Genomic DNA, 221445 nt, shown 5'->3' with positions numbered 1-221445 from the left:
ACCGCACTCTGCGCGGGGAGCTGAACGGTCCAAACCGTGGTCCAGCTTCGAGAGCCTAAGCCCTGTAACATCTCAGAACTCGTTTCAAAAGAAAATTTTAAAAGTTGCCTCACTTCCATATCCCATTGTTCCTCACCACAACGGCTATCAGCAGGTGATGGCTCCCCCAAGCTACAATGAAAGAAACCCAGGCCCATCGAGGTTCACTATCTAATTCAAGGTCGCATGGTTGGGAGGTATTAGAAGCCAGGTCTGAAGGACATCAAAACCCGTGTTTGTCCCATGCACTCTATGGCACCTCCCTCTCAAGCATTTCCCAGTCTAAGGGCGAAGAGTTAGCTAATTTCACCTTAAGAAAGTGAGGAAACTCCTCAGAGGGAGGCCCTGGTAGAATGAAGATGACTCTGTAGGGAGGAACCCACCCCAGCCGTTCATCATCAGCTGGGTACCTTTCAGCAGGTACTTAACATTTCTGAACTCTCCTTGCCTCATCCCTGAAGAAATTGGTACTGTTGGTGTGAGGCAGGTTGTTATGAGGATTAAATAAACCAATACATATATTCAGAAGTGCTTAGCAAACTATTAAGGGGGCTTCCCTGGTGGCTTGGTGGTAAAGAATTTTGCCTGCCAATGCAGGTTGGTGAGTTCCATTCTCGGGTCTGGAAGATCCCCTGGAGAAGGAAATGGCAGCCCACTCCAGTATTCTTGCCTGGATAATCCCGTGGACAGAGGAGACTGGTGGGCTACAGTCTGTGGGGTCGCAAAGCACAACTGAACAGTTGAGCATACACACAGTAAACCATTAATACAAAGCACTAGAGTTGCACGGAGAATTGTTACCCAAGGTGGACTAATTTTCTTATGCCTAAGTTTCCTATGGAGACCTCTCAGGGTTGTCCTAAACAATTTGTATTTTAACATAAGTAATATCACAAAGAAAACTAGAGTAAAATGATATCATTTATACATGCAGACTCTGTCACTTTACAAGTATTATTTCCAGTTTTTACAACCCAGCAAACTGAGTACTATTATTCCCACGTTTGTTTTTTTTTTTCAATATTTGTTTATTTGGCCGCAACGGGTCTTAGTTGTGGCATGTAAACTCTATAAATTGTGCAGCATGTGGGATCTAGTTTCTTGACCAAGGATCGAACCCCAATTCCCTGTACTGGAAGTGAAGAGTCCTAGTCACTGGGCCATCAGGGAAGTCCGTCAGTCAGTTCAGCTCAGTTGCTCAGTCATATCCGACTCTGTGACCCCATGAACCGCAGCACGGCAGGCCTCCCTGTCCATCACCACCTCCCGAGCTTACCCAAACCCATGTCCATCGAGTCGGTGATGCCATCTAACCATCTCATCCTCTGTCGTCTCCTTCTTCTCAATCTTTTCCAGCATCAGGGTCTTTTCGAACAAGTCTGCATCAGGTGGCCAAAGTATTGGAGTTTTAGCTTCAACATCAGTCCTTCCAATGAACACCTAGGACTGATCTCCTTTAAGATGGACTGGTTGGATCTCCTTGCAGTCCAAGGGACTCTCAAGAGTCTTCTCCAACACCACAGTTCAAAAGCATCAATTCTTCAGCGCATCAATTCTTCAGCGCTCAGTCTTCTTTATAGTCCAACTCTCACATCCATACATAACCACTGGAAAAACCATAGCCTTGACTAGACAGATCTTTGTTGACAAAGTAATGTCTCTGCTTTTTAATATGCTGTCTAGGTTGGTCATAACTTTTCTTCCAAGGAGTAAGCATCTTTTAATTTCATGGCTGCAGTCACCATCTACAGCAATCTTGGAGCCCAGAAAAATAAAGTCAGCCACTGCTTCCACTGTTTCCTCATCTGTTTGCCATGAAGTGATGGGACTGGATGCCATGATCTTAGTTGTCTGAATGTTGAGCTTTAAGCCAACTTTTTTACTCTCCTCTTTCACTTTCACCAAGAGGCTCTTTAGTTCCTCTTCACTTTCTGCCATAAGGGTGTTGTCATCTGCATGTTTGAGGTTATTGATATTTCTACCAGCAATCTTGATTCCAGCTTGTGCTTCCTCCAGCCCAGCTCAGTCTTAGTCAGTGTTTCTCCTGATATACTCTGTATATAAGTTAAATAAGCAGGGTGACAATATACAGCCTTGACGTACTCCTTTTCCTAGTTGGAACCAGTCTGTTGTTCCATATCCAGTTCTAACTGTTGCTTCCTAACCTGCATACAGATTTCTCAAGAGCAAGGTCAGGTGGTCTGGTATCCCCATCTCTCTCAGAATTTTCCAGTTTGTTGTGATCCACACAGTCAAAGGCTTTGGCATAGTCAATAAAGCAGAGATAGATGTTTTTCTGGAACTCTCTTGCTTTTTTGATGATCCAGCAGATGTTGGCAATTTGATCTCTGGTTCCTCCGCCTTTTCTAAAATCAGCTTGAACATCTGGAAGTTCATGGTTCACGTATTGCTGAAGCCTTGCTTGGAGAATTTTAAGCATTACTTTACTAGAGTGTGAAGTGAAGTGAAGTTGCTCAGTCGTGTCTGATTCTTTGCAACCCCATGGACTGTAGCCTACCAGGCTCCTCAGTCCACGGAATTTTGCATGTGAGATGAGTGCAATTGTGCGGTAGTTTGAGCATTCTTTGGCATTGCCTTTCTTTGGGATTGGAATGAAAACTGACCTTTTCCAGTCCTGTGGCCACTGCTGAGTTTTCCAAATTTGCTGGCATATTGAGTGCAGCACTTTCATAGCATCATCTTTCAGGATTTGAAATAGCTCAACTGGAATCCCATCACCTCCACTAGCTTTGTTCGTAATGATGCTTCCTAAGGTCTACTTGACTTCACATTCCAGGATGTCCGGCTCTAGGTGAGTGATCACACCATCATGATTATCTGAGTCCTGAAGATCTTTTTTGTACAGTTCTTCTGTGTATTCTTGCCACCTCTTTTTAATATCTTCTGCTTCTGTTAGGTCCCTATCATTTCTGTCCTTTATTGAGCCCAACTTTGCATGAAATGTTTCCTTGGTATCTCTAATTTTCTTGAAGAGATCTCTAGTCTTTCCCATTCTATTGTTTTCCCCTATTTCTTTGCATTGATCGCTGAGGAAGGCTTTCTTATCTCTCCTTGCTATTCTTTGGAACTCTGCATTCAAATGGGTATATCTTTCCTTTTCTCCTTTGCTTTTTGCTTCCCTTCTTTTCACAGCTATTTGTAAGGTCTCCTCAGACAGCCATTTTGCTTTTTTGCATTTCTTTTTCTTGGGGATGGTCTTGATTCCTGTCTCCTGTACAATGTCACGAACCTATTCCCATGTTATTAATGAAGATCTTCCTTTTAAGAAATTTACCCAAAGCCACACAGTTAGCAAAAGGCCAAACTGGAATTTGAAACCAGGTCTTTCCACCACCATGAACACATGGAAAGACTGGCCTGCTAGCGGCCTCCAGCACCTGAATTAACTGTGCCCATCTTTTTCCTGTCTGGCTATTTTGCTCACTTTCCCTGATGCACTGCCTTGTTCCCTCTGCTTCTCCCCAGGGGTTTAGCTTCCTCTAGCAAAGGCATTTATTGTCTCCTCTTTCCCCTTCTCTGCCTCTTTTTCTCTTTAGATGCCATCCTCTCTTATTTCTGAAAGGGCTTTGTGACCCATGATTAAGGCACATCTATTCCCCACCCAAACTCTCCTTCTCTTGATGTTATTATCATAGAAAGTTAATAGGTCCAGAACAAGGATGGGGTGAGACCCAGAGATGTCTTTTTGTAAGCTTAGTTTTTAAGCTTAAGTGCACAGTTTCGAAAGGGAGTGCACTTAAGCCACTGATGGGCCTGATAATTGGAGTCAGAACTCATGACATCCTATGGAAATCATTTTTTCTGGGCCCTCTGGTCTGTATTACAGATAAATCATTGAAATGCTGCTAACTAATATGCGTGTCGCTAAAGCAAGGAGAGGCTCAGAGCTGCATTTACCCACACACCTCCTTTCTCCACCTTTCATATTATCACCATCATTATTTTTCATCTTTATCGTGCCCTTCCACAGAGGTACTCCATAATGTACCCGTTGTGCAAGTAATCTGAAATCCTTTTCAGCAAGCAATAGTATTTAGTAGTAATAAAACACTAATTTGTCTACCAAGTGACATATTTATAGGAGCTGTTTACTTTGACGTATTTTTATTATTTCTACTCATTTGCTAAGTACTTTCCGATACATATTTATGAAGCACGTACCTTTCCCCAAACGGCAATGAAAAAATAAATCATATTATTTCTTGTATTAGCAGCAGAGTGGCTTGTAAGTCCTAGAGCCCTGATTTTTGTTATGTTTGGCAAGAGCTGGAAGAATTAATGGTGACTGAGCACCTACTATGTGCCAGACTCTGCAGCAAGCACTTTACATAAATTATCTGTTTCATTTCCTAAGACATTTATTTTACCAGTGAGGAAAATGTAATTCCTCTGCAACATATATTTTACCAATGAGACAGAGACATTACCTTTTCGAGGTAATTTAGCCAGGAAGAGTCCAGCAGGGTTTTGAACCTAGATTTTCTCCTGACTCCAAAATCCCAGAGGAGAAGGACATGGCAACCCACTCCAGGATTCTTGCCTGAAAAATCCCATGGACAGAGGAGCCTGGTGGGCTGTAGTCCATGGGATCACAAGAGTCAGACACAACTTAGTGACTAACCTACCAAATCCCAAATCATCATTCCATTTCATCAGCCCCCTCTCAACTTCTCTTAACCAATAAGTTGTATAAAATATAAAGTATTGCTTTCTGAGAGAGGCTATGTAGATTATCCCAGAATGGAACACTAAAGTCTATCAGTCGATAGACACAGGATGCTAACTCCAGTTTTTCTACTGGAAATTATCCTCTGGCTGAATTCAATTCAGTTCAGTTCAGTTCAGCCGCTCAGTCGTGTCTGACTCTTTGCAACCCCATGAACTGCAGCACACCAGGCCTCCCTGTCCATCACCAACTCCCGGAGTTCACTCAGACTCACGTCCATCGAGTCAGTCCCTAAGAAATCAATGGTAGGGTGTTTGCCAAAACGAAGGGCTGATACAAGAGTTCAACTCAGGACTTCCCTGGTAGTCCAGTGGTTAAAAATCCACCTGCCAACACAGGGGACATGGGCTTGATCCCTGGTCCGGGAAGATCCCACATGCCATGGGGCAACTAAGCCCGTGTGCCACAACTACTGAGCCCACCCTCTAGAGCCCACACGCCACGTGAGAGGCCACCACAACGAGAAACCTGCTCACCACAGCTAGAAACTAGCACCTGCTCGTGGCAGCTAGAGAAACCCATATACAGCAATGAAGACCCAGTACAGCCAAAAATTAAATAAATAAGAGTTTTCAGGGGACAGTGCAAATGTGGGACCCTTGTTCAGATAGTAGTAAGAATTTCTGAATGGCAACAGAAAAGCATTTTTTTAATTAATTTTTATTGGAGTATAGTTGCTTTCCCTGGAGCAGGGCATGGCAACCCACTCCAGTATTCTTGCCTGGAGAAACCCATGGACAGAGGAGCCTGGAGGGATACAGTCCATGGAGTTGCAAAGAGTCAGACACAACTGAAGCCACTTAGCACACATGCATAGCTGCTTTACAATGTTGTGTTTCTACTGATAGTTTCTACTGTATAGCAAAGTGAAGAGCTATACGTATACATATATCCTCTCCTTTTGGGATTTCCTTCCCATTGAGGTCACCACAGAGAATCGGGTCACATTCCCTCTGCTATACAGGAGGTTCTCATTAGTTATCTATTTATACACAGTATCAATAGTGTATATACATCAATTCCAATCTCCCAATTCCTCCTACCCCCGTTTTCCTCCTTCGATATCCATACATCTGTCTCTGCTTGGCAAATATCACCTATACCATTTTTCTAGATTCCAAATGTGTTGATATACAATATCTGTTTTTCTGATTTACTTCACTCCATATGACAGTCTCTAGGTCCATCCATGTCTCTGCAAACGATCCAACTTTGTTCCTTTTTGTGGCAGAGTAATATTCCATTGTATCTATGTACCACGTCTTCTTTAGCAACTCCTCTGTTGATGGACAGCAGAGCTTTAAACTCAGCTCAGGGCTCTGTGCAGCTGCACTGGTCACACTACCATGAAGCCGGCCTTGCCTAGACAGAAGGAAGCCAGTTTCTCCCAGGTATCCTAAGCCTTTCACGGAATATGCAACTGAGGGCCTATGATATGCCTGGGAAAGTATCTGGCATTTGACATAAGCTATATGACCCTAAAGCAATGCTATGCAATAGGCATTATTTTCCCCTATTTCCCAGTGGATGAAACTAAAGGCTTAAAGAGGCTGATTGATCCGATGGCATACAGTAAGTGTCACAGCTAAGACCAAGTTAGAGGAGATGTAAATCTTATTCCTTGACTTTGTATCCTTTTCACCATACACCTATTGTCTTCCTGCAAACCCCGGCTTATGTTGAGACTCACATCCAGAAACTAGGGAAGCAGGGAAGAGCTAGGATTCAAAGGCTACTCAAGGAGTCAAGTCTGTGCAGCAGGTCAAGTGCACCTGTTCAGCCCCGAGATGCACTGAGTAAGATGTGGACAGGACTTCCCTCGTGGTCCTGTGGTCACAGCTCTGCTCTCCCAATGCAGGGGGCCTGGCTTTGATCCCTGGTCAGGGAACTAGATCCCACATGCCACGACTAAGGCCCAGGGCTAGCTGCGAGGGGCAAAGTCCTGCTGAAATGTCACGGGCTAGTCTGGAGCAACAGTGAACGGTGCTCCTCCTCGTGGCCAGAAAGGCTGCCTGGGGGAGGCTCTCTGGCTGGAGTAAGTCCCTACTGAGGGCGGAACTGTACCAGTTGAAAACTAAAGGCAACGTGGACACCGAATCCTGGCCAAGGAACCGAGAGTCCTAGGTTCCAGCCCGTTCTGCCGCTGGGACTGTCATTTCTGCTCTTGGACCTCACTTTCCTTCTCGGCTAAATGACAAGATGGGGCATATGGTCTTTATTTATTTGGCTGCCTCATGTCTTAGATGCGGCATGTGGGATCCTAGTTCCTCGACCAGGGCTTGAACCTGCATCCCTTCTATTGGAAGACTGATTCTCAACCAGCACCCCACCAGGGAAATCCCAGGGCATGTGATCTTTACAGGCCTCTTAAATCTACAATTCTAGGGTACTGAGTCAGGGACAAAGCACCTGACGCCACATTCAGGAAACATGCAGATGTGCCCAGGGCAGAGATGGCAACCAGGCTCCACCCTGAACATCAATTTCAGCTGACTGGTAGTGTCTGCCTGGAGTGTCATGTGGAGAAAAACGAAAATTGCAAAGGTCTCTAAGCTTGGCGAAAGAGAACGCTTGATTTATTGCTGATGCCTGCTTGGGTTCAAGATTCCCAAATGGTACAAATGACAGCGATGTGCCATCCCCAGCTTAACATTCTGTTTGCTACTATGGTTGCAATGAGCTTCCTCGGTGGCGCGAGTCATAAAGAATCCACTTGCTAATGCAGGAGATGTGAGAGACAGGAGTTCAGTCCTACGGTCAGGAAGATCCCTTGGAAATGGCAGCCCACTCCAGTATTCTTGCCTTGAGAATCCCATGGACAGAGGAGCCTGGTGGGCTACAGTTCATGGGGTCGCAACAGACACAACTGAGGCAACTTCGCTCGCATGCACAAGGCTGCCATTCTATACTCACTGCTCCCAGCAAGGAGGCCGCAGGCTCATTTCTCCCGAGAGCCTGTGGAAGCACCAGCGCCAGGGTTCCTCCAGTCTTGGCTCACCAAGCCTGTCCTCACTCAGGCAGATACCCTCGGGCTGGGTTGCCACTTGCTCCCAGTCCTCCAGACCTCTTCCTTTTATCCCTCCTGTGCTCATCATCTGTAAATGTTATATCTTCTGCCTCTAACTCTGACCCCGCTTCCTGCAGCCAAGACACAACTAATTAACTACACAACAGGCTCTCAAACCAAGAAAGGCAACCTTCCTTTAAAAAAATGTGGTCAGTAAACAATCCTGATCATGCTCTGCCCTTGATTTCTCCCTCCCTGCTGTCCTCTCCTCCACCCAGCCGGGGCTACAGCTCGCAGAGAAATGGTCCCAGCACCCGTAACAGACCAGGGCAGGGCGGGGGTGGGGGGACTATTTCATACACTGTGGTACAGCTGGCAGGAAGAGAAGGGTAATTACATTGCATCTTGGAGCCACCGGCAATGAATTTCTGCATAAAGGACTAGATTTGCCGTGTATCATGTACGCCACCATCAATTTTCCCAGCTGGCTCTACTGACTGTGCAAATTCTCCCGTTTATGGGCAAGGCCATGGTTCAGCACCTCGGCTTACTCTGTACCATGGAGGGGCCCCACAGAGCACCATGCACGTTTAACAGGCAGCTGGATTCACTGGGGCCAGGTCACATCTTCCCTTCCTGTTAGATTATATCCCTGGGGCTGCAGGGAGCTCCCGGTTTCACCTGGTCACGGTGATGCACGCAGGTGTCTGAAACCAAACCGACAAGAGGGAAAGAGGAACAGGGGTTCTCTGGGGCCTCACTCGGTGACTGAAAAGCCACTGTCTGGGGGAAAACAGATGACTCTGCAGCTCAGTGAATTTCTTTTGTATTAATATGTTTTTAAGAGCAGGATCTAGATAAGGAAGAGTTTTGGCACTAGTGGTAAAGAATCCACCTGCCAACGCAAGAGACGCCAAGAGATATGGGTTCAATTTCTGGGTGTGGGAAGATCCCCTGGAGGAGAAAATGGCAACCTGCTCCAGTATTCTTGCCTGAAAAATTCCACGGACGGAGGAGCCTGGTGGTCATGGGGTCGCAAAGGGTCAGACACAATTGAGCACACAACATGGGTTACATTTACAAGGTTACTTCCACCCAGTAAGTCAAAGACAGAGTTAGGGGGAAAGAAGCCCCATCTTACAGATGGAAAAACAGAGGCAAAAAAAAAAAAAGAAGGGAAACATAGGCAAGCCAGAGGCCTCAAGCTCAGTCACTGTGTCAGGATGGAGGGTAGGATGGTGATGTACAGGGTTAATCCGTCCAGGCACCAGAGTGCCTCTTCAGAGATGTCCAAGTCCATGAACCCGGCTCCCACTGGAAACGCACGTGGTAGAAACAAGGGAAGAAAACTTGGTACCAGCATGAATTTCTGGATCCTTCCACAACAGCATCCTCTCTTGCCAGTAGCACTGTGTTTCCAGAGAGAGGAGCTGAGGGTGAGATGGCTTCCCAGCAAGGGAGCGGGGCTGCCAGCAGTGAGCAGCAGGCATTACTGTGCAGGTGAGTTGGGGGCCTAGCGGCCTGCCCCTTCCCCCATCAACAGCACCGTCACGTGTGATCTCCCTGGAACACTGGGCTCTGCTCCCAATGTCCTTTGTGATCTCCCTGGAACGCTGGGGTCCCCCAGCTCCCTAAGTCCACCGTCTCCTGGCAACCTGTTGGCTGGAAGAAGACAGGAGGGAAGCGTGAGTGTTTGAGTTGAGCAGCCCACGTGGGTAGCTTCTTTGGCTGCAGGGTCTCAGCCTTCAGGAATTCACAGACATCTGCAGGCACGGAAGCCACCCTCAAGGGCCTGGATTCCTGGCTTTCCCCTGGGGCTGGCTCACCAGGCGGGGGGATTTGGTCAGACATGCCACGCGGCGGCTGCCCAGAGATCCTGAGCCTTGGGTGCTGTCCAGGAGAAGCCGGGTGCTGGGCACAAAGCTCCAGGAGCGTCCCAGGGCAGGTTTGAGCTGCCCGCTGTCCCTATCTCGGGTCATGTGATTGGTCACCTGCAGCAGAAAGAATCAAAGGCTTATAGACCCATAATGCTGGTACAGAGGACATTTGCTCCTATGGCTTCATTTTACAGATGGGAAAGCTGAGGCCAGGTACAAGGAAACAATTTCCCCAAGGTTCCATGACTCATCACCAGTCTGGAGTCAGAACCCCGGGCTCCTGACCTGCACAGAGCTCTTGCCACTAAACCACGATGCCGGGACTTCCCTGGTGGTCAGTGGTTAAGACATGGGTTTGATTCCTGCTCCGGAAAGATTCCATATGATGCAGGGCAACTAATGCCTGTATCACAACTACTGAGCCTGTGCTCGAGAGCCTGTGCTCCACAATAAGAGAAGCCACACAGTGAGAAGCGTGCACAACGCATCGAATAGTCCCCATTCGCCGCAACTAGAGAAAGCCCGTGCCCAGTAACAAAGACCCAGCGCAGCCCCCCACCCCAAATATGCAGCTGCTAAAAGTAGCATTCTTAAAGAATCTATTAAAAGATTCGAGAAATGGTATCTTTTAAAAAAAAAAAAAAACCACAAGATTACCGTTTAGTTGGAAAGTTGATTAAAAGTATATGTATATAGGCAGAGAAAAAAGATTCAATGAAGGTATATTAAAAAAAAAACTAATATGGTCTCTGTGGATGTGGAGATTGATTACAAACTGGACACTCATATTTAACTATTTGTTACCTTCTTCTATGAGAAGCGTGAAGACTTTCAAAAAATTACTCCCTAAGCAGAAAAAGTTACTCTAAAAGCAAAAAAGATCCCTTTCTATGAAGCTCTGGAAAAGGCAGAGCTTCATAGAAAGGGACAGAAACCAAATCAGTGGTTGTCTGGGGCTGGGGGATCTTTCTGGAGTGATTGAAATATTCTGTATCTTGATCTCGCCAGATACGACTGTATCAAACCTCAAAGAGAAGTTACTCTGTGTGAATTACATCTCAAGAAACCTGACTTAAAGAAAGTAAAAAGAAAAACAAGACTGTCCCTGGGCTTCCCTGGTGGCTAAAACTATGTGCTCCCAGTGCAGGGGGCTCAGGCTCAGTCCCTGGCTGCAGAACTAGATCCAGCGTGCCGCAACTAAAGATTCTGCAGGCTGCCACTAAGTCCCAGCGCAGCCAAATAATCACTTTTTTAGAAGTGTTAAAAATGACATTGCCTGATCCCCTGGCTATTTATGTGTCTGAGCCCCTCACAGTCTGGCACTCTAGATGAACCACAGAAGTTGGGCTATGACCCTTTCCCAAAGGGTCACTCTGGGGGTTCAGAAGCTGCTGTTTTAAGGAAATAAAGAGCACCTGGAAAGAACACCTTCCCCACTTGGTGAAGTCCAGGGACCAGAGAGAAGGCTAGCATGGCTGGCCAAGCCCACTTCCTCACCAGCACTGCCACACTGAGGTCCCGGGCCAAGGTCTTCAGCTCTCGGGCCAGCTGCACCATCAAGGCCAAGCCTAGAGTAGAAAAAGCAAAGAGGGTGGGCAGCGGGGACCAGGCTGGCCGAAGACAGGACTCGAGCCGGCAGGCAAGATCACGACCCTCCACCCTGCGCTCTGCCACACCACTCACCTTCCCTCTGCTGACCTCCCAGAAGTGGGGCGACCACCGCAGCGACCGAGTCCACAACCACCACCTTCAGAGTCCCGGAAGAACTGCGGACCTGGGGGGCAGTGATGGGAAGCAGGTGCCACCAACCAGTTGGCCTCCAGGGGGCGCCCGTTACCAGACAAACCCGCACCTCTATCAAAAACTGGTAGGCAATAACCTCTCCCACTTCCCTGGTGGCTCAGAGGTTAAAGCGTCTGCCTCCAATGTGGGAGACCCGGGTTTGATTCCTGGGTCAGGAAGATCCCTGGAGAAGGAAATGGCAATCCATTCCAGTATTCTTGCCTGGAGAATCCCATGGACAGAGAAGCCTAGTAGGTTACAGTCCACGAGGTTGCAAAGAGTCACCCCAAATATAGCTGCCCCTCTAAGATGGAACTCTGGCAAAGCCCTTTCCTTCCACCCTCATGTGAGTGTATAACAGATTATACTGAAGACTTGGGCTTCCCTTGTGGCTCAGCTGGTAAACAATCCGCCTGCAATACAGGAGACCTGGGTTTGATCCCTGGGTTGGGAAGATCCCCTGGAGAAGGGAAAGGCTACCCTACTCCAGTATTCTGGCCTGGAGAATTTCACCGACTGTATAGTCCATGGGGTCGCAAAGGGTCGGACACTACTGAGCGACTTGCACTTTCACTGAAGACTTGGATGGACCGAGAGAGTTTAAATCACAGGATGTCAGATACTCTAATTAAATTTGAGAAATCCCTGCTCAGATCCTATGGTCCCTGATCAGAAAATCTTTCCTTTCTTTTCTGTTTTTTAAAAGACTTTTTTGGTGTCAACCCTTTTTAAACTCTTTATTGAGTTTCTTACAATATTGCTTCTGGTTTATGTTTTAGGTTTTTGGCCCCGAGGCATTGAGATCTTAGCTCCTCGATCAGGGATTGAACCTGTACGCCCTGCATTGGGAGGCGAAGTCTTAACCACTGGACCACCAGGGGAGCCCCAGATGTCACTCTTTTGATTAGGCTTCATCATATGTCAGAAGGAATGCACTGCCAGCCCATGATCACATTGTTACACAGGACAGCCTGTTGCATTTTGCTCTCACATGTGTGCTGTCTTGCAGGAGCAAGCGGCCTTGCTGTGAACTGCCCATGGAGAGCACCACATGGCAGGAATAGTGGCAGCTTTGAGGACTCGAAGATGGCCTCTGCCAACAACCAGCTGCCAGCAAGAAGCTGAAACCTCTAGGAAATGAATTCTGCCAACAACCTGAATGAACTTCTAAGTGGTTCTTCCCCAGCTGAGCCTACAGATGAGAGCACAGCCCACCTACCACTTTCATCACAACCTAATGAGACCCTAAGCAGAGGACCAGGCCAAGCTATGCCCAGACTTCTGACCTACAGAATTTGAGATAATAAATACATGTTGTTTTAAGTCATAGTTTGCAGTAACTTGTTATGCAATAATAGAATACATATCATCTAACAGTGCTACAGTTAAAGAAAAAAAAAATGTCTTTTGACCTGGGAGTTGAGAGGTTTGGGTTATAAGCTTTGCTCTTAATGTGAAAAAAATAAAATAAATTTGGCCATGACGTATGTGGAATCTTAGTTCCCCAACCTGGCATCAAACTTGTGCCCCTTGCAATGGAAGTGCAGAGTCTTAACCACTGGACCACCAGGGAAGTCCCTAAGCTTTGTTCTTATCCTAAATATGCGGTGACTGTGGGCAACTCACTGAATGTTTCTGGCCCCCACTTTGCTCGATTCCAACAAGAGGGTTGGATTAGGTCAGGACTACTTCACATCTCAACGCATGGGGAGGCATAACCTGCTATGATTCCTATGCCAAGTATTCATTCAACCATTATATGGTCTAAAGCTTGTTAAAACGATTTATGTTACATACAACCCTAGGTATGCCCATGGGAAACATGATATCCTTTGGGGTGAGAGGTAAAGTTTAAGATAAATTAAACTAGTCTCTCTAAGGTGTCTCCCAAATGTAAAGGTATATATCATGCACCATACATCCTATCCAAGCACCCATCAGGTATATCAGGGTACCAACGCAAATGTCATTTCTAACCTCTCTCCCTTGTCAACAGGACTCTGAATGTATTCAAGCACTCGGCAGAAAATCTGACATCAGGGAAGGTGCACCCAACCTCTGGACTAGGACATAAAAACATAACTCAGTTTTTGCCAGTTAGATGTAAAGGGAACTGAGAAGTGTAATGGTGGGTTCCAGAGAAAGAGGTACAGAAAAGAGGCATCTATCACTGCCCTGGATATGGATGTGTGAAGACATGATGCTCGGAGCCACGGCAGCCACTCTGCAATCATGAGGGGGAAGAGCCAGAGAATCAAGCACACCAACCTAGAGCCCTGATATTATGGGTGTGCCAACCTCCAGACTTCTGTGAGATAATTAAATGTCCTCAAAGTTCAAGTGTCTGTCAGATAGACTATTATTTGCAGCTGAATGGACCTAGTTGGAATGCAGAGATGAACAGGACCTGATCCTTGCACTCAAGGAAGAGGCTTAGTCTTTAGTGGGGAAGATGGGCTTGTGAACGAGGAGGCAAAGAATTGAGGAAAGAGAGAACTAAGCATCCAGAAATCCCATCCTGGGAATGGCAGGCACAGCTAGAGTCACTGGATTGCACACCTGCCCACACGCAGACAGCATAGGTGGGCTGCAGGGAGCAGGGAAGGCAGAAGGTCAGGCTCACCTGCTGGGACACAGCGCCTCGCAGGTCCTGCAGCGCGCCCAGCATCTGGAAGATGTCAAACGCACGCACCACCTGGATCCTCTGGAGAGCTCCTGCCTGAGGGGGCAGGAGAGAGAAGGGAGGGCCTTGGAGAAGAAGAGCCGGGGGTCGCGCACGATGAAGAGGGATTTTGAGGTTGAGAGAGAAGAGGCGCTTAGACACAAGGACTCAGGTACAGATGGCAGTGGGCTTTGTCTGCTGGGCCAGTTCACAACATGCTGGCTGCCTGGGTGCTGAGCTGCAGAGCCAAGTCAGAGCTCCATGGGAAGGAGTGGCAGTGATCTGTGTGTCTGCCCTGGGCAAGATATGGGGGAGAAACACAGAGGGGATGCCAGGGGTTGGGTTTCTAGGAAGGATCCTTGTGGGTAGCATCCAACTGGGATGACGTCATAAAGGGGAGGCTTTACAATACAGGAAGCATTAGTGGAACAGCAAGTTTCAAAGCCAGAAATGACGAGTCACCCAAATGGTCCAAATTCTTGCCGTGTTAGATAATGGGGTCTTATGGTGTCAGAACCTCCAAGAAACCCAACCTTCCTGCCCTTTACCTGCTCCTCCTCGTCCAGGGTCCTGGCCTGAAGCAGCTGGAGGATGCGGGAGGCTGTGAGCCCTCCATTGGAATCAATGTAGAGGACGTTCTGCTGCAGGCCATGGGCCACGTTTGCTGCCACACAAAGACATACCTGAGTAGAGACGGGTCATTGGGTGAACCTGAGCCCTCAAGAAGGGCCCAGAACGGGAGCCCCCCACCAAATCTCATCCAGATCCCAGAGGCACGAATGGGCCCTGAGACGCGAGTTCAAGTCCCACTCCTCACCACCCGTCTTCTCTCTTCCAAGCTCTGAAATCACAGGATCCTGGCAGAAGCTTCCCCAGAGATCCAGGACTGTGCATCCACCTCCCTCAACCCTCCTGGCTGCTGGCTGCAGCTGTACCTGGGTTTTGCCGCTACCCGGGGCGCCTACAATTTCAGTCACTTCTCCAGTGTAGAGACCAGCATCTAGCAGTTTGTCCAGGCTGATGGCAGAAGAGGAGGGAAGAGCATCAATGGAAGGGACTGGACGGGTGGGAGGAGAGGAGGGGAGGAGGAACAGCAAGACATTCCTTCCAAGCATTGTTCTGTCCAGAGACGCTCTGACATCTCTGGCCAGGAGACTCCTCCTTGTGGAGTCTCCTTTGGGGAAAGCCAGCACGGCCGAGTGTTCCCCCTCGGGCCCCTCATCCTTTCACTCTCGCCTTAAAGATCACCTCTGGGTAATCACTTCTCTCCGGAGGTCTCTTCGCTGCCCCATTCAATGGTTCTCCTCTCAATCTCCATCACAGCCCCTTCTGGGTTTCCTTGATAGCACTGCCCATAATTTGTCATGTTTTAAACTCTGAAATAATTATAGATTCACAGGAAGTTGCAAAAAAAAACAAAACAAAACCATGTCGTGAGGTCCCGTGTACCCTTCAGCTGGTTTTCACCAACGGTAGCATCTTTTACTCTGAGATGTTTTGTACCACAGCTTAGTACAACAGCAAAAAACAGCACTGGTGCAGTCCAGAGAGCTGCAGCTCAGTCCTTCCACGTGCGTCCGTGCGCGCAGTTCTCCGCCGTTTCACCCCACATGTGGGTTTATGGAACCACTGCAACCGAGGCAGAGCATTCCCATCTCGGCAGGGCTCCCTGTGCCACCCTTCTATAACCACACTCCCCCCTAAATCCCTAGCCAGCCCCTGGCAACTGCTTAATCTGTTCTCCATTATTATCATGTTATTTCAAGAATGTTGACTTCCCTGGCGGTCCAGTGGTTGAGACTCTGCGCTCCCAGTGCAGGGGGCACAGGTTCAATACCTGGTCAGGGAACTAAGATCTCACATGGCGTGGCCAAAAAACAAAGAATTTCTAAAGGGACCCAAGCATGAATATTTCTTAAGCTTCCCAAATAATTCTAATGAGCAGCCTGGGCTAAACCACAGGTCTGGACTCTACAATCAAGAATCAATTGCATTCCTGGCCATGAGGATCTCCATAAGGAATTCCCAAATCCACCTCAACATGGACAGACCCCCCTCCCCGCCCCCCTGCCACCTGCCTTGTGGAACAGAAGTACAACTGAGCCTAACCCCCTTTTGAACACAAGTGCTGTCTGGAATTTATCCTCCACCTTCCCCCCAAACTGGCTTTCGTTTATTCTTTCAGTCACTCATTCAAACATTGCCTGAGTGTCTCACATTTCCTAAAGGCCTTTTTCTAAACCAAGCCGGAGGCAGAGATGAGCAAGACACAGCTCTGGCCTTCGAGGAACCACCCTTCTTCCCCGGTCAATACAGCTACTTCCGAGGCTTGCTGCCTGCTCTCCCACTTGTAAAGATGCCCCCAGCACTACAGGCCGTGAGAAGACCTAGAGCAGAGGGACTTTCCTGATGGCCCAGTGGTTAAGACTCCTTGCTTCCAAGGCAGGAGGCTCAGGTTCAATTCTTGGTTGGGGAACTAAGATCCCACATGCTAAGTGGTATGACCAAAAAAAAAAAAAAAACAGAGAAACCTGCTTCATTTGGTTAACCAGCATTTCGTGAGCTGTTGACTACAGAACTCCCCTCCCCTCCCCTCCTGTGTCAGTTAATACCCATCAGTGTCCAAAGACCACTATGACAAAGACTAGAAGCCTAGGGGTCATCTTTGATTCGCCACTTTCGCATCCCCCCAGCAGGAAGGCTCACAGCATTTCTTCAATATGCCTCCTGCTGTCTCCCGCCCCAGATCCACTCACAACACCCTCCCCTGCTGTATCCTCCTGGGCCTCTCCTGCCAGCCTCCCCTGCCCCATCCACCCCACCCACCTCTAACTGTAACTCCACTTTCACAACACAGCCTCCTGCCCGGAGGCAGCAACAGGGCAGATGCCTTAGAGCTGAGTTCTTAGGCTTAACAGCGTGACGGGTGTGACCTCAAGGGCCTGGTCCGCCACTTACCCACTGCAGGATCTTTTTTTTTTTTTCCCTTGGGTTGTGCCACCCCGCTTGTGGGATCTTAGTTTCCGAACCAGGGGTCAAACTGTAGTGGAAGCACAGGAGTCCTAACCGCTGGACCACCTGGGAAATCCCTAGCTGGGGGATCTTGAGCAAGTCTCTTAACCTGAGTCCCAGTTTCCTTATCTACAGGATGATGGCTTTCATTTCTTTTTAAAGATTTTTTTTGATGTGAATGAAGCATTTTTTAAGTTGCTACTGCATTTGCTACAATGTTGCTTCTGCTTTATGTTTCCGCGTTTTAGCCCCAAGGCATGTGTGATCTTAGCTCCCCATCAAGGGACTGAACCTTTACCCCCTGCACTGGAAGGCGAAGTCTTAACCACTGGACTGCCAGCGAGGCCCCAGGATGGTGATTTTCATCGCAGCAGGCTCACTGTAGTTGTCAAAGTGTTAGCCGCTCAGTCGTGTCCACCTCTTTGTGACCCCATGGACTGCAGCCCACCAGGCTCCTCTGTCCATGGGATTTTCCAGGCAAGAATACTGGAGTGGGTTGCCATCTTCTTCTCCAGGAGCTCTTCCTGACCCAGGGATTGAACCTGCATCTCCTGTGTCTCTTTACCCACTGAGCCATCAGGGAAGTAGATGGATAAATGAAGAAAAGATAAAGTGAAGAAGATACATGAAGAGAAGATAAATGAAATAATGTACCTAGAGTAACAGTGCCTGCTTCCTGATGAGCACTCAGAGAAGGCCCATCCATTCCTCGCTGCACAGAATGGTCCTGAACCTCTCTGATCTCCTCTGCAGTGACCCATGGTGGCTGCCATCCTGCCAGTTTACCACCTGACCACTCTCTCTGTATATGCTGGCTTTATAAACTCCCAAAGGCCAGGCCTGCTTCCTGCTAATCACCCCCTCCTTAGCTGCTGGCACACATGCTCACACCTCTCTCGTGTCCACCTGCTCTTCTCTACCCAGTGGACCCCAGGCTCCTTAAATGCAGGGGCCTCACCCATGCCCATCTCCGGTACCCATGCTTGACACTGGCTACTGCTTGATGAACGACAGGCCTGAACCCTCAACCCAGGGAAAGCAAGCACTGTGTTGTGTGAACCCTGCCAAGACAGCGTGTTTTGGAAACAGCGAGGGCCAAACCGATCCAAAGACCTTTGTGGTGGCAGAGTTCTTTATCAAATTCCACACAAACAGGCCAGGGAAGAGGTCAGCCTCCCTTGGCCAGAAGCCGCCTGTTTTCTTCCAACTCTTTCTCTCTCCAAACACTGCAGAAGGAAACTACTCTCACCCCTTTCTGCTGCAGCGTACAAGGAGTGAACCAAGTTCAGGAACAAGTACCCCAGGGCTGGAGCCCCACCACTGCCCCTAGTTCCTCTTGTGCTAAACTCAAGTGGGGTTAATAATCACCAACTCACAGGATCACGAAGAGATTATACAACCTATTGTATAACCTTGCTGTTGTTCGGTTGTCCAGTTGTGTCCAACTCTTTGAGACCCCATGGACTGCAGCATGCCAGGCCTTCCTGTCCTTCACCGTCTCCGGAAGTTTGCCCAAGTTCATGTTCATTCCATTGGTGATGTCATCCCAGCATCTCATCCTCTGATGCCCTCTTTTCCTTCTGCCCTCAACCTTTCCCAGAATCAGGGACTTTTCCAATGAGTCAAGTGTTTGCATCAGATGACCAAAATACAGGACTTTAGCTTCAGCATCGGTCCCTCCAATGAGTATTCAGGGTTAATTTCCCTTAAGATTGACTGGTTTGATCTCCTTGCTGTCCAAGGGACTTTCAGGAGTCTTCTCCAAGCACCATAGTTTGAAGGCATCAGTTCTTCAGTGTTCCACTGTATAATCTACTACAAGTCAATGGCTGGTACTTAACCTAGTCCTGCCACACTCTCTTGCCCCATCCATCCTTAAGTGGACAGGGAGGTAGGGCCAGAGAAGAGTTGCTCTGATTTGCTGAATAATAATGAAATACTGACATCTTGTGTTTCAGTGGTTCTCAACCAGTGTAGATTTTGCCCCCAACCCACCCAGGGATCACAGCTGGAGATATTTTTGACTATCAGACAAGGGGAGAAGGGAGGTGCTACTGGCATCTAGCAGGCAGAGGCCAGGGAAGCTGCCAAATGACCTACTAAACACGCAGGACAGGTTCCCCCTACCCCAATAATTCTGCATCCCCCAAAGTTAGGAGTTATGAGAAACGTTCTTACAGGGTAAGAGAACTTAGAAGTCCTGACCATCCTCAGCACTGTCTGAAAGGGCCTGCTGGCTCCAGACTCCAGCATCGAAAGCCCAGCAAGAGGAAGTCAGGTCGCCCTGCTTCTGACTGTCCCGCACGTACACACACAAACCTTCCAATGCCCGTGGACAGGATGGCCGTGGTGGTTTTCAGTTCCTCGTAGAGATCAGCGCCATTGAAAGGGAAAGCTGAGAACTGAGCCAGCAGCACTCGCCTCAAGGCGACCAGGGCCTGCGGAAGGGGCGGGGCAGCTCAGGATCCGGGCTGCAGCAGCCCCAAAGTGTTCTTAGGCAACGACCCGTCAAAGGAGGGGGCTGCCCAGGGTCTCAAACGCCGCCGTTATCAATCCTTAGGAACCCCTCTGCTCGGGGATGGGCATTTAGAGACACCCAGGTGTGGAGCGTGGGGACGGTCAGCTCACCTTGTAAGACAGGCCACATTTCTGGGCGACCTCCTCCAGGTCTGCAGAAACCAGCTCCACCACTGAAAACGAAACACGTGAGGTTGATGGGCAGGGAGGGAGGCCCGGGGCGTCCGCACTCGACTTTCCCGCGCCCGCGCGTACTGGCGGAACCGTGGGACCCGGCGCGGGTGGCGGGCACACGGTGGGGGGGTTCTACCCTCCCAGGGGCGTGGCTCGCCCCCGCCCGCGTTTCCGGGCTCCCCGGGGGCGCAGGAGGGAGGGGAAGGGCCCCTCCGGGTGTGCCGGGGCCAGCCCTGTGGCTCGCAATGGCGCGCGCCCGCGGTCACCTGTCTTGATCCCGCCGCTCTTCAAGAGCTGGACCATGTCCTGGGTGAGGCCCGGGCACAGTCCCGCCCGGAGCACGCCCATGTTCCCTGGGGGCCTAGGGCCGCTCGTCCTAGGGGCATCCGTGGGGCCCTCTCCAGTCGTCCCCACCCCGCCCCCGGCGCCCCTTCTGGACGGGCGAGGAATGCGGGAGGCAGCGACCGCGCGGAGAAGGCGGACCCTTCGGGAGCTCGGGCACCCAGGGCCAGCCCGCCCCGGCCACGCCGCCGCTTCCGGCTTCCAGGCGCCAGGACCCGGCCTGCGGCGCCACCTGCCGGCCGCGGCGCGGACGCGCGGGCCGGGCGGTCGGGGCGGAGACAGCTCGGGCTGCGCGAAGCCGGGCTCCCAGCGCAGAGGTCGACGCGCCCGGCTCGGAGGGTCGCGGCCCGCGTGCGCCTCCGCCTTCTCCTGGGCCACGCCCCCCGGTGCAGCTTTCGGTTCTGAACGCTGGGCCAGGACGTTCTATCGGATCGACCATCCCTACGCCCAGGGACCTACCTGTTAGCGAAAGAAGGCAGTAAAGAGCAAATCAAATAAATCAGATAATTACCGAGATTATGATGGCTGCTAAAACGCAGGAGAGCACAGAGAGGGTATCTGCTTCTCTAGTTTCCAAACAAAAGAATTTTTACGTATACAACGATAAAACCCCTGAGTGTATAGAAAACACACACACATACGAATTTTAAACGTCCTTGGCTGGACCTCATCCTCTGGAAGAAACAACTTTACAAGGTTGGCTCCGCACAGTCTAGTGAGGTGGTGGTGGTGGTGGTTTAGTCGCTAAGTCGGGTCTGACTCTTGCGACCCCATGAACTGGCGAGCCGGCCAGGCTCTTCTGTCCATGGGATTCTCCAGGCAAGAATACTGGAGTGGGTTGCCGTTTCCTTCTCCATCTAGTGAGGTAGGTGCTATGTTTATCCCTGTTTTACAGATGAGCAAAATGAGGCTCGGAGGTGAAGTCATTTGTCAAAGGCTTCACAGCCTAGGAAGCTGTGGGCAGAGCTGGACTGAAGAGCTCACGAATCCCCACCCAGGTGCAAAGCCATTGCTGTTTTAACAGCTGCCGGGTTCCTCACCCCACAAAGTTATGTGTATGTTTTCCTCCCCGTGACATGGTTTCCCTGAGAACAGAAACAACCTCTGGCCGATTTCTGTATGCCTCTGCACCACCCACTGTGGTCACTCAGTACCTGAAGACACTTGAAGTGGAGGTCAGACAATTTAGAATTCCAGCAGTAAAACCTGGGTATGTGGGCGCTCTAAACCCCATGAGCCATCCCAGCTTTCCCAGTGCCCACACAGCTGGACACGGGGTTTGCTGCCTCCGATGTCTGGATATGAAGTCTCAGAATTCTATCGTCAAGGTGTCCCACTCCCAGGGACCCAGTCCGTCCAGTACTGCCTGCCTCCCTCCACGCCCAGGCGCCACTGTCTCACCATCCACCTTCTCCTTCCCAGGGCAGATCAGAAGGGCACAGGTGGTGAGCATTTTGAGATCTTCAGAGAAGAGCAGGGCTGCTGTAACCACGGAGCCTTAGCCCAAGTGGTGTCGTCGACTATTCTGGGGCTCTGCCCGCTCCTGAGCCCTGGGCTGCAGCAGCCCCCGGTCAGGGGGGAGCGTAGCCCCTAATTGTTACACTCTGTGATAATTATGAAGTCAGCTCATCGCACCCCCATCCCACCGCAACTAAGGGTGTGTCTGCTGCCTCCAGTTTCTCTCTGCTTCCTGTCAGCTTGGTTGTCCTGCATGGTGCCGGCTGCGGTCCCAAACAAACTCAATGGCATCAGAGACATTCTACAAAGTGGGAGATGGGGAGGAGGCCATGCTGAGGAAGGAAACCCTCAATGTCTTGAATGCGCTCAGTCAAATGCCGAAGACCTTTCCAAACCCCAAGTCAATGAACAGGACCGTCACGACCAAAGGCCTCCCACTTTCCTCGAGGGGCAGTTTGGTGAACTTCTTAGAGGAGGGTGCCATCAATCTACCGTAAGACACGAGTCTGGTCCTTTTCTGCTTTCTAAGGCCAGAGCTGGATGGGCGGAGGGGTTGGGGAGGGGGGGAGGGGGCGCGGGGAACAGGGTGTTGAAGAGGCGCCACTCCTTGACCTATCCCAGTCGAGACTCCCAGGGAGGAGCATGTAAGCAGGTTGCCTGTGGATTCCTGACCCCAAATCAGTTCTTGGAGACATGCCGGCCTCCAGCTCCGGGAAGCCTTCTGGGATTAACTGGAGATGGATTGGCGGTGCTCGTCATCCTGTCTGGTCCTCACCATGAAGCCCCTCTCCTCTTGCCATGGTTCCTTTGCTCATGGAAAGGAGCCTGGTTATGTCCTCCCCCCAACCCCCAGGAGCCTGCCTGCCTTCAGACTGAGGTCTGTGTTCCTCCTCAGTGATCACGGGTTTCCTTCACTTCATTTCACAAAACTCTTTGGGCACCTACAAGGTACCTGGTCCAAGGTTAAGTTCTGGGAATGCAGAGCTGGAAAGCAGTCTCTACCTTCAAGGAGTTCCCAGCATGGGGTGTGTGTGTGTGTGTGTGTGTGTGTGTGCGTGTGTGTGTGTGTGTATGGTGGTTGGGGTGGGGGGCTGTCAGACAAGAATTGAGGCTATTACAGCATGGTCTGTGCTATGACAGGGACAACTGGAGGAAACAGAGGGGATTTAGTATAGTTTGGGAGGGGGTGAAGTTAAGGGAGGCTTCGTGGAGGAGGTGACTCTCAGAGGAAGGGAAGGAGTTAGCCAGTGGTGGGACAGAGGGGTGGGTTGACGTGGGCTGAGGGAACTGTCTGTCAGGAAGTTTCACGGGTATGTGACCTGTGCAGTTAAACACAGCCTGACACTTGGAAGGACCCTGTTTAGTTTAATGCTTGGATGTTACTGTTTTGACGGTCTTAATAATTTCTGAAGAAGGGACCCCACAAATTATGTAGCTGGTCCTGATGACGTGAAAGGGGATACAGTGGTTACTCCCTTAGGTACCTGTCAGTAAATAGGTATGGCTAAAGTGGCAGATGCAAGTAGGAAACTTCCTGGTATAAGAAAGTCTTAGACTGGGAACCAAGTTTTAAGCCAAGTTCTACCACTTAGATACATGACCATAGACAAGTTCATTAAGCTCAGTGACCCTTGGTCCCCCATGTGTAAAACGAGACCAACACCATCCAGCAGGGCTGCTGTGATGACCACAAGGAGTTTTTCTCCAGCATGTAGCCCAATGCCTGGCTGCCCCTTCAGCACTGGTGTTTCCAACAAGTAAATCTTCAATAGAGATTCCTTGGGGCTTCCCGAGTGTTCCAGTAGCTAAGACTCCATGCTCCCAATGCAGAAGGGCCCGGGTGTGATCCCTAGTTGGGAAACTAGATCCCACATGCCACAGTAAGAGTCTGCAAGCTGCAATTAAAGACCCCACATGCTGCAACTAAGACCTGGTGCCGCCAAATAAATAATTTTTAAAAAAAATAATAAAAAAGTAAAATAGAGATTCCTAAGAGTTGACTCATTGGAAAACTCTCTGCTGCTGGAGGGATTGGGGGCAGGAGGAGAAGGGGACGACAGAGGATGAGATGGCTGGATGGCATCACCAACTCGATGGACGTGAGTTTGAGTGAACTCCGGGAGTTGTTAATGGACAGGGAGGCCCGGTGTGCCACAATTCACAGGGTTGCAAAGAGTCGGACACGTCTGAGCAACTGAACTGAACTGAACTGAAGGACAGTTTATGGACTTCCCAAGTGGCGCCAGTGGTAAAGAACCCACTTGCTAATGCAGAAGACATGAAAGATTCGTGTTCAATCTCTGGGTCAGAAAGATCCCCTCGAGAAGGACATGGCAACCCACTCCAGTATTCTTGACCAGAGAATCCTATGGAGAGAGGAGCCTGGGGGGCTATGGTCCTTAGAGTCACAAAGAGTTGGACACAACTGAAGCAACTTAGCACATAGCACAGGACAATCTATAGTATAACTGACATCCATACCCAGACTCTTGGGCCTATGAAGGGCCTTGGAGGGAGAGTCATCTATTTCAAGCGTCCACCAAGGGCTAGTATAGGAGGTTTGGGTTGATCAGGATTTTGCAGGAGGAGGTTGATGGGGCTGGGGCTCAGGGAGGAAAACTTTGGCCTTGATCAATCAACCTCAAAGCTGGAGGCTGGCCGGGTGTGAGGGATCTAGGGGTATGTGTGGGTCACTGGATCTGGCTAGAGCAGCCAGGGGAGGTGGGGAAGGAAGCAGGGGAGGGGAGCCAGAAAGCACCAGGGGCAGACAGGAGCTGTGTAGTATGGGGCCCAGGAGATCCAGCTTCTGGTTCCAGCTCTGCCATCGACTACCAGGGTGACCTCAGTCAAGGTGCTTGGTGTCCACAGGCCCTGTGGCCACTTTCTCTAGACAGGGCTCTTCCAGCTGAGGGCTGTGACCTATGAATGTGTCAGGAACTCATCTGAGTTGATGGAGACTAGTATTACAAAAATGAGCGAAATAGAATTTAAATTCCAGTATACATCACACACACAGTAAGTATGGGTTTGAAAAACCAGTTAGTACTGGTTTGTGAAACATTTTAGTTTCGTGTGTGTGTGTGTGTGTGTGTGTGCATACACTGGGGTTTCCCAGGTGGCGCTAGTGGTAAAGAACCCGCCTGCCAATGCAGAAGACATGAGACTCAGGTTCAATCTCCGGATCAGGAAGACCCCCTGGAGGGGTCGTGGTGATCCAATCCAGTATTCTTGCCCGGAGAATCCCATGGACAGAGCATCCTGGCAGGCTACAGTCCATGCGGTTACATGCATTCGTGTACTAGCTTGTCAAGAAATATGTATTTCTTACTTTCAGTTCAGTTCAGTTCAGTTGCTCAGTCATGTCCGACTCTTTGCAATCCCATGGACTGCAGCACGCCAGGCCTCCCTGTCCATCACCAACTTCCGGAGTTTACCCAAACTCATGTCCATTGAGTTGGTGATGCCATCCAACCATCTCATCCTCTGTCGTCCCCTTCTCCTTCGACCTTCAATCTTTCCCAGCATCAGGGTCTTTTCCAATGAGTCAGCTCTTTGCATCAGGTGGCCAAAGTACTGGAGTTTCAGCTTCAACATCGGTCCTTCCAATGAACACCCAGGACTGATCTTTAGGATGGACTGGTCGGATCTCCTTGCAGTCCAAGGGACTCTCAAGAGTCTTCTCCAACACAACAGTTCAAAAGCATCAATTCTTCAGTGCTCAGGTTTCTTTACAGTACAACTCTCACATCCATACATGACCACTGGAAAAACCATAGCTTTGACTAGACGGACCTTTGTTGGCAAAGTAATGTCTCTGCTTTTGAATATGCTATCTAGGTTGGTCATAACATTTTTTCCAAGGAGTAAGCGTCTTTTAATTTCATGGCTGCATTCACCATCTGCAGTGATTTTGGAGCCCCCCAAAATAAAGTCTGACACTGTTTCCACTGTTTCTCCATCTATTTGCCATGAAGTGATGGGACCGGATGCCGTGATCTTTGTTTTCTGAATGTTGACCTTTAAGCCAACTTTTTCACTCTCCTCTTTCACTTTCATCAAGAGGCTCTTTAGTTCTTCTTCACTTGGTGTCATCTGCATATCTGAGGTTATTGATATTTCTCCCAGCAATCTTGACTCCAGCTTGTGCTTCTTCCAGCCCAGCGTTTCACATGATGTACTCTGCATGGAAGTTAAATAAGCAGGGTGACAATATACAGCCTTGGCGTACTCCTTTTCCTATTTGGAACCAGTCTGTTGTTCCATGTCCAGTTCTAACTGTTGCTTCCTAACCTGCATACAGATTTCTCAAGAGCAAGGTCAGGTGGTCTGGTATCCCCATCTCTCTCAGAATTTTCCACAGTTTCTTGTGATCCACATAGTCAAAGGCTTTGGCATAGTCAATAAAACAGAAATAGATGTTTTTCTGGAACTCTCTTGCTTTTTCGATGATCCAGCAGATGTTGGCAATTTGATCTCTGGTTCCTCTGCCTTTTCTAAAACCTGCTTGAACATCTGGAAGTTCACGGTTCACGTATTGCTGAAGCCTGGCTTGGAGAATTTTGAGCATCACTTTACTAGCGTGTGAGATGAGTGCAATTGTGCAGTAGTTTGAGCATTCTTTGGCATTGCCTTTCTTTGGGATTGGAATGAAAACTGACCTTTTCCAGTCCTGTGGCCACTGCTGAGTTTTCCAAATTTGCTGGCAGTAAATACTGAGTGCAGCACTTTCACAGCATCATCTTTCAGGATTTGAAATAGCTCAGCTGGAATTCCATCACCTCCATTAACTTTGTTTGTAGTGATGCTTCCTAAGGCCCACTTGACTTCACATTCCAGGATGTCTGGCTCTAGGTGAGTGACCATACCATCATGATTATCTGGGTCGTGAAGATCTTTTTTGTACAGTTCTTCTGTGTATTCTTGCCACCTCTTCTTAATATCTTCTGCTTCTGTTAGATCCATACCATTTCTGTCCTTTATCGAGCCCATCTTTGCATGAAATGTTCCCTTGGTATCTCTAATTTTCTTGAAGAGATCTCTAGTCTTTCCCATTCTGTTGTTTTCCTCTATTTCTTTGCACTGATCACTGAGGAAGGCTTTCTCATCTCTCCTTGCTATTCTTTGGAACTCTGCATTCAAATGGGTATATCTTTCCTTTTCTCCTTTGCTTTTCACTTCTCTTCTTTCCACAGCTATTTGTAAGGCCTCCTGAGACAGCCATTTTGCCTTTTTGCATTTGTTTTCCATGGGGATGGTCTTGATCCCTGTCTCCTGTACAATGTCACGAACCTCCATCCATAAATCATCAGGCACTCTGTCTATCAGATCTAGTCCCTTAAATCTATTTCTCACTTCTACTGTATAATCATAAGGGATTTGATTTAGGTCATACATGAATGGTCTAGTGGTTTTCCCTACTTTCTTCAGTTTAAGTCTGAATTTGGCAATAAGGAGTTCATGATCTGAGCCACAGTCAGCTCCTGGTCTTGTTTTTGTTGACTGTATAGAGCTTCTCCATCTTTGGCTGCAAAGAATATAATCAATCTGATTTCGGTATTGACCATCTGGTGATGTCCATGTGTAGTCTTCTCTTGTGTTGTTGGAAGAGGGTGTTTGCTATGACCAGTGCGTTCTCTTGGCAAAACTCTATTAGTCTTTGCCCTGCTTCATTCCGCTTTCCAAGGCCAAATTTGCCTGTTACTCCAGGTGTTTCTTGACTTCCTACTTTTGCATTCCAGTCCCCTATAATGAAAAGGACATCTTTTGGGGGTGTTAGTTCTAGCAGGTCTTGTAGGTCTTCATAGAACCATTCAACTTCAGCTTCTTCAGCATTACTGGTCGGGGCATAGAATTGGATTACCGTGATATTGAATGGTTTGCCTTGGAGATGAATAGAGATCATTCTGTCGTTTTTGAGACTGCATCCAAGTACTGCATTTCAGACTCTTTTGTTGACCATGATGGCTACTCCATTTCTTCTAAGGGATTCTTGCCCACAGTAGTAGATGTAATGGTCATCTGAATTAAATTCACCCATTCCAGTCCATCTTAGTTTGCTGATTCCTAGAATGTCGACGTTCACTCTTGCCATCTCGTTTGACCACTTCCAATTTGCCTTGATTCATGGACCTAACATTCCAGGTTCCTACGCAATATTGCTCTTTACAGCATCAGACCTTGCTTCCATCACCAGTCATATCCACAACTGGGTGCTGTTTTTGCTTTGGCTCCATCTCTTCATTCTTTCTGGAGTTGTTTCTCCCCTGATCTCTAGTAGCACATTGGGCACCTACCGACCTGGGGAATTCATCATTCAGTGTCCTATCTTTTTGCCTTTTCATACTGTTCATGGGGTTCTCGAGGCAGGAATACTGAAGTGGTTTGCCATTCCCTTCTCCAGTGGACCACATTTTGTCAGAACTCTCCACCATGGCCCTACATGGCATGGCTCATGGTTTCATTGAGTTAGACAAGGTTGTGGTCCATGTGATTAGATTGGTTAGTTTTCTGTGATTGTGGTTTTCAGTCTGTCTGCCCTCTGATGGAGAAGGATAAGAGACTTATGACAGCTTCCATGGGATAGACTGACTGAGGGGGATACTAGGTCTTGTTCTGATATGCGGGGCCATGTTCAGTAAACTTTTAATCCAATTTTCTTACATTGAAAGTGAAAGTGAAGTAGCTCAGTCATGGCCAACTCTTTGTGACCCCATGGACTCTAGCCCACCAGGCTCCTCCTTCCATGGGATTCTCCAGGCAAGAATACTGGAGTGGGTTGCCACTTCCTTCTCCAGGGGATCTTCCCGACCCAGGGATTGAACCCTGGTCTCCCACATCGCAGGCAGATGCTTTAATCTGTGAGCCACCAAGGAAGCCTGAAAGTTAATTTTTTTGGATCCTGTACTTCATCAGCAAAAAATTTTAAAGAGTGGGGGAACATGGGCAAGGTTTTTTTTTGTAACAGCAAAGAATTGGTAACAATACAAATATCCATGTAACAGAACACCATACAACCGTTAAAATGACTGAACCAGAGCAGATTAATCTAAAAAATACAATGTTTTAAGTAAAATAACAGCCTAACTGCACATGAATATGTACTGACTGATGCCGTTTATTTATATAAAGTTTAAATTATGCAAAATAATAACATACACATCTAACCTATAAAAACACTTGGGGAATAATAAACACAAAATTTTAAATTTACTGCTCAGGCTGCCTCTGAGGGTGAGGATCAGGAGAGGGGTAGGGGAGCAGAGTACACAAGGGGCTTTAGCTACACTGATACAGCTTTAGTTCTGAGTTGGATAGAAGCTAAATGGAAGCTTAATATAATATGATCATTTTTTCCAGTTTTATTGAGACACAGTTGACATTTAACATTGCATTAAAGTATGCAACATCATTTGATAATTGTATGTATTGTGAAATCATTACCCCAATAAGCTTAGTTAACATCCATCACCACACAGTTACAAATATTTGTGTGTGAGATGAGCACTTTTAAGACCTAGTCTCTTAGGAACTTTCAAATATACAATGCAATATTGTTCATTATAGCCACCACTTTGTGCACTGGTGTGGTGGTGGTGGTTTAGTCACTAAGTCGTGTCACTTTGTACATTACTTCCCCATGAACATGTTATCCTTGATATCTTGAATGAGACTGAAATATTTTATAATTAAAAAAAAAAAATTAGAGGACTTCCCTGGTGGCTTAGTGGTAAAGAATCTGCCTGCCAATGTAGGATACATGGGTTCAGTCCCTGGTCCTGGAAGATCCCACATGGCACAGAGCAGCTAGGCCCACGCACCACAGTTAATGAGCCTGTGCTGTAGAGCCCAGGAGCTGCAACTGCTGAAGCCTGCGCGCCCTAGATCCTGTGCTCCTCAAGAAGAGAAGCCACTGCACTGAGAAGCCGAGCTCCGCGACTAGAGCAGCCCCTGCTCTCTGCAACTATAGAAAGCCCGTGCGGCATTGAAGACCCAGAACAGCCGAAAATACATACATAAAGAAATAACTTAAAAAAAAAAGAAATAACTTAAAAAAAATTAGAATGGAAGAAAAGTTTTTGAGCATTCACCCCAATAAATATATGCTTATCTGTGCAGTTAATTTTACATGCTGTATATTAATACATATTGATAAGTGTCATAAAAATCTAAGTAAATAAATGTAATTACATATTAAACAACAGTAAGTAAATATTTAATAAAACTCATTATTTTTCTTTTAGATACTTTTAGATATTTTTCCATATCCCAGTAGATCGTTATGGTCATTCCCTGGGGTGTCTGCACCCTACCTTGGAGGAAGGACTTGGAGCTTTAGTGGTGTTTCTAAAACTGTGGTTCTCAGAACACTTGCATCAGAATCATCTGAGAATCTTATGAAAGATGCTTTAGCAGCTTCCCCAGTGCCATCCCAGCTGGGGACCAGGGACCAGGAATGTGCATTTTCCACTAGTAAGTGTCCCGGTGAGTATGACCCACTGCTGCAGAGCAAGAATGTTCTGAGCGGCTCAAAAGCAGTTGAGGGCGTTGGTAAGTCCTGCTTGCCACTGGGAGCTTCCAGGCGGCAGGGGCTGGGGCAGCTGCCTCCATCTGTCTCCCCTCTCCCCTCCCCCTCCAGGAAGCACATGCCAGTGGAGGATTCCGAATGCAGCTCCGATGACACCAGCATCTCCCCCATGTCATCCACCTTGTTGAATCCCATCAAGTTGGCCGTGACCCAGCCCAACAGCAGCTTCTTTGCGGGCATGCTGGAGGGCGAGCTGAACAAACTCAGCCTCTCCTCGATAGCCAAGAGCACAGAGAAGGGGCACCTGGCCCTCTGCCCCCAGTCTAAGTCCCAGATGGCCCCTGGGGGCCTGCTGGACCTCGACAACCCTGAGGTGGACACGGACACGTCCTCAACGCCCTCGGAGTCCTCTGTGGTCTTGGATGTGCCGGAGGCGCCCTTCATCTGTGAACACACGGTCAGCGACTCCACAGCTGTGGTGCGTTTCCCCCCAGGTGCATCTGGTGAAGGCTTGATGCCCTCCTCCACCCCCCCCCACATGCCCGGCACTGAGCTGAGCTCACTGGGGAGCCTGTGGATGCCTACTGCCTGCATCCTTAGCTCTAGTGCATGGGTTAGGAGAGAGGGCGTGTCTGTAAAGAACTCCAGCACAAGCTAGAGAAGGTTCAGTGCTGTAGGGAAAGTTCAAACCGAGTGCCACTGGGGATTCAGAGGGAAAGAAACGTTACTTCCAGCTGCAGGGAGTAAGCTTTGGTGGCGTTCAGTGACATTTGAGCTGGGACTTAAACATCTAGAGATGAGGAAAGGCATTCTGTGCAGGGCTGACACTAGCAAAGGACGTGGGAGGAAACATCCACGTCCTAATTCAGGGTTGCTCACACTTTCCGGCACCTGCAGATCTGATCATCATGTTACCAAGAAGATTCCTCATTCCTCAAGGTTCTGACTCAGTAGGTCTGGGGTGGGGCCTGAGACTCTGCATTGCTAACACATTCCCAGTAGGTGCTGATGGCCCACGGACCACATGCTGAGTAGCGTTGTTCTGGATACAGGAAGGGAACAGCAGGAGGGGGTCATTTTCCAGAGGTCCTGTAATGTTAGGCTGCTGCTGCTGCTCCTAAGTCGCGTCAATCGTGTCCGACTCTGTGTGACCCCATAGACAGCAGCTCCTCTGTCCCCGGGATTCTCCAGGCAAGAACACTGGAGTGGGTTGCCATTTCCTTCTCCCGTACATAAAAGTGAAAAGCGAAAGTGAAGTCGCTCAGTCATGTCTGACTCAGTGACCCCATGGACTGCAGCCTACCAGGCTCCTCCATCCATGGGATTTCCCAGGCAAGAATACTGGAGTGGGGTGCCATTGCCTTCTCCGAATGTTAGGCTACTGTATGGATTTTAAGCAAAGAGGACTAGCTCTGTGCAAAGTTTTCTATCAGGTGAGAGATGTGATATGAGTTACATATTCGAAAATACCGTCTGGTGGCTCAGATAGTAGAGAGTCAGCTTGCAATGCAGGAGACCGGGTTTGACCCCTGAGTCGGAAAGATCCCCTGGAGAAGGAAATGGCACCCCACTCCAGTACCCTTGCCTGGAAAATCCCATGGACGGAGGAGCCTGGTGGACTACAGTCCATGCTGTCGCCAAGAGTCGGACGTGACTGAGTGACTTCACTTACTTTGGAAGATAAACCTGGAAGGACCATTGTTGGATAGGCCAGCACAGCATTTCTCAAAGTGTGGTCCCCAGACCACCAGTAGCGTCTGTATCATATGGCAACTTGTAAGAAATTTAAATCCTTGCTTTCCCCACCCTCCTGATTGGGCCTGCTGAATCAAACTGGGCACAGGGGCCAGCGGTCCTTGTTTTAGCAAGTCCTCTGGGGTATTCTGATGCATACCAAAGTTTTGAGAACAACCAGCTTAGACGGAGGAGAAACTGGAAATGGGAGACAAGGCAAGTGGCAGCAGGGCCAGGAACCTGCAGTGTTAGAAAAGCCCTCTGCAGTCCTTAGCCTGGCTTGGCAGCCACGGCGGTAGTACAAAGTGGACTCAGGAGCTCCTGATCTGAACCTTGACTCCGGCACTTAACTGCTGTGTGGCTGCAGGCCAGGCACTTGCTCTCTCTGAACTTGTAACCCCATCTGCAATGAGTGAGGTGGACGAGATGATTGCTAAGGTCCCTTTCAACGGACACACAGTCTATAGAGTATGGAGTTGAGGGTACCCTCTGAGGTTGGTGCGGCTGCGGTTGGAGAATGGCTCAGGCTTTGGGCTAGTGGGGCCTCATCTAACGTGAGGTGGGCCTACCACCCTCGGACACACATGCCTCAGCTCCAGCGGGAGCAGGGATGGGAATGGGGTCTTCTGACGCACATTGCAGAGGGGCTGGTTGCATGGTGAGGGGAGGCCAGGCCAGGCCAGGTCTGAGGAAGGCTTGGGGATTCTCTCCTTCTAGATTTCCTGGACCTACGCCCCTGGCAAGCAGCAGGTCAGCTTCTACCAGGTCCTGTTACAGGAGGTGGTCAGGAAAAACAGCGGTGAGATGCCCAAGGCAAAGAACCGCCCCTGGATCTTCAATAAGATCCTGGGCACCACCGTCAAGCTGATGGAGCTGAAGCCGAACACGAGTTACTGCCTCACCGTCCGCGCAGCTAACACCGCTGGGGTGGGGACATGGTGCAAGCCCTACAAAGTGAGCCCTGGGAGAAGAGGGGCCCGAGGGTCAGGGGCCCTAGAGGTTGGGAACACTCCTGTACCACCAGGACCTCTCCTCCTGCTGGCTTTCCCTCTCCCTGGGCAGATAAGCCTCAGTTCCAGGCTGTTCTCCTTGGAGAGGGTTAAGGAGTAAGTCACTTTGGGGCCCCCTGGAAACTGACCTGTTCATTCATCCCTAATGTGTGTCTCTCAAAGCCAGTGGCTTCTGGATTCTTCACCTTAGGTATCAATGATTGTGAGTGGGTTGGGAAGTCAAGGGCACCAAGGGAAAAACAGAGGGAAGAGGCTAACAGGGGGCAAAGCAGGGAAGAGCCTGGGGATGGCAGGGCAGGCCCGAGTAGACACTGCTGAGCTTGGAAACAGCACACAACCGGGGAGAAACAGATGTCAGTGAGTAGGTTGGAGGGCACTCAGGGACCCCATTTCACAGACGAGAGGTGGCAGTGTGGAAGAGGTGAGGTCAGGGTCAGCTCTGCCAAGGAGTTCTGAGGACTTTGGTTTCTTTCAGTTTGCAACCGTGGCCACTGACTTGAACAGCTTCCCCGAGAACAACCCCATCCAGATTACCGTGCAGCGCAAGGAGCCCCAGCGGAAGACCGTGTCCCTCGGGCTGGAGGACATGCGCAGGCTCGAAGATCTGGAACACCTCTTTCCCTACTAAGGGGGAGGGCCCCAGGAAGCCCCTCACCCACCTTCGGCTTCGGCCCAGGGCCCTCAGCAGTCAGAACCACGAGATGTACCACCAGCCCTTAGCCAGGGAACCACCAACCACCCTGCTGGTCCCAGGCCTGGGGCCGAGGTTAGAGGGGAGCTCTGCTCACCCGGAGCCTCTGCAGGCCAGGCCAGATCAGCCTCCACTGCCCGTAGTTGCTAGGCTTCCTTCCCCAGATCTGGGCTGGTCCAGGTCCCTCATTAAAACCTGCAGGTCACCCAGCACCCTGAGATTCTGCTTCGTGCCAGTGACGGCCTCAGCTGGGCCGCGGCCCCTCACCCTTCTGGCTTCTGCCAGGACCGAGAGTCCAGGTAGGTCAAGGGGACATGGGGTCATGAGATGCCATCAACCTTTCCCCGTGAGAGAAAGAGACGGTCCCCAAAGACTGCAGCGCTCGCCAGGAAAAACAGTGATGCTGGACAGAGGCAGTGACAGCCTGCACACTGTCAGCCCGACTTGAGCTCAGGGGGACATGGGGCAAAGTGCCCGAGCTCTGATGGGAGGGTTTAATCCCTTCTGTTTCACTTCGGCTCTTCCTGGATGTGACGGCTCAGACAAACCACGTACGCTTCTGGGGCTGGATTTCCTCGTCAAAAGTACGGGGATGTGGGACTTCCCTGGCTTCCAGTGGTTAAGATGCTGCACTTACAGTGCAAGGCGTGAGGGTTCAGCCCTGGTCAGGGAACTAGATCCCACATGCTGTGTGCCGTGGCCAGAAAGAAAAGGTTGGGGCAGGGGGCTGTGACAGCACAGAAACCTGCTTTACTTGGCTTTAGCCAGCATTTCCCAAGCGGTTGACGACAAAATGCCCCTCCCCTCCTATGTGAATTACATTCATCACGTGTCCAAGGAATACTAAGGAAGGCTAGAAACCTATTTGCCTCTTTGTTTCTTCACATCTGTACCCCGCCCTGGGGATGTGGCATGGTCCTTCCAGGCACTGCTGCAGGGTCACTGTGAGGCTCAAGTGAGAGCCCAGCAGCAGGGAGCCTGGCACAGAGTGGGACCTCAGAGCCCGTTGCCTCCCTTCACCCCACACGCAGTCCCACTGCAGAGACCAGGCAGGTGGAAGCCGAGAACCAGAGCCAGGCAAGGTGCAAAATCATAAAAACACAGATGTGGGTGAGGGAGGGTGAGGAGGACCAAGAAGTCAAAACAGGCTGTCGCCCCGAGTGCTCCATACAAGGATGGCTGGAATTCAACCCGGGTAGAGGCACCTGGTCCTGGAAGAGAAGTGGGGGCAAGACCTTGCTCCAAGGTCTGAGCACGTCCTGGTGGGGGTTCCCTTCTCCCTGTGAGTCTTTGGGGGGCAGAGAGCCACCCTGCCCATCACACCATCCCCACTTCTGCCCGAGCCTGCACCACTGCATGACCCACTAGGGGGAGCCCTCGGGGACCGCCTCTCTGAACCCCGAGAGCCCAGTGACCCTGAATGAGGTCAGGGAAAGCCCTCCAGAGCAGCAGGGCTGGCACAAGTCCCTGTGATGGTCATGGCGTCCTCACCCTGTGCAGTCCAGACCAGGAAGTAGCCTCGAGCTCGCGCGACAAGAGCATTTCTAACTGGGCTGAATTCTAGTTCACGCAAACAGCTACACGTGGCTCATGCCGCCAAAAGGGACAACACAGCCTTAAGAGCCTCCTCTGGCTACTACGAGACGGGCCTCAGCAGGTCACCCCAGCCTCTCCCTCGTAGACACAGTGGCGAGAAAAGAAAGGCCGCTTCCTGCTCAGCATGGTACTGGAGTAGCCCAGCTGCATGAACTGACCCAGCGTAGACCCCTGGGCATCGAGGACAGGAATCGTAACCCAAACGCACAAAATATAAATTATTTATTTGGTCACAGAATCCAGGGCCTGACCCTGAAGAGAGACAGCATTTAGAAAAAGCAGCAGCTGGTCATCGCCCGGCTTTTCACAGCTGCTCGCGCCAGCAAGGTACCAAATGATGGCCAAAGACTGGGCTCAGTGACGACATCCTGTGACCTTCGACCTCCCGTTCTGCGGAGGGACCCCCGTGGGGTCTGACCGAGGACAGCAGGCCACGCTTGTTCTCAAGGTCATCGCCCAGCCTGAGGCCTTCCGTCAGAGCAGGCAGCGGGCGGAGGCTGAGTCCAGGTGGGGATCCCAGAGACCTGGGGGGCTTCTCATCGCCTCCATCTGTGAACAAGGGCAGGGAATGGGATGGTGACCCCAGCTCAGGGAAGGGAGGCACCACAGAGTCCCAGGAGCCCACGATGGGGGAGAGCCTGGGCAGGTGGAGAGCCCGTGGAACTCTCCACCACGGGGGACGACCACGAGGGCAAGGGCGGGAGAGCCAAGCACACCGGCCGCCACTGCGCCCCACCCTACCCCCAAACTCACATCCGGAGGCACTTGTCCTTCCCACCGCTGGCCACTCTCTGGCCGTCGGGACTCCAGTCGACAGCATATACCTAAACGGGGGAGGGAGACAGCGGTGCAGTGAGCAGGGCTGGGGTTGGGCGGCAGGCTTCAGTCCCCCGCTCAGCCCACGCGGGTCGGCCGCACCTCATCCGCATGGCCCGGCAGGTCCGTGGACAGCTTCCGGGCCTTCACGTCCCACACCTTCAGCGTGCTGTCGCTGCTGCCGCTGACCAGGAGCCGGCTGTCGGCCGACCACGCGATCTGGTACACGGCAGCCACGTGGCCGCGCAGGGAGGCCAGGTACCTGGGCCGGGGGAGGGGGATGAGGACAGATGTGAGACCTGGGAACACGTCTGAAGGGTCCTCGAGGCCCCCAGCAGTCATTCTTAACCGTGGCTGCATGTCAGGATTACCTGGGAACCTGCATAAAATCTCACTGCCTGGCCCCCACCCTGGATCAGTTTAATCTCTGCTGGTCATTGCGATTTTGTAAAAGTGCTCCTAGGATGCTTCTTGCCGGGCTTCCACGCTTGCTCAACTTTGCAAGCCTTGGACTCCAATGCCCCCATCTCTTGGCCCCATCGGCACGACACCCCCTGCTCTCCCCACCCCAGCAGGTGCCTGCTGACAGGTGGCGTGGAGGAACAGTGGGCCGGGCCACTGGGACCTGGTCAGGACAGAATGACTGTGTCTGCTGGTGCAAGTTGTTGGGCCTGAGACTGTTTCCTTGTCTTAAAAAGGAGCTGGGGACTTCCCTGGGGGTCCAGTGGTTGAGAATCCACCTTCTAATGCAGGCGACTCGGGTTTGATCCCTGGTTGGGGAACTAAGATCCCACATGCCACGGGGCAACTGAGCCCATGTCTGCAAGAAGAGAAGGCTACATGCCAAAGTGAAGACCCCTCACGCTGCAACTAAGACCTAACCCAGACAAGTAAATGAATTTTAAAAAAAGGGAACCGAACAGCCTATTTCAAGGACTTTGGTGTGGAGATACACGGAGACGGACACGTAAGTCCCCCTTTGGCCTCAGGAGTGTTTCCCCACTCCTTCCCCAACCCATGCCTCGACCTCTCCTCCTATCAACTGGGAGGGCACTGTGCCTCGTCACACCACTGCTTCTCAGACCTGAAAGGTGACCTTAAATGGTGGGTTCTGATCCCCAAGCTCTGGGCTGGGGCCCAGGGTTCTGCAATTCCACCAAGCTCCCAGACAGGTAACGCACTGTCAGATCTGTGGACTCCACTGTAAGGAGGGCCAGATAACAACTAGACCACAGACCTACACTACCCGCTGCATCCCCGGCCCTTGGCCGGCTTTCAGACCATCTCTCTCCCTAGGCGTACAAGGAACTAGCCATTTTCCGCGCCCGCTTAGTGAGGGTGCTGAACATACCACCTCATTTAATCCTTGTGATAAGGCTCAGAGGTAAGGGGTCTGCACACTCAGAAGAGGAAAGAGGCTCAGAAAATCCAGGGACTCCCCTGGTGGTCCAGTGCTTAGGAATCCGCCTGCCAACGCAGGGGATGGGTTCGCTTCTTTCCTGGTCTGGGAAGATCCCACATGCCCCGGGGCAGCTAAGCCCACCCCGCGTGCCACAACTACTGAGCCCGCCCACCTAGAACCTTCACAACAAGAGAAGCCACTGCAATGAGAAGCCCGCACGCCACAATCAGAGAGTGGCCCCCGCTCACCGCAACTAGAGAAAGCCCGCGAGTGGAAACGAAGGTGCAGCAGAGCCAAAAATAAAAACGAAATAAATAAATATTAAGAAAAAACTCCAACCACTTGCCAGAGCCACACAGTGAGAAAGCAGCAGAGCCGAGCTCCGTCCGGAGGGGGAGCACCCCTCCTCCCGGGCCCACACCCCCCACTCACTTGCCCGTCCTGCCGTCCCACAGCTTGATGGACTTGTCGAAGGAGGCGCTGGCGATGATGCGGGAGTCTGGGGAGAAGACCACCTGGTTGATGAGGGCCTGGTGCCCCGTCATCCGTGCCAGGGGCTTCTTGTCCTCTGCTGGGGACCATAGGAACAGGGTGAAGTCGTCTGAGCCAGACACCAGCCTCTCTGGGCCCCGGCCCTGCGGAGGCAAGAAAGCGCACACGGTCTCAGGGAGGAGACCCGACCTCAGAGGCGAACACTCCACTGTCTGCTCAATCATGGGCTCTTAACCACCGGACCGCCAGGGACGTCCCACAGTGGGATCTTAAAAGGGGGGAGGGTTTTATATGCGTGTCTATCTGCACCGTGTGTAGTGTATACACGTGTATGTGAAGTCTCGGAAAGGAGACACGAGACACTGGGAGAGCTGGATGCTTCCAGAAGGAGCCACAGAGATGAGAGGCTCTCCACCACCTCCTTCTTTTGTGTTCTTTGAACCCTAGACTATCTGAATGTGTTACTGAAACTAAATGAAATTTTAAAAAGAGAGGGACTTCTCTGGTGTCCAGTGATTAAGACTCCATGTTCCCAATGCAGGGGAGAGGAGGTCTGTCCCCGGCTGGGGAACTAAGAGCCTGAATTCTGAGGCCAAAATAAATAAACGGGTACCTTAGAATTACAAATAAATAGATAAGCAAAAAAAAAAAAACCAAAAAACAAACACAAAAAACCAAAGTGAAATAAAATGATCCCCAGCACACTAAGATTTTAGAATTGTAAAGGAAGAACTTTGGGGGGACAGTACTTTATGTACTAGGGCTAGAACTGAGCCTGTGCAGGGTTTGGGGGATGAGGAGAAACCCCGCATGGAGTTGGGGATGCTGGGGACACTCACCCGCACGAGGTTGTAGCGGCTCAGGGCCTTCTCCTTCAACTCCTGCACTGTGACCAGGCACCAAAGGAAAGAAGGAACAAGGCTGATGAGAAAATTCAACACGGACAGCAAGCACCCCCCCATCCGGCCGAGGCTGGCCCCTCACACGTGAAGCCAGAGAGCTGGCTCCTTCTCAAGCAGCTCTTCCTCCCTGCCTCCTCCCGCTCACTCACAGGACCCTCGGAGGTCTTGGGCGTTCACTGAGGCCTCGGCAGGCTCAAAGGCCCCCGTGCGCAGGGCGTAGTCGGTGCTGAGGGCCATGGTGTTCACCCAGTGGCCGTGGCCTTGCAGAGTCCGGCACAGCACGCCCTAGGGTAGACGGAGACAGGTCAGATGCCCACAGAGCAGTCTGCACCCCTGGGAACATGAATGTCCAGGTCAGCCCCAGAAGACGGGGGTGCCCACAGGACTCAGAAGCAGGGCCCTCATTCACTGTGATCTGAATCAAATCACCCATCAGATCACTCACTGTGATCGGAATCAAAACTCAAACCCTCTGGTCAGATCAGTGTTTCTGAAAATATGTTTCACAGAAGAGAAATGTCAGGGAAAAAGGGCTCTAGTCCAGTAAGTTTGCGATACAGCAGGTCTGATAAACCTAAATAGGCTTCCGACAGCAGGAAATTCCAGGGCCTGACCATGCTCAGGGGCCCTGGACTCTCCGCTATAACGTGGCACCGACCCCAGGACCCACTGTTCAAAAGCACCTCCCTGAGCAGTTCCCGGAACAAGTTCAGGAAACACTGGTTTGACATCCCTGACCAGCGATTTCCCCAGGCTGGTTCCGGACCCTTCCCAGCTCTTACATCATGAGCCCTCCAGACTTTGATGGTGCGGTCCTGGGAGGCCGAGTAGAGAAGCCCGTCCCCTCCCCACCGGAGACAGGTGACTGACTGTGTGTGCCCGGTGAGGATGCGCTCGCAGAGGCCCGCGGTCGTGTCCCAGACCCGCACGCTGCCGTCCTTGGAGCTGCTGGCCACGTAGCGACACTCGGGGTTGCTGGAGAGGAAGAGACGGGTCCTCACTTATGAGCAGGCAATGCCTGTCTTCCCACGCTGCCTCCTGATGCCCAGCTCGAAGGCTGGGGATAACGTCTCGACGGCTTCCTGACCCCACCATCTGGTGGCGCTGCAAGGTGGCTCTCAGGGCCTGTGATGAGCATCCTCCACCCCCACTCGCAGGTGCAGACGACCTTCCCCGCTGCCTGCCACGCCGTCACTGCCAGTCAGAGCCCCCACCCTGTCCCCTAAGACTCCTCTGCACCGAGCACGGGTAGGGTCCCTAAGACTCCTCTGCACCGAGCACGGGTAGGGTACAGCTTTGAACCCCTGGCTCCCAGTTCACCCCAGTTGTCAGTGTCACTTACGCGTGGAGGGGCTCCCAGCTCAGGGCTGTGATCCACTTGCTGTGGCCAGTGAGTGCCCTGCCCACTTGCTTCCCTGTGCTTGGGTCCCACAGGAGAATCTGCAGGACAGAAGCTCATCAAATAACCCTCCCCAACCTTCCCCTGGCCCCACCCAAGGTCCCCTGCCCATAGCCCCCAGCCACCCCTCCCTAAAGACCCCAGTACCTCATTCTGAGGTACTCCCAGGAAGGGACTCCAGGGTCCCCACCTAAGTACCCCAAGCATCATCTACCTGGCCATTCTTACAGCCTGAAGCCAGCTTCTTGCCGTCTGGGGACCAGGATATGCTAAGGACCCAGTGTCTGTGTCCTGGGAAAGCAGGGAGGGGAGAGAGGGGGGCCACACCTGTCTTTATCCCAAACACTCAGCAATGCCTGGCATACTGCAGAAAGTGCTATAGCTAGCTGCCAAATAAATGAACGCTCAAACACCGATCGAAGGGATGAGACTCCCTAGGCAAATGGCAAACCCTCCCCAAGGGCCAGAGCCATGCACCTGCTGCACAGATAACACCACCACTTTCTAACAGCTCCTCACATGCCACGTGATATAAAATTCTTGCACACGTCAGCCCCCTTACAATTCTCACGATAACTCTAGAGTATGGAACAACGCGAGAAGTATCACTCCCATTTTCCAGATGAGAAAACTGAAGCTTAGAAAGGAAGCGAGGCCTACACACAGGTCACCTCACTAGTGTGAGGCTCCCAGGCCAGCAGCATCAGTACCACCCGGCAACTTGAAATGCAAATTCTCAGGCCACATCCCAGACCGGAGGAGACAAAAATTCTGGGGGTGGGACCCAGAAATCTGTATTTTAACAAGCCCTCTAGGTAATTCTGATGCATGTTCAAGTTTAAGGACTACTATGTCAGAGACCGGACTTAAGCCCAGTTCTCCTTGCTACCAGCCAGCCAGTCCCTGCCCGCATCCTCACACTGACTTTTGGGTCCAGTCTCTGCTTGTTTGTAAGTGGCTAGTGGGGCTCAAGGGTAAAGTCTCAACCTAGGAACTGGCAACCGCTAACTGGATATTAAGAGGCTGGAGTGCGCTCTGGGCCTCCCAGGAACTAAAGAGCTGAATGAATCATCCGCCTGCCACTGTATCAACCCCTGCTCTGTGGGTAACTGTGTGCGCACCGACCCTGGCATGTGAAGTGTGGCGTCTCAGTGCTGAGATCCCAGAAGCGAACTGTCGTGTCTCCGGAGCCACTGGCCAGGTACCTGGGGAAGAAGAGGGGCAGCCTGACCTCTGCACTGGGGACAAGGGGTTGGTTTGGGCCCCACCCAAAACACTGCACATGTACATTCCAGCAGCCTATTCAACTGTCTTCTGGGAACAGAATCTGGGAGTGGAAATTTCTCTCTCTTCTGAAAAGGAGAACTATAACACCCAGGCCATCTGGGAGAAGACTCAAGGAGGTAATTTCTCTCCTTGTCCTTCCTGAAAGGAATGGCCACAGCCATAACCAGTTTAAGCTTCTTATTATCCTCAGAGAATTGTGAGAAGCAAATAAACCCTGTTTCTCAGAGGAACAACTGACTCAGAGAGGTTAAGTGACTTGCCGAGGTCACACAGCAAAGAAGGGGCAGAGGTGAGCTTGCAGCTCAGCTCTCCTGAGAGCAAGTCCAGGAAGGGCTCCTCCAAAGCAGGTGTCCTTGGCCTTTGGGGACAAAATTTCAGTGGGTGAGTCACTTACTTCCACCCTGAGCCCAGAGCTTGGGTCAAGGAAAGGCAGCCAGAGGCCCCACTGAGCATAACTTGGGGGGTCCCCCCACCCCAGCCAACAGCTGCACCCACACTCCCCTCCATGACTCTGCAGCTGTCCTTACTTTCCTGTGGGGCTGAAGGCCACGGAAATGACCGCCTCACTGTGACCCTCCAAGGAGCTGGTGCAGCGGGTCACAGCGCGAACCCTGAAGATAGCTTGTGGCTGGTAAATGATGTCCAAGACCTTCTCTGTCTCCACCGCCTGGGACTCCAGGGTCCTCCCCAGTGAGGAGACGATCTCGGCATCATGGACATAGAAAGCCAGTGGCAGCGGATCCTCCTGGAGGACAACAGGAAAGGGAAACCCCCTATCAAAGGATGGGCAGGGCAGCCTCCACCGGGGGACCCTCCCCTCCCCACCCTCTGCAAGCTGTGTGCAGGCAGCCTTCTTTTCAGCCACCCTGCTTGGGATACCCCCATTATTACCCATTGAGCAAGACCTTTTCAGTCCTTCAAGATCACCTCCAGAATATTTACAAATCACTTTAGAATCCTTTATCTGCATCTCACAACCACCCTGACAGATAGGCATTCATACTGAAAAAACAGAGCAACCAAGTGATTCGCTCAATGTCCTACTGCTAACGACTAATTCAGGTTCTTCAGACAGAAGTCCAGGGTTAGAATTAGTATATAGCATTTAAGGCATTTTCTAAACCACCACACCAGGCTCTATAATGTGTAAGAAGCATTCAAAAAGCTGATTGAAAATGCAGACTCTCTGCTTCACCCTTGGGTCTGGTGTAGTAAGTGTGGGGTGGGGCCCAGGTACTGCATTTTTAAGCAACTTCCCCCACCTCCAATGTTGTTGTTCAGTTGCTAAATCCTGTCTGACTCTTTGGGTCCCCATGGACTGTAGCCCGCCAGGTTCCTCTGTTCTTAGAATTCTCCAAGCAAGAATACTGGAGTGGGTTGCCATCTCCTTCGCCAGGGGATCTTCCTGACCCAGGGACCAAACCAGTGTCTCCTGCATTGCAAGCTGATTCTTTACCACTGAGCCACCAGAGAAGCCCACCGCCAACAGAGGGCAGCACCTTGATAAACACTAGCAGGTTAGGGTGGAGAAGGCAGTGGCGCCCCACTCCAGTGCTCTTGCCTGGAAAATCCCATGGACGGAGGAGCCTGGTGGGCTGCAGTCTATGGGGTCACCAAGAGTTGGGCACGACTGAGCGACTTTACTTTCCCTTTTCACTGTCATGCATTAGAGAAGGAAATGGCAACCCACTCCAGTGTTCTTGCCTTGAGAATCCCAGGGACGAGGAAGCCTAGCGGGCTGCCGTCTATGGGGTCGTACACGACTGAAGCGACTTAGCAACAGCAGCAGCTTAGAGGAAATCAGTCCTGAATATTCATTGGAAGGACCGATGTTGAAGCTGAAACTCCAATACTTTGGCCACCTGATGTGAAGAACTGACTCATTTGAAAAGACCCTGATGCTGGCAGAGATTGAAGGCGGGAGGGGAAGGAGACGACAGAGGATGAGATGGTTGGATGGCATCAACGACTCAATGGAAATGAGTTTGAGTAAACTCTGGGAGTTGGTGATGGACAGGGAGGCCTGGCGTGCTGCAGTCCATGGGGTCACAAAGAGTCGGACACGACGGAGCTGACTGAGCAGCTTAGGAGAGCAGAAGTTTTGAGTCTGACGTTTTGAGTTCCAACTCCAAATCTACCACCTACGGCACAGCCTGTAGGCTGTGCACACAATCTTCATTCTTACACACAATCGAATGACCGTAGGCATCACTTCATGGGAAATAGATGGGGAAACAGTGGAAACAGTGTCAGACTTTATTTTTTGGGGCTCCAAAATCACTGCAGATGGTGACTGCAGCCATGAAATTAAAAGACGCTTACTCCTTGGAAGAAAAGTTATGACCAACCTAGATAGTATATTCAAAAGCAGAAACATTACTTTGCCAACTAAGGTCCATCTAGTCAAGGCTATGGTTTTTCCTGTGGTCATGTATGGATGTGAGAGTTGGACTGTGAAGAAGGCTGAGCGCCGAAGAATTGATGCTTTTGAACTGTGGTGTTGGAGAAGACTCTTGAGTCCTTTGGACTGCAAGGAGATCCAACCAGTCCATTCTGAAGGAGATCAACCCTGGGATTTCTTTGGAAGGAATGATGCTAAAGCTGAAGCTCCAGTACTTTGGCCACCTCATGCGAAGAGCTGACTCATTGGAAAAGACTCTGATGCTGGGAGGGATGGGGGCAGGAGGAGAAGGGGACGACCGAGGATGAGATGACTGGATGGCATCACGGACTCGATGAACATGAAGCTGAGTGAACTCCGGGAGTTGGTGATGGACAGGGAGGCCTGGCGTGCTGCGATTCATGGGGTCGCAAAGAGTCGGATACGACTGAGCGACTGAACTGAACTGAACTGAGCACTGTAAAATGGGGAGACAGTGGGGGGCTGCGACAAGGAATCACTGTGATGATGCGCCCAATGTGTTCAAAACCCGCGGTCTCTCCGCAGGTGGGCCCTGAAGATGGGCGTGTAAATCGCTCACTCGAATCACATCTTCCGACCCTCCCCAAGGGAAGACCGCAAGGCCGGGTTGTCAGCACTTCGGGGGAGCGGAGGGGGCCCTGGTACCAAGACCTTCGGCCTTCCGATCCCCCGCGTGCCCGAAGCTCACCTGGGCCAGCAGAGCGTTGCATACGAGCTGCAGCTTGTCCGGGGTAATGTCCACCGGCACGTCGAACGGCGAGCCCAGCAGCTGCCCACCCTCATCCTGGAACTGCACGAGCAGCCGCTGCACGTCGCGCGTCGCCGCCTCGTCCTGTACGGACAAGCGCGGTGGGCGTCACTCCCGCGGCTCAGTTACCCGAGGGCCACCACTCCCGCCTCCCTCCGGCCTCGGGAAAGCGGGCGCGAGAGCCCGGCCGCGGGCCCCGCCCGCACTCACGCACCCCCACCGCGGCCGTGGCCGCCATCCTGCGTCCCCACGTGGAGGAAGTAACTCCGGCGTGATGGAGCGCCGCTGCCGTGGTTCAGCGGCGCCGCAGCTCGCCTCATCGCCCCCTGGTGTCGCGGCGGGGAAGTGCCGCGCCCCGCCAGGCCTCTGGCATTGGGCGTGGGCTCAGCTGGTACCCGCCTCCACACCCTACGCTTGGCGGACCGGTGGCCGCCTCGGCGTTCAATCTCTCCCAGTGCTTTGCAGGATACTGACAACCTTTTGTCTTTTCAGAATAGCGATTCTTAGCCCCAGTTTTCAGTTCAGTTCAGTCGCTCAGTCGTGTCCGACTCTTTGCGACCCCATGAACCGCAGCACGCCAGGCCTCCCTGTCCATCACGAACTCCCGGAGTCCACCCAAACCCATGTCCGTCGAGTCGGTGATCCCATCCAACCATCTCATCCTCTGTTGTCCCCTTCTCCTCCTGCCCTCAATCCTTCCCAGCATCAGGGTCTTTTCAAATGAGTCAGTTCTTCGCGTCAGGTGGCCAAAGTATTGGAGTTTCAGCTTCAACATCAGGCCTTCCAATGAAAACGCAGGACTGAGCCCCAGTTTTCAGTTCAGTTCAGTTCAGTCGCTCAGTCGTGTCCGACTCTTTGCGACCCCGTGAATCACAGCACGCCAGGCCTCCCCGTCCATCACCAACTCCCGGAGTTCACTCAGCTTCATGTTCATCGAGTCCGTGATGCCATACAGCCATCTCATCCTCGGTCGTCCCCTTCTCCTCCTGCCCCCAATCCCTCCCAGCATCAGAGTCTTTTCCAATGAGTCAGCTCTTCGCATGAGGTGGCCAAAGTACTGGAGTTTCAGCTTTAGCATCATTCCTTCCAAAGAAATCCTAAGGTTGATCTCCTTCAGAATGGACTGGTTGGATCTCCTTGCAGTCCAAAGGACTCTCAAGAGTCTTCTCCAACACCACAGTTCAAAAGCATCAATTCTTCGGCGCTCAGCCTTCTTCACAGTCCAACTCTCACATCCATACATGACCACAGGAAAAACCATAGCCTTGACTAGACGGACCTTAGTCCGCAAAGTACTGTCTCTGCTTTTGAATATGCTATCTAGGTTGGTCATAACTTTTCTTCCAAGGAGTAAGCGTCTTTTAATTTCATGGCTGCAGTCACCATCTGCAGTGATTTTGGAGCCCCAAAAAATAAAGTCTGACACTGTTTCCACTGTTTCTCCATCTATTTGCCATGAAGTGATGGGACTGGATGCCATAATCTTCATTTTCTGAATGTTGAGCTTTAAGCCAACTTTTTCACTCTCCTCTTTTACTTTCATCAAGAGGCTGTTTAGCTCCTCTTCACCTTCTGCCATAAGGGTGGTGTCATCTGCATATCTGAGGTTATTGATATTTCTCCCAGCAATCTTGATTCCAGCTTGTGTCTCTTCCAGTCCAGCGTTTCTCATGATGCACTCTGCATAGAAGTTAAATAAGCAGGGTGACAATATACAGCCTTGACGTACTCCTTTTCCTATTTGGAACCAGTCTGTTGTTCCATGTCCAGTTCTAACTGTTGCTTCCTGACCTGCATACATATTTCTCAGGAGGCAGGTCAGGTGGTCTGGTATTCCCATCTCTTTAAGAATTTTCCACAGTTTATTGTGATCCACACAGTCAAAGGCTTTGGCATAGTCAATAAAACAGAAATAGATGTTTTTCTGGAACTCTCTTGCTTTTTCGATGATCCAGCAGATGTTGGCAATTCGATCTCTGGTTCCTCTGCCTTTTCTAAAACCAGCTTGAACATCAGAGAGTTCACGGTTCACGTATTGCTGAAGCATGGCTTGGAGAATTTAAGCATTACTTTACTAGTGTGTGAGATGAGTGCAATTGTGTGGTAGTTTGAGCATTCTTTGGCATTGCCTTTCTTTGGGATTGGAATGAAAACTGACCTTTTCCAGCCCTGTGGCCACTGCTGGTTTTCCAAATTTGCTGGCATATTGAGTGTAGCACTTTCACAGCATCATTTTTCAGGATTTGAAACAGCTCAACTGGAATTCCATCACCTCCACTAGCTTTGTTTGTAGTGATGCTTTCTAAGGCCCGCTTGACTTCATATTCCAGGATGTCTGGCTCTAGATTAGTGATCACACCATCATGATTATCTGGGTCATGAAGATCTTTTTTGTACAGTTCTTCCGTGTATTCTTGCCACCCTCTTCTTAATATCTTCTGCTTCTGTTAGGTCCATACCATTTTTGTCCTTTATCGAACCCATCTTTGCATGAAATGTTCCCTTGGTATCTCTAATTTTCTTGAAGAGATCTCTAGTCTTTCCCATTCTGTTGTTTTCCTCTATTTCTTTGCATTGATCGCTGAAGAAGGCTTTCTTATCTCTTCTTGCTATTTTTGGAACTCTGCATTCAGGTGCTTATATCTTTCCTTTTCTCCTTGGCTTTTCGCCTCTCTTCTTTTCACAGCTATTTGTAAGCCCTCCCCAGACAGCCATTTTGCTTTTTTGCATTTCTTTTCCATGGGGGCGGTCTTGATCCCTGTCTCCTGTACAATGTCACCAACTTCATTCCATAGTTCATCAGGCACTCTATCTATCAGATCTAGGCTCTTAAATCTATTTCTCACTTCCACTGTATAATCATAAGGGATTTGATTTAGGTCATACCTGAATGGTCTAGCAGTTTTCCCTACTTTCTTCAATTTGAGTCTGAATTTGGCAATAAGGAGTTCATGATCTGAGGCACAGTCAGCTCCTGGTCTTGTTTTTGTTGACTGTATGGAGCTTCTCCATCTTTGGCTGCAAAGAATATAATCAATCTGATTTCGGTGTTGGCCATCTGGTGATGTCCATGTGTAGAGTAGAAGCCACCAAAATGAGAAGCTCTCATGCTGCAACAAAGAGTAGCCCCCGCTCGCCACAAATAGAGAAAGCCCACTCGCAGCAATGAAGACCCATCACAGCCAGAAAAGAAAAAGAAAGATGTTATTGCCTTGATCCTTATCACATACTCCTGCATGACTATATAACCTCTCCCTACTCACCAGAATTGGCCTGCAATGCAGGAGACCTGGGTTCGATTCCTGGTTTGGGATGATCCCCTGGAGAAGGGAAAGGCTACCCATTTTGGCCTGGAGAATTCCATGAGCTGTATAATCCGTGGGGTCCCGAAGAGTCAGACACGACTGAGTGACTTTCACTTTCACTTTTCACTCACCAGGGCAGTGGGGCACAGCACTTGAAACGCTAGTGTGCCGGTACTGTGTTCCCCCTTTGCCCGACAAACTAATAGAGTCACTCTTTCCTTCTCCTCCACAGTTCTGTCTGCATATTGCTGTTCAGCATCAGTGCACAGACAGCCGAGATTTTGGCCACAATACTGGTTCCTACAGTCCCTACATTTGCCTACCTGTCTTTACCCTGCTTCCTCCTCTTCACATGGCAACCAGGGTGATGTTTCAAACCAAAACTCTGCTCAGTTACTTTCTGTCTTTGTTACCCTACAAAGCCTCCCATTACAGGCGGGAAAAATCAGACTCCTTAAATGGTCCACTCAGCCTTAGTTCCCTCCTGCAATTTTCTGGAACTGGTATGAACTGAATTGTGCACCCACAACTCCAATTCATAAACTGAAGCCCTAACCCCCAGTGTGACTCTATTTAGAGACAGACTCTAACGCTGTTGTTCAGGTGCTTAGTCTGTCCAGCTCTTTGCGACTCCATGGACTGCAGCATGCCAGGCCTCCCTGTCCTTCACTCTTTCCCAGAGCTTGTTCAAACTCATGTCCATTGAGTTGATGATGCCATCCAATCATCTCATCCTTTGTTGCCCCCTTCTCCATCTGCCTTCAATCTTTCCCAGCATCACAGTCTTTTCCAAAGACTCTTTGCATGAGGTGGCCAAAGTATTGGAGTTTCAGCTTCAGCGTCAGTCCTTCCAAAGAACACCCAGGACTGATCTCCTTAGAAAGGACTGGTTGGATCTCCTTGCAGTCCAAGGGACTCTCAAGAGTCTTCTCCAACACCACAGTTCAAAAGCATCAATTCTTCGGTGCTCAGCCTTCCTAATGGTCCAACAGGAAGTAATAAATGTTAAGTGAGGTCATAAAGATGGCATCCTAATCTGATAGGACTGATGTCCTTTTAAGAGGAGGACACACAAGAGCTCTCTCTCTTTCTCCTTGTCTCTCTCTTTGCTCTCACACAGAGAAGAGGCTGTGTGAATACAAGAAGATGGTTGTCTACAACCCAGGAAGTGAAGTTTCACCAGAAACCAACCCATATGATGGCACCTTGATCTTAGGCTTCTAGCCTCCAGAATTATGAGAAAAGAAATTTTTGTTGTTTAAGTCATCCAGTTCAGTTCAGTTCAGTCGCTCAGTTATGTCTGACTCTTTGTGACCCCATGGACTGCAGCATGCCAGGCCTCCCTGTCCATCACCAACTCCCAGAGCCTGCCCAAACTCATGTCTGTTGAGTCAGTGGTGCCATCCAACCATCTCATCCTCTGCTGCCCATTTCTCCTCCTGCCTTCAATCTTTCCCAGCATAAGGGTCTTTCTAATGAGTCAGTTCTTCCCATCAGGTGGCCAAAGTATTGGAGCTTCAGAATCAGCATCAGTCCTTCCAATGAATATTCAAGACTGATTTCCTTTAGGATGTGCTGGTCTGATCTCCTTGCAGTCCAAGGGACTCTCAAGAATCTTCTCCAACACCACGATTCGAAAGCATCAATTCTTTGGCGCTCAGCTTTCCTTATAGTCTAACTCTCACATCCATACATGACTACTGGAAAAACCATAGTTTTGACTAGATGGACCTTTGTCTGCAAAGTAATGTCTCTGCTTTTTAATATGCTGTCTAGGTTGGTCATAACTTTTCTTCCAAAGAGCAAGCGTCTTTTAATTTCATGGCTGCAGTCACCATCTGCAGTGATTTTGGAGCCCAAGAAAATAAAGTCAGCCACTGTTTCCATTGTTTCCCCATCAATTTGCCATGAAGTGATGGGACAGGGTGCCATGATCTTAGTTTTCGGAATGTTGAGTTTTAAGTCAACTTTTTCTTTCTCCTCTTTCACTTTCATCAAGAAGCTTAGTTCTTCTTCCCTTTCTGCCATAAGGGTGGTGTCATCTGCATATCTGAGGTTATTGATATTTCTCCCAGCAATCTTGATTCCAGCTTGTGCTTCATCCAGCCCAGCGTTTCTCATGGTGTACTCTGCATAGAAGTTAAATAAATAGGGTGACAATATACAGACTCAACGTACTCCTTTCCCAATTTGGAACCAGTCTGTCATTCCATGTCCAGTTCTAACTGTTGCTTCCTGACCTGCATACAGGTTTCTCAAGAGGCAGGTCAGATGGTCTTGTATTTCCATCTCTTTCAGAATTTTCCACAGTTTGTTGTGATCCACACAGTCAAAGGCTTTGGCATAGTCAATAAAACAGAAGTAGATGTTTTCCTGGAACTCTCTTGCTTTCTCAGTGATCCAGCAGATGTTGGCAGTTTGCTCTCTGGTTCCTCTGCCTTTACTAAATCCAGTTTGAACATCTGGAATTTCATGGTTCATATACTGTTGAAGCCTGGCTTGGAGAATTTTGAGCATTACTTTACTAGCGTGTGAGATGAGTGCAACTGTGCAATCAGTGGTATTTTGTTAATGGCAGCCTAAGCTGACGAACACATACAGAAATAGTTCCTTGTTCTTCAGGTCTTGCCTTAAATATTTGTTCAATCATTTAACAAAGGTCTCTGCCAGACATTGTTCTAGGAGCTCTACATATGTTAACTCATTTAATCATTTCCTCAGGGAAACTTTCTCTGAAATAATGTCATGATTCCTGATTGTAAGGTTTGAAAACTGTTTGGTATACGTCAGAAATCACAGATACACGGAATTCTTTCATGCACTCATTAAACAAATGCTATTGAGCACCTAGTACCTCCCACTCCACTATTCTTGCCTGGGAAATCCCATGGACAGAGGCACCGGTGGGCTACAGTCCCTGGGGTCGCAAAAGAGTCAGAGGTGACTTAGCGACTAAGGCAACACCCGCTACATACTACACACTGTTGCAGACACTTGGAATGTGTGAATGAACAAAACACACAAATCCTTATGCCCAGGAGTGTTTTCTGCTTCCGTAATCATTCACAGTTCCTGGTACATGATAGTGGTATAGTCGCTCAGTCATGTCTGACTCTTGCAACCCCATGGACCATAGCCCGCCAGGCTCCTCGGTCCATGGGATTCTCCAGGCAAGAACACTGGAGTGGGTTGCCATTTCCTTCTCCAGGGGATCTTCCCGACCCAGAAGTTGAGCCCATGTCTCCGGCACTTTAGGCAGATTTTTTTTACCAACTGAGCTACAAGGGATTTCCTGGCAGATAGCAAATGCTTAAGAAATGCTTGTGGAATGAATTACTGCATCAGGATTTTAATCCACAGTCCCCTGGACTTGAAGTCAATCTCCACCAACGGTAGGATCTTTTAACATTTTCTGTCACTGCTACAGAGAGCTGTCCGCAAAGGGGTTCAGGGTTGGCGACACCATGAGGGCAGGGAATTCACCCATCCATCCATTCATTCATTTATTCAGCCAACGAACATTTATCAGGGCTGGACTTTGTGTCCAGCAGGGCAGTAGGACTTGTCCAAGGTCACAGAGCTGTGTTTTCAAGGTGACAGAGCTAAGAGCAGAATCTAGTGTGAGTGATCCCGCCTACGCTTTTTTCCTTCAGTGTCTTTTCTCAGCTGCGGTCAGGTCAGTTTGAAGCAATATGGGAGAGGGGGTCAGAATGGTAGTGATGTGAAGCAAAGTGTCAACACAAAAAACTCATTTGTTCATTCATTCATTTAAGAACATGCATTGGGCACTGATTCTTCCAGGCTCTGGGCCAGGGAAAATCAAACTGCATGAGACGCTGTACTTGTCCTCTGGGAGGGCACTCACTGCCTAGTCTCAGGGACACAGAAAGCTGGGAGAATTCTAAATCCAAGTGGGGGACAACCTCATAAATTTGTCTCAGTTGAATAAGGAGAAACAATTCCTGTCCCAGGGGAGACCCTCTCTGGTGGCAAGTATGTAGTGATGTGGTTTTTTTTAATTAAGAATTTGTAATTTAATTAAAATTTCAGCATCACGGTACAGTTGAATTACAATAGTGTATAAGTGTCAGGTGTGCAACACAGTGATTCACAGTTCTTAGTGAATATACAGTTCTCGTCCCAGGAAGCCCCCACCCCCACCCCTCTGATGAGGGGGACTCAGCAAGTCCCAGTCAGTTAGTGGGCACGGTCCTTGGTTGCAGGGAATTCCCAGGCTTCCTGGGAGTCTTTGGGAGAAGATTCAGTCCGATGGGGGACATACAGAGCCCATCCTCAGGGAGCTCCTAGCCTGGGGCCGGGGGAGGGAGACCAAATACAGCCCCTCCGTGCAGACAGGGAAGAGCCGCCGAAGATGTGCAGAGTGGAACAAACACCCACTTCCACTCAAGTGAGACGGCAAGTCCATGGATCTTTCTGAAAAACAAGGACGTTTTCAACGGGTGGAAGGGGCAGGGGCGCTGTGGACAAGGGGGAGAGGGGAAGGAAACTTCCTCCCTCCCTCCTCTTCCCTCCTCCCTCCAGAAGGGCATTTCTGGAAGTCTCCAGCGGGCCTGGGACCTGGGCAGCTGCTCTGCATGTCCAAGCCTGCCAGCCCCTCAGCTGTCACTCTGCTCCCAAAATAGCAGGCGTGGGGGGAGGGGAGAGGAGGTTGTTTATCTGGGAAGGAGGTGGAGAAGGGGGCATCCGAGCTGTGCCTAGGTAGCGGGGGTCTGCTGGGGGTGCTCCTGTCCCTCTGGATCTTTCTATCATTCTTTGGGGAGTTAGGAGCCCCTGTTGCCCCCAGGACTGGCCCTGAGTGGGATGCGGGGACAGAGGTTCATTGGAACCTCCACGTGGTAATGACTGTCCAGTCTGGGGAGGGGGAGGTCCCGGAGTATCAATGACAGACGCCAGGGGCACCTGCCCCTGTGGCCAAATATGGTCTGGAGCCACTGGCTGGGGTGATAAAGTCTCCTGGGTGGGGGCTGGGAGGGGCAGACTGACGCTGGCCGGCTGGGGGTTCACACACAGAGGAGCCGCACCCCAGGAGGACGGAGCAAGAACATTGTCCTTGAGAGAAAGTGAGCTGGCCTGGAATGTTCCTGGGACCGGGGAGGTGGAAGGGGGGACCCAGGCATTTTAAGGCCTGCAATGAGAATTCAGGCCCTTGGTGTGGTGGCTTTACCCATCCTGCTGGGAGGGAGATGGAGGGAGGAAGAGGGACTCTTCTTTTAAAAAAATAAAAAAATCAGAGTATAGTTAACAATTTTGCATTAGCTTCAGGTGTACCAAGTGATTCAGTTATACATATAGCTATTCTTTTTAAAAAAAAAATTATTTATTTTTATTTATTTAGCCACACCAGGTCTTACTTGCAACAAGTGGGATCTAGCTGCCTGACCAGGGATGGAACCCAGGCCCCCTGCATTGGAAGCATGGAATCTTAGCCACTAGACTGCCCAGGGAAACCCCTTCTTTTTCAAATTCTTTTCCCTAGGAACAGAGACTCTGAGACCCCTCTCAACTTGGGCCCCACTCTTAGCAGACGCTGTGATGTCCTCCTGGACAGTGGATTGGTGGGGGTTGAGGGGATGGGCATCATCCTCCCTTCCATCGCGGTAGGTGGGGACCCTGGAGCTCCAGACTCAGACCAGGAGCCCAGCCCTGGGTCTGGAGGGAGCTCTCCTGTCCTGACAGATGGCCGAGGCGGAAGCGATGCAGCTGAAGGAGGAGGGGAATCAGCATTTCCAGCTCCAGGACTACAAGGCCGCCACCAAGAGCTACAGCCAGGCCCTGAAGCTGACCAAGGATAAGGCCCTGCTGGCCACGCTCTATCGGAACCGGGCGGCCTGTGGCCTGAAAACGGTCTGGGAAGGAGAGGGCTGGGGAGCTGAGGGCGGGACTGGGATGCGAGTGAGGGGGCAGCTCCCTCCTCCTGACCGTCACGCCTGTCCTCCCAGTGCCCTCTCCTGGAACCCTCAGGTTGGAGCAGAGAGCCTCCCCTGCTTTCCGGTACCCATCGCCTGACCCACTCCTCTGGGAGACGGGGAAGTCATCCATGGAGACAGTTCTCATCTCGTGGGAACTGGCGTCCGGACAGGGGCTTTTCAGAGCTTATTTCATGGCATCTTAGCCACAGACCATGAGGTCGCTGCTACTCTTGTGCCCATATTGCAGATAGGAAGCTCGAGACTCAAGAGGAGGGCTCAATAACTTCCCCAAGAGCTCTAGGTAGTTAGCAGCAGTGTGTACATGCTAAATCACTTGAGTTGTGTCTGACTCTTTGCAACCGCATGGATGATAGCCTGCCAGGCTCCTCTGTCCATGGGATTCTGCAGGCAAGAATACTGGAGCGGGTGGCCACGCCCTCCTCAGTCAGCAGCAGAGCCAGGTTCAAGCCTGAGTGTGCCTGATGCGTGCCCGCTTCTCCACACTCAGCGAGGAACCTCTGGCCTCTGACAGTGGCAGCGGCCAGCAAGCCCTGTCTCCTCACCTCCGGGACCCTCTCTGGCTGTCTCTGTGTTGGGCCCACATTAACCAAGTGTCTTTCTTCCCTGTTTCTCAGGAGAGCTATGTTCAGGCGGCTTCCGATGCCTCGAGAGGTGAGCCCTCGCGCGCTCTGACCTTGCCCTCCTTCCCTCCCCCTCAGCATCACTGTTTAGTCTAAGAGGCTCTTGACACTCACAGATTGTATAAATGCCACCCTGGACATTGTAGGCAGGGCTTCAGATGGACCTTGTGTGAAAGGATGCTCCAGGAAAGCCGTCCCTAAGTCACATCTTTACACATTAAATGTGCTGGAGCCGCTCCTGGAGATCCTTTTGTCACAGCAAGGACACAGGCACTTTGGTGGAGGTGAGGATAGGTTCCTGGGGGAGGGGCTGCTCCCTAGAACCACTCTGTGGGGACCGGGTTTCCTAAGGGAAGGAGGGAGGTATTAGTTTATTCCACAGACACTAGGAGAAATAAACACACATCAACACTGTTTTCGGAGTGCCTCAGGTTCTGGGAGAACTTAGATTTAAGAGCATGATCAAAATGGGAAGACTTCTGGCTGCATTTTTAGGGTTATAATATGCAGAACGAAGGGGATTCTCCTCTGCATAGGTCTGTGTTGGCTTTTGATTGGATCACTAATTTTTAAGGAGAGACAGAGATAGTCTGGAGTGAGTTCGGAAGGGAAGGTCTTAGCTGGAGAGGGGACTAGAAACCCATCCTGTAAAGAGCAGAAAAGTGGCAATATTTAGCTCAGAGAAGGAACTCCCGGGTGGGACAGGGAGCTGCTTTCAAATTCCTGAAAGGCTGTCACAAGGAAGAAGGATTGGATTTCATCTCACAGTTTCCAGGACTGGACTTAAGACAAAAGGGCAAAGTTACAGGGAGATATATTTCAGGTTGGAGGAGGGAGGGGCTTTCTGAAGAAGCTGTCTGCCTTGAGATGGAAGGTGCTCCGCACAGCTGGAGGTATGCAAGCACCGACTGGATTGGTACTTGGCAGGGATCAAGGAGCCAAGACTGGAGAGTCAGGAATTGAATGAGATGACCCTTAAGCTCCCTTCCAACCTTGAGACAGTGATTCTTACCACCTCCCTAACTGCGGGGAGCCTAGGACCAGATGGTCTACCTCAGGGGTTTCCAGTCTCTGGGATCTAATGCCTGATGACCTGAGGTGGAGCTGATGTCATAATAATAGAAATAGAGTGCACAACAAATGTAATGCACTTGAATCATCCCCAAACCACACCCCTCTTCCAGTCCGTGGAAAAATTGCCTTCCACGAAACTGGTCTACAAGGAAGCACACTCTCCAAGGGAGAGATGGAAGCCCTGGGGTTGGGGGGGTGTTGTGGGGGAGGAAGGAAGGTGGTCTGCCTCCCGGCCCCCTGAGCCTCTGCCTGCTTCCCTTGCTAGCCATTGATATCAACTCCTCGGACATCAAGGCTCTGTACCGGCGATGCCAGGCACTGGAGCACCTGGGCAAGCTGGACCAGGCCTTCAAGGATGTGCAGCGCTGTGCCACTCTGGAGCCACAGAACCAGAGCTTCCAGGAGACACTGAGGAGGCTCAACACCAGCATCCAGGAGAAGGTGAGCTGGATCCGGAAGGTGGCCCTTCCTACAAGCCTCGGCCACCTCTCCCCATTCCCAGTAGGGACCAGTTAGGGCAGTGGGACACCAGGGCTGGCCTACCTCCACTCCCTTGGATGGAGTGGTCACGTGGCACAGAACAGCTGGGCCGGTGCCCCTGTCTGTGAGGATCAGAGACGCCGTGATGCTTGTTCAAGGGTACAAGCCAGATAGGACTAGCATACCAGTCTTCTCAATTCCAGATGGAGGCTTAAAAAAAAAATTGCAACTTAGTATGTCTTCCTCTTAGTATGATCTTTCTCTCTTTCTAGGAGGACAAAGGCAGCATGAGAAACCTGGGAACTGGGGGGAGGATGTTGCTGGGGGATGCAGGAGAGCCAGGAACCAGCAGGAACAGGGGCTCTTTCCTAGGAAAATGGAGTGGCCTCAGGGAACTGGGACCAGAGATAAGGGTCCTGCACCCTCTGTCCTCACTTAGCTGCCAGTTTTCTGAGGGATGCCCTGGGGTGCCAGCTTCCCCACTCTGAGAGCAGAAGGGTAACTTGATCACGCGTCTCCTTGCTCCGGGTCGCAGTGACGTCTGGATGCCTGGGGCAGCCCCATGGAGGGACCACAGTGTTCTGTCCAGAGTGCAGACTCCAGAGCTGTCAAAATACAGACCAACGAGTGATCAGTGAAGGGGTGGTGACTGAGCGACTTCCTGAAAGGAAATGACCGCAGGGGGGAAATAGGTGGCACTGTGGCCCAGCAGAGCAACGCTCAGAGCACTGGGGTTGGGGTTGGGGTTGGGAGAATGAGGGATGGAGACATTCCAAAATAACCGTTCAGGGACTTCCCTGGTGGTCCAGTGGCTAAGACTCAGCGGTCCCAATCCAGGGGCCTGGGTTCGGTCCCAGGTCAGGGAACTGAATCCCACATGCTGCGAGTAAAGATCATGTGTGCTGCTGCTACTAGGACCTGGGCACAACCAAGAGAATGAATGAATGAATGTTTAAAAAGGAATAAAGAAGGAAAAAATGGTTTACATTTGTTTCAAGTGGTACTTGAAAGCTGCTTCATGTCTCTGACCCTAGAGATACTTTCCTGTTTTAGCCCATATTTAAATGTCTAACAGTGAGGCTGCAAAATTGGGGTGATGATCTTTTTGCCTTCCAAGACTTGTGAAGACTAAATGGGACCTCGAAAGTAATTAAACTGTAAGCTTTGTGGAGCAAAGACTTGATTTTGTTCTTGTCCCACCGGTAGTAATAACAGTTCAGTTAGATGATTGTTGGATGGATGAAAGAGTGATGGAGGCGGGCACGAAGAGCATGCCCTAATATTACCTGAGATGACCTTTGAGTGGAGTTGACTGAAATGATGGGATGCCCACCTGCCTTCTTCCCCACTCCCCCCTCTCTCCTCAGCTCCGTGTGCAGTTCTCCACTGATTCGAGGGTTCAGACGATGTTTGAGATTCTCCTGAACAGAAACAGTGAAGGGGATAAACTGGAGAAGGTAAGTGCTGGGCAAGCAGCGAACCAGAGGAGGGCGCTCTGGGGGCGCGCAGGTAACTGCTTCCTCTGCGGACTCCGCCCTTGTGTCCGGACCGTAACGTCCCCGACTCGTGCTGGCGGGCGGCTCCTTGGAGAAGGGAGACAAAGATGGGCCAAACGATAAGCACTTTAGGAAACAGTGTGAACTCTAAGAAGGGCCAGGGTTAGGGTGAGAACCACGAAGAGAGTCAAGCTCAACACGAGGAGGTGCTCATGTTGAGTCATGCTCAACAGTTAGAACGATGAGGGTTGAATTCTGTCTTTGTATTTCTGCTATTCTGTTCAGCGTGTATTGTTTTTTGCAATGCATGGATTTTGATATTTTAAAACATTGCATTCAATACCATTTATCTTGATTACAGAAGTTTTTTGTACCCCGTAAAATCTGCACCCAAGGTAAGTGTCTTACTTGCCTCACCCTAGTTTTGGGCCTGAGAAACAATGACACGTCAAAATAATGCTTTACTCCATTTCAAAATGGAGCAGCATCATTCTGAATTATGAAGATCATTCTGCAGCATCATTCTGAATTATGAAGATATTTATTCCTAATATCTTCTTAACCAAATTTGCTGCATTTTTAAATGTTTCTTTTTTCCTCCTTCAGAGGGAAAAAATGAATATCTGAATATAAGAATTTAACAGAAGATGCATGGGGAATTTTTGTTAGTTTTATGATCAGTAATCATATAATATGCAAATATCAGGGCTTCCCTAGTGGTCCAGTGGTTAAGACTGCCTTCCAATGCAGGCAGCTTGGGGTTGATTCCTGGTTGAGGAACTAAGATCCCACATGCGGCAGGTGCAATCAAAAAAATTTTTTAATATGCAAGTATATTTTATAACAAACTCTTATGAGGACTTGATGAGCTGTTATATATATATACATGAAAGGAGCACTTTGTACTCTGAAAAGTACAAAGCCCTTGACTGATAGAGTGATGATGGTTCTGCTCATGCTTGCCTGAAATTCTTTAATCAGCCTGCTCCCCAGCCTCTTGGGGGGTTCCCTGGTGGCTCAGATGGTAAAGCATCTGCCTGCAATGCAGGAGAAGGGGGTTCAGTCTTCGGGTCAGGAAGATCCTTGGAGAAAGGAATGGTTACCCACTCCAGGATTCTTGCCTGGAGAATCCTGTGAACAGAGGACCCTGGCCAGCACAATCCATGGGGTCGCAGAGTCAGATGCAACTAAGCATGCGCACCAACCTCTTACTCTCTGCCTGTTTGCCCACCTCCTCCTTTTCTTGCATCATGAATTCTTTGCCCAATCTCAGGGTCTCAGGTCCTCCTCAAGCCCTCCTCTCCAGAGCTGGAGCCTTTTAAAGGATTTCAACACACAATTGGTTGCCTGCAGTTCGGAGGGCCAACTGTACTACATTATTTTATGTAAGGGACTTGAGCATCCGTGGATTTTGTTATCCACCAGGGTCCTGGAAGCAATCCCCTGTGGATACTGAGGGATGACTGTGAATGCATCCTTAGGGTGGAAGGTTTTATATCCTTCTTTTGCATCCTCCGTTCAGTTCAGTCACTCAGTCATGTCCCACTCTTTGCCACCCCATGGACTGTAGCACACCAGGCCTCCCTGACCATCACCAACTCCTGGAGCCTACTCAAACTCATGTCCATTGAGTCGATGATGCCATCCAACCATCTCATCCTCTGTTGTCCCCTTCTTCTCCTGCCTTCAATCTTTCCCTGCATCAGGGTCTTTTCCAGTGAGTCAGTTCTTCACATCAGGTGGCCAGAGTATTGGAGCTTCAGCTTCAGCATCAGTCCTTCCAATGAATATTCAGGATATACTTTATAGACATATATACATACATACATATATATATGTATATACATACATACATATATATACATGTATATACACACACACAAATATACATATATATATAGAGACTCTGAGGACTCTCTCACACACACATATACAGAATATCTTATATATATATATATATATATATATATATCATATGTATATATATGTCCTCAGGGTGGGAAGAGACTTGAAAATGCAGCTCAACTGTCTATTTTTATGGACAGGGATCTGAGACCCAGAGAATGCTATGCCTTGCCCAAGGTCACGTGGCTAGCATGTGGCAGAATCATCACCCAGGGCTTTCAAATCCCATCTAGCATTCTCTGCACACAACCTTCAATCCTCCTGAGAACCTCCTGCGACTTTAGATTTTCTTGAACAATAAAAAATGCCAAAACCATATTCAAGGAATATGTTTGATGGAAAAGAATCCCCAATGTAAAAACTTCAATTCTGTTACAAGATAAACTAAGATATAGTAAAAACTCTTTAAGAGTTTGAGCAAAATTTGTTTGAACTGGGTAGCGTAACGCGGAAGTGGTTGGGAGTATTCCACCAACAAGAGCTAGGGAAAAGGCTTTTCTAGAAAAGAGGTGAACCCTGGTGGTTCAGTGGTTAAGAATCCTCTTGCCAGTGCAGGGGATGTGAGTATGATCCCTGGTCAGGATCTAAGATCCCACGTGTTGTGGGGCAGCTAAGCCTGAGTGCAGCAACTACTGAGCCCACGTGCTGCAAATATTTAAACAAAACAAAACAAACAAAGACAGGAAAGAGGTGGAAGCAAAGCAAGGGGGTTATTTGATTGGCTGTAGCTTAAAAATGTGCATGCTTAGTCGTGTCGAACTCTTTGCACCCCCCGAGACTGTAGTCTGCCAGGCTCCTCTGTCCATGGAATTCTCCAGGCAAGAATACTTGGAGTGGGTTACCATTTCCTTCTCCAGGGGATCTTCCTGACCCAGGGATCGAACCGACATCTCTTGTGTCTCCTGCGTTAGCAGGTGGATTCTTTACCACTAGGGTACCTGGGGAGCTCGGGCTATAGCTTAAGCAGTTAGCATTATTTGGGACAGGCTCGTTAGCTATTTGTGATTGGTTGTCCTTCAGTGTCTTAACCTTGAGACAATACAGGGTTAGGGGTTTTTCATTTAGTTGTTTTGTTTTTAAATTGAAGTACAGTTGATTTACAAGGTTGTGTTAATTTCTGCTGTATAGCAAAGTGTGGTTTGGGTTTTCTTATTTAGTTGCTTAGGCATTGAAGCCACTTCAGACTAATGGGTTCCTTGATTAATTAACTTAACATTTCCCTACCCTTTTCTTTAAAAAAAAAATTTTATTTGGTTGTGTTGGGTCTTCGTTGCAGCCCACGGGAAATTTGTTGCGGCATGTGCGGTCTTTTGTTGTAGCTCACAGGCTCAGTTGCTCCTCGGCGTGTGCAGTCTTAGTTCCCCAACCAGGGTTAGGGTTAGTGCGGGATCTTAGTTCCCCTCCCAAGGATTGGAAAGTGGGGTCGTCACCACTGGCCCACCAGGGAAGTCCCTTTGCTACCTTTTATAAGTCCTTACCCACAAGCAGATACGCACAGTTTTATTTTACCCAAAGTGCCATCAGCGTGAACCTGCAATTCTGTTCCTGCAAACCAATGCTTTTTTCCAAGTTGCCTCTGAGTCTTCTCATTTATATCTTTGATGGCTGCAATATATTTTCATCCAGCTGGTCTTTATTGTAAGTTACTTTGTTTCTTGTTCTGAATTATGTTCTTGGGCCACATTCCCAGGAGCAGGGTTATAGGGCAAAAGAATATAAAGAAGTTTTGAAGACCCGGTCCTTGCCCCAGCCCCTGCACTTGGCTCATGGTCAAGGCCTCAGTAGCCAGACTTCCCTCCTGACCTTTGTTGTTTCCTTTGCACCTTCAGGCCGCCAACAACCTCATTGTCCTCAGCCGTGAGGAAGCGGGGGCCGAAAGGATCTTCCAAAACAACGGCATGGCCCTGCTGATGCAGCTTTTGGACACGAAGAGGCCTGAGCTGATGATGGCTGCCGTGCGGACCTTGTCGGGCATGTGCAGTAGCCACCGAGCTAGGGTGAGGGCAGGGGCGGGGCTCGTGGAGCAGAGGGCTGCCAGCCTGAGGATGGGGCGTTGACCTGTGGGCAGGGCAGGGCATGGCGTGGATAGACCCTGATACAACGTCTAAAGCGGCCCCCCTCAACCTCGGTTGTATGGTCCCAGATTCAGCGGAGACTGATCCTCTGGTTTGTTTCTTTGAGATGAAAATAGGTCTGACTGAACAAAGAGTAAGGGCTTCCCTGGTGGCTCAGATGGTAAGGAATCCGCCTGCAACGCAGGCAACCGGGTTCGATCCCTGAATTGGGAAGATCCCCTGGAAAACGGAATGGCTACCCACCCCCGTATTCTTGCCTGGAGAATTCCACAGACAGAGGGGCCTGGCCGGCTACCGTCCATGGGGTCGCAGGGTCGGACACGACTGAGTGACTAACGCTTTCACACTTAAACAAAGATAAGTTTATTGAAAGTGGTTTCTGAGGAAGAGCTGAATGCAATGGCTGTGATAGTTCACTGATTTTCATACTAAATCTTCAAAACCCAGTGTGTGTTTTACACGCACAGCCCATCTCAGTGTGAACTTGCTGCGTTATGCACGTTCAGTGCCTCCCCTGGGGCCAGAGGCCACGGTACTGGAGGGCGCGGCTCTATCCCTCTGGAAAGGGGCATGGCTTGAGTCCGGGGCTTGCCGGGGCAACAGGCCCCGTGAGACACCGGTTGCCTGGGCTTCTGTCCCGACTGCATGGGGCGGCCCTCACCCGCTCCCTAACCTGCACGGCAGCTGAAAGGGAGGGGCAGTCAACTGACTGTGTGCTTCCCGCTCGGGGTGTCTAGGCCACAGCGATCCTCCACGCAGTCCGCATAGACCGAATCTGCAGCCTCATGGCGGTGGAGAGCGAGGAGATGTCTCTGGCCGTCTGCAACCTGCTGCAGGCCATCATCGACGCTCTGTCTGGCGAGGACAAACAGGAGCATCGGGGGAAGGAAGAGGCCCTGGTTCTGGGTAGGAGACGGTTTTCAGCTTTGGTTCGGGGGGCTGCGGGCAAAGAAGTGCCAGTTACTATCTCAGACTGAGCATTCGTGTATGTGGAGGTGGCCCGGTTATATTTTTCCATTTATTTTTTTTACTATAAAAGTCACAGAGGCACAGTCACATTTATGAGAGCTAAAACGTGGAAGCAACTCAAGTGCCCCTCTATGGATGGAGAAATAAAAGGTGGTGTGTGTCTCTACAATGGAATATTGTTGAGCCTTAAAAAGGCAGGAAATTCTGACACAAGCTACAACATGGATGAAACTTGAGGACCTTATGTTAAGTGAATAACCCGGTCACAAAAACACAGATACTGTATATGCCACGTATAGGAAGTTTCTTTTCTTTTCTTCGTTTTTCTTTCAGCTGCAGACCTTAGTTTCCTGACTAGGGATCAGACCTGTTCCCCCTGCAGTGGAAGCATAGAGTCCTACCCACTGGACCACCAAGCAATTCCCTGTGTTTTCTAAAACAGTCAAACTCGTAGAAACAGAAAGTTGCATGATAGTTGCCAGAGATGGGGGGAGGAGGAAATGAGTTGTTTAATGGGAATTTCAGTTTTGCAACTTGAAACAGTTTTTAAAAGTAACTGGTGGTTCAGTGGGGAAGATCCCACCTGCCAGTGCAGGAGACGTGGCTTGATCCCTGATCCAGGACGATCCCACACGCCTCGGAGCAACTATTGAGGCTGTGCTCTAGAGCTCCCACACGCCTCGGAGCAACTATTGAGGCTGTGCTCTAGAGCCTGGGAGCTGCGTCAGCTGAAGCCTCTACACCCTAGAGGCTGTGCTCTGCAACGGGAGAAGCCACAGCAAAGCAAAGCCTGCACCTGGCAACTATAGAGTGGCCCCATCCACCACAACTAGAGAAAAGCTCATGCAGCAATGAACACCTAGCCCAGCCAAAAACAAACAAAATTATTTTTAAAAGTAACAGAGGCTTATTGGAGAAACTTGGAAAATTTTAGAAATATGTAAAATGAAAAAAAAAAAAAAACCCAGTGACCTGTAAACATCCCTCCAGATAACTACTATCATCACTGCCATGTGAAACTTTCCAGCCTTTTTTCTGTTTTTAAAAACACATTTTTCACATTACTTAGCTTCCTAATTTTATTTTTGGGTGCGCTGGATCTCCACTGCTGTGCACGGGCTTTCGGTGGTGCATGGGGGCTGCTCTTCGCTGCGGGACAGTGGCTTCCCTTGTTGCACATGGGCTAGGCACATGGGCTTTAGGAGTCGTGGGCTCTAGACCGGGGCTCAATAATTGTGGTGCACGGGCTTAGTTGCTCTCAGCATGTGGGATCTTCCCAGACCGTCCCAGTAAGATGTCTGGATCGAGCCTGTGTCCGCTGCATTGGCAGGCCAATTCCTATCCACTGTACCACCTGGGAAGTCCCTTTCCAGTCTTTTTTTTCCCCTATCCATTCATTTAAATATCTATTTAATGAAGCTGGAATTCAACTTGGATATTGTTATTCAGTCGCTAAGTCATGTCCGACCCTTTGTGACCCCATGGACTGCAGTCTGCCAGCTTCCCTGTCCTTCAGCATCTCCTGGAATTCGCTCGAATTCATGTCCATTGAGTTGGTGATGCCATTGAACCATCTCATCCTCTGCCACCCCCTTTCTGATCACCCTTGGGGGTGTTGTCTAGAATCCTCCCTCCCTTCTTTGGAATGATACAGGATACTCTCCCGGGAAATTCCAGGATCTGGGAAGCAATGGATTCGATATTTCCAGAGTCCTTCCAGAAGCCCCAGCCATCCCTGGTCCTATACACCTCAGACGCCCTAGTCCTCTCCATTCACCCCTGAACTCTCCTTCCTCAGACTCCAAGAAGGACCTGAAGCAGATCACCAACCACCTGCTCGACATGCTGGTCAGTAAGAAGGTGTCTGGCCAGGGTAGGGATCAGGCCCTGAACCTGCTCAATAAGAACGTCCCCAGGAAGGACCTCGCCATTCACGACAACTCCCGCACCATCTACGTGGTTGATAATGGTGAGGAGGTGGGAGGGTCTGGGGCTCATGCCAGCCTTTCCAGTGGGCACCGGGGAACCAGGCAACAAGCAGAAGGTGGAAGGAGTGTGGCTCTTGTCTGAGAGAGGTCTTCATTCCCAACTGAAAAGCCAGGAAAAGACATTAGCATGTTAGCATCCACCAGTGGGCTGGTGAAGGCGTAGGTCCTGGCTCTGAATTCAGAGCCTGAACGCACACAGAACACAGTCAAAAACATCTGGGCGGAGTTTCCTGTGGCAAGCACCAAAAAAACAAACCAAACTCCACCAATGGGAGTAACATTTCTGAAGTCTCATGCTGGCAAAATGCAGGCCTTCCAGAAGGGAGAAATGGCATCCATGTACTTTATACAAAGATCAGTAAGAGTGCTCCAGAAAACATCCATTAAATTCGTCAGCTCCAGGGCATCACCCCGGAGATACCCTAAATCACTTTCAGTTGTTCAGGAATCATACTTATGGCTTTATGATCTGCTGTGATAAATTCTCCCAGAGGTATCATGACATTTAGACCATACCTTTTCTAAAATGTTCAAGCCAGCTTTTATCACCTTGACCTTTATTCTGTTTTGATACAGCACTTCTCTCGTTTGGTTTTCACAGATCTCAGCAAAGTTCATGTGCTTAGACTTGAACATATTACTCTAGTGCTTAAGCCTCCTCCACTCAACACTCCCCTCCCTCCCCATCCCAGCTATGGTCTTCTCTGCACATATCACAAAGGCTGGGCATTGACAATATGCTTCTCTCTGCACTAGGATCTAGGCCCAACAACACGGTTTATGGGATAGAGTGGGTGAGGAGCAGTATCTGTTATTCTAGGCACCGAAATGAGTAGCATTTAGGTTAAAAATAGTGTAGACTTTAAAATATCTAGGTATCTGGTGAAAAGCTGTAATGAGGAAGTTGTTTGTTGTGAAAATTGGGCTGGGGGACTTGGGTAGGGGAGTCACCAGGATGTCAAGACTGAAGTGAGTTTCTGGGTTCAGGGAGGGGCAGACACGGACAAACGGGAGGTCCAGGGTGTTCTAGCAGAAGAGAAATGAGATGCTCAAGATGAGGGCCGACTGAAGGGAAAGCTAGCAGGTGAGGCTGGGGACGTGGAGCAGCTGCATTTGCTGAAGGCTTTGGAGAGCCAGGCTGGGAGGTGGGGTTGGTTCATCAGGCCCAGTCTTGCCAGTGCTTCTGTGTGTGTGTGCTTAAATACAGAGCACAAAGTTTACTGCCAGGCACGTTCACTGCCCCTGCCCCGGGCCAGGGTATCATGCCGCCCAGTGTTTACCTAGATTGCCCCCCTCCCACTTGACCTGTGCCATCCTAGGTTTGATCAGCTCCTAGCCACCACTACGACCTGGCTCTGAAATCAAGCTATCGTCCCCGAGGCAGTGGAGCCTCACAGTTAACATCGTGGTCTTTTAAATCAGAGAGGGTCCCCGCTATGTCACTTGCCAGCATTGTGGTCTTGAGCAAGTTACTTGACTTCTTCATGTCTTGGTTTTCTGCTCTGAAAAATGGCAATATTAATTTCTGCTCACCAGTAGGGTCAATGTTAGGATTAAGTGAGATAGCGTGTAGAAAGCTCTTGGCACACAGTAAGATTACCTTATTGTAATGTTTATACATCTGTCTTCTCTATTGCATTGTGAGCTTTTTGACATCAAGGTTGTCCTTTATTTTGGTAGCTAACACCTCGTTTACTCATTCATTCTTTTATTCGACAAATATGTAATGGCTGGATTAGCCTGGTGGGTAATAGGAAGCCTTTGAAGGTTCTTCAACAGGAGAAGGGATAATAACCATGATGGTAAATATCCTATTTGCTAAATAATTAACAAATATTTAGTGTCATGATGTGTCTAGATTAGCACTAGGCCAATGTTTCCGCACATTACCTTGGTGAACCCTCAAACTCTATGAGGTAGGTAGTATCGTTCCCATTTTACAAAAAAAGAAACTGAAGCCTGGGGAAAAGAGAATATAAAACAGTATTTGAGGAAGATTATAACGTTAGCGCTGGTCAGTCAGTTCAGTCGCTCAGGCGTGTCCGACTGTTTACGACCCCATGGACTGCAACATGCCAGGCCTCCCTGTCCATCACCACCTCCCGGAGCCTACTCAAACTCTTGTCCATCGAGTCGGTGATGCCATGTAGAGTCCTCTGAGCTCAACTAGTCTTGACTGTGTAAATGTGAAAATGAGGCCCCTGATGGGAGGCGAATGGCTCAGGTAGGGGCAGAGGCGGGTGTGGAGCCTGGGTCTCTAGGCTGCATTCCAATGCCCTTCACGCTGGATGAGCCGCGTGCTGCCAGAAGGCGGGCTGCAGAGAGCTGGGCGAGGAGGGGTGTTTGTGAGGACAGGGCCTGGCCGGCATCTTATACCTGCTGCTGTCTGTCCTGCAGGCCTAAGGAAGATCCTGAAGGTGGTGGGGCAGGTCCCAGATCTGCCGTCCTGCCTGCCCCTGAGTGACAACACCCGCATGCTGGCCTCGATCCTCATCAACAAGCTCTATGACGACCTGCGCTGTGACCCCGAGCGCGACCACTTCCGCAAGATCTGCGAGGAGTACATCACGTGAGTCTCCCGGAGGGTCATGTAACCAAGTGGGGGTCTGGCTGTTGGCCTTTCGAAAGCCAATAAAGAGGCAAGGCTGGTGGGAAGGAAAGCTTGCTTTATTTCAGAGGTCGGCAACCTGGGGGTGGAGGGGAGGGCAGACTCCTGTCCAAAGGCTGACCTCCCCTCCAGCCCCACAACCACCCTGCTGACAGTCAGCGGGCAAGAATTTTTAGAGATGGAAGGAGGGGTGCTACACATAGAAACGGCACAGTCAGCTCTGGCAGTCACCTGGAAACTGGTCATCAGCGGTCTGACCAGCATCATCTTGCTCAGTCCAGTTAGTCTTTAGGGTCAGTTTGTTCCTGTTTCTTTGAGGCCAGTTCTCAGAACCGTGGCAGCATTTATCACGGCCACAGTCCAGTCATCACGTAATTGACCTCTTCCACCTGGCGAGGGTTTCAGTATCTTTAAGACAGCTCACAGGATATGGCTCAGAATATTATCTGTGACCCTTGAGGAGAAACTAAACTCTTGACTTAGCTTAATGACTAAACTATTATTATTTGGTTTCATTTGACTGTTTTCCTTTGTGACTGCATTTTCCCACTTCTCTGATTAAATTTGTTGTTCGGCTAGAGTTTTTCCACAGACCAAAGGCAGGACCATAGGTCCTGCTCCGTTTCAGTCAGGCTCTGTATCAGTCAGATTTAGCAGTGTAAAACAAGAAACGTAATTTATTATCTCACAATAGGACAGCAATTTGGCAGAGGTTCGGCTGGGGGGTTCTGGGTTTGGGGCTTACACATTAGCCACATGTTGTCCTGGACTACTGTCATCCGAAGGCTGGACTGGGGCTGGGAGACCTTCCAAGACGTTGCATTTAAGTGGCTGGCACATTGGTGCTCGCTCTTGGGTGGAAGCCACGGTTCCTCCCCGTGTGGATCTCTGCTTATGGTAGCTGGCTTCTCTTTTCCTTTACTCCAATAATCCTCAAACTTGGAAACTGTTCAGATTTCTGGGACTCAGTAGTCTGGGTTGTGGCTCAGGAAGCTGCACGTTTTAAAAGCACTAGGGGAGTCTTGGGAGGGTGGAAACTCTCCCTTCACTCCGCTTTCCTTTCTCTATTCCAGGGGTTGACAGACTTTTCCTGTAAAGGGCCAGAGAGTGGTTTAGGTTTTATGAAACATGTAGGTCTCTAACACAATGAAAAAGAAAATAAACAAAACTACTTTAAAATGTAAAAAATGTTCTCAGCTTCCTGGATCCGGGGCCCAGCAAAGTTGGCTCAATCCCATCGTTTCTCCTGATCCCAACTTTGAGTCACTTTTAACGCTCCTCAGGGCTTCTCAGTGGTCTTTTTCTACCTCAGCTTCAGTGTTTGCCGCTAACTTGAGTCTTTCATGAAGGCCCGAGCTGAGTTCCAGTAACTATCTCCCAGCCAGTTAAGTTTGGATAGCGGTTTGCCTGTGAATGCTGCCTCTGTGGTCACCTGACACTGAGTCGGGGGGTTACCACCTTCAACAAGTGGAGCCTGAGGCTGCCACCTCTCACCCCCTGGGGGTGCTTTGTCAGGAGCCAGGGGCTGGGTGGAAGTTCAGATGCCAGCTGGCATTGGTTTAAAGGGCAGACCTCAACTCCTTATTATTTTTTTAAATTATTTGTTCATGGCTTCGCCAGGTCTTCGGTGCTGCGTGCGGGCTTTCTCTAGTTCCTGCAGGCGGGGCTGCTCTCTAGCTGTGAAGCCTGGGCTCCTCCTTGTGGGGCTCCTCAGTAGTGCGGCTCTCAGGCTCGAGAGCACCAGCGCTAGTTGGGGCACAGAGGCCACAACCAGGAAGGGCTCTGGGTGCCCCAGCACCGAGCAGGAAGATGAAGCACAGGGCATGGACTCTGGGCTGGAGGGGCTCTCGGAGCTCCCAAAGCCTGCCCCTCTCCCCCAGAAGGACTCACCCACTCGCCCAGCCAGAGGCAGAGGTGGGACCGGAGCCCAGGTCTCTGACTCCTGCGCCATGCTCTCCTTTCACTTATACCCCTCTGCTTTTACACTGTGTACATCTGCCCTGATCCCCCACAACGAACAAACCTGGGCAGATCTCAGAAGGATCGGGTGTCCCCAGACAGAGGTCTTCCTGTAGAGTAGATGATAGTGGATTTTGAAAGCAACACAGAACCTTCCAGCTCTTCTAGTCCAACCCCTCCCCCTAACTCAACGGGAGAAAGTCTAGGACCAGACAGGGGAACGGCTGGGCCAGGCGGCGTCATGATTCAGCCGTGTCAGAGAGGCAGGTGGTGTGCCAGCGACCCTGGTAGCCCTTTCTGCTGTCCTGTCCCACCAGACATCCCAGCTTCTGGGAAGCCTCTTGGCTGACAGCTCTCACCTGTCACCTCTCTTTGGGGACTTGGTTCAGCTAAGGACAGCTATTCACCTTCCCAGGGCAGCCAGCACCCAGTGGTTCGTCCCTCTCTCCAACGTGGAACAACTTTGAATGGTTTCTCAGCTCTGGAACTCTTTGCAAGCTGAGGCTTCGTCATGACTGCATCGTAGTCCAGCGCCTCCTTCCATCCAGTCCTGATTTCTTCCCTTTCCCAACAGGTGTTGATCCCGAGCTCTCTCCCTAACAAATGTCCTAAGTGTCAGTCCTCAACTGGGTGGGATTCTTGAGGAACACAATGCCTGGCACATCCGTTTTGTCATCTATCCTCATCATAACTCTGAGAAGCAGTAGTGCTATCCTCAGTGTCCAGATCAAGAGCTGAGGCTCAGAGAGGTTCAGTGACTTGCCTTAGGCCACACAGCATATGAGTTGTGGATCTAGGATGCACAACCAAATCTGCCTGCCCCCGAATCTCCCACTCCCCTGACCACACTGGCCTTCCGTTTTAGGGGCACGTTTGACCCCCAGGACATGGACAAGAACGTGATTGCCATCCAGACGGTGTCGGGGATCCTGCAGGGCCCCTTTGACCTGGGCAATCAGCTGCTGGGACTGAAAGGTGTGATGGAGATGATGGTGGCGCTGTGCGGCTCGGAGCGTGAGACGGACCAGCTGGTGGCCGTGGAGGCCCTCATCCACGCCTCCACCAAGCTCAGCCGCGCCACCTTCATCATCACCAATGGTGTGTCACTGCTCAAAGAGATCTACAAGACCACCAAAAACGAGAAGATCAAGATCCGCGCACTGGTGGTGAGTGGGCTGGGTACCAGACCCTGCACCAGGTACCAGGGATGCCAGAATGAATGGGATGTGGCCCCTGTCTTTGAGGAAACCAAGCTGTAGGCACCCAGACCCACCCACAGGCCTCTGCAGAGCAGGGTGGTAAGCAGAAGACTGTGAGAATGTGGATTCAGGATGGGAAACCATGCTGTATAATGACTGTCTCCTTAATTTTTTTTTTTACCGTGGGGTATGCAGGATCTTAGTTCCCCCAACAATGATCAAATGCCCCCTGCATTGGGAGCAGAGTCTTAACCATTGGATCACCAACAAGTCCCTGCTCAACGCCATTGAATGACTCAAACACTGATGAGCCTTTGTCCAGCAAGTACTTTCAGTGCAGACTCCAAAAACTCAGTTTTCTTACTTGGTTTCTATATAGCACAGTTAAACCTATTGCATTTTTTCCCATTTTCATTATATAGAAATCACTTTCATTGACCTTTTTCTTGTCAACAATTACAGTGAAGATTTGAGTCATTGATCTGTTTTTCTTTTTTGGTTTATATCAGTTTTTTAAAAAAACTGATTTTAGCTTCTACCATTGTGAGTTTTCTCTTATGGAAGACAGACTTTTGTTTTCCCCAGTAAGAGTCCAGTTTTTCCTGGGTAAAAATCTGCACATCTGAATCTTCCCCCCACCAAAGTGATTTCATGACCAGGTTTTGTGCCGTAAGTTTTATCACTGAGGTTTCTGTTGTGTTAATATTTGGGCTTCCCTAGTGGTTCAGATGGTGAAGAATCTGCCCGCAAGGCAGGAGACCCAGGTTCAATCCCTAGGTCAGGAATATCTCCTGGAGTAGGGAATGGCTACACACTCCAGTATTCTTGCCTGGAGAATTCCATGGACAGAGGAGCCTGGTGGGTACAGTTCATGGGGTTGGAAAGAGTCGGATACGACTGAGTGACTAACACTAGTATCATCCTAGTGTTTTTCAAAACGACACGACACGAAGCACCTATGGGGACAAAATAGTGAGCAGAGGGCAAGGGGTAGAGTAAAAGCCTCCAGCTTTGTGGGCATTCACCCTAACCTGGAAGCCTCAGGGAAGGCATTCTGGGAGAGGTGTCACCTGACCAGAGTTCTGTAGAATGCAGAGAGGTTGATCCAGGCAAAGCAAGGGGGCAAAATATTCCAGCCCCAGGGACGTGTCTGAGCAGGGCCTGGTCCCCGAGCCTGGTGTCTTTAATCCTACAATCCTCTCCTCCTCCCCAGGGACTCTGTAAACTCGGCTCGGCGGGCGGCACAGATTACGCTCTCAGGCAGTTTGCTGAAGGCTCGACAGAAAAGCTGGCCAAACAGTGTCGCAAGTAAGGGTTTTTCCCCAAGCCCACCATCTCCTCTCAGGGATGTGCCCTAGTGGACGCCAGATCCTGAAAGACCGCCCACCTGCCTGCTCCCCTGGATCTTTTCACTCTTGCCCGAGCCTCGGGACCCTTCCCCAGTGCTTCCCTTCCCCCAGGTGGCTGTGCAATGCATCCATAGACACCCGGACCCGGAAATGGGCAGTGGAGGGCCTGGCCTACCTCACGCTGGACGCAGACGTGAAGGACGACTTTGTTCAGGACATCCCTGCCCTGCAGGCCATGTTTGAGCTGGCCAAGGCAAGTGTGGCCCTGACCTCTGGCCCCGGGATCTGCTGGATTCAGGCCCGCGGGCTGTCTGCTGAGCCTGGGAAATTGGACGTCGTCCCTTCCTCATCCCGACTCCACCCCCTTCTCGTCATGTAAACCTGGGTTGGTCATTTCCCTCTGTCTGGTCCTCATCTTTCCTGACCGTGAAATGGACTCACAGCTCCTCATGCCTTCCAGGCAGTGGGAGGGTGAGTAAGATGGCGGTAGTCTTTTTTCCCTGGACCCCTTCCGGGAGTGAGGTCTTCAGGGACCAAGAGGTCTTTTTTTGGCCCCTTCCCTCTTTCCCAGTCCCTCCCAGATGCCTTTCTTCCTCTGTTGGACCACCACTGGACCCCGTGTCCCCCACCAATGGCTCTTTCTCACCACAAAAGGCAGAAGTGTGGGAGGGCATTTCCATCAGAGGCTGTCCAGGTCCCACCCCATCCCACTGGGCTTTTGAAAGGAGCACAAAGCAATGGCAACACTCAGAGGATGTCCATGCATGCTCTGGGTGCTTTTGAGGCGGGCAGGAGAAATTCATGTGAGCAGAGCCAGTTCCTCTGCCTTGGGGCCTCACCAGCCACGCTCCTCCCAAAGCAGCCTGCCTGTGAGGGAGCCTCTGGGAAGCAGCGGTTTGTTCTCAGGTTTCCTTTCTTCCTGTCTCCACCACCCCCCCCACCACCACCATCCGCCACCTCTGTCTCCAGACCCCCGACAAGACCATCCTGTACTCAGTGGCCACCACCCTGGTGAACTGCACCAACAGCTACGATGTCAAGGAGGTCATCCCCGAGCTGGTACAGCTGGCCAAGTTCTCCAAGCAGCACGTGCCCGAGGAGCACCCCAAGGTGGGGATGAGGACAGCCGAGAGGGGGAGGAGGCTGTCCACCGGACCACCAGAGAGGTGGGACGGAAAGTTAGTGATATTTGGGTGGTGTGTGTGTGTGCGTGTGTGTATGCATGTGTGTGTGTGTGCGTGTGTGTGTGTCTGGGAGGATTTGGCAGATGATGCAGATAAAGTGCAGGCTTGGTGGCTCAGATGGTTAAGAACCTGCAATATAGGAGACCCGGGTTTGATCCCCGGGTTTTAAAGATCTCCTGGAGAATGAGATGACAACCCACTCCAGTATTCTTGCCTGGAGAATTCCATGGACAGAGGAGCCTGGCAGGTTACAGCCTAAAGGGTTGCAAAGAGTCAGACACAGACGGAAGTAACAGCACGCACGCACGCATGCAGATAAATTGAAGAGGAGCATGGTCAATTTCCCCCACTAGGTGGCACTTGTGTTTTTTCTTAGTTTAAATGTTCCACTGAGGTGGAGGGGGAATCAACTATTTATAGTCTGGGAAACCAAAGGAAGCCACGATGGATGTTTTGCAGCGTAGGTGGTTGATTTCACGGACACAGGACAGTTCGTTACAGTTCACGTTTTCAACATTCATGCAGATTTTATTTTCTGGGATATCTGGATTTTGGTGTGTTGCGTTAACTACCACTTTTATCCTGTGCTTTAAAAAAAAAAAAGTTATAATCGGAATGCATCTATCATCTTGTATCCAGTTTGGGGGAAATACTTCAGGTCTTTAGGCATGCAGGATCTCAGTTTCCTCAGCAGGGATCGAACCCAAACCCCCCTGCAGTGGAAGCTTGGAGTCTTAGCCACTAGAAGTCCCACTGAATAATTTTTTTTTATTAATTAATATTTATTTTTGGCTGCACTGGCTCTGTGTTGCTGTGCAAGGCTTTCTCTAGTTGTGTCGAGTGGGGGGCTACTCTTCATCGCGGTGCACAGATTTCTCATTGCAGTGGCTTCTCTTGTTGCAAAGCACAGGCTCTAGGCCAATGGGCTTCGGTAGTTGTAGCTCAGGGGTTTAGCTGCCTTTCAGCATATGGGATCTTCCTGGACCAGGGACTGAACTCACGCCCCCTGCACTGGCAGGCGGACTCAGCCACTGGACCACTAGGGAAGTCCCTGAATAATTTTTTAAAGCTGCATAGGATTTCATGCAGGCAAGGGCATATAGCTAGCATGTTCTGCCTCTGTGAAGTTCAAATGTGGCTACCAGAGACGGTCCACAGCTGTCAGCAGCCTCTTCTCAGACACTCTGAGGATTATCTGTGAAAACTGAAGTCGCTCAGTCCGACTCTTTGCGACCTCATGGACTGTAGCCTACCAGGATCCTCTTTCCAGGCAAGAGTACTGGAGTGGTTTGCCATTTACTATTCAACCCTGAGGCTGACTCTGGGTTTCTGGCAAAATCCAGTCCATTGTTTTGTCGGTTTTATCTGTTCTCTCTACCCTCTCACTCTGCCCCCACGCATAGCCTAATGAAAAGCCAGCCTTTTGCAAGAAAAGGAACACACAGGTCATCTACTGTTTGGGATGATCTTCCTTATTCCAGGATTGATCTCCTTGCCACCTTTTCATCTCCCCAGGACAAGAAGGACTTCGTGGACATGCGAGTGAAGCGGCTTCTGAAGGCCGGCGTCACCTCAGCGCTGGTCTGCATGGTGAAAGCTGACAATGCCATCCTCACCGACCAGACCAAAGAGCTGCTGGCCAGGTGCTGCTGCGGTGGCCCAGAGCTGGGGTCTGAGGGCCTGCAGGCAGGAGGCTGGGTGGGGACATAGCGATGGCTGGGGGAGTAAGGGAGGAAGGGAGCCACTGGGGCCTGGAGAGGAGGCTGAAGGGGATCCACATGGAAGAGTGACGTGCCAGGGTGGGCCTTCCCGGGTGCAAATTTGCACTGGGAGGAAGGAGGACACTGTCCTTTCTGGTGACCTGGTTCCCAGACCCTGACATGCCAGAGGGGAAAGGCACAGTTTCCGTACAGCCTGATGGGGAGGCAGACAGGTTCACAGCTACAACACAGCGGGTGCCATGATGGGGATAAAGAGAGACAAGCAGTGGCAGCCCACTGGCTAGAGGGGAGGGTATGTAGGTGGGCAGCCAGGAAGGCCTCCTGGAAGATGTGACAACTCAAGGGAACCCTGGAGGAAAGAAAGAAGCTGCTCACATGCAGCGGAGGGAAGGGTTCCAGGCGGAGGGAACAGCATATGCAAAGACCCTGAGGACAGAGGGAGAAGGAATGAATGAGGTCACAGTTCTCCAGGAATGTGTCTGGAGCACGGAGTGCACAGGGGAGGGTGGTGCTAGATAAGACCAGAGAGGAAGGCAAGGGCCAGATCATGGAGTTCCGGGCTCCCTCCGGGCAGAAGAATTTTTCCTGGGTGATGGACTGTAGCTTGAAGGGTTCCTTTATCCATGGGATTTTCCCGGCAATTATACTGGAGTGGGTTGCCATTTCGTTTTCCAGGGGATCTTCCCTGGGATTGAACCTGGGTCTCCTGCATTGCAGGCAGACTCTTTACCATCTGAGCCACCAGGCAAGCCTAGTGAGCCATTTGGTATCTCCCTAAGCAGGGATGGGGCCACTCTTTGCAGCTGCCTTTGGCCTCTCTTCCTCCCCAGCCACTCAGGTCCATGGCAGTATCTTCCCAAGGTTAGTTCTGGGGCAGGTGCACAGTGGGAACGCTTCCCAGGGTTTTACGGTCTCACTGGTTGGCCTGCTGATGCCTGGGAAGGGCGTGCTCACGTCCTGCACGTCCTGTATCCTTGCCCTCCAGGGTATTCCTGGCACTGTGTGACAACCCAAAGGACCGAGGCACCATTGTGGCTCAAGGTGGTGGTAAGGTAATTGAGAGAGATAAGGTTCTTGCCATCCAAGAAGGTGCTCCACTGGGGAGGAGCTCTCTCTCGTGTTTGTGTATGTATCTGTGTGTGTGTGTGTGTGTGTGCATGTGTGTAATCTGTGTGTATGTGTGTGTGCATAATCTTTGCCTGGCCCAAGAATAATGCACCCCCTGCCCCCGCCCGACCTCTTGGGATACGGTTATTCAGGAACCTGTCTTGTCTGTGCCTGAGTCTGTGGTGTGTCATGGGATTTACTGTGGAATCCCATTTATCCTCCTTGCTAGTGGAAGCAAACAGTGCAGATAGAGACCATGGGCTTTGGTGTGGGAGGCTTGTCATTGAGTCCTTGCTTGTCCCTTTTTAACTGCACAACTTTGGGCAAATTACTTATCTCTCTGAGTCATAGTTTCCTCTCTGTAAAACAAGGGAAAACATCCTACAGTCATATTGTAGAATGACACAGGATTAGAGAAAATACACTTTAAAGTGTTGGCTCATGGGAGGTACTCAGTGAATGGCTGCTCTTATGCTTAGCTTTGACTTAGGCAGAAAGGAAAACATCAGCGTCTTGATTTTTCCAAAAGCCAAATGAATGTATGTGGGTTGGGGAGAGTGCCTGCAGAGACCTCCATGTGTGCTGGGGACCAGGGGGAGTGAATCGATGATTAAGAATTTAACTGTTTTCTGTGATGCTCAGGAGTTGAGTCTGTTGCTGAGTCTTCTTGAACTTCTGATGGAACAGACAGTGGCTGGACAGGGAGGCTGGGGAGAGAGGCTTCTGTATATGTGACCGAGGAGTGCTTCTGCCCTTTCCTTGCAGGCCCTGATTCCCCTGGCTTTGGAGGGCACAGATGTGGGCAAGGTGAAGGCAGCCCACGCCCTAGCGAAGATCGCCGCGGTCTCCAACCCAGACATCGCCTTCCCCGGGGAGCGGGTGGGTGGCCGGGGGTGAGGGGCGGGGAGGTGATGGGAGGAGTCTGCTCCCAGGGACCTTTCTCCTTATCACCTCCCGCTGGCTTGGGAGGGGGCATGGTGCCATCACAAAGAGGGCGATGAGTTGGAGGGGCATGGATTCCAGCCCTGGCTCTGACAAACAAGGCTGCAAAGTAAAGGAAATAACCCCACCCCTCAGGATCATTGTGGAGGTGGAATCAGGCAATGGGCGGGCAAGTGCATAGGAAATTCTAGAGCCGGGCACCTGAAAATGACTGGTGGAGATGGGCTCCATCTGATGGCGCCTCGACCCCTTCCGCGTAGGTGTACGAGGTGGTTCGGCCCCTCGTGAGTCTCCTGAACACACAGAGGGATGGCCTCCAGAACTATGAGGCTCTCCTAGGCCTCACCAACCTGTCCGGGAGGAGTGACAAGCTCCGGTGAGTGGGGGCGTGGAGGGGACGGGTGGAGAGCGGTGTCGCCTCAAGTGTCGGAAATGTCCCAGGAACTGTGTGCGCGCGCCTACGAGGATGAGCTGGAAGGCCGTGGGTAGAAATGGTGGTGGGAAGGATGTGAGTTAGCGCTTGGAAAAACAGAAGTTGAAGGTGCAAAGCCAAAGGTGACTGGAAAGACGTCCTTCTGAAGTAGTAAAAGAGATATCAGGTGGATGAGGGGTGGGGTAAAGTGTATTCCTCCTTGGAAGCAAGGAGGAGGTGGAATTGGGCTGAAATTTTTAAGTGGCAGAAAACTCAACTCCAGGTGGTCCCAGCATAATGGGAATTTAATGATTCAGGATATTGGGAGTCATAATGTCTCCTCTAGGATAATCCAGACTCGGGCAGCTTGATGCAGGGGTTACAAAGCTGTCCCAGAATCTACTTCTCTCCCCCTCTGCTGTCTGTATTGTCTTAATTCTCAGACAGACTTTTCCCCTTTCTCATGATCACATGAGGGTTACTCCAGACCTCACATCGTGGTTTTATCTTCAGCAGGAGAGAGAAAGACATTCTCCAGCGATAATATAGGAGGATCACCAGCTAGGTGACATGTTCATCCGAGATCCCAATGCTATGGCCAGGATGCTGTGCTGTGTCACTGGGGACCCCTCCTGGGGGTGGGATTGTTGGTATTGTATCAATCGCCAAGTCATGTCCAACTCTTCTGAGACCCCATGGACTATAACCTGCCAGGCACCTCTGTTCATGAGATTTCCTAGGCTAGAATACTGGAGTGGCTTGCCATTTCCTTCTCCAGGGGCTCTTCCCAGTCCAGGGATCGAACCTGCATCTCCTGCACTGGCAGGCAGATTATTCGCCACTGAACCACCAGGGAAGCCCAGGGGTGGGATTACCACTATCTAAACGGTGCTGGCTGAGGATGTTGGAATGGCCCCTGGGAGCTAAAACCCCAAGTGGTCTTTACAGAGGACTCAGCAGGCTCTCTTCACCCCTCACACCCTAGGAAGAAGATCTTTAAGGAGAAGGCCTTGCCGGACATTGAGAACTACATGTTTGAGAACCATGACCAGCTGCGGCAGGCAGCCACTGAGTGTATGTGCAACATGGTGGTGAACAAGGAGGTGAGGGGGCTCAGGATGTGCGTGACCAAAGCGTGGAAAGCGGGGCCTAGATGACAGCTCTCCTCCCCAAGGGGCCCCAAAGGAGACGAAGGAAAATATGCAAAGTGGTGTTATCCCTGGCTGAAGCTTGGATCCCAAAGCTTGGGCAGGACTGGGGGCGGGGGGAGTCCCATTTCCCCAAGTTATTTACTAAATAGTCTCATAGCAAAAGACGAGGCCAGGGTCTCTTGGAAGTCAAGAGAGGTTAGACCATTTGCAGCTGTTGAAGTGCCACACATATAAAAAAATAAAGAAATGCAACAAGTTGCAAGCAATTTTGGATTATGTTAAATGGTAACATTTAATGACAGATCGCTGTTTCCATAGAAACTGCAATGCATTATAATGCCGTTTGTCCCAGATTAGTTATAGAATTTGTAAAAATACAATGAATTCAGAACACATCAATGGCTTCACAGTCCAGTACTAGGAGAAATCATCACCACGTGATGAACGAATGTCTCTTCTTTTCCATCCTGGCAGAGCACTGCTGTGCTGGTAGGTTGAACCTCATTAGAGGTAACAACAGGGTTGAAATCTGAGGCCCTTTGTGAAAGTGACACCCTGGCCAAGTGACCCTCCTGGGTCCAAATGTGAGACCCACTTCGTTCCCTGTTAATTTTTTTTTACTTTTTTGACTGTCCGGTGGCATGTGGGACCTTAGTTCCCCAAACAGGGCTTGAACCCATGCCCCCTGCATTGGAAGTGCAGAGTCTTAGCCACTGGACCGCCAGGGAAGTCCCGCCCCTCAATTCTTAATTCAAGTCCTAGACGTTCTCACTGTTAAAGGAGGAAAACTTGATCCATGAAAACCTTTTAAAGTCAAAAGAAAGCTATTGTGGTCCACCAGGGAGCTGGTCTGAGGCTGGGCTGGAGGCCTGGCAGCCGCACGGGAGAAGAGAGTGTGTCCAAAAACAGGAGAGGGGAGAGTGATGGGAGGGGAGCAGCTTTCCCCCGGGGAAGACCAGCTGTCACAACAAACAACCAAATGAATGCTGGTCCCAACAGGATGGACGTTCATTTCTCTGTTCAGTTCAGCCGCTCAGTCATGTCCAACTCTTTATGACCCCATGGACTGCAGCATGCCAGCCCTCCCTATCCAATGCCAACTCCCAAAGCTTACTCAGGCTCATATCCATCGAGTTGGTGATGCCATCCAACCATCTCATCCTCTGTCGTCCCCTTCTCTTCCTGCCTTCTTTCCCAGCATCAGGGTCTTTTCCAGTGAGTCAGTTCTTCACGTCAGGTGGCCAAAGTATTGGCGTTTCAGCTTTAGTATCTGTCCTTCCAATGAATATTCAGGACTGATTTCCTTTAGGATGGACTGGTTGGATCTCCTTGCAGTCCAAGGGACTCTCAAGAGTCTTCTCCAACACCACAGTTCAAATGCATCAATTCTTCAGCACTCAGCTTTCTTTATAGTCCAACTCTCACATCCATACATGACTACTGGAAAAAAACATAGCTTTGACTATAAAAATCCATAGACGGACCTTTGTGGGCAAAGTAATGTCTCTGCTTTTTAATATGCTGTCTAGGTTGGTCATAGATTTTCTTCCAAGGAGCAACCGTCTTTTAATTTCATGGCTGTGGTCACCATCTGCAGTGATTTTGGAGCCCAAGGAAATAAAAGTCTCTTTCCACTGTTTCCCCATCTATTTGCCATGAAGTGATGGCACCAGATGCTGTGATCTTCGTTTTCTGAATGTTGAGCTTTAAGCCACCTTTTCACTCTCCTCTTTCACTTTCATCAAGAGGCTCTGTAGTTCTTCTTCACTTTCTGCCATAAGGGTGGTGTCATCTGCATATCTGAGGTTATTGATATTTCTCCCGGCAGTCTTGATTCATTTCACATCATTTCTTGCTCACGCTGGGGTCAGGTGGCTTGCTTCCAAGCAGTGACTTGGGGTGCAGGTTTGTTCGATCGTCACCCTGCCCTCATCCAAGAAAGAAAGGACTGTCTCCCCCGCTGCCCCTTGGGAGTGGCCTCCACTCAGATGGGGTGGGCAGACAGCCCATGAGAGACTCCCCTAGCACTCTGCCGCAGTGGCCTAGCGGTGACACATCACTTCCCTTCACGTTCTGTGATGAGAGCAAGGTCCTGGCCATAGTTAGTGCAAGAGGTGGGCACGCAGTTCTTCTGGGGCAGCTGCTTCCCTGTCACACCTGTCCCCATGAGGGGACTGTTCTAAGCATCACTGCACTCTTACCTCTGAGGACCACTGCTCCAGCTTCGTGCAGGTAGAGGTTTATAACCTGAGCAGCTGTGACCTTTGACTCCTTTTAGCATTTCACTTCTAGGACACGCCGCCCAGCAAAAATGCCCTTAAACTTAACCAACCAGGTTTTACTGCAAAGCAGAGGGGCAGGAGGCTCTTCTCCTGGCTCTGGGCACCTTGGGAAGCCTCATCCCCCACCTGGTAAACGGTACAGCAGCTCTTGACTACCATGCAAACTACCCAACTACCCAAAGATGCTCTTGCCAAGCCTCTGTGCCTTCAGGGACCGCAAAGGCATTTTATGGCAGACAGGAAGGCCCATCTGTTGTGGGAGAAACATTCCAGTTTTCTCCAAAGGGAAGAGATGGGGCTCTACAGGCAACATCCACCCTTCAGGAGTCTGTACCTGCCCTTTCCCCAAGGGTGGAGAGCTGAATGCAAACAGAGGTGACAGCGAATGCTATGTAAGGAATTCCTTATTCTCTATAACGTTTAAACTGGAGGAGTCTGCAGTCTTTTCATCTAGCTAGTCAGAGAAGACTTCCTGGAGGAGGTGTCAATGAGTGCTTTGCTCAAAGCAAAGCTCTGAGTGATCCTGAGTCAGAGAACACGGCTCCAGATGCGTCTTCCCCTCCCCGGGCTGGGCTTTTTTCTCTGAGCCGCGTACCTGCCTCCCATAGGTACAGGAGAGGTTCCTGGCCGATGGCAACGACCGGCTGAAGCTGGTGGTGCTGCTCTGTGGCGAGGATGACGACAAGCTGCAGAACGCGGCTGCGGGGGCCCTGGCCATGCTGACAGCATCGCATAAGAAACTGTGCTTCAAGATGACTGAAGTGGTGAGAGCAGGCCCTGGGGACCCCCGGCCCCAGACCACACTGCCCTGTGCGATCCTCTGCGGGGGAGGCCAGCCCCCGGGGTGTCTGTTCCTGCCAACGCAAGAGGGGGATGTTCATGCTGCGACCTCTACACTCCTTATCTGGACACCCTAAATGTGCGAACTCACTTTGGTGGTGCTCATCACTCATTACGCAAGAATAATAACAATAATAACAGCACTAACTACTGCCATGGAGCCCATAAGCTCCTCAAGAGCAGCGGGGATGAGGATGGGGTGCCATAGGAGCTCACAGTTTGGCAAAGAGGCTCTTAGATTCTCTTAAGAGCACATGGTGGCCAGACCCTTTGTGGGACTGTGGCCATTTCTGCAGGTGTAATGAGAGTGATACGGACATAGCTGCAAACATAGGGTGCAAAATGAAACTTTCCTTATTTCACCAAACTGAAGTTTGTGAAGAACTGATGGTGAAAAGATGCAAACATCTCCATTCAGATGTATTAAGGCAAGTCTGCTTTAAAGGCAGGCTCTTCGGTGCTCTGTGACAACCTGGAGGGGTGGGATGGGGAGGAGTTGGGAGGGGCATTCAACAGGGAAGGGACATATGAATACCTATGACCAATTCATGTTGCTGTGTGTCAAAAAAATCCCAATATTATTAATTATCCTCTAATTTGAAAATATATATATTAAAAAAAGAATAAAAGGCAAGCTCTTTTAGATAGCCAGCTCAAGGTGGGGCTATGTGTGTGTGTGTGTGTGTGTGTGTGTGTGTGTGTGTGTGTGTGTTCTAAGTTCCATGGAGGCTTATACTGTCCTGGCACTGGGAGAGGGTCTCTTTCCTGGATATAGCTCATCCTGCTTGGTCCCTGGCCTTCAGCCCTTTCCATAAGGCAAGTTTCTCAAAACTGTAAGGTGTGTAAGAGTCATCGGGAGGGCTGGTTAAAAAACTTTCCCCAGGATAATTCTGACTGAGTAGGTCAGAGGTGGGGTGCTTCCAGCCTGGGGACCACAGGCTGCTGCGCTAAAGCAGCGTTTCTCAGGGCACACGGGTTGGCAGAAGCAGCCGCTGTGCATGTGCCCAGAGTTAGAATCCTCCTTTCTGCACACCCTCCATCCCCATTCCGCTTAGGCATGCAGCAGGCCTGTCCCTCTGCTTCTCATGATGCTTAAAAATTAAGTGGATGGGTGGATGTTTATTCTGTACTATTTCCAGATGTGTGACTGTAGTTAAGTTACTTCCTCTCCCTGAACCTCAATCCCTCCACTTACAAAATGAAAAGGACTGGATAATTTCACGTCTTTTCTAATTCTCCAACTCCTGCTCTGGTAAGGAGATGGGCATCATCCAGCTAGTTCCAAGAGGCTCAGCTGGGCATATGCTGAGGCCATAGAGATAATCAGATATGCACTTGCCCTTTCAGAGTTCAGAATCTGGGCTTGGCCAATGTCTTTGTTTATCTTGTCCAGAATCTCCTTTCTCTGTCCCCTCCACTGATTCCTCCAATCTGTCTTTATCCTCCTCCCCATCTCCAGACAACTCAATGGCTGGAGATTCTACAGCGGCTTTGCTTGCATGACCGGCTGTCAGTTCAACACCGGGGCCTGGTCATTGCCTACAACCTGCTGGCGGCTGATGCTGAGTTAGCCAAGAAGCTGGTGGAGAGTGAGCTGCTGGAGATCCTGACGGTGGTGGGCAAGCAAGAGCCAGACGAGAAGCGGGCAGCGGTGGTTCAGACAGCTCGGGAATGTCTCGTCAAATGCATGGATTATGGCTTCATTAAACCAGTGTCTTAGACAGGGGCCCAGAGGGAGACTGGGGCTGCTCCTGTTACCGTGCAGAGTTCTGAGCTGAGAACTCTTGGGGTATCAGTTCCATTAGGGATCATTGCAGCCACGATGAGGTGTCCATGTAAAAGAAGGACTCTGGATTGTTCCCTGAGTTGTACATCTTCCCTTTTGTTCTAGGCAAGTTTGCATATTTCATTAGCTCTCTTGCTCCTTAACATCTGTCAAGTTCCAGAAATTCCTAGAATAATTTTCATCTGTGATTAGGAAGGCAGGTTGGATAATTCTTTCTGTACCCATTCCAAAGGCCAGGATAATGGACTGGAGTTCTTTACATTTTGGAACTGGATTGTGTGGTGGAGTAGGAGCTGACAGGTCCTACTATAAATGTGTGAAGTTGTGTGACTGTAAAGGTTAGTGCTGGTGTGCCTGGATGCTGGTCTGTCTGGGTTTTATACCCTGTCTCTCCTGCTGTTTGAATAGGGCTGCCTGTAACTGCATGTTTCAGCGGCAGCGCCCATCCCAGACCCGTGTGCATTCCTTTCACCTAACTATGATGGAAATACAGCTGATGTTCAATAGTCTGACGTGACTTTTGCAATTTGCTTGGGGAAATCTTCTAAGCAAGATGGATGTGATGAATATAAATAAGATCAACTCAAAGTACTTCAGGTGAAAAAAAGATTCATTGGTTCATATATTTTGTCAATACAGGGAAAGAGTTGACATTGTTAGAACTAGTGTTCAAACATTGTCATCCATATTCTTTTTTTTCTGTGTGAGGGTGTTTTTCTGTCTCTCACCCCCCACATCTTGGTTTTTATTTCCTCTGGGTTGGGCTTAATATCTGGCAAGCTCTTTCCATGTGGTGAGATAGTCCCCAGAAGCTCCATAGTTTTGGAAAGCTCCAGATTTCCATAGTTTTTGTTTGTTTGTATTTTTTTCCCCTGTGACTTGTGGGGTCTTAGTTCCTTGACCAGGGTTTGAACCTGGGTCCTTGGCAGTGAAAGCACAGAGGTCTAACCACTGGACCGCCAGGGAATTCCCACACAGTTGTTATAGTTCATAATTATGCAAGAGAAGAGAAAGGATCATTCTCAGTGATCCAGCAAAATTCCCAGAGACGACTCTGATATGTCTAGCATGCATCACATTTCCATATAGCACATTAACAGAATGAGGAAAAAAATGATTATTTTAATAGAGGCAGGGAAAACACTGGATAAAATTAAACAACTCATGATAAAAATTTCAGTAGACTAAAATTAGGAGAGTCCTTTAGTCTGGTAAAGATTATCTACATAAAAGCTACAATTCAAATGATATTTGAAATCCACCTGAGATTAAGAATGAGACAATACTTGCTATTACCAATTTGATTAGGCTTTATATTGGAGGTTAAACTAGTACAATAAGAAAAGGAAATGAAAAGCATAAAGACCAAAAATCAAGAAACAAACCTTTCAAATTATTCATACAACAGGTCTGTACATGTATATGGGAAAAGTCTACAGATAAACTCAGAAATAATAAGTGAATTTAGATACAAGGTCAGTTTACAAAAATCAATTCTGTTTCTGTATACCTGTAGTGATTAGGAAATTTAAATGTAAAAATGATGCCATTTACAATAACATAAACCACATCAAATACCTAGGAATGAATCATGTGAAAGATGTTGAAGGGCTCTACATAGAAAACTATAAATTATTATTTAGAGAAAGAAAAGAAAGCCTACATAAGTGAGAGGCATTACCGAAATCATGGACTGGATGGCTCAACATTACATTGGATATGCAAATTCTTTACAAATTGACATAAGGATTTCATTAAATGCTAATCTAATCTGAGCCTTTGGGGGACAGAGATTGAAAAGTTGTTTCTAAAGTGTATATGAAGCACCTCCCTGGCAGGCCAATGGTTGAGACTCCTTGCTTTCACTGCAGAGGGCGTAACTACAATCTCTGGTGAGGGAACTAAGATCTTGCATGCCCCATGGATGGCCAGAAAGTTAAATAAATAAATAAATGAAGTCAAGAACAGCAATGCCTATCTATCTAGAAGAAGAAGAAAATTGGAGCAAACATCGTGAACAGGCATGTCATAAAAGAGGCCAATAAGTATATGAAAAGATGCTCAATCTCACTAGTCATCAAGGAAATGGAAAATGAAAGTAATGTGAGATGCCATTCTAGACTTATCAGAATGGCTAATATTAAAAACACTGACAAAATCAAGTGCTGGTGAGAATGTGGAGTCACTGGACCTCTTACACACTGCAGGTGGGAATTTCAATTACTACAACTGCTTAAGAAAATGTATTTGGCAGTATCCCCTAACAGAGCCAGCAACTCTTTCAAGTACAGAGTCAACAGAAATAGGTATTTATATGCACTAAAAAGCATGTAGGCAACAAAAGAGAAAATTTCAATCACGGCTCCAAAGTGGAAATAATCCTAATGTCCATAGAATATGGATAAGTTGTTCCATCCTCATATGAGAGAAGATGACCCACCAATTTAAGTGAACAAACTACTGCTACACACAAGGAGGTAGCTTACATAATATTTCGTGAAAGGTGCTAGACTTAACACCATGTATTGTATAGAGAATGATTCCATTTGAAATAGGTTCAAAACCAGGCAAACTAGCTTATGGTATTCAAAGTCAGGATACTGTTTACAGTACTTGTAGGGAAGAGGTAGTGGAGAGTGATGGAGAAGGACTCTAAGAGAGCGTCTAATTTTAAGTCTGGATGGGTTCACTTTCATCAAGCTTATGATTTGTGCACTTTTCTGTATGTTATTTCATTCTCTGGTGGCTCAGACGGTAAAGACTCCGTCTGCAGTGAGGAAGACCTGGGTTCGATCCTTGGGTTGGGAGGGTCCCCTGGAGAAAAGAATGGCTACTTACTCCAGTATTCTGGCCTGGAGAATTCCATGGACTGTACACACAAAGAGTCAGACATGACTGAGTGACTTTCACTTCAAAAAGTGAATACTGTTTTTCTCCTGATTGTGAGGATTACATAGAAGAATTGATCTCAAGCAACTGGTGCGTAGTATATGACTACTCAATATTAGTTCCCTTCCTTTCGTCTGATTAATATTCCCTGTTCCTTAGGGTACAGCGCCCCAGTTGACTGCTGTGTACTTCAACAGGTCAGTCAAGGGAATGCGAGACTGGTGAGTAAGCCAGTTCATATTTGCAAATTCACTCAAGGAATGGCAGCCACCTGGCCTCGGTGTGTTTAGGAAATGTAAGGGTTCTGGGCAGGAGAGCTAGCGGTGGTGAAATGGAGAAGCATCCATTCACTGAGTTTCCAAGGCAAAGTGGCCGCAGGGCCATAAAAGCAGGAGCTGGAGCTGGAGCTGGGATTGCACTCAATGACACCGGAACCTTACGTATTGCTTACTTTCCCAGAAGTGCAGTTTCCCATGACCTCCCCCTGCAGCCTTCTTAGGCCTGTCACCTCCTTCTTCGGTGTGGTTCTGCCAAAAGCCACTTTGGCAGTGATCTTTGAGGTTCTGAGGTCTGTGGGTTTCCCTCTTACTGCTGAAGTTCAAAATCCAAGCCACTGAAACATCAGGGTAATAGATTTCCTTGTGGTTCATAAAAGATTTCGTGTTTTATGAAAGGTTTTAGTGCAAACAGCCACACCACTAGCCAAGGCTCTGTGATCCAATGTAGGTAGGTGAGTTCTGGGTCTTGGGGAGAAATAAAGTGAAAATCGCTCAGTCATGTCTGACTCTATGCAACCCCATGGACTATACAGTCCGTGGAATTCTCTAAGCCAGGATACTGGAGTGGGTAGCCTTTCCTTTCTCCAGGGGATCTTCCTGACCCAGGGATTGAATTCAGGTCTCCCGTATTGCAGGTGGATTCTTTACTAGCTGAGCTATCAGGGAAGCCCAAGGGTAGAAACAGCCTCCTGAAATCATTTTACAGTGGGCTGTGTTCCAAATGATGGCCTGTGAGCTACTGTCTTTGAAGTCGTTGAAGACACCAGCATTGGATGGGGTGGGCAGGAGGAGATTTCTTCTCCCATTTACTCGTGGTAGGAGTGAGGGCTAGAAAATGAATCTCTAGGGCAGAGACTGTATCAGGGAGCAAGGGGGTTGCTTAAAAGTGGGTTGAGGATTGTTCCCTGGGGTCTGGGAAGGGCAAGTGTTAGGACATAGTTCAGGGATTATTGGGTTACTGCTCCTAAGAGTTGGTTGTTGTTTAGTCACTGAGTCATGTCCCGACTCTTTTTGTGACCCTGTGGACTGTAGCCCACCTGGCTCCCCTGTCCATGGGATTTCCCAGGCAAGAATACTGGAGTGGGTTACTATTTCCTTCTCCAGGGGATCTTCCCAACCCAGGGACTGAACCCGAGTCTCCTGCACTGGGGCAGGCGAAGAGCCGCCTGAGAAGCCCCTGTGATACAAATCCCGAACACCTACCCACCCACCCAAAGAGCATAGTTCCCATGACATTCCGACTCCTTCCTTTTTGTCTCTCTTGAAAATCCACCACCAAGCTTGGGGACTTCACTCCAGTGAAATTCTAAGTGTTGCCAGGTTTTCATGTAAGATTCTTGTTGTGGTGTGGGTAGCTGTGACTCTTGTTGGGGTGTGGGTAGCTGTGATTGGTGGATGACTCATATAGCCATCCATGGTTACCAGTTACACCGAGTTGTAACCCCATTTTTGCTTTCTGTACGACAAAGTTTTGTAAACATACTCTTAAAAAAAAAAGTAATAGAGACCATGGGAAAGAACGAAGGAGCTCGGCTGTCAACTGCAGGTGGCAGTGCAGGGCGCACGCTGGCCAGCACAAGGGGAACCGAGCCGCCAGTTTCTTGGGGATGGTGTGGCAGTTCCAAGTATCACACCAGCAGGGAAGGTCAGCAGCGCTTCCTGGGTAAGAAATGTTCATTTAAATGAAACATAAACTCTCAGACTCTTAGGAAACTTAGCAGAAGCACAAGTTTTATTATCTCCATGCACGTGGGAGACAGGAAAGAGCTTCTTCTCCCGGCTTGAAAAAGCAGATTTGTAAGTGCGTATCCCTTCCAGGAAAAAGGTGTCAGTTTAAATGTTATCAGCACTGTACATCATTTAGTTAAAAGAAACCAATCAGACTTTTTAGCAGTTTGTGATTACTTTCATAGGAGACACCATCAGTCTCTGAATTCCAGGGGTCTATACAATTCTCCTTTGTCAGAATAGCATTTAGAAAGGCAGCTTTCTGAGTCATATCTGCTTTTTATGCAGCTCTTAAGGTATAGGAGGTCTTCCCTAGTGGCTCAGATGGTAAAGAATCCACCTGCAGTGCAGGAGACCTGGGTTCTGAGTTGGAAAGATCCCCTGCAGAAGGGAATGGCTACCCACTCCAGTATTCTGGCCTGGAGAATTTTATGCACAGAGGAGCCTGGCAGGCTACAGTCCATGGGGTCACAAAGAGTCAGACACGACTGAGCGACTTTCACTTTTCACTTTAAGGGACAGGAAGATATTATCGGCTTATCTTGCTGAGTTTTTGTTCTCCACCCAGTTCAGTAATTATCCAAACCAAGCAGTGTAGCCTCACTAATTGCTTTGGAGAAAATGAATGCTAGACTCCAAAACTCAAAACTTAGAACGTGCAGGGAGAGGTCAGGACGGGATTTTATTATTATTTGACTGTAGATTCTGCAGTGTTTTATATTCACAGGACTGCCAAGGATCTGGGACTATAAAACACAGATGGTATCAGAGGCCCAGGATATATGGGGGAAAACAGGAGACAAGCACATTGTCTTAATACTTTCCAGATAATTGGAAATAATTTTTTTATAAAATTAAAAGATCAAAGTTGCCCAAGCACTTGGTACTGAAAGTCAAATAGTTCTCGAGGCTTATGATAGAATCAGTACACGCCTGTTCCACTCCTCTCGCTGCTCCTAGAAGTGATCACCTTGAAGTTTCTTTTGGATACACTTTTCTGTAGGTGCAGTTTGGGGCTTCACATGGGCATTTATCTATTTACTTCCTGAAGATTTAGTTCAGTTACACTCCCTCCTGTCTTCCCCTCCCCATATCCTGCCAAGGTGCTTTTATCACCGTTTTGGGTTAGAACAATCTTCAGTGCATACCTTATTTTCACTCTTTTCACAGCTGTGTTAGGTGATATCCTATCTGTACATTTCATTTCCTGTACAATGTTCTGCTTTGCTCAGAATTTATAATCATCTGACTTTTTGTCTGTTTAATTTTATAATTATCTAATTTATCCAAATTCTCTGCCTCATACAAGGAAACTTTTTGTTGGTGCTGTTAATCAAATGCAATAAGTATACTATCAATTAACATCAATTTCTATCCTTAGGACATATGCCCCCTGAGCCCTTTCCCCTGGGATCCTACCTGGGGCCTCTCTGGGCTCACTCCTGGGTTCTCCCTTCATGTACATCCTGTTTTTGTTTGTTTTGCTTTTCCCCAGGGCTATATCCTTATTTCCTCAGTCACGCTGCTGCAGAAGTAATGGGCGGTAACAGGGTCAGGGAAATGTTTTGGGCACCAGAGTTTTCCTGTACGTGCTTTGAAAGTCTCTCCAATCCATTTAGCCTTTAAATTTTCTCGGTTTATACTTTGATGAAACAAAATCTCTAATATTTTTAGGAAAAAAAATTGCCTATCACCAAATTATTATTTTTTCTTTAAGCCTGAAGGAATAAGAGATGGTGATACAGTCTGCTGGGGTTCCCCTGACAAACAAGACTTAAGACCTACTATGCATGGAAGAGAGCTTTCAGTTTGAACACAGTTACTTTACCAATAAACACAAAATCGGTTTAAACTAAAGGTTGCAATACATGGGGAAAAACTTTAATGCTTTGAAAGCTAGATGTCTCAGATGGGAAGTTTTTCCCCCTAGTAGTTCCACTACACTTTTTTTATTTGGCCACGCTGCAGTTTGTGGGATCTTAGTTCCCCAGCCAGGAAACTGAACCCAGGCTCTTGGCAGTGAAAGTGTGGAGTTCCAAACAGTGGCCCACCAGGGAATTCCCTGTTGTTGTTGTTTTTATGGGACTTTTTCTAAATAATCTTCAAGCATCCTTTAGTACACAAGTCACAAATATGACTTTTCACAAAGGATGTTTCCATTAGACAAGTGTATGTGATTGTGAGAGTTTTGGTCTTCATTTACATATAGATTCTGAGAATCCACCCACCCCACCGTGATATCCTGACACCTGCTACCTTTTTCTGAACCAGCCTTGTCAAGGTCGCTGTTAATGTACAGTTTGCTCTATACAGCTCACCAATGTTAATATACTGTTGTACTCCTTACCAGGCACTGGACACCCCACCTGGAAACACCCACATCCCTGTGCTTCCCTGATATAACTCTCACAAAAGTTTCCATCTTAAAGGGTACAGTTCAATAGTGTTAAGTATATTCAGATTGTTGTCGAATACGGCACAGCTGTTTCATTTTGCAGAACTGAAACTCTACCCATTAAGCAACTGTGACTCATTTCTCCCCTCCTCCCTGGCAATCACTCTGCTCCTTCTGTTTCTATGAATTTGAGTACTCCAGGTACGTTGTGTGAGCAGAAGCATACAGCATATGCCTTTCTATGACTGGCTTATTTCCCTTAGCATGATGTCATCAAGGTTCATCATGCTGGAGCACGTGCCGGGATTTTCTTCCTCTCTAAAGCTGAATAATATTCCATTGTATATATTTACCGCATTTTGGTTATTCATTCATCTGTTGATGGACATCTGGGTGTCCACTTCTAACTCCTGGTTTTTGTACACAGTGCTGCTATGAACATTAGTGTACAAACACCTCTTCAAGATCCTGTTTTCAACTCTTATGGGTATATACTCAGAAGTGGGATTGCTGGATCCCATGGTAGTTTTCACTTTTTGAGGAACTTGCATACTGATTTCCACAGGACTGTACCATTTTACATCATGAGAAATGCTGGGCTGAAGGAAGCACAAGCTGGAATCAAGATTGCCGGGAGAAATATCAAGAACCTCAGACATGCAGATGACACCACCCTTATGGCAGAAAGTGAAGAACTAAAGAGCCTCTTGATGGAAGTGAAAGAGGAGAGTGTAAAAGCTGGCTTAAAGCTCAACATTCAGAAAACTAAGATCATGGCACCCGGTCCCATCACTTCATGGCAAATAGATGGGGAAACAATGGAAACAGTGGCTGGTTTTATTTTGGGGGGCTCCAAAATCACTGCAGATGGTGATTGCAGCCATGAAATTAAAAGACGCTTACTCCTTGGAAGGAAAGTTATGACCAACCTAGACAGCATATTCAAAAGCAGAGACATTACTTTGCCAACAAAGATCTGACTAGTTATGGCTATGGTTTTTCCAGTAGTCATATATGGATGTGAGAGTTGGACTATAAAGAAAGTTGAATGCCAAAGAATTGATGTTTTTGAACTGTGGTGCTGGAGGAGACTCTTGAGAGTCCCTTGGACTGCAAGGAGATCCAACCAGTCCATCCTAAAGATCAGTCCTGAGTGTTCATTGGAAAGACTGATGGCTTAAGCTGAAACTCCAATACTTGTGGCCACCTGATGCGAAGAACTGACTCATTTGAAAATACCTTGATGCTGGGAAAGATTGAGGGCCAGAGGAGAAGGGGATGACAGAGGATGAGATGGTTGGATGGCATCACTGACTCAATGGACATGAGTTTGGGTAAACTCCAGGAGTTGGTGATGGACAGGGAGGCCTGGCGGGCTGTGGTTCATGGGGTCACAAAGAGTCAGACATGACTGAGCGACTGAACTGAACTGTTCCATTTTACGATCTCACAAACAGTGCAGCAGGGTTCCAATTTCTCCCCATCTTCACCAACACTTGTTACTTATTTACTTTTTTCTGATAGTGTCTTTCTAATGGGTGTGAGAAAATACTGCCTTGTGGTTTTGATTTCCATTTCTCTGTTGCTCTGATGATTAGTGACATGGAACATCTTCTCATACGTTTGTTGGCCATCTGTTACCACTTCTGAAGAAATGTCCATTCAAGTCCTTTGACCACTTTTGAATCAGGTTATCTGATTTTTTTTTCTGTTAAGTTGCAGAATTTCTCTATATATTCTGGATATTAACTCCTTATCAGATATATGGTTTGCAAACATTTTCTGCCAGTCCGTATGCTGTCCTTCCACTGCGGTGTCCTTTCATGCACAAGTTTTAAAGTTTGATGTTTGTCTAGTGTCCCTTTTGCGGCTGTCCTGTTCACTTTATTTCCTGAGTATCTCCCGGATGTGCTCGCGTCTCTTCTCCTCCCCTGCCACTGGTCTAGTCTACATCACCGCCTCCCAACAAAATGCTGCAATGACCCTTCCCCCTTTGCTTTTAGTCTTCATTCCCCACACCTTCCCTCCACCCTGAGTTACTAATATGACACTTTAAAGTGCAGACTGGAGCATGTCTTTTTCTTACCTAAAGATCTTCATAAAGGCATAACCCATTGCTTCAGAAGCCCGTGGGTCCAAAAGACAATGGATCTTAAGGGTAGAAAAATGCATCTTGAACAAATGAATTGTTTTTACTTTTATGTTCTCTCTGAATACTGTTAGAGCTTTGATGACAGAATCGGGTTTGGCATATAGCAGTTATTCAGTAGATTGCTGAATGAAGTGAATGAGAAAATGATTGTTGAGTGTTCCTAAGATTACTGTCGTTAAGCCAACAACTATTTACTAAATCACAATGTGCAGCGCTGTATGCTGTCTTCTTTCGGCGATACACAATTTCTCTTTCCTTAAAACTTACAATGCATTCATTTATTCACCAAATATTTATTGAGCACCTACTATGTGGCCATTACTGTGGCAATGATGGGGATACAGTGCTGTACAATATACCTGACCTCATGGGGCCTTTGGTTTAGTAGGGAAGACACCCATGAAAGCAAGTACATAATTATTTAATTAGACTTGTTGTAAGGGTTATTAGTGAAAAGCACAGGAATCTATGAGAACGTTTTATAGAGTGTCCTAATCTAGAGTTACGGATGGTAAATGTGGAGAAGGGTAGGGTGGGGAAATAGGACATATACACTGCTAGGTATAGCAAAAGTGTGTGACAAGTTCTGTTAGAACCTCAAGCAAAGCACTAATGAGACTTAGAGAAAGGAGAATCATACTGAACAGAGAAAGGTATTCAAGATCCAAAACAACTCTTCTTCAGTGGTGAATCTCTGGGCATGGAGCAAAACATGCAGCTCAGGCAGTAGGCCAGACAAACGAGAGAATGCGTGTTTGCCCGATGCACTCTTCACACTTCTCCAAGCATCACTTGGGAGATTCTCAGAAACGTGGACTCTCAGGCCCAGTTCCAAGACCACTGAGTCAGGACTTGCAGGTCTAACAAGATCCCCGGGTGATTCATGCAGATCTTACAGATACCAGAGTGAATGAAGTTGTCACATCAGAAGACTGTAACACATTTTGCACCTCCACCAACAGGAGGTTCTGTTGTGAAGCAGTGTACCATCGAGCGCTTTTTTTTTTTTTTATCTTTTTCAGCTATAGCACACAAAGGAAGTGCATTTGTTAGGCAAAGTGAGTTTCATTATCTTTATTTGTTTCATTATGTGCCTCACTTGTATCTCATTTATTTTTAAATGAATATACTTAAACTTTTTAGAGTTTTAAATTCATAGCAAAACCGAGCAGAAAACACAGAGTATGTTCTTTCATCGCACACGTAAACCTCTTCCCATTATAGATTTTCTGCCCCACGGTAGTACTTTTCTTACAATCCATGAACCTACACTGACACATAGGCATCACTCAGGGTCCACAGATGACGTTAGGGTCCACTCTTATAGCTGAACAGCCTCTGGGTCTCAACAAACATAGAATGACATATATCCATCATTACAGTATTATACAGAGTGGTTTTACTGCCCTAAAAATCCTCTGAGGCAGGTTCTTCCTCTGTAACAGGTACAGCACATGCAGAAGTCACTGGTTGGGTAAAGTCAGTTTTCATTTCAGAGAAAATTTCGAACATTTTTTCAGCTGGGGATGAGACGGACCATGTTTTGAATAAAAGGAAGCAGGTGAGCTCAGAGGAAAGAGGGCCAAGGAAGGGAGAATCTATTTCAAACTCAGCTACTTGTGCTACCTTATAAGCCTGGTCCTTTTTGCTCATCAACTTTCAATCACTGCTCTTTCAGATCTGGTATCACCTTGGAATTATTTTCTTCTCCTTGAAGCAGTTCAGAAATTAAAGCTTCACTCACCTTCAATCCAGTTATACAGTGAATCAAGTTCATTTGCGTTGGCTTTTGGAAACTCATTTTTAAAATGAGTACTTTTTAAAGTGAATGTCTGACTGTATTTCTTCACACTTGCAAATGCAACTGTGAAGTTTATTTGTGTGTGTGTGAGCATTCATTCAGTTCAGTTCAGTTCAGTCGCTCAGTCACACGCCAGGCCTCCCTGTCCATCACCAACTCCCGGAGTTCACTCAGACTCATGTCCATCAAGTCAGTGATGCCATCCAGCCATCTCGTCCTCTGTTCTCCCCTTCTCCTCCTGCCCCCAGTCCCTCCCAGCATCAGAGTCTTTTCCAATGAGTCAACTCTTCGCATGAGGTAGACAAAGTACTGGAGTTTCAGCTTTAGCATCATTCCTTCCAAAGAAATCCCAGGGCTGATCTTCAGAATGGACTGGTCAGATCTCCTTGTAGTCCAAGGGACTCTCAAGAGTCTTCTCCAACACCACAGTTCAAAAGCATCAATTCTTCAGCGCTCAGCCTTCTTCACAGTCCAACTCTCACATCCATACATGACCACAGGAAAAACCATAGCCTTGACTAGACGGACCTTTGTTGACAAAGTAATGTCTCTGCTTTTCAACATTCTATCTAGGTTGGTCATAACTTTTCTTCCAAGGAGTAAACGTCTTTTAATTTCATGGCTGCAGTCACCATCTGCAGTGATTTTGGAGCCCCCCAAAAATAAAGTCTGATACTGTTTCCACTGTTATGTATTATATATTTTAGCTGAGTTTTAATTTTCAGCTTATTTTTTAAAAGTTCTTCAAGTTTAAGTCTTAATTCAAGGTACAAGGAGCACTAACATGCACATGTCCCTACCACATTCCCCTGTGTTCACGGATAGTTCATTCAATCTGAGAGGTAGGTCTGTATTGTCTGTGCTGAAGAGAGTGAAGCTCAAAGAAGTCAAATAACTTTCCTATCACTTCCAGGGGCCAGAAACAGTCTGACTCCAAGGACCACAGTCTTTCCACTGCAGCAAACTGTTCAGTGCTTACAGATCCCATTTTAAGGAGTTCCTATAAACCAATAAGTTATGTATTTGCTGAAGATGCTATCTTCTATATAATGCTTGTCTTTCCCTTGCAAAGGAATTTTCCTTATAAAGGGACTGGTTGTGTGGTAGACAACAAATCAGCCCCCAATGCTACCTAGCCGTCCTAGGGAAGAACTATGAGCGTTTGTAACAAAGCAGATTTAAGAAGAATACAAATGATACCCAACTGGAGGACTCAAAAAGGAAACTGCAATATACAGAGTGTTAGTTGCTCAATCAAGTCTGACTATTTGTGACCCCATGGACTGTAGCCCACAGGCTCCAAAAGTCCATGGAATTTTCCAGGCAAGAATACTGGAGTGGGTAGCCATTTCCTTCTTCAGGCCATCTTCCTGACCCTGGGATTAAACCCAGCCTCCTGCACTGCAGGTGATTCTTTACTATCTGAACCACCAAGGAAGCCCGTAACATACAGTGCTTATGTTAATAATATTCTGAACTGATTTTTCACTAAACCTTCTACTGTAACAAAGTATTAAAGTTTGTTTACAAGGTTTCCACTGCTGCTGAATCTAATCAGTTAAACTGTTTTTAAAGTTAACATGAGGAAAATGAGCTCTCAAAATGCCCAAAGGTCATCACGTTTATACCTTAATACTAAGTCATCCAAAACTCTTGGGAATATATACTTGAAAACTCATTCATGCAACAGCAAAAGGCATTTTTTCCTCACTAAAAAAAATCCATAAATTGATGTTATAGTCCTGACTTGGAAGCATCTCTGCACTTAAACATGAAAAAATACATTGGGTATAAAATAATGTTTTTATGCAGAACTGTGTTTGTGTATGTATGTGTGAGTTTTCAGGATATTAACTGATACATCACTATCTCTCCTAAAATGTGTGTTTCCAAGGCTTTGTGAGAGGTAGGAGGAGTTTTCACCATTCAGATTTCATCTAAGAATTTGATTTCCCAATTATTTTGCTAATAGAAAATGACAGCTACTTTAAAATTAGAGAATGACCTGAAAACTCATTAAAAGAGCAAAATAAACACTTTTTAAAAAGTCAACTGAAATTGAAGAAGATAATGAAAGTAACATTCCTCCTTAGTATATGAGAAATGTGTTATAATATTCACTTGTCTAAGACATTTCTGTGATTAATAATAACAATAATATAATAACCATGGCAACTTTAATAACAATACACTGTAGCTATCATCTACTGGGTACCTACTGTGTGCAAGGTGCTTAGACCCATTATCTCCTTTCAGTTCTACCACAGCCCTATCTCTAGGAAGCATCTCTAGCTGAGCAACACAAGGGGCTTAAAGAGAGATTAGCTTGCCCACATCCTGTCCACGTGGAACTCCAGCTTAGTCTGGCTCAAGTCTACACTCATAAGCACTTCTACCTTGCCTTTTTTATAGTTAGCCTTAAAACATGCTTTTTTGAAAACTTTCAAAAGGAAAAATGTGTGGCAATCTGTTTACATCAGTGACTCCCAGTGGGCTATGTGTTCATGGTTTTGGGCAGTTCCTCCTCTTGAATCTGGGCTGGGTTCAAGGCTGGCTTTAATCAACATGAGATAGAAATGATGCTGTGTCGGGTCTGGGCCTCAGTCTTGAGAAGTCTGGCGGCTTCTGCTTTTGTACTCTTGAGAGATCGGAACTGTCTAATAAGAAGGATGCTTACCCACCTGCAGAGCCCCCATGGAGCCAGAAAAAGCCCAGCCAAACCAGCGCTCCCACTGCTTCCTGCCCCTACCCGTGGCCTCCCTGGCACCAACACCGTGAGCGCGAAGCCCTGTCTCGGATGCTCCAGCCCAGGCTGCTCTCCATCTCCTTTAAAACATGTGCCTTCCTGATTTGGGGGGTAACAATGGAGAGCAGCAGCAGAACTGCCCAGCTGAGGCCCACTCAACTCACAGAATTCCAAGGAGACAGAATGGTTCTAATTTAATCCACTAAGTTTGAGGGTGCTTTGTTACATACAAATAACTGAAATAAAAATTCACACCTGGAGCTGAGGTACTGATGGAACAAAAAATCGAGAACGTGAGTCCTTGGCTTTGAGTCCAGAGGAGGCTTAAAGCTGTCAGAATAATTTCCTGGCAGTCACAGAACCAGGAAAAGGCCGAGTTAGGACTTGAATCTAGGTCTCTCTTCTTGTAACACTTCATTATCTTAAGCCAAAAGACCACTTCTCCCCGGTGCTGAGCAAACACAATTGTATTCCTCGATGTTGGTGTCACACAGGATTCACTTCAGCATTTACTTTTTTTTCTTTACTTGCATAATCTACCCTTTCCTCAAGGAAATCATATGATTCCTGAAGACAGGAAGTGGTTCCTTTATGTCTTTTGTATTCCACATAATAGGTAGAAAACCTGGAAACTAACACAACATTGTGAATCAATTACACTTTAATAAAAATTTTTAGGAAAAAAAATAAAAGAGACCTAGGGGTCAAAAAAAAGAAGAAAATATGGGGGCACAAAACTGTCCCCAGTTTGCATCAGCTACATAAGGCCGTTCACCACTCTCCATGTAGTCTGGGATCTCTGAACCTATGAACAGTGTTCTTAGTGTCTCTGATACTGTGCTCTCTTTGTTCACCTAAGAATTCCTCACACTTCAGGGTTGCCATGCCCTCCTTCAGGGAATCTTCCCAGCCAGGGATCAAATCCAGGTTTCCTGCATTTCAGGCGAATTCTTTACCAGCTTATCTACCAGGGAAGCCCAAGAATACTGAAGGGGGTACCCTATCCCATCTCCAGGGGATCTTCTCGACCCAGGAATCAAACTGGGGTCTCCTGCATTGCAGGCGAATTCTTTACCAGCTGAGCTACCAGGGAAGCCCCGTTTTCTAGATTATTTTAAAGCAAATCCTAGGCAGTATATCATTTTACTTATGTACATGACAGGAAATATCTTCATCAGATAAGACTGTCACAAGTTTTGCTTTGTTACATTTTTTTCAAAAATTCCGAATCCAAATAAGGTCCACACGTTGCATTTAGTTGATAGGTGACTTAAGTTTCTCTTAATCTATAGCTTGAATCCTCCCTTTTTTCCCCTGTTACTTGCCTGTTGAATTTCCTACATTCATGATCCAGTTGATTGCCTCCTCATGGTGCTGTTTAATTTATTCCTTGACACCTGTGTTTCACCTAACCCAGCAATTAGACCTGTAGGACTGAATACTCTTAGGTTCACTGAGGCGTGTGTCTGTTGACGGGGAGGCTGTTTGCCAGAATACCTCCTAGGAGGTGCTGCATAGTTGCTAACGTACATGATGCCTCGTAATCACCTCTGATTGGTGAGTGGACTGAGGTGCCGTCGTTCTGATTCATCTACTATAAAGTTCCCCATCGACCTTTCACCTAGTGAAGTGGTTGGTCCTCAGCCTTGATGCATATTTGAAATCACCTGGGGACCTTTACAGTCAACTCAGAGGTTCTTATTTACTTGGTCTGGAGTGCAGCCTACACACTGAGACTTTTTTTTTTTTTTTTAGTATTTATTTGGCTGCACTGGGTCTTAGTCGTGGCACTTGGGGTCTTTGCTGTTGCTTGGGGGATCTAGTTCCCTGATCAGGGATTGAACCCAGGTCCCTTGCATTGAAAATGTGGAGTCTTAGCCCCTGAACCACCAGGGAAGTCCCCACACTGAGATTTTCTGACAATTTTCCTGGGCAGTCAAGGTATACAACCACTATCCTTGTAGTTACAGCATCCACTGGTGATTGTTACCTAGATCCATCATTTCATTAAAATATGCCCTTGAGACATCCTACTATTTGTGACAATATGGATGAAACTTCAGGGCATTATGGTAGGTGAAGTGAGTCAGACAGAGGCAGACAAATACTGCAAGGTATTACTGATATGTGGACTCTAAAAAGCTAAATTCATAAAACAGAGACAAGACTAGTGGTTACCAGGGACTGGAAGGTAGGGGAAAAGACAGTATCTTTCTAAAATACTATCAAAAATGACACGAATACCATATTTTAATGAAAACTTATATTTCCAACAAAAATTTAGTGAGAAGAGTGACATTCTTTCATAATTTTGCAAAGCCCTGATATTTAGTTTAAGAGAAGATAGCTAAATTTTTGTATCTGCTTCTGTATTCTGTCTGTTAAATATCAAATATCATAAAACCCCTGGAAAACTTCACTGTATATTTGTGAAAAAAATGAGAGTGACAAGGTAAATAATGTCTTGGTATGAAAACGAAATTAGTTTTGACCTAATGGCTCCTCTGAAAAGGTCTTGGTTCCTGAGACCACATCATGAGAACTGTTTTTAAATGTCCTATTTCTCTCATAAGATATTGTGGAATCATTGTGATCCTTTGCTGAATGGGAGAACATGTCAATTAATGACAATGGTACCATAGTCTGAATCACAAATTTAGCTTCTTATGGCTTCTGTATCAAATTACCGCAAATTTAGCGGCTTAAAGCAATGCAAATTTATTACCATACAGTTCTGGGGATGAGGAGTCCAAAATAGGTCTCACTGGCTAAAATCAAGATGTCAGTAGGACTGCATTCCTTTCTGGGGGCTTTAGGGGAGATTACCCTTCTGGCTCTTCCAACTTCCAGGTTGCCAGTATTCCCTTGTTGTAGCCACGCGTTCTGGGAAACAAACTCACTCAGAAGGACAATGCAGATAGTGGAGTGCAGTTTATTACACTGATAACCCCAAGGAAGAGTCTCCTCTTAGCCAAGGACCCTGACCAGTTTTTGTAAAACCTTATATACCCTAAGTGTATACGGTTCCCTGAAACTAGTCTGAACAGAGGATCATATGCCTTAAGCCTAGGTAGTTAACAGTGGACAATTATCAACAGGTCATACCCCAATAAGCATAATAGAATGTTTGATTCTATTCAGTTACACAGATAATTAGGGTATTCTTTTAGGCGATGGAGAGCACCGGGCCTCTTCCTTCTACGGGCCTGGTTTTCCAGTTGGTATGTCGTTTCCATAGATACTGGGCATATAGCTCGAAGTCCACAGACTTTGCCCCTCACAGACTGAAATGGAATCAGTTTCTATTTCCCCAGCCAAGGTAGGCGTAGCTTCCCCATCTTCCAGTACAGGAAGGTCAGGCAGAAGATAGAGCCTGTTTGTACAGGAAGGTCAGCCAGAAGATAGAGCCTGTTCTGTTTCCTCCTTCACCCTGGCTTGTGATCCCTTCTGTCTTCAAAACTAGCAATGGATGGTCAAGTGTTCCATCACTCTGGATGTGATACACAGCATCATGGCCTTAATCTCACCAAACCAAGCCTTGTAGTGTCCAGTTAATTACACATAGCCCGCAAAGCCCTGTACCCACCTCCCCCCGTCAAATGGCTAACAAGAGCTCTGGTGTGTTCTGTCTGCAGAGGCTAGGCTTCTGTGATTCCATTTCCTTCTGCGCGTGACTGTCAGAAGGAAATTCTTGAGGACTAGGGAGGAGATGCTTGACAGTGGGACTTTTGTGGTAGCTCCTCCCAGTTCCCAGGCCCATAGTGGGTCTCCAGAGGGAAGTTGCTAGAAGGACATGGGGCTGTGGCTAACGTTTGTCTGACCTTCCTGTATTGGAATGTGGCGAAGCTACACCTACCTTGGTTGGGGAAATAGAAACTGATTCCATTTCAGTCTGTGAGGGTCAAAGATGAGAATTCTTGTGGTCAGAGAAGCAGGAAGGATAAGCCACTAAGCCTGACAGCTTCCTGTGTCAAAAGTGTTCATTTGAATGTCACAACTCTTCAAGTCTTTTGTTTAAATAGGGAAATGAGCAAATTACAAATTTTAGGCCATTCTTACAAGTGGACAAAGAGTGAAATAAGATGATCCACTTGTGCCCTGACTATGAAATCTCAAGGTGTGTATGTCTATCAGAAAACAGAAACCAATCTCAGTATTCTCGTCTTGGCGACAGGACGTTAAGTAAACAATGATTCATAGTTACAGTATCTCTCAAGGTTAATACACAGTTCACAGGTCAGAGTAACAGCCTCTGAAGCCCAGGTGTCTTGAAGGATTCCTTTGCTAGTAAAAGAAATCTGTAAGAGCAGTTTTATGAAATGGAACTCTTTCTGTTTTAATACACCTATAAGGGAGGAAGGAGCATTTTCTGCTATTTTGTTGAGGTAATTTTCAGTAGTAGTTAAACGGGCCTGCAGTTTTCTGCACCAAGCGCTTGATTTCCGCTGAGAAAGGACTTGGCAGGTGTGAGCAGTGTAACTTTACAATATACTAAACAAAGGATAGGGTGGGGTGGTGATTATTATCAAATGAATATGGGGGCAAAGGCCTCCATCTGGAGTGTGCAGTTGGAGGGTCTCCCCAGGTAGTCTGCAGTACGCAGACTCTATACCACTAATTCTATCAGAGGTAGAGTTCCTATGGGAAAAAACTTAGCAATAGAAGGCACATAAACAGCCTACTGATTTGTGAACTGATTATATTACAGTAAGGCCCCTACTTTCTGGTTGGATCCATTGGGATGGCATCACCGATGCAATGGACATGAACTTGGGCAAACTTCAGGAGACGGTGAGGGACAGGGAGGCCTGGTGTGCTGCAGTCCATGGGGTCTCAGAGTTGGACACGACCGGGTGACTGAACAACAAAGGCCCCTATACACAAATCTTCAAGTTTCAGACTTTCAATGATGTAAATGCGCATTCGCATGTTTAAGTTGGTTCACGTGCCTGGCATATGTTTGTCATGTGTGTTGTCAACTACAAATTGGCACTTACCAAGGGCATTCAGAAAATGAAGATCATGGCATCCGGTCCCATCACTTCATGGGAAATAGATGGGGAAACAGTGGAAATAGTGTCAGACTTTATTTTGGGGGCTCCAAAATCACTGCAGATTGTGATTGCAGCCATGAAATTAAAAGACGCTTACTCCTTGGAAGAAGGAAATGGCAACCCACTCCAGTATTCTTGCCTGGAGAATCCCATGGATAGAGGAGCCTGGTGGGCTACAATCCATGGGGTCGCAAAGAGTTGGACACGACTGAGCAACTAACTTACTTAACTTACTTAGATAGCATATTCAAAAGCAGAGACATTACTTTGCCGACTAAGGTCCATCTGGTCAAGGCTATCATTTTTCCTGTGGTCAAGTATGGATGTGAGAGTTGGACTGTGAAGAAGGCTGAGTGCCGAAGAATTGATGCTTTTGAACAGTGGTGTTGGAGAAGACTCTTGAGAGTCCCTTGGACTGCAAGGAGATCCAATCAGTCCATTCTGAAGGAGATCAGCCCTGGGATTTCTTTGGAGGGAATGATGCTGAAGCTGAAACTCCAGTATTTTGGCCACCTCATGCGGCCACCTCATGCTAAGTGTTGACTCATTGGGAAAGACTCTGATGCTGGGAGGGATTGGGGGCAGGAGGAGAAGGGGACGACAGGTGATGAGATGGCTGGATGGCATCACTGACTTGATGGATTGAGTGAACTCCGGGAGTTGGTGATAGACAGGGAGGCCTGGCGTGCTGTGATTCATGGGGTCACAAAGAGTCGGACACGACTGAGCGGCTGAACTAAACTGAGCTGAACTGAAGGGCACTACCAATGACAAGGTGTTTGCCACCTGCCTCTACGGAGTGAGCCCCATGCCGCTATAGCTGTTGACTTTCAACAACCCCTGAGGGAGTCCAGGGTGGAGTGAGGCACTCTGTGCTCCAGGGAACCTGATGAGATAGGTCTTTAGATAGTTGATGTTTTTAGGAACAGATTTTATGATCTCAATCCTTGCATCTCCTCATATCTAGAGAAGCAGTAAATCCCTTAATGGTGACATCAGACCCTCAGGACTAACAAAAAACCTTTCGTAAAATGAGTGCTTCATGGTATTGAACTCCCCTTTCACCAAAACCTTGTATATCGGCTTTCCCCCACTGCCGCTTTGGAGCAGACTCAGAGCTATCTGAGGTGCTGCCTCCTGGGCTGCAGTCCTCATTTTGCCCCAAATAAAACTTAACCCACAACTCTCAAGTTGTACATCTCTTTTTTTAGTCAACAGTGAGCATCCTGCACAAGCGGCTGTGATTTTGTGTACTTTACTGCACAGCACTGTACAGAGTACAGTAGCGGAGCATCTTTATTTCAAGCCCAGGATGTCAGGAAATCAGCATCAAAGCAGTGTGATGTAGCTGGTACTATAAGATAAAAAATGTTTTATATTTTGTGTTTGGTTGCTTTTTATGTATTATTTGTGTGAAAAGTATTTACACTTATTTCAGCATACTACCATATAACTGATTGTGTTAGCTGGGTACCTAGGCTACCTTTATTGGACTTACAAATTGGACTTAAGAAACGGCAATCTTTCGTATGCAGGGGACTTCCTGTATGATAAAATACTTTTAATGATTTTCTCAAAATACTTCTACTTATTTTCTCAAAATACTTCATGTATGTATTTTTTAATAGCATTCTTTGGGTATTTTTGACAAATAACAAACTGCACATGTTTAAATATTTGTTTATTTATTTATTTGGCTGTGCTGGATCTTAGTAGCGGCATGTGGGATCTATAGCTGTGGCATGGAAACTCTTATTCACAGTGAAGTGAAGTGAAGTGAAGTCGCTCAGTCGTGTCCGACTCTTTGCGACCCCATGGACTGTAGCCTACCAGGCTCCTTTGTCCGTGGGATTTTCCAAGCAATAGTACTGGAGTGGATTGCCAGTATGTGGGATCTATTTCCCTGACCAGGGATTGAGCCTAGGTGCGTGCTTTGGGAGGTCAGAGTCTTAGTCACTGGACCACCAGGGAAGTCTCCTGCACATATCTAATGTGTAAAATTATATAAATTTTGGCATATGAAACCATCACTGCAATCAAGATATCGAACATACATACCATCCTTTTTGCAATCTCTCTCTCCCATTTTTCCATACTCTGCTACCATCTGCGAGAAACAATTGATTTGCTACCTGTCACTACGGAAGAGTTTGCATTTTCTAGACTTTTATACAATGGAATCAAATACGGACTCCTTTTTGGTCTGGGGTCTTTCACTCAGAATAATTATTCTGAGAATCATTCATGTTGTGGGTACCAATAGCTCTTTCCTTTTTCATAAGGAGTAATAATTCTTTATATGGATAACTAAAACTTGTTTCTGTTGATGGGCATTTGGGTTTTCCAGTTTGTGACTGTTACAAATAAAAGTGTTATTGAAGGAGGAAACAGACAGAACAGGCTCCATCTTGAAAGCAAGACTTCATCTTGGGCCGGACTGTGGACTTTGACCTATATGCCCAGGATTTATGGAAACGATACACCAACTGGAAAACCAGACACCTACCCCCCATGGAAGAGCCCTAGAGCTCATATCTAGACTCTCCATCACTTAAAATACCCTAATTATATGTGTAACCGAATAGAATCATAAATGTATTATGCTTATTGGGGTATGACCACAGGCCTATTCATATTTGTCCACTGTTAACTACCTAGGCTTAAGGCATATGAATCACAGGTTTAAGGCATATGAATCATGGGTTAACTTTGATTGTATCTTTCTCTTCCTTTGTTCAGACTAGTTTCAGAGAATTTGGAGAGGTGGGTTCGAACACATACACTTAGGGTATGTAAGGTTTTCGCAAAAACTGGCCGGGGTCCTTGGCTAAGAGGAGACTCTGCCTTGGGCCCGCCAGTGTAATCAACTGCACTCCACAATCTGCATCGTCCTTCTGAGTGAGTTTGTTTCCCGGAAGGTGTGGCTACAACATTATGAACATTCATGTACAAGTCTATGTTTGAATATATGCTTTCATTTCTCTTGGGTAAACATTTAGGAGTGGAACGACTGAGTCTTACCGTAAATGTATGAAAATACCAAACTGTTTCCAAAAATGGTTGTACTTTAAGTTCCCACCAGAAGAATATTGAAGGAGGAAACAGAGAGAACTGGCCCCATCTTGAAAGCAGGACTGCATCTTGGACTGGACTGTGGACTTTGAGCTATATATGCCCAGTATCTATGGAAACGACATATCAATGGAAAACCAGACCACCCCCTGCCCCCACCATGAAGGAGCCTAAGGACTTGTACCTAGAATTTCTGTCGCCTAAAAGAATATGCTAATTATCTCTGTAACAGAACAAAGTCATAAATTCCATTATGCTTATCAGGGTATGACCACTGCTGCTGCTGCTGCTGCTAAGTCGCTTCAGTTGTGTCCGACTCTGTGTGACCCCAGAGACGGCAGCCCACCAGGCTCCCCCGTCCCTGGGATTCTCCAGGCAAGAACACTGGAGCAGGTTGCCATTTCCTTCTCCAATGCATGAAAGTGAGAAGTGAAAGTGAAGTTGCTCAGTCGTGTCCAACTCTTAGTGACCCCATGGACTGCAGCCCACCAGGCTCCTCCGTCCATGGGATTTTCCAGGCAAGAGTACTGGAGTGGGGTGCCATTGCCTTCTCTGGGGTATGACCACAGGCCTATTGATAAATGTCCACTGTTTAACTATCTAGGCTTATGACACATGAATCATGGGTTAACTTTGATCATATCTCTCTTTTACCTTGTCCAGACCAGTTTCAAGGAATTTGGAGAGGTGGGTTCGAACACATACACTTAGGGTATGTAAGGTTTTCGCAAAAACTGGTCGGGGTCCTTGGCTAAGAGGAGACTCTGCCTTGGGCCCGCCAGTGTAACTGCACTCCACTATCTGCCTTGTCCTTCTGAGTGAGTTTGTTTCTCGGAACGCGTGGCTACAACAATATGAGAGTTCCCTTTCCTCCATATCCTTGCAGACACCTGGTATGGTTAAATCATTTTCACCATTCCAATGCGTGGGTAGTTTTAATTGGTATTTCCCTAATGACTAATAATGTTATCTCATTATAGTTTTTTAAAAGATATTTATTTAATTAATTAATTTTTGACTGTACCACGCAGCTTGTGGAGTCTTTAGTTCCTTGACCAGGGATCAAACCTAAGCCCCCTGCAGTGGCAGGGTGGAGCCCTAACCACCGGACTGCCAGAGAGTTCCCTCTTTTATCCATTTTTAAATTGTTTTCCTGTTATTGCCTTTCGAGAGGTCTAGGTATAGTTGAGGTACAAGTTCTTTATCATATAATCAATTACATATAGTTTCTTCTGGCCAAGGGCTCATATTTTAATTCTCTTGAGAGTGTCTTTCACTGTTAAGGAGGCATTTTTAAAGCCCAACAAATCAATTTTTTTCTTTTATGTATTGTGCATTTAGTCTCAGCTCTAATCATTGTTTGCTGAACCCAAGGTAAAAATTCTCTGTTTTCCTCCGGAAGTTCAGAGGTTGAGAGATTGAATATACAAATGGATTCTGGCCAAACCATATATCAAAACAGACCTCTGATCATAGCCTTTAGTTGTGACTCAAACCTGATTCACAACTCTGACTTCCCAGCCTAACCACAACCCCTGCGGCAGCTAGTCAGAAGCAGTCAGGATTTGATCAACAGCTGTGAACTTGCTTCCCCCACTTTCAACTCTGGCCCAAGGAAACAAAGCTAAATAAGGTCTCCAAACCAGTGACATGCAATAACCCACTTCCAGTAAGCCCACGTCCAGCTTCCTTAAGTGAAAGTCGCTCAGTCATGTCTGACTCTTTGCAGCCCCATGGACTGCCAGAATACTGGAGTGGGTAGCCTTTCCCTCCTCCAGGGGATCTTCCCAACCCAGGGATCAAACCCAGATCTCCCTCACTGCAGGCAGATTCTTTACCAGCTGAGCCACAATGCAGCTTCCTTAGAACAACCTCAAATCAGGTCATCCCTGAGCGCTCTCTCTGTCTTTTCACTATAATAGCTCCCGAGTTTCTGCCATCACAAACAAATGATGGTGGCTGATTGCCTTAATATACTGAGCTCTGAGTAAACAGAGCTCTACCTATTATCATTTGGGCAGTCTTCATTTATTTCCACATGATTTTAGGCTTTACATTTAGGTTTATGAAATATTTTAAGTACACTTTTGTAAATGGTATAAAGACTGCCAATTGAAGTTCCTTTCTTTTGTATGTAGATATCCAGCGGTTCCAGTCCTATTTGCTGGGACAACTGGATTGCATTTAGGAAATGATGAAACGCACCTCAACCTGCCAGCCTGGTTGTCCCCAACAAATAGTCAATAATTTGTTAGTTCCAAACAAACTAAATGTGTGTGTGTATATGATATATTTTTATTATGTAAAATATAATATATTAAGGTATATAATATACCTTTTTCCCTTACAAATGGGAACTGCTTGGACCAGAGAAATCTAAAGAATTTGTTCCATTGCAACAAAGATAAGTAACAAACTCAATCAGATTTGCTCCTTTCAAAACTTGGGCTATAAAATAATCTGAGATTGCCCAGGTTTAAGTGAGAGAGGAGACAAAGCACCAAGAAAAGCCATTTGCATCAGCGCACCCTAGAAACACCCTGACCCTGAAAGCTCTCCAGGTCCAAGGAGAACATTCCAGAAACTGTTACCAAAATCACAGCAGAAAAATCACCTCTTGACAGTTTCTCTGGTGGCAATGGGCTCATGTCAGACTTGGCTTCTCCACATGTCCTGCGCACTTAATTTCTGTATGAATCTGGGCTCAAGTTTTGTGGGAATAAACGAAGTGAACCAACTTCAGAAGAGTGGCCTCAAAATAGTCATTAGCTTGCCTTTCCTGTACTTGTCCGATTCTAATGGTGTGTCTTCCTGTATTTTAGGAGAACATTTCAGGGTAAGACCAGCACAAGTGTTGAGAAGATGAGTCTCAAGACTGATTTGAAAATGAGTTTTCCTGTGTATGTTTTAAACGCAGGAAAAGTCACCCCTAGGAATGAGCACAGGAGTGGAATGAACCCTCAACTGCGGAAGAAAGCAGAAAGCAAGCATCATGCATGCAGCATCTGCCTGCTGAATTCTGGAGGGGGCGTGACCAAGGCTGAGACTGAGAACAAAGTCTACGATTGTGAAAGCCATGGAGTATGACTGTATCTGCCTTCAACCTTCAAAGAGCTGTTCAGATGAGCTGCGCCCGGGAGAAGTCTTTCTGATTTCTGTGAAATCATGGACCATCAGAGGCCTCGGTTACAGGACTGTGCCCCTCTTTGAACCACAGACAGAGAATATCTACTGTTGCCATGAATTCCCAGGAAGCACTGGCATTCCTCAAAGGCAGGATTCAGACTCTTACAAATGTTCTGTGTTAAGTCCATAGAACGCTCAGGTTCACGCACAAAATAAAGGTAACATACAGGCTTCAGCTGCTGCTTTGTTTGATAGTGCTCACCACCTTCAGTACCTGGAAAAGCTCAACCTTACTTAAAGTCAACACGGGTTGCATTTAAGATGTTCTCAACAAAGGAGTCACAAAGCTTTACCGAGTATCTCCTCAGCCGTTTCTGCATTTATAAACACTGAGGGAGGGTACATATTTTTTGGTGTGCATGATAAGACCCATCAAGCCACTGTCACTGGAGTGAAAAAAGAAACTAGATCTCACCGCCATGAGTGCTTCTATTGATCACTGTCTTAGGAAGTTGCCGGTCCATCACTTCTGAACCCGGAGGTGTGAGATACTATGCTATCACATTCCTTGAAGTGCACAATCAGGGGGCCCTCCATGGATATGTCTGTGCAGTCGAGGTGGAATGATTTTGCTGTGCAGTGTTTGTGCCCAATTCCAGGCAGGTGAAGGACAACTGTGTGAGACAGCTGGCCTCAAAGAACAGGCAGCATGGATCGGGTGAGAAGGCTGAGGTCAGGGAACAAAATCAGCAGTGATTTTCATGTTTGCTGAGGTGGGAGGAGATGGGGAAGGAGGAAAGGGAGGTTATTATTTTAGTATCTGGGGAAAGAGAGGTACCTTCTGATTTGCAGATGCCTGATTTATTAATTCCTCTAGACACAGCAGGTGGGTCATTGCCCCTCTTTCCCTCTGCCTATCTTGGATATCCTGCATTCCACAAATAGATGCCCTGGCTTAGCAGACCTACTAGATGCTGGTGCAGAAGGCTGTTTGATTTAACAGTTTGTTATCTTCACACCCTTTCTTGTGTTCACATTCAAGTCTCTTGTTTCCCTTTCTGATTATGAAGTCACATTTACTTATTCAGGAAATTCCTTTTTCACATGTGCATATGGGTCCTCTCCAATTTACTGCCACTTTTCCCTGCCTCCCCATTGTTATAATGGTTCCCTGATCAAATCTTCTTTCTCACAGCCTCACTTCCATTTTTGAACCAATAAACAATCAAACCTCTCTTTCCTCACTTTTCCTTTCAAAAGTCATGACTTTTGATGTTCAAAGAGGTGACATGCATGCACCTTGGAAAAGGAAATCCTGAGATAAAATCAGACAAAAGAAAATCAATGGTAACTTCTTTAAAAGTTCATAAAGTCCATTTCAGGGTCTTCTTAGAAATGTATATTCATTTACCTTCACTTCTAGTCATACTTTTTAAATATATATTTAGAGATATGCCAACATGTACACATAGATTAACGGTCCTCAATAGTCCCAAACAGAAAACAACCAAATTATCTATGGATACAACAATGGATAAATATAGTATACTCACACGATGGAATATTATTCAGCAATGAAAATGAAATAGGTCTAGAGTAGGATAATTAAATTGTTTTGAAATACCACTAGAGGATTAAAGAAAGAGAAGGGATTTTAAGGGGGTCTGGGAGACTGTTCTAAGGTAATGACCACTCAAGAAAAGAATCCAGTAACCTAGCAGCAATCTACTCTACCTTGAAGCGAGGCCAGGTGCATCTAAGCACTAGACACACTCAAGCCACAAGACCTTACAGTTAAAACACAGGACAACAGACACGGGATCTGAATCTTGTTCCATGAAGTCAGAAATGCTGAAAAGCAGCATTTCTGCATGTAGCTAAGACAGGACTATAGATGAAAGGAGAAAGAACCCAGGTGAAAGGGGACTTTATACTGAGATGGATTACTATATTCTAGAATATGTTACCACCCTTTTGCTAATATATATGATCTGAATAGCACCCTGACAGTCCTGGTTATATCATATAGGGATCGAGGAGAAATTAACTATATAAGCCTGCAACAAGGGCGGGGTAGGCATGCAGTTGTTAGTGCTCGACTCTTAGCCAGAGGTCCCACTCCATTGCAGTCAGCCTCGCAGTGGTCCTGGCAGCAGAGAGTGGTGAGAGGTGGGTCACGGCCTTCTCCCCAGGGCCCTCCAGGCCCTCCAGCCTCAGGACTGGCAGGTGAGGTGGGGGTCCCAGGGACAGGGTGAGAGCTGTATCTTGCAGAGCTCCAGAGCCCTCACCAGGGCTGCCCAGTAGCGAGGCCCAGGCCCTGGTGAAAGGACCCAGACCAGGTACTGGATGAATACTCCCAGGCAGGGTAACTGGCCTGCACAGGCAGTCCCTCCTCTTAGCCAGGGCCTGGGCCTGGGAAAGTGAAAGCTGAGTATTGGGCCCTTGCCCTTCCTTGTCAGAACAGAGAATAACATTTGTTTTGGTGGCGGTTTACAGGGACATTGTGATCTGACCAAGACCTGGTACTGAGAAGTTTGCAATAACTAACCACACCCCTCCCCTCCCCTTTCCTATAAAAGGACTTTGCTGAAAGCTTTCTGGGAGTTCAGGGTTTTTAGGCATGAGCCACCCATCTCCTTGCATGGCCCTGCAATAAACCTCTCTCTGCTCCAAACTAATGTTTTGGTATTGTTTGGCCTCACTGTGTATCAGGCACACAGACCTGATGTTTGGTAACAAGACTTGATGTCTACTCAAGAAAGAGACAATGATAGTCTTCTCCCCTCCCCACTCTTTCTTTGATTACAAAAATGTAGCCCTCTTTGTTCTTGGGGTTGCACTACCTTGCCTGCCCACTAGTATCTCTCACAAGCATCCTATGCTAATAAACTCACTCTTTGCCAACTGCTTTGCCTCATATTGACTTCTTTCTGTGAGGAGATAAGACCTGAGCTTCAATAAGTCTGACACCAGATGAGCTGTTTTAATTGAAAGACAGTGGGCTTGAATCCTCTCCTGAACCAGGGATCCTGGGTTCAAATTCTAATCTCAGGTGCAGCTGGGTTCCTGTCCTATTTGAGAAGGAGTGTGGCTTCAGAGCCTGCTCCGGACACTCAGAACTCTTTCAGGCACAGATCCAAACCACTAAATAAAATATACAATGTTAGGAACTAAATGGATTGAAAACAGTAATGATTTTAAGGCAGTTTATAAAACACTCCTTTGATCTTTTGGAAGAAAAGACAAAAGACTCAATCCCTTAATCTATGTCAAAGAAAACAGTCAATGATGACATTTAAGGAGAGACTGCAGGATTTTTAAACTGTGATTGTAGTTTTAAATACATATTATATATTGTGTTAGACTAAGTCTTGTAAAAAGCATGTCTTAAGGGATAAGAAAAATTAGCAATTCCCTAAATTCAGATAATATAAAGATTTTTAAAATCTTAAACTTAAAAATTCACTCTCAAAAGTTTCAAAGGGCCTTTTCCAAACATATTTACGTGCTCTTGCTGCCTGTTGAACTTCTGCTCCAGAAAATATAAAGGTCGACCACAACAGGCCTCTCCTCCAACTCACGGGCCTTCCGGCTCCTCAAATGGGCAGAAGGTGTGAAGTCCAGGCAGCGGCCCCACTGAGGCCAGACCCAGGGGCGGGTCTCAAGGCCGCCTCCCGAGCCCCAGCTTTCTGAAATGGGACGCGGGTCTGGACATGGATGACCAGCGGGCACAGAAGACCCGAAAGTGTCTGCTCCGCAGTGCTGCACCGCGGCCTCCGGGTCCTAGTATTCCAACCTGGAAGTCAGCTTCGAGCTTTGCTTTAGACCGACCCTCCAGGCCAAGTGGACAGGACCACCAGGGAAGTGCCTGTGTGGACATGTCTTGAACCTCTTTGGGTAAAAACCAAGAAGTGAGCTGCAGCACTTTACAGTGCCCACTACAAAGAGGGCACTTGAAAAAGCAAGAGAGTCCCAGAGAATTATCTGCTTCTGCTTTATTGACTACGCCTAAGCCTTTGACTGTGTGGATCACAAGAAACTGGAAAATTCTTAAAGAGATAGGAATACCAGACCACCTTATCTGCCTCATGAGAAACCTGTATGCAGGTCAAGAAGCAACAGGACAGGGAACAACAGACTGGTTCTAAATTGGGAAAGGAGTATGTTAAGGCTGTATATTGTCAACCTGCTTATTTAACTTATATGCAGAATACATCATACGAAATGCCAGGCTACATGAAGCACAAGCTGGCATCAAGATTGCTGGGAGAAATATCAATAACCTCAAATATGCAGATGACACCACCCTCATGGCAGAAAGCTAAGAAGAACTGAAGAGCCTCCTGATGAAAGTGAAAGAGGAGAGTGAAAAAGTTGGCTTAAAACTCAGCATTCAAAAAACCAAGATCATGGCACCTGGTCCCATCACTTCATGGCAAACTGATTGGGAAACAATGGAAACAATGAGAGACTTTATTTTCTTGGGCTCCAAAATCACTTCAGATGGTGACTGCAGCCATGAGATTAAAAGACGTTTGCTCCTTGTGAGAAAAGCTATGACCAACCTAGACAGCTTATTAAAAAGCAGAGACATTACTTTGCCAATAAAGGTCCATCTAGTCAAAGCTATGGTTTTTCCAGTAGTCATATATGGATGTGAGTTGGACTATAAAGAAAGCTGAGTGCCAAAGAATTGATGCTTTTGAACTGTGCTTTTGAAGACTCTTGAGAGTCCCTTGGACTGCAAGGAGATCAAACTAGTCAATCCGAAAAGAAATCAGTCCTGAATATTCATCGTAAGGACTGGTGCTGAAGTTGACACTCCAGTGCTTTGGCCACCTGGTGGGAAAAACTGCCCCATTGGAAAAGACTCTGATGCTGGGAAAGCTTGAAAGCAGGAGAAGGTGATGACAGAAGATGAGATGGTTGGATGGAATCACTGACTTGATGGACATGAGTTTGAACAAACTCTGGGAGTTGGTGATGGACAGGGAGGCCTTGTGTGCTGTAGTCCATGGGATTGCAAAGAGTTGGACACGACTGAGCAACTGAACTGAACAAAGAGGAAAGCTTCGTGGTTGGTTGGTTTTTCTGAACTTTGGACATGCAGCTCTAATCTACATTCTGGTGACCAGTAAGGCTGTCCAGAGAGCAGGACTCTGTAGCAAGACCAAAGCAAGGATGCCTGGCCATTTTCACATGGTGACCCAGCAGACCCAATGGGAATGGAAGGCTCTGTAGAAGACAGAGTTCTGAAGAGAGCCTCTAACAAGCCCCAGTAACAAGCCCTGTGGTTCTGGAGGAAGACCACGCTCACTTCTGCCAGCGAGTGTCGTCCATGTGCATCCTGGCTTCCCACAGAGTCCTATTGAGACTGAATCTCAGACCATGGGGCACCAAGTAACTGTGTGGACTGACATCCCGTCACATCCTAGGGGTCATCTGATCCACCGACTTACACAGTGAAGGTACAGAGTAGAATTCCGTCATACAATGGAACTCATTTATATCAGACTAGACACAAGCGGGTCTGTAAGACCAAAACAAGTTCTAAAAGCAGGCAACTCAGACTCCCATAGCATCTCAGACTCCCATAGCATCTCAGACTCCCATAGCATCTCAGACTCCCATAGCATCTCAGACTCCCATAGCATCTCAGACTCCCATAGCAACTCAGACTCCCATAGCATCTCAGACTCCCATAGCATCTCAGACTCCCATAGCATCTCAGACTCCCATAGCATCTCAGACTCCCATAGCATCTCCATCCACTATCTCACTGGCTTTCCCTCCACTCACAGCACTACCTTCAACCACAATGGATGGTTGCTGCCCTCTGCCCCACTCGGGTAACCCTGCAAGAGAATGCCAGAGGGAACTTCTTTAGGGTGGGATCACTGGGGTGGGATGAGAGCTGTTCCAGGACTAAGATCCTACAGGAATAAAGGTTTAACCGCACGAGGTAAAGACTCCCATCCCACCGAGGTGGGCAGAACTTGGAGGAGTTGATGGGAGAAGGCAGGCTGCTCTAATTACCACCCGAGGCCCAAGGTCAGCTCCAGAAGCAGCTCAGCAGCAGCCAGGTTTTGTGTGCTAATTGATATTTCTTTCTCCCCCACCCCTTCTGATGAGAAGATTGGGGATTGATGACATATTTGGTTTCAGATGAACATTTGACTGAATAGACACCATGGTATGGTAGCTTCATTTACTATGTTGGGGACATTAAGCTTTCACCCACAGGAAGGATAAAAACAGATGCTTGGGAGGGTAAGAAGATGTGTTATGAACATCTTCCCTCTGGGATCCATTCTCCATCCTGTTCTGGACCCCAAGAGGCTGACTGGATGATATCATCACCTGAATTCTGGTTGATTTTGTCCATGGGGACAATGACTGAAAATTAGCAGGAAGGAGGAGAGTAAAGCGAGGCTTAAAGAAATTGCCAATTTTACAACCATATTTTGCTCTGCCACTTTTTACAGTCCTTTGTTCATGTATTCGAGTTTGCGTCTGCCACAGGATTCCCAGCTCCTAGAACAGCTAGTTTCACACACAGGCATGGTTTTTTCTTAGACAGGAGGCCTTCCAATCAGTTATCATCCTTCTGAATACACAGATGTGTTTCCATCCTGGAGGCCAGAGAGAACATAAGAGTCTGTGCAACAGTTGTCCCAGCCATCCTTAGAGGGATCTCAAACGTGACCTCCCTTGGAGTGATCTCAGACGTGACCTCCCTTGGAGTGATCTCAGATGTGACTTCCCTTAGAGTGATCTCAAACGTGACCTCCCTTCCCAAGTTTGGAGCAGACGTCACTGTCCAACCTGATGTGTTCATCAAGCCCCTCAGATGCGTTGTTGCTCTGGACCGTACCCTTTGCTTCCTCACTTCTTTCAGGAGCTTTGTCTGCTGTGCTTATTAAAAGGCTAACCCCTTGCAGGAGTGATTCTTTTTAAAAAAGACCTGGCATAGTTCTGCCACATGGATCTCCTCATGTTCCAAATACAGTGCACTCTAATCTCTAAAGTGCCGTCCACACCCTAAGTCCAGGAAGCTCCCAGAGAGTCACAAGGGGTGTTAGGTGGAGAATTTTCTCTGACCTCCTGCACTGCTCTTTGCTTTTGGATATCATCGCAAACCACTCTGGCACACTCTATTCCTGAATGTAAGGGTAAGGAGTGGGGAGGCCTCTGCAATCCAAGTGGCGAGTCTGAAAGTAGACCAAGAAAATCCAGAAAAAATTCCTGGGCAATTTTTGTCCTTTCAGTGATGTTTTTTTCTTCTCATAGTAGTCTCTGTTGTCAATGTGGAAATTCTTAGCTTCATTAATCATGACATGTTGCATCTTTTCAAATGTACTTTTTCATGAAGGTTTTCTGAGTTATTGCCTGGCAGATGTTTTTTGTGTGTGATTAGTCTTCAATCATGTCCAACTCTCTGCAGCCCCATGGACTGTAGACTGCTAGACCCCTCTGTCCATGGAATTTCACAAGCAAGAATACTGAGCGGGTTGCCATCTCCTTCTCCAGGGGATCTTCCCCACCCAGGGATCGAACCCCATCTCTTGCCTCTCCTGCATTGGCAGGTGGAACATGCTATTAAAAATGCAAGAAGAGCTCTTCCTGCCATCTTTCAGTGCTGCCACAATGGTGCACGAATGTCCTGGTTGATGCTCTCAAGAGGATCAACAATGGCAAAAGGAGAGAGGTAAATGACAGGTTCCAATCAGGCCGTGCTCCAGAAGTCATCATCAGGCTTCTAACTACGATGATGAAGCATGGTTACATTGACAAATTTGAAATCATTGATAATCACAGGGCTGGTAAAATTGTGAACCTCACAGGCAGGCTAAATAAGTGGCGAATGATCAGCCCCAGATTTGATGTGCAATTCAAAGAGCTAGAAAAAAGACAGAATAACCTGCTCCCATCCTGTTGATCTGGTTTCATTGTTCTGACAATCTCAGCTGACATCACGGACCATGAAGAAACACTACGAAAACACACAGGAGGGAAAATCCCTGGATTCGTTTTCTAGAGATGTACTACGTGCGTGCAAATAAAATGCCTCAATGGTTAAAAAAAAAAAGATACAAATGCAGGTCTTCCTAATGAAATAAAGAAAGGAGATGATTTTTAAAAATTCTTTAAAAATCAAAGTATAGTTTATTTACAATATTTTCTTAGTTACACCTGTTCAGCAAAGTAATTCAATTTTTTACAAGTATGTTCCATTTGGTATTACAAAATAATGCCTATATTTCTCTGTGATGTATAACATATATTTGTTGCTTATTTATTTCATACATAGGAGTTTGCACTTCTTAATTCCATGCTCCTTCCCCTCTTTATCCCCACTAGTAACCACTAGTTTGTTCTCTATATCTGTTTCGTTATACGCTTGTTTGGTTTATTTCTTAGATTCTACATATATTTGATGAGTCCCTTGGACATTAAGGAGATCAAACCAGTCAATCCTAAAGGAAATGAACCCTGAATATTCATTGGAAGGACTGATGCTGTAGCTGAAGTTCCAATACTTTGGCCACCTGATGCGAAGAGCCAACTCATTGGAGAAGACCCTGATGCTGGGAAAGACTGAAGGCAGGAGGAGAAGGGGACGACCGAAGATGAGATGGTTGGATGGCATCACCGACTCGATGGTCACGAGTCTGAGCAAACTCCAGAAGATCGTGAAGGACAGGGGAAACCTGGCGTGCCACGGTCCACTCGTGTTGGTGCAAATGGCAGGATTTCCTTCTTGAATGGCTGGGTAGTGTTCCATTGTGCATACATGGACCACATCTTCTTCACTCATTCATCTATTGATGGACACGTAGGTTGTTTCCATATCTTGGCTGTTACAAATAATGCTGCTATGAACATTGGGATGCATGTCTTTTTGAATTAGTGCTTTTGTTTTCTTTCGATATAAATCCAGGAGTGGAACTGCTGAGTCATACGGCAATACATACACATAGTTTTTGTGAAATGCTGCCATACCGTTTTCCATAAGGGCTGGACATTTCCACCAACAATGCACGAGAGTTCCCTTTTCTCCACATCCTTGTCAAAATTTGTTATTTGTACTATACTTTTGATGATAGCTATTCTGACAGGTGTGAGGTGATATCTCATTGTGGTTTTAATTTACATTTCTATAATGATTAGTGGGGCTTCCCAGGTGGTACTAGTGGTAAAGAACCTGCCTGCCAATGCAGGAGATGTAAGAGATGCAGGTTTGATCCCTGGGTTGGGAAGATACGCTGGAGGAGGGCATGGCAACCCACTCCAGTATTCTTGCCTGGAGAATTCCACGGACAGAGGAGTCTGGCGGGCTACAGTCCACGGGGTCACAAAGAGTCAAACACGACTGAAGTAACTGAGCATGCATGCAGTGATTAGTGATGTTGAGTATCTTTTCATGCACCTAATAGCCATTTCTATGTCTTCTTTGGAAAAATGTCTATTCAGGTCTTCTGCCCTGAAATTAACGCTTACATCTCTTTGGTCTCCTTAAACCTGGAAGAAAGAGAGAAAGGCATAGAGTTCATCTGGATACATTTTAGGTACCTATGACATATCAAGATGTACAACAAGCAATTGGACATAATAAAAATATTTTGAGCTCAGATAAAAATTATAGCTTTTTCCCATTAAAATGTAATCAAATGAGTGTATTGGTTATCTACTAAAATTTAAGTTTTATTCTGAGACATTGCTATTAGTGCACAAAAGTGGTATGCGGTAATGAGTAGCACATGGCAAACCAACATTTCCACTGAGAACAGTTAGAAAAGGCCATTATCATATATAAAACATCTGTCTGAAGGCAATTTAAAGCTGAGGCAACCAGCTTTGCTTTGCTTTAGACAAATTAGAGATTTGCAAATATAAATCAGAGATTAAAAATACTGTCAAAACTTTCCTTGAGTAGCTAAGTCTCTAACTGGATTAAGATAATCATCTGTTACTCTGTTGGCCTTGCAAAGGAGAGCATGAATCTTCTTGAGAGGAAGAGAGGATTATCTAAATCCTCTATACCTTTTTTCATACAGTGTCTAGGATTTAACTGAAAATTACCTGCATGCCAAAATACAGGACTGTATGGCAAAGACCAAGAAGGAAAAAACCATACAACAGAAACAGACCAAAGTTAATCCAAATAATGGAATTATCAGACAAGGATTGAAAAGAGCTATTATTTATGTGCTTAAGAAAGAGAGGAAAAAAGGGAGAAAAAAAAATCATCAAAGAATTGATAGACTCCAGTAGGAATTCTAGAATTGAATTGAAACTCAACATTAACAGATAGGTTTAATAGGAAATTAGACACAGCAAAAGAGAAAATTAGTGGACTAGAAGGCTGATAAAATCAATATTTAGATTTAAGCATATATAAAGAAAAAGAAGAGTGAAAATTCAGATTAAAAAATAGTCATATGGTACACAACAAAAACGTCAAATGTGTACACAACATGGAGAGATGTGAAAAGTATTAAGAGCAATATCTTATTTAAGAGATAACTTCTGGAAAATTCCAAAGCTGACAAGACAGAAAAAGCTTGACATGCTGTGAATCCCAAGCAGGATGAATAGAAATAAAAATATACATAGGCACAGCATATCAAACTGTTAAACATCAAAGACAAAGAAAAAAGTCTCAAGATGAATAAAAAAGGGCACATTACTTTCACAGTAGTAACAGAAAATATTCTGTTGACTTTAAAATTTTTTCATTTTATGTTGGACCATAGTTGATTAACAAGTTTGTATTAGTTTCAGGTGTACAGCAAAATGATTCAGTTATACATGTATCTTCTTTTTATTTTGTTGACTTTTTATAATTTAGATATAATTGGCATATAACATTATATTAGTGGCTGGTATACAACACAGTGATTAGATATTTCTGTATATTGCAGAGTGATCACCATTGGACAGTAAGTCTAGCTGACATCCATCACTATATATTATTACAACATTTTTTTCCTTGTGAAAATTTTTAAGATTTATTCTCTTAACAACCTACAAATATACAATAGAGTATTACCATAGTTGGGCTTCTCTGGTAGCTCAGCTGGTAAAGAATCCACCTGCAATGTGGGAGACCTGGGTTCAATTCCTGGGTTGGTAAGACCCCCTGGAGAAGGGAACAGCCACCCGCTCCAGTATTCTGACCTGGAGAATTCCATGAACTGCATAGTCCATGGGGTCACAAAGAGTTGGACACAACTGAGCGACTTTCACTTTCATTGCCATAGTCCCCGTGCTATACATAACATCCCACGACTTATTCATTTTACAGTTGGAATTTTGTGCTTTTTAACTTACTTTATCCATTTTCGCAACCCGATCCCCACCACTATTCTTTGTACTCACGAGCTTGGGAGCTTTTTTGGTTGGTTGGTTTTTGTCTTCATACTCCACATATAAGTGAGATCACATAATATTTGTTTTTCTCTGTCTTATCTCACTTAACATTATGCCCTAAAAATCCACCCATATTGTCAAAAATGGCAAAATTTCCTTCTTTTTCTATGATTGAATAATGTTTCATTGTGTGTGTTTAATGGCTATACAGAATATAGGAACATAAATTTCTTCCATATCTTGGCTATTGTAAATAATGCTGCAATAAACATAGGGGTACATATATCTTTCAGTTAGTACTTTTTTTCTTTGAATAAACACCCAGAAGTGAACCTGGGGAATCATATGGCCATTCTACTTTTAATTTTTTGAGGAACTTCCATAATACTTTCCATAGTGGTTGCACAAATTTGTATTCCCAACAGTGCACAAGGGTTCCTTTTCCTTCAATCCTCACTAAGACTTGTTATTTCTTGTCTTTTTGATGATAACCATTCTAATAAGTATGAGGTGATATCTCATTGTGGTTTTGATTTTCATTTCCCTAATGATTAGTGATGTTAAAGCAATTTTCATGTACCTTTTATTATCTATCTGTATGTCTTCTTTAGAAAAAAGTCTATTCAGATTTTGTGCCATTTTAAAATTAGATTGTTTTATTTTGTTGTTATTGAGTTGAATGAATTCCTTATATACGTTGGATGTTAACCCCTTATGAGACACATGATTTGCAAATATATTCTCCTATTTGGTATGTTGCCTTTTAATTTTTTTGATGATTTGATTTGTTTTACACAAGGTTTTAAGTTTGATGTGATCTTGCTTATTTATTTTTGCTTTTGTTATCTATGCTTTTGTTGTCAATTCAAAAATACAAAATCACCAAGACAGATGCTAAGCAGCTTACCACCTATGTTTTCTTCTAGGAGTTTTATGATTTCAGATCTATCATTAAAGCTTTTAATCCATTTTGAGTTAATTTTGTATGTAAGAGATGGACTAATGGAACAGGATAGAAATCCAAGAAATAAACCCAAGCACTTGTCAGTTAATCTATGATAAAGGAGGTAAGAATATACAATGGAGAAAAGATAATCTCTTCAATAAGTGGTGCTGGGAAAACTGGACAGCTCCATTTATTAATAAAAGAATGAAATCAGAACATTCTCTATCACCATCTACAAAAATAATGTCAAAATGGATTAAAGTCTTAAATACAAGACTGGAAACCATAAAACTCCTAGAAGAAAACACAGGCAGAATACTCTTTGACACAAGTTGTAGCAATATATGTGTTTTTGGCTCTATCTCCTAAAGCAAAGAAAATAAAAGCAAAATAAGTAAATGGAACATAGTGAAACTTAAAAGCTTTTGCATAGTAAAGAAAACCATTGACAGAATGAAAAGACAGTCTACTGAATAGGAGAAAATATTTCCAAATGATATGACTGATAAAGTGTTACTATCCAAAATATCAAGATAGCTCATACAACTTAACATCAAAAAGCAAGCAACCTGATTTTAAAATGTGCAGAAGACCTGAATAGACATTTAAAAAACAAAACAAAACAAAACAAACAGATGGCCAACAGGCACATGGAAAGAGGTTCAACACTGTTAATCATTAGAGAAACTCAATTTAAAACCACAATGAGATATCACCTTATACTGCCAGAGTGGCTACCGTTAAAAAGAACACAAATAAAAAATGTTGGCAAGCATGTGAAAACCAGTAAGGAGCTTTCTCAAAAGACTAACAAGAGAACTCCCACATCACTAAAATGAGAATCCACTCCTGGGGATACATCCAAAAAGTGAAAAACTAATTTGAAAAGACATATGAATCCCAATGTTCATAGCAGCATTATTTACAACTGCCAAAATACAGAAGCAACCTAAGTGTCCATCAGCAATGACTGGATAAAGAAGATGGGCTGGGGGGTGGGGGGGTGGCCGTGGTGTAGGGGCTGTAGCTGTGCGCGGGGACCGGGTGCGGTGCCTGCGGTTGCTGCGGAGCTGACGAGAAACTACTAAAGTTCCTGTGGACGAAAAGTAGAATTTCATAAGAGCATAATGGATGGAGAAGAGAAAACCTATGGTGGCTGTGAGGGCCCTGATGCCATGTATGTCAAATTGATATCTTCAGATGGTCATGAGTTTATTGTAAAGAGAGAACATGCGCTAACATCAGGAACAATAAAAGCCATGTTGAGTGGCCCAGGTCAGTCTGCTGAGAATGAAACTAATGAAGTCAATTTTAGAGAGATCCCTTCACATGTGCTATCGAAAGTATGCATGTATTTTACCTACAAGGTTCGCTACACTAACAGCTCCACGGAGATTCCCGAATTCCCAATTGCACCTGAAATTGCACTGGAACTGCTGATGGCTGCAAACTTCCTAGATTGTTAAATAAAATAAATTATAATAAACTGTTAACTCTTTTCAGTATTTAATACCTGTAGTTCAGTTAGTAATTTTTTCATATATAGCATGTTGCCTGTGTGCAGTTGAACTTTAAAGTTCATTGCAAAGCAGATTATCTTCTGTTCTTTTGCATAGTGATCGGAGTTGAAGTTTGTTTGCTATATCAACAAATTAAGGACATTTTCACAAATTGAGAAATAAAGAAATATACCAATTAAAAAAAAAAAAAGAAGATGGGCTATACATACACAATGGGATACTACTCAGGCATAAAAAATGAAACTTTGCCTTTTGGAACAACATGTATAAAATAAGTCAGACAGAAAGATAAATACTGTATGATATCACTTACATGTAGAATCTAAAATATAAAGCAAACTAATGAAAACTAGTAACAAACGAGTAACCAAAAAGGATCAGACCCACAGATACAGTGGGGAGAAGGAAGCGGGGGAAGGGAAAAATAGAGTAGGGGATTAAGAGGTAGAGACTACTATGCATAAAATAAATAGGCTCCAGGGATTATATTGTACAACACAAGGAATACAGCCAATATTTTATAAAAACTATAAACGAGGTATAACCTTTAAAAACTGTGAATCATATACTTACCCAGCAGGGGAGATATCATGATCACGAAGGTGGTTTTCCCAGGGCAAGGCTCATCCATTGCACTCTGGGTGTGCTGACCCCTGCAATTTCCCCAAGCATGGGGAACTTGGCTGCATAATTTGTAGTAGGGAGGGGCTGCGTTCATGCTTCCTCCTGGTAGGTTTTGAAAAACAAACGTTTGGGAATTTCCCAGTGGTTCAGCATTTAGGAATCTGTGTTTCCAGTGCAGGGGGCACAGGTTCAATCCTTGGTTCTGGAACTAAGACCCCATAGGCCATGTGGTACAGCCGAAAAACAAAACAAAAACCAAGACACTGTGGATCACTGTGTTGTATAGTAAAACTTATATAATATTGTAAATCAACTATTTACATATATACATAAACATTTTAAAAAGGAAGTAATTACTGACAGGTTTGTATTTAGTACCATTTTGCCATTGCCTGCTGTTTTGTAGCTTGTCTGTTTCTTTTTTCTTCTCTCACTCACTTGCTTTGATGACTTTCTGTAGTAGATGCTCAGATTCGTATCCCTTTATCTTTTGGAGTGGAAATGGCAACCTACTCCAGTATTCTTGCCTGGAGAATTCCATGGACAGGGGAGCCTGGCAGGCTACAGTCCATGGGGTGGCAAAGAGTGAGACACGACTGAGCAGCTATCATTTATACTTTCATACGTTTTCCTATTACAGATCTTCCTTGACTTGTGATGGTTTTATGTCCCAATAAACCCATCAGAAGTTGAAAATATTTTAAGTCAAACCTGCATGTAATACAACTAACCTACTGAACATCATAGCTCAGTCTAGCCTACCTTAAATCAGCTCAGAACACTTACATTGGCCTACAGTTAGGCAAACTCATTTAACACAAAGCTTATTTTTAAATTAAAATGTTGAATATATCATTTAATTTATTGATCACTGTACTGAAAGTAAAAACCAAAATGGTTGTATGGATACTCACCATCAGAGCCACAGCTGAAAACGCAGCAGGCCTGAAGAATGTTTGAAACATTGAACTAAAATTAACTGCTGGATGATATTGATGCTACAGTGACAGGGTCATCAGTTCTCTCCTGATGAGGCTGGAGGATAGCTGGCAGGAGGCACTGGGGCATCTGCACTAGCTGATGGTTTAGTAGGCACAATATTCTTTAGGAAGATTTCAAGCTTTGATTGTAGTTTGTTTTGCCTGCAACATTGTCTTGTGTGCAGAATAAGACAGTTCAAAAACCAGTTTTCAAACAATGCTAATATCATCCAGGCTTCCCTGTTATGGCAACAGTAAATGGGAAGTATATGCTTTTTTGAGCAGGCTCTGGGAGTTGGCGATGGACAGGGAAGCCTGGCATGCCACAGTCCATGGGGTGGCAAAGAGTCGGACACGACTGAGTGACTGAACTGAATTGAACTGAGCCTATAGGCTTTCTTATATTCCTGCGTGCTCTAGGGTTTTCCAAGTGGTAGGTTAAGAAAGGCTTTAACTTGAACCTTACAACATCTCTATCCCAAAGCAGCATTATACAGTCTTTGAAAGCCTTGAATCCTGGCATTGTCTTGGACTTTTGATGAATGTACGTATGCTCTGGCATATGTTTTTGGAACAAGTTGATTTCATCAACATTACATACGTGTTCTGGCAAATACCTCTCCACAATTATTCTACGCAGCTCTTCCTTAAACACTTTGGTATCAGCAACCTGCTGCCTCACCACCAATCTTCACATTATGAAAATAACAATGCCGCTTGAAACATTGGACATTTACTCACTATAAACATTCGCGTATGTGTAAGATCGTCAGTACACTCTTTAAGTGTATAGAAAAAGCTTGCCTCAGACTACGTAATGTGCGCTTCTCTATCTGGTCTTCCACTCTAGTGTTGAGAAATTTTCCATATCATCGATTAGCCCAGGTAATCTCTTCACGAAGACAGTGGATTTAACAAATGCTGACAATTTTACTGCATCACCGATTCACTTAGCCTTTAAGACGGTCGAGATCATCCATTGCGAAAGTCCTAACTCACACGTGATGGCCATTACTGACTTGCCACTTTCATGCAGGGAAATTGAGTTTCCTCTCAAGAATAATTGCTTTCCTCTTCTTCACATCAGAAGCAGGGAGCGACACAGCACACTATAGGGCGTTGGTTGTTTACCCTCGTGATCACACAGCTGACTGGGAGCTGTGGCTCACTGCCAGTGCCCGGCATCATATGAAAACAATATCGCATACGGCTAGCTCAAGAAAAGATCAAAATTCAAAATTCGAAGTATAGTTTCTACTGAGTGCGAATTACTTCCGTACCACCGTAAAGTCAAGAAATCCTAAATCGAACCATTTTAAGACAGATCATTTGTACTAATTAGCACCCTTTCATTTCAGCTTAAGTCCCTGTCACATTCCTTGTACCACCAGTCTAGTGGTGATGAACTTGTTTACCTTTCGTTTGTCTGGAAGATTCTCCATATCATCTTCAATTCCGCATGTTAAAGTGACTATTCTGCTGAGTTCTTAAGGATGCCAGCTGGGCAATTAGAAAAGTCATAACTTCTCCAAGTGAACAGGGTGAAAGTAGTCCAAGAAGATTCAGAGAATTTTGTGGGGAGGGGGAACAAGTTTTGGATTCTTCATTTCCTTATAAAGACTGTAAATGTAATCAATTATAATTTTTTCTAAGTTATAAAGGTTTTCTGGGTACGTCTTGGAAATTTCCACTGTTGTTAAAAAAGTATTGAAATGTTTCGTATCTTAAAAGTGGGAGAAAACTTATCCATGAACTATGCACAGAGTAAAGAAACTACCCTGTGCACAGAGTAATTAACAAATTAATTTTTCTAATAACTTTTAAAGGGGCTTCCCAGAGGGCTCAGTGGTAAAGAATCTGCCTGCCAAAGCAGGAGATGCAGGTTTCATCCCTGGATTAGGAAGATCCCCTGGAGAAGGAAATGGCGACCCACTCCAGTATTCTTGCCTGGGAAATCCCACAGACAGAGGAGCCTGGTGGGATACTGTTCATGGGGTTGCAAAAGTATCAGGCACAATTTAGAGACTAAACGACAACAAAAAGTCTTGAGTAACACCTATGAAAACCATTTAGAAAGAAGTAAATTGAAAATTAGATTAGGCTTTCCAAGATCCTATCAAGCTGTTTTCCTAGCAAAGTTTTTCAGAGGCATATTTTCACATTATTTGAGAACATTGACGACATAATGAAAAACATCTTTGTAGCCTGGTCTACTTTTCATGATTCAGATGAGCCTTGCACAAAATTTTCTTGGGCTCCAAAATCACTGCAGATGGTGACTGCAGCCATGAGATTAAAAGATGCTTGCTCCTTGGAAGAAAAGCTATAACAAACCAAGACAGCATATTAAAAAGCTTTGCCGACAAAGGTCCATCTAGTCAAAGCTATGGTTTTTCCAGTAGTCATGTATGGATGTGAAAATTGGACCATAAAGAAAGCTAAGCGCTGAAGAATTGATGCTTTTGAACTGTGGTGTTGGAGAAGACTCTTGAGTCCCTTGGACTGCAAGGAGATCCAACCAGTCCATCCTAAAGGAGATCAGTCCTGAATATTCTTTGGAAGGATTGGTGCTGAAGCTAAATACTTTGGCTGCCTGATGCAAAGAGCTGACTCATGAGAAAAGAACCTGTTGCTGGGAAAGATTGAAGGCAGGATGAGCAGGGGACGACAGAGGATGAGATGATTGAATGGCATCACCAAGTCGATAGACATGAGTTTGAGCAAACTCCGAGAGATGGTAAAGGACAGGGAAGCCAGCATGCTGCAATCTGTGGGGCTGCAAAGAGTTGGAAATGACTGAGCGACTGAACTGAACTGGACGATATTTAAACAACCTTTTGTCACTCCTCAGAAAGTAATCCATGCTGATTGCTCAAGAGGTGTTGAAAAATCTCAGAATCAAATTTATCACTCAAAGTTCCAAGTCTCTTCAAGACTATAAAAAGGGCCTTCTTTAAGTCATTCATTGTTTGGCTGGTTATGAGGGTATAGGACTTAGGGTAAATTGCAGATAAGCTTGAATCATGAAGAAGTCTGGCACTGCCTTCAGTTAATGTAGAAGATTCTTCACTCCAGTAGATCTTTGTCATGACACACAGTTTGCCAGTGTAGCCACCCATTTTTACCAGTTTCTTCTTTAAAGTTAAGGCAGTTTGTATAGAATAACCTTTTAGTTCCTCATTCAGTTCCCTGAGGAAGGTGTATAAGACTGGTGGCCGGTCCTGGGAAATTAGAAGTGCATCGCAGATGACGCTCTGGTTCTCTTGCAAGTCCAGATCCAAAGACCAGCTCTTAGAAAAGATCAATGTACCTTGATGAACAGAGCCCATCTCTTTACGTATCATCTGTGCAAGTCCTTCATGTTGTGAGAACAGTCTCTTGCAGAGGATTTCCGGAATATACGTCACCTTTTCTGATGGCACTAGGTATGAAAATAATTATAATAAATTTTTCAACACTGGAAGCTTCCAATTCCAACCATGACAAAGTAGCTTGCACCAGACCAACCCCTCCCACCAAACACAACTATAAAAGTTGCATAAAATATAAAAACAGAAATTTAAAGAACCAGAGAGCAACCAACACAAGCAGGGCTTAAAGGGTCACAATATTTGATGGAAGTACAGGAAGTAGCACCACATTCATCCCAGCTTTCTGCCTGAGGGTATTTTCCATATCATGTCATGGGTAAATACAGTCCAAGCACAAATCTCCAGTTTTACTAGGCTGAGGAAAAAGAGACTGGCATTCAGGGCTACCAGAGGAACTATAATTCGAGAGGGAAGATCTAAGATGAAACTGCAGAAAAGCAGCCAAACTCCACATACATATTTCCTTCAACTCACTTGGTAGATACAGGGTGAGATGCAGAAAACCCAGAAGAAAATGTCAACTGGGAGGATAAAAGGAGCTGAACCTGAGTTTTATCAACCTCATGGTGGTGGGGTGACTTAGACTGGAATTCAAATCCCGGAAGGCCTGTGGTAAACACCTCAGACTTTGAGTTGAGACTCAAGAAGAGCCATGACCTAATAATGGTAAGGGCAAAATTTAAAGATATTCTTTCTAGAAAAGCATAAAACAAATCTTAAAACAAAAAATCAAGGTTATCACTGGTATTCTATCTACCCACAGAAATATAATCCCCTTTGGAGGAATGTAGCATCTTCCAAAGCCTCTGTAGTTTTTTTCTTTTATTTTAATTGGAGGATAATTGCTTTACAACATTTTGTTGGTTTCTGCCATACAACAACATGAGTCAGCCATAAGTATATACATGTGCCCTCCCTCCTGAACCTCCCTGCCAGCTCCACCCCATCCCACCCCCCTGGGTTGCCACAGAGCACTGAGTTGAGCTCCCTGGGTTATACAGCAACTTCCCACTTGCTGTCTGTTGCACGTACGGTAATATACATGTTTCAGCGCTAGTCTCTCAATTTGTCCCACTCTCTCTTTCCCCTACTGTGTCTAGGAAGATGCCACGTACCACCGGGCAACTAAGCCGGTGTGCCACAACCACTGAGCCCAGCCACACGCTGGAGCCCCTGCTGCAACTGAGCCTGTGCTCCACAACCAGAGAAGCCACTGCAACGAACAGCCCCTACACTGCAGCTAGAGAGCAGCCCCTGCTCGCAGCGACTAGAGAAAGCTCATGTGTAGCAAGAGAGACCCAGCACAGCCATAAATAAACAAAGAAAAATGAAAGAAAAATAAAAGAGCAGTCGGGGGATAAAAGCCCTCTATCAGCTTCTCCCTAAGGAGAGGAGGAACTGGGACACACATCCAGGGCCTCACCTTTTCTGGCTACACCTTGAGGCACTGGCTCCTCCCTTCCCTTATCAGGGCACTGGAGGGACTTGGCTTACTCCAGTGTTCCGGGGAACACTAGGAACCAAGCGTTAGCGGCTTAAATGAGCACAGAGCTTTGAGAGGCACCCAGAATGTCTGGCTGAACGACTTAGTGCGTTCATCTCCTATTTGAGGTCAGTCTGTGAAAACGGTTGCTTTATATAATGTGCAGAAACCAATACAGTTAAGAAGAAAGAAGAAACGGGGTTGATTATGCTCAAAATTAAAGAACAAAACTCATCTCCAGAAACCTTTTCCTAATGAAGTGGAGCCAAGTGATTTACCCAACAGGGAATTCAAAATAATGACCTTAATGATATTTTCTTAGGTCAGGAAAGCAATGTTATGAACAAATTATTTAAAATAAATTTTAACAAGGTGGTGTGAAATCAATATATAAAATCAGTTGCATTTCTACACACTAGTGACAAATAAGAAAAAAATGTAACTTTTAAAGTAAAACATTGAGAATTCCCTGGTGGTACAGTGGTTAGGACTTTGTACCTCCATTCATTCCTGAGGGCACAAATCCAGTTTTGGGTCAGAGAACTAAGAACCCGCAAGCTAAGCAGTGCAGCCAAACAAAAAGATAACATCAATTACAACAAGAAAACATTTTAAAAACCTATGTTCAATTGTACAAAGACCAATTGATATTAAATAATGTCACTATGCCACTTCTGAAATCTATATATTCAGTGTAACTGCGATCAAAATCTTTAAAGGGCTTTTTGTGGCACTTAAACAGTTCTAAAATTTGTTTCATAGATTAAATGATTTAAATTGCCAAGACACTCTCAAAGAAAAAGAGTAATAGTAAGGAGGCCTGCCCTGCTAAGTACTTAGAACAATATTACAATATTAAGACAGTATAGTGTATATGAGGACAGACAAATTGACCAAATGAACATAATAGAGATTCTAGAAACATAGCTATACATATACCAAGTAATATTGCTGGAGATGGCATGGCAAATTGGCGGGTGAAAATGGGAACAGTTCAGTAACTGGAACTGGGTAATGTGGTTACTGGGTTTCCCTGGGAGCTCAGTGCTAAAGAATCTGCCTACCAAGCCAGGAGAACACAGGTTTGATCCCTAGGTTGGGAAGATCCCCCTGGAGAAGGAAATGGCAACCCACTCCAGTATTCTTGCCTAGGAAATCCCATGGACAGAGCAGCCTGGTGGGCTATAGTCCAGGGAGGTCACAAAGAGTTCGACACGACTTAGTGAATGAAAACCAACAATGCAGTTATCCACATGGAATAAAATGAAATACCACCCTTACATCACTACTGAGATAGACTGAGGCTTTAAATGTTAAACATAAGGTGCAAAACCCTAAAACTTTTAGAAGAAAATGAAAGGAAATACGGTTTTACTGGTTAGAGAGGATCTCATATACAAGGCAGAAAGAGCAGTGAAACAGAAAATTTAAATATTGGTAACTTGGTAACTTTAAATATTGGTAACTTAATTTTAAATTAAGTCATAATCAGCAAAAGTATCAAGCTGCTGATAATCATCATATGCCTCAAGGAGTCAGACACGGCTGAAGGGACTGAAGCGACTTAGCAGCAGCAGCAGCAGCCTCATGCAAAGAGAAAACAAAAGCTACAAACTTGGAGAAGATTTCTGTAACCTGTAATACCTATGATCAGAAGAGGATCTGGATTCTAGAATCTCCTACATATCAACAGGAAAAAGACAAAAGCCTAATAGCAAAATGGGCAACCGACAGAATAAGTAAGCATTTCATAGGCAATAAAATACACACAGACAGTAAGTGCACAAAGAGATGCTCAACCAAATTAACAGCCAGGGAAATGCAGATGTTAACAGATACTGTTTTTCACTTATTTGAGTGGGAAAAAGGAGGATGAAAAGAAAGATGAAGAGAAGCTGACAACTGAAGAAGACGCGCCATTTCTAACATGTTGGTGGGAGTAAAGTGACTCACCTACTTTAGAAAACAATCTGGTATTATCTCATTGCTTGGATATTCATCTACTTCCTGACCTAGCAATTCTACTCCTGGGTGTGCACCCGAGAATAACTTTCACAAATATGCGACAGAAGACTGAACAAAAATATTCGCGGTAACACTGTGTATACAGCAGAAAACAACAAACATGTTGCCCATAAACAGTAACAACAAAAACAGGTAAATCAGAGATTCTGAGTATTGTTGGTCTTTCTTCAATAATGGAATATAGCCATGTATGAAGCTGGGTCTCAATATAGACTTCCTACTGACATGATGGATTTCTTTTTTGTTTAAACTAAGTTGACTTGGGTTTCTCTTACTTCCAATCAAAGGAGTTCCTATTACACCAAGAAAAAGTCTAATCAAAATCTGAAATATTACATTTTAATATAGTCCATGCTAAAAACGCCAAAGCATTCCCTGAATGCCAAAATATACTTTGACGATAAGTTTCAAGAAAGAGCTGATTTGAAGAAAAGGAGATTTGAAAAGACATACAAGTCCAAAGAAACCCTAATTAAATTACCTCTAAAGTGATATCTCTGCTGCTGACTTTCTAAATTCTTACCTTTATCAACAGACCAATCATGGGGAACTGGTGATAACATACTTCGTTGAAGGTTCATCTCTTCAAACAACCTGGAAAAATCTTAAAAAACAAAAACTACTTTATTCATTTGTCACAACTAAATGCTTAGCATGTCAACTAAATGCTTTGTATATCTAAAGTCTGCTTAGAAATGACCCCATTTTCCCAATAGAAATATTGTTAAATATTGTGGATAGATTCCCAGGTCAGACAAAAGTTATAAATTTATTCCTTGAGGCTGCTGAAACATACTATGTTGAATATTAATAAGAAAGTGCATGAATAGTAATCAAATACATTACCATATAACGGGGCTCATTTTAAAAGCAATTAAAATTAGAAGACATGATGGCTAGTGAAGGAGAGATTCTAAGAATGAGGCTTGCAATTTCAGAGATTTTTAAGTTGCTAGTGCTGGTCCAATTTCACTGGGGGCTTTTTTCTTTTCCAAAAATCAGATAAAACACCAACATTATCCGTTTCTTATCAGTCCAATTTAGGGTTATATGTTGGTCCACAAATGGAAGAAACAGGAGAGGAAGAGGGAAGAGGTTTTAAAGGAAAGTGTAAAGAAAGATGAAGAGCAAGTACATAAAAGAGGCAAGTGTTCCTGAGAGAAAGAAATGGTCGGTTACCGAAACTGAGCTCCACAGGAACAGGGAGAAGGAATTCATAGGCTTTCCTTGAAAGTGAGTAGACGTGATAGGGAAGAAAAATTACACTAGGTAGTGCTATGGAGAGGAGATAATGTGCTTTTGTGGATGGAGTAACTACCTTCTAAACAGGTAGAGATAGCAAACTATTGCTTGTATCCACCAAAGATTAGTAAATTAGGTGTTGAAATCTGAAGGACTATTGATCTTGCCCCCAATCTCAGAGAACAAAAAATCTTGCTGCCGCAGCCAAATGCACCATTATTTCCAATCCCCCGTCCTCACCTGGTTCAGGATGCATCATGAATTGCACCCACTCCTCCACGGACAGCTGCTTCACCTGATTGTCTTTCACATGCCAGGAATCCGGCTTTTTGGCAAACACTGCACAACAGAATGGCTCTATTTTGAGCATACAGACATATCCACAGAGCCTTTCTTCATCGTATACCTCAAGGAATTTGCATAAATAATTTATCTTCTTCTTCTCCATACAGAAGTGATAGACAGGCAACTTGCTGATGCATTTTTCTATTTCTCTTTCTAACTTGTCAAGGTCACTCTTCTCTGCTTTAAAGCCAATCACTTCTTGTTTTTCTTCACTTAAACCAATAAACAAATATCCCCCACGAGTATTTGCAAATGCTGAAACATTCTGAGGGAGAATCTCTTTAATCCGTTGCAACAGCTTTTGTGTTGAGAAGTCTTTAATCTCCACATATGTGGATTCGGTAAAGGTGAGTTTTTCTCTGTACCTGAGTTGCGTCCTATTGAAAAAGTCAGAAGCCAAGGCTTTTGTGCTACTTTCTTCTCTTTCTTCTCGGCACCTCTTTGAAGGTGACTTTAACGTTAAAGAAAATCTCTCTCTAGTTTCTATCCTGTCTTTGAGGAATTCCAGTGCCACGATAGCATTCATGACATTTACAGAGGTTATATCTCTTTTATACAAATTGGAACTCAAGGTGGCAATCTTCATCCCAGGGATTTTGGAGCTCCATGATTTGACAAAAATCAGAAAATATTTACCTTGTTTCATAAAGTCGAAGTATTTGTGAACAATTGGAACCATATCTGCTAAAGAATGTTCCAAATCTAACCCTATTCCATCTTTTTCATAACTGTAATCTTCATTCTCAATTTCAATCTTGCTCATTCCCCCTCCAGAATTCAGCAAAGTAATCACACATTTTGAGAGGCTTTCATTCTGCTTTTTTCTCAGTTGAGAATCTCTCATTTTTTTTCTATTCTTCTCCCCCAAAGTGACTTTTCCCACATCTAGAACCAGCTCCGGGTAGTTAGTGTCCGAAACAATACAGATGGTCATTTTCTCAGGAGCCATTCAATTTCCAAGCAGAAATTCTTTCCTGTAAAACAGACAGCCATTTACAATAGGACCTGAACAGAAGAGATAGCAGATTCTGTATTGTGAGGCAAACCCAGCAAAATTCTTTCTTTTGCTTTATCCTATATCTCACTGAATCGCATGGTAAGGATACAAAGTATGTTTTCTTTTTTAACGTATTTTGAACTAAGGTAATAATTTCTACTCCTCTAAAATTTTTCAATATTTTACCATAGTTTTATATGACCCTCTTCTAATTGTTTGACTCTCATTTTTATCTGTTTATATTATATCCTAATTCCATATATATATATATATGTATAAAACTTATTTCTCTCTTCTTTTCTTAGATAAGGCCCTGAGGAGAGCCTATCCATATTTCTGATCTCAGTGAACCAAGTTTTAGCTTTATATATTACATATATTTTAATTTTTAAAATGATTTCAACTTTATCTTAATTATCTTATTGAGGAATCCTTTGGGGAAATTATCATTGGGAGTACAAAGACATGTAGCAATATACCATTTTTTTCTTTTTTTTTAGTCCTAAAGCGACATTGCTTTACAATGTTGCCTTGGTGCAATGTGCCATTTTAGTAATTTTTCCTTCCTGCAAGGATGAATCAGATTCACAAATTTTGGCCATTGATCTTAAGGTGGGTCAAGATTTTCTATTTTCTATCCATTTTCTATCAGATATCACATAGCCACATATTTTCAATGAGGTAAAATTCTTATATACAAAAACATTAGCTTTAGTATAACTATATACATAACACATTAGCTCTGTTTCTTTAAGGTCTGTTGGGATTACGGCTTTGCTATATGACCTAGAGACAGCTGAATGTAAAGTTTATCACAGGTAGGAATCACGACACTGGGAAAGGATATAAAGGGTCCGAATACTCCTATCCATTGCTGGACCAATATCCTGAGGAGGCTCAGCTATAGGTTGTAGACACCACCTCAGTCTCCATAAACTTTTGATCATATGTAAATAAATGTATGGATTGAACATTTGTGTCCCTCCAAAATTCGTACACTGAAACCCTGCCCTACCGTGCTGAAGGTATTAGAAAGTGGGGCCTTTGAAGGGTAATTAGGATCAGATGAGATCAGAAGGTTCGAGCACTCGTGAATAAAATTAATGCCGTTATAAGACTCTCAAGACAGCTTGCTTCTCTTCTCTGCTCTCTACCATGTCATGAAAAGTCAGTAGTCTGCAACCAGAAAAGGACCCTCTTTTCAACAAGACTAGAGCCTGACCACACTGGCACCTTGATCCTGGACTTCCCAGCCTCCAGAACTGTGAGAAATAAATTTCGGTTGTTTATAAGCCACCCAGTCTAGGATAGTTTTGTTGTAGCAGCCAGAGCTGAGACATCGAAAATAACTCTGGGTCTGCTTTGGACATCGAAAATAACCCGTGTGCTGAGTTGCTCAGTTGTGTCCAACTCTTTGCAACCCCATGGACCCCAACCTCTGTCCATGGGGATTCTCCAGGCAAGAATACTGGAGTGGGTTGCCATGCCTTCCTCCAGGAAGGATCTTCCCAACCCAGGGATGGAACCCAGGTCTCTCACATTGCAGGCAGATTCTTTACTGAGTCACCAGGGAGGCCACCAGGAAGTTTAGAGTGGTTGTTTTCTAACGACAGGAAATCAGGTGGGGGCTCCTAATCAGAACACGAAGAGGAGAGGTCTGGGGCTGGTTCCTGCCGTGGACTCTGAACCTCCGGGGTGCAGAGCACTCTTCATGCTCTGGAATGTCTTCCATGAAATTTTCTGAGCCCTTCCAGTGCCTGGGACCAGCCAGGGCCAGCAGTGTCATCCTGAAAGGTTACCCAAGCCTGGACAACACTGTGAGGTTTCAGGTCCAACTTTCCTCCCTTTGGAGTGCTCAATGGCCTCTACCCAAGGAGCCCTGGGACTCATGCCAGCTTGTTGTCCTGGGACCTCATGACTGGATCCTGGTTCCAGAGAATAGCCTGGTACTATAAATTGAATGTTTGTGTGCCCCTAAAATTCACGAGTTGAAACCTAATCCCCAGGATGATGATGTTTGGGGTGTGATGTGGTGCCTTCATAAATAAGATTAGTATCCTTACAAAAGGTTCCCCAGAGAGCTGCCTGACCCCTTATACCATGTAAAGACAGAGAAAGTGAAACTGAAGTCACTCAGTCGTGTCCAACTCTTTGCGACCCCATGGACTGTAGCCCACCAGGCTCCTCCGTCCATGGGCTTCTCCAGGCAAGAGTACTGGAGTGGGTTGCCATTTCCTTCTCCAGGGGATCTTCCCGACCCAGGGATCTAACCCAGGTCTCCCGCATTGCAGACAGACGCTTTAACCTCTGAGCCACCAGGGAAGTCCAAGGACAGAGAAAGGACAGTCATTTCAGAACCAAGAAGCCGCCCTCATTAGACACAAAATCTGCTGCACCAACTTCCATAACTGTAAGAAATAAACTTCTATCGTTTATAAGCCACCCAGTCTATGACATTTTGTGAGAGCAGCATGAACAAATTAAGATACCTGACAAGGGGATCACCTCACTGGTTGAAACAGTATTTCTTGCACAGGATTGAGACCGGACAGCCAGAATGGTGCTAATGTTCTGATTTTAGTTGAGAAATTATTTTTATTGGCAAGAATCCGCCACACACACAAAAAATTTAGCCAGGTAGAATTCACCAGTGAAGCCATCTTCATTTCATCTTTTTTTGACCCTCATTTCTTATTTTTTTTTAGGAATATATTATATCTTTATTGATTATTTTGTTGGAGCGTTGAATGAGATCCTTTAACTTACATTCCTCCAGTTATCCTTTTGCTTTTTTTTTTTTCCTACTTCTTTCTTTTTAAATTGTAGTTGATTTACAATGTGATAGTTTCAGGTGTATAGCAAAGTAATTCAGTTATACATACATATATGTATGTGTGTGTGTGTGTGTAAATCTAGTCTTCTTCAGATTCTTTTTCATTGTGGGATATTAACAGATATTGAATATAGTTTCCTGTGCTATACAGTAAGCCCTTGTTGGCTATCTATTTTATATATAATAGTGTGTATATGTTAATCCTAATTTATCCCTCCCCCTGCCTTTTCCCTTTGGTAACCATAAGTTTGCTTTCTATGTCTATTTCTGCTTTGTAAATAAGTTCATTTGAATCGTTTTTTTTAAGACTTCACATATAAATGGTATTAGTCTTTCTCTCTCTGACTTACTTCACTTAGGATGATAATTTCTAAGTCCATCCATGTTTCTTCAAATGGCATTATTTCATTCCTTTTTATGGCTGAGCAATATCCCATTTTGTGTACAAGTGTATATATTATTATGACACATCTTCTTTATCCATTCACCTGTCAATGGACATTTAGGTTGCTACCATGCCTGGGCTATTGTAAATAGAGTTGCTATGAACACTGAGGTGCATGTATCTTTTTGAATTCGTTTTCCCTAGAAAACTGCCCGGGAGTGGGATTGTGGATCATATGGATACTGCTCTCCATAGCTGCTGCCTTAATTTACATTCCCACCATCAGTGTATGAGGGCTCCTTTTTCTCCATATCCTCCCCAGCATTTATTGTTTGTAGACTTTTTGATGATGGTCAGATCTGACCAGTGTGAGGTGATACCTCATTTTAGTTTTGATTTGCATTTTTCTCTTATAACTAGCAACGTTGAGCATCTTTTTATGTACCTATTGGCTATCTATCTTGGATAAATGTCTATTTAGGTCTCCTGACTACTTTTTGATTTTTTATTTTATTTTATTTTTTTTACATTTAGGTTATATAACCTGTTTGTATACTTTGAGAATTAAACCCTTGTCAGTCACATTGCTTGCAAATATTTTCTCCCATTCTATGGGTTGTCTTTTCAGTTTGTTTATGGTTTCCTTTGCTGTGCAAAGTATTTTAAGTTTAGTTAGGTCTATTTGTTTCTTTTCCCTTTTATTTCCATAACCCTAAGAGACAGATCCAAAACCACGTTGCTGCAATTTATGTTGAAGATGTTCTGCCTATGTTTTCCTCATTTCCTATTTTAATGCTTTTCTTTGTGTTTATTTTTTTCCCCATAGTTTACCTTAGGGTTCACTCTTGGTGTTGAATTTTCTATGAGTTTGAAAAAATGTATAATAACATGTATCCATCATTATACTATCATACAGAGCGTTTTCACTGCCCCCAAAATCCTCTGTGCTCAACCTGTTCTCTCTGCAACCCTCAATCCCTGACAACTACTGATCTTTTTACTGTCTTAGGTTGCCATTCCTATAATGTCATATACAGTCTTTTCAAGTAACTTCATTCACTTGATAGTATGCATTTAAGGTTCTTTTGTGTCTTTTCATGGCTTGATAACTCACTTATTTTTTTTAAAAAAATCTTTTAATTTTGTATTGTGGTATGGCCGATTAACAATGTTGTGATAGCTTCAGGTGAACAGCAAAGGGACTCAGCCATTCACATACATGTATCTGTTCTTCCCTAAACTCCCCTCCCATCCAGGCTTACTTATTTTTAACACTGAATAATATTCCATTGCCTGAACACACCACAGTTTATTTATCCATTCACCTACTGAAGGTGCTTTCCAGATGGTGCTAGTGGTAAAGAACCTGCCGGACAAAGCAGGAGGCATGAAGAGATGTGGGTTTGATCCCTGGGTCGGGAACATCTACTGGAGAAGGAAGTGGCAACCCACTCCAGTATTTGTGCCTGGAGAATCCCATGGACGGAGGAGCATGGTGGGTTATAATCCATGGGGTCACAAAGAGTCAGACACGACTGAAGCGACTGAGCACGGAAGGGTATCTAACTGCTTCCCAGTTTGGGCAGTTATGAATAGGGCTGCTAAATCATCTATGTGCAGGTTTTTGTGGAGACATAAAAATTCCTTTGGAAAAATACCAAGGATCAAAATTGCTGGATTACACAGTAAGAGTACGTGTAGTTTTGTAAGAAATTGCCAAGCTGTCTTCCAAAGTAGCTGTGCCATTTTACACTCCCATCAGCAATGAATATGCTGCTACTGCTGCTAAGTCGCTTCAGTTGTGTCCGACTCTGTGCGACCCCATAGACGGCAGCCCACCAGGCTCCGCCGTCCCTGGGATTCTCCAGGCAAGAACACTGGAGTGGGTTGCCATTTCCTTCCCCAATGCATGAAAGTGAAAAGTGAAAGTGAAGTCGCTCTGTCGTGTCCGACTCCTGGCAGTTCCTGTTTTTTCACATCCTTGCCAACATTTGGTGTTCTCTGTGTTCTGGATTTTAGTCATTCTAATACATAAGTGGTAGAATCTTGTTTTAATTGGCATTTCCCTGATGACATATGGTGTGGATCATTTTTTCATATGCTTATCTGCCATCTGTATATCTTCTTTGGTGAATGATTGTTAAGATTTTTTGGCTCATTTAAAAAATAGAGTTATTTTCTTATTGTTGAATTTTAAGAGTTCTTTGCATATTTTGGATAGCAATACAATAACTATGTCTCTTGGAAGTATTTTTTCTTAGTCTATGCCTTGTCTTATTCTCTTGACATTTTCTTTTCAGAGCAGAAATTTTTTTTAATGTTAATGAAGTCCAATTTATCAGTTCTTCACTTCATGGACCATGCCCTTGGTGTTGTATCTAAAAAGTCATTGTCAGCCAAGGTCACTGAGGTTTCCTCCTAGATTATTTTCTAGGAGTTTTATCGTTTTGAATTCTACGTTTGTTAATACATCCCATGATCCACTTTGAGTTAATGTTTGTGAAGTGTATACAGTTACCTTGTCTACATGCTTTTTTTTAAATTTCCCATGTGGATGTTCAGTAGTTCTACCACCATTTGTTGAAAAGACTATCTTTACTCCATTGTATTGCCTTTGCTGTTTTGTCAAAGATCAGCTGGCCATATTGATGCAGGTCTATTTCTGAGTTCTCTATTCTGTTTCACTGATCTCTTTCTATTCTTTCATCAGTACCATGCTGCCTTAACCAGTGTAGCTTTATTGAAGTTAAAGTACCTTCTTGAAGTTGGGGAGTACCAGTCCTCCAACTTTGTTCTTCTCCTTTAATATTGTGTTGGCTCTTTGAGGTTCTGTTTTTCTCTCCATATAAACTATAGAATCAGTTTGTTGGTATCCACAAAGTAACTTGCTGCGATTTTGATTGGGATTGCATTGAATCTTTTAGATCAAGTTAGGAAGAACTGAGATCGTGACAATATGAAACCTATTCACAGATATGGAATCTCTATTTAGCTCTACTTTGATTTCTTTCATCACTGTTGTGTGGGTTTCCCTGGACATATCTTTTACATATTTTTAAAGATTTATACCTAAGCATTTCATTTTGGGTGGTACTAATGTAGGTGGTATTGTGTTTTTAATTTAAAATTCCACTATTCACTGCAAGTATATAGGAAAATGACTGACATTTATATATTAACCTTGTGTCTAGTCAAGGCTATGGTTTTTCCAGTGGTCATGTATGGATGTGAGAGTTGGACTGTGAAGAAAGCTGAGTGCTGAACAATTGATGCTTTTGAACTGTGGTGTTGGAGAGGACCTCCTGAGAGTCCCTTGGACTGCAAGGAGATCCAACCAGTCCATTCTGAAAGAGATCAGCCCTGGGATTTCTTTGGAGGGAATGACGCTGAAGCTGAAACTTCAATACTTTGGCCACCTCATTCGAAGAGTTGACTCATTGGAAAGGACTCTGATGCTGGGAGGGATTGGGGGTAGGAGGAGAAGGGGACAACAGAGGATGAGATGGCTGAATGGCATCACGGACTTGATGGACGTAAGTCTGAGTGAACTCCGGGAGTTGGTTGATGGACAGGGAGGCCTGACGTGCTGTGATTCATGGGGTCCAAAAGAGTCGGATACAACTGAGTGACTGAACTGAACTGAACTAACCCTGAAAACTTGCTAAAACTGTTTATAGTTTCAGTAGTTTTTGTTTTATTATTTATTCTTTCAATTTTAGGCATAAATATGTCATCTGTGAACAAATACAATTTTATTTCTTTTTCCCAATCTGTATACCTTTATTCTTTCTTTAATTATTATTATTGTTTTAGTAGCAAAGAATGTTCAAACTACCGCACAATTGCACTCATCTCACATGCTACGAAAGTAATGCTCAAAATTCTCCAAGCCAGGCTTCAGCAACACGTGAACCGTGAACTTCCTGATGTTCAAGCTGGTTTTAGAAAAGGCAGAGGAACCAGAGATCAAATTGCCAACATCCGCTGGATCATGGAAAAAGCAAGAGAGTCCCAGAAAAACATCTATTTCTGCTTTATTGACTATGCCAAAGCCTTTGACTGTGTGGATCACAATAAACTGTGGAAAATTCTGAGAGAGATAGGAATATCAGACCACCTGACCTGCCTCTTGAGAAATCTGTATGCAGGTCAGGAAGCAACAGTTAGAACTGGACATGGAACAACAGACTGGTTCCAAATAGGAAAAGGAGTACCTCAAGGCTGTATATTGGTACCCTGCTTATTTAACTTATATAGAGAGCACATCATGAGAAATGCTGGACTGGAAGAAGCACAAGTTGGAATCAAGATTGCCGGGAGAAATATCAATAACCTCAGATATGCAGATGACACCACCCTTATGGCAGAAAGTGAAGAGGAACTAAAAAGCCTCATTATGAAAGTGAAAGAGGAGAGTGAAAAAGTTGGCTTAAAGCTCAACATTCAGAAAACGAAGATCATGGCATCCGGTCCCATCACTTCATGGGAAATAGATGGGGAAACAGTGGAAACAGTGTCAGACTTTATTTTGGGGGGCTCCAAAATCACTGCAGATGGTGATTGCAGCCATGAAATTAAAAGATGCTTACTCCTTGGAAGAAAAGTTATGACCAACCTAGATAGCATATTCAAAAGCAGAGACATTACTTTGACGACTAAGGTCCATCTAGTCAAGGCTATGGTTTTTCCTGTGGTCATGTATGGATGTGAGAGTTGGACTGTGAGGAAGGCTGAGCGCCAAAGAATTGATGCTTTTGAACTGTGGTGTTGGAGAAGACTCTTGAGGGTCCCTTGGGCTGCAAGGAGATCCAATCAGTCCATTCTGAAGGAGATCAGCCCTGGGATTTCTTTGGAAGGAATGATGCTAAAGCTGACACTCCAGTACTTTGGCCATTTCATGCGAAGAGTTGACTCATTGGGAAAGACTCTGATGCTGGGAGGGATTGGGGGCAGGAGGAGAAGGGGACGATAGAGGATGAGATGGCTGGATGGTATCACTGACTCGACGGACATGAGTCTGAGTGAACTCCGGGAGTTGGTGATGCACAGGGAGGCCTGGCGTGCTGCGATTCATGGGGTCGCAAAGAGTTGGACACGACTGAGCGACTGAACTGAACAGAAGGACATCCAATATAATGTTGAAAAATGTAGTGAGAAGGGGTATCTTTACCTCAACTTCATTTTGGTGGGAAAATTTCAAATTTCTCACCATTAAGTAGGATGTTAGCTGTAGGTTTTTTTGCAGGTCTTCTTTATCAATTTGAGGCGGTTCCCCTCTATTCCTAGTTTGCAGAGAGTTTTTTAATCATAAATGGGTGTTGGGACTTTAACTATGTGTCTCAAACCCAGAGGATTTGATGACGAGTTCATTTTTAATAATGTTATTTATTTTTGGCTGTGCTGGGTCTTCATTGCTGTGTGGGCATTTCTCTAGTTGCGGCGAGCAGGGGCTACTCTTTAGTTGCAGTGTGCGTGCTTCTCGTTGCAATGGCTTCTCTTGTTGCACAGCACAGGTTCTAGGGCACTCAGGCTTCAGTAGTTGCAGCTCCCAGTTTCTAGAGCACAGGCTCAATAGTTGTGGTGCACGGGCTTAGCTGCTCTGCAGCATGTGGGATCTTCCCAGATCAGGGATCGAACCCGTGTCTCTTGCATTGGCAGGCAAATTCTTCACCACTGGGAGCCACCAGGGAAACCCTTATATATAACATTTTTAAATGATGACAATCTGTCTTAAATTCATTCCAATTTAACTTCAGTCACATAGAAAAACTCTACCTCTTTATAACTCCTCCCTCCCTCACTTTATGTTACTGATGTCACAAACTGTATTTTATATACTATGTACTGATAACTTAGATTTATATTACTTATGCATTTTTCTTTTAAATCCTGTAGAAAATAACAAGTTACAAACCAAAATTATAATAATACTTTTGTAGTATTTGTCCATATTTTTTTTTTTTACCAATAACTGTTATTAGAATTACTATATGACATCCTTTCACTTTAACTTGAAGAATTCCCTTCAGTGTTCTCTTTATGGCCAGCGTAGTGGAAATAAATTCCTCTAGCTTTTGTTTGAGACTATCTTAATTTCTCCTTTATTTCAAAAGACAGTTTTTCCAGAGATAGAATTTTCAGTTGACAGTGGTTTTTTTTTTTTTTAACATTTTAAATATATATCATCCCACTGCCTTCTAGCCGCCAAGGTTTTCTGCTGAGAAACTGGCTATTAATCTTACTGAAGATCCCTTGTGATATGACAAGTTGCTTCTCTCTTGCTACTTTCAAGATTCACTTTGCTTTGGCTTTGATAGCTTCATCATAAGATGTCTTGGTGTGAATCTCTTTGGGTTTATCCTACTTGGGAGTTTATTGAGTTTCTTCTGTAGATTCACATATTTCACCAAATTTAGGAAGTTTTCAGTCATTATTTCTTCAAATAATCTCTCTTCTCCTTCTGGACTCCCATAATGTGTATTGCTGTGTGTGATAATATCCCACAAGTCCCCAAAGCTTCGTTTGCTTCTCTTCATTCTTTTCTTTCTGCTCTTCGACCTGGATAATCTCAACTGTCCTGTCTTAAAATTCATTGATTTTTTTTTTCATGCCTTCTCAAGTTTACTGTTGAATTCCTCTACTTTTTCAATTCAGTTATTGTATTTTTCAGCTCCGGATTTGTCTTCTTTTTATAATATCTATTATTTTTGTTGATATTCCTACTTCGTAAATATACTGTTTGCCTGATTTAATTAGTTCTTTGCCCATTTTTCCATTTAGCTCTTTGAGCATACTTAACCTAGCTGTTTTAAAGCCTTCATCTAGTATGTCTAATATCTGAGTTTCCTCAGGGAAAAGTTCTGCCATTTTACCTTGTTATTTTGCATGGGCCATGTTTTCCTGTTTCTCTGTATGCCTTACAAGTTTTTGTTGAAAATCAGATATCTGAAAAAACAGCCCCCTCTCCCAGTCTTTGCAGACTGCCTCTGTGCCAGGGCAGTCTTTCAATGATTAGCTGAGCATGGTCTGAGCATAGTGAGTCTGTCTCACATGAGAGGTTAAGAAATTCTCAGGTCTTTTACTGATCACAAGTCCTACCTGAGCTTTATTCAATTTCTCCATATACATAGTTGCTTTGCAATACCTTCATTTCCCCAAAATCTCACCCCAGCTCCTTCTCCAGGCTTTAGATGGTTATTGTATGTCTTCAACTGTAATCTTTCATCCTAGACATCTGTATGTTTATAATCTCCTTGAAGATTTCACAAAGAGTGGCTGCCACTTTTTCCCACCTGGGGTCTGAATGAGGCGATATGGACACCATTCCTCAGGCAGTCTTTAAGACAGGTTATAATATCACAAGTAAGGCCTGTTCTGGCACCACCATATCAAGGAGGGAAGTGGGGACTGAGTTGCTACCTCATCCAGACCAAGATCTTGCCAAGCCAGGGAGAGTTTGAGCCAAGGGCAAGCAAAAATGTCATGCAATTTCCTACAGTTTTGAATGTTGTGTTTTCTTGATATATCCACTTGACTACCTTTGACCACTTGCTATTGTTCAGTTCAGTTCAGTTCAGTCGCTCAGTCATGTCTGACTCTTTGCGACCCCATGAACCACAGCACACCAGGCCTCCCTGTCCATCACCAACTCCCAGAGTCCACTCAAACCCATGTCCATTGAGTCAGTGATGCCATCCAACATCTCATCCTATGTCGTCCCCTTCTCCTCCTGCTCTCAATCTTTCCCAGCATCAGAGTCTTTTCCAGTGAATCAGCTCTTTGCATCAGGTGGCCAAAGTACTGGAGTTTCAGCTTCAACATCAGTCATTCCAATGAACACCCAGGACTGATCTCCTTTAGGATGGACTAGTTGGATCTCCTTGCAGTCCAAGGGACTCTCAAGGGTCTTCTCCAACACCACAGTTCAAAAGGATCAATTCTTCGGTGCTCAGCCTTCTTCACAGTCCAACTCTCACATCCATACATGACCACTGGAAAAACCATAGCCTTGACTAGACAGACCTTTGTTGGCAAAGTAATGTCTCTGCTTTTGAATATGCTGTCTAGGTTGGTCATAACTTTCCTTCCAAGGAGTAAGCATCTTTTAATTTCATGGCTGCAATCACCATCTGCAGTGATTTTGGAGCCCAGACTATTGAGTCATCTGGTTTCCTGTTTTTTTAATTTTTTCCTATGTTTTCATGGGGAGTCAAAGCTTCCTTATCCACCTTTTTGCTGACATCATTCCTGTAATCATTTCTTTAAAAAAAAAATTTACTTATTCTATTTATTTGGCCATGCCAGATCTTGGTTGCAGCATGTGGCATCTTCCTTGTGGCATGTGGGATCTTTCAATTGTGGCATGCAAACTCTTAGCTGCAGCATGTGAGATTTTAGTTCCCTGACCAAGGATCAAACCTGGGCCCCCTGCATTGGGAACACCGAGTCTCAGTTACTGGAAAATCAGGGAAGTCCTTTCTCCTGCTATCATTTTTTAATACTGAATCTGACTTGTAATATTTTATTTAAGATTTGTACTTAGGATCATGAATGAGACTGTCCAAAAATTATCCTTTCTCATACTATTGTTGACAGATGTTGGTGTCAAGGTTATAGTTCAGTTCAGTTGCTCAGTCATGTCCGACTCTTTGTCACCCCATGGACTGCAGCACGCTAGGCTTCCCTGTCCATCACCAACTCCTGGAGCTTGCTTAAACTCATGACCATTGAGTTAGTGATGCCATCCAATGATCTCATCCTTTCTTCCCTTCTCTTCCTGCCTTCTATCATTCCTAGCATCAGGGTCTTTTCCAGTGAGGCAGTTCTTTGCATCAGGTGGCCAAAGTATTGAAGTTTCAACTTCAGCATCCATCCTTCCAATGAATATTCAGGATTGATTTCCTTTAGGATTGTCTGGTTTGATCTCCTTGCAGTCCAAGGGACTCTCAAGAGGTGTCTCCAACACCACAGTTCATAAACATCAATTCTTCAGTGCTCAGCTTTGTTTATGGTCCAACTGTAGCATCCATACATGACTACTGGAAAAAATCATAGTTTTGACTATATGGGCCACTGTCAATAAAATAATGTTCTGCTTTTTAATATGCTGTCTGGGTTTGTCATAGCTTTTCTTCCAACAAGCAAGCATCTTTTAATTTCATGGCTGCAGTCACCATCTGCAGTGATTTTGGAGCCCAAGAAAATAAAGTCTGTCACTGTTTGCATTGTTTCCCCATCTATTTGCCATGAAGTGATTGGACTGGATGCCAAGATATTGGTTTTTTGAATGTTGAGTTTTAAGCCAGCTTTTTCACTCTCCACTTTCACTTTCTTCAAGAGGCTCCTTATTTCTTCTCTTTCTGCCATAAGGGTGGTGTCACTGCATATCTGAGGTTGTTGATATTTCTCCCAGCAATCTTGATTTCAGCTTGTGCTTCATCTAGCCCAGCATTTCTCATGATGTCTCTGCATATAAGTTAAATAAGCAGGGTGACAATATACAGCCTTGACGTACTCCTTTCCCAATTTGGAATCAGTTCATTGTTTCATGTCTGGTTCCAACTGTTGCTTCTTGACATGCATACAGATTTCTCAGGAGGCAGGTGTGGTGGTCTGATATTCCCAACTCTTGAAGAATTTTCCACAGTTTGTTGTGATCCACACAGTCAAAGGTTTTGGCATAGTCAATAAAGCAGAAGTAGATGTTTTTCTGGAACTCTCTTGCTTTTTCTATGATCCAAAGGATGTTGGCAATTTCTCTGGTTCCTCTGCCTTTTCTAAATCCAGCTTGAACATCTGGAAGTTCCTGGTTCACATACTGTTGAAGCCTCACTGGGAGAATTTTGAGCATTACGTTGCTAGTGTGTGAGATGAGTGCAATTGTGTGGTAGTTTAAACATTCTTTGGCATTGCCTTTCTTAGGGTTTGGAATGAAAACTATCCTTTTCCAGTCCTGTGGCCACAGCTGAGTTTTCCAAATTTGCTGGCATATTGAGTACAGTATTTTAACAGCATCATCTTTTAGTATTTGAAATAGTTCAGCTGGAATTTCATCACCTCCACTAACTTTGTTCGTAGGGATGCTTCCTAAAGGTCCACTTGACTCTGTATTCCAGGAGATCTGGCTCTAGGTAGTGATCACACCATCGTGGTTTTCTGGGTCATTAAGAACTTTTTTGTATAGTTATAGTAGCTACATAATATAAATTAGAGATGTAAGCTGTTTTTCTGTTCTTTTAACACTTTACCCAACATGATGAGCTTTTTCCAATGGAAGAGTTTGTATAGTCTGGTCCATACTAAACTTGACAAACAGTTTTGAATCTTGTTTTTCCAGTGTAATAATATGTTATATATAATCATTTTTGTAAAATAATGATTAGCTATTTTTAAAAACCTTACTAACTGCTTCATAACTTCATATATATTATTAGCAAAGTATTATTTATTTTTCTACAGCTGGAAATTGCTTTAAGATTTTTTGGGGGGGCGGATGTGGAACATTTTTAAAGTCTTTATTGAATTTATTACAATATTGCTTCTGTTTCATGTTTTGCTTTTTTTGGCCACGAGGCATTATCTTAGCTCTCCAACCAGAAATTGAACCTGCACCCCCTGCATTAAAAGGCAAAGTCTTTACCACTGGGCCACTAAGGAAGTACCTTGAAGTTGCTTTAAATTGTTCAATAAATTATCCTAGGATCACAGATCACTTATACTGAGGCTTGGATAGGCTAATTACATCTACTTTGCAATGAGTCTAAGAGTCTCCTGACAAAGTACTTCAATTCAGTATACAAATATGGTTCAAACATATGTAAAGACTTTTTAGGATGGGGAATGGAGACCAGAACAGAAAATCAGCAATTTCTCTTCTGTGGTAGAAATGGAGGATTTTTCCTTAGAGGAAAAATCATGTTAAGTGAAGAAAGTGTCTAGATCTGTGGAAAGAAAGGTTGACTCTAAAACATGAGGTTACACTTGGTCTTAGGTACATAAATAAGTGAAAATTATAAAACTCTATGTAGGTAGATGAAGTATATACAGACACAGAGATTTCTAAAAGTTGAATCAGTAGATCCAGTGATGAAACATTTAAAGATCTAAATATATATTGTCAAATGGTTTCCTGAAGAATGGTATGAGATTTTTTTTTTTTAGTGAAAAAATATAGTGTTCATTAGGAGGAAAATAAACAGGCACATGCATGGGCAGACAGACTCAGAGAGAGTCACACCCTCATGGTAGTCTGAATCACTTATATGGAGATCTTTTTGTGTGAATAAGGTGCAAAAGAAAAGCATAGTGGAGGGTTTTACATGGGACAGAGAGATTGAAAGACCCTTTGGGCTCCTACACCGTTAGAAATCATGTTTCCACCAGGCCCCAGTGGACAGTGTCAGCTGTCACTCAAGCATTATTTGAACCTGCATGACCTGGGGGATCCTTAAGTTGAGGGTGGCCCTTGTCACTCAATTTGAGGGGACCCATAAGGCAGTGAGCAGACTGAGTTTATGCTCTGCATGTCTTGAATAGAAAGCAAAGTAGAAAGCAAGAGGAAAAGGACAAGAGCAAAAGTCAGGGGCCTCAAGCCGCAGCTGGGCAAAGGCTGCGGTTTACCTTAAACTCCTGGGTTTCTGCACCAAATATGATCTCGGGTGGCCTTGGCCTACAGCAGCTTTGAGCAGGATTTCAGTTCCCAGCCAGAGACTGAAGTCACGCCATGGCAATCAGAGCACTGAAACCCAGCCACTAGACCACCAGGGACCAGTGGCTAGTGACGAGGCCCTGGCCCATCAGCTGTGAATAAATGAATTTCCAAGAGAAATGGGAAGTAGTGAAACAAGTAAAGCATTTATTAGGGGGCAAAAGAGCGCATGGGAATAGGCACATACAGACAGACTCCGAGACAGAGTTATGCAGATTTTTCTTTAGCAACTTCATCTTCGGGAGGATTACTGGGCTCTTCCCAGTACTTTTGGAGGGAGAAGGCTGTGGTTCCAAGTCTGCTGGAAGGCAGCATCATTTCCTCAGGGTTGTCCCAAAACTCAGAGCTGAAGCAGATGGAAGATGCCTTTCTAAGAGCTGAGGACCCAGTAATCCATTCAAATAGGACTCCTCGGCCCAGGTGCCAAGAAGAAAAGCTTTTGAACACGACCCTGAAGGAAGGAGTCAGTGAAAGTGAAAGTGACTCAGTTGTGTCCAACTCTGCCACCCCATGGACTATACAGTCCATGGCATTCTCCAGGCCAGAATACTGGAATGGCAGCCCTTCCCTTCTCCAGGAGATCTTCCCAACCCAGGGATTGAACCCAGGTCTCTCGCATTGCAGGTAGATTTTCACCAGCTGAGCTACTGGGGAAGCCCTGAAGCAAGGAACATTTCCCCCAAAGAGACACTAACAGAGTAAGTATCCTCTCTTGGTAGATAAACAACGATAAAGCCAGCTAAACAAAGTCATTTAATTATACCCCTTAATAGAAGTCTTAATATTGCATAAACAGATAACCAACAAAGACCTACTGTATTTGTACGTACAGGGAACTCTGCTCAACATTCTGTAATAACCTAAATGGGAAAAGAATTTGAAAAAGAATAGATATATGTATAAGGGAGTCACTTTGCTGTACACCTGAAACTAACACAATATTGTCGATTAATTATACTCAAATATAGAATAAAAATTTTTAATAAAATCATTAAAATAAATTAATAAAAGAAAAAGAAAAGAGCAGAGGGAGATATGTATGCCTGCCATCCTATGCTTTCTCCATAATATTGCAGTACAACTAGTATTCTTTAGACCCAGTTTCTTCGTATTTCTTAGACATGAGGGCTGCCTCAAACACAGGTCCACATTTCCTGCTGACCTGACAGAAAAGATTCTGCATCTCTATCTCAAAGGGAGAATCAGTTCTACTCATGCCCAAGAACAGAGTCCCAGTCCTAGTATCTTCTGTAATACAAGCCCTGCCAAGAAGTCCCTGCCTCCCAGTCTTCTTGTAGCTTCTGCATCTAGAGTCCTCTCACCTTTCCTTCCAACCTTAACACCCTCTGCATCAGGCCCTACCACTGGTGAACCCTTCTGGTTCACTCACCATAGGTACTGTCTCACCCCCAAAGTGCTTGAGGAGAATGCCTTCTCATCCTGCTGGGCAACCTGGAACCCACAGAAGCTGGAACTGAGACACCATATAGAGAAAGGACCCAGGGCTTGTGGGTGAGCATGACATCCTGGCCTTGTCAGTCCAACTCTGTAACTATGGAGAACTCTCTACAGTTCAAAACCACTGCCCTTACGTGGTGGAACACAGTCCTTAAATATGCTGGGAACTGAAACCTATCAAATCCCTAAGAGCCTAAAAAATCATTGACCTCACCTGGAACCTTGGATCTAGTTTTACAGGTGAGTTGTTTTAAAAATCTTTCACACTTCAGACTTTGGGGAAAATTCTACCTGACCTGGATTGAGGATTTAACCTGAGTTGATGGCTATTTTTAATGGGCAATGGGATGGCATTCACATCTCCTTAGTAATGCCATAATGCAGGTTGGTGGTAACTGCACAGAAAGGTGGGCCAGAAGTGACGGGAACTAACTCCTGAGAAATAAAAACCAAGGTACCAAATACACACACATACACACACACACACACACAAATCACAGACCACAAGCATATGGTGCATTCTTTGGCCTTCTTTAGCACTCTGCCTTTAGTTTAAAAGGGTGTGGTTCTTCTCCCCACTCCCTTATAGATTATAAACTCTGGCAAAGCACTAAGGGCTTGGTTTCTCTTACTGGATTTAGAAGACAGTTCACCAGTGACTGCCAGCCACATTTTTACCCACAGAACCCTAACTCCCCTTATGCCTGACCTGTCCCTTGCCCTTCCTCCCTCCCTGTGATATGCTGCTGCTAAGACCCCAACTTTCTCTCCCTAGGCCCATGCAGGGGAAGACATCCAGCCCTGACCTCAAGCTCCCAAGTGTCCGGATCCCAAGTCCTCAACAATCTGTAGGTTTTTGGTAGATGTTGCTACCGAGACGGAGAAGGCAATGGCAACCCACTCCGGTACTCTTGCCTGGAGAATCCCAGGGACGGGGGAGCCTCGTAAGCTGCAGTCTATGGGGTCGCACAGAGTCGGACACGACTGAAGCGACTTAGCAGCCTCAGCAGCTACCGAGACAGGAGTCACGGAGCCAAGACTCAAACGCGAGGGAACAGCGGGCCAGGGTCTGCCCGGAAGCGGGCTGGGTGGGGTTGTGCCGCTTTGGGCAGTAATGAGAGTAACATGGAGCCCGTGTACCAGCCCAGGTACCTGCCTGAGGTCTGTAAGGCCCGGGGCGGTGGGGGTGGGGGCTGGGGGTGGAGAGGGGTGGGGTGGGGCACAGCAGGAAGTGAGATGCTGGCCAGCGAGGGAGTTTCACGTGCTGCTCCCCATCACTCGAATTACTGCCAGACTCACACCCCCTCACCCCACCCCCACCCCCACCACGGTGGTGGTAAAATTGTCTTTCTCTAAAAGGAAGGTGCCAAAAAGGGTTGGGGGCTGCTCGATTAGACTTAGGATAAGAAGCTGAGGTTCAAATATGTGGCAGTAATGAAAGTGAAAGTCATTCAGTCATGGACTGACGTTGCCACCCATGGACTACACAGTCCATGGAATTTTCTAGGCCAGAATACCGTAGTGGGTAGCCTATCCCTTCTCCAGGGGATCTTCCCAACCCAGGGATCGAACCCAGGCCTCCACAGTGAAGTCGCTCAGTCGTATCTGACTCTTTGCGACCCCATGGACTGTAGCCTACCAGGCTTCTCAGTCCATGGTATTTTCCAGGCAAGAGTACTGGAGTGGGTTGCCATTTCCTTTTTCAGGGGATCTTCCCAATCCAAGGATAGGACCCAGGTCTCCTGCATTGTAGGCAGACGCTTTACCCTCTGAGCCACCAGGGAAGCCCGGCCTCCATAAGGGAAGCTCAAGAATACTGGAGTGGGTACCCTATCCCTTCTCCAGGGGATCTTCCCAACCCAAGGATCGAACCCAGGTCTCCACAAGGGAAGCCCAAGAATACTGGAGTGGGTAGCCTATCCCTGCTCCAGGGGATTTTCCCAACCCAAGAATCGAATCGGGGTCTCCTGGCGGATTCTTTACCAACTGAGCCACCACGGAAGCCCGTCTGGCAACTGCGGGGGCGTGGGAGGGCGTGGGAGGGGGCGACAAACTTACCCAGGTGCGCTGCTCAGAAGTTTCCAGGATCCTTGTTGTCCCCAGTTTGAAAGGCGAGCTGGTAAACGCTAGGCGAGCTGGCACATCCAGCCAATGGTGACGACGCCGCCTCCGCCCCTCGAAACTTTGCGAGCGAAGCGCCTGGGCTTTAAACACGTGATTGTCTAAGTTGGGGCGGGAGATTTCTCCTTCTGTCCCTGCTTATCTGTACTTTCTAAGATACTCTGCACGATAGGGCTAAAAGAAGGAAGCTCACTTAAAGAAAACAAAGAAAACGAAACTGGCGAGGTCCCCTTTCTGGTCCCGGTCGCGGTTCTTCCGGGCTCGGCGCCCCACCCGCCAGCGGCCCTTCCCGCCTGTTAGCGCGGCAGCCAATCAGCTTGTCAGGCAGTGTCCCCCACGCGCCGGGAGCCACCCTGAGCGTTTTGCTCGACTGTCCTTTATTTGGCTCATCACAACCGAAGGGGTATCGGGCTTTCTACTCAGGACTCTCTCCAGCTGTACTCGCTTTGTTCCAACCGCACCGCTATCCCCTGGACTTTAAGCCCAGTCTCCGCTGGGGACCGGGTAAGAGCCGTCTGTGCACCTAAATGAGCGTGGCGCGGAAGATCCGGAGGCAGATTCGGACACACTCCCCGATCATCTGGGATGATCGGTCCGGAGCCAGCGCCATTGGCTTCTCTCAAAGGTATACGATTTTCTTGATACTTTTCCTAGGCCCGCTTTTTTAATGGTAATTATGGTAATAGATGTTTCTGCAGCTCAGCCCGTCTAAGACCTGTGATCGGAACCCGGAGACCTTGAAACTCTCGGAAGCCGCGTTTTAAAACCGGGAGAGAGAAAGAAAGAGATGAAGGAGAGGGAGGGAAGAAAGGAGGGAGGTAGGAATGCCTAAGGAACCCCCGAGTTAGTGGCGTCTCCTACCATCAGCCGCAGACCGAACCTTCGGAGGATTCCAACCCCAACCTTCAAGCCAGTTGAAAATGAAGGGAACAACATATCACCTGTCCGGATTCCAGGCTCTCAGGATCTGTGACTATGGTTATTTTATGCAACTGAGTTTGGGGATAATTTGTTATGCACCTTAGTAAGGAACAATAGTATGTGTGTTCTCAGGCTTCTTTTCCCAGTTTTCTGAGGACTTTCCAACGTTTGCTATTTTCAGACTTTTTTTTCTTTTTTCATTTGTGCTGCAAATATCTGTAGATCAGTTTGGAGACAATGACATCTCTATGAGATTACAGTTTCTGTAATCTGTAATCTATAATCCCCAACTTCCTCTCCCTACGCTCTTTAAGAAGCTTCCCAGTCCAAGCAGGGGAAGACGTCCAGCCCTGACCTGATATATGATATATCCCATACTTAATTACATTTTCTTTAATGTCTCACAATAAAGTTATATACAATTTTCCTGAAGGATTTCACACCTTTTGTCAGATAGTCCTATGTCCCTAATTTTTGAGGCAGTTTTAGATAGTATCTTTAAAAAATAATTTTGGGGGACATTCCTTGTGGCACAGTGGCTAAGAATCCGCCTGCCAGTGCAATGAAAAGTAGCCCCCTACTTGCCTCAACTAGAGAACAACCTGTGTGCAACAACAAAGACCCAGCTCAGTCAAAACTAAATTGAAAATTTTTTTCTGTTTGATAATATAAGCACAAGTACTTTGCATACATAGATTTCTGCAACCAGCAAATTGACACACTTCCTTATTATTCTAATGATTTTTCTGCACTTTTTAAAAACATAGGCTTCCCTGATGGCTCAGTGGTAAAGAATCCACCTTGCAATGCAATGGACACAGGTTCAATCCCTGGTCTGGGAAGATCCCACATGCCTCAAAGCAAATAAGGCCACACGCCACAACTACTCAGCCTGTATTCCAGAGCCCACGAGCCGCAACTACTGAAGCCCGTGGATTCTGGAGCCTGTGTTCCACAACAAGAAAAGCCACTACAACGAGAAGCCCTCGGCACTGCAATGAAAGAGTAACCCCTGCTCACTGCAACTAGAGAAAGTCCATGCAGCAACAAAGACCCAGTACAGCCAAAAAGAAATAAATAAAACATAGTCGATCAGGCAATCTAGTGGTTAGGACTCAGTGGTTTCATTTATTGCTAAGGCCCAGATTCAATCCCTAGTTGGGAAACTAAGACTCTGTAAGCCAAGCAACTCAGCTAAAACACCAAAAGAACCCAGGAAACAATAGTCATATCACCTTCTTTTCGGTACCTATTTTCTATTTTTCCTGCTCAACTGGATTAGCTAGAACCTCTTGGGAAGCAATGAATAAGTGTTGATAGTAGGCACTCTTCCTGTGTTCACTATCTTAAGGGGATATCTCAATAGTTTCTCAGCATGAAAACTATTTGCTGTGTGTTTTCTCATAAACTCCTTTTATCACTTCCCAAAAGTTTGGTCATAGTTCTAATTGGCTAAGAGGTTTTATCACGAATGAATATCCAAAACTTATTATATATAAATGTATTATATATTTATCATATATATATATATCAAGTGATTTTTCTCATTTGATCTTCTAATCTGTCAAGTTACAAACTGATTGATTTTCTAGTGCTAAAATGAACATTAAATTCCTCATTTAGATACAGTGCTGTGTGTCAATTATATCTCAGCAAAACTAGAAGAAAAAAATAAATGAATTCCTGATTCAAATCACCTTGGCCATGATGTTTTATCATTTTTAGATATTGTTGGATTTGGTTTGCTAAAATTTTATTTAGATTTTTTTTCATCTAGACATTGAGTGATGATGATCTGCAATTTTCCTCTCAGGTTTTACTTGTCCAATTGATTATCAAGATTATGCTAGCCAGTGTTCATAGCAGCAATATGTACAATAGCCAAGAGGTAGAAGCAACCCAAGTATCCCATCGATAGATGGATGGATAAAGCAAATGTGGCATATATATGTATATATATGAATACTACTCACTCATTTTTTAAAAAGGATGAAATAATGCCATTTACAGCAACACAGATGGACCTAGAGATTATCATGTTAAGTGAAGTCAGACAGAGAAAGACAAATATATGATATCACTTATATGTGAAATCTAAAAAGTTAACACATGTAAACTTGTCTACAAAACAGAAACAGGCTCATAGACATAGAAAGCAATGTTACAGTTTCCAAAGAGGAAATGGGTAGGAGAGGGATAAATTAGGAGTTGGAGATTAATTACACACTTCTATATATAAAGCGGCTTCCCTGATAGCTCAGTTGGTAAAGAATCCGCCTGCAATGCAGGAGACCCCAGTTCGATTCCTGGGTTGGGAAGACCCGCTGGAGAAGGGATAGGCTACCCACTCTAGTATTCTTGGGCTTCCCTTGTAGCTCAGCTGGCAAAGAATCTACCCCCAGTGAGGGAGATCTGGGTTCAATCCCTGGGTTGGGAGGATCCCCTGGAGAAGGGAAAGGCTACCCACTCCAGTATTCTGGCCTAGAGAATTCTATGGACTGTATAGTCCATAGGGTTGCAAAGAGTGGGACATGACTGAGCGACTTTCACTTTCACTTTCTATATCTAAAATAGATAAACAACCTGAACCTACCGTATAAGCACAAGGAACTATATTCAACATACATAATAGAAAATAATATATATATATATACATATATAAATATACATCTTCAGTATTCTTGCCTGGAATATCCCCATGGACAGAGGAGCCTGGAGAGCTACAGTCCATGGGGTCGCAAAGAGTCCAAATAAATTAGGAGTTGGGGATTAATTTCACATTCCTATAATAAAATAGATAAACAACATGACCGAGCGACTAAGCACAGCACAGCATACATGTACATATATAACTGAATCAATTTGCTGAACAGAAGAAACTAGCACAACATTGTAAACCAACTGTACTTCAATTAAAAGAAGAAAAATGTAAATCCAGGAAACTGCTAGAAGAAATATGCAAAATAAAGGGATTTAAAAACAAGAGTATGCTAGCATCATAAAGTTATTTAGGCAGTGTTTCCTCTTCTGTTCTTGTGAGTAGTTTGTGTAATACTGAAACTCCCTCTTCTTTAAACTTGTATTTTAGAACTTGCTGTGATGGAGTTACTAAGCTTTTCTGGATTTTTCCAATATATGCATGTGTGTGTGCTAAGTTGCTTCAGTTGTGTCTAACTCTTTGTGAATCTATGAACTGGGGAACTAGAAAACCATTCCAGATTAAAGGAGATTAAGAAACATAAATATAATGTGTGTTCCTAGATTATATCCCAGACCAGATTTTTTTCTTTTGCCATAAAATTCAAATAAGGTCTATAGATTAGGTCATAGTAGTGTATCAGTTTTAATTTACTGGTTTTGATTATTTTACTTTGAATGTCCTTATTCTTAAGAAATACCCACCAAAGTACTAGTGAAGATGAAAGTGTTAGTCGCTCAGTGTCTGACTTTGTGACCCCATGGACTGTAGCCTGCCAGGCTCCTCTGTCCATGGAATTCTCCAGACAAGAATACTGGAGTGGGTTGCCATTCCCTTCTCCAAGGGATCTTCCAGACCCAGTGATCAAACTCAGGTCTCCTGCTTTGTAGGTGGATTCTTTACTGTTTGAGCCAAGAGGGAAGGAGTATGATGTCTGCAACTTACTCTCAAATATTTCAGGGGGGGAAAAATGGCAGTAGAAGGAGGATAAGGAGAAAAAAGCCATCAGGATAACCCGTGGTCAAAGGATTCTGGGCACAGTGCTATCTAATATGTAATTTAAAATATTTTCCTCTAACTCTAAGCGAGTCTTTACTATGTTTTGCTAAAATCGGGGGTCTGATATTTCATGTAACTTGGGAAACAGAGGAAGAGATCTTTTTCTTCTTGGGATACAGAGCAGCATGGAAGGGGCAAAGCTTGCAAGAGTTGTTGGGTCAATCAAGGAGGTAACCAGCAGAGGTCTTGACATAGCAGTTCAGAGTAAAAAGTGAGAGGAGAGGACTTGAAGAGATCTGCGGAGCATGGAAGCATTTCTGGCACTCTCAGAAAACTTAATGCAAGGAAGCTAGAGAAAAGACAACATTTTCTGTATTTACACATAATGAGAGCTCAGACAATATCAGATGGGTCTTAAAAATCTCAGTGTCACTGATAACTAGAGAACTTATGCTCATTCAGATTGCAAATGGGTGGGGGTTTTCCTGCTGAAAAGAAAAGAAATTGAACAAAACATTTTGAACCTCCCTCCGTTCCTCTTGTGTTGATGGTAGAAGAAAGAAAAAGCGTGAAGACAGGTGCTGTAGAATTTTTGGTTATATAGATTCTCCAGTGCAGAAAGGCAACTGTATCCTTGTCTTTAGAACTACGTGAAATACACTGTAAATGCGGTTGCTGCTGTGAACCACAGAATAGATCAGAAGTATATTTGGGTAAGGCCATTTGCAGCAACATGGGTGGACCTAGAGAGTGTCATACTGAGTGAAATAAACCAGACAGAGAAGGAGAAATATCATATGGCATCCCTTATATGTGGACCCTTAAAAAAATGATACAAATGAACTTAACTTACAGAACAGAGATTCACAGACTTAGAAAAGGAACTCATGGTTGCCGAGGGAAAGGGATAGTTAAGGACTTTGGGAAGGACATGTACACGCTGCTATATTTAAAATGGATAACCAACAAAGACCTGTTGTATAACACATGGAACTCTGCTCAATGTAATTGAATGGGAGTGGGGTTTGGGGGAGAATGGATACACGCATATGTGTGGCTGAGTCCCTTCATGGTTCACCCGAAACTATCACAACATTGCCAATCAACTATAGCCCAACACAAAATGTTTTGGATGTTAAGAAAATAAAAATAAAATAACTATATTTAGGGAGTGAAATCATTACAGTCTTGTGCATAAGAGAATAAAAGGAAGTTGTAGGAAGGTGGAGTGTTGTGGATGTGGGGATGCACCACCCGTGTTCCCTTCCTGCCCAGACTTGGAAGAAGGCAGATGGCAGACCAGCCTCTAAATGTCAGCTCCTTCAGGGCTCACCTCAACTGCAATGAGCTGCCTTGCTTGGAGTCACAGACCACTCCCAGACCCACAGCTCACAACTGACAACTGGAAAAATGTTATAGACAATATCAAACCTCAGCCATTCAGCTCAACGCAGGACAACTTCGCTGGGCACAATTCACTGCACAGCATCCTGCCAGAATGGCTGAGGTTCATGGAGGGCTACATCTCATTCAGCGTCCTTCTCTACCCGAGTCTACTTCCTCCTGTTCTTTTCAGGGGGTTTGCTCTGTTGTAAACATCTTGCACCTGATAGAGCAGCTCAGCATCTGCTTCCAGAGAACTTCAACCTGCAAGAGAGTGTGAGAGGATACAGCAGAGTCTGCTACAAGGTGCAGCAGATGTAAGTTGATATATGAATAAAGACACTTCACTACCTAGGATGAGTAGGAGGGACAAGGAGATGAGAGTGAGGTTGGCATGTGTTTGGGTTCTGAGGTTGGTACTGATGCTTTTACAGAAACCTCAAATTAACAATGGCTTAAATAATTTAGAAATTTATTTCTCATGAAAGTGAAAATGTTAGTTGCTCAGTCACGTCAGACCTTCTTTGTGACCTCACAGGCTTGTAGCCCACCAGGCTTTTCTGAGAATGGGATTCTCCAGGCAAGGATACTGGAGTGGGTTGACATTTCCTCCTTCAGGGGATCTTCCCAACCCAGGGATTGAACCCAGGTCTCCCACATTGCAGGCAGATTCTTTACCACTTGAGCCACCAGGGAAGCCCAACAAGAAGGAGGCAGAGCTGGGATTTGGACCCAGGCAGCTGGCCCCTGAGGCCTCGCTCTTACCAGTTTTGCTATACTGCCTCCTATTTCTCATAGAGAAGTGAAAAATGATGTTACTCCTCTGTTGTTTGTTGTTGTTCAGTTGCTAAGTCGTGTCTGACTCTTTTGCGACCCCATAGACTGTAGCCCACCAGGTTCCTCTGTCCATGGGATTCTCCAGGTGAGAATACTGGCATGGGCTGCCATTTCCTTCTTCAGGGGATCTTCCCAATCCAGGGAACAAGCCTGTGTCTCCAGCATTGGCAGGCAGATTCTTTAACACTGAGCCACCAGGGAAGCCCATTATTCCTCTGAGAAGGTCATCAAAGGTCTTGGACTTCCATTTTGTTGCTCTGCCTCACTTGACATGCTTCACATACTCATCAATATAGGCCAGGTCATGGTGTAGAAAAAAACCCATTCCCAAACCTCAGTGGCTCACAACAAACATTTTCTCACTTACACTGTAGGCCTGTTGGGGATTCACCTTGGCTCTGCTCCATATTATTCTTACATGGGGCTCAGACTGCTAGAAAACCCCCTATCTGAGACATCACCACAACGCAGAAGGGATCATGACAATTAAGCAAAACACAAGCAATAACTGTCTTCAGAGATAATACCACACCTGTCTGTGGGTTTTGTCCCAGTCTGAAATACAGTTCAGAAAATTCAAGTTTTAGAGCTAATCAGTGAATATAGTAAAGTTGCAGGATATAAAATTAACACACAGAAATCCCTTGCATTCCTATACACTAACAATGAGAGAACAGAAAGAGAAATTAAGGAAACAACTCCACTGACCATTGCAACGAAAAGAATAAAATACTTAGGAATAAATCTACCTAAAGAAACAAAAGACTCATTTATAGAAAACTATAAAACACTGATGAAAGATTCTCAAAGTGACACAAATAGATGGAGAAATATACCATGTTCATGGATTGGAAGACTCAATACAGTGAAAATGAGCATACTACCCAAAGCAATCTACAGATTCAATGCAATCCCTATCAAGCTACCAATAGCATTTTTCAGAGAACTAGAACAAATAACTTCACAATCTGTATGGAAATTTTAAAAAAAGCCTCAAATAGACAAAGCAATTTGAGAAAGAAGAATGGAACTGGAGGAATCAACTTGCCTGACTTCAAACTATACTGCAAAGCTACAGTCATCAGGACAGTATGGTACTGGCACAGAGACAGAAAAATAAATCAATGGAACAAAATAGAAAGCCCATAGATAAACCCACATACCTATGGACACCTTATCTTTGACAAAGGAGGCAAGAATATACAATGGAGAAAAGACAATCTCTTTAACAAGTGGTGCTGGGAAAACTGGTCAACCACTTGTAAAAGAATGAAACTAGAACACTTTTCAACACCATATACAAAAATAAACTCAAAATGGATTAAAGATCTAAAGCTAAGACCAGAAACTATAAAACTCCTAGAGGAAAACATGGGCAAAACACTCTCTGATATAAATCACAGCAGGATCCTCTATGACCCACCTCCCAGAGTAATGGAAATAAGAGCAAAAATAAACAAATGGGACCTAATTAAAAGATTTTGCACAATGAAGGAAACTATAAGCAAAGTGAAAAGACAGCCTTCAGAATGGGAGAAAGTAATAGCAAACAAAGCTACTGACAAAGAATTAATCTCAAAAATATACGAGCAGTTCCTGCAGCTCAATTCCAGAAAAATAAACAACCCAATCACAAAATGGGCCAAAGAACTAAACAGACAATTCTCCAAGAAGACATACAGATGGCTAACAAACACATGAAAAGATGCTCAACATCACTCATTATCAGATAAATGCAAATCAAAACCACAATAAGATATCATCTCATGCCGGTCAGAATGGCTGCTATCAAAAGTCTACAAACAATAAATGCTGGAGAGGGTGCAGAGAAAAGGGAACCCTCTTACACTGTTGGTGGGAATGCAAACAGTACAGCAACTATAGAGAATAGTGTGGAGATTCCTTAAAAAACTGGAAACAGAATTGCCATAAGACCCAGCAATCCCCCTGCTGGGCATACACACCAAGGAAACCAGAATTGAAAGAGACACATGTACCCCAATGTTCATCGCAGCACTGTTTATAATAGCCAGGACATGGAAGCAACCTAGAGGTCCATCAGCAGATGAATGGATAAGAAAGCTGTGGTACATATACACAATGGAGTATTACTCAGCCATTAAAAGAATGCATTTGAAACAGTTCTAATGAGGTGGATGAAACGAGCCTATCATACAGAGTGAAGTAAGCCAGAAAGAAAAACACCAATACAGTATATTAACACATATATATGGAATTTAGAAAGATGGTAACAATCACCCTATATGCGAGACAGCAAAAGAGACACAGATATAAAGAACAGACTTTTGCACTCTGTGGGAGAAGGTGAGGGTGGGATGATTTGAGAGAATAGCATTGAATCATGTATATTATCATATGTGAAACAGATTGCCAGTCCAGGTTCGATGCATGAGACAGGGTGCTCAGGGCCAGTGCACTGGGATGACCCTGAGGGATGGGATGGGGAGGGAGGTGGGAGGAGGGTTCAGGATGGGGAACACATGTACACCTGTGGCTGATTCATGTCAATGTATGGCAAAAACCACTACAATATTATAAAGTAATTAGACTCCAATTAAAATAAATAAATTTTTAAAAAATTCTTTTCAGTAATACAAGAGTATGTCCAAAAATTACATATACAGAGGCCAAATAGTTTTAATTTGGTTCTCTGAACCACAGCTACTCCCACCTGACTTTTGAGTTCATTCTCTTCCTCAGTGGCCAAAGCGATGTACAGTGCATGTCTGAAGGGCCATAAGTCGGGCTGCTCTGGTCAGTAAAATTTAAGTTCACCTTCTGACTTCCTCAATATGTGCAGATTCTTCCATCATTTCTCTTTTTAATTGCAAATCTTTCAATAGAAAGCACTGATGATTAAAATATCCAACCCTCGATGGGGTGTTGGCTCCTAGTCTAGATTCAGATTGTGTCCCTAGGCCTCCTTTATATTCACCTAATCATTCATGCTGAGGGAAAACTAATCAGATCTCATGAACAGGCTCAGAGGTTATGTTAATGAGGAAACACTTTATAGGCCATATATTTTATCCAATTGTTACACAAGCATTATACATATGCTTTTTAAATTTTTTTTTTTTTTGGCCACACCATGCAGTATGTTGGAGAAGGCAACGGCGACCTACTCCAGTACTCTTGCCTGGAAAATCCCATGGATGGAGGAGCCTGGTAGGCTGCAGTCCTTGGGGTCGTGAAGTCGGACACGACTTCGCGACTTCACTTTCACTTTTCACTTTCATGCATTGGAGAAGGAAATGGCAACCCACTCCAGTGTTCTTGCCTGGAGAATCCCAGGGACGGGGGAGCCTGGTGGGCTGCCGTCTATGGGGTCGCACAGAGTCGGACACGACTGAAGCGACTTAGCAGCAGCAGTAGCAGCATGCAGTATGTGGAACTTCCTGATCAGGAATCAGACTCAAGCCCCCAGTAATAGAAGCACAGAGTTTTAACCACTAGACCATCAGGGGCTTCCCAGGTGGTTTAGCGGGTTAAGAACCCACCTGCCAATGCAGGAGATGTAAGAGATACAGGTTCAATCCCTGGGTCAGGAAGATCCCCTGGAGGACAGCATGGCAATCCACTCAGGTATTCTGGCCTGGAGAATCCCAATGGATAGAGGAGTTTCGTGGGCTACAGTCCATAGGGTCGCAAAGAACTGGACACGACTGAGCAACTGACACACACACACCATCAAGGAAGCCCCTATGTGCACTTTTTCTTTTTAAAATTTATTTATGTGTGTGCTTCTTTATAGCTTTTTAAAAAAGAAAAAAATTTTTTTTGATTGCACTGGGTCTTGGTTGCTGTGTGCAGCTTTCTCTGGTTGTGGTGAGCAGGGGCTACTCTCTGTTGTGGAGCATGGGCTTCTCATTGCGGTGGCTTCTCTTGCAGAGCATGGGCTCTAGGGCACGTGGGGCTCAGTAGCTGTGGCACTCGAGCTTAGTTTTCCGCACACCATGTGGGATCGTCCAAATCAGGAATTGAACCTATGCCCCCTACAGATTCTTAGCCACTGGACCCCCAGGGAAGTCCCCCTACATGTGCTTTTAGTCGTAGATTTAAAGCAAACAGTGTCACACTTCATGAGTAGTTTTACTCTGTGACAATTTCACTAGATAATTTTTTCTTTCCATCCAGAACATCAGGGCAAAAGTATGGCTAGCACAATAACTTTCATAAATACAGAGCTCAGTTAACAGAACTGAAATATTGTTCTCTCTAAAATTACCCTGATTCTACCAAACACGGCCCATCAAAAGTAATTTGTTTGCAAAATAAGCCTGGTAAATTGACCACACTCAGAGTCTCACCACGCAATGCTGCTGCTGCTGCTAAGTTGCTTCAGTCGTGTCCGACTCTGTGCAGCCTCATGGACTGCAGCCTACCAGGCTCCTCCATCCATGGGATTTTCTAGGCAAGAGTACTGGAGTGGGTTGCCATTGCCTTCTCCTAACACCACGCAATGAGACTCCTCCAAACTGACTGAGGGAGAACTCCTTGGGAGTCTCAGACAGAATTCCCCAAAGCCCCCTGGAAGCCAGCAAAGCCATGCCAAAGGCGTGCTCTCAGGCTATACTTGGTGGGTCTCTCAGTTCAGTTCAGTTCAGTCCAGTCAGTCATGTCCGACTCTTTGCCACCCCATGAATCGCAGCACGCCAGGCCTCCCTGTCCATCACCAACTCCCGGAGTTTACCCAAGCTCATGTGCATCAAGTCGGTGATGCCATCCAGCCATCTCATCCTCTGTCGTCCCCTTCTCCTCCTGCCCCCAATCCCTCCCAGCATCAGAGTCTTTTCCTATGAGTCAGCTCTTCACATGAGGTGGCCAAAGTATTGGAGTTTCAGCTTCAGCATCAGTCATTCCAATGAACACCCAGGACTGATCTCCTTTAGAATGGACTGGTTGGATCTCCTTGCAGTCCAAGGGACTCTCAAGAGTCTTCTCCAACACCACAGTTTAAAAGCATCAATTCTTCGGCACTCAGGTTTCTTCACAGCCCAGCTCTCACATCCATACATGACCACAGAAAAAACCATAGCCTTGACTAGACAGACCTTTGTTGGCAAAGTAATGTCTCTGCTTTTGAATATGCTATCTAGGTTGGTCATAACTTTCCTTCCAAGGAGTAAGTGTCTTTTTAATTTCATGGCTGCAATCACCATCTGTAGTGATTTTGGAGCCCAAAATAATAAAGTCTGACACTGTTTCCACTGTTTCCCCATCTATTTCCCATTAGAGGTCATGTAAGATTAAAGTTCCAGAGAGCCCAGATAGATCATTTACATCTCAGAGGCACAAGAGTAATACCAAATCCTTCTTGAAAGATAGCTTTGCCAATTACAAAAGGCTCACTCTGATACAATAGCAGAGCCATTAGAGGCCATTGCTCTCCAGATTGCTTGGTGGCCCCCCTTCAGCAAGGACAGACACCCCAGGATTACCACTACAACTTCCAGGCCCCACAGTCTCATGGACAGTCCCTGCAGCTTTCCATTCCCCATCCTGTCTTTTCCAACACCTTGGCACTAGTGGGAGTTTCTTCGGTTCCTTGGTTGGCTCCACCAGTTACTGGACTGCACCCTCAGGCCTACAATGCCTGTGCTTGCCCAGCTTCAAGACTGAAGAAACAGCCTGAAGTCAGCAACAGAGACACCAATGGTTTAATGGATGGGGGAGTTTACAGGTCTGAAGCAAGTTTCTGGAGAGATACCCCACTGTGTGCAGTGGACAGTGGGCAGGACATGGTGGCAGGGTTTGCTCCAGAATTAGATTTTTAAAGAGTTACTTTCTCAGACATTGCAACTCAAATCCAAGGACCTTACAAAACCAATTTTATTAGAAACAGCATTTACAAGGATAACTATTTGGTGCAGTGTTGTAGGTGATTTCATGCAGTCAGAAAGAAAGAACATTTTTTCCTTATTTTGCTGAAGTTAGAAGAGCCCACAGTCTCAAGTCAAGAGGGTGGAATTTCATGTGTGAGCACAAACAGGAGAAAGAAAAATTCGCAACTTATAATATGGGAGAAGGGAAGTAGTATAGGACTAGTAATAAGTGGAATATTAGTCATGTAATGTTTTAAATTTCCATTAGTTGTACAAATATTTTGTGGTTATTTTTGGACCAGAAACATTTTTCAAATGTTTTGTATAGACAGAAAATAAGAAATGCATTAGCGTTATTAAGTGGCAGGGCTTCCCCGGTGGCTTAGATGGTGAAGAATCTGCCTGCAATGCGGGAGGCCTGGGTTCGATCCCTGGGTCGGAAAGATCCCCTGGAGAAGGGAATAGCTACCCACTCCAGTATTCTTGCCTGGAGAATTCCATGGTTAGAGGAGCCTGGTGAGCTATAGTCCATGGGATTGCAAAGAGTCGGACATGACTGAGCCAGCTAATACTAACACTATTAAGTATCAGTGTTTTAGTTAGAAGAATAATTCTGTGGCTATGTTAGTCTGCCCAGGATGTAATAAGAAAATGCCACAGACTGGGTGGCTTAAAGAACAGAAATTTATTTCACAAAGTTCTAGATGCTGAGAATTGAAGATCATGGTGTCAGTAGGAGTTGTTTCATCCTGGAGCCTCTTCTCTTGACTTGGAAGTGGCCACCATCTCTCTCTGTGTTCACATGACCTCATGTTTGTGTATGGACAGAGAAAGAGACAGAAGAAGTGAGAAGTGCTATTCAAATGCAGGGTTTCTTTGGGGTAATAAATTATAATGTAATGCAAAAAAAAAAAAAAAAAGAATTCTGGAAACAAGAATTCTGCTTTTAATTTGGCCAAGTAGTCCCAACCAGACCACCCTTCTGCAGATTAACTAAAGATCCTGGACAAAATTTTTTTTAATACATTATAAGTGTCCAGACTTGGAAGAAACAATGGCCACAGGACGAATGTATTATTTTTATGGCTTTTAGCCATAGGGCAGGTCACAGTCTGCACTGTGCAGGGTGATTAAAGCTCCTTTAGAAAACCACTATCCTTCTGGTTGGAAGTATCAGGGGCAGAGTTTGGGACAATAGCTGCCAGAAGGAGTTTGGGGAGGAATCCCTGAAAGGAGAGAGCCAGAGAGGGAAGTTCCAGATTCTGTATGTCAGCTCTGCCCAAATCTCTAGCTGACCCATGAATGGAAAAGACAGGTTTCTTCCAATACCAATCAGATTGCCACCCATGGATACTGACAGAGCAAATAGCCTCATCCTGTTTTGGTTTGGAATTCTTCTTAAACGTCACACTGCCACAGAATATGTAGCTGTTGATTTGCTCTGGATGCCAGACAGACTAGAATGTTGTATGAGATAGCCGGCTCCACGGTGCTTGGATGGATCCCAAACACAATGCTCCTTTCCAGACCTGAGAATCTTCGGACACTGTCCAACACCATGTGATCACCCCCCACGTCACTATCATTGGTGAGACACTCTATCCCTTTATTCCTCATTGCTTGCAAGAGCTTCTGCCGGTATTTCTCCACATCTTTTGTGGTGCTCACAAGCACAGCAACATCCTTGGGAGAATAGCCCCTTTCAAAGAGAAGCTTGCACGTGTCTGCCACATGCATCACTATTGCATTCAGAGTTAAGTTCTTAATATTTAAGGTTCCCTGCACATCCCTAGCCCATTTAGCTTCAAGACACATCTTCAGGGGCTCATGGGGGATGTTACAAGGAGGATTTTTCCTGACCTTCTGCAATATATATTGGACGTATCCTGCTATTTGACCTGCATTGCGTACCACTCTGGTGAGCTTTTCCCTTGGATACTGGGCTGAGAGAACAGGGAGGCCAATGTGCTCCACGTGGCTGGTCTGAAAGTAGTCCAGAAAGATCCAGAGAATTCTTGGGCAATCCACGTCTCTCTGAGTGATGGTTTTCGCCTTTCTATACCAATCCCCATCTTCAGTGCGGAAATTCTGAGCTTCATCGATGATGATGTGTTGAATGTAACTAAAGTCATGTTTCATGAAGCTCTTCCGGGTCACTGCCTGGCAGATATTTTTGCTCCTGTGAAAATTAAAAAGACACATCCCGGTTTTCTCTTGAGTCAGTAAAGGAGGAAAATGATCATACTCCTACAAACACAGTATTGTTGCCACAGATCATTTTACCATCTTACTTTCAAGAAACAAGGTGATTCAGGTTGTCGGGGATGTGGAGTGAATTTAGATAGAACCTCATTTGGTGACAATAAGATCACGCTGCTTGGGACTTCCCTGGCCATCCAATGATTAGAACTCCGCCCTTTTGATGTGATGGGCCTGGATTCAATCCCCTTAAGCCATGTAGTACGGTCAAAAAAAAAAAAAAAAAAGATCCAACTGCTTACCTGATAAAATTCCTCAAAGGCTGGTTCTCACAAATGTAGAGAATTTCATTTGTCTCACAGTGAAACGTGTTCCTGATCTTCTCCATGATCTTTATGGCCATGATCGTCTTCCCTGAGCCAGGTAAGCCATGGATAAACAACTCTTTGCTCTTGCGGAGGTTTTTTGAGAAGATCTTATACTGCTTGGCTGTGAGCAGATTTAAAACCTCACAGCCGAGCTGGTCACTCAAGAGAGACCGGAAGCCAAGCAAGACGATCACAAGGGACTGCAGCAAAGCTTCCATTTGTTGAATGTCTGAGAGGTGATAGGAACTGGGGTAATCAATCACAGAGCCTGAACCCGCCGAGGACTGTGCACTGCTCTCGGGACTCAGGTGGAGGACCTTGGTCGTGATACACAGATTTCCAGTGTAGCCTCCCACGTTCACCAGCTTCTGCTTCAGAGCGAAGGCGGTGCGAGTGCAATAGGACCGCCCCTCTGCGTCTTGCTCCCTGAGGATGGTGTAGAGAATGGGCGGCTTGTTCTGCGCTATCAGCAGAGCATCACAGATGACTCCTTGCTTCTCTTCCAAGTTCAGGTCCACAGCCCAGCTTGTAGAAAGGATTAAAATTCCCTGGGAGACTCGGTCTATTTGCCTTTTCATTAATTCCTTCAAACCTTCATTCTGCGAGAACAGTTCCTCCTGGAGAGATTCAGGGGTGTATTTCAGACCTTCTGATGTCACTAGATATGGAAAAGATTATACGTTTAAGGGCAAAGGTCACACTTTTATGATTAACTGTAATTAATCAAAATTGCTAAATACTTACACTTAAATTTTAATCTTATTATTATAAATCATATTTTATATACATTCTTTTGCCAATATTATTATATTACAGTGAAGAAAAAGAAGCCTTGACAGTCTGGCACACTTCATCTGAGCCTATGTGCTTATTATGTTTATGACCCTGGTAAATTTCTTAACCTAAGACTGTTCCCTCATCTGTAAAACAAACAGAAATCCATGTTTACAAAAACAGCACATCTCTTACAGTGAGGAATGAATGAAATGGCATAAAGTGTGTGCTCACTGTAGCTGGCTGAGAAATTATTCTTTCCCTTGCTACTCTTAAAGCACCTGAATCTCAAAATGCCCCTGAACAGTCCCCACAGATGGAAGTAGGAAGAGCCCTTCCAAGAAGAAGGTGGTCATTAAATATCAGTGGAGAAGATGGAGCCATGAGAACTTTGCTAGCAGGAAACTCCATGCAGCCCTGCACTGGGAGACCCTGAGATTAGACTCTGAGATAACTCTGCTGAAGCATCACTCACCCACAGATCTATATAAGACTGCATCCATAGCAAAGAGTCTTCCTTTGACATGAGGGAGCAAGGAGCAATGTTGTGACATGACAATAAACTTTGCCCGGTAGGGTTTTAAACTTATGTTGATAATCATCTGTTCCAAAGAGGTGGGGGGAGGAATGAAGAGACTGTTGTTTTGTGGTGGTGGCATCAGATCACATTCTAGAACCTGGATCTGTAGTGTTGATTTCCAGTGAAATTACCCATATTTCATTGGTGGTTGTTTATTGTTCCTTGCCACAACTAAAGAAAAGCCTGAACAGCAACAAGACCCATCACAGCTAAAACTAAATAAATAGATATTTAAAAGATGGGGGGAAACATGCATCTTTGGATGCATTTAAGGAAGATATAAGGATACATTTTAACATGCAGCTTTAGAAACCAAACCAAAAGAAGTATAAAATAAGAAAACACATCATTTGTTGATTATACCAGGGAATTGACATGCATCTATGGTTCTCACAATTTTGCAAGGCAGATATACTGACTGTTCTCTTTTTCATATGAGTAAATGGGAACTCAAACAGGTCAAGTGCCTGGCCCATGGTCACATCACTGGGAAGTGGCAGAGCCAAAGGCTGGACCCAGGGGTGTCTCAGACACCAGACCCTCTCGCTGTCTCTACTGCATAGCCCTACAAGCCACTCAGACTACCCCTGCTGCTAAATGGAGCATGTCACTAAAGCATTTGATGTTCATAGCACCTCCTCATCAAATAGCTCTTATTTTTCTTTAATTACATAACGGGATATGCTTCCCAAGGAAATTATGTGGAGAAAATGTGTCCCTTCCATTTCTTTGATATTCTACATGGCACTTAATCAATGATAGGGGCCAGACTAGGTACCAATAAAATGTCAACCACTCCGTGTGCACCAGAGTAGTTACCACTCTCCATGTGACTTGGGGCCTCTGTGCCTTTGTGTAGGTGTGCCCTGAGACTCGAATGCCCTCCTCTACTTTTGAAAGTGAAAGTGAAAGTCGCTCAGTCGTGTCCAACTCCGCAACCCCATGGACTGTACTGTCCATAGAATTCTCCAGGCCAGAATACTGGAGTGGGTAGCTGTTCCCTGCTGGGGGCCAGCGTGAGGAACTCCGCCCATGGCAAAGGTCATGAGGAAGGAGGCTTGGCATATGCAAAGGCGTAATCAAGCCTCAGGATACCCCCTGTTTCTGAGCATCTACCCCAAAACCAGAGTCTGTTTTATGCTCTCACCTACACCTCTGACTTACGGGGGGCTCTCCCCCATAACCATTTCTCTCGGAGAAGGAGTAAACGTGCAGCTCCAAGGCAATAAAAATTCCTGGGCGTGACAAGAGTGTTTCAGCTTACGGACTCCTCTGAAGGTTATCTAGCCAGCCTGTATAGGTTCGTCAGGCCACATGTGATTGTTTACAGCCTCCCAACCTGAGAGGCACGATGTTTTAGACTTACTAAAGGCAAATTCTTTTGGGGAGTTAGAAATTATTAGTATAGTGGGTTGGTTAGGAATTATATTGGTGAAGGGTTTTTCATTTGTTGTGTCAATAATTGCTGCTAATTCCCTGCTCTGGGTGGGACAAGGGTGTCTCAGGTCAAACCTCTCTGCTGACAGACTAGCTTGCGTGACAGGATTATCCATATTCCTGCCACATGATTGTTTATTACCTCTTAACCATAAACAGTACAGAGAGTTTTGGAGTATTTTGAGAGTCTTAATTAGCATAGGGCTTTTTCTTCTTGTTGAGTCAATGATTGCCGCCAGGCCTCCATATCCTTAGGCACCTGGGAATATATTAATCAATGTATTTGGAATATAGAAAAGGAAATATAGTAGTTTTTGATGTTAGCAATACTAGACTTTTTGAGTTAATGGATTTTCTCTTTTGTAATAGATCACTGTGCTTTGTTATAAATCACTGTGTCCTTGCTATGTAAAAATGTAACTTTATCACTATCTTAAGACTAAATAGATCTTAAGGGGAACATTGGTGAAAGGATTTTCATTTGTTGGGCTGATGTTTGCTGCTAAATCTCCATGTTCCCTACCCTTATAATGAATATAACTAACATATAGGAGAAATAAGTATTAACCTTTAAGCATATAGGAGAAATAAGTATTAACCTTTAAGATTAATCATGTTAACCTTGGGTTAAATAGACTCCTTTCTTGATTGTAACTCACTATGCCCTCACCCTGTAGGAATGTAACTTTATTTGGAGGGTGGTGCCTGGCTTAAGAAAAAACACCCTTGGAAGAAATAAGTTTTTTGGTTATCAGAAAGAAAGGATCATAAAATGTCAGCAGGTCTCACTCATGGCCAGAAGATGATGTAATATTCCTAAGACCTTTTTTATACATTTATGTGAAGCACCTGATTTTGATAAAGGTCAGGACTGCTGACCTCCGCGTGACTCTGTATTCATCCCTATGTGTAACAAAAGGTATATAAGCAAACCCAAAAATAAAGAAATCGGATCAGTTTCCGGAAAGACTGATTCCCCCATGTCACTTCCTTCTTGCTCCCGTTTCTCTGGCTGAATTCCCATCTGGATTCAGCCTCCTTTTCTCCACTACACTATCTCCTACTACACTATCCGTTTCTAATCTCTCTGTATATCTGTAATTAAATATGTATTTTTCCAAAGACGCCGATGCCGTCTCCACCCTCGAATTCTCTGGATCCACCGGGGCTGGACCCCAGCAGTTCCCTTCTCCAAGGGATCTTCCCAACCCAGGGATCGAACCCAGGTCTCCCATATTGCAGGTGGATTCCTTGGTTGGGGCGCTAGATCCCACATGGTACAACAAAGGTGGAAGAATCTGTGTGCCACATCTAAGACCTGGCTGGATCTTAGAAAAAGCAAGGGAATTCCAAAAAAACCCTCTACTTTTGACATTTTAGTCCTTCCAGTCCTTCCAGAACCCCCATGCTTGTTCTCTCCTCAGGGTTCTTACAGAACTTCATATCCATACTAAGCACTAATCTCACCATGGATCTAGGGAAATCTTTTGTGTTTGTGTATGTGTGTGAATGTGTTTTTTTTTAGTTTATATTAGGGAGTCCCTAGTGGCCCAGTGGGTAAGACTGGGCACTCCCAGTGCAGGAGGCCCAGGTTCAATCCCTGGTTGGGGAACTAGATCCTGCAAGCAAGCGTAAGACAACTAAAAGTCCACATGCTGCAACCCAGTGCAGCTTAAATAAAATTTAAAAGTAAATGTATTAATTTATTTTTGATTGCATTGGGTCTTCATTGCTGTGCACAGGTTTTTCCTAGTTGCAGAGGCTACTCTCTAGCTGTGGTATGCTGGCTTCTTATCTTGATGGTGTCTCTAGTTGCAGAGCACAGGCTCTAGGCACACGGGCTTCAGCAATTGTGCCGGGCTCAGTTGCTCCGTGGCATGTGGAATCTTCCCAGACAAGGGATCGAACCCAAGTCCTCTGTGTCATTGGTGAATTCTTAATCACTGCACCACTGGGAAGTCCAATAAGTAAATATATTTAAGAGTACTTTATATTAGAGTTGATTAACAATGTGTTGGCTTCAGGTACACAGCAAAGTGATTCTTTTACACAAATATACACATGTCTAGTGTCTATTCCTTTTCAAAACCTTCTCCCATTTAGGCTGTTGCACAATATTAAGCAGAGTTCCCTGTGCTGTGCAGTAGATTGTCTAGGGAAATCGTTAAACACAGATCCCTGAAGTATCTGGACTGATGGTTTTTCCAACTATAAGAAATCAGGTGAGGGCACCTAACAGTTCCAAGACACCAGGATGGAGATCGTTTGGGGCTGGCCGGATCTGATCCAGTACTCTAACCCCTGACTTTCTCCAGTACCCATAATGCCAGGCACGGACAAAATTGGAGACAGTCATTACATTTCTTTCAAGAGACATTTATAGTGTTTAATCTGAAGCTAAACTATTGTCAATCAATAGTGGATTTCCCTATCCATAGTATCTGGACTCCCACCGCACAACTGAAACTGAACTGATTATTTACCACGTTGAGATCAGAATCTAATAATAGCAGACTCTGAAAATGAAAATTTGCTTTAAAAAATAGTTCTAACTAGGTGATACATCCCCGTAGTCCAAATACCAAAACACTTCTACTCCTGTTTGCTCTTTTCCTCCCTCTTCAACTCCATCCTACTCCCCTAACACAGACCTTTTTTTTTTTTTTGCTGGTTCCTCACCTATTCTTCCAAAACTTCTTCATGCAAATACAAGTCAATATTTCCCCCTTTTGTTCAGCCCTCATGTCTTTTTTCCCAGAAATATGTGTGGGAGATCTTTCTATACAAGTCCCAAGAACTTCCTTATTTTTTTTCCACATTTGTCTAACGTGCCATCTTATGAATGTGACGTAAGTCCTTGTTGATGGGTTCTTGCATGTTTGCTCCAACTTTTTAAAAATAAATATTTATTTACCTAGCTGTGAAGGGTCCTAGATGCAGAATGTGGGACCTTTCATTGCAAACCATGGATTCTCCAGTTGCTCCATGGCATGTGAAATCCTGGTTCCCGGACCAGAGATGGAACTTGCAACCCCAGTGCTACAAGGCAGGCTCTCAACCACTGGACCACCAAGGAAACCCCTGTCTCAACTTCTTGCTATTACAAGAATATTATAATGAGTGCACTCTCATTCACTCGATCCTCAGTTGTGTCTGACTCTTTGAGACCCTGTGGACTGTAGTCCGCCAGGCTCCTCTGTCTATGGGATTTCCCAGGCAAGAATTCTGGAGTGTGTTGCCATTTCCTCCTACAGGGGATCTTCCCTACACAGAGATCAAACCACGTCTTCTGCATTGGTAGGCAGATTCTTCACCACTGAGCCACGTGGGAAGCCCATTACAATGAGTAACCTTGTACATAGACTTGGACATTTAGTGTGCACACAGGGTATACATAAAGTATAAACTCCCAGGAACTCCCTGGCAGTCCAGTGATTAAGACTCAGCACTTTCACTGCCGAGGGCCTGGATTTGATCCCTAGTCAGGGAACTAAGATCCCACAAGCCATGTGGTATGGCCATAATAATAATAATTTTAAAAGTCCCAGCAGTGGGATTACTAGGTAAATGGGTAAATACATCCATCCTTCTGGTAGATATTGCCAAATTGTCCTCCATAGTTGTACCAATAGGTATCCCTGCCAGTAATGAATGGGAAGACTTGCATAGCATAGCACACAAATGCTGTGAAATAGCAGTATAGCATACAAGTGATAATATCAGATTTTTTTTTTTACAATCCAGTAGATACAAATGATAGCTTGTTTAAATTTATGTGTCTTATTTTGATTACTGTTAGGCATCTTTTCAAATGTTTGAAAGCCATTTGAATTTTATTTGCTCTGAACTACGTTGATTTTTCTGTTAAGTTGTTCTTTATCCTTATCAACTTTTGGAAGCTCTTTTTATATGAGAGACACTGGCCCTCTGCAATATCAGTTGCAAATATTTTTCCTAGCTGGTCAATGGCCCTTTGACTTTGTACTTGGTTGTTTTAGCCACGCACACTGCTTATTTTTTTTAATGTAATCATTTGTATCAGCATATTTTCATGGCTTCTGGATTTTGAATCTTGATTGTTCTAATCCTCATGCCAAGAGCATAAAGGCATTTATGAATGTACTCTTCTAGAACACTTATGGCTTTGATTTTTTTTAAATTCTTCATTGATTTAGAGTTTATGTTGGTATATAGTATAAATCGTGAATCTATCTTTTTAAAAATAAATCACCACCCAGTTATCCCAATGTCTCTATTGAAGCATCCCCATTCTTCTCCCTTAGTTGAGAGACCAGTTCCATCACGAACTAAATTCTGATATGTGTTTACATCTATTTTCAGATCTTCTATTCTGTACCCTTGATCTAATTATATGCCAGTATAACTCTGTTTCTATTTGAGACTTTATAGTGATTTCATATCTGGAGTGCCCTTCTTTTTCAGATTTTTATTTCCTGGGTCTTCTTACTTATTTTTTCACTGGAACTTTAAGTTCCAGTGAAGTTAAGTTAACCTCTTGGTTATTTTAAAATTGATATCTCACTAAGTTTATAAAATAACAGAGAAAATTGACAGCTTTCTTCCTTTCAAAAATATAACATGTGTTTCCATTTTATTTTTCTTCTGTGTCCTTCAATATTATTTAAAATTTTTTCTCAGATCAGCTTATCTTAGATATTTGAACTTTTTGTTGCTATTGAAAATTGGGCATTTTCTTTGATTGTTTGTTATATTAGGAAACTGAATTTTTGCATATTAATTTTGACATGTGCTTCATATAATGCTATTAATATAACTATTGGTATTCAGTCCAAATTCTTCTATTGTTTATAATAGTTTTTCATTGGATTCTCTTGAATATGGTCCTATGTTCCTCAGTTTTTATCCCTTTAATTTCTTTCTCTTATTTAATGGCACTGGCTAATTAATACTGCACAAAAATTGCAGTAGTGCACATGATGCTTTTCTTCCCAAATTTAATAGAATGCTTCTCATATCTCCCTATTAACATAATGGTCTTTGGGAGATATTGATAGATATAGACATCAATACATAGATATAAATATAATGTTAAAGAAATATCTATGGGTTCCTATTTTATTGTCTTCTAAAAATTAAAATGTATATTCATGCTTTTCAAATGCTTTTTCAGTATATAAGAGGACAATCGTAAAATTTTCTGTATGAAGAAATGGTGGATTATAATAATTACTCTCTTAATGTTGATCCATCCTTTCATTTCTGGACTTCTGTCTTTGCATTTTCATTCATAAGGAAGATTAGTCTGAGTTTTCCTTTTGTATGCTATCTCTGTCAAGTTTTGCAATTACTGTTACTCCAATTTAAAATAACCTGGGAATTTTCCTCTTTTATATAACTCTGGAATAATTTGAATAGTGTCTGTTCTTCAAATGTTTGGTATGATTCCCGGAAAATTTATTTTTTATACCAGAATAATAGGTTATCACTCTATGAGCATAAAGCCCAGTGTTTTGTTTTTAGATATGGTTTATTCAATGTTAATAAGCTCTACTAAAATAGAATTTATTGAATTTTTTAAAAATAATTATCAATGCTTATGTTTATTCTTAGTTTAGTACTGTTTATTGTGGACAATTAGTAAAATATAAATTGATATGCAAATGAATGCAAAGAGCTCAATTAGGTAAGGTGAAAAAGAAATCTTAATTAGAACGTCATTATCTATTAACTTAATGGTCCTCGATAGACATTTCCACATACATAGGACGCTTCCCTGGTGGCTCAGTGGTAAAGAATCTGCCAGCCAATGCAAGAGACTCGGGTTCTATCCCTGGGTCAGGAAGATTCCCTGGAAGAGGAAATGACAACCCACTCTAGTATTCTTGTCTGGAGAATCCCATGGACAGAGGAGCCTGGCAGGCTACTGTCTGTGAAGTGGCAAAAAAGTTGGACACGACTTAGCGACTAAACAACAAAAGGACATTTATGCATCAGATTCTAATGCCAGATAAGCCATTAACTTTCTGCATATAGCTGATCAAGTGGTTTTTCCTCTCCAGAAGTATAGAAAGAGGACAGCAATGGACTCGCAGGTAAAGCCTAACGTGTTGGGAGCGAGGAATAAGAACAGATGCTATCCTTGGTCCTGAAACACGATTTTGCGCTGTTCTAAACCCAAACATTTGCCTGGAAAATCCCATGGATGGAGGAGCCTGGTAGGCTGCAGTCCATGGGGTCGCTGAGAGTCGGACACCACTGAGCCATTTCATTTCCACTTTTCCTTTCATGCATTGGAGAAGGAACTGGCAACCCACTCCAGTGTTCTTGCCTGGAGAATCCCAGGGACGGGGGAGCCTGGTGGTCTGCAGAGTCGGACACGACTGAATCGACTTAGCAGCAGCAGCAGCAGCAGCAAACCCAAACATGTTTATGCATGTTGTAATTGATCTTCATTGTATTTGTTTTGTGTTCCATCTTGATTTAAATCTTATATGTTCATATTCATAACTGGCACTCCTCTGGTAAATTTGGTAGAGGAGGGCGGTTTTTTTGCCGTTAGTTCAATGTGTACCTCTAATTCAGCCAGATCAAAAGTTCCCAATATGGATGAGGGTCAGAATACTGTGAATAGCTTGAAAAAATGAACATTATAAGGTTCTGTCTTCAGATATTTTAATTTATGAAATCTGGAGTGTGGAACCAGCTATCCGTACTTTTAAAATTAACCAGAAATACTGATGATCAGTCCTATTTAAGAAAAAGACCAAAATGTCTTTAAGGGTAATAATGTTCCTGGATTCTATACATGATACTGCCTCAGTGAATGAGACCAGTGAGGGTTCATCTCTAAACTACTTATCATCAATATGTTTGTAGCACTATTACCTTGTACACATGGGCTTTGCAGAGTGTACTTCCAGGACTTTAACAAACATAACAGTTTATCTCCCTTCTCCTAACACAGAAACTGGCTGGTGTCAAGTAGGCAAACCATTGTTGCTACCTGGAAATAAGAGTTGTTGGAGCTCCTTCTTATGTTCCAGACCTTTCTTGGAGTACACTGGTCTGCTCTGAGGAGGGCTGTTAGACAGACTCAGCTGAGATTCAAAGTCTTTGCACAGCTCTGTAAGATCTTAACAAAGAAAGGAAATTCATGTTATTCTGACTTAGTTCATCTCTTCACCACTGAAAAAGACTTTATATGAGTGGGTGTATCGTATGGCTCTCTAGGCATGACTTGAGACATAATAGCAAGATAACATCCCATTCACCCTGTATGGACAAGTGCCTTTATCAAATATGAAAGTTCCCAAATCCATCATAGAGAGATGTTATCTGGAAGTTTGAATGTGTATCCATTCAATATAAGTCTCCACTCTCTGTATCTCAATAGCATTTTGTTTTTATTTCTTCTATGGTACATGGCACATTCTTTTAGTACACTTTTCTGTGGTGTAAATATTCCCACCATGGACAATTTTAAGCTACCAATATGATGTCACTAAATGGAGAGTCAGGGAAACATGCATCATAACATATCATTTTAGAGTAATTCTATCATGCAGATGGAGAAGGCAATGGCACCCCACTCCAGTACTCTCTCCTGGAAAATCCCATGGACAGAGGAGCCTGGTAGGCTGCAGTCCATGGAGTTGCTAAGAGTCGGACATGACTGAGCGACTTCACTTTCACTTTTTACTTTCATGCATTGGAGAAGGAAATGGCAACCCACTCCAGTGTTCTTGCCTGGAGAATCCCAGGCACAGGGGTGCCTGGTGGGCTGCCGTCTATGGGGTCGCACAGAGTCGGACACGATTGAAGTGACTTAGCAGCAGCAGCAGCAGCAGCATGCAGATACAATAGATGTAAATACCCTTGCACGCATCATCTTAAAATGTAGTATTATAAGTAACTGGGTTTTTTATTTACTACATTTGTTTTAAATATAATTTATGGAACTGTATAACTTGATTTTTAATAATGACTGTTTAACAACTGGCTCACAACAATCCTGAAAATTTAATAAATAAACAGCAAGAGTCAGTTCCAATACACCACTGCAAGGCAATCACCACCACCCCCCCTAAATTTTCTTTTCATCTGATTTGGGAAATTGCCCATTATAAGACACTGGACTCAGGCTTCTCATCACCCAGCCAAATTTTCTCCTGTTTGGAAAGTAGGATACTTGAAGATTAAAAAAAACACAGAGTTTAATGGATGTGAGAAGTCAAAGTCATGGCAAATATTTTTAATTGGAGTTTCTGAAGAGGCAGAAAAGACAGGAAGGGAGTTTTTTCCATCTTACCTGGATCTGTATCCATCATCATGCTTAGCCATTCCTCAGTTGTCAGGCTGCAAACATCGTTACCCTTCACCATCCAGGAACTGGGAACGCCCGAGAACACTGCACCACAGAATCGCTTCACTCCGATTACACAAGCATAGCCATGTAGCGCTCCCTTGGCTAACACATCCAAGATTTTGACTGTGAAATCTATCTGGCATTGAGATTGGCAAAAATGGACACAAGACAATTTTTGTATTGCTTCTTCTATTTTCTTTTTCAAAGAGTCACGGTCAACATTTTCTTTAGCACATCCTAGAACTTTCCTACTTTTATCATCCACGCCAATAACAAGATAGCCTCCTTCAGTGTTCGCAAATGCAGGGATATACTCTAAAACTGTGTCTTTCGTATATTGTTCAATGTGTTTTGTAGCGAACTGCTTAAACTCTATGAATTGAGACTCAGGAAAAGGCATGACTTCACCATGTTCAAAACGGTCTTTTTGAAAAACACAGTACGTAGGATCCACGTCACGGAGGTCTGGATGTATAACCTTGAGAATTTCACCACAAGGTTCTTTCCCTGAGGTTCTTTTTGCATTTGTTTTCTTGGTTTTCAGGAAATGGAATGCTTTTCCTGAATCCATGAGAAACACAGAAGTGCCAGATCTACAGTATAACGAAGAACTCAGGCTACAAATGCGGGGCTTAACAGAAGTGTTTTCAAGAAAAGTGTCGCTGCTCCAAGACTTCACAAAAATGTAGTAACAACTCCCTCGTTGCTTTGTCTCGAAGAAAGCTTGCAGATTTGAAAACAGAATAAGTGTTCTCAAAGCTTCTTCTAAATCCAATCCCATCTCCACAAGATTTTCATCGTTGTTTGCCATTTCCAGTTGAATCACTCCTCCTCCTGAGTTTAATAAAGCACATGCAGCCTGGCTCACTTTCATCTTCTCTTTCTCTCTCTGAACTTTCTGCAGCCTTTTTCTGTTACTTTCACCAAGAGTTACTCTTCCCACATTGATGACCAAGTCTGAGTAAGATGATTCTACCACCAAACGTGAATAATGTCTCTCCATGTTTATTCTGCAACTGAAAACATTAAAACACATATCTCATGTTGGTGAAGAAGTAGATTGCATAGTACACAAAAATGCGTTTAATGATTTATTTTAAAATATGTATAACGGACAGAGAAGGCAATGGCACCCCACTCGGTACTCTTGCTTGGAAAATTTCATAGACGGACGAGCCTGGTAGGCTGCAGTCCATGGGGTCGCTGAGGGTCGGACACGACTGAGCGACTTCCCTTTCACTTTTCACTTTCATGCATTGGAGAAGGAAATGGCAACCCACTCCTGTGTTCTTGCCTGGAGAATCCCAGGGAAGTGGGAGCCTGGTGGGCTGCCGAATATGGGGTCACACAGAATCGGACATGACTGAAGCGACTTGGCAGCAGCAGCAGCAGCAGCAGCATGTATAACGGAATCACTTTGTGAAGCATCTATACTTCAATAAAATAAAACTTTTTTAAAGTTTACACTGAGCTGAAAAAGAAAAAAAGAGTGACAGAGAACGGGAGATGAGAAGCGGTGAGAGGAGACTTGAGAGTTAGGAAAGGGCTTATGACAGTAGAAAGCCCAAGAAGGCTTTTGAGGAAGGGAGTGACATGAGCACACAGACATTGTAAAAGACGCATTACTGAGGAACAGATCCATGGTTGCCAAGGGTTATGGGGAGGGAAGGGGTCACTACAAAGGATAACACAGTGGAGTTTGTTGGGGTGATGAAACTGTTCTGTATCCTGATTGTGGTTCTAATTATATGAATCCATGTGCTAGAAATCATAGAACTGCACACCCCAAAAGTAAATTTTATTGCATGATTAATTTTTAAGAGCAGAGGGCACATTATTTACAGATGGAGAACTAATTAGAGAGGAGTAAACCAGTAGGGACAATTTCACAGTAACCTGAATGAGAGAGAGAGATGATGGTAGCCTGTGCCACAGTAGGTAGGGGCTGTGAGAATGAAGAAGTGTAAATATTTCTGAGAGACATTTAGAAAATATTGATAAAAATTAACACGTCTCTGTATTGACCAGCTAGAGATCAGGAGAAAGGATTAAAATTTAGTAACTGGATTTTTGGCTTGGGCAATTGAGTGGTTAGCAGTACCATTTATTGGCCAAAAAAAAAAAGTCAATGATTATTGAAGGTGGGTGATTGATAAATGGAGATTCACTCTCCTATTCTCGCCTTCTCGCCACCTCTGAAAAGTGTCTAAATAAGTTTTATTTTATTTTATTTTTATTTTTTTTCTTAGTTTTTTATTTTTTAAATTTTAAAATCTTTAATTCTTACATGCGTTCCCAAACATGAACCCCCCTCCCACCTCCCTCCCCATAACATCTCTCTGGGTCATCCCCATGCACCAGCCCCAAGCGTGCTGTATCCTGCATCAGACATAGACTGGCGATTCAATTCTTACATGATAGTATACATGTTAGAATGCCATTCTCCCAAATCATCCCACCCTCTCCCTCTCCCTCTGAGTCCAAAAGTCCGTTATACACATCTGTGTCTTTTTTCCTGTCTTGCATACAGGGTCGTCATTGCCATCTTCCTATATTCCATATATATGTGTTAGTATACTGTATTGGTGTTTTTCTTTCTGGCTTACTTCACTCTGTATAATCGGCTCCAGTTTCATCCATCTCATCAGAACTGATTCAAATGAATTCTTTTTAACGGCTGAGTAATACTCCATTGTGTATATGTACCACAGCTTTCTTATCCATTCATCTGCTGATGGACATCTAGGTTGTTTCCATGTCCTGGCTATTATAAACAGTGCTGCGATGAACATTGGGGTACATGTGTCTCTTTCCATTCTGGTTTCCTTGGTGTGTATGCCCAGCAGTGGGATTGCTGGGTCATACGGTAGTTCTATTTGCAATTTTTTAAGGAATCTCCACACTGTTCTCCATTGTGGCTGTACTAGTTTGCATTCCCACCAACAGTGTAGGAGGGTTCCCTTTTCTCCACACCCTCTCCAGCATTTATTGCTTGCAGATTTTTGGATCGCAGACATTCTGACTGGTGTGAAGTGGTACCTCATTGTGGTTTTGATTTGCATTTCTCTAATAATGAGTGATGTTGAGCATCTTTTCATGTGTTTGTTAGCCATTCATATGTCTTCTTTGGAGAAATGTCTATTTAGTTCTTTGGCCCATTTTTTGATTGGGTCGTTTATTTTTCTGGAATTGAGCTGCATAAGTTGCTTGTATATTTTTGAGATTAGTTGTTTGTCAGTTGCTTCATTTGCTAATATTTTCTCCCATTCAGAAGGCTGTCTTTTCACCTTGCTTATATTTTCCTTTGTTGTGCAGAAGCTTTTAATTTTAATTAGATCCCATTTGTTTATTTTTGCTTTTATTTCCAGAATTCTGGGAGGTGGATCATAGAGGATCCTGCTGTGATTTATGTCGGAGAGTGTTTTGCCTATGTTCTCCTCTAGGAGTTTTATAGTTTCTGATCTTATGTTTAGATCTTTAATCCATTTTGAGTTTATTTTTGTGTGTGGTGTTAGAAAGTGATCTAGTTTCATTCTTTTACAAGTGGTTGACCAGTTTTCCCAGCACCACTTGTTAAAGAGATTGTCTTTACTCCATTGTATATTCTTGCCTCCTTTGTCAAAGATAAGGTGTCCATATGTGTGTGGATTTATCTCTGGGCTTTCTATTTTTTTCCATTGATCTATATGTCTGTCTTTGTGCCAGTACCATACTGTCTTGATGACTGTGGCTTTGTAGTAGAGCCTGAAGTCAGGCAAGTTGATTCCTCCAGTTCCATTCTTCTTTCTCAAGATTGCTTTGGCTATTGGAGGTTTTTTTGTATTTCCATACAAATCTTGAAATTATTTGTTCTAGTTCCGTGAAAAATGTGGCTGGTAGCTTGATAGGGATTGCATTGAATTTGTAAATTGCTTTGGGTAGTATACTCATTTTCACTATATTGATTCTTCCGATCCATGAACATGGTATATTTCTCCATCTATTAGTGTCCTCTTTGATTTCTTTCATCAGTGTTTTATAGTTTGGGAAGAGACCCCGGCGCACCCCCCGCGGGGGACGCCCCCTCGAGGGAGCGGCCCCCCGCGGGGTGGGGGGGGAGCGCTGGGAGGAGGGAGAGCGCGGCAACGAGGGCTGGCTCCCTCGGCCTCGGCCCCGGCCCCGGGGTTTGGCGAGCGCTGCTGCCGGGGGGGCTGTAACACTCGGGGAGGGTGGGCCCGCTAAATAAGTTTTAAAATTGATTTCATCCATTAGCTGGGTGGTGGACAAACTGGTGTTCATTATATTGTTCTCTATTTTTTTCCTGTAAATTTGAAATTACTCATGACATAAAAAAGAAAACTTTCACCTCCAAAAATTTTTAAAGGAGAGTAGGACATATGAAGGCAATGGCACCCCACTCCAGTCCTCTTGCCTGGAAAGTCCCATGGACGGAGGAGCCTGGTAGGCTGCAGTCCATGCTAAGGGTTGGACATGACTGAGCGACTTCCCTTTCACTTTTCACTTTCATGCATTGGAGAAGGAAATGGCAACCCACTCCAGTGTTCTTGCCTGGAGAATCCCAAGGACCGGGGAGCCTGGTGGGTTGCCATCTGTGGGGTCGCACAGAGTTGGACACGACTGAAGTGACTTAGCAGCAGCAGCAGGGCATATGAATTTGAAGTAACAAAGTAGTTGAACTTTTGGACTATGCATTCTAACAAAACAAAGATGGCCAGGGCAAAGGGTGGATCTGAGAAATGGGGAAAAAGAAAGATAATGGATTCTAAGACTTTATGATGCCAAAAAACGTATATTTGGGAGTGATTGAGCAAATCAACAAAACTCAACACTACCATAGTAAGGAGAGAGCTCTTAAGACTCAGGGTTGTGTTGCAACCTAGACAGTAATTTTTTTTCGTTTGCTTGATTATATACTGAAGCATGACATTGAAATATTTCATTTATTAATTATTTTTAGCACAGGAAACATTTAATGGGCACTCACCAAGGGCAGACTAACTGCTGTGAAAGACACATATGACTATTGGAGATTTATGGTTTAGGGTCCATCAAATTACCATGATGTGGTTTAAATGGTATGTGGAGAAAAATTCATAGCCCTAAATGTCTGTCATGGTAAGAGAGAGAATTTAAATAAAATGATTTGCATCAACATTTAAAGAATTTAGGAAAAAGAACCAGGTCACAAAAGAACAGGAATAACAGATGTACAGGCAGAAGAAAGTTGGAAAATTAAAAAGCAATTATTTGATTAATTAACAAGATTGAGAGTTATTTTTTTATTTGTTTTGCTTTTTGCTTGTTTGATTTTTGTTTTTTAGATAAACCACTAGCATCTTGTTTATTTAAATTTTATTGAAGTATAGTTGATTTACAATGTTGTGTAAGTTTCAGGTGTACAGCAAAGTGACTCACTTATACGTATACAGATATTATTCTTTTTCAGATTCTTTTCCCATATAGGGTATTACAGAATATTGAGTAGAGTTCCCTGTGCTAAACACTAGGTCCTTGTCAATTATCTATTCTATATATAGTAGTGTGTGTATGTTAATCCCAAGCTCCTAGCATCTTTATTATTTAAAAAGTTCTCTAAACAAATAGAAGGGTTGTTGATACAGGTGTGACAAGGAAATAGAATTCTGAGCAGTAAATTATTGGAAGGCCAGGCCATTCACAGTCTTACTCATTTGTCTGATAGGTTCCTTGTGATATATTTTATATTTATAAATATCTTATTCTATATTTTATAACCTTTAAGGTGTTCTTGTCAGGTTATTTACACAAAATGCTATTGGGGGCATTTGGACTTCACAGTTTTAATGTTTATTCATATGGATATTTGCTCTCAAGTATTGTGCTTGTATGTGTGCTCAGTTGGGTCCGATTCTTTGTGACCCCATGGACAGCAGCCAGGCTCCTCTGTCCATGGAGTTTTCCAGGCAAGAATACTGGAGTGAGTTGCCATGTCCTACTCCAGGGGATCTTCCAAACTTGGGGAATTGAACCCGTGTCTCCTGCATTGGCAGGCAGATTCGTCACCACTGAGCCACCTGGGAAGCCTACTAATATCAGCAACTGATATCATATCAGCAACTGCCTTCTATTATCTAGTAAGCCTGGATTATTTTATATGGCACAGAAAGCTTGAGAACTCCTAATATTTTCTTCTCCCTTTTAAGACCTGAAAGAAAAGCAATAAAGGGAAATGTCTGGTAGATTTCTTTTTAAATAGGCAAAGAAGCAAAATTGGTTTGATTTAAAAATTGAAGGCTCAGAAAAATCAATAACAGAACAAAAGCATCAGAGGAGTTATAACAAGGAAAACTTTTAAGTGCCTGGCTCCATTGTGTTTACTGGTGAGATTTTTTAAATTTCAAAATCATATAATTTCTACATTATTAGATATAAAGTGTTTGACACATGAAAAACTACGGCCTGCTACAAAATTCAGTATTGTCATATATTTCATGAACAACATTATGACACTCAATAATTCTTTCACCTATTTTTCCTTTATCTCTTATGATCTTCATATTACAGATTTTTTAAACATTGTAAGCATGAGATGAAGAGTTTGGCATTCTGCTTTTATCATTAACACGTCTGTAAACCTCTGAAGTCATTATATTTCTAATTATATGTTTTAAAGACAACAAAACTTTTCATCAAGTACATATAATATTAATGAACTGGACATTTTTCTATTGTTAAACATTTCTCTTGCTTCCAATTCTTAATAATAAGCAATACTGCATTTACTTAACAGCTGTTTAGTGGACATCTCTTATTTGCCAGTCACTGTGCTAAATCCAGAGTAGACAGCGGTGAACAAAACAAACCTGGTCCCTGCCCTCAAGATGCCCATTGCTTGCGGAAGCTCACTGTTGAATTAGTGACCGTTCAGAATGCTGGGGACGCTTAGAATGGAAACTGTCCTTATATGGCAGTTGGAAGGGGGTGGGTTCAGAGAAGGCTTTCTAGAAAAAGTAATATTTTGAATTAAGATCTGAAGAATGTAAATGAGGTGAAGAGTTAATTAGGTGAAGAAGGGTGGAAAAAACTTTCCAGAAGGAAGTAGGAAGGAATATATCAGGTTAAAGGACGGACTGTCTGAAATACTAAGATGGAGGGACAGAGAGGGAGGAAATGAGACTAGACAGGTGACCAAGAGTCACCTGTATATTGGCTGGCAGGCCCCTTTAAGGATTCAGACTTGATCCTGAAGGTAATGGGAAGCCATTGGAGGATTTTAAGCAGGAAGGCATAGCATCAGATGTACTGTGTGTGTGTATATATATACTTTTTTTTTTTTACAAAGTTCCTTCTAGCTTCAGTGTGGAGAATGAATTGGAAGAGACTACAATAATTGTGGAAGAGAATTTTGGGGATGCTATTTCAATAGTCCAATGAGAAAAGATGGTGGTGTGTACCACTAGGATATGAAGAGAAATAAACAGAGTTGAGAGATATTTAGAAATAAATTGAAGGACCTGGTATTTGATGGAAACTCAAATCCATTATTTGAACTGTTTTTCTTCCTCCCTAACCCAATAGATAGAAACCAAAACTAGCCACTCACTGTGAGTTTATGACAAATTGCTTCTCAACCTAGATTAAAACAGGGAACAACATGCAAAAATCTGCACACAGATGTTTCTAGCAGCTTTATTCATAACTTCCCAAACTTAGAAGTAGTCAATATCCTTCAGCACGTGAATGAGTAAACAAACGGGTACCCCCAGACAGAGGTATATTACCTACGCTAAAAAGAAATGAGCCATCAAGTCAGGAAAGACAAAAAGGAAATTTAAATGCATATTACAAAGTGACGGAAGACAATGTGAAAGGGCATACTGTATGATTTTAACTATAAGACATTCTGGAAAAGGCAAAACTGTAGAGACAGTGAAAATATCAGTGGTTGTCAGGAGTTGTGGGAAAGGAAGGATAAGCAGGTGGAGAACAGAGGATTTTTGAGGCAGTGGGAATACTCTGTATAACAGTATAGTTGTGGCTGCATGTCATGTCATTATACATTTGTCCAAACCATGGAATGTACACCAAGCGTGAACCATAAAGTAAGCTATGGACTTTGAGTGATCATGATCTTTCAATGTAAGTTCATCAATTGTAACAAATGTACCACTGTGTTGCCGGGGGTGGGGGGGAGGGTGTCGATGATGCGAAGGTAATGCCAGTGTAGGGGCAAGGGATATGGAAATGTCTGTACTTTCCTCTCAATTTTGCTGTGAGCCATGGATTTCCATGGAAGTTCAGTGGTGGTGAAGACTCCATGCTTCCAACACCCAAAAGAGTTGAGTACCTATCCTCAAAAACCTACACATGAATGTTCATAGTAGCTTTGCTCATGATTACAAAAATTTGGAAGCAACGAAGATGTTTTTCAACTGATGAATGGGTAAACAATGTATGTAAGGAGGTAAGAACAGTCTTTTTTTTTTCAAGCACTATTTGTAACACCAAGTTTAGGAAGTAGCCTGTCTATCAAAAATAGAATGAGTAAATAGAACATGGTAATTTTACTGAAAAGAATGTTGTGAACCACTTTAAGAGAATAAACTAAAACACACTGAATGACATAGATGTCAGAAACAAAATACAGAGTTTAAAAAAGCAAGTTGCAGGGGGGCGGTCCTAAGATGGCGGAGAAATAGGACGGGAAGACCACTTTCTCCCCCACAAATTCATCAAAAGAACATTTAAACGCTGAGTCATTACCATAAAACAACTTCTGAATGCCGGCAGAGGACATCAGGCACCCAGAAGAGCAGCCCAGTGTCTTCGAAAGGAGGTAGGAAAAAGTATAAAAGACGAAAAAAGAGACAAAAGTGGTAGGGACGGAGCTCCTTCCCGGAAAGGGAGTCTTAAAAAGAGAGAAGTTTCCAAACACCAGGAAACACTCTCACGGCTGAGTCTGTGGCGAGCCTTGGAAGCACAGACATAACTGGGAGGGAAAATAGATAATTAAAACCAACAGATTACGTGCCCAACGGTAACTCCCCCAGCGGAGAAGCAGTGCAGACGCCTGCACCTGCCACTAGCAAGCGGGGGCTGGGCAGGGAGGCGCGGGCTGCCGTGCTTAGAGTAAGGACCGGCTGGAATGCCCCAGGGCAATCAGAGCGAACTAACTTGGGCTAGCAAACCAGGCTGGGGGATAGCTACCACGCGAAAAGCCCTAACCTAAGATACCGCCAGGCCAGCGCACAGAACAAAGGACTGAACAGAGCTAGCCTGCTGCAGACAGTCCCCCTTTTTTAGCACTTTCGTTTCAGCTCCTCCACCCTCCCCTCCTCACCACTCTACGTGTTCTTCGAGTGCGCACGCGCGTTTGTGTGTGTGTGTGTGTGTGTGTGTGTGCGTGTGTGTACATTTGAAAATTATAGTCTAGGAAGGGAAGTAGAGCCTCTGCATGTGGGCCCAAGGGGAAGAATAGAATGGGGAAGGTTGTGAGCACCCCAAAAACAAAACAAAACAGACCCTAGAGAGAGGAGACCCACAACCTCAGACAGGATTGCCCCAGGCATTATGATATCTTGTATTTCCCAGCGCGAGACTCAACCCAGAGAACCATAAAGCCCACATCCTGTTCATGATTCAGTTACCTCCTTTGACTTCTTCCTTTCCATCGTGTCAGTACTGTAGGCACAGTCTCTGGTAATTTGTCCTTATTTAATTGGGGTCTTAAAAATCATGTTAGGGCTTCCCTCATGGCTCAGTGGTAAGGAATCTGCCTGCCAGTGCAGAAGACACACGTTAAATCCCCAATCCAGAAAGTTCGCACGTGCCACAGAGCAACTAAACCCATGTGCCAAAACTACTGAGCCTATGTTCTAGAACCCAGGAGGTGCAACCACTGAGCCCACACTGCAACAGATAGGGACAGAATGAAGGGACAAAATAGGTGATTAAATAGTCAATTCCACTAGGGGGTTGTAAATAAAAGAATATGGGAGACTCACAAGTTGATGATTACTCAAGAGAGCAGGTGAGTTTAACCATAAAACCAAGCATGTTTACTTAACAATGAACTCATGCAAGAGAAGCAAGGGACATGCCCTCAAACAATAAAACAGCGGTGGCAAGGAGACCCACATCCTGCCCTGTGAGTTCAGGACACTAATGATCCCTAGCACATTCTTTCTGCACACATGAAAAACCAGGAATGTGTAGACCGAGCCTGACCAGGCAGGGACAAGGAAACTCTCCTGCTCAACCTGGAGAAGGAACTGATGATAAAAATATGACGCCTACTCAGGAAAGACAGAGAAGGTGTTCTCTCCTTCCTCACTTTTCCTTTGATTATAAAACTGTAGCCCAGTAAGTTCTCAGGGTACAGCATTTACTGCTCCCCCTCTTCTGAGCCTCCAAAGCGCCTTTTCTAATAAATCACTTCTTATGTACCACTTTGCTCTCCCTGAACTCTTCTCTGCACTGAGAACACAAAGGAGTGTGGTATGGGAGCTCTTCAGCGCCCCGCCTAAAATGTTTCACCGATCAGTTTCACAACTCCTGAAACCCGCGTGCCCTAGGGTCCATGCTGTGCACCAAAGAGAAGCCACCGCCATGGAGAGGCCTGCGCACTGCAAGGACGAGTAGCACCCGCCCGCTGCAACTAGAGAAAACCCTCACAGCACAGCCAAAAATTAAATAAATACGTAAATTCTAAGAGATCACCTACGACTGCAGTGATAAAAGCATATTTATACTGTAAAGATGAGTGCGGCAACTGATTTCTAAGAAACACTCAGAACATCTGTAGGTGTTGCCTATGTCTAGTAAAATATATACCTACTATCACAGGTGACCTTTTTCCTATTACAGATTGGCAAATATTTTTCAAACATCCACTTGCTGAATTATTCAAAATCATACATTCGTTTGTTCCCCATCTCCAAAAAGATTAGAAAAAGCAATTTGTTAAAGTTGGGCAAGTTAATTCCCAGTGCTTTTGATAAATGTTGGTAAACAAAATAATCAAACTTTTGAACACACTTGCAAAAAATAACCTGGGAAATCCAATGAGGTCCGAGCTTCTGGGCTAATACATTTAAGTTTTTCCTGAAAACAAAAGTGTGTATATATCATGAAAAACAAAACCCTTTTCGTAGAGATCAACCAATTGGGTACCTGACAGAAAATCCTGACAGTCACCCCTTCCCGCCAAAGCTCTAGCTCCTCCCTGATCTATCTGAGAGTTTGCTTCCAGATAGTTGGTTATCTGTCCACCCCACAATCCTCTCCACCACTGTCTCAGACCTCAGGGTGTCTGGCTGGAATCCTGCATCCCATATTCCAGGCCTGAGCTAGAAGGTAAGTCCCATCAAAGGACCAGTTCTCTTCACTGTCTATTTCACTTAAGAAAAATGTGGGCATAACATGTTCACCACAGTTTCTCTTGTCTAAAGTAGATCTGAAAGGGTCTCTAGCCACAGGGTGAATTTATTTATATATGTGTGTGTGTATATGTATATATATATATATATATTTTTTTTTTTTAAAGGAAATGGCAACCCACTCCAGTATTCTTGCCTGGAGAATCCCACGGACAGAGGAGCCTGGTGGGCTACAGTCCATGGGGTCGCAAAGAGTCAGACACGACTGAGCAACTAACACACACATACATTTATTAATTGTAGGACAATTTACAATATTGTGATGGCTTTTGCCATACACCAACATGAATGAGCCATAGGTATACATATGTCCCCTCCTTATAGCCTCTTCCCACAGCCCTCCCCTTCCCATCCCTCTGTGTCATCACAGAGCATGGGCTTTGGGTTCCACAGGGTGGATTTTTATCTTAGCATTCTTTGGTCTTTTTTCCAGCCCATCTTTTCTGTTGAGCAGGCATGGCTCCAGTCTCTCCAGGTAGTCTCAGGGTTGGGGTGCTGAAGAGAAAAATATCTGAGTTCTGACCTGTTCACGGATCCTCAGCTTCACAAAAGCAAGCCCAGGAGAAATGCCAAGCTTTTATTTTCTTAAAAAAGGAAACTAGAATGTTCTCATTGTTTTAAAGTTCCCGCTATTTTAATGTTCCCGCCTTTTTAAAGTTTCAATTTCCTGAAACCAAGTTAAGTGTGCTCCTGTCTTTTAGGTTTCGATTTCTCAAAAAACTAATTAGATGGCATTTGACTCTTTATGGCTGCCTTCCCAACCTCAAGAAAGAGAGCCGACTGTTGGCTGTCAGTCAGCAGGACTTTGTCTTTTTAATAAGTAATTGAAAGTGTGTTACTTCTGCGTTGAAACCTTAAACATCTAGGAGAGCAATGCTACAGAAAATGTATGGATACAGATCAAACTATTATTAAGGATTTCACCCTAGGGAATGGAATCAGAAAGGAAGAGGGAGAGGGAGGGAGGAAATGTTATTTTGTACACTATGCCTGTATTATTTGAGAAATGTTTAATGCAATAGAAAAGAAAACAGTGCTAGAGCCAGACAGAGAATTAAGCAGTACACCTCACTGACTTTCTTACTTAATTTTTCTAGTAGCCTCTATAAGTAAGCTCAACAATTGCCGTTGAAACCAGTTGAAATTGTTGCTGAATTTCCTGTTCCTGAATTGACTAATACTGTTAGTTTTGTATTGAGTAAGTTGTTAAGTTTCTCCTACTTAGCACCTTGATCGGCAACCTCTCCCATAGCTTACGGAAATCAGAGTCCCCTGTTTTTTGGTTTCTTTTGGGTAGCCATCTTTACAGGTTGCAAAAATTATTACAATATGAATTTAGCGATCACTCCTAATATTCAGAAAAAGTGTTGTGCACTAGAGGGAACTGAGTTTAGGATGTGAGGAGGCAGTGTTCTCTGACCATCTCAGTCTATCAATAACCAATGTAGTTCTTCAGCAATAATCATCAGGAACCTCTGAGAAAAAAATTAAAAGTGATTACTTACAGACTCTGGACGTTACACAACAGGCCGGGGCGCACAGCAAGATCAGGAGTAGAAATGAGCACACTGGCCTGGTGTTCGGCTCTCTCTGGAGGTAGAAGATGAGGGTTTAGGGTTTGGCAGGTTCCCAATTGGTGAACTTGAAACATGAGGGCGGAATTTAAAGTGTGGGGAGCAGGGGGCGGGGGCGGAGAAAAAAAAAAACAAACAACCGGAAACCCAGGGGGAATTCCCTGGCAGTCCAGAGGTTGGGACTCTGCACTTTCCCTGCTGAGGATGCAGGTTTAATCCTTGGTGTGGAAACTAAAATCCCACAAGCTACTTGGGCACAGCACCCAAAGACAAAAAAACAAACAAACAAAAAAGCCTAGCAATGCTTCAAACTGTCACTAATGAAATCAACTAAAATCTCAAAAGCAGAAGAACCTGACTGGCAATGTGTTTATTCAAGCTAATCATCCTTGAAGTAAGGAAAGAAAAAAAAATTTTTCAGCTGTCAGGTTCTACACTACAACAAAATTAGTTCCCAATCTTGGCTTCTCATCAGAATCTTTCAGCACATTTTTTTAAAAAATGCAGATTCCAACGATTTACAAATAAAATAATTTTTTATTTTAAAAAGAAAGAGGGGGATATAAAAAACAAACAAAAATAAAGCAGATTCATGGAGAATTAAATAGTCAGTCAGTCAGTTCAGTTGCTCAGTCGTGTCCGACTCTTTGTGACCCCATGAATCACAGCACGCCAGGCCTTCCTATCCATCACCAACTCCCAGAGTTCACCCAATTCACGTCCATCAAGTCGGTGATGCCATCCAGCCATCTCATCCTGTCGTCCCCTTCTCCTCCTGCCCCCAATCCCTCCCAGCATCAGGGTCTTTTCCAATGAGTCAACTCTTCCCATGAGGTGGCCAAAGCATTGGAATTTCAGCCTCAGCAAGTCCTTCCAATGAACACCCAGGACTGGTCTCCTTTAGGATGGACTGGTTGGAACTCCTTCCAGTCCAAGGGACTCTCAAGAGTCTTCTCCAGAACCACAGTTCAAAAGCATCAATTCTTTGGTGCTCAGCTTTCTTCACAGTCCAACTCTCACATCCATACATGACCACTGGAAAAACCATAACCTTGACGAGATGGACCTTTGTTAGCAAAGTAATGTCTCTGCTTTTGAATATGCTGTCTAGGTTGGTCATAACTTCCCTTTCAAGGAGTAAGCGTCTTTTAATTTCATGGCTGCAATCACCATCTGCAGTGATTTTGGAGCCCCAAAAAATAAAGTCTCACAGTTTCCACTGTTTCCCCATCTATTTGCCATGAAGTGATGGGACCAGATGCCATGATCTTTGTTTTCTGAATGTTGAGCTTTAAGCCAACTTTTTCACTCTCCTCTCTCACTTTTATCAAGAGGCTTTTTAGTTCCTCTTCACTTTCTGCCATAAGGGTGGTGTCATCTGCATATCTGAGGTTATTGATATTTCTCCCAGCAATCTTGATTCCAACTTGTGCTTCTTCCAGCCCAGCGTTTCTCATGATGTACTCTGCATATCAGTTAAATAAGCAGTTTTAAGATCCCCAGGTAATTCTATGGTCTGCAAGGTTCAGGAACTCCTGGACTCCCATATTTCCTGTCTCTTATCACAATCTCTTGGCTCACTATTGATGGTGAATTGTCCTAGAAATTGCTAGTGATATAGATTGCCACACAAAGCCAGTTGGTACCAAATCTGGTTGAATGTGGTGAGCATCATCACTTCAGGACATTGCCTACATGTGGCAGAGGAGGTAATGATCTGATTGTAAAAAACCAAGGCAACCTACCAAGTACCCCAGAAACAGCAAGCATCACTAAAATATTAAAATAAATACTTAAGAAGCATCCAGTGAGAAAAACTCAGCAATGACCAGGAGATGTCTTAATAGCTGCCATAGGGGCTTGCTAGGTGGCTCAGACAGTAAAGAGTCCACCTGCAATGCAGAAGACCTGGGTTCCATCCCTGGGTGGGGAAGACCCCCGGAGGAGGAAATGGCTACCCACTCCAGTAATCTTGCCTGGAGAATCCCATGAACAGAGGAGTCTGATGAGCTACAGTCCATGGGGGTCACAAAGAGTTGGACACGACTGAGCAACTAACACTTTCCACAGAGGATTTAGCATTGTGCCTGCATTCCATAGTACCTCTGTGTTGAAGCTTGGAGCAGGCTGCCCCATGACATGCCCCAGTGGTATACTGATTCTTTGGGGTTAAAGTTACTGGAGAAAGAGCTGGTGAGGGAAAGATTGATATTAAAACAATAACACTCTGACCTCCCCTTCATTCCCCCCAAGTAGAAAATAAATCACCCATGTGAAACGATCCCCCTATGCCAGGCGTATAGAGAGTATGCTTATCACCAGCTAAGGAATTCAAGGCTAAGAAAGCCGAATAAACAGACTCTCTTCCCTCATGAGTCTACTACCCAACGCACAAACCCCTTTCTAAAATCTTCATTAATAATTCTGTATCTAAGAATGTTATATGAACAGACTGCTTTGGTCACTTGGTCTGGGTGGGGTTAGGGCATAGGGGTAGAATTTCTATGACCTCTGTGTATATTAATTTTTTCCTTTTTTTAACTTAAAAATATTTATTTATTTATCTAACTGTGCAGTGTGTTAGCTGGGCATGCAGGATCTTCTATTCTTTTAACAGCTGTGCTGGGTCTTCGTTGCTTCCTGGGCTTTCCTCTAGTTGTGGCGAGCAGGGGCTGCTCTCGTCACGGTGTGCAGGCCTCTCATTGCAGCCGCTTCTCGTGTTGCAGAGCACAGGCTCAATAGTTGTAGCACGTGGGCATGGTTGTTTCATGGCATGTGGGATCTTCCTGGATCGGGGCTCAAACCCTTGTCCCCGGCATTGACAGGCAGATTCTTTACCACTGAGCCCCCAAAGAAATCCCAGCACGCAGGATCTCTAGTCACAGCATTTGAGCTCTTAGTTGCTGCATGAGGGATCTAGTTCCCTGACCTGGGCTTGGACATGGGGCCCCTGCCTTGGAAGGGTAGAGTCTTAGCCACTGGACCACCAAGGAAGTCCCTGTCTTGTTCATTTGTCTTGTGTTAATCTACAGCTAAAATAACTGAAGACAGGTAGTGGGGGGATATTTCACACTCCTCAACTTTCCTTCCCTAGGAGGAAACTAAGCTTCGGAAAGATTAAGCAACTGTGCTTGATCATATGCCAGGCACTGAGAATTTACAAGTGGTTTAACAGCTACTGCTTGCTGACACTTAGATTGTGTACCAAACACATGGAACACAGCATCTAATCTTTACAACCACCACTGAGAGATGGATATAATAATGGTTATTTCCATTTCATACAAGAAAGAGCAGTTAAACTGCCCAAATCACATTTGAGTGCCTGAGCCTTGTTGAATTTGGCTCTGAAACCCACACAAGTACATGGGCATCTCCTCAAAGCTCAGTCTGATAGACGTAATGGTCATTTCTGGATAGCGTTTTAAGAAATGGGTGAGTGCTCTTCCTGTAATCCAATCACAGTCTCTACCCATTTCCAGGCAAGAGCACTGGAGTGGGTTGCCATTTCCTTCTCCAATGCATGCAAGTGAAAAGTGAAAGTGAAGTCGCTCAGTCGTGTCCAACTCTTAGCGACCCCATGGACTGCAGGCCACCAGGCTCCTCCGCCCATGGGATTTTCCAGGCAAGAGTACTGGAGTGGGGTGCCATTGCCTTCTGGCAACGTTTAACAGGTTTCCTAAATGATTTCCAAATTCCCTAGAGCTGAGAGGGGCCTAGGTTCTGGAATTTTAACAACCACACCAGGTGATTCCTCTCGGGAAAATTTGGACAACACTGTTTAGGTATCTTTGGATCAACAAAGGTTTGTTTTACAGACCTCTTGAGTTGTGTGCCTGCCGACATCCATCCTTCAGGGAAGACACAAGCCCCAATGCCAGCTTCTCAGCGTGACCTGTGAGGAAATGAGGGAAGAAGAATGCTTCTGTCCTAATCACGTTCCTCTGTTCTGAGTTCACTAAAATGTCTACCCTCCACGTCCACCTCCATATTTTATGGAGTTTGGGAAATAGCTTCTTTTTGGTTGTCGTCGTTTTGCTCTACTTGATAAGATGTTTTCATTTATTTATAAATTTAAAAATATAAATATTTACTTATGTGCTCTGGGCTTTCTCTAGCTGTGGTGAGTAGGGAGTACTCTTCCTTACAGTGTGCAGGCTTCTCATTGCTGTGTCTTCTCTTACCACAGAGCACAGGCTGCAGCCCAGGCTTCAGTACTTCTTGTGCATGGGCTTAGTTGCTCTGAGGCCTGAGAAATCTTCCTGAACCCATGTACCCTGCATTGGTAGGCAGATCCTTATCCAGGGAAGTCCTGGTGAAGAGTTCCTGTATTTTTTACATCATCTTCTTCCCCTAAAGGGGTAAATTCAGGCAGATTTGGCCGAGGAATCAACTGGAACATCAGAGACTCTGCTACACCAAGAGTTGCTCCTTCCTAGGCTGTAAATGCGGACAAGGTCTCAATGGGAGACTGCGAGTGGAAAGAGACCTCCAGAACAACCAACCCCAACAGGATGCAAAATGCAGTGTATACTATGATTACAACTCTGCTGAAATATATCTGCCGATGGACTAACACTGGAAATGAATAAGCAAGAATGAAAGCAACTGTGTGATACGGTGGTCGGAACAGAGATGAGTTTTCTTTTGTTATTCTCTGCTTTTCGATCTTTCTGTAATGTCATTAGTGAGGGCTTCCCAGATGGCATTAAAGGTAAAGAACCTGCCTGCCAATGCAGGAGACAAAAAAGAGGTGGGTTCAATCCCTGGACAGAGAAGCCTGGCAGCTACAGCCCATAGGGTCATACAGAGTCAGACACGACTGAAGAGACTTAGCATGCACGCACACACGCATGCAAGATATATACATGGGGCTTCCCAGGTGGTGCAGTGGTAAAAGAACCCACCTGCCAACGCAGGAGACACAGGAGACATGGGTTCGATCCCTGGGTTGGGAAGATCTCCTGCAGGAGGAAATGGCAACCCACACCAGTATTCTTGCCCGAAATTTTCTGTGGACAGAGGAGCCTGGCAGGATACAGTCCATGGATTCACAAAGAGCCGGACATGACTGAGCACGTGAGCACAGCATATATATATATAGATAGATAGATAGATAAATAGATAGATATCCTTCCCCCTCCCCCCGATCAAGGGACTCGAAAGAAGACGGATTGGAATTTTACATAAAGTCACCAGGAAGCCCCTCCAAGTTTGCAGTATGAGAAGGCAAGATGTAGCCGTCTCAGAGGGGATTTGCCATTTCATGTTAGGAGTCCCTGATCTTGGACAGGTCAGGAATATGGCCTGAGTCTGATCCTGAGCTTTGCAGAAAAAGAAACTCAGGTTTTTCCAGAATGATCAGGAGGCTCTGGGAGAGCTGACAGACATTGAATATAGGAAACAGTAGAGACTACTCAGCTGTTTTTCCTTTCAGCGGCGGCCAATGCTTTCTAGAGATGACAGCTTGACAGAGGATCCTGATAGCAAACTTGGGTATTCTCACCTCTGGGGAGTATCTTCAGAGTATTTCTATGCTCTCAGAGTTGAGATGATTAAATCAAGGATTCTCTTTAAATGCTTTATTTATTCAGCTTGGATACCTTGACATGTGCTTTTAAGAAAATTAAATTCTCTGTGCCTCAGTTGTACCATCTATGAAACTGGAATAATGTGTATATGATATACCTCATAGAGTTGTAAGAAAGTATGCCAAGCCTTAGCAAATAGTAGCTGGTTGTATCAATAATAACATCTCAGTAAACAGTAGCAAATGGTTATTGTAAATCCTGTGCTTATTTCAGATTGAAGCCTCTTGAAGATAATTTGATGTTCACTCTCTCCAAAACCTTGAGCAAAAATGGGGCAGCTCAGCTTCATAGGAAATCTAGTTTACCGCTCTACTCTTCCTCTTTCCTTACATGGGTTTCTCCATGGCAGTCTCTCTTCAAAAAAAAAAAAAAAATTCATATCTGGAATTCCCTGGCAGTCCAGTGGTTAGGAGTCCATTGCACATGACATGAGTGTGATCCCTGGTCAGGGAACTAAGATCCCACAAGCCACACAGCATGGCCAAAAGAACATTTTTTTAAAGAGTCCTATTGATGTGAAAAGAAGAGAAGCGAAAAGCAAAGGAGAAAAGGAAAGATATAAGCATCTGAATGCAGAGTTCCAAAGAATAGCAAGGAGAGATAAAGCCTTCCTCAGCGATCAATGCAAAGAAAGAGAGTAAAAGAACAGAATGGGAAAGACTAGAGATCTCTTCAAGAAAATTAGAGATACCAAGGAAACATTTCATGCAAAGATGGGCTCAATAAAGGACAGAAATGGTATGGACCTAACAGAAGCAGAAGATATTAAGAAGAGGCGGCAAGAATACACAGCGGAACTGTACAAAAAAGATCTTCATGACCAAGATAATCACGATGGTGTGATCACTCACCTGGAGCCAGAGATCCTGGAATGTGAAGTCAAGTGGGCCTTAGAAAGCATCACTATGAACAAAGCGAGTGGAGGTGATGGAATTCCAGTTGAGCTATTTCAAATCCTTGAAGATGATACTGTGAAAGTGCTACACTCAATATGCCAGCAAATTTGGAAAACTCAGCCGTGGCCACAGGACTGGAAAAGGTCAGTTTTCATTCCAATCCCAAAGAAAGGCAATGCCAAAGAATGCTCAAACTACTGCACAATTGCGCTCATCTCACATGCTAGTAAAGTAATGCTCAAAATTCTCCAAGCCAGGCTTCAGCAATACATGAACTGTGAACTTCCAGATGTTCAAGCTGGTTTTAGAAAAGGCAGAGGAACCAGAGATCAAATTGCCAACATCTGATGGATCATGGAAAAAGGAAGGGAGTTCCAGAAAAACATCTATTTCTGTTTTATTGACGATGCCAAAGCCTTTGACTGTGTGGATCACAATAAACTGTGGAAAATTCTGAGAGAGATGGGAATACCAGACCACCTGACCTGCCTCTTGAGAAACCTATATGCAAGTCAGGAAGCAACAGTTAGAACTGGACATGGAACAACAGACTGGTTCCCAATACGAAAAGGGGTACGTCAAGGCTATATATTGTCACCCTGCTTATTTAACTTCTATGCAGAGTACATCATGAGAAACGCTGGGCTGGAAGAAGCACAAGCTAGAATCAAGATTGCTGGGAGAAATATCAATAACCTCAGATATGCAGATGACACCACCCTTATGGCAGAAAGTGAAGAGGAACTAAAAAGCCTCTTGATAAAAGTGAGAGAGGAGAGTGAAAAAGTTGGCTTAAAGCTCAACATTCAGAAAACTAAGATCATGGCATCTGGTCCCATCACTTCCTGGGAAAGAGATGGAGAAACAGTGGAAATAGTGTCAGACTTTATTGTTTTGGGCTCCAAAATTACTGCAGATGGTGACTGCAGCCATGAAACTAAAAGACGCTTACTCCTTGGAAGGAAAGTTATGACCAACCTAAATAGCATATTAAAAATCAGAGACATTACTTTGCTAACAAAGGTCCATCTAGTCAAGGCTATGGTTTTTCCAGTGGTCATGTATGGATGTGAGAGTTGGACTGTGAAGAAAGCTGAGCACCAAAGAATTGATGCTTTTGAACTGTGGTGTTGGAGAAGACTCTTGAGAGTCCCTCGGACTGCTAGGAGATCCAACCAGTCTATTCTAAAGGAGATCAGTCCTGGGTGTTCTTTGGAAGGACTGATGCTAAAGCTGAAACTCCAATAGTCTGGCCATCTCATGCGAAAAGTTGACTCATTGGAAAAGACCCTGATGCTGGGAGGGATTGAGGGCAGGAGGAGAAGGGGACGACAGAGGATGAGATGGCTGGATGGCATCACCGACTCGATGGACATGAGTGTGAGTGAACTCCGGGAGCTGGTGATGGACAGGGAGGCCTTGTGTGTTGCATCTCATGAGGTCGCAAATAGTTGGACACGACTGAGCGACTGAACTGAACTGAACTGAACTGATTGATGTTTAGAAGTATCCTGTCTTTTCTTTTCTCTGGGATAGTACCCAACATCAATTTCAAGTGACCAGAATATTTTTTTATTGATATATAATGTTAAGGTTGCATAATTCATTTTCCTATCTGTAATTCTCCAAGTTACATTCTCCCTCTGAGGTTCTGGGTTAGGGTGACAAATCCTGGTTTTACTCTGCATACAGTCAGCATAATCTGAGCCACCTGTTTCTGAGAGGCCACCACCTCTTTTGTCATCAAAACCTGATGTCAGCATTTTGTTCTCTTGTTTAAGGCAACAGATCTGTATGTGTTTACATACAGTGATCTGGGGATTTTCTAAGCACTCACCGGCTTCCCCAGCGGCTCAGATAGTGAAGAATCAGTGTGCAATGCAGGAGAAGTGGGTTCTATCCCTGGGTCTGAAAGACCTCCTAGAGAAGGTAATAGCAACCCGCTTCAGTATTCTTACCTGGAGAATTCCATGGACAGAAGTACCTGGTTGGGCTGTAGTCCATAGGGCCACAAAGAATTGGACATGGCTGAGCAACTATAACACCCTCACTTCACTTTGGCAAAGATGGACACTTCTTTGTCCATCAGAACCAGTATAAATAAAGCGAATCTTTTATCGAGGGCTTTTTGATCCAGTCATCTCATATCTGGGGACCCATACATATACCAAGGAAAGCAAAACTCATATGCCTGAGTAGAATATATGCTTGGCTTGATTTTAAAGTGTAAGACTGCTAGTCACCCAAATCATTCGGAGGATGATTATTGTATAATCTGAGATATCACATGACCATTGGGAATGATCATTGTGAAGATGGTGCTGCACCACAGGGAAATGCCAGCATTGGTCAGCTACTGCTGCCAAGCAAACAAACTTAGAATCTCAGTCATACAGGAAATCTTTATTTCTTCTGCATTTGCAGGTCAGCTGGATTTTGGCTGATCCAGGCCAGATCAGTGGAACTTGGCTGATCAGTTGAGTCGACATCGCTCATTCCTCCATGACTGGTGGGCTGCTCAAGACATCGTCTTTACAAGATGGTAGCAGAAGCTCAGGAGAGTAGGCCTAATGCTGAAATGGGTACAGCCTCTGTACACGTCACAACTACTAACATCTCATTGGCCGAATAAAGCCCTATGGACAAGTCCACATCAAGGGGGTGGAAAACACACTCCACCTCTGGTGTCAGGAACTATACGTGGTGTAGATCTAGGGAGTGAGGAAGCCTTGAGACGAATAATACAAGCTACAACAGTGCCTCACAAAAAGTTTACATGGAAAACACGCACACACATGATATGAAGTTGATTGTCTAACTTCATAGTAACTATGTAAAAATATTTTTTGCAAGTCAACAAAGAATAGAGATAAATAAGCAAAATTGAAAAAATAATTTGCCTAGATAGCAAATTGATAAGAACCTTTTATTTTGCATTTCTCCAGTTCTCAAAGTTACATAATAGAATCACCTTTTTTAAATTGGAGTGTAGCTGATTTACAATGTGTGTTAGTTACTTTTCTTTATTAAAGTAAGTTTTAGAAGCTTCTCATAGCAGGCATATTATTTGACCAAATGAACTGTTTTATCTATTATATTAAGGGTCTGTAGAAAAATGTAGATTTCTAAGTACATTCAGGTTAGCCATTTGTTCTTAGTCCCCGTCAATTCCTAATCTCAAACTCAAATCTAACAAACTTCCATCAACATGGACCTTTGCCTAAAAACAGTTTAAATTCCTTTATTCTCTTAAATTCTTCACTATGGCAGTGTTAATTATTCTCCACACTGACCTCTCTGAAGTCTCCAAAATCAGATATTCATTCTATTGACTAGAAGCATTGTTCCAGTAGATTCTGATTTTCTGAAAGGAGCAAGTCCATTCAATAAATAATTAATGAGCACCTGCCATATTCAAGGCACTCTACTAGTTACTTTTGGGGGAACTAAAGAGGTGTAAGTGCCATCCTTACTCTCAAGGGGCTCACAATCTAATGGGAAGAGAAAAGTGTACCTATACATTTGGGGACAGAAAGAACAGACCAGAAGAAGGAAGCGTGCACGAGTCCTCAGCCCTGGCGGCATAGTGGAGTCATTTGGACAACTTTTATGAAGTGTCCAAGCCCATGCCTAGAGATGCTGATGTAATTGGTCTGACGTCTGACTTGATGACTGTTTTGGCTTATTTTTAATATTTATTCATTTCTATGTTTTTATTTAGTTGGCTGCACCTTGTCTCACGTGTGGCGTGCAGAATCTTCACTTGCAGCACGTGAACTCTTAGTTTCAGCACGTAGTAGGATCTAGTTCCCTGACCAGGGGTGATCGAACCTGGGCTCCCTGCATTGGGAGCGCTTGAGTCTTATCCACTGGACTACCAAGGAAGTACCTGATATTTTTATAAACTCCTCAGAGGGTTATAAAGAGCAGCCAGGATTGAGAACCCCTGGATTAGGCCTTCTACTTTAAGTTTGACCGAACTCTCTGCATAGTACTGACAAAGACTCTCACGTGCAATCCTTAAAGCAGTTGATTCTTTTTTAAAAATAAATTATTTTATCAAAAATTATACAATGTATGCAAATAGTTTAAAGTCCAGAAAGTCAAATGGCCCTGAGGCTTATGACTAAAATTTAGCAGTCCCCATTCTGTCCATCCCCCAGTTCTTCCTGCATTTTTGACTCTTTAAATTATTTGTAGAGAATTCACACACCTTCAGTTCTCCAAATGTTAACATACTCTTATCTCTTGCTTCATCAAAAACGAATTAACTGGGACTTCCCTGGTGGTTCAGTAGTTAAGAACCTGCCTTTCAGGAAATGTGGGTTCGATCTCTGGTTTGGGAACTAAGATCCCACATTCTTTGGGGCAACTAAGTCTTCGCCCCGCAACTACTGAGCCCGTGGGCCACAACTAGAGAGTCCATTGCGCTGCAGTGAAGGATTCCGCATGACGCAACTAAGAACCGATGCAGCCAAAAATAAACCCAAAAAATGAAAACAGAAAACTAACTAATTGTGGAATTTTTTTTTCTCCCACTTAAAAGTACCCTGAAGCCCCCAAGGAAAGGCAAACAGAAGTAGGTAGTTGGAGCAACAGGAGGCAGAGGAAGCTTCTGTTCAATCCAGGGAAAGGAGAGCTGACGACTGTCAGGTTCAGACTGGCTGCCTTGGTGACCCAAGCAGTTCAGAGAGGCAGCTAAGAGCACTTTTCTAAGCCCCACCCACCTGCTCTCCCGCCTCTTGGAAAGCTGATGGGCTTTATCTGAAATGATAGCCAAAAGCATATATCCACACTTTCTCCTGGACTTACACTTGGAGAGCACCCTACTCCACCTCCAAAATAAGCCAGTGAGGCGGGGGTGGGTTAGAAACACTGGAAGATGGACTTAAAACGAAGGATGCATTAGACGAGTAAGTTAGAGTGTTATCCTGGGAAGCCCTAAAAATTAGTTTGGCTTGAAGACTTCAGGGACGCCCTGGAGATACATTAGCAGGGAATGTCACAAAATCAGTTCTGTATGTAAGGAGCACCTCTGTGACTGTTGGCTTCCCTGGTGGCTCAGGAGATAAAAGCATTTGCTTGCAATGCGGGAGAAACGGTTTCGATCCCTGGGTTGGGAAGATCCCCTGGAGAAAGAAACGGCAACCCACTCCAGTTCTCTTGCCTGGAAAATTCCATGGATGGAGGAGTCTCGTAGGCTACAGTCTATGGGGTCGCAAAGAGTCGGAGACGACTGAGCGACTTCACTTTCACTTTCACTTTTCTGTGGCTGGACAAGATGAAAGCTGGATTGGATTAGAAAACTCAGAGGCAAAGGACCCATCATAAGTCCCAGGGAAGAAGTGGAGGGGAGTGGGGAAGACCAGTGACCCCGCAAATGGAGGCCCAGTGCCAGGAGGCAGTTCTGTGGCTCCATGCAATTCTGACCGAGCCTTGACGTCCTCGCTTGTGACAGATGAAAGGGCGAAGCTGCCACCTGCTGGGGAGCAGGGAGACTCTGCTCTCTGTCCCTTCCTATACTGTTTGAAATAATTTTCAGAAGGTTGCCCTCTTTTCATAAAGCAGGTAGAGGTGTTTGATGGCTTTCGAGGCAAAACAGAGCTTATGAACTTCCTCTGACAGGGCATACTCCGGACTGAGCCCAAACACAATATTCCTCTCCAGGCCTGAAAACTGCTGAATACTGTCTAAAACAATGTGACCATCCAGAACACCAGAGGCCTGGCTGAACACAACCTTTGTGGGTCCACAGGTCTCAAATAATTCCATTGCTCTTAGCAGTGCAAGCTCATAGCGTCCTCTGTCCTCTGCTCTCCTGCACAGAATTGCTATGTCTCTGGGCAGATAGCCACACTGGAACAGGTGGTGACATCTTTCTGCCACGTGTCTCGCGATTTCTTCTGTGGTCAAGTTAGTCTCTGTCTCACACACCCCAGGCAAAGCCTGGGCACGCGTTGCTTCTTCATACGAAGCTTCCCTGAACGCCGCCAGTGTGTCTGGAGACACGCTGGGGTAAGGGTTTTCCTTGATCCTCTTCATTTCTTCTTTCATGAGCATCGCTATTTCCAGAGCACAGTGGATCCCGCTGGTGATTGTTTTCCGAGGAAACTGAGCAGATGGAGGCGGAAGGCCGTTGCCATCTCCATGATGGACTTGGAAAGGGTCCAGAAAAAGCCAGAGAATCCCGTGGTGTGGGTTTTCGCTTCCAGCGCCCCTCACCTTTGGGTGGGTGATGCTCTTGGCCTTCATGTACCAGTCACCATATTTACTGCAGAAATGCTCAGTTTCATCCATCACTATGTGCTTGATCTTTGGGAACTCCCCTCCCATGAAGGTTTTCCGGGTCACAGTTCGGCAGGTCGTTTGCTGGCTGTAAGGAGGAAGGAGAGAATAGGGCTTCAGGCATAAAAATAAAAGGAACGCCATGCATTTATGACTCTCTGGATTGGCATTCGAGACTGGCTCTCATCCGGAAGCTGATTCACTGATTCAGCAGTGTCCTGAATACTACAAAAATGCTCTTCTTACAAGGCTCCTGACATCAATTGTTGTTTAGTCACTAAGCCAGGCTTCCCAGGCGCTAGTGGTAAAGAACCTGCCTGCCAATACAGGAGATGTAAGAGATGGGGGTTCCATCCCTGGGTCAGGAAAGATCCCCTGGAGGAGGGCATGGCAATCCCCTCCAGTATTCCTGCCTGGAGAATCCTTTGGACAGAGGAGCCTAGTGGGCTATAGTCCATAGGGTCTCATGGAGTTGGACACGACTGAAGTGACTTAGCATGCACGCACAGTCGCTAAGTCACGTCCAGCTCTTTTGCGACCCCATGGACTATAGCCTGCTGGGCTCCTCTGTCCATGGGATTTCCAGGCAAGAATACTGGAGTGGGTTGCCATTTCCTTTTTCAGGGGATCTACCTGACCCAGGAGTCACACTCGTGTCTCCTGCTTGGCAGACAGATTCTTTACCACTGAGCTACCTAGAAAGCCCGCCTGACAGAATGCATATTGCAAACCCTAATCCTTGGAGCTATCAAGTTAAATCAGCATGTGAGACTTTTAAAATGAACTCAGGTAGAAGATTTTGTTATTTCTACTACAGTCCATTTCTACTGCTTAACAATCCCTAAAGATAAATTCCTTATATCTAAGGGAAATCTCAAAATAAATTTACACTTGTTACTACTATTTCTTTACTTTCTATCTTTTTTAGAGCTGATAAGCAGTCGCCTAGAGGCATATCATAATTTTCATATGAAAAAGAAATATGGGCTCCTATAAGTTCCTCTAAAGAAAATCCTCCTTTCCCACTTATTTTTAGTACAATGCCAGAAGCCTCTCTAGATTTTGGTTAGGAAAGCATCGAGAGGTTTCTGAGTTCCATGAAGTATCAGGATGTTAGGTAGGGTACCAAGTCTACAGGGCTATGCCTCCATGGAGCTACCATCCTACTTACTTAGCTCAATTTTCATTTATAGTATATTATAGCATATAAATAGATACACATGCATATATGTACTTAAAAATTTTTAGTTGTTTATCGCCTCCTCTAATTTAGATTCAAGTCATATCACCCATCCCTACAGATTTCCTGATTTTGCGCATGTAGTCCCTGGGGCTTTAATCCCTTTGTCCAGAATCACAAACCCCTGAGTCACAACTATTCAAGTTCTTTTCTTCCAGTTTGCACAGTGTAGACTTCTTGAAGAAAAGCGCTGATTCTTAGCCATCTCTGTATCCCCCTCACATTGTGCTCATCGATACTTGTTGAATTTAACTTGGCTTTTGCCTGGGGTTCTCTTAAAACTTACCTATAAAGCATAAGAAAGAACATAGCTTCAGCACAGTTTAGAAGATCCTTCATTATCTGGCATCTGCCTCCTTTCCAACTTCATCGTTTGTCACACACCCACAGCTCCTCACTGCTCCAGGCAGACCTACCATTCTGATTCATCTCCATGCCTATTTGCTGTGTCTTTTGCCCAAAGAGCCCCCAATTAATGCACTCCTCCTATTGACCTCTTAAAAAAGAAGTCAGGATGTCCTTCATTGGAGAGTATTTGCTGACCAAACTATAGCCTAAGCTAAGTGTAAGCACATCTTTACTATCATACTAATTATACAACATTCCCATTGCTTATTTTTCTCTTTGTCTGTCTTACTGGGCTTTACGGCAAGGTCTTCAACATATTTTCCTCCTCTAACACTAAATGTACACTGCATCTAGCATATAAATGGTGCTCAAAAAAGATTAGCTTGAGAAATAAGTCAAACAAACCACAAACGAAAAGTCCTCATGCGCTTTAGTAAAACAGCCAATTTCTTTTACTAAACTGAAAGCTAAAAATTTAAATCAGAAGCAAACGTGCATGGTTTCTAAAATGACTGAATCAGAATAAGTCAAACACATAAAAATATTTTATAAATGAAATCAAACAGCATTTAAAATCAAGTTCGTGTTAGGTAGAATGTCTAATTGACTGAAATACCCTATGAAAGCATATCAGTACCCTATTAAAACATTAAATATCAAGCAGAAAGCATATGTGAAGCAAGATGGATTCGTGTCAGCCTTTCTTAAGTTTAAGGCCGTAGACTGTGGGGAAAACTTTCTAGTTCTACAAACTGAAAATTATGCCTATGTGGCTAATTGATGAGATGTTTAAGCGTGAACACTGCAAAGTGCTCCTTTCTAGCTCAGCTGCTTGATCACTTGCAAATATACACATAGTTTGGGCTCTCACCTGTATGCATCAAAGGCATTACACAATCTTACACTAAAGACACAGATTACTGGTGCAATGCTGTTGAAAGACTGACTAAATATATTTATTGTGTTTAGTTAGTGAGGTTCTTACGTCACGAAATCCTTTAAGGAGTCACTTTCGCAAACATAGAGGATCTCCTTGGGCTTGCAGTGGAATACGTCCTTAATTTTCTCCATGATCTTTATAGCCAGCACTGTCTTTCTGGTTCCTGGAAAGCAGTGGACGAACAGTTCTCGGGTCTCCTGAAGGCTCTGTGAAAGCAACTCACACTGCTCCACTACGAGCAAATTGGAAAACTCACAGCCCACTTGGTCGCTCAGAAGGGATCGAGAGCACAGCGAGACCATGATAAGTGCCTGCAACAATTTTTCCATTTCGTCCTCATCAGCAAGCCTGTAGGGTTGGGGATAGCGCAAGGCGATTTCTCTGGGTTTGCACTGTGTGCCGGGCAGGTGCAACAGCCTCGGAATGACACACACTTTCCCCGTGTAACCACCAACAGTTCCCAGTTTCTGCTTTAACTGACGAGCAGTGTTCTGGGCATACCCCAGACCCCCAGTCCACGTGGGGTCTGTTAAGATGGTATAGAGTACCGGGGGGCTATTCACCGCTATTAGGAGAGCATCACACAGGACATACTGCTCCTTCCTTAAGCCGACATCACTCGCCCAGCTTCTGGAAACTATCACAAACCCCTGAGAACAAGGATCTATCTGTGTCTTCATTAATTCCTCCAGTCCTTTATGATCTGAGAAGAGCTTCTTACAGAGGGATTCTGGTTTAAATTGAATCTTTTCCCGTGTCACTGAAAATTCAAGGAATAGAGGTTACTAACATTTATAAAAGGACATTTAAGTATTCCCACGACCTCATAATGAAGTAAGCCTAGCCACGGAACTGTGACTAGGATAAGTTTCCTTATCTGCAAATAAAGCACCTCCTCTTCACAGGTCAGGGCTGTGAAGTCCCTGTTTCTGACAGCTCTCATGCAGGCAAGGGCAATCAGGGAGGGGTCTTCACAGAGCAGCCTTCTAGCACTCTGTCCTCAACCCTAACGACCCAGTAACTCTAGGAAGGTACTTCTTGTTAAGGGTGTGTGTGAGAGAGAGAGGGAGAAAGAAAACTGATGCTTTGGGGAAACTAAGAACTTTCCTTTTGGAACAGTGATTCTTAACCTGTGGCAAGTTTGACCCCAGTAGGGTATTTGGGACTGTCTGGAAATGGTTTGACTTTTTGTAGCTGGAGAGGTGCTACTGTCATCTAGTGGCTAGAGGCCAGAAAGGCAGCTAAACTTCCTACAATTCTCAGGGCTGCTGCTGCTGCTGCTGCTGCTAAATCGCTTCAGTGGTGTCCGACTCTGTGCGACCCCATAGACGACAGCCCACCAGGCTCCCCTGTCCCTGGGATTCTCCAGGCAAGAATACTGGAGTGGGTTGCCATTTCCTTCTCCAATGCATGAAAGTGAAAAGTGAAAGTGAAGTTGCTCAGGCATGTCCGACTCCCAGCGACTGCAGCCTACCAGGCTCCTCCGTCCATGGGATTTTCCAGGCAAGAATACTGGAGTGGGCTGCCATCGCCTTCTCCAATTCTCAGGGCAGCCTCCCTCAAACCAGATGTAAAATAGAGAGCCAGCAGGAATTTTCTGAGGGACGCAGAGAGCTCAAACCCTGTGCTCTGTGACAACCTAGAGGGGTGGGATGGGGTGGAGGTGGGAGGGAGGTTCAAGAGGGAGGGGACATGTATATAGCTATGGCTGATTCATGTTCATGTATGGCGGAAACTAACACAATATTGTAAAGCAATTATCCTCCGATTAAAAATAAAATCTTAATTTAAAAAGGAATTATCTAATCCAAATGTCAACAGGGTCGAGATTGAGAAACTCTGCCTTAGACTCTGCCTGGACTCTTGCCTGGAAGCGTCCAGGTGACCCCATGGCTCACTTCCTTTTGCCTTGGAAAGCCAGGGGAGCAGTTCTCTCAAATTTATTCTCTCATATTCGGAGGGGGAAAAAAAGCTATCTGTGATTGGAAGCCCAAAGGTACACAGAAGTATAGGGTGGATTTAATGACTGAAAACAAGAGTTCACCACGTGTATTGGTTCAGGACCATTGTGTCTGCTGAGCCTACATCTGATCTTCTCCAAGGAGGAAGTCTGGGATGCATTGCTACCAACCACCCCCCACCGGCGACTTAATTTTAGGGAATAAATTGTCCCCTCAATTGAAATCAAGAAGGAATACCTGGAAACAGGTGCTGTTGGAGAGCCTCCTTAAATTCTAGGACTTTGATGGGATATGACAGGCTTCTTAGGGGAGATGAAGCTGATGAAATCAGGTGAAGGCTGTGGTCAGCCTCCAAATTGGAAGGAACTAAAAAAAAAAAAACCCCACAAAGCATCATTTTAGATGATAAAGACCTTTTCTATTGCTCTTCCTACAGTTGACGTACGACATGTGCCATGCCTGGGCTGCCCGCCCTCTTCCTACGCTGTCAATAGTTCATGCATGTTAGGAAGGAGGTCTGGGACTCCTACAGGGCCACGCACCTTCTAAGTCACCTGTAACTCATCTCAGACAAGTCATTTCTCCTCTCTATCCTGTAAGGGTGAGTAGGTGGTCCCTGCGGTTCCTTCCAATTCTAATACTCTGGTTCCAGGTCACCCCTAAACAGAAAAGGTTTCTAGTAGTGGTGGTGGTGGGATGGCAGAAAAAGTAACCACAGGATTTCCTTGGTAGTCCAGTGGTGAGGACTCCGCCTCCAATGCTGGGGATATGGGTTCATTCCCTGGCCAGGCAACTAAGGTCCAATATAGGAACTAAGGTCCAGCATGCCTAAAAAAAATTTTTTAAGTAAGCACAGTAATTTTTTTTATATTGTGATAGTTGTTAAAGGTCCCCGCCCCCCCACCGCACCCCTGCCAAGTTTAGAAAAATAAAAAGTGGTACAATCTCTAGTTTGGTGTGTGTGTCTGTAAAGGAAACTCTAATCTAAAATAAGAGAAAGCATAGTCCAATACAATCACTCAAGTCTTGATCCAAGCTTCTTTTTACAAAATCTGGAACTAAATGACGCTGGAGGCAAACTGATAAATTTCACTCAGCCTATAAGTCTTTTATGGGCCGATCTGAAATCGCCAGGGCTGATGCTTAGCAAAACTGAAAAGAAGTGAAAACACAAAGTCCTCTTCCCACACCCCCTTCCCCAGCACTTCCTTTTGCATAAGTTCTTAGTTTTTCTCCACTTGGTGGTGCCCTCAGCCCTGAGAGTGGTTCAAGGTATGGGCTAATGTTACTGAAGCAATTCAAATTTGTCAACAAGGTTCCCTTGAAAGGACTAGTGGACAGCTATTCTTGAACAGCATTTCTCTAAAATATCACCTTTAGAGAGACTAAAGATGAATGTTTTAGCGTAGGAATATCAGCCTGCAAATTTGTTTCAGCAGACCTCTACAGTGTGTAAAAATGAGACCAAAAAGGATACATCAAACGGTAAACTGCTTGTGATTATGAATAACTTTGGCTTTTGCTTCTTGTATTTTTTTGGTTTCCTATTACATACATGTTAACTTTTAAGAAAAGAATGTTATTTTTAAAAGCCTAAAGGAAAAATTTAAAAGGAACTTTCATAAATTCATGGCTGATGACATACAGGCTTTTCTTGACTTCACACAGTTCATATTCTGAGTCTTTGGAACTAAAAATATAGAAAATCACCCTTAAAGAGGGAAGATTCGTAAGCAAAGGCAGATTTCTGTTCTTTTCTTGTTTAGTTGCTGTTATTTCCAACTCTTCTGCCACCCCATGGCATGGATGGTAGCCAGCCAGGCTCCTCTGTCCATGGGATTCCCAGGCAAGAATACTGGAGTGGGTTGCCATTTCCTTCTCCAGGGGATCTTCCCAACCCAGGGATCGAACCTGCGTCTCCTGCATTGGCAGGCAGATTCTTTACGGCTGATCCCCCAGGGAAGCCCCATTCTTTACCTGGACAAATAACCAAATGAAGACAGAAGTTTCTGCCTCCTGATTGAACAATGGCTTCTCTTCTGCTTTACCTGATTGAATATCCAGCATCATGGTTACCCACTGCTCAGCTGACAGCCTCGTGACAGAATTGTCCCTGATGATCCAGGAATCCGGGGCTTCTGTGAATACGACACAGCAGAAGGGCTCCACGTGGACCACACAGACATAACCATACAGGACATCTTTTTGGTATACATTTAAGATTTTGGTAGTGAAGTTCACCTTCGGCTTCTCACAGCAGAAGTGGAATGTAGGCAATTTTTCTATGCAGTTTTCTATTTCTTTTTTTAGCAAGTCAGGGTTCACTTTTTCTCCCTGACATCCAAACACTTCTTTGGTCTTATCATCCACCCCGATAATTAGGTATCCCCCATGGGTGTTGGCAAATGCAGAGACATAATGAGGCAGCATTTCTTTAGTCCGAGGAATGATCTTTTTGGTGGTGAACCTTTTAAACTCGACGTGTGTGGACTCAGTGAAGTTGAGCTTCTCCTTATACACAAGCTTATCCTTTTTAACAAATTCTGAGGCACTCATCCTCATGTCTTCCTCTTCCTGCATATATCTATCCAGAGCTTTCTGAGAATGTAGCTCCTGCATCTTTGATCTTCCTCTCTGGGTTCTAGACTGTTTCTCTAGGAGGAGCTCCAGGGCGCTGTGGGCACTCAAATTGATGGTGGAAGTCACAGCTCTCTGATATAAATTGGAGCGCAAGCTGCAGATCCTTAGGCTGAAAACATCTGGGCACCATGACTTCACAAAAATCATAAGATTGTGTCCCTGCTGCACATAGTCAAGGAATTTCTGTGAACCTGAAGGGAGGAGCTTCTGAAAAGAAGTTTCCAGATCATGTCCCAGTCCGTGGCATCGGTAACTGTAAGTTTTATCCTCAATCTCCGCTTTGATCAAACCCCCTCCAGAATTTAACAGTGCACACGTCGCTTGGGTGATTCTAGAGTTCTCAGCTCTTTTCAAATAGCTATTGGTCATCCTCTTCCTGTTTTCCTCTCCGAAAGTGACTCTGCCCACTTCTACGGTTATCTCGGGATAAAGCATTTCCGTCTCCATCTTGAGGCTTTCCACATCAGCAGCCCTTCTGCGTCACAAACAATGACAGAAAGAGGTTCCAATAAATAATTAGGACAGAAATGTTGTTTCAATATTAACATGAATTCCGGAGATTGTAAAATTTTCTTCAAAGCTGTAAATTCTTGGAGATAGATTTTAGTATTGGAAATCATCTTTGATATCACTGTGTTTTTTAATTGGAGTATAATTACTTTACAATGTTGTGTTAGTTTCTGCTGTACAACCATGTGAATCAGCTACCTGTATATAGTCATTCCCTCCCTCTCAAGCCTCCTTCCCATGCCCCTATCCCACTCTTCTAGGTCAGAGTCCACTGTTTTCTCCCAACTTTGTCAAGACCTTAGGCTTCCCAGCATGAATGAGCATAAACTAAATGCGTAATATTCAACCATAGAGGAAAAAATTGTATTGTTGAAAATTTTAGCTGTTTTTCATTTAAAATCAGGAAGCATCAACAGTGAGCCCAGATATAAAGGGCATGGATTGTTACAGGAGCTAAACAAATTTTACAGAAATGGTTGCCATCAGAAGATGCTCCTATTTACAATTCAAAGGGGAAAGAAGACAATAGAGAACCAAGAGAGTATAGCTTTGAAGTATATGTGGTATACAAGATCTAGTTATAAAAACAAACATAAAACTTGGTATTCTCTATGAGCTATTTTATACATTTAAAAAAGCTTTATTCTACTCCTGAAAGAATGCCAACTGACACCAAATGCAGAAATCTTTCAAGCTCTTCAGACATTCTTCTAAAAGTACATTTCTTATACAGTGTGATGTAGGAACAGTTTTCCTTGCTTTCTAGTAGTTCTGCCTGTGGGAACCTCTAAGACCTGGGAATGGACATGAGCCTTTGAGACATAGTTACTAAATTGTGGTCAACCTCCTTTTGCGTCCCAGATCAGAAAATAGCCGTCTAAATTTAAGTTGGCACCCCAGAAGCAGATGTTACAGAAATGTCCCCTCCTTTGTTTTTGTTAATTGCAAAATAAAATATTTACCAACCCAAACCAAAATTCTTCCTCAAGAAGAAGAGAGCCCAGTCGTGCCCAGTCGTGTTTCTTCTCCCACCCCCCCCCCACCCCCCATAATCTCTGCTAAGCAGAGGCTATGTGGGTGTTGTTTGTATCCACCAAGAGGAAAAGAAAGCAGGCATCCAGCGGGCTGGGTCCCCTCCTCTGCCATTAGTTTACTCTTGGTTGCTTTCTCACTTCCTCCAAGCAAACCAGAATCAACCTGATGAGTTGTTTTTTTCATAGGTATACATTTACATTTGTGAATACAAATGTAAATGTCTGGCTCTTAGAGAAATTTCTGGTAAGATTCTATTCATATCATAGAACCACAGTAGTGGTTAACTACTTTAAAGATCATTTTAACCATCAATCTGGTTCTTAAATACTCTCTACAATATTCACAACTCCCAACAAATTGCTTTCCAGTAACTGCTTAAACACCTCCAATAACAACTCATTGTCTCTCAAATTAGTCCCCTTCTATTTTCTGACAGCTTTGTTATATATAGCCTGCATATTTTTAGCTATAATCTGTCTTCCTATAACTTCTGCATGCTGGGACTAAAACAAATCTACTTGCTTTTAAACTAGAAGAACTATACTCTCACGGATGTTACTTGAGTGCTGATAACAACCATGATAGATACAAAGTGGTCTGAGAGTCTAGCTCCAGATGCACATCTATGTGCTCCACATGTCCCCAGATTTCTCACTCATCTTCCTTTACCAGATTCTCCTGAGCTATAATTTTATTAAGTTCTTTATGCCCTCAGACAAAAGCTGAGAAGAGATGGATGAGATTAAAAAAACATTTTTTTTTTTTACCTGATGCCCTTGCTTTTCCTCTTGCTGTTTCAGTTCCACATCTGGGTTTGGTCTGAATGTTTGCCTTCTCTCACAGTCCCTGTTGCCTTCTGATATCAGCCTGGGAGGAGCAGGAACTCTGCCAGACTCCCCAAGACTTCGTAACATTGACCCACTGAGAAAGGCTGATAAGGAGTCAAGAGAAGTCCATGACAAGGCAGATTGGCAGGCCACAGTCTGACCTCTGGGAGTAAATGAAGGAGTAATGGGAAAATTAAGGGGTTTTCAAGTGCAGGGCCAAAGCTAAAACTTCCCACCTCTGAAAGGCTGAATGTCTTTTCTCATACACCCTACAAGCATCTTCTGTTATAGTTAATTTCATTTCAAAGCTCTATATCTATTTTAAATTAAGCTGCCCTGTACATGTCCATTATGAACAATATTAACCTATTTTATCACCTTCCAAATTGCTTGTCTGTTCTTCAGTTCAGTTCAGTTCAGTCGTGTCTGACTCTGCGACCCCATGAATCGCAGCACACCAGGCCTCCCTGTCCATCACCAACTCCCAGAGTTCACTCAGACCTACGTCCATCGAGTCAGTGATGCCATCCAGCCATCTCACCCTCTGTCGTCCCCTTCTCCTCCTGCCCCCAATCCCTCCCATCATCAGTCTTTTCCAATGAGTCAATTCTTCACATGAGGTGGCCAAAGTACTGGAGCTTCAGCTTTAGCATCATTCCTTCAAAAGAAATCCCAGGGTTGATCTCCTTCAGAATGGACTGGTTGGATCTCCTTGCAGTCCAAGGGACTCTCAAGAGTCTTCTCTAACACCACAGTTCAAACGCATCAATTCTTCGGCGCTCAGCCTTCTTCACAGTCCAATTCTGTGTCTGTTCTTACTTATATTCTATTTTTCCTATTCTTCCTTTTCTAGACCCTTTCTAGAAAAATGCTCATTGATGAAGGTTTGGCTATCATGGATGAGAGGATTACAGATGATTTCTCATCAAATTTCTTTTCCTTTCCTTCTTTTTTTAAACTTTTCTGTATTTTCTAAATGGTCTACAATAAATGTCCATCATTTGTATAATTTACAAAACAATTAAATGAAAAAAATAAAACAGATAAGAGACGGTTATCTCATTTGGGGATGCTAGTTAAACTGAATCAAGTTTCTTATAGAGGGCTGACTGATGGCCACCATTTATTGATGGTGATGATGGGGATGGACCTATAAATGTTAACTTATAAGGGCTTCCCTGACAGCTCAGTGAGTAAAGAATGCAGGAGACCCTGGTTCGATTCCTGGGTCGGGAAGATCTGCTGGAGAAGGGATAGGCTACCCACCCCAGTATTCTTGGGCTTCCCTTGTGGCTCAGCTGGGAAAGAATCTGCCTGCAATGAGGGAGACCTGGGTTCAATCCTGGGTTGGGAAGATCCCCTGGAGAAGGGAAAGGCTACCCATTCCAGTATTCTGGCCTGGAGAATTCCATGGACTATACAGTCCATGAGGTCTCAAAGAGTCAGGCAGGACTGAGCAACTTTCACTTTCACTTACAAGGAAAAAGGATCTTTACAGGTGTGATTAAGTACTGATGTTGAGATGAGGAGATTATCCATGTGGGCCCTAAATCTAAACCAGAAGTGTTCTCATAAGAGCACCAGTGGTGAGAGGTTTGATATGTACAAAAGAGAAGGCAAAAGACTGCAGAGGCAGAGACTGGAGTGACGTGGCCTCATGTGGGGGGTGTCAGCAAGCATGGGGAACAGCCAAATAGACTGCCCCCTAGAGCTTCTGAGGAAGGGGAGCACAGCCCCTGCTGATACCCTGATTTCTGCCCACTTGTGTCAAACTCTTGGCAGTGACAAAATAAGCTTTTGTTCTTTTAAACAACCAAAGTTGTGGTAATTTGTTACAGCAGCCCCAGAAAACTAACACAGTTCTTTCCCCCTAAGTCAAACCATCAAACATCTACCATCTACTTCAACTTGTTTATGACGAAATGACAATAGTAAATAGGTTTCTGAATACCCCTCATATTTCATTAACTGAGGTTACTGTTCCTATGAAGTTCTGCTTTGCTGGCAGACCCTTTGTACCTGTTGTACTGAAAAGAGTTTCCAGGACAGGAGGCAGAATGGATACTATGATGAATAATCAGCACAGTTCAGTTCAGTCACTCAGTCGTGCCGGACTCTTTGCAACCCCATGAATTGCAGCATGCCAGGCCTCCCTGTCCATCACCAACAAACTAATAAAGTGCAAGGGTCGGCTCTCAGCTTCAACTTTAACCCTTTTCACTCATGTCATTTTCAAATCCAGTCTCATGTATTTTATTTTTTAATTTCTTGGCCACACTGAGTGCTGATCCTAATTCCCTAACCAGGGAACCACTGGACCACCAGGGAAGTCCTCAGTCTCATTTTTATTTACCTTTAGTCCTCACTGTGCAGCACGTAGGATCTTAGTTCCCGGACCAGGAATCGAACCTGTGCCCCTTCATTGGAAGTGCAGAGTGTTAACCACTGGACTTCCAGGGAAATCCCCGAAGTCTCACTTTTAGTTCTACCGTCTACCTTAATTCTCAGCTTCACTGAAATCTTTCTGATATTACTTACTTTTAGAAAGATAGAAACGACCATCATTTACTGGACATGTGCCTTTGGGCACAAGGGACCAAGCTGGGAGTGTGGCACACCACATGGAAACTGAGATTACTTGGCCAGGATTCCCTGGTGGCTCAGATGGTTAAGAGTCTGCCTGCAATGGGGGAGACCTGAGTTCCATCCCTGGGTCGGGAAGATCCCCTGGAGAAAGAAGGAAATGGCAACCCCCTCCAGTAATCTTGCCTGGAAAAGCCCAAGGCCAGAGGAGCCTGGCAGGCTACAGTCCATGGACTCAGACACGACTGAGTGACTTCACTTTCACTTTTCAAGTGGAAGAGCTGGAGGGTGGTCAGGTCTGTTTAATACAAATGCTCCTACTCCTTCCATTGCCTCTCAAATTTAGGATTCTGGATTGCTTTGGAGTCTTCAAAATCAGAAATTTACCTAAGTACTTCCTTTTTTCTTCCCAGTCAACAGGAAAGACATTTTATGGGGCAGGAGAAGTAGGAATTGGATTGCTTTCTCCTTCTTGTTCTTTGTGTGTGTGTGTGCTGGGTCTTTGTTGCTGCACACCGGCTTTCTCTAGTGGTGGCATCAGGGCTTCTCGACTTGCGAAGCACAAGCTCTAGAACCCAGGCTCATTATTTGTGGTGCAGTGGCTTCATTGCCCCATGGCATGTGGAATCTTCCTGGACCAGAGATCAAACTCAGGTCCCATGCTTTGGAAGGCAGATTCTTAACCACTGGACCACCAGGGACGTTCTTCTTCTTATTCTTTAATGAACTATTGGGAACCAAATCAGGAGAAGAAAGGAAAATGTGAAAGATGAGCAAAGAGAGTTTCTCGTCTTCAAAGTTCCTTAGTCAAGTCCCCTGGCTATGAATAGTAAGTTATCAGAACAGGGAGGAGTTCTCATTTTGGCTCTGATAGCTAGAAGCAAATGTCCGTGATATGAAGCAACTTGACATCAGTAGCTTGGACAGTGATTCTCTCTAGATCTTGGGACAGTAATCTGGCCATGCTGTTGACAGTTAGCTAAGAACTAGAGCCCCCCACTTATTTAAGATGTGTTTATTCACTCTGCATTTCAGTTTATCCTCAGAGATAATTACAGCACAGCCTTCAAGCTCAAAAGCGCAAACAGTTGAATACCAGCCTTCATCTCGCTCTAAATTCATTTGTCAGTATGACTTGACTAGCATAGCAGACTTGATAACATAGTGACGGACAGCCACAGTGCTGTTTTTACCACACCACCATCTGACTCTGAGTAAGTCTTTCATTCATTCTCTCATTCAGTCAACCACTTTTTTTTTTTTTGAGCCCCAAGGGCATTGCAATTCCATCACTTTTTAGCTCTGAAGCTATGGTTAAGATAATCCAAGTCAAAGGTTCCTTCTGTATAAATTGGAGGTAATAATAGTGCCTTCTTCATATAGTTCTTGTGAGAATGAAGTGAAATGATGTATACAAAGAATTTAGCATGGTGCCTGGGATAGAATGTCAGCTTTTCATTTAATAATCAATTATCAAGCACTTACTGTGTTCCAAACATAGTACTGTGCTCTGGGGCTACTGGTCATTTTCACCATTTAGTGACTGCCTTCTTTGGGCCAGATCTGTAACTTTGATGATCTCAAATTGTCCTCATAGTAACTTGTAAGACATGCATTATTTTCACCATCTTATAAATGAAGAAACTGAGTTAAGAAAATTACACACATAGTAGTTAGCAGAGCTGAGATCTGAACCCTTGGAGTCCAGCTGATTTCAAAACTCACTATCATTCTGCCGTGCAGCCTTTCCTGTTAGCAAGAATAAGACACGTGTCCTGTTCACAATCTAGAAGGAGAAAACATGTATTAAAGAACTCATGGCAATACAACATATGTGGTAACACCAGGTGAGAACTTTATGTACTATGCATTGTTCTCAATTCTCATAATAGCTCCATGAGGTAGGTACTGTCACTATTCCCACTTTTACAGATAGAGAAACTGAGGAACAGAGAGTTTGTGATGCTTGCAAATACTATAACCCATACAAATGACCATAACACTCTAGTGCCATTCTGGCAAGCTAGACTCATACGAACAGTGTGCTTTGGGTGTTCTAACAAGTGAAAATGACTAAGCTTGTGAGAACAAGATAAGATCTCACAAATGAGATGGTATATGAGCTTAATCCTGGAAGTAAGTGTGCACCAGGTTGAGAAAGGGTGATGGGGAAGGAAGGGGAATACCAGGAAAAGGAAACAGCACTTGCAAAGGCCCATTCTCTTCACTGTCTAAACTCTCTTATTTTTAAAGTACAATGAAAGTGATGAAAGTGAAAGTCACTCAGTCATGTCCAACTTCTTGTGACCCCATGGACTATGCACTCCATGGAATTCTCTAGGCCAGAATACTGGAGTGGGTAGCCTTTCTCTTCTCCAGGGGATATTCCCAACTCAGGGATTGAACCCAGGTCTCCCGCGTTGCAGGAGGATTCTTTACCAGCTGAGCCACCAGGGAAGCCCAAGAATACTGGATTGGAAAGCCTGTCCTTCCTCCAGCGGATCTTCCTGAGTCAGGAATCCAACCTAGGGCTCCTGCATTGCAGGTGGATTCTTTACCAACTGAGGTATCAGGGAAGCCCCTTAATAGGTCTCTAAAGAAGGCATTCCATTTTTCTCCACACTTTCCTTTTATTTCTTCATGTCTTTCTCCCCATCCCTATCCTCCTGCCACCCTTCACACGCCACCTGTCCATTTCTTACTAGCTGTCACCTGGACATTTGCCATCACTTGAAAGAGCGTCCCCTTCTTTCACTCTGCCTTCCTTCCACCTATTTAAAAACATAGTCGCCTAATGGGTTTTCATATCTAATCACCTATCTCCTCAGACTCTGAAATCTTCACATTGCCCATTTTGTCCAGAATAGTCTAAACTGCACAGGCTGTAAGCTGCCATCTCGGCCTGTCTTTCAATTCGTGCCACCCCCTTTCATCACGGCTAACACTGGTCCTCAACTTTGGTGTGAATCAGAATCTCCCCTGGTATGCGTGTGTGTGTGTGTGTGTGTGTGTGTGTGTGTGTGTGCTCAGTAGCTTCAGTCGTGTCCAACTCTTTGTGGCCCTATAGACTGTAGCCCACCAGGCTCCTCTGTCCATGGGATTCCCCAGGCAAGAATACTGGAGTGGGTTGCCATGCCCTCCTCCAGAGGATCTTCCCGACCTGGGGATCCTGGGGATTGAACTCGCATCTGCCTGTGTCTCCTGCGTTGCAGGCGGATTCTTTACCCACTGAGCCACCTGGGAAGCCCACTCCCTTAACATACTTATTAAAAATATACACACCTGGGGGCTCCACCTCCAGATTCAACCTTACTGATTCCGGAAAACTGAATTGTGCAGTTTTGTCCTTTGTTTTTGATGTTTTAGGACGTCTGTGTTAACTTTCCTTCTGGTGTTTCTAACTCACTGACTTTTGAGAAACACTACACCGTTTCAACCTTACCTAAATTTGGAGGGGAATGGCAACCCACTCCAATATTCGTGCCTGGAGAATTTCATGGACAGAGGAGCCTGGTGGACTCCAGTCCATGGGGTCGCAAAGAATCAGACACGACTGAACGACTCTCACTCACTCACCTATACTTTCTTATTTAATTCAAGAGTTAAATTATCTGCTCCCAGAATCTCCTAATTCTCAAATCCCATGCATCTTTCAAGACTCAGATCAAAGGCCATCTCTTCCGTGACGTTTTCCCCGCACTCCTTTGCAGTTCTTTGATATTTAATGCCCTCTCTTTGTTGTTGAGTGAAAAGTGAAGTCGCTCAGTCATGTCTGACTCTTTGCGACCCATGGACTGTAGCCCACCAAGCTCCTCCATCCATGGGATGCTCCAGGCAAGATACTGGAGTGGGTTGCCATTCCCTTTGTTATTTAGGAAGAGCCCAAACCTCTGACCAGCCAATAAGTTTCCCCTGGGTGGGGAAGAAGGGGCACATTCATCAAAGTTCACCCCAACCTCTCTAGAGCTCAGGTGGAAGTTTGGCACAAGCACAGTATTGCTGGATCATTGTCTGAACCGAGAGCTCTTCCTGTCAACTGCAATTGGCACTTACGGGTTAAAGCGTCTGCCTGCAATGTGGGAGACCTGGGTTCAATCCCTGGGTCAGGAAGATCCCCTGGAGAAGGAAATGGCAACCCACTCCAGTATTCTTGTCTGGAGAATCCCATAGACTGAGGAGCTTGGTGGGCTACAGTCCACAGGTCCCAAAGAGTTGGACATGACTGAGCGACTTCACTTTCACTTTCAAGAGCATTGCCAACAACTGAACAACAGAGTTTGCCATCTGCCTAGAGATGAATAGCTGTTGACCTTCAACAGCCCCTGAGGGAGTTCAGGGTGGAGTGAGGCACTCTGTGCTCCAGGGAATCTGGTGGGACAGGTGTTAGATAGTTGGATATTTTTAGGAACAGATTTTATGATCTCAAACCTTCCATTGCCTCATACCTAGAGAAGCACTAAATCCCTTCATGGTGACATCAGATCCTCAGGACTAACAAAAAGCCTTTTGTAAAATGAGTGCTTCAGGGTATTGAACTCCGCCTTTCAGTTGAGTTCAGTCGCTCAGTCCGACTCCTTGGACCCCACGAATCGCAGCACGCCAGGCCTCCCTGTCCATCACCATCTCCTGGAGTTCACTCAGACTCATGTTCATCGAGTCCATGATACCATCCAGCCATCTCATCCTCTGTCATCCCCTTCTCCTCTTGCCCCCAATCCTTCCCAGCATCAGAGTCTTTTCCAATGAGTCAACTCTTCGCATGAGGTGGCCTAAGTAATGGAGTTTCAGCTTTAGCATCATTCCTTCCAAAGAAATCCCAGGGCTGATCTTCAGAATGGACTGGTTGGATCTCCTTGCAGTCCAAGGGACCCTCAAGAGTCTTCTCCAACACCACAGTTCAAAAGCATCAATTCTGCGGTGCTCAGCCTTCTTCACAGTCCAACTCTCACATCCATACATGACCACAGGAAAAACCACAGCCTTGACTAGATGGACCTTAGTCGGCAAAGTACTGTCTCTGCTTTTGAATATGCTATCTAGGTTGGTCATAACTTTTCTTCCAAGGAGTAAGCGTCTTTTAGTTTCATGGCTGCATTCACCATCTGCAGTGATTTTGGAGCCCAAAACAATAAAGTCTGACACTGTTTCCACTGTTTCCCCATCTATTTCCCATGAAGTGATGGGACCAGATGCCATGATCTTTGTTTTCTGAATGTTGAGCTTTAAGCCAACTTTTTCGCTCTCCTCTTTCACTTTCATCAAGAGGCTTTTTAGTTCCTCTTCACTTTCTGCCATAAGGGTGGTGTCATCTGCATATCTGAGGTTATTGATATTTCTCCCGGCAATCTTGATTCCAACTTGTGCTTCTTCCAGTCCAGCGTTTCTCATGATGTACTATGCATATAAGCTAAATAAGCAGGGTGACAATATACAGCCTTGACATACTCCTTTTCCTATTGGGAACCAGTCTGTTGTTCCATGTCCAGTTCTAACTGTTGCTTCCTGAACTGCATAC

At 45.1% G+C, this 221445-nt stretch overlaps 6 protein-coding genes, 3 long non-coding RNA genes, 1 other non-coding gene and 2 pseudogenes across 15 annotated transcripts; 7 read left to right on the top strand and 5 right to left on the bottom strand.

Annotated features, from left to right (window-relative positions):
• Nucleotides 1-7335: 7335 nt before the first annotated feature.
• RAD51D (RAD51 paralog D) lies at nt 7336-20363 on the bottom strand. Of its 3 annotated transcripts, none has more exons than XR_011259745.1 (10): nt 20084-20363; nt 19755-19816; nt 19446-19564; nt 15050-15131; nt 14663-14797; nt 14076-14171; nt 11354-11444; nt 11086-11238; nt 9620-9784; nt 7336-9455 (listed from the first exon to the last, which is right to left on the bottom strand). XR_011259745.1 is itself a non-coding variant. In XM_069602834.1 (10 exons), the coding sequence occupies exons 1-10, from the start codon at nt 20163-20165 to the stop codon at nt 9342-9344; spliced, it is 1017 nt and encodes a 338-aa protein (XP_069458935.1). In that variant the 5' UTR covers nt 20166-20357; the 3' UTR covers nt 8604-9341. The 3 variants fall into 3 exon arrangements, 2 of the variants coding, with proteins under 2 accessions (XP_069458935.1, XP_069458934.1); XM_069602834.1 differs by having other exon boundaries at nt 8604-9455; nt 11168-11238; nt 20084-20357; XM_069602833.1 differs by lacking the exon at nt 14076-14171 and having other exon boundaries at nt 8604-9455; nt 11168-11238.
• A 1538-nt stretch (nt 20364-21901) lies between these two features.
• Nucleotides 21902-33513, top strand: FNDC8 (fibronectin type III domain containing 8). Its single transcript, XM_069542372.1, has 4 exons — nt 21902-22110; nt 30253-30619; nt 32593-32829; nt 33361-33513. The coding sequence occupies exons 1-4, from the start codon at nt 21902-21904 to the stop codon at nt 33511-33513; spliced, it is 966 nt and encodes a 321-aa protein (XP_069398473.1).
• A 1864-nt stretch (nt 33514-35377) lies between these two features.
• Nucleotides 35378-44953, bottom strand: NLE1 (notchless homolog 1). 4 transcript variants are annotated; one of them, XM_069542663.1, is made up of 13 exons: nt 44855-44953; nt 44581-44724; nt 41998-42215; nt 41309-41388; nt 40398-40474; nt 40127-40224; nt 39567-39759; nt 38934-39069; nt 38722-38768; nt 37823-38025; nt 36091-36250; nt 35926-35996; nt 35378-35721 (listed from the first exon to the last, which is right to left on the bottom strand). In XM_069542663.1, the coding sequence occupies exons 1-13, from the start codon at nt 44876-44878 to the stop codon at nt 35709-35711; spliced, it is 1464 nt and encodes a 487-aa protein (XP_069398764.1). In that variant the 5' UTR covers nt 44879-44953; the 3' UTR covers nt 35378-35708. The 4 variants fall into 4 exon arrangements, with proteins under 4 accessions (XP_069398764.1, XP_070145323.1, XP_070145324.1 ...); XM_070289222.1 differs by lacking the exon at nt 41309-41388 and having other exon boundaries at nt 44855-44905; XM_070289223.1 differs by lacking the exon at nt 40398-40474 and having other exon boundaries at nt 44581-44857.
• A 7688-nt stretch (nt 44954-52641) lies between these two features.
• On the top strand, nt 52642-83552 carry UNC45B (unc-45 myosin chaperone B). Its single transcript, XM_069542662.1, has 20 exons — nt 52642-53026; nt 53643-53810; nt 54511-54547; nt 55856-56031; nt 57438-57527; nt 61301-61468; nt 62284-62452; nt 64314-64484; nt 66901-67072; nt 69936-70236; nt 71483-71577; nt 71730-71871; nt 72588-72728; nt 74318-74445; nt 75509-75575; nt 76396-76509; nt 76833-76948; nt 77970-78087; nt 81026-81181; nt 82717-83552. The coding sequence occupies exons 2-20, from the start codon at nt 53643-53645 to the stop codon at nt 82975-82977; spliced, it is 2790 nt and encodes a 929-aa protein (XP_069398763.1). The 5' UTR covers nt 52642-53026; the 3' UTR covers nt 82978-83552.
• A 24468-nt stretch (nt 83553-108020) lies between these two features.
• LOC138414811 (schlafen family member 5-like) lies at nt 108021-109040 on the top strand (annotated as a pseudogene).
• A 7387-nt stretch (nt 109041-116427) lies between these two features.
• LOC138447225 (schlafen family member 13-like) lies at nt 116428-191174 on the bottom strand. Its single transcript, XM_069602831.1, is given in 9 exon segments — nt 116428-117806; nt 122697-122955; nt 123662-127148; nt 131130-131210; nt 132089-133167; nt 166880-167603; nt 176722-176850; nt 178027-179099; nt 191006-191174. Coding segments are annotated over 7 exon segments (3813 nt in total). The 5' UTR covers nt 191152-191174; the 3' UTR covers nt 116428-117806; nt 122697-122955; nt 123662-126567.
• On the top strand, nt 121644-122113 carry LOC138447224 (elongin-C pseudogene; annotated as a pseudogene).
• Nucleotides 122689-122852, top strand: LOC138415542 (U1 spliceosomal RNA). Its single transcript, XR_011247297.1, has one exon. It is a non-coding gene; the product is annotated as a U1 spliceosomal RNA (small nuclear RNA).
• On the bottom strand, nt 148243-151979 carry LOC138447226 (uncharacterized). The gene is made up of 2 exons (XR_011259742.1): nt 151632-151979; nt 148243-148566 (listed from the first exon to the last, which is right to left on the bottom strand). It is a non-coding gene; the product is annotated as an uncharacterized lncRNA (long non-coding RNA).
• Nucleotides 152039-154308, top strand: LOC138447228 (uncharacterized). The gene is made up of 2 exons (XR_011259743.1): nt 152039-152319; nt 153383-154308. It is a non-coding gene; the product is annotated as an uncharacterized lncRNA (long non-coding RNA).
• On the top strand, nt 186731-200542 carry LOC138447229 (uncharacterized). Its single transcript, XR_011259744.1, has 2 exons — nt 186731-186898; nt 199986-200542. It is a non-coding gene; the product is annotated as an uncharacterized lncRNA (long non-coding RNA).
• Nucleotides 200474-213832, bottom strand: LOC138447223 (protein SLFN14-like). Its single transcript, XM_069602830.1, has 5 exons — nt 213288-213832; nt 210384-211450; nt 208573-208701; nt 206420-207134; nt 200474-203934 (listed from the first exon to the last, which is right to left on the bottom strand). Exons 2-5 carry the CDS (start codon nt 211420-211422, stop codon nt 203100-203102), a joined length of 2718 nt encoding a protein of 905 aa, XP_069458931.1. The 5' UTR covers nt 211423-211450; nt 213288-213832; the 3' UTR covers nt 200474-203099.
• Nucleotides 213833-221445: the final 7613 nt, after the last annotated feature.

This window comes from Ovis canadensis, chromosome 11 (genome assembly GCF_042477335.2).
Source record: "Ovis canadensis isolate MfBH-ARS-UI-01 breed Bighorn chromosome 11, ARS-UI_OviCan_v2, whole genome shotgun sequence".
NCBI classification, from domain to species: domain Eukaryota; kingdom Metazoa; phylum Chordata; class Mammalia; order Artiodactyla; family Bovidae; genus Ovis; species Ovis canadensis.
The sequence above is the reverse complement of the archived record's forward strand: the minus strand, read 5'-3'. Positions and strand labels throughout refer to the sequence as shown.

What these genes read in the sequence shown, in the direction of transcription:
- UNC45B (XM_069542662.1), top strand. Translation starts at nt 53,643, where the DNA reads ATGGCCGAGGCGGAAGCGATGCAGCTGAAGGAGGAGGGGAATCAGCAT. An exon ending in GGCTTCCGATGCCTCGAGAG is followed by an intron (nt 54,548 to 55,855) that starts GTGAGCCCTCGC and finishes TTCCCTTGCTAG; the next exon opens with CCATTGATATCAACTCCTCG. An exon ending in TGGCTCAAGGTGGTGGTAAG is followed by an intron (nt 75,576 to 76,395) that starts GTAATTGAGAGA and finishes CTTTCCTTGCAG; the next exon opens with GCCCTGATTCCCCTGGCTTT.
- LOC138447223 (XM_069602830.1), bottom strand. Translation starts at nt 211,422, where the DNA reads ATGGAGACGGAAATGCTTTATCCCGAGATAACCGTAGAAGTGGGCAGA. An exon ending in GATGCTGGATATTCAATCAG is followed by an intron (nt 208,702 to 210,383) that starts GTAAAGCAGAAG and finishes TTTTTTTTTTAG; the next exon opens with TTCCTTCCAATTTGGAGGCT. An exon ending in TCCTTAAAGGATTTCGTGAC is followed by an intron (nt 203,935 to 206,419) that starts GTAAGAACCTCA and finishes TCCTCCTTACAG; the next exon opens with CCAGCAAACGACCTGCCGAA.
- RAD51D (XM_069602834.1), bottom strand. Translation starts at nt 20,165, where the DNA reads ATGGGCGTGCTCCGGGCGGGACTGTGCCCGGGCCTCACCCAGGACATG. An exon ending in GAGCGGCGGGATCAAGACAG is followed by an intron (nt 19,817 to 20,083) that starts GTGACCGCGGGC and finishes TTTCGTTTTCAG; the next exon opens with TGGTGGAGCTGGTTTCTGCA. An exon ending in TGACCAAATCCCCCCGCCTG is followed by an intron (nt 9,456 to 9,619) that starts GTGAGCCAGCCC and finishes GTCTTCTTCCAG; the next exon opens with CCAACAGGTTGCCAGGAGAC.
- NLE1 (XM_069542663.1), bottom strand. Translation starts at nt 44,878, where the DNA reads ATGGCGGCCACGGCCGCGGTGGGG. An exon ending in CAGGCTGTAAGAATGGCCAG is followed by an intron (nt 40,225 to 40,397) that starts GTAGATGATGCT and finishes TCTGTCCTGCAG; the next exon opens with ATTCTCCTGTGGGACCCAAG. An exon ending in AGCTGGGAGCCCCTCCACGC is followed by an intron (nt 39,760 to 40,126) that starts GTAAGTGACACT and finishes CTTCCTCTCCAG; the next exon opens with CAACCCCGAGTGTCGCTACG.
- FNDC8 (XM_069542372.1), top strand. Translation starts at nt 21,902, where the DNA reads ATGGCATCAGAGACATTCTACAAAGTGGGAGATGGGGAGGAGGCCATG. An exon ending in GAGGGTGCCATCAATCTACC is followed by an intron (nt 22,111 to 30,252) that starts GTAAGACACGAG and finishes CTCCCCCTCCAG; the next exon opens with GAAGCACATGCCAGTGGAGG. An exon ending in TCAGCGACTCCACAGCTGTG is followed by an intron (nt 30,620 to 32,592) that starts GTGCGTTTCCCC and finishes CTCTCCTTCTAG; the next exon opens with ATTTCCTGGACCTACGCCCC.